The sequence below is a fragment of the Callospermophilus lateralis genome, chromosome 14 (assembly GCF_048772815.1).
Source record: "Callospermophilus lateralis isolate mCalLat2 chromosome 14, mCalLat2.hap1, whole genome shotgun sequence".
Classification (NCBI taxonomy): domain Eukaryota; kingdom Metazoa; phylum Chordata; class Mammalia; order Rodentia; family Sciuridae; genus Callospermophilus; species Callospermophilus lateralis.
The window spans coordinates 49,818,593-50,101,824 of record NC_135318.1 but is presented as its reverse complement, the minus strand read 5'-3'; the positions used below and the strand labels follow the sequence as shown (position 1 = coordinate 50,101,824).

General features: G+C 36.4%; 3 protein-coding genes, 1 non-coding gene and 1 pseudogene across 8 annotated transcripts; 3 read left to right on the top strand and 2 right to left on the bottom strand.

Moving 5' to 3' along the window:
• Window positions 1-42,667: 42,667 nt before the first annotated feature.
• Window positions 42,668-225,263, bottom strand: Commd1 (copper metabolism domain containing 1). The gene is made up of 3 exons (XM_076833472.1): window positions 225,078-225,263; window positions 152,331-152,612; window positions 42,668-42,888 (listed from the first exon to the last, which is right to left on the bottom strand). Exons 1-3 carry the CDS (start codon window positions 225,252-225,254, stop codon window positions 42,781-42,783), a joined length of 567 nt encoding a protein of 188 aa, XP_076689587.1. The 5' UTR covers window positions 225,255-225,263; the 3' UTR covers window positions 42,668-42,780.
• On the top strand, window positions 45,196-45,418 carry LOC143380776 (small nuclear ribonucleoprotein G pseudogene; annotated as a pseudogene).
• On the bottom strand, window positions 189,249-189,352 carry LOC143380841 (small nucleolar RNA U13). The gene has a single exon (XR_013088716.1). It is a non-coding gene; the product is annotated as a small nucleolar RNA U13 (small nucleolar RNA).
• A 5,693-nt stretch (window positions 225,264-230,956) lies between the features above and the next one.
• On the top strand, window positions 230,957-247,645 carry Cct4 (chaperonin containing TCP1 subunit 4). Its single transcript, XM_076832692.1, has 14 exons — window positions 230,957-231,204; window positions 234,626-234,678; window positions 235,617-235,706; window positions 237,168-237,276; window positions 238,307-238,449; window positions 239,449-239,570; window positions 239,891-240,023; window positions 241,762-241,901; window positions 244,050-244,146; window positions 244,229-244,339; window positions 244,447-244,577; window positions 245,044-245,278; window positions 246,711-246,824; window positions 247,430-247,645. Exons 1-14 carry the CDS (start codon window positions 231,078-231,080, stop codon window positions 247,442-247,444), a joined length of 1,620 nt encoding a protein of 539 aa, XP_076688807.1. The 5' UTR covers window positions 230,957-231,077; the 3' UTR covers window positions 247,445-247,645.
• Window positions 247,646-255,765: 8,120 nt separating this feature from the next.
• On the top strand, window positions 255,766-275,163 carry Fam161a (FAM161 centrosomal protein A). 5 transcript variants are annotated; one of them, XM_076833192.1, is made up of 7 exons: window positions 255,766-255,998; window positions 261,882-262,114; window positions 264,020-265,150; window positions 265,506-265,673; window positions 267,717-267,816; window positions 273,722-273,876; window positions 274,582-275,163. In XM_076833192.1, the coding sequence occupies exons 1-7, from the start codon at window positions 255,837-255,839 to the stop codon at window positions 274,724-274,726; spliced, it is 2,094 nt and encodes a 697-aa protein (XP_076689307.1). In that variant the 5' UTR covers window positions 255,766-255,836; the 3' UTR covers window positions 274,727-275,163. The 5 variants fall into 5 exon arrangements, with proteins under 5 accessions (XP_076689307.1, XP_076689306.1, XP_076689308.1 ...); XM_076833191.1 differs by having other exon boundaries at window positions 255,766-256,022; XM_076833194.1 differs by lacking the exon at window positions 255,766-255,998 and adding an exon at window positions 256,365-256,462.
• The last annotated feature ends 8,069 nt before the right edge of the window (window positions 275,164-283,232 follow it).

Sequence of the window (283,232 nt, the reverse complement as noted above, 5' to 3'; positions counted from 1 at the left end):
AAACAGACTGCGTTAATTTCATCCCTCTGGGGTTGCTTGGCAACAAGGCCTTGTTCCAGACCATCTCTTCTTGGCCCAGAGTGATCTCTTTGGGGTGTCTCTCATGCTAAGGCAATCATCACCCTGTTGCTCTTTCTTTTATGTGTCTTATGATCCTGGTGACCCTGGGGGTTGGTGGCTTGACCCTAATTATACTGACTAGAGTCTGTATAAGTCCAGGACATATCAGGCTTGGAGAAGTTTGGATTTATGCAATTCAGGTTAGACAGAAAAGATAAGGAGCCCAAGAAATGTCTGAAGTGATGCTGGAGATCAGTTGGGCTGAGATGGAGTAAATATTAGTCTTTTAAAAAAAGGAAAAAAAAGCATTACTACGTTCTGCTTTGTTACATTGCTAAATAATAATGCAAGGTCCAGGATACCAGCTTTTGAATATGTGCAGAGAGAGAAAAGGATTAAGAAAATATTTTGCTTATGTTTGCATAAAGAAAAATACAGATGGTCACCCTGTGAGTGTTTGGGAGTTATGCATAAAGAGCAGAAGCCAGAACAATATTTTTCACCTGTGTATTTCTTTATATTGTTTTGCTTAATAAGCTAAAAGATGTGTTACTTAGTCTAAAAAAATATCAAAAACGTTAGCAATCCAATGTAAGTTATTAAAACAATTTAGGGAGTTGGAAAAACTGAAGGTTTTTTGGTTTTTGTTTTGTTTGTTTTGGGTGAGTATGGAATTATTTCAAAATTTAAAGTTAAGCGTATTAACAACCCAAACAGGTTTTATGTAGTTTTTTTCTCTTGCTGTTTAAACCCCATTCTTGCCATCCTTTGTAAAGGAAGGTGATCTGTACATTTTGAACATTTTGTGTGACTTGGTAGCAAATAGGGGTACCACTGAACATTTTGAGCTACAAAGAAAAGCCCGTAGGAACATTAGCCTAATCAGAATGTGGCTCCATTCCTGCCCTGCAGGGCTTTGCTGTGGTCCCTGGGGCTGGCCTCTGAGTGTGGAACTCTCAGGAGGGAAGCATTGCTCTTTGATTCAAATAAGCCCTTGGTTTCGCCTTCCTGGCCATCCTTCAGTGTTTTCTCTTAGCAAAAGGCTATCTCCTCTCCTTTCATTGTCCATCTGTATCACTGTAGTTATATCTTTCTCCATTAGATCTAGCTCCTTGAAGGTACGTATAATGGCTGAATTATCACCTTATGTGCTTCCCTGGCACATAATTTTTTAAAAAACTATTTAAAATTTCTTTTTTTTTTTTTTTTAGTTGGAGGTGGACACAATACCTTTATTTTATTTTTATGTGGTGCTAAGGATCAGACCCAGTGCCTCACGTGTGCTAAGCAAGCACTCTACCACTGAGTCACAACCCCAGCCCCACATAATTTTTTCTTAAGTTTTTATGTAAAAATAATTATAGATTCACATGAAGATGCAAGAAATAAATTCTTTGGTTGCATTCTGCATTCCATCCTGGAATCCCTCAAGCTCCTAAATGATTTTTTAAAAATTTGTACATATTGAGTGATTCTTTGTGATATAAAGTTCTATGGGTTTTGAAAAATGTTTAATGTCTGTATTCAGCTTTGTATTATCATAAAGAATAATTTGACTACTCTAAAAATATTCCCTATGCTTTACTTGTTTAAGTGGCTCTCACCCTTAAGCTCTGACAGTCTCTGATCTGTTTATCATTTCTATAGTTTTGCTTTCTTCGGAATGTGAAATAACTGGACTCATGCAATATCTTACTTTTTTTTTTCCTGACTGCTTTCACTTAGCTATATTTATTAATGAATCATCCACATCTTGAACAGCTCCTTTCTTTCTTTTTCTTCTTCCATCTTTTTTCATCTCTTTTCTTTTTTGGTGCTGGGGATTAAACCCAGGGCTTTGTACATGCTAAGCATATGCTCAGTGACTGAGCTACATCTCTAGCCCTAGCTTATTTCTTTCTATTGCTGTAAGATATTCCATTGTACGGATGTACCGGTTTGTATATCTAGCACCATAATCACAACAGCCATTTCTATTCACCACTCCTTCCCATATCCCTAGTCCTTGGCAACCACTAATCAATCTATCCTCCATGTCTAAAATTTGATTTCAAGAATATTTTATAAATTGAACCATTTAGTTTGTATCTTTTGGGATACATTTCTCCCCCGATGCAACGTAATATCCTTGAGATCCATCTAAGTTGTTTTGTGTGTCAATAGTTCATTCCATTCTGTGATAAACAAGTGTCAAGGTTTTCCTAACCATTCACCTGTTGACAGATGAGTTGCTTCCTCGGTTTGGCAATCATGGAAAAAGCTGCTATAAACATTCATGTGCATGTTCTTGTGTGAGCATAGATTTTTATTTCTCAGAAGTGCAATTGCTGAGCCAAATGTAAGTGTGTTTTTAAGTTTGTAAGAAACTGCCAATCAGTTTCCCAGAGTGGAATACCTTACATTATATTCAGAAAAATGTTGGAGTGGTTCAATTTTTCTTCATCTTTGCCAGCATTTGGTTGCTAGCCTCTGAGTTAGACTCTTAGAGTGTGGAGGAGACCCCATTCCTGAATGTGAGGGATTGGAGGGCAAGTGCAGGAGAGGAAGCCAGTTCCTCCTACATCATTCCTAAGAGCCCTGCAGTCTCACAAATAATGTGTTGGATGATGAACCCTAATAGGAACCTGTATCAGGGATAGCTTTTCTGTGGACCACCCAACTCAGAGAGAAAATAAAAGCTATAGAAGGTGTTAAAGTTTGGATATGAGGTCTCCAGTAAAAGCTTCCTTGTTAACACAGGGATGTTCACAGGTGCAATGATTAGTTTATGAAAGCAGTAACCTTATCGGTTTATCCTAGTTTGAATGAACTGACTGGGTTGTAACTGTAGGCAGATGGGGCATAGTGGGAGGAGGTAGTTCACTGGGGGTGGGCCCTGGAAGGGTGCATCTTCCCTGTGCCCCTTCCCCTTTATCTCTCTGTTTCCTGGTTGTCACGAGGTAAACAGCTTTCCTCTGCCACAGTCCTGTCACAATGTTCTGCCTCACTCAGGTTCAAAGCAATGGTTAGCTGACCACGGACTGAACCTAAGTTCAGCCACAAGCCCAAAATACGACTTTTCCTCCTCTAAGGTATTCTTGTCTGGTCCTTTGGTCTCAGTGACATAAGGTTGACTAATACAGAGAGATAAAGAAGAAAATCACTGTCAGGATCCAATAGAGGCTCAAGTCAGCTGTTTGAAGCTGTGGGTAAAAGGAATGACTTTACTGTTTGGGTCTTCCAAAAGTAGTTCAGAGTCTGCCTGTGTTTTGCAAAGAAATAAAGCAAAGCTAACAAAGCCTCCTGCCCATGTATGGCAAAATTGTACTGATTTTTAATCTGAAAGAGAACCCTATCCTTTCCCAGTGGATTTTGCTAAAGAAGATTCCTAGGTTACTGTCCAGGACCTCGTCCCTCATTTTCTTCAACTTCCATCTATTTAATTAAGCCTAGGACAATAAGTTCCATTTACTGATAGTCGTGAATGTGGACAAAATCATATTTCTGTACAATTAATGGAACCTCAGCTATCTAAGGAGCAGAGGGCCTTGATTATTAAAAAAAAAAAAAAAAAAAAAAAAAAAAAAAACCCAGCTTTTAAAAAGCAACTCTTCAGACAAAGGTTAGTTTTGTCTGGAATGGCACAGAACACTGTGCTCAGGACTTCATAGAGGAATATGCTATCAGGGAACTTTCTGTCCTTCCCGGCATAACTTTCTCCACCCCTGCCCTTCCTGACTTCACCCTAGGGGATAGCTATTGTCCTCATTCTAGTCTGATTTTTTAAAAAGTGTTTATTTATACCCCACCCTACTCCAAAAAGCTTTTTGAAGAAATTTAAAAATTGAAATATTTTCCTCTGTAAAACAGGATAACAAAAAGGAAAACAAAATCAAAACCAGTTAAAAAGAAGCAGAAAAATAGATGTGGCCAAATTAGCATTTATCATCCACAATGATCATACTTTGCTTTAAGAAATACTCCTCGCATCTAATGCTCTATTACAAAAACACTGTTTTTAAAAGCTATCACTTGACTTTTCCCATTTGAAGTCTTCAAAATTCAGTGGAGGGGCTGGGGATGTGGCTCAAGTGGTAGCCTGCTCGCCTGGAATGCATGAGGCCCAGGTTCGATCCTCAGCACCACATACAAACAAAAATGTTGTGTCCACCGAAAGCTAAAAAAAATAAATATTAAAAAAAAACAACCTAGAGCCTGAAGGGTCATTTAAAAAAAAATCAATGGATACTCCCATATTTTCCATTTCACTATTTTGTTTCAAAGTTACTAGCTCTTAGTGGCTTATACACTTAAATGAACATCTTAAGGATTTTCTAGTAGTCTGACTCTAGTTGATGGCTATTATCTTTTCTAGAGAACAATACAGAGGACATTTCTGTTGCTGCTACAGACAAACAATTCATCTCAAAAACTTTCTGATGATGGTCTGGGGTTGTGGCTCAGTGATAGAGCACTTGCCTAGCATGTGTGAAGCACTGGGTTCGATTCTCAGCATCATTTTATGTATAAAATAATAAAAATAAATAAAACAATAAAAAAGCTTTCGTACAATAACTTGCAAAGATACAATAAAAAACAGTGCTATGGAATGAACTGTGTCCCCCTCAAACTCATACGTTGAAGCCCCAACCTCCTATATGATATTTAGAAGTGGGGCCCTTGGAAGGTAAAAATAAGGTACTCATGATGAGATTAGTGTTCTTATAGGGAGAGGCAGAGTATGAAAGATCCTCCATACCTCCACCCTATCACATGAGGACATGGGAATGCCATCAGCAGCAGTAAGCCATGAAGAGTGTCCCAAGAACCAGATAGTTGGCACATTGATCTTGAACTTCCCAGACTCTGAAACTGTGAGAAACATATATATTGTTTAAAGTACCCAGACTATGGTATTTGTTATAGCCACCTAAACTGATAAAGTTGACCAAATCAGCCAATGAATAAATACATATTAAGGTATGTCTATTAATAAACATTATCAGAGGGTAGAGGCCTTGTCTTTCTTGTCCATTATTCCTCACACAATGCCTGGCACAAAGACTCAAATACTGACCTATAGTTGTTGAGTGTCTTCTCTGAGCAACATACTGGTCTTATGAAAATATGCCCAGATAAAGGATTCAGGGTTTTGTGACTAGCACCCCTCATGCCCAAACAAGGTCCATCATGGCACATACATTTAGAGAAAAGGCTTTGCCTCCTATGCAAAAGACTTTCAGCAAGTGCACGGCCCAGATCTACCCACACCAGCCTGTGTGAGTCCCAGGCACACAGCAGGCGCGGTCTGTCCCTTTCCCAGTGGGGCAGATACCCCCCCCCCCAGTCTAGCCTCTGGTGCAGGACCACCCTTTCTGGACTCTGGTGCAGGACCACCCTTTCCGACCAGCAGACTACCCCAGGAGCCGAGATCTAGCCCAGACTGCCCACACCAGCCCTTGGGGGACCCACGCTCTCAACCACCGGTCAAGCCCAGTGGCCCAGATTCACCCACACCAACTTTCGCAGGACCCAGATCCAGGATGCAGTAGCATTCATTGAGGGACACCAGCAGGGTCCGGGAGCCCAATGCCAAGGTGAGGTACAGACAATCTGCATGGGTACTACAAGAATATAGGGTAGAAACTGTAACATCTCAGATCCACACTGCAAGAAAGGAAGACACATAGACAGCATGAAAAAACAAGGGAGGAAAGTGCCTCAAACAAACCAGGACACTATAATAACAGAACCCAAGGACAGCAAAGTTGATGAAATGTCAAAGAAGAAATTCAGAAGGTTCATAATTAAAATGATCTGTAAATTAAAGAATGACCTAAATGAGCAAATACAGGCAAAAATTGATCACTCCAATAAAGAGATAAGAGAGCAAATACAGGTAGCAAAAGATTACTTCGAGAGATAGAGACTCTAAAAAAAAAAAAACAAACAGAAATCTTCGAAATGAAGGATACAATAAATCAAATAAAAAACTCAATAGAAAGCATAACCAACAGACTAGATCACTTGGAAGAAAGAACATCAGATAATGAAGACAAAGTATACAACCTGGAAAATAAAGTTGATCACACAGTAAAGATAGTTAGAAACCATGAACAGAATATCCAAGAATTATGGGACAGCATCAAAAGAGCAAATCTAAGAGTTATTGGGATAGAGGAAGGCACAGAGTTTCAAACCAAAGGAATGTACAATCTCTTCAATGATATAATATCAGAAAATTTCCCAAGCATGAAGAACAAATTGGAAAACCAAATACAAGAGGCTTACAGGACACCAAATGTACAAAATTACAACAGCTGTATACCAAGGCACATTATAATGAAAATGCCTAGCATACAGAATAAGGATAGAATCTTAAAAGCTGCAAGAGAGAGGAACCAGATCACATACTGGGGGAGACCAATTGGTACCTCAGCAGATTTTTCAACCCAGCCCCTCAAAGCCAGGAGATTGTGGAACAACATATACCAAGCTCTGAAAGAAAATAGATGCCAACCAAGAATCTTATATCCAACAAAACCAAGTTTTAGATTTGGCAATGAAGTAAAAACCTTCCATGATAAACATAAGTTAAAAGAATTTACAAATAGAAAGCCTGCACTACAGAACATCCTCAGCAAAATATTCCAAGAAGAAGAAATGAAAAACAATGATGAAAATCTGCAGAGGGATGGATTACACTAAAGGAAATTCTGATCAGAGGAGAAACCAAATCATGTTAAATATGAAAAATAAACAAAAATGACTGGTAATACAAATCATGACTCAATAATAACCCTGAATGTTAATGGCCTAAACTCACCAATCAAAAGGCATAGACTAGCAGATTGGATTAAAAAAAAAAAAAGACCCAACAAAATGCTGCCTCAAAGAGACTCATCTCATAGAAAAAGACATCCATAGACTGAAGGTGAAGGGTTGGGAAAAATCATACCACTCACATGAACTGCAGAAGCAAGTAGGGGTTTCCCTCCTCATATCAAATAAAGCAGATTTCAAAGTCAATCAAAAAGGATAAAGAAGGACACTACATACTTCTCAAGGGAACCATACACCAACAAGACTTAACAATTATAAATATATATGCCCCAAACAATGGAGTGTCTACCTTCATCAAACAAACTCTTCTCAAGTGCAAGAGTCAAATAGACCTCAATACAATTATTTTGGATGACTTTAACACATCTCTTTCATCACTAGATAGATCTCCCAAACAAAAGGTGAACAAAGAAACTATAGAACTCAATAATACAATCAATAAAGTAGACTTAACTGACATATATAGAATATTTCATCCTTCAACGAGAGAATACACTTTCTTCTCAGCAGCACATGGATCCTTCTCTAAAATAGACCATATACTATGCCACAAAGCAACTCTTAGCAAATATTAAAAAGTAGAGATACTACCCTGCATTCTATGAGATCATAATGGATTGAAATTAGAAATCAATGATAAAATAAGAAATAAAATCCACTCCAACACCTGGAGACTAAATAATATGCTACTGAATGAACAATAGGTTACAGAATACATCAAGGAAGAGATTAAAATATTTTTAGAGGTGAATGAGAACACAAATACAACATATCAAAATCTCTGGGACACTATGAAAGCAGTACTAAGAAGCAAGTTCATTGAACAAAGTTCGTTCCTTAAAAGAAGAAAAAATCAACAAATAAATGACTTAACATTACATCCCAAAGCCCTAGAAAAAGAAGGAAAAATCAACATCAAAAGCAGCAGAAGACAGGAAATAATTAAAATCAGAGCTAAAATCAATGAAATTGAAACAAAAGAAACAATTGAAAAAATTGAAAGAACAAAAAATTGGTTCTTTGAAAAAATAAATAAAATTGACAGACCCTTAGCCATGCTAACCAAGAGAAGGAGAGAGAAAACTCAAATCACTCATATACATGATGAAGAAGGAACTGTCACAACAAACACTAAAGAAATACAGAAGATAATTAGAAATTATTTTGAAAACTTGTACCCCAATAAAATAGAAAATGTTGAAGGCATTGACAATTTTCTAGAGGCACATAATTTGCCCAAATTGAATCAGGATGATATACACAATTTAAACAGAACAATTTCAAGCAACAAAATGGCAGATGCCATCAAAAGTCTACCAACCAAGAAAAGCCCAAGACCGAATAGAAACACAGCTGAGTTCTATAAGACCTTTAAAGAAGAACTAATACCAATACTCTTCAGTTTATTTCAGGCAGCACTCCCAAACTCATTCTATGAGGCTAATATCACTCTGATTACAAAACCAGGCAAAGACACATCAAAAAAAGAAAACTTCCGACCAATATCTCTAATGAACATAGATGCAAAAATTCCCAATATAATTCTGGCAAATCGAAATCAAAAACATATCAAAAGATTGTGCACTATGATCAAGTGGGATTCATCCTAGGGATGCAAGTTTGGTTCAACATATGGAAATCAGTAAATTCATCACATCAATAGACTTACAGGATAAGAATCATATGATCATCTCAATAGACGCAGAAAAAGCAGTCAACAAAATACAGCACCCCTTTATGTTCAAAACACTAGAAAAACTAGGGTTAACAGGAACATATCTCAACATCATAAACGTTATCTATGCAAAGCCCCAGGCCAACATCATTCTAAATTGAGAAAAATTGAAGGCATTCCCTCTAAAAACTGGACCAAGACAGGGATGCCCTCTTTCACCACTTCTATTTAACATAGTTCTTGAAACGCTGGCCAGAGCAATTAGACAGACGAAAGAAGTTAAAGGGATACACATAGGAAAAGAAGAACTCAAACTCACACTATTTGCTGATGACATGATTCTATACCTAGAAGACCCTAAAAGTTCCAACAGAAAACTTCTAGAACTGGTAAATGAATTCAGCAAAGTAGCAGGATATAAAACCAACACCCATAAATCAAAGGCACTTCTGTATATCAGTGACAAATCCTCAGAAAGGGAAACGAGGAAAACTACCCCATTTTCAATAGCCTCAAAAAATAAAATAAAATAAAATACTTGGAAATCAACTTAACGAAAGAGGTGAAAAGATCTATATAATGAAAAATACAGAACCCTAAAGAAAGAAATCAAAGGAGACCTTAGAAGATGGAAAGATCTACCTTGCTCTTGGATAGGCAGAATTAATATTATCAAAATGACCATACTTCCAAAAGCACTATACAGATTTAATGCAATTTTGATTAAAATTCCAATGAGATTCCTCATAGAAATAGAAAAAGCAATGATGAAATTCATCTGAAAAAATAAGAGACTAAGAATAGCTAAAGCAATCCTTAGCAGGAAGAGTGAAGCAGGTGCCATCACTATACCAGAGCTTAAACTATAGTACGAGAGCAATAGTAACAAAAACAGCATGGTTCCGACACCAAAACAGACTGGTAGACCAATGGTACAGAATAGAGGACATAGAGACTAACTCACAAAATTACAATTATCTTATATTAGACAAAGGTGCCAAAAACATGCATTGGGGAAAAGATAGCCTCTTCAACAAATGGTGCTGGGAAAACTGGAAATCATGTGCAACAAAATGAAATTAAACCCCATGCACAAAACTCAGCCAAATGGATCAAGGACTTAGGAATAAAACCAGAGATCCTGCATCTAATTGAAGAGAAAATAGGCCCCAATCCCTATCATGTGGAATTAGGCCCCAAATTCTTTTGTGTTTTTTTTTTAATATTTTTTAGTTTTTGATGGACCTTTTTTTAAATTTATTTGTATATGATGCTGAGAATTGAACCCAGTGCATCACACAAGCTAGGCAAGCGCGCTTCCACTGAGCCACAACCTGAGCTCCCCCAACTTCTTTAATAAGAATCCTGTGGCATAAGAATTAAAATCAAGAATCAATAAATGGGATAGATTCAAACTAAAAAGTTTCTTCTCAGCAAAAGAAACAATCTGGGAGGTTAATAGATAGCCTACATCTTGGGAGCAAATCTTTTCCCCTCACACATCAGATAAAGCACTAATCTCTAGGGTATATAAAGAACTCAAAAAGCTAAACACCAAGAAAACAAATAACCCAATGAATAAATGGGCCAAGAATCTGAACAGACACTTCTCAGAAGATGATATGCAATCCATCAACAAATATATGAAAAAAATGTTCATCATCACTAGCAATTAGAGAAATGCAAATCAAAACCACTCTAAGATTTCACCTCACTCCAGTCAGAATGGCAGTTATTATGCATACAACAACAATAAGGGTTGGGGAGGATGTGGGGAATAAGGTACACTCATACATTGCTGATGGGACTGCAAATTGGTGCAGCCAATATGGAAAGCAGTATGGAGATGTCTTGGAAATCTGGGAATGGAACCACCATTTGACCCAGCTATCTCTCTCTTCAGTCTATACCCAAAGGACTTAAAAACAGCATACTCCAGGGACATAGCCACTTCAATGTTTATAGCAGCACAATTAACAATAGCTAAACTATGGAACCAATCTAGATGCCCTTCAATGGATGAATGGATAAAAAAAATGTGGCATATATACATAATAGAACATTACGCAACATTAAGAGAGAATAAAATCATGGCATTTTCAGGTAAATGTTAGAAAAGATAATGCTAAGTGAAGTTAGCCAATCCCAAAAAAACCAAATGTCAAATGTTTTCTTTGATATAAGGAGGCTGATTCATAGTGGGATAGGGAGCAAGAGCATGGGAGGAATAGATAAACTCTAGATAGGGCAGAGGTGTTGGAGGGGAAGGGAGGGGGCATGGGGTTATAAATGATGGTGGAATGTGATGATCATTACTATTCAAAGTACAGGTATGAAGACACGAATTGGTGTGAATATACTTTGTATACAACTAGAGATATGAAAAATTGTGCTCTATATGTGTAATAAGAATTGTAATTCATTCCACTATCATATATAAATTTAAAAAAATAAATGGAAAAAAAAGACTTTCAGATGAGCCAGGATTCCCATCTTCCTTGGAGGCCACAGAAACCCTACCCAGGCACATCACGTGGAAATGGGAGGAGCACATTCACTAGATATGGGGAGGATGTAGTTGTGCAAAGTCTTGGTTAGTTGTAGGTAGAGATGCACTAGCACATAGTCACCAGCTTAGCTACTCAGCCTCTGGGAAATGCAACAGTGCCACCATGTTTTAAGAAAATACAGAAGCAAGAAATCAAGTGTGAAATAACCCCGTAAGTCTTAAGCTCTGTGGTTGTAGTTTATCCCAGTGCATAAAACTGGGACCAGATCTTGCAAGTCACAGGTGCTACTACCCCTGCACACTGCCACCCCACCACCAGCTATGTTAATGCTGCCACCTGACTTCCCAGCTGCTGCCTCTTTTTTTGGTACCAGGGATTAAACCGAGGGGCACTTAACCACTGAGCCACATCCCCAGCCCTTTTTGTACTTTTTTAATTTTTACACAGTGTCATGCTAAAGTTGCTTAGGCCTCACTAAGTTGCTGAGGCTGGCTTTGAACTCATGATCTTCCTGCCTCAGCCTCTCAAGCTGCTGGGATTACAGGCTTTTGCCATAGTGCCTGGTGCTTCGTCATCTTTTCCAAACACTTTGCCTTTAGTTTAGGGTGGTGCTTAGAGGCTGTAGCACTTTAAATTTGGTTCCTGCCTTCTTAGGCAACAGGCAAATGTTTAGGGCAGGAAAAACAACTGAAATATCAACTAATAAACCACATGTGATACATACTGTCCATATTCCAAAACATAAACCTGAGAGTAGTCTGTTTAATCAGACACAATATTTCTCTTTCCCGATAAATCCACTGAATAGAGCAGGTTCTTAACCTTAGTGCTATTAGCATTTTGGTTCCGAAAATTTTTTTGTTGAGAGTGCTGTCCTGGGCATCGTAGGATGTTTAGCAGCATCCTTGGATTCTAATCACTAAGTCATGCTGTTAGGATTAAAATGGGTATAGAAAAAGAGTCTGAGAAAAAGGTTAGTGAAAAGGTTAGGCCATTTTCATCCGTTTGATTTAGCACTAGTAGTACAATTAAGCTAATTATTAGAATATGCATTGAGGGGTAAATTCAGATTATTTTCAGTTTTTAATTTAAAAAAAAATTAATTCAGAGTTTTTTGAGAATCATGTGAGGGGGCAAGTAGCATTATAGGTAAGATAGTTGATAATTAGCATAAGATAATTTTATATGCCATTAGGAGCCACCCCCCACCCCCAACCCAAAACGTCTACCAATGTTGTTAGATTCCACCGGGGTAAAGTCAGCAGGTGTTCAAAAGTCCAGGTATACAAAAAAAAAAAAAAAAAAAAAAAGTCAATGAATGCATTAGCCAACAGCTGATGGAATCTTTTCTTTAAAAGAGTGAAAATGTCAGTAATTGATGAAACTTGCAAGTTTCTGAAAACTTGAAGTTGTTTCCAAATACAAAGTTTTTTTTTTTTAACAAAATTCCTTTTATAAAGTTACTTTTAATTTTTTAACAGAATGCCTTTATTCTATTTGTTTATATTTATGTGATGCTAAGGATTGAACCCATTGTCTTACACATGTTAGGCAAGTGCTCTATCACTAAGCTACAGCCCCAGCTCCCTAATACAAAGTTTTAAAAAGAGAGAAACATATCAATTGAATTCTGGCTTGATTTCTTAAAAAAAGAAAAAGAAGGAAGGAAGAAAGGAAGGGAGAAAGAAAGAAAGACATAAAAAGCTTCATTGAAATAATTCACAACCAAACTATTCGCCAATTTAAAAGGTGAATTTAAAGTCCACATTTTAATTTAAATTTTCAATTTAACATTTCACTTAAAGTCAATGTTCTTCAGTAAGTCCACAGGACTGTGAAAACATAACTACAATTTTAGACATCCATTCCCCCTAAAAGAAATTCTACACTTGATACAGTTGCACAGGTCACTCACTAGGCAACCACTAACCTACTTGGTCTCTACAGATTTGCCTATTCTAGACATATAAATAATTATACAAAATGTGATCTTTTGTGATCACATTATTTCACTTAGAATAATGTTTTTAAGGTTCATCTATATCATGGCATGTATCACTACTTCATTCTTTTTATTGCTGAAAAATAGTTATTGGTGAATGTATATTTCATTTTCCTTGGGTATACATGTGAGAGTGGAATTACTAGTTCACATGATAACTTCTTGATTTTGAGGAACTGCCAAACTGTTTTTGAAAATGGTTGCATACACAAAGCCCTGGGTTCAATCCCCACTATCACACACATGCACACACAAAGAACATGTATACACACACACACACTAAGACTGCATCATTTTATATCCCCACCAGCAATGTACGAAAATGTATAAGGGCTTCCATTTCTTTGTGTTTTCCTCAATCCATACTTGTTATTTTCTGTTTGGGTTTTTTTTTTATTTTTTATTTTGTATTTTGTATTTATTTATTTTTTTTAGTCATAGCCATCCTTCTCTCATGGTGGCTTTGATTTGCATTTCTCTTTGGACAAATATCTATTCAAATCCTTTCCTGTTTTTTTTTTTTCAAATTAAGCATTTTATTTTGAGATATAGATTTACATGCAGTTCTAAGAAATAATAGTCAATACAAATAATGCTTAATACTCAATTTTCCCGATGACAACATTTTGTAAAGCTACAGTATAATATTACAACCAAAATATTGACATTGATAAGTCAAGATACAGAACATTTCCATCACCACAAGAATCTCTCATAATGTCCTTTTACAGCCAAACCCACTTCCCTCCTGCCCCACACTGATAACTATTAATCTGTTCTTCAAGACATTTTGTCATTTCAAGAATGTTATAAAAATGAAGTAATGTGACAGTTTGGGATTTTTTTTCCCCACTCAGCATAATTCTCTGAAGATACATCTAGGTTGTTACATATACTTTGTTTCTTTTTATTGCTGAATAGCACATTATCCTCAGGATATATCCATTTGTTTAACTATTTGCCTAGTAAAGAACATGGAGGTTATTTATGGTTTTGAGTTATTACAAGTAAAGCTACTGTGAACATATGTACAGGTCTCGGTTTGGACAATCATCTTCATTCTTCCAGGTTAAATGCCTGGGATTGAAATTGCTGGGTTGGACATTTAATTTTCAAAGAAATTGCCCACCTGATTTCCAGCATCACTATACCATTTTATCTTCCTTCAGCAAGGTATGAGCAATCTAGTTTCTGTACGGAAGTAGAGCTTCTGCCCTCTGAGTTAATGCTGAGTGGGGAAAGTGAGACCTGCTCTTCTCTGAGGCACTGGTTTGAAGATGTTTTTATTTCAATTTCAATTTAACATTCCACTTACAGTCAATGTTCTTCAGAAAATCTGTAGGATCCCATATACACAATTTTAGACATCATTCCCCCTAAAAGAAACTCCACAATTGATACCAGTTACACAGGTCACTCTCATGTGGGAAGGGTAAAGGAGCTTGTTTGTGTCTCAAATGCCATAGACTCTCTGTTCTTTTTTTTTAAACATTTATTTTTTTAGTTGTAGGTGGACATAATACCTTTATTTTATTTTTATGTGGTGCTGAGATTGAACCCATGACCCACACATGCTAGGCAAGCGTTCCACCATTGAGCCACTGAGCCACAACCCCAGCCCAGACTCTTTGTTCTTACTGAGAGATTTTAGCAGATTTTCTTGAAAGAATGTTTCCTCATTTGCCATATGCTCTAGAGACCTAAAAAAAAAAAATGTTTTTGCTAGGGAGAGGATCTGCTTAACTCCTGATACAATTTACCCAGGCTTGTATCTTTGATAGACATGATACCAATTCTGATCAGCACGTGCAACTTAGAGGTCCACTGCTCCTAGGGGGCCACCATATTGTTGTCGAATTTAGTGCAGACACCCTATCAGCTTAGCACACTATAGTCTCAAATTTCTGGGCTAGGTGATCCTCCTGCCTGAGCCTCACAATTAGCTGGGGCTATAGATACATACCATTACACCTGGCTCTTGATTTCTGATATGACCAAGAATTTGGTAGAGGGGAAAAATTCCCCATCCTGCCCCCAAATTCTAGATCCTCTAACAAGGCAATCATTCCAGGTCCTCCCATGGATGATGAGAGTGGAAATGTTGCCCCTTCCCCTACAGTCTTGGTTGCCTATAAGGCTGGATGAAGTATACTGCCCAAACATCTCAGGGGCTGACCTGTCTTGAATAAAAATAAAAAAAAAAATAGAGTTCTCTCCTCTCTTCCACTTCCCTCCTCTTTCCCTTCCCTCTCTCTTCTTTTTTTTTTTTTTTCCTGAAGGGGTTTGGTTTATCAGATAATAAAAATGGACTCATTCTTGAAAACTGAAGCTAGCTACTACTTTAAATTTTATGCCAAATATACTTCTATTTCCAGAGGCATATTGTCTTGGTGAATCCAGCCAAGTGGCTTATTAAAGCTGGTCACCAACAGGGGAGTCAGTGGACCAGGTTAAATAAGTAAAGCAAAGACAAATTTTTGTTTGTTTGTTTGTTTTAGGGCTGGGGGTATTGCTTAGAGGTAGAGTATGTGCCTAGCAGATGTGAGGCCCTGGGTTAGATCCCATATACACCCCAAACCTCCCTCCCCCACATACAGAGGTTTTGTCGTCCTCCTCCTCCTCCTCCTTCTCCTCCTCCTCCTCCTCCTCCTCCTCCTTCTTTTTTATTGGACCGCATTGTGAAATAGTTTACATAATGACATATAATAGGACTTCCTGTCACTCCTCTTCCCCTGCCTTATAATTCTCCTTTACTGACAGGCTATTCGTGAACTTAGTCCCTTATATATCTTTCCATGGACATGCTATGTAAACAATATGTATCTTGTTTTCCTCCAAAGTCTGAGTTGAATTCTAGTTTTATTTTTTACTAGCTGGGTGGCCACTGGCAAGTAAGTTAACCTCTTTTCAGATTCTTCATCTGATAATGGTACTTACTGAACAAGGTTGGGGGAGCATTTTTGGATTTAAGCCAGGCACAGTGGCACATGCCTGTAATCCCAGTTACTCAGGAGGCTGAGGCAGGAGGATCGAAAGTTCAAAAGCCAGCCTGGGAAATTTAGTGAGACCCTGGTTCAAAATAAAAATAGAAAGGGCTGGGAATATAGCTCAATGATAAAGCACACCTGGGTTCAATTCCCAGTACTTAAAGAAAAAAAAAGATTGTGTTTAATGGTGCTTTTTAAATAGAAATATATCTATGCCAGCTGTTGTTCTAATGGAAACAGCTACCATGTACCAACAGTGAGGTGGAGACTGGCTGTATTCAGTAGGTTCTCCAGGATGAGAACTATAGATCAGGGGGAACACTAGAAGTGGACTGAGAGAAAGAGAACATAAGCCATGGGGAAATTCCATTATGGTTAAAGTTGGTATAAAATAGGGTCTTATGTAATCCCAGTGGCTCAAGAGACTGAGACAGAAGGATTGCTGTTGAACCCGGACACAGAGAAAAGACCACTGAAGCAAGCTTGTATTTGTGTACACAAAGACAGCTGATCAGTGGCTCTCTCTCCTAATGGGGGCTAGAGACCAGCACCCCCAGTTCCCCAAGAACAAGATTTTATAGCACAAAAAGTTGCAAAGGGGGGTGTCTTGAGAACTTACAGATAGCAGGATTTTGACAAGCATGATACAAAGGCAAATAGCAGGTTGATGATCTACATGGCATGATATTTCAAGGTAGGGAGTAAATTCAGATCCCAACATCAGAATTTATGAGGCGCCACTGAGGTTTCAGAGAGGGTTGTTTTCTGGTCAGGAGGAGCCATGCATGGATGCGTTCAAGGTGTGGGCAGGAATTCCAAACAAGTTTAGAAATCACAGTAATTTATAGTAAAACAGAAATTAACTTTTCATGATTTTGTGAGGAGATGGCTCCCAATCTTAAGATGGAATTAGGCTCGGTTCATCAGTTGAGAGTTCAAAGCCAACCTAGCAAGTAAGTGAGGTGCTAAGCAACTCAGTGAGACCCTGTCTCTAAATAAAATACAAACTAGGGCTGGGGATGTGGCTCAGTGGTTGAGTGTTCCTAGGTTTAATCCCTAGTACCCCCCCTCCAAAAAAAAAATAGGGTATGAATCATTTGCAAGGGGAAAACTTTGGGAGTCAGTAACACAGAGAACTATCATGGAGTAGTTGGAAAACATTTTCATCTATCATCTGTGTACTGACGGTATCCTGTAGGGCTCAAGCCTCTGTGTGACCCTTTTCCCAAAAGACGCCTGCTTTTGAATCAGTGACAGTGTTGGGGTTAACCCAAAATAGACTTGAGTGGGTTGGGGTCTTCCGAAGATCACGTAGAGGGCTGTTTCAAAGATTATCTAGAATTTAATTTACAACAGGACCAACCTAGGAGATCTGACACAGACTCAGGCCAGGAGACTAAGACTCAAACTGAGTTAAGCAAACATTTGTTTCCAACCTTCTCTTTGACATAATGAGTAAGAATAGCAGCAGGGAAAATAAGAAAAACCAGAGGGGCATGGGCAAGGAATCAAACATTTTCTTCAGTCTTCCTCTACTTGAATACAAGATTGGAAACATCCTACAGGGAGCCTGTCCTAGGCTCTCACTGTCTCTTTAAAGGATCATTGAGGAGGTGGAGCGAGGGAGATGCCAACAGTCTCTGGATAGGAAGCCAAAAAGGTGAAAAGGTGTATAGGATAGCTGTAGGCAGGCTGAGAGGAAGTAGTTCGCAGGCTGGAATTGCTCATTTTCTGTTTTGAGAAGAGCTGGGTGGGAAGAAGAAACAGTCATCTGCTACACTTAGGTTCCTCTCAAATTACAGCTTCTGCAGCTTCTGCAAGGCCTCCCATGCAGGTCTGGCCACCAACTGCCTGAACTTGGGAGTGTGATTAATGACTGAGAGAACACCAAGTCAGACCCCAAGGGTCCAGAAGAGTTGACTCTCTCTGAAGTCTTAGAACATGACAAGAGTCAGGTGCTCATTCCAAAGCCAGAATCAATCCCTAAAGAAGTTTGGTCATGCCCACTCTAAGCCTCAGGGTCAGATCCATATTGTCAGTGCCTTGTTACAGCTATTTGGGAGGCTGAGTCAGGAGGACCACTTGAGACTAAAAGTTCAAGGCCAGCCTGGGCAAAATAGCAAGACCCAGTCTCTAAAAAATAAATACATAAGGAGTTGATGAAGAATGGTTAAAAGGTTTGAAAATGATTGCCTCTGTAGAGGACTAAAGAGTGAAAAGAAGGGCTAGGGATGTGGCTCAAGCGGTAGCGCGCTCGCCTGGCTTGCGTGCGTCCCGGGTTTGATCCTCAGTACCACATACAAACAAAGATGTGGTGTCCACTGAAAATTAAAAAATTTTTTATTAAAAAAAAAGAGTTAAAAGAAGCAGGATTGGAGAGGGAGAGCAGAAAAAAAAAATACAGTTATGTTAACTTTCTTTCTTTTTTCTTTATGATGCTAGTGATGAAACCCAGGCCTTGCACATGCCAGGCAAGTGCTCTAACACTGAACCATATCCCAGCCCCAGCCTTCTTCTTTTCTTCCCTTTGTATTTTTAAGAGTTTCAAATCCATGCAAAAGTTGGAAAACACATACAATAAAATGACATTGAAAGAACTATTCATAAAGATGAACTGATAAATTGGATTTCATTTAAATTAAAAGCTTCTGTACCTTAAGAGATGCTGTTAAGGGAAAGAAAAAACAAGCCACAGGACAGGAAAAAAATCTCAGAAACACAAATCTGATAAAGGACTTATATCCAGAATATATATGTATTCTAAAAAGCTCACAAAATTCAATACAAACACAAATAACGTAGTTAAAAATGGGCAAATTATTTGAACAGACACTTCACTAAAGAAGATACACAAATAGCAAATATGCACATGAAAAGAAACTGGACATCACAGGTCATTAAGGAAAGGTAAATTAAAACCAGGAGATACCAGAAAAACTAATATAAGTTGGTGAAAATGTGGAGAAATGGGATTCTCACATATTGTAAGTAGAAATAGAAAATGCTTTGGAAAAGAGTTTAAGAGTTTCTTATAGAGTTAAATATAATCCCAGTGCTCAATATTTACTCGAGATAAAAATTGGGGTTCACACAAAAATTCACAATGCAAATGTTTGTAGTGGCTTTATTCATATCTAACACCAGAAAAAATTCACATGTCTTTCAGCAGATAAATGGATAAACAGAGATCAGTACATCCTAACAATGAAATTCAAGACATTAATAAAAAGGAACAAACTACTGACATGCAAAAATGTGGACAAAGGCACATGACATCTACCCAAGAACAGTGCTTCTTGAACTATGAGAAACAATTTGAAAAATTTCCAAACCATCAAAGACTGATAACTTTATAAAATGCAAAAATAATTTAAAGACATGCAAAAAAACAAGTTTATCCTTAATCCAACATACTCTGTGAAACTGCTGAAAATGTTTCTGAACACTCATTCTGACTGCTTGTATTGATCTTGTCACAAACAGCAGTAGTATACATCAGAAGGGCACATCTGAGTCATTTCCAGAGCTTTTCTGAATTCATGTGCCTGCCTTCCAACCTCACAGGTTTGGCATGTTCATTATACACTCTTCAGAGGACTCTAATGCCCACCTGTGATTAAGACTTACTCATAGCTTTAAAATACTACCAAATCTACTGTCTCCATCTTGATGCAAGTTCAGAGACACAAGGTCCCCACCCGCCATTTTTTACCCATTTTTAAGATTGGTGCTGTATAATTGTACATAATGGCGGGATTTGTTGTTACATATTCATATATGCACACAATATAACAAATTAATTTGGTCAATATCATTCCCTAATATTTTCCCTTTCCCTCCCTGTCCTCTACTCTACTAATCTCCCTTCAATTTTCATGAGATCTGTTGGGGACCGCAAATCAAGTCAAGATGGCGCCTGGCAGTTTGCCAGGAGGAGTGGTTTGTGAGGCAACTCCGTGGAGCCATTTAGATGGTGGGGAGTCCTTATTGGCTGACTGCTGTATTAGATGATGCTAATTGAGTCAAGCTGTGTGTAATCAGTTAGGTATATATACCGCTGCTGTTCCACAATAAAGCGGTTCCCATTACCTTGGGTTCCCGCTACCTTGAGTTCCTGCTCAGTTCCTGCTGAGTTCTCCCACAATAAAGCAGTTCACGCTTCAACCTTCAAGTTGCTTGTCACTTCCCGGTTATTTTGCCCAGCCGGACTGCGGCAGAGATCCCCACCCCATCTTTCTTTTTCTTTCTCCTCTCAAGCTTCCATACATGAGAGAAAACATACAACTCCTGACTTTATGAGTTTTGCTTTTTTGCTTAACAAAATGTTCTCCAATGTCCCACAAATGACATAATTTCATTCTTTATGGCTGAATAAAACTTCATTGTGTGTACACCACATTTTCTTTATCCATTCATCCACTAATGGACATCTAGACTGGTTCCATAGTTGGATATTGTGAATTGTGCTGCTCTAAACATGGTATGCATGTATCTCTATAGTTTGCTGACTTTAATTCTTTAGGATAACTACTCAGGAGTGGGATAGCTGGGTCATATGGTGGTTCCATTCCTAGTCTTTTGAGGGACTTCCATAATGATTTCCATAGTGATTGTACTAATTTACTATCCCAGCAACAGCATGAAAGTGTTTCTTTTACTTCACACACTTTACAGTATTTATATTTACTTAGGTACCAAATATGTATGATTTGCCACTGAGCTACATACCCAGCCCTTTTAATTTTTTCAAAACAGGGTCTCACTAAGTTATTTAAGGGTTTTCTATGTTGCTAAGGCTAGCCTTGAACTTGCGATCCTCCTACCTCAGCCTCTGTAATTGCTGGGTTTACAGGCATGTGCTAACACCTCCAGCTTCCAGCAATTATTATTGTTTGTATTCTTGATGGTGGTCACTTTAACTGGAATAAAATGAAATCTCAGTATAGTTTTGATTTTCATTTCCCAAACTGCTAATGATGATGAACATTTTTTCATGTATATGTTAGTCATTTGTATTTTTTCTATTGAGAACTGTCTGTTTATCATTTGCCTATTTATTAATTGAATGGCTCGTGGGAGGGTTGAGTTATTTACATATTCTGGATATTAACCTTCTGTGAGAAGAATAGTTAACAAACAATCTATTGGTTTTCTCTCACATTCTTAATTGTTTCCTTTGCTGTTCAGAAGCAAAGACCCCAAAGAGGACTTTTACTTCCTTGGTTAGATTTATTTCTAGGTTTTTTTTTTTTTTTTTTTTTTTTTTTTTTAGGCTATTACAAAATAGCCTAGGGATTGTTTTCCTGATTTCTTTTTCAGTAGATACATTATTTATGAATTGAAAACTATTGATTTTTATATGCTGATTTTGTAAGCTGCTAATTTTCTGAATTTTTATTAGCTCTCAAAGTCTTCAGGTGGAGCTTTTGGATTTTCTAAGTATAGGATCATATATGCAAACACTGATAATTTGACTTCTAGCTTTCCTATTTTTAATTATTTCCTTCTCTTGCCTAATTGCTCTGGCTAGAATTTCTAGCACTTCGTTGAATAGGAATGACAAGAGTGGACATTCTTGTCTTGGTACACTATAATATTGTCTTTGAGTTTGTCATAGAATCTTTATGATGTTGAGGTATGTTCCTTCTATCTCTAGTTTCTTCAGTTTTTTTTTTTTTTAATCATCAGTTGGGTTCTGAATTTCATTGAAAGTTTTCTCTACATATATTGAGAAGTGATTTTTGTCATTAATTCTATTTGTGTTATAAATTACACTTATTGATTTGCATATGTTAAATCATCCTTGCATTTCTGGGATAAAACTAATTTGGTCATGATATACAATCTTATTAATATGTTGTTGAGTATGATTTGCTAATAATATTAAGGATTTTTGTACCTAAATTCATCAGGGATATTGGTCTGTAGTTTTCTTTTTTTATGTATCCTTATCTGGTGCATCATTATGTGCTTATCTGAGATCTTTCTTATTTTTCTTATGCAGGCACTCATAGCTATAAGGGCTATTGTAACTTCACAGAATTAATTTGGAAGTGTTTCACCCCTTTCTATTTAGGGAAATAATTTGAGGAGCATTGGTATTACTTCTTTAAAGGTCTGGTAGAATTCACCCAAGAATGCATCTAGTTTTGGACTTTTCTTTATTGGAAGGCATTTTATCACCTCTCATTGTTAGTTATTGGTCTGTTAGATTTTCTGTGTCCTCTTGATTTAATTCATGTGTATCTAGAAACATATTCACTTCTTCTAAGTTTTTAAGTTTATTAGCATATGTTTTCAAAATAGTCCTTAATTATCCCCTGAATTTTTGTGATGTCTGCAATAATTTCTCCTTTTTCACTTCTAATTTTACTAATTTGGTTCTTCTTTTTTTTTCTTTTGGTAAATTTGGCTAAGGGCTTATCAATCTTTTTTATCTTTTCAAAGAACCAACTCTTCATTTCATTGATCCTTTGTAATTTTTAATTCTAAATTTTATTGATTTTTGACTCTAGTTATTTCCTTCCTTGTACTGATTTTGGAATTGATTTATTTTCCACAGGCTCTGAGGTGCATCATTATGTGCTTATCTGAGATCTTTCATATTTTTCTTATGTAGGCACTCATAGCTATAAACTTTCCTTTTAGAACAACCTTCATAGTTTCCCAGAGATTCTGGTATATTGCATCTCTACTCTTGTTTGATTCTAAAAATTCTAAAATTTTTCTCCTGATTTCTTCCATCACCCATTCATCATTCAAACATGTACTATTCAATTTCCATGTGTTTACATAGTTTCTGTGGGTTTTTTGGTTTTTTTTTTTTTTTTTGCATTGATTTTGAATTTCATTCTGTATGATAAGATGCAAGGAATTATATCAGTTTTATTTTGTTTTGGCATTTGGTAAGACTTGCTTTGTGTCCTAAAATATGGTCTATTTTGGAGAAATTTCCATGAGCTGCTGAGAACAGTTGTTGGAAGAAATATTCTATAGATGTTTGTTAAGTCTGTTTTATTTATAATGTTTTTCAGGTCCAAAGAGTTTTTACTGAGTTTTTGTCTGGATACACTATGTATTGGCGAGAGTGGTATGTTTAAATCACACAGTATTATAATACTGTGGTCTATCTAAGTCTTTAATTTGAGTAGTGTCTGCTTTACATAATTAGGTGACCAATGCTTGGGACATAAGTATATATTATTATTATATCTTCTTGTTGGATTGTTCCCTTTACAAGTATGAAGTGACCTTCTTTGTCTCTTCTGATTAATGTTGATTGCTCAAAATCTGCTTTGTCAGCTATAAGAGTAACTACTACTGGGGCTGGGGATATAGCTCAGTTGGTAGAGTATTTGCCTCACATGTACAATGCCCTGGGTTAGATCCCCAGCACCACACACACACACACACACACACACACAAACAAAGTAGCTATTCCTGCTTGTTTTCAGGTTCCGTTTACATAGTATATCAATATGTCAATTTTTATCTTTTCCCTTTCAGCCTTTGGCTGTCCTTGCCTGTAGGGTGAGTTTCTTGCAAAATCATATAGTTGGGTCTTGTTTTTAAATTCATTCTGCCAGGTTATTTCTTTTGATTGGAGAGTTGAGACCATTAGGTTTCAACATTTACACCTGATATAATCAGAGAGATATTTGATAAATCCCATCATTTTGATTTATTTCTAATGTCTAATTTAGTCCTGTTTCTCCTTTGCTTAGCTACTCTTCAAATGATATTTGTTCATTTGTGAGCTCTGGGTTTTTTTTTTTTTTTCCCTCTGTGTGAAGTATTTCTTTAAGTATTTTCTGTATGCCAGCTTAGAAGTCATAAATTCTTTTAGTTTCTGGTTACCTAAGGAAGTTTTTGTTTCTTCTTTGATTCTGGATAGATTTTTTTAATATGTAGCTATCTTGGTTGTCAGTTATTTTCTTTTGGGACTTGGAATACATCTGTCCAATCCTCCTGGATTTTAAAAATTTGTGCTAATAAATCAGAAGTAATTCTTATTGGCTTGCCTCTAAATGTGACCTGACAATTTTCTTTTCAGGTTTTTAAAACTCTATCCTTGCTTGGTGTGGTGGCATACACCAGTAATCCCAATGGCTCAGGAAGTTGAGGCAGGATGATTGCAAGTTCAAAGTCAGCCTCAGGAGCTTAGCAAGCCCCTCAGCAACTCAGCAAAACCCTGTTTCAAAATAAAACATAAAAATGCTGGGGATGTGGTTCAATTTTTAACCCCCCTGGGTTCAATTCCTGGTAAGAAAAAACAAAACAAAAAATTTTATCCTTGTTCTGTATGTTAGGCATTTTAATTATAATGTGTTGTGAAGAGGTTCTTTTTTGATCTTGTCTATTTGGGGTTCTGAATGCTTGCAGTATCTGGATGGTCATCTAATTCTCAATGTTTGGAAAATTTTCTCTTATTATCCTAAAGAGGTTATTAATTTTATTAGCCTGTATCTCACAACCCTCTTCAATTCCAATGATTCTTACATCTGGTCCCTTAATGTCTCAGAGTTCTTGTATATTCTGGTCATGGTTATTTCTATTTATTTATTTATTTAGTACCAGGGATTGAATCCAGGGGTGTTTAACCACCGAGCCTCATCCCAGCCCATTTTTATATTTTATTTAGAGACAAAGTCTTGTTGAGTTGTTTAGGGCCTCACTAAGTTGCTGAGGCAGTCTTTGAACTTGCAATTCTCCTGCCTCAGCCTCCCAAGTTTGCTAGCATTATAGGCATGCATCACTGTACCCAGCTATTTTCCTTTGTTTAATAATACTGCCTGAATTTTTGAAGATGGTCACTTTATCTTTCAGCTCAGAGATTTCTGTCTTCAGCATGATCTATTCTATTAAAGGCACTTTCAACTGAACATTTAATTTGATTTATTGTGTTTTTAATTTCTAAGATTTCTTTTTTATTCTTTTTCAATCTTTCTTTATTGAATTTATGAATCATATTCTACATTGACTTCCTTAACTCATTTAGCTGTTTTTCTGTGTTACCTAGAATTCATTGATCATTTTTATAATCACTCTTTTGAATTCTTTATTTGGTATTTCATCTACTTCAATATCTTTGCAGTCAGTTGCTAATGAATTATGAACTTTAGGAGGTGTTGTGTTACCTTGTTTTTTTCATATTTCTTTGTTGGGTTTTATGTATCAGTTGGGATGGATTTCTCTTCCATTCTTAAGTGTGGGCCTTTTAAGGGCACAGCCTTCTCTTGCCAAAGTATCCTAGAGTCATTTAGATTGAGGCCCCCTCATAGGTGTGGTATCCTATGTGTTAATTCTGTTTTGGCTGCAGAAGTGGTTGTCCATGAGCAGGATTCCTACTTTAGGTCTGGTCATTTGTTTGAGATTTTTTTTTTTCAAGTATATTTTTTAATATTTATTTTTTAGTTGTAGTTGGACACAATACCTTTATTTTATTTATTTTATGTGATGCTGAGGATCACACCCAGGGCCTTGCATGTGCTAGGTGTGTGCTCTACCTCTGAGCCACATTCCCAGCCCCTGAGTTTGTTTGTTTTGTTTTTTTTTTCTCTTTTATTCTTCATATTAAACTATATATAGCTGAGGTTTGAGTGTGGCTAATTTGTGTGGGTCAGGTGTGTTATCTTTTGGCTGAGTTTAGTTCAGCATTAGACTCCCTATCCTGTGAACTTGGAGTGTCCCTGTAGATTCCCAGCATCTCACAGAAGGGGGGAAACAAATAATAGCAAAACCCAAAGCAAACAATACACAGCATTAAAATAAATACCTGGTTCCCACTATGACAGCTGCAAACCTAATTATCAGAAAAACAGGACTGGTAGGGTTGGCAATTGCAAATAGCAAAACAATAAAAAACTGTGGACTAGATCAGACATTAAAGTACAGTAGATGTCAAATGTGTCATCCACAGTACTAATAACTGCAACAACATGAACAATGGGGGCAAGAGTTAAATAAACCAAAAGTTCTAAAAGATGGTAAAAATATAGTTAAGAGAAAAGAAAATGTGATAGGAAGGTAGAAGAAAGTTTAGAATGTTCAAAATATAAACAGGGAGATGCAGAAGAAATGTGGTCTAAAAGAGGAGAAAAATTGGAAAAACAGAAAAAAAGGAGAGAGAGAACAAGATAATTTGGCTGTTAGAAGAACAAAGAGAAATAAACAAACATAACAAAACAAAACCAAATTAAATAAAGCAAATACCATCAAAAAACAAGAAGGATAAATAATTATTATTTTAAAAATAATAAAAGCAAGAAAAAAAGCAACAAAAGTATGTATGTACTCATGAACAAATCAGCACAGCAAGAAGACCATCACCAACAATTAAAAAAAAAAAGGAAAAAAACATTCTTAATGAAAAATTAAAATTAAAAAATTATCTCCAAGGAGGTGGTCAAAACAGTCAATGAGGGGCTGGGGCTATAGCTCAGTGGCAGAGTGCTTGCCTAGCATGTGTGAGGCACTGGGTTTCATCCTTAGCACCAAATAAAAATAAACAAATAAAATAAAGCATGCTGTCCATCTACAACTACAAAATAAAAATTAAAACAACAACAACAAAAAAAACCAGTCACTGGATGGATGGTCACTGCCTGTGCTGACTATCCTTTCCATTTCTTCTTGGGCTATATTCTGGGGGTAGGGGATGAGGGGAGACCAAGAGCATGTGCATGCAAGGCTGGGCGTTGTTAACCCCTTCCTCTTTTTGTGATACTTACAAAACTGCCTGCTTGAGTGTCCTAAAACTAATGCTGGTTGATAGGAGTTTTGTCTGGACAGACCAGATGGATGCACTCCCAGGGCAGGAATGCTACAGAGTTCTGAAAAGGAGTTCCTGACAGCTGGGCTTAGGTCTAATCAGGACTTAGGGGCTTTGTTTGGTGGTATCTGCTCTGGAAGAGATTAGATCAACTTAACCACAAGGCCTAGGCAGATGCTTATCTCTTCTGCAAGTCTGAATTTCAGAAACCTCCGGAGAATACTACTCATGTGGTAGGGAAGCCAATCCTCCATACACTCTACTGCCCATGAATATGGCCTTCCCAGGCTTGGTCCCTGAGTGTATTCACACACCTGCCTATTAAGTTTTCTGGACCTCTTCAGCTGGTCATGTGAGCCACCAGATTCAAAAGGGACAGTGAGTTGTACTCCCCTGTTTTTCTGACTTGAATTCCCCCTCTGTGCCTGTTTCACTCACTTTCTGCTAGTTCTGTCACAGGCCACATGATAGGGACAGTATAGCAATGTTTGCTGTGATCTTCCAAGCTTCCAAAGCAGTAAGCGGCACTGTGGTCTGCTTAATTTTATGGCTTCCAACTCAACTTTTTATTTGCCAGTTGAGAAATACAGAGCACTTTTCAAACACTAGTTTTCTGTTCAGTGTCTGGACAAGCTAAGTTCAGGCTGCTTTTCTGGTCTGTAGGATTTTCCTTACCAAATTTGTCCATTTTGTTTCTCTCTGTGTGTCATTCCCTCATCTATGCAGTTTAACAGTATCATTGACACTGCTTCACTTGGCTTGGTTCCAGTATACTCTTTTTTGTTCTTTGTTCAATGCATTAAAATTTTGGAGTCTTTAAGAGACTCTGACTTATGTTGAATTTCAGTGAATTCCCTTTCACCCATCCTGCTGAAAATCATTACTCAAAAATTGAATTCTGATTCATGAAGCAACTAGAAATGCAGCCATCCTCTTATCTGCCATCTTGAATCTCCTCAAAGTCCCCTTCAGAACTCACTAAAAGCAGTATTGGACAAGGGGGTCGGGGATTATGAGATTGAGGCAAGAATACCATGGAATAGAAGGATGGATTCAAGTATCCTCTCTAACAACTATATTACTATCTGGTGCTATATCAAACATCTTTTCAACTTATAAAATGTTGATGTCTGGTTCAAGGGTAAAATCTCTCTGAAAAGAAAATTAGAAGCAATCAAAATTGCATTTCATAGATAACCACTCTCAGCTAAGACGACACATATATTATGTTTCCTTCTCCACAGTTCTGCTTTTCTAAGAACTGGCCACCTCCTGCATCCTGCATAGGAGGGATTCTGGAAACCTTTCATACCACAGAAAAACTGTACATCTGTAATTCATCCCAGAGTATGGCCAGTGGGTTCAGCAGCCAGTCATTTTCAAGAAGAGTCTGGGGAGAAAAACCATAGCACCTTTTAAGATTAGGGTCAACAGTGAAAGACAGGGAGATAGGGATGGAGCCTCACAGAAATATTCACTTAAGACCTCATAATAGAGTGCTTGTCTAGTATGTGTAGCATGTGCAAGAAGGCACTGGATTTGATCCTAGCAACAGTAGACACACACAGAACCCCAATGAAAACAGGAAGTGCTGTCCTTCAACTAAAAAAAAAAAAAAATCAGTGACTTAAGTGGCCCCAACAGAACTGGGGATCAAGAGGATGCTTGTGAAAATGACAAGTAGGCTGAGTCAAAATACAATTTATTTTTCTCACTACTCCTAGTAAATACTATTTTATTATCACTGTATATATTGAACTGATCCCACCACAATGTTAAATGAGTGCAAAAAGTTTGATGTATACAATTGTACTTCTCTCTGAGTTCCAGTTATGGCTTAGATCTAACAATGATCCCAAAGAGTACATGCATTAGGCAATGTAGCATCATCAGAGGTGAAAGATTGGATTATGAGAGCTGTTACCTCACCAAATTAATCTATTTGATGGATTAGTAATTTGAAAGGACTACTAAGTGGTAACTGTGGGTCACTGGGGTAGCCTTGAACTATATTTTGTCCCTGGCTTCTTATATACTGTCTTTACTTTCAGTTGCCATGAACTGAGCAGCTTTCCTCCATTATCTCCTTCTTACACGTCCTGCTTTGTCTTGGGCCCAGACCATGATCTGCTGACCATAGACTGAAACTCCAAAAACATGAGTCCAAAAATAAATGTTTCTTCCACTAAATGGTATCTTTCCCTACCTCATCCCCAAGGTATTTTGGTCAAAACAAGGAAAAACTAACACAGAAGTTGGTAGTGGGAGTGGGAACATGAATGTGACATAACTGATCATGTTGCTCAGACTTTTTGTAACTGGTTTGTGGTAGGAGTTTTGGAAAGTTTGCAAATGCAGGCTAGAAAAGCTTTAGAATGCTGTAAGCAGAGTTTAATGGGTAATTCTGGTGGGAGCTCATAAGTCCAGTATGTGGACAAGCAAAGAATATGCTCATGAAGTTTCAGATGGGAATGAGGGACTGGATTGTGAATTGAACTAAAGGCCATTTGTGTTATATTCTGGCAAAGTATTTTGTAGACATCCTAAGAATCTCTGTGAAGCTGAATTTATTTATATATTTGTACCTTTTTCTAGCCAGTTTACATTTTTCAGAATGATAAACATAGAATATATGTAATTTGCTATCTTTTACTTTATAAATTAAACATTTCTCCAGGTGCTATAGAATCTTTCCCCCCCCTCATTAAACTTTGTCTTACTGGATCTTAAAATTCCATGATAGATTTTTGGTCAAGTTGTTTCCATTAAAAAGTAATGATTTAAGCCAGGAATAGTGGTCACACCTGTAATCCCAGCAGCATGGGAGGCTGAGATGGGAGGATTGCAAGTTCAAAGCCAGCCTCAGCTTCAGCGAGGCACTAAGTAACTCAGTGAGACACTAAGCAACCCTGTCTCTAAATAAAATACAAAATAGGGCTGGGCGTGTGACTCAGTGGTTGAGTGTCCCCAGCACACACATAAATAAAATTTTCTGTGTGGCTGAATTTAAAGATGATGGAGTAATTCATCTGACAGAGGAAATTTCAAGGCAGCACAACATTCAGGTGATGGCATGAATATTGCTGGTTGATTTTAGCCAAGTTTACTGTGATAATCAGGAGCAGAAGGAGAAGAAATATTTTAAAAACTTTCAGTTTGGCTAGACAAGCATATGTAAAACTGGGGCCAAGGCAGAGTGGTTGGCCCCAGGAGATTACTGTCACTAAAGACTGTGAGAAACATGTCTTGAGGGCATCTCAGGAACCAGCAAGACTAAACCCATCACAGACTTAAGGGTATAAAAGTAAAAACTCATTTGGAAAGACTATGTCAGCACCTGCTTGTACACAGGTGCCTGGGAAGTAGTTTCTCCAGGCTTCATTTTATAGTTCTCAGCAGCGCAGGAACTCAGAGGCTATTGCAATCATGCTCCAAGGGAGTCAGGCTGCTGCCTCGAGCTGGCAGTAAACCTTGGCATCATCCATGTGATATTGGTTCTACAGGAATGAAGGTTTCTGGAATTAGGGGATCTTGAAGGCTTTCAATGAGATTGTAAAGAGTCTGAAGGCCAGGCAAAGTGTAGCAGGGCTGGAATCTCTGTGGACAGCTCCTGGAGAAGGAGATATTTGAATCAATGAGAAATGAAGCCAAAGCTGGAATGGAGACCTTGGGGATTAAGAGATGCTAGGAACATGGAAAGTCTGTTGAGGAAAGCTGTAGGAAGTGAGCAGAGGCAGGCCAAGAGAGGTTATGTGGGCTGCAACCATCAAGGCCATGGGGTAGGATATCACATCTCACCGCCATGTGCCCTATATGCAAGATGTGTAGCTATAGGACTTCTTTGTCCAGCCTCATTTTAGTCTTATTCCTTCTTTTTGTACCTATTCCTTTCTTTTGGAATGGGGATATTTACTCTCTATGTTATAATATATATAATATTATGTATTATATGCATGCAGTTTGCTTGCTTTTGATCTTTTCAAGCGTTTACCTTGAATCTTGGAGGAGATTTTGGACTTGGAGTTTTTAGAAATGATGGAACTGGTAATTATGGGGACCCTTGGGGGTATGGACTGAATGTATTTTGCATTGTGAGATAGGAATGAGCATCTGGGGGAAATGGTTTAGTTCTAAAAATGTGCCCAAAGACCTTATGTATCAGGCAATTAAACAAAGTAAGCGGTGAAAAGATTGGATGATGAAAGTTATAACCTCATTGGATTAATCCATTGGATGGGTTAATAATCTGAGTGAATGGATGCTAACTGTAGGCATGGATGGAGGAAGCAGGTCACTTGGGGATGTGGCCTTGAATAAAACTGGTCCCTGGTTTCCTCTCTTTTTCTCTCTTCCTTCCTGCCATGAGCTGATACCATACTTCACCATACCATTCTACCATGATGTTCTGCCTCACCTTGAGCAATTGGAGTAGGCTGACCATGGACTAAGACCGCTGAAACCTTGAGCTTAAAATAAATTTTTCCTCCTCTAAATTGTTATCAGTTATTTTGGTCACAGCAAGGAAAAGCTGACTAATACATAGTTATTTCCTTTACCTTTTTCTTCAGTACTGAAGCCAAGGGCACTCTACCACTGAGTTACTGTCTCAACCCTTTTTACTTTCTATTTTGAAACATGGTCTCCTAAGTTGCTGAGGCTGATCTGGAATTTGCAATCCTCCTGCCCCACCTCCAGAGCCACTGGGATTCCAGGTCCACCATGCCCAGTTCAGTCCTAAAAGTTCTTCATTGGTATGTTCATGTAGCAGGCACTCAACAAAATTTGAGAATATTCCTCCAATTTCACTCTCTAGGATAGTCTGAAAACCTCTTAAACAGATTACTATTTCCAGACTACAAGGGCTCCTATAAATCATTAAAAGAGAAATAAAAGAAAAAGATGCAAAGGACCATTTTATGAGGAAGAAGAAAAATATAGCAAAGATGTGAAGATGTTCAAACTCTCACTGATTGGGAGAATGAAAAAAGTGTTTACTAATAGGTAAAAATGTATTTTTTAATATTTATTTTTTAGTTTTAGGTAGACACAATATCTTTACTTTACATTTATGTGGTTCTGAGGATCGAACCCAGTGCCTCATGCATGCTACGCGAGCACTCTACCACTGAGCCACAACCTCAGCCAATAAAAATGTATTTTATCAAACACTGCCAAGAGTAAAGGGAAACAGATACTCTGATACACTACTTGTGTAGGTTAGGATACTTTAGAGGGCTTTTTGCCAATATTTGGTTGCATTCCAAGTTTGAGGGGTCACTTCATACCAACTTCCAAGAATTGACTATGCATTAATGTCACACTAGTAGCTTGAAATCAGTCATGGTAGGAGAAATCACACAATGGAAATCTCCAAGTACTACAAATCAGTACCTACCAACCCACATGCATATTTTTTAAAAGACTGATTGTTAAATATTTATCAGTATTCCACGCATAACCCATGATATAGCATGCTATAGTTTGGATCTGAAATGTCTCTCAAAGGCCCATGTGTTAAAGGATTGACCTCAAAATGGGTACTATTGAGAGGTGTCATAGTGGAAGAAGGTTAAGTCATTGGGTGTATGCCCTTGAAGGGGATTATGGCATCCAGATGTGTTAGTCAGCTTTCTTGTCACTGTAACAAAATACTGAGAAAGTCAACATATAAGGAAGAAAGATTTATTGTGGCTCATGGTTTCAGAGGTATCATCTGTCAACATCCCTTTGAGGGGAGTGCTGATAAATGTCTAACAATTAGTCTTAAAAAAAAAAAAAGGTGGGGTGGGTTGGTAGGTGCTCATTTGTAGCACTTGGAGATTTTCATTTTGCCTTTGGGCCTGTAGTGAGGCAGCACATTAAGGTGAAAGACGTGGTGACAGAAATTGCTCATCTCATGGCAGCCAGGAGGGTGGGGGTGCGGGGAGAAAGAGAGAGGGGGAGGGGGATAAGGAGGGAGAAAGAAAGGAGTGGATTGTAAGGGATCAGGGCCCCCATATTCCCTTCAAGGGCATAGCTTCAATTACCTAACTTCCCTCTACTAGGCTCTACCTCCTAAAGGTTCCACCAGCACCTTCTACCAGTACTGCCACAGGTTTGAGGCCAAGCCTACAATGCAGCCTTTGAGAGACATTCAAAATTCACACTAAAGCACCTGGTCTCTCTCTTTCATACCCAGCTATGAGATGAACAGGCTTCCTCTGCCATGTGGTCCTTCCACTATGTACTGTGCTGCCATAGGCCCACCAACAGAGCCAACTGGTCATGAACTGAAATCTCAAAAACTGTGAGAGAAATCTTTCCTCTTTATAAGTTGGTTATCTCAGGCATTTTGTTATAGTAATAAAAATATGCCCGACACACCAATTCCTTGTTTCTAAGGTGTTGTAAACACATATACAGGGAGGCATGTGCAAGGATGTTTCTTGCAACATTGCTTACAATGGAGAAAAGTTGGAGATAACCTAAAAACCCACTCTTTAGGGAACTCAAACAACCACAATGTACTGTGTCTGTGGAATACAATGCAGCAGTTGAAATTAATGGGGTAAATTTATATTTAACAGATGGGAAGAAAAACTTCTCTACCACTGACTTGTCAGTGGCCTAGGAATTAACTGACAACAGGCAAGTGATTAGGAGAAAAAACTATGCAAGCAGGACTCCCTCAAAGAGAGTAATTTAGGAGTAAAGAAACATCAGCTTAATAAAAGCAGAGGAATTTAGGACTTCAAAGGATGAAAGAGTTTGATTGAGGCTTGTTTACGCACATTTTTTGGGGGGAATGTCCTTGTGCTCAAGGTTAGTGACTTCCTAACTGGAGACCTTCCTGGGGAGGGGCAGGTTAGGGTGGCAGATTCCAGTAAAACTCAGCTTTCACCAGATAAGAGAATTACAGATAATATTTCTTTCTGCATCTTCTGTAGGTCAAATGTTTCTGTTTGTAAGTATTCCCTAGGCCCATTTGTTGGGTAGTTGATCTCTTTAGTACTAATATAGAAAAGTCTCAAGACATACCGTAGGGGTGAGGTGGGGATTTCTAAGACAATACATAATGACTATACTTATGTTACAGAAATACAGAAAATAATACTGTAAATGTGGACATACTTATAAGTAGGTTAAAAAAAATCACGTAAAGAACCTTAAAAGCAACACAATCAAAATGACAGTAGGGAGGCTGGGGATGTGGCTCAAGCGGTAGCGCCCTCGCCTGGCATGCATGCGGCCCGGCCCGGGTTCGATCCTCAGCACCACATACAAACAAAGATGTTGTGTCTGCCTAAAAAAAATATTAAAAAAAATTCTCTCTCTTTAAAAAAAAATGACAGTAGGGATTATTGCTGAGGGGAGTAGAAAAATAAACTAGGATCAATGGTATTGGCCATGGGGACCTTTGTTTTAATTATAAGGTTTAAATGTTTCTCAAGTACAAGGTATACATACATTATTTGTGTAGTTGAAATCAAAATAAAACTCCTTAAGACAAAATGTCCATAAGCTTCTACCCAAAAGGCCAAGAAAACAGGGTTCTGTGCTTCTGGAAAGAGAGGCATCTTATTCCTGTGATATAGTCCCTCCTTCTCTAGTGACCCGGGTTTCTTGAGTGGCCCTACACTTCTCTCTACAGAATACTCTGTAGGATATATGGCCAGATTAAGACTCTTAAAAGCCCCGGAAAAACACTAAAAAGATTATGGTTCTCCTCCCTCTTCTACATTTGGAATTCAAAAGAAAAAAGCACTTATACAGAGTTTTGATTTTTCCTGTATGACTACAGTGATGCTTTTGATATTTGAAAAAATTTTTAATTTCTCAAAAAAGTGTGGCTTAGCTGGGGCTAACCAGGGAATTGATTTACTGGGTAATTTAGCACTTGGCAATACAATGACAAGAAATGACATCATCAACTTTGGGTCATTTCCCAAAGAGAAGGATAAAAGAATGGAAGGAAAAGATAACAGTTTAATCATTATGAGACTCTTCAAACCAGAACCTTAACAACCTTGTACACAATTAATTTACTAAACTGCCAGGTGCAAAACTAGGTGTGGCATTTGAGCTACAAAGAATGGCACAGGCTGTGGTTACGGTAGCAACCACTTCTCTCCAAAGGCTCATTCAAAGCAACAAGGACTTGCTGGGTCTTGCCCCTGCAGCAGTGGTTCCTGGGCTGGTTGCCCAAGGGTACTTCAAGTTGATTCTCTCAGGATTGCGTCTCCAGTGAGGAGATTTCTCTAGCTCTTCAAAGACCTTCAGAACCAAATTCCCTTAGCTTTTTGCTCAGTTGTTCCCCATGTGTGTAGGGAAAGGGAAGCGTACTGTTTGTTAAAATTTTGCATTGATGTTCCCCATTTATTAAAATTACTTTCATAATGATGAAAAGTCAGTTTTTCCAACCTCATTAAGGGAACTGGGTGGTCTTCATAACTTACTAGGTACTCCTGGTCCCACATTATTCTGGCCAGTTTTTTAACTTCCTGATGCTAGGGGGAAATATTCTTCCCTGAATTCCCCCTAGACTATACTTAAAGTTGTGGTACACTATCCAGCAAATGGTTATATATATATGATTTAAATGGATCATACATTAATTTATGAAATGACTTACTTCCAACTCAAAGAGAATCTCAGGAAAGTCACCTTTTTAAAAAAACTTAAATATTTATTTTTTTTTAGTTATAGGTGGACACAATATTTTTATTTTATTTTTATGTGGTGCTGAGGATTGAACCCAGTGCCTCACGAATGTGAGGTGAAAGCTCTCCCTCTGAGCCACAATCCCAGCCCTGGAAAGGTACCTTCTTGGTCTATGTATACCATCTGCACCCAGAGGATTTGGAGTCTCATCTCTAGTGCTACCTGGCCAGTCAGCCTAGGTCAGTCTGAGGGTCTGTGGACAGCCTGTCTTCTTGTGTCATTATTTAGCTAATATGTGTTGTGTTATAGTTCAGATGTGAGATATACCTGAAAAGCTCATGGGTGCGATAATGCAAGAGGGTTTAGAGGTGAAATGATTGGGCTACAGAGTCTTAACTTAATCAGTGCATTAATCCTCTGATAGGAATTAACTGGGTGGTAACTGTAGGCAGGTGTGGTATGGCTGGAGGAGTTGGGTTCCTGGGGGCGTGCCTTTGGAGTATATATTTTCTCCTTGTGGAGCCAGGTTGTCTCTCTGCTTTGTATGTCCGTATTCCAGCTGCTTTCCATCGTGATGTTCTACCTCACCTCGCACCTCAAGGAATGGAGCTGGATATTTATGGAGCAAGACCTCTGAAACCATGAGCCCCTAAATAAACTTTTCCACCTCTAATTTGTTCTTGTCAGGTCTATTGACACGATGATCAAACAAAAACAATAACAAAAACTGCCTGACTAGGTTGATGGGTAAATATAAATTCCAAGACAAAATTCAATTTTGCACAGAATAGCAATCTTCACTCCTTTTAAGTCTTCCACAACTGAATTCTGCTGTGAAGGAAAGGTCAGGAAGAAATTTTTTGTTTCATTTTGTTTTTTTAAACCCTCTTTTCCTCTGGCAATCTGCTTGGGGGATATGAACGAATCTCCTGGGTTAACAGGACAGTGGTTTCTTTTTTGTACTCCACTCACTTTCCCTTCCCTGTCCAGGACCTAGGCTCTAGTGATTCTCTTTCAGGAGGCAAGTAAGAGACTCCTGAAAGAACCACAGACATTACTTTCCTTCTGAGTCAAGACAGAAAGGCCCCACAGGGCTCCCAGGGATGCTACAGAAATTGCTTCATGTCTCAATTCCCCAGGGAGGGTGCGAGCCTTGGGGTTTGTTCAATTGCACAGTTTACTTCTGTAAGCAGTCATAGGTTCTCTTATCCAGCTATGTTTGGCTTTGTTTGCCTTCCATGGGAACACAACTGCCTTGCCTTCCTTTTCTCAGTTCTCAATTTATAAGAACTTGTCACCAAAAACCTGAGTCCTGGATAATGACCTGGGTATGATTCAGGTTTGTAAATATCAAGGGGGAAAAAAAAAGGCCCATGAAGAGGTGTGACCCCACTCATTCTTGATCATGTTCCCATCTCACCAAATTGTTTTTACCTTCATTTATTTGGCTTCTCTACCCAGCTTAGAATATTCCTCAATCCTTTTCAAATTTGCCTGATTTTTTAAGTTTTGGCTTACCATCTTTCCTAACGTCTCCAGGTCCCACTGCCCCTTCTCTTTGCTGAAACTCATAGCAAGTGTAGTTTGCACCACTCAAATGAGCAAATGAGATTTAATTGGCTCCTGACCTGTGTATTACTTGCAAATTGTTACCGGTTTCAGTTTCTTAAGGAGATAGTTCCTAAGAATAATGATAATAATAGCAGCAGCAGCAAACATGTGTTGACTCTATGCCAGGTAGTGCTCCAAAAGTGGAAATATTAACTTATTTTATTCCAGAATATGCTACTAAGGTAGGTACTATTGTATCACCACCTCATTTTTTACAAAGAAAAGGCATAGAACTGTCAAGCTGCCCAAGGTTACATAATTAGTATGTAAAAGAGTCAGGATTTTATCTGGATATTTTGCCCATAAGTCTCCAAAAGATGTCTTTTAGACTATATCCTAAATCCCATTTAATCCTAATCCTGTGAATTAGATTTAACATCCCTATTTCCAGATGAAAAAACTAAATTTTCTGAGGTCAAGAACCTGGTGTAGAACTGAGATTCAGATCTAGGTTTGACCCTAATGCTATCCTTTCCTCACCAAATGTAATACTCAGCTCAATCATCACATCTCCCTCTCTTTAAAAAAAAAAAAAATTTTTTTTTTTGTAGTTGTAGATGGACAGAATGCCTTTATTTGTTTATTTTTATGTGGTGCTGAGGATCGAACCCAGTGCCACGCGCATGCTAGGCAAGCACTCTACCACTAAGCAACAGCCCCAACCTCTTTTTTCTTGATATTGGGAATTAGAACCCAGAGCCTTGCCCATGCTAGGTAAGTGCTCTACTACTGAACTACATTCCCAACCCTCATCACATCTCTTAATGCTCATTCATTACATGCACATTTGTAGAGTAAGTTGGAGCATAGCACAAGGTAAAAGGGGGCAGAAAAATGTATAATATATGGTACCCTGCCCTTAAGGAGTTCACAGCCCTGTAAAGACAGATGTGAAGACAAGGAGGTCTACTAAATATAGCTACTGAGATGGCAGTTAAGGAAGTTCAGCAAGCACAAAGTTTAAGTGCTAAGAGGTGTCTGGGACTGACACATAGAGAAGTGGACTCAGAATTTACAATTTGTTATGCAAACAAAAATCTTCACTATAGGAAATGTAAATCTAAATACAATGAGCCAGAACATAGGTATTTTTATAAGCACATTCTTTTGAAGGATCTAGCAGGTAGAAAATAAAAATAAAAGAAAGTAGCCCTGAACTTTCTTCCTGACCATGCACTTGTGCAAGTCCTCTGCCCTTTCTACCCAGATGTTTCCTCATTATTGACAAAATTCTAAAATAGCTTCCACCAGAACTTACAAACCAGTCATTCTAAGATCTATGCCAATTCTTAGCCATGTTTCTTTTTTCTTTTTTGAGAATTTTAATATTTATTTTTTAGTAATCGGCGGACACAACATCTTTGTATGTGGTGCTGAGGATCGAACCCGGGCCGCACAGACGCCAGGCAGCGTGCTACCGCTTGAGCCACATCCCTAGCCCATCTTAGCCATGTTTCTAAAAATAGAATAAAAATCACATATGATCCCCAAATTTCTACTTCTTTAATATAGAAACTGTGTGATAACATTAAAGGAATGAGATTTTAAAAAATATTTCATCCTAAAATTCTTTTAAACCAACAGTTTTATCTTCTTCCACTTGAACAATCAAATTCATATTTCTCCCTTTTGTCTTTCCCCCACTTGTATCCTGTGTGTGAATCAACAGAACTTAAATCCCTCACACCACCAGAAAACCAAAACCACTCAAGAGTAGGTGAAAGAAAAACAAAAGCCCTAATTACAGGTCTTAGTGAATAAATGATACAAATATGCATATTTTACTATCTACTCATGTGCAGCTTTAGTAATTTATTCTGATAATTTATGTACTGAACTTTTAAGTTCTGTTAGCTGGCACCCTTATCTGACAGGCAGCAGGCCTAAGCAGATTTCTTTGCAATAAAGGCTAGCTCAATGTGACATACAGTTTGATGTTATGTGAGACAATTTGGGTCATCCCCATGTAAGGGCAAATTGACCATACTTACATAAAATTGCTATTTCTCAAATTTTGAAGTTTAAAACTATACACCCTATAATTAGAGTTAAGCACAAGCTAATTATGTTCTATTTAGGTTTTCCCTTCTAAAATATGCCAACACCTTAGCTATAAAGGTGGAAAGCTAAGAATTGTAAGAAAGCAAATGTCCCAAAAAGGGGTACAGCATCCTGTTCTCTTAGGAAAATATCCAATCATTTCTCAGCTGATCCTAGGATTCTTTCTGTACCCTGGTCCTTTTCACTGGTCTAGATATTTACTGTTCACTTCAGAAAACAATTATTTTCTAACATCTGTTTAACATTTATTTTCCTTTGATATTTATATTCTGTTTTCCAAATTTTCACCCAGGTCTAAAAAAAGAGCTTCAACAATTAATAGCTCCACATGATGCCAGCTATTTAAGACTTCAGATACTCAGTGTCATCCTTTGTTTTTCACCGCCTTCTTGCATTCATAGGAGAATAGTTAGGATAAGGTTTTTTAAAATGCTGTAGTTCTTTTTGAATCATCATTAAAATAAGACTGGGAAAAGAGAGATTATATAAAGGAAAGACGAGGCCACACTGGTGGAATTCAGGTCTCCACTGATAAATCGGAACCAGCGCTTCCAAGAAAGCCAGCCCTGAGAACAAGGCCAAAACCTGCTCATTATCAACATGAAACTACCAAAGTCTGGAGTTACTTTCTGACTAGATTTTTACTTGGCTGGATTCTTTCTATAGACTGAAGCTACAATGCTTATTGCTGAAGTAATTTTGACAAACCTGATTCAGGCTGAGAATTATTTTGGTCTTTCATTTCCTGAACTTGAAATAGTTTAAATCTAGAATCACCAAAGTAGAAAACCTTGTAGTGGAGTAATGGAGTCTCTGGGATCTTTAGTTCTCTTCCTAGGTCCTTTCTTCATGCTTGCATTGTAAATGTCTCTTGCAAAAATTTACAAAAAAAATCTTAGTTTCACAAAATAAAAAAAATAATATATAATCAGGTAAGAAATAGAGTGATTTATTCTCATACTTTCTGAGAGGGAATATAAATTTATATAACCTTTCTGAAGAGCAAGTGGGCAATGTTTATCAAAATCTTAAAAACCATATATTCCACTTCCAGGAATTTATTCATGGAAAGTAAACTCTTTTCATAGTTCTCTCCATTATCTCTGTACATAAGGTTGATGGGTCATTTCACAGTTCTTGTTTGTTTCTAAATTTTTACAGTAGACTATAATAAAATATACTCCTTTTACAATTAAAAAATCAATAAATATAAAACACATCCTATTCAAAACAACTTTCATTCAAAAGTGGTTAGTATTAAGTGTGGAGACCATCTTTGGCATTTTTTTTTTTTTTTTAGTTATTTTGAAAAACATTAATGGTAAGTTTTTAACAACCTAGGACTGGGGATTTAATAAACAAAAAAACTCATGCCCACTTTTGTGACTATTACTTTCATAGGATAACTTAAATAGATTCAAACCACACTAAGTGGCCCATGGACCGTTCCTTCATGCTTCCACAGACTTTCATGGGCTCTCTAAGTCAATATTAATATGGTAGCTATAGTTCTTCCTTCTAAGATCATCTGGAATTCTATTATCTGATGAGATACTCTCCTCCATTTTACAGCAGGAGAAATTATCTAATGTGTCCTTGATCACATGGTGGTAGCCTGGGGATCAGAAAGCAGGTTTTAATAGTTTTGTTTTATTTTTATTTTTTATTTTGCCAAACCACATGCCTTTTCTGAATCTACTTAAAGTACTGTTTCAAGATGTTTTCTGAGGGGCCCATAGGGGCTACATTTAAAACCTCTGGTCATTGTTTGCTAACTGCTGGGATGATTTCAATTAGGAAGAAGCCAATATTTTCAGTTTGAGTGCTGGAAAAGCTCTTAAAATGTCTCTAAACGATTTAAGAGAAGCTCCTTAACAGAAAAGGACTTATGCTTGTCCTAGAATAAACTCATTAGAACTGACATATGCTGCAACCACAGACCAAGAGAACCACATTTTTTGAACACATTATATCCCCAAATCAAATGAGATTTCCAAATATCATCAGTATTAAATGACAAAGCTGTTCAAAAAGGGCTACAGCCTCAATACGCTGGTTGACATCCTCCTTCACCTGGAATATTCTTTATGTTTGATAACATATTATGGTTTAGATATTAAATGTCCCCTAAATTCATATGTTGAAGGCTTGATCACCAGCCCTTGGTGCTATAGGGAGGCAGTGGAACCTTTAGGAGGTGAACCTAGTAAAAGGAAGTTAAATTATGGAGTATGCACCCCAGTTCTATCCAGCTTTTCTCTTTGCTTCCTGGCCATAATGAGATGATCAACTTTGCTCCAACATGTGCTTCTCACCTTGAATATTCTGCCTCACCACAGGGCCAAAAATAATGGTGCCAAGCAACCATGAACCTTTGAAATCATGAGCCAAAATAAGTCTTTCCTCTTTTTTTTTTTTTTTTTTGGTGGTGCTGGGGATTGAACTTTTGCTGGCCTTGTGCATGTGAGGAAGCACTCTACCAACTGAGCTATATCCCCAGCCCCTTCTTTCCTCCTTTTGACTATATCAGGTATTTCTGTCTCAGTGATGGAAAGTTGACTAACACCCTTTTCTACTAGGACCTATTTTTTATTATACTAGTTTTTCTTGTAGACATGTTCTGGAGGAGGCTTTGTTTGATAAGTCAGGTAAATTTTTCTGAGGTAAAAGACTTCTAAGTAGACATTTTCTCCTCCTTACATTCCTAACTTGAATCAAGAGAAGGAAGGGAGTCCCTTTGTTTGGAGGCCAATTCAGTTTTATGCTCCAGAAAGGTCCAAGTCTCAGTAGCTGAGATCAAACAAAATCCCCCCAAACTTAGGTGGAACTAATTCAACTATCTGCATCAGTTTGAGGAGAATCTTATTAAGGTCAGGTAAATCTCTTCTGGTTCAGGTAGCTTCCTCTAAGCCTTAGCTTACGACACATGACACTTTTTTAAAAAATATATATTTTTTGTTTTAGGTGGACACAGAATCTTTATTTTATTTTTATGTGGTACTGAGGATCGAACCCAGTGCCTCATGCATGCCAGGCGAGCACTCTACCACTGAGCCCCAGCTCCAGCCCCAACATGACACTTTGATGAACACTATATTTGCATGACTAAAATGTTTTCTTCCCCCTTTACTAATTCTTGCATGATTTATCATATATAAACTCCTAAAATTTTTCTCAGGAATAACCAAAGGAAGGATTACCAAAGATGACCCCACATAGCCCAATCCTGATTCCAAGTCTCTGAGGGTAAGGCCCTAAAAGCCTGTTTTTTCTTTTTGTTTTTATTTGTTTTTGTGTGGTGGTAGTGGTACTGAGGATAGAACCCAAGGCTTTACAAGATAAACAAGTGTTCTACCACTGAGCTACATCCCCAGTACCCCCATCTTTAAAATAGTTTAATCTATGCTTTCAAAAAATACATCTTGTAGTTCTTCTGCATGCTGAAGTATGAGAACCTTTACACCAGAAAAACCATAAGAGTGAATGAAAGGGAGTGAAAGAAATCCTGGCAAGCAAAAGCAGGCAAGATTTGACTTTTAAGGATTTAATATCAATAGGGGAACAAGATTTTAAAAAGGTCATTAGGAAAGGATCGTGAATATTGTTTCAATAACTCCAAGTCTTTCCTACATCAACTTCAGTTAGGCTGGTTGCATCAGTGTGTTGATAGTTTCTTCTACCTCTGAGAGCTTCTTCAAGATTTGGTTGACTTTGATCTCATCAAACTCCAAACACAGAAATTCAGATTCCTGTAAAACATAAAAGGATGTTTTAGAAGAGATCCCTAAGATAGCTAAAGTTTTTCATCTGGCAAGCTACAGAGTCCCAATGCAGCAAGTCCAGCTCAGGTCTTCATATCTAAGTGATATATTACCCCATAAAGCAAATCCATACTATACTCTAAATGAAATTGCTTGTATGATGGTGTTTCATAAAATGTAAAGAGATATACAGATCTCAGGTACTCTCATTATGAGGAATATAAAAATTTCTTCCCATTTGTCATCTAATGTCATCCTATAATAATTTTAAGTAATTACTCAAATATTGCTATTTTATAGATGAGAACTCTAGGATACAGAAAAGTTAACCTATATCCAAAAAATTATTAAATGGAAGATTGGGATTATGAACTCCCAGTGTTGGGTGACTCCAAAATCCATGCTATCTCCACAGCACCCTGTAGACTAACAATGAAAGGAGGATTTTGATTTGCAAGTTAGTCTGGGTTAACTCAGATTTAGTGGATAAGCCAGAAATTGTTACAAATTCCTTGGGAAACATTAGTCAGACAATTAAAATACCCAGATATTGAAACAGCAACAAATATTTCTGGGGTCTTTCCGCTTACTACAAGATTTCTCTCCTAAGGTTCCCCAAATAAATTCCCTTCAATCAATGTTAGGATTACTAAATAAATCATATGTCTTTGTCCAATATACATGGCAGAATTTTCATGTATATCGGACAAATCCTAGGTCTGCAATGTTTTGAGAGAAAGGGAAAAATTACATGTATCCAAGAATGACAATATTCAAGATCCTTAAGAAAAATAATCCACTAATTTTACAGTAGTAAGAATCCAATGAGATCATATAACCCAATTGCTTTGTTTTCTAGATAATGAAATTAACATACTGAGCAAATTAAATAACATGCCGAATCGCTCTGTTATTGCAGAGTCACCAGTTAATGCTCTCTTCTCTACATTTTCTTCTTTATATATTAAAGGAGATCAGAATATGTCATCCCAAAATATGTCACTTTGGAATATGGATTATTTTGTCAACCAAGAATCAACAAGTGGAGAAAGTCTTCTTAAAGTTTCCTTTATCTGAATAAAAAAGCAGAAACTTCTGAGAAATGAAGATTGTCTTATATAAATCCCTCCTTTGGTTGAGTTTTATGGAAATAAAGAAGATGGAAAGTTGGCACCAAGATGAGTCTGCATAAAACAGGCTCACTAGCTGGACCTGAGGATAATCCCAGCTACTCAGGAGGCCATGGCATAAGAAATAAAGTTCAAGGCCAGCCTGGGTAACCATCAGAGACTCTGACTAATAAAAGAAGAGAGGAAAAGGACTGGGAGTATAGCTCAGTGGTAGAGAACTTGATAGTGTGTGCAAGGCCCTGGGTTCAATTTCTACTGCAAACAACAACAGACAAGCTTTACTAAAAAGCCTAATCTACCATTAGTTCCCCCATATAGTTATCTTCCCATAATTTACCACCCCTAGTCACTTCATAATTTATCACCCTTTTATTAAGATGGTATATAAGATTTCAAGTCTAACTGCCTCTTTGGATTTTTAAATATATATTTTTTTCCTGTATAGCCCTTGAGCACCTAATATTGAAAATATCAACATCAGTAAAAATTGTAACTTTTTCTCCTGTTGATATTTTCTCAGTTTAATTTATAGGTTTCATGCAAAAAACCAGGAAGGTGGAGGAAAAGCTTCTGTCCTACAATACTACAGCACTTCCCACTCCTATCCCCAAAGGGGCAGGTAAAAGATAACCAACAAATCTCTTCACGGCCTAAATCCTTAATGTTTTAGATCAAACTCAATTCCTACCAGGAACTGAAAGTATAATTATTATTAGTCTATAGAATAACTGAAGGTGGCTATTAAGCAAATGTTTGGTTCTTTCCATCTATATACTAAATAACTTCTTTGTGTATAACTTCCATTTAAATGATCTTATCTAGGCCCTATAAGCTATACCTGAGTGAGTCTTCCACAAAACAATAAAATTATAAAATAAAAAGATAAAATAATAAAATTAGAAAATAAAAAGACATGCCATTAAATACTTAAGTGGAACCATTTAGAACAAATTCAACTGAACAAAAATTCTATAATTTTCTATGCTATTACTATTTCTTACTTAAAATTTCACAAAGCTGTTATCAATTTATTGATCTCATTTATCAATATAGTACAAATTTGGCAAGTTATAATGTATTGTGTTTTCTTTTAAAAATGATAAAATTGGTGAAGTAGGTCGCCAATTCCATTTCAAAGCATCTCTGTGCTTGCCAAGTAGACAAAATGAGCAAAGTTAACCCTCCCAAACTAAAAAAAAAATATATGGAGAAGTTATTGAAATTAAATGGTGGCAGACATGTCCAGGGAATATTGCAGGGATTTGACCCCATTATGAATTTTGTGATAGATAAATGTGGAGATGGCAACTAGTGGGCAACTGAACAATATTGGAATGATGGTAATATGAGGAAATAGTATCATGTTAGATTCCTTGGAATGGGTATAAATAATGGCTGTTCAGCAGAGAAATATATGTCCCCTCTCCAAAGAGCCTATTTAACTATGACATAAAAATCAGGTCATATACATTTTCATATTAAACTTTTTGTTAAATAGACTTTTAATAGTTAGAAAAAAAAGAGATAAAGTTGGGGGAAAGAAGGTGTCAGTAGGAAACAGTACCTTAGAAAACCAGTACTAATTAAAGAGATTCATGTAAAAAAGCTGGCTAGGTTTTATAAGACTCATTTGCAAAATTTTTCTTTTGGTTTCATCTGTTGTTATAGAGACTACTTACTGAACATAAACTCTGGCCATAAAGCCTGTTGTCTGGCCTGTCTTTTCATAAATTTAAATAACTCTCTGACTTACAGAAATGAAACCTGTATATTCTGTGTTTAACAACTAAGAGACAAAGAACATGGAGGTAGAGGTTAAAATTAGCACTGGCTTCTTGAGATACAATTTTATAATAAATAAGATATCCAGTAGTTCTGAAATTGCCCATCAGAGAAATTCAGAACATTTTGATAAGTAAACTTGTGTTCTCCACTCATTTCACAGTTACTGGGGCTTTCTCAGAATTATCATTGATACTGCTCCTTAACTCCTTCATGATACCTTGAATCCCAAAAATAGCTTCTCTGCAGCAAAGATATCCAAGTTCCTAAGTAACCATTTATTGAAAATTAAAATTTTATAGTTCCCTGAAAACTGTGCTGATTATTCTCCATTTGTCCTATCATATCCATTCTCTACCATTCTGTGCCTTGTTTCATGTCCTACGAAGCTGTTTTCCGAAGGCACTGTCACTCTTTTGTTCTCTAGCTGACAGCTGGGTTTAGGCAAGAAGAGAGAGAGGTCATAAACTTTTATTCCCTAACCCCCAACTCCTCTTCCTCTGCCATTTCAACATTGTTTATGTAGGGATATTATTTCTTCTTTTCCTACTGACCTCAATTACTCCATCTGATTCACATAGAGCAGAGTCTCTTCAAGTACAGAATAACGGAATACAAAACCCAAAGAGGAGGAGAACAAGGATTTTTAACATGCCTAAATTGATAAGCCTTTTCAAGTGATTCCCCTTTCATGGGGAATATGTACAAGACCCCCCCGCCCAGTGGATGCATAAAATCATAGATGGTAGTAAAACCTAAATACACCATGCTTTTTTCCTATACATATGCAAGCTAACTTACTGCCTTTTACATCTTAATGAAGCACTTATGTTACACTATGGCTGTAATTTTTCCAGTATGAGGTGTGACAATAAAATTAGCATGAATTTCTTTTTCTTTCTTCATTATTTCATGGATAGAAAATTTTATTCTCACTGTAGACTTCCATAACCTCAGCATATAATTTTTCTTATTGAGAACTTCTCATTTATTATTTTATTATTATTTTAACTGACACATAAACAAATTATATATATTTACGGGATAACATGATATTTTGTTACATGTATATATTGTGTGGTGTTTAAATTGGATTATACATATCTATTTCCTCAAACATTTATAATTTCTTTATGGTAAAAACATTGAAAATCCTTTCTTCTGGCCTTCTGAAATATAAAAAATATCATCTCTAGTCATTCAACTGTGTAATAATATACCAGAATGTCTTATGCCTAAGTATAATTTGGTACCTATTGATCAAACTCTCCATCTTTCCTTCTCCAATATTCTCTGCAGTCTCTGGTAACTACCACTCTATTCTCAACTTCTGTGAGATCAACTTTTTTTTTTTTTTTTTTTTTTTTGGTGCTGATGATTGAACCCAGAACCTTACACATATGAAGCACACTTATCACTGAACTATAATAAACATTTTATTTTTATTTTTTGGTTTAAGGTGAACACAATATCTCCATTTTATTTTTATGTGGTGCTGAGAATCGAACCCAGTGCCTCACGCATGCTAGGCAAGTGCGCTACCACTTGAGCCACATCTCCAGCCTGAAATAAACATTCTTAAAATATTTTTATAGTTGTAGATGGACAACATACCTTTATAATAATTGTTTATTTATTTTACATGTGCTACGCAAATGCTCTGCCACTGAGCCACGACACCAGCCCTGAGATAAACATTTTAATATTCAATATGAGTGAGATCATATAGTACCTGTTTGTGCCTGACTTATTTCATTTAACATAATATCCTCCTGTTCCATACATGTTGTTGCATATGACAGGATTTCATTCTTTGCTATAGCTCCATAGTATTCCACACACACACACACACACACCACTTTTTAAAAATCCATTCATCTATCAATGAACACTTGTCTTCATTTCTGGTTATTCAAATAGTACAAAATAAACATGGGAATAAAGATGTCTCTTTTGACATACTGATTTCATTTTCCTTTGGTATATACCTAATAGTGGGATTTCTGGATTATATGGTAGATCTAGTATTAATTTTTTAAGGAACCTCCACAGAGTTTTCCATAACAACTGCACTAATTTACAATTCCACCATAGTGTGAAAGTGTTCCCTTTTCTCCACATTCTTACCAGCACTAGTTATCATTTATCTTTTTTTATCATAGTCATTCTGATTGATATGAGGTAATATCTCATTGTGGTTTTGGTTTGCATTTTTCTGATAATTAGTAATGTTAAACATTTTTTTCAAATATCTGTTGGCCATTTCCATGTCTACTTTTGAGAAAACGTATATTGCCCATTTTTTAATCAGGCTATTTAGTTTTACTATTCAGTGGGTTGAGTTCCCTATATATTCTAGATATAACCTCTTATCAGAAGTATAGTTGACAAATATTTTTCTCCAGTACTGTTCTCTCTTCACTATGTTGATATTTTTCCTTTGCAGAGAAGAAACTTTTTAGTTTGATACATTTGTTTATTTTTACTTTTGTTTCCTGTAGTCTTGAGGTCTTGTTCAAAAAATTCTCAAACATTCCAATGTTCTGAAATGTTTCCCCTATGTTTTCTTTGTTTGTTTTTAATGGTACTGGGGATTGAATTCAGGGTCTCATACATGCTAAGCAAACATTCTACCACTGAGCTGTATCCCTGGCTGCTTCTAGTATATTTATTTAATTAATTTATTTTTGGCACCAGGGATTGAACACAGGGATTGGTACCAGGACTGAACTACTGAGCCACATCTCTAGCCCATTTTTATTTTTAAATTTTGAGACATGGTCTCACAAAGTTGCTTAGGACCTTGCTAAGTTACTGAGGCTGGCTTTGAACTTACAATCCTTCCTGCCTCAGCACCACCCCCAGTCCCACATTTATTTATTTTTGATACTGGGAATTGAATGAAAAGGTGCTTTGCTACTGAGCTGCATCCCCAGACCCTCCCCACCTTTTAAATCTTTTTGCTTTGAGACAAGGTCTTGCTAAGTTGCCCAGGCTAGGCTCAAACTTGTCATCCTCCTGCCTCAGTTTCCAGGTTGCTGGAATTACAGGTGTGCCACCATGCCTGGTTCTTCTAGAAGTATTTTAAGTATTTTCAGGTCTCACATTTAAGTTTTTAATCCATTTCGAGTTGATTTTTTGGCATCTGATGAAAGACAGGTCCAGCTCATTCTTCTACATGTGAATATTCAATTTTCTCAGGACTATTTATTGGAAGACTGTCCTTTCTGCAAGGCATGTTCTTAGCACTTTTGTCAAACATCAATTGGCTGCGGTGATGTACACCTGTAATCTCAATGGCTTGGGAGGCTGAGGCAGGAGGATTGTGAGTTCAAAGCCAGCTTCAGCAATTTAGCAAGGCTCTTAGCAAGACCCTGTCTCTAAATAAAATATAAAAAAGGACTGGGGATATAGCCCGGGGGTTAAACAATCCTAGGTTCAATCCTCAGTATATATATATATATATATATATATATATATATATAAAAAATCAATTGGTTGTAGAATGCATGAGTTACTTCTAGGCTCTCTCCTCAGATCCACAGGTCTATATATCCTTTTTGTAATGGCAATATAATGCTGTTTTGATTACTACAGTCTTGTAGTATATTTTGAGGTCAGGTAGTATAATCCTCTTGCTGTGTGTGTGTGTGTGTGTGTGTGTGTGTGTGTGTAGCAGGCACTGGGACTGAACCTAGGGGCTTATGCATATTAGGCATATTCACCACTGAGCTACGTCCCAGATTTTTATTTTTAGTATGTATGTATGTATTTATTTATTTATAGACAACAGGTCTTGGTAAGTTGCTCAGACTGGCCTCAAATTTGGCAATCCTTCTGTCTCCATTTCCTAAGTAGCTGGGAGTACAGCCATGTGCCTCTGTCTGGTGTCTCTTGCTTTATTCTTTTTGGTCAAAGTAGCATTGGCTATTTGGAGTTTTGTGGTTACACACAATTTTTAGAGTTTTTTTTTTCTAGTTCTATGAAAAAATGTCATTGGTATTTTCATAGGGATTGAACTGAATCTATCAATTGCTTTGGGTAATTGGAACATTTTAACAATACTGTTTCTTCCAATCCATGAACACAATATGTTTTTCCATATGAGTGTGGTTATGCTTACTGATTTCTGTATGTTGAAACATTCTTATATCTCTGGGATGCATTCTACCTGAACAACTTTTTTTTTTTTTTTTTTTTTTTGAGGCGGGGGTGGGGGGATGGTAGGAGAGTGTGCTGGGGATTGTCTGGAACATGCTAAGCACAACCTCGACCAGTGAGCTACACCCCTAGCACAAAGGTGAATAATCTTTGTTTAATGTGTCCTAGATTTGGTTTGTTATTATTTTGTGGAAGGTTTTTCCCTTCATGTTTATCAAGGATATTGGCTTAACAAGCTTTCTTTTTTGTTGTGTCCTTGTCTAGTTTTGGTATCAGGGTAATGCTAATCTCACACAATAAGTCTGGAAGAATTCCTTCTTCAATTTTTAGAATAATCTAAGAGGAACTGGTATTAGGTCTTCAAATTTGGTAAAACTCAGCAGCAAAGTCATCTGATCCTGGGCTTTTCTTTTATGAGCCACTTTTTATTACTGATTCAATCACATTAGGTGTTATTGATCTGGTTTTCTATTTCTTCGTGATTCAATCTTGGTGAGGTTTATGTGTCCAGGAATTTGTCCGTTTCCTCTAGGTTATCAAATTTGGTGGCTATTATGGTTTGCATATAAGGTATTCCCCCAAAGCTCATGAGTGAGACAATGCAAGAAAATTTATAGGTAAAATGACTGGGTCTATGAGAGCCTTAACCTATCAGTACCCTAATCTACTTGAAAGGATTAACTGGGTGGTAACTGTAGACAGGTAAGGTGTGCCTGGGGGAGTTGGTCACTGGATCTGACCATATCACAGCAATCCTGCAAAAGATTTTATAGAAAGAGATTAGAATTATTGGGAGAAACTGGAACTGTTACTTCACACAACTATTTTTGAAAATTAAGCCAGAAAGACCTTTTATTTGAAATATTTTCCTCCCTTCAATGAAAAGGACTACATTATGTCTTTGAAACAAACACTTTTGACTAGCAGTAATGCAGTCCATAACACTTTTAAATTAAGTAAATATCAGGAGATTTGGCCAAGTGAATTGCTCAGTGGTAGAGGGCCTTGGTTTAATCCTCAGCACTAAGAATAATAATAACAACAACAATGATGACAATGATGATATCAGATTTATTTTCTCCCAGGAAGAATGCACTCAAGTAGCCTGCTTTAAAGCTCATGGTTTACACATTAAGAAGGGATTGGGGATAGAGGCTGTACAGGTGGGAACAAAACATAAAAGGAGGAAAGTACCAAACGCAAATCCCTTTCCTTACCCAGTAGCCCCTATCAGATCACACACATATCCACAGTGAAATATCTTCAGTTACTCAGATCCCTTGATTCATACCCTCCCTGTCCTTCTAATTACCCATTCACTAAGGCTGCTAGGCATTAGGGACCTTACAAAAGGGAAATTAGCAAGATAAACTCAAAAAAAGTCTAAGCTTTCCATTGCTATAACACATACCACAGATAATCAACTTATTTTTGTTTAAAAAAGGTTTGTTTTGGTTCACAGTTTGGAGGTTTCAGGCCATGACTGATTGGTGCTTCTGCTTTGGGTCCAGGATGGCACAGTGTCTTAGGGTAGGAGTGCTTGGAGGTAGTGTGGGCCTATTTACTTCACACAGGGAAGTGAGACAGAAGCAGGTAGATGGTCCCACTATCTTACTCAAGGGCATACCTGCAATGATCAGAGGATATCCCACTAGTCTTCACTTTTAAACTTTCCATTATCTCTCAACAGTGCCAAGATGGGGACTAGTCTTTTAAACAGAAGGGTCTTTGGGGGACAAATCAGATCCAAACTATAGAAAAACAAGGCTGAATTTATACATACACACCCACAACCACCTACAACTTACCTGCAAAATACACATCCTTTTGCTCCTGTGTTTTCATTTTTATCTATAGGCTTGGGGCAGTGAGCTAACAAGGCAATGAAACTGCAAGAATACTGTCAACTCTAAGTTGTTTTAATTTCTAAAAAAGAAAAAAAATGGGGGGCTAGGGTTGTGGCTCAGCAGTAGAACATTTGCCTAGCATATGTGAGGCACTGGGTTCATCCTCAGCACCACATAAAAATAAATAAAAAACATAGAGGAATTGTGTCCATCTACAACTAAAAAAATTAAAAAAAAAAGAAAAAAATGGAATATGTCAAGATTCTTCTCTAGGTTTAAGATTTCTTAGCTGGAAACAAGCTAGAGACATGCTTTAGAAGAAAACTAGACAAGCTTTTCCTGCTGATGTGTGGACAAAAGAAACATGTATTTTGGCTCAGGCAACGCTGACTTATTTCTAAAAGAGAGAAAAATAGTTTTGTTCTTACAAGAATGGGTGGAGTGGGCCTATCATTGGATAAATTACATAGTTAAAGATTAGCAGGGTGCAGTGGTGCATGCCTGTAATCCCAGCAGTTTGGGAGGCTGAGATGGTAGGATCCCAAGTTCAAAGCCAGCCTCAGCAACTGTCTGAAAATAAAATATTTTTTAAAAAGGATGGGGATGTGGCTTGGTGGTTACGTACCTCTGGGTTCAATGTACCAAAAAAAAAAAAAAAAAAAGATTAACACTATTATTTTCCCCCAGAGTGTTCAAAACAGCCTGACATGCATTCTACTCCCCATTATAAGTCAGGGAATAATGAAAGATAGACATACCATTGATCATCATTTTACTACAAGAAACCAACCAACCAACCCACCCACCCAGAGATGCCCCAATTATGGAAAGGCCAGAATTTCCAGTTTGATGCAACCCATCTGACTCTTGAGTCTGGTCACTTTTGAATTTGATTAGGGTACATTTAGTAAAATAAAAATTCATTAGGAATACTAAATTTTATGTTGTGTACATGAGCATGAGGATCTAAATAAACCTTTACAGGAAATTTTAGAAATATTCAACAAAACAAAACAAAACGTAGCCAAGTTATATAAACACTAAAAGCTGAATACCAATGAATCACTGGATAATTTCTATATTTTTTTCAAAACATCATACCCCAGTTCATTTTACAACTTCTCATTTTTTGGGGGGGGGCGGGAATTAATGTTTAGCTGTTAAGATTTTCTGTATTTTGAAAACCTTTGGCTGAAAATTATTTTGGTATAAAACTATTTTTAGGTACTCTGGTTTGATCTGCAGGAAGCCACACTAATTTTTGACAATGGACAGAGTACCTAAGGAACGACTATTAAATAGCTGCAAGGCAAACCATACTGAAGGAAGGAGAAATTTCACTTAAATCTTTCAGAAGCCAAATGACAAAACTCCTAGAACATTAAAGAAAGAATGTTGGGCCTGGAGTTGTAACTGAGCAGTGGAGCGCTTGCCTTGTACATGTGAGGCACTGCATTTGATTCCCAGAACCATATATAAATAAGCAAAATAAAATAAAGGACCATCAACAACTAAAAAAACAAAAGAAATTTAAAAAGAATGTTACTGATTTTAGATTGAAATTCAAACTGGAACTCATCATCATTCCTAATGAGGTAAATACTAGAGCAAACTCATTTGCAAACAGTCCGCAGCATATTTACATGAAAGGAATTGAGATTACCCTTCCCCCACAAATTAAAGAGTTACCATACTTGAACATCATTAGTGAAGCTGCACAAACTACGCAACAGCACTTGCTTTCTAAGGGGTTTTTAATAAACTACAGATTAAGATCAGAAACATGGTGTAATACATTTAACATAAAAACAGGAGAGCAATGATGAATGACAAACTTCTTGGCAGGAAGGAAGGCAGAAGTGGTACCAATCAAACCATTTCTGGGATTGTGGGTTTTCTTCAACTAAAGGAAGAACCAACATGCTCTACCAACAGCGCCATCTATTTATTTCCAGCATTCTCAATGTGGTTTACGTTATTAATGACAGTACCATTAAGCAAAAACAGGCATAGTTTGAAAATAAGAAAGCAACATATCTCTATCCCTTCTCTAGAAGAAGCAAATAAAGCTATGTAAGAAAGACAAAGTTTGAAATGATCAAGGACAGAAATATTTTCAAATTCAGAATATGTTCATTCAGGGAGAAAAGTTTTATATTTTGTTTTTGGTGGGGAGCTGGGGTTGTTGGAGATTGATTTTGGGGGTTCCCAACTGCAAAATGTTCTTCCAATTTGTACCCTTGTATTAGTTTTCTAGGGCTGTCATAACAAAATACCACAGATTGGATGGCTTACACAACAGAAATTTGTCACCTTTCTGTAGCTTAGATGTCCAAGATCAATTGGCCAATAGATTTGGTTTCTTCTGAGCCTTTTCTTTTTGACTTGTAGATGATCATCTTGTCATGTGGTCTTTTCTCTGTGCACAAGACCTTTGGTGACTTTCTCTTCTCATAAGGACACAACTCATTTAGAACTCAGCACAATGTCCTTTTAACTCAGTCGTCTCTTTAAAGAATTTATCTCCAAGAATAATTATATTCTGTAGTATGGAATGGAATTTCAACATATGAATGGGGGAAGCACAATTTAGTCAATAACAACCCCCAGTGCTTAGGGGGTCCTGCACTTATCAAGAATCTGGTATTTGTGGTTGATATGACGAGGACACCAACCTTACACTTCACTTTTAGTTTGCTGCTCATGTTGTACAAAAATGAATCTCTAGTAGTTAGTTCAGAAATAAGAAAAAAGAATACAAATACAGAAAATCTATTTGCTCATTGGTCAGGTCTGCCATCCCAGTTTGATAGAAGCCATATCTGACCTCACCCTCACCAAACTTTATTTTGAAATATCATTTAATCTATAGTGCTGCCAGGACAGGGATTAGATAATGGCACAAAGAAATCTCTCCTAATTACACCCTAATTACATCTCCTTCTTACATCCTATTAAGTGCCTTGCCTGCCATGTTGTGTCCTAAAGTCTAGACTTGGGATTTGGCACACATTCTGTGACAGAATAATGTGGGCCTGAGGGAAGGAGAAAGGATTTGTAGTCACTGATGAAATTAGTCAGTTACCTGCCCCTCTAGTAAGAAGTAGCTTACTGCAAACTTCTGGAGGTGGTATGCAGGGGGAAAAGAAGAGAGGAGGTTGCATCTTTATAGTCTAGAGTTAAATTCTGACATAACTTGCTGGGGACTTTGTTCAAATGCAATAATCAGCCCTCACATTAGTGCTTTAGTTTAGAAAGCCCTTTCACGTGCATATCTCATTTGATCCTTATAACAGTTTTGTTAACTAGGAAGAGACAAAGCCAGAAGGTAAGCTACTCTGATCAATTATAAAAGTGACAAAATTTGCTCATCTGACTCAAAGCAGATCTTCAAGTCATATCTGGCAGAAAGACTTTGTCAGAAAATGTAAGAGAATTTGCAGGCTTTGATACACTGTGACCCTACTTATGGAAAAAAAAATAAGCATCATTTATTTAAAACTGCCCAAAGTCTATAAAACTACAATTTAAAAGTTTATTTATTTGCAAAAGACACAGCAAGCAATCAGGTCCTAACTAGGGAAGAAGTATGATTCTTACTTGGTCATCACCATTCATGCAGTAGACTTTGGAAGTAGTGAAGGGAACAGAGAAGTTTGGAGGTAGATGGGATACAAGGATGGTCTCTGGGCCACTGGGAGAGCAGATAAATTTGGAGGTAGATGGGATACAAGGATCATCTCTGGGCCATTGGGAGAAATGAAATGCCACTTATTAAAGAAGAATAAGCATGAAAGATAGGAGTTGAGATTGTAGGAAAAGGCTGACAAATCTGAAGACATCAGCAAATTCAAGGAAAGAAAATTATAGTTAAAATAATAAAATATAATAATAACATTAATATATAATAATAATTAACAAGGGCTAATATATTGAATACATACTAAATATCAAACCTTGTACACACATTATTTCATGTAAGGATAATTTTATCACATTTTGTAGGGTAGGAAAGATAATATACAACTTGTTCAAAGCCACACAAGTAGTAAGTGGCAGAGTCAGTTTTAAATCCAAGACTGCCTGGCTTTAGAACCTGAGCACTTAACTATTTGATAAGACTGACTCACATTTATATACAACTTAAACCCCATCACTAATAGTTACTAAGTGCCCACACATGAACGCTATTCTGATTCAATTAACCTTTTAAAAAAATATATTTTTGTAGTTGTAGATGAACACAATACCTGTATTTGTATTTATTTACTTTATGTGGTGCTAAGGATCAAACCCAGTGCCTCACGTGTGCTAGGCAAGTGCTGTTCCACTAAGCCACAACTCCAACCCTTGATTTAATTAACTTTTAAGAAAGACTCAAAGGACAGTTGAGTGTTCCCAAACAGATACTCAAAGTCAATCTATAGTGACCAATAAAACCCATTTATAGATAAGCACATCCTGGCTCCATTTGGAAAACAGTAGTGTGATGGGGCAGCAATACAGCTTATTAATATGCACATGTACCCAGGTGAGAAACATATTTTATTTTATTTTTTCAAATATCCATCTTTTAGTTTTAGGTGGACACAATATCTTTATTTTTTACATTTATGTGGCGCTGAGGATTGAATCCAGTGCCCTGCACACGCTAGGTGAGTGTGCCACCACTGAGCCACAACCCCAGCCCCCAGAGAAACACATTTTAAAGAGATTAAGTTTTTACAATGGTCTCTTATCTTTTCTCTTTCTATTGGTATGGAGATTGAGAGGCAGCGAAGATTCACAAGATAGCTAGCTTCTTATTACCATCAGCAGGAGAGCTGAAGCAAGGTTTACCTTTGTTATTCAATGGACCAAAGTGTGATGAAGTTTTGAGAATGAGATTCCTTAAATTAATAGAACCAAATTATCTGCTTACACCCAGGGTTCTCCTATCTGTAATCAGGAGGAATTCCTAATTTTGCCTTCTTGTCTGATCCAAGAACATCAAATTACTCATCTTTTAAAAATCACATCAGAATTTACAGGCACTTTTGGAATGCAAGATGAATACATTAAATTGTGGGTTTAAACCTTTAATATCCTTCATATTGGCCCACATCTATTCCTTAATTGAAGAGTAAGTGATACTGCTGGTTACTGGCAACGAGTTCTGCTTCCTCACATGTTGAAGTTTAACATTAGAAAAGCACGAAGAAGCAAGCATATAAAACAGAGTTTATTTTAAAATGGGTAACATAGGCTTCTCCTGGGAGGAAGAAGCTGGTATCCTGGTATCCCAAGAAGTGTGTTCTGCCTTTTTTATATGTCCTTGGCTTCCACTGTTCTCCTGCTCTCTTCCCCTTATCTAGGCCCAGGAAATGGCCCATGTGAGATGGCCAAAAGGTGAGAAGCAGATGGACAGGAGGATGGAGTGATCCAAGCAGGAAACAGCCCTCGACATATTAATTAACAACTTTTATAACTACAAGGGTGGAAGAAGGGGTCTAAAGGAATTAACATGTTCATAGCAGCACAATTCACAATAGCTAGACTGTGGAACCAACCCAGATGCCCTTCAATAGATGAATGGATAAAAAAAAAAATGTGGCATTTATATACCATGGAGTATTACGCAGCACTAAAAAATGACAAAATCATGGAATTTGCAGGGAAATGGATGGCACTAGAGCAGATTATGCTTAGTGAAGCTAGCCAATCCCTAAAAAACAAATACCAAATGTCTTCTTTGATATAATGAGAGCAACTAAGAACAGAGCAGGGAGAAAGAGCAGGAAGAAAAGATTAACATTAAACAGAGACATGAGGTGGGAGGGAAAGGGAGAGAAAAGGGAAATTGCATGGAAATGGAGGGAGACCCTCATTGTTATACAAAATTACATATAAGAGGTTGTGAAGGGAATGGGAAAATAAACAAGGAGAGAAATGAATTACAGTGGATGGGGTAGAGGGAGAAGATGGGAGGGGAGGGGAGGGGAGGGGGGGATAGTAGAGGATAGGAAAGGTAGCAGAATAAAACAGTTACTAATAGGGCATTATGTAAAAATGTGGATGTGTAACGGATGTGATTCTGCAATCTGTATTTGGGGTAAAAATGGGAGTTCATACCCACTTGAATCTAATGTATGAAATATGATATGTCAAGAGCTTTGTAATGTTTTGAACAACCAATTAAAAAAAATAAAGGAATTAACATTTCAATCCCTTACGGGTGGTTTCCAACTTCCCAGACCCAAACTGGCCTATCTGTCTGTCTTTAATTCTGGCTTCATAAGTAGGATTAGGTGAGGCTGAGGTTGTGGCTCACCAGTAGAGCGCTCACCTAGCATGCGTGAAGCACTGGGTTCGATCTTCAGCACCACATAAAAATAAATAAATAAAATAAAGGTATTGTGTCCAACTACAGCTTAAAAAAAAATTTCAAGTAGGACTAGGTGGGTGGAATAAAGGGAAAGAGAACCCTGATACACTCATACATAACATGATCAAGGCTTGACTGACAACCACTGAAACATAAGGAGAATGCAGGTAATATGTACACTGATATAAATAAACAAACATAAATAATTAGTAAAAACAAATAATTCTTGACTTTGTAGCTTATCCTTTCATTAAAAAGAAAACATTTACCACATTACTCAAGCTTATATTAATAATTAAGAAACATGAATTATATAGAAAAAATACTGTTTGGGAAGACAGTATTAGCCAAACAACTAATTACTTGGCATAAAAGTAAGGTTATGACCCCAGTGAAAATATAAGAAAAACATCTTGACTAAAAAAATGCCTTGTGTATTTTCTCTGTGAAATTACTCTTTGTCTTACTAACTTGGTTTGGCAAATTTCTTTGCCAAAGGAGGAAGCATAAATAGAATACGAACCTTAACTCCTTGTTGAACTGCCTCATCAGCTAGGTTTTGCTAGTTTCTGGAGAATTTTAGCCACATTTATAGAAGGTAAGATATCTGACATTTTTTTGTTGTTGTTGCATAATTTCAAATACACATAAAATATAACAAAAATATGACTCTTTTTTACCCACATTCACCAGTTGTTCAATTATTTACATTTTGGTATATTTGCTTTATCTTCTACTTCTCTCACAGCCACTTGAGAGTAAGTGTGGGATGTCATGCTCCTTTATTCCTTTATATATTAAACTTACTTTATTGTTAAATTTCCTAAAGATGAGAACATTCTCTTTTATAGTCAGTTATATAATATTGATAAACTGGGGTTGGAGTTGTGGCTCAATGGTAGAGTGCTTGCCTAACATGTGTGAAGTACTGGGTTCAATCCTCAGCACCACATAAGAATAAATAAAGGTACTGTGTCAATCTACAAATTAAAAAAAAAACAAAAATATCGATAAATTGAGGTTGAGCATCCATAATCCAAAAATCTGGCATCTGAAATACTAAGAAATCCAAAATTTTGAGTGTCAACATGATGCCAGATGGGGAAAATTCACACTTGGGTCACAGTCAAAATACAGGTTCACTAAAAATACTATATAAAATTATGTTCAGGTTGTTCGAATAGGTTGGTATATGTGAAACATAAATGGATTTCATGCTTAGAGTTGGGTATAGTCCCATCCCCAAGATATCTTATTATTATTTTGGTACCAGGGATTGAACTCAGTACCCATTGAGGCGCATACCAAGCCATTTTTTCACTTTTTATTTTGAGACAGGGTTTCACTAAGTTGCTAAGGGCCTCACTAAGTTGCTGATCCTCCTGCCTCAGAACCTCCAAACTGCTGTGATTACAGATGTGCGCCTACACCCAGACCCAAGATATCTTATTGTATGCAAATATTAAAAAATCTGAAATAATTGAAAAACTTCTGGTTCTATGCATTTGGGATGAAGGATATTCAACTATACCAATGATCTATTAATCTAATTCTGACAATATTCAAATTTTATGAATGCCCCACGGATTTGTTTTTTCCTAGTCTGAAACCAAAGTCATGATCACAGACTGCGTTCAGATGTCATTATTATCTTCTACTCATTCTATTATTCCCACAAGGAAAGTCCTCACTTCTAAATTTTACACAGCCTAGAGTAAGTCTTACTTCCTTAATGAGAATTTTCTTATTTTTTTCATTCAAATAAACCTGTTCCTTTCTGAATTTCTAAAAAACTTAGTGATCTTGTAAATGTAACAACTATTGCACACACAGAATTTTTTTTGCAGTGCTGGGGATTGAACCCAGGGCCTTGTGCATGCAAGGCAAGTACTCTACTAGCTTTGCTATATCCCTAGCCCCTTGTACATGCTCTTATAGTGTCTGATTCTCTGTGTGCGTATATGCCTAGTTACTGGTTCCTAACTCCAATGATTAGCAAACAAAGGTTTTGAAGTTGTACAAACCTAAATGAAAATCTAAATCAAAATTCTATCACTTTCTACCTGTGTGGTTGATTAGGTTTTAATTTCCTAATCTGTAAAATAATGATTTTTAGAGAATTGATGAGGTTTGTGTAAGGATTTTACAATAGCACATCTAAAGCAACTCAATAGTTTCTGGGGGCAAAACTATTTCTTATGTCTCTGATTTTGCCATAGTACCTTACACCAACATTAAAATTATATTTGTTAGTTAAGCAGTATTTCTTATTTTACAAAGGGAAAAATAAGAGTTTACTCTGCCACTAACACACTGTACCTCTAGCAATCTAGACTGGCCAACATACTTCACTGCCAGCCTGAAATCAGCAGCAGCATCCTTTTCTCTGAGCTTTGACTGTGACAGTGGCTAGAGAAGCTCAGTAGAAGAGTATGACGGGGCACAAATGCAAACAAGAACTAGAGTTGCCAAGAACATGCACCTGCTTGGGTGACTATTAATGAGCACTCTGACTAAAAGTGTCAGGAACTCAGGTGCAAACTCTTCTTCCTCTCTGTCCATCACTGTCAATCCTGAGAATACCCAAATCAAGCACTTTTCTTATAACCAAATTGAAAGATAATTTTAATATTCAACAATAACATTTAAAAAATCAGAAGTCCACAGTTCAAAGGCCATTCATATTTTATTTTCATAATTTCCTTGCTCTTAGTAAAAAGGCAAGGGAGCTAGTATGCAGAGCATTTCAAATCTGTTGTTTTGATATGGTAATCTCAACTTCCCCATCTCTGAGAAAATATCAATAAAGTCATTTATGTTAAATGAAACCTCTATGTCAGGGATTGGAAAAACAGAAGAAGAAGAAAAAAAATCAAGAACTACAGCATCTTTAAAACTTTAAAATATAAACCCACTGTAAGATTTGGAATAAAAAATTGAGTTTTTCTGCCATTAACTCAAATATTCCATAAAGTGGAATGCAAAAAATCGTGTTAAAGTGATTTGTTACCCCCTCCATCAGTTGGAACCACAAATGAAAGTCATGTGTTCACTAGGAGTAAAAAAATAAAAATGAAACAAACAAGAAAATCCCTGTATCCTTCATTTCAAGATGCAAGGAGGGGCTTCCAGTAAAGCTAATAAAGGTTTACATCTGTGATCTAAAAACAAAAAATTCTAAAACAGAACCTTTATTTTTATTTTTGTCAGTAAAGAGTAAAAATACTATAACATGAACATTAAAATGGAATGTCAAATAATTGTCATTTATAGGGCAGAGGCCCTAAGTTTGAGACTTTCCTTTTGAGAAATTCATTAAACAGTTTTAGAAATGTGAACTCTCAATTCAGGTTAAATCTAAATACATGACAATGAAAATGTTATAACCTGAAGGTATTATTAGTCTCTGTTCCTTTGAATATAATGGCCCCTTTGGAAATTTCCAGAAATTCACAAATATTTTATTTATTTATTTATTTTTTTGGTAGGAGAGGGGTACTGGGGATTGAACCACTGAGCTTTTACCACTGAGCTACGACACCAGCCCTTTTTTATTTTGAGGCAGGGTCTAGCTAAATTGCCAAGGTGGATCTCAAACTTGGAATCCTCTTGCCTCAGTTTCCAAAGTCACTAGGATTATAGGCATGCACCACAAATACTTTTCTGGATATTTTTTTTGGGGAGGTGGGGGACCAGGAATTGAACTCAGGGCAACTCGAACACTGAGCCACATCCCCAGCCCTATTTTGTATTTTATTTAGAGATAGGGGCTCACTAGTTGCTCAGCACCTCACTTTTGCTGAGGTCGGCTTTGAACTCATAATCCTCCTGCCTCATCCTCCTGAACCTCCAGGATTACAGGTATGGGCCAACACGCCCAGCTTTTGTGGAGATCTTTAATTTGGGGAGAAAAGCTTACCTCTCATTACTCTGATGTGCTGGGGCTCAAAAAATGATACCCCAAAGTATAGTATTTTGACATGCTAATCTAAAGTAGTCTCAACATCTCCCTGCCTTTCCTTTTGCACCCTGTGTCTTGATTCTCTTTTTTTCCCCAAGTACAGGATGGGGCTTTTCTCTAAAGTTTATCCACTAAAGGCCAGGTCTTCCAGAAGAAAGAAAAAAAGACTAGAGTTGAACCCAAAGCCCAGTCTGAAATTTGTCTCAGGTTAGTGTGTCTATTCTTTAGGCATTCACACCCTCTGTCATAACCTCCACCCCAGCTTAGTTACTCTTCTCTTTCCCTTGTGAAAAGCACATATAAGCCTCAACCACCTAGTCCTTGTTTGAGTTTTCATATTTTGGATGACTCCCATTTGCTTGCACATTATTTTGTTTATTTTAATTAAATAAATATATTTAAAATATTTGTTTATTATAGCTCATGTTCATCAATTGTTTTTGTTTTTCAGTCAAACCTACAGAAGACGAGGGAAGTTCCCTTAGTCTCAACAATTGCATCACTCATGAGATTGTCATATGATGTTTAAAACTTCCATACATTTAAAGCATTTTGAGTGTTAGGGTTAAAAAAGGAGTCTGTGAATGTAAATTCTGCTATTTTATACCCTATTTCCCTCTCCTTCTATAGGAAAGTCAGGGATTGAGCCCTCTCCATCACTACTGTGGAACCCAAAGCAATATTAGGGGGAAAAAAAATCAACGATTTGATAATCGGACTATTTGGATTTGGATCTGGCTCTAACATTATTAGTTTCATGACCGTGGGGGAACATATATTTTTCTTAACTCTTGGTTTCCAAATATAAAGAATGGAAAAAATAATACCTATTTTGTAAGAGTGTTTAAGATAACACATGTACAAGGCCCAACCACTGTTTCCTGTGTGAAACAGGCTCTCAATAAATGTTAGGCTCTCTTCCTACAATGTTACACATATCATGTCCCTTGATACTTTATAAAGAGACCTACTAAATACTTGGACTAACTGCTCTGTTTTCTCCCCAAAAAGGCAGTTGGCTCTTAATAGTTACAGCCATGTGAAAGACTCTTGGGGCCTGACATTGTCCCAAAGAAACAAAAAAGTTCTCATACTGATGAAAAACACCAACTGCTTCAGGCTATAACAAGCCCCAAACAGTAAATCCCTTCCTGCATGTTTTTATAGTGTTACTTAACATCCTGAGAGCTCTGTGCTCTTCCAAGAGTCTTTTATCCTTGCAAGGATCAGGCACACTGTTTACCTAATTTTCCCTTCTTAATAGAGGTCTTTATTGAACAAGACCACCTACTATATTAAAATATTAGGAATCAAAAAGGGCCAGGTTCAACCAGGAAGAAAGTGACAGTTTTAGGACTAAACAGTAAGCTGTTCTTAACTTTTTTAGAATCTGGAGTTTTATACTTTCTGCTCTCAGAAATAGCAGAGTTGCTGATGCACTGGTTCAAACATGTCTGGGTATTTCCCTTGCCTATACTACCAAAGAACTCTTACCATGTGGGAGACTTCCTACTGAATGAACTATAATTTTAAAAAGCAGTGCATCTCAAACTCTCCCTTCATACGATAGATAAACTTTGAGACATAACACCTCTTGGAAAGCTCTGAACTAAAGTGTCTTATAAGCAATGGTAGCTACTGCATCCCCAAACCCACTTTAGGAAACCAGAACATGCTGCTTCAACATAACCATTTTGGCCAGGTCTTCCAGAAGAAAGAAAAAAAGACTAGAGTTGAACCCAAAGCCCAGTCTGAAATTTGTCTCAGGACTATTTTGAGAAACTGCAAACACAGTTATCCTTTTGTAAGAGAAGTTTATATCTAAAAAGAAAATTTGTAAGGGTACCCTCTCTATGGCAGCAAGAGGAGGATGACTAAACCACTAAAGGCTCTTAATGCAGAAAGCATAGACTTAAATCTGCATAATAAATCTTTTTTTTTTTGCATAATAAATCTTAACCTTTGTTTTATGGTGCTTTCCTGGGCATGTTAATCAGGTCTTTTCCCACATCTTTCTTTACTTTGGAGAATGATGGTATTTAAGCTTCAAGTTTAAACTACCTCTTTGAGGTCTACTGTAGAGACTGACTCATCTCTCTGGGTTATTTGTTTTATATATTGGAGCTATGTAAGTTATTAAACTTGTTTTTCTCTTGCTAACTCTATCTTCTTTAATAGAACATCACAGTAAGAACTCATGAAGGGTAAATAAATTATTTTTCCTCTCCTACACTACAAAGGGTAAAAGTACAAGTAGCACTGAATAGGTATGTCATCTAATATAGAAACTTTACCACATAAACTGTTTCAACTCCAAATAGTTCAGTCAAAGTCCACACTCTCTTACAGGGCTGATCTCTCTGTCAGATCAAAGGAAAAAGTATACCTACAAAAGGCAACATACACTGACTTTCAGTAGCCATTTTTAAACATAAGGATCACAAAACCTTAAGGCATTGATATAGGCATAAAATACTCAATGTTTTATACTTGGCAGGAACAGTTCTAGACAGTGGGGATTCGGTTTTAAAAAGCAGAGTCTCAGCCATTGAGGAGCTCCAATTTTAATAGAAAAGAGAAAATAAATTAAAACAACTTACAAAAGTAATTTCAATAGAATGTGTAGTCTACTATGGTAGACATGTAGAATAATACTTTTGATGTCATCAGAAAACTGTTAGCTACATCCCAAGTACCTTATTCAAAGGGGTAAAGAATTATAGATAGAGGATGACCTAGTTCCAAAATTCACCTCTTACATTACTATTTGCTATGGTTAACATCAAAGCCTCTGTCTTTTGGTAACATACAAAAGAAGGATGACATCATTTATAGGTAGATAACGAAGACCTAGGCAGTATAAAATTACAGAACACAAAACAAGAAATCAGATCTAGGATCTACTTCTAATTCTATCACTTGATATTCAGAGGAACTTGTAATTCACTTAAACTCTTGAAGCCTTATTTTCTCTTAATCTAGTCTGTCCCTCTTCATAGGGCTTTTAGAAAATTTTAGTGAGTCAATAAAAGAACTTGAAAATGTTTAAAACATTGGGCAAATACTAACTACACATGCTAATCAAAATGTTAAGAAGCTCAAAGGAGAACAAAAAAAATTAACTACATTTAAGATTATCATGAGTCCTTGCTCCTGTATATTAGTTGTTCTTAAATCTTTCCTTCCATATTGTTTCCTAAAAGAAACACCCACCTTTTCGAGAAATGATCCCCTCAAATGACACCTTTAGGAGCAAACCCCTATATTAACACACCTTCAAAGAATACTTTCCTTCTGATTCAGCAAAATCTTTTTGGAGAAATTTAAAATGGGAGCTCCTCCAGCCAATATCACCAAGCTAATCTTTTTCTTTTAGATACCTAGAGTAAACTTGGTTTGTTATAATACTAAATTGAGCATGCCCCAAAGCATGTGTCTACCACCTTTAAGTGTCCATATCTACCCATCTTAAACTTTTAACATATAATCTATGACCTTGAGCTGGGCATGCCCAGAAATGTACATCCTATACTGAGTGTGCTCAGGAATGTCCTCACTACTAAAGTGCCTTCCTATATGAATATGAATATGAATATGAACATGAATATGAATAGGGTCCCCAGTAAAATCTCCATGTTTCCATTCTTTAAGGAAATCAATGTTTTACAGAACTTTGGTATTCTCCTTACTTGTGGGTAATTAATCTCTCTCATAGGCCTAGTACATGTTAGTCAAGCACTCTACCTCAGACCTTTTAAAATTTTTATACCAAGACAGGGTGCCACTAAGGTGTCCAGACTGGCCTCAAACTTTCAATCTTCCTGCCTCAGCCTCCCAGCCATCTAGGATTACAGTCATGCATGGCCTATCTGGCACTCTGTGGGAGACTTACATTGGATGTGACTGAGTCACACTCCCCTGCTGGGTGCTGAGGCGCTCAGTCACAGAAATGTGGCAGAGCTTACCCTTCTTGGGTTTGAGGGATGGTGTCTCGTGCATGGGTGTGTCTTGCTACAGCCCCATGGGTGGAGCTACGCTCACCTGTTCCTTTGTAATATAACCCCTGTTTAGAACAGAATCTTCCATGGAAGTGCCTTGTGTGGGTCCCCTTCTCTTACTATGCCTTTGGGTGTGGCCTACTCAGATGTCAGTCAACCTGCTGACAGTGGACATCATGAAGATAGACTCAGCCCCTTGAAACCTGACCCCTTGCCTCATTTGACTAGCTTCTCCTCAATAAAAGGGGTCAGTGCGTGCTCTCGCTCTCTCTTTCTGTGGACCCTTAAGGTCAGAGGAGCTGTCACAGCGACCCCAATGAAAAAGGTATTTGTGTCACTTGTGTGGTTATTTCGTGCAGCCCAGTTAGCCCAGTTCAACTGGAGTAACCCTTTTAGTCGTGAGAATAGAAACCCGGCAGCACTCTTTCTCCATTCTTTTATCTTCCGGTTGTGCTCATTGGCTTCACACTTTTCAAAAAGAGAATCTATTGTGTTTGGAAACAATGTCCAGCTAAGAGCCAATTTTAGTGATTATCCCCTACCTCACTGGGCCAAGAACAAAAAACTATTTTCTTGTGTTTCACTTCTTGGTATTCTGCTCCATGATTAAATGCCCTTATTTTTAGGTGCTAAACAAGATAAGCAACCATAGGGGGCAAACTCCTATACTTTTATAGAGAAAAAAGCTGCTGCCCTTTTAAAAGACTGTTAATGTACCTACAAATTGTTTTTTCTTTATGTTTCAGCTAAGAGTCTATGGAGAAACATACAAGGAACCAGCCAACATTACCAAGTCACTCTTGACTCTTTTAAGTGACTTAAACTTTGCTAATTATGACATAGAAGAAATGAAATGAGAAAGGTAGAAAGGAGAAAAAAGGAAGGAAAAGAAGACTATATTTTAAAAGCCTTGTCCTAAAGTTCCTCATGCCTTTCCTCCCCAAGCCAGTTCTCTCTCCCAGACCTATCCCTCCCCAAATTTCTATAAATCTTCACTCACAATCTTAAAGTTACTGGAAATTTGCGCACTTACAAAAACTGCCCTGTACACTGTTTAATTGGCCTATAAGTACAAGTATTTTTATAATAGATTGAGAAAATGGAGATATAAAATCTATAACATAAGGTACTTACCTAACATTTTTATCTATTGATCAAATAATGGGAAAGAATCAATCTTAGGATTCTAGGAATTACCAGGCCACTGTAAACCATTTTGTGATCCCCAGACTGATGCCAATCTCATGTACTTTCCCATTGCCACCCTCACCAAGTTCCCTTTAAAAGAAGAGCCTGGGAACCCCGAAATTGTTTCTCACTCTTAAGATGGACCACTGAAGAAGATAGAGTTACATGAAGGATTCAAACTCAAAGGCCAAAGGTCATAGCCAATAGCCTTGATGCTTTTTCAATACCTGTGTAACATAGATTTTGACCATTGGCCTTGATACTTTTTCATTTAACACAGATTTTGGTCAATGTTCATACCCCAAAACTATATATGTCCTAGGATAACACACCAAAAACAAACAAACAAAAACAATATCCTGCAACCAGGTCCCCTTCCACATAGAGGGAGTTCTATCTCTTCTCACTTAAATAAATCTTGCTCCATTTGCTCTTGCCTTCTATTATTGTCTATGAATTTTATTCTTCAAATTTGTGAGACAAGAATCCAGGAGGAAACTGGCTTGAGTTACCAGGGTTTTCTGTGATACTAAGAGCTGCACCACACAATTTGGCAGTATTAGATATGGAAAATGACAAACGCCAAAATAATGAGGCCTGGGAAAAGGGAGTGAAAAAGAAAGCCATACACTGACAGCATTGATTCTTTCCCAATACATTCTTTCCCAGTGATAAGACAAGCCCCAGGGAGGAGATAGGAGATATCCACCACATCTGAAATGAGCTTCTCTGGGAAGAAGCCAAAGCATTGATCCTTCCCTAAACAAATCCTTTCCAGATACCAACCATAACCCCAGGCCATCCATCTGGTCCAGTAAGATAAATCCCAAATATTGACCACTGACCCCAGACTCCCCCCCCCATTCTGTCCAATAAAACAGACCCCCAAATTCCTGAGTGCCCAAACTGATACATTCATTTATTAAGTCACCTCTCAGTATAGACTAAAGAAGTCCAATCCCCTTCTTTGTTTGGTGGCTCATTTTCCACGAGGAAAGTGGGTCCACCGGTGTCACCCCCGTTCTTGCCCAACCCATTCTGGCATGAAACTTCATTCCTGAATAAAAGGTTGTGATGAAGTTTGCATCAGGCCTAGTCCTTTTGTGCTGACAGGTAGTAGCAAAGAATCTAGTTTTGCCAGCTACAATCCTTGGGGCTGATGTTGGCAGATATCACCTGCTGTGTCCAGTTACTAATACTAAAATGGACTTTATTGGCTGTAGAAGCCTGTACCCTGCATAAACCCCATTCGCTAACAGAAGCAGGGAATGTAGTTTCTTCTCAAATTCTGGTTTCACCACAATCTCCTTTGAATGTGTACTCCTTGCTTTCCTAAATAAATCTCTGTCTCTGTCCCTCAATATCGGATGCATGCTGAAATTCTTTTCTATCACATCCACCAAGGACTCCATAGTCTTAAAGTGAGGCACCCTCTCTGGGACCTCTTGGGATCTCCTCCAATGACAATTATAATACCAAACTCCCTGCCCAGAAAGGTTTGTGCCTGCCATGTTCCTTTTGATTTATGACTCTCAATTAAGCATGTTCAAGAATGTGCCCATCCCACATGTGCTTTCCTGTATGAATATGAATACTTTATAGGTTTCCCTAATAAAATACCATTGCTTTCTTTGTTTGAGGAGAGTACTGTTTTGCAAAGAATCTTTCCAGTGTGACTGCAAGAACTGCTAATGGAGGACCACCACAGCTCCTTACTTGCTGCAAGTAATCAATCTTTTCTTCATTCTTTTATTTTCTGGTTGTATTCATTAGCTTTCTACTTGTCAAGAAGAGAATCTATTATGTTCAGTTATACTTACTGTATGAGTTATTCCTGATGATTACTTTCAACTTGGAAGTGAAAGGTAATAGATGTGAACAGTAGAACACGGAGTTAAGGGAATAACTCTATAAAACTGGACCTTCTGTGCTGACTCCAACATGCTTTCTTTTAAGAAGCAATTTATGGGCTGGGGTTGTAGCTCAGTGGTAGAGCACTCACCTAACACGTGTGAGGCACTGGGTTCGATCCTCAGCACCACATAAAAAGAAAAAAGAAAATAAAGGTATTGTATCTATCTACAACTAAAAATATTTTTTTTAAAAAGGCAATTTACCTTCAGCTCTGCCTGGCTTAACTCAATAGAATATGCTATATTTCTCAACAAACAACCTGTTATCTACAAGAAAAATGCAGTCCCGAAAGCCTCATTCCTGCTAATAAAAACATAAGTTGCCCTGAAGGGGCTACTTTTCTGGCCTTTACATAGACCAGATTCCAGAATTCAGGGAGATAAAATATAGAACCAGTGGAAGTCTGATGCAATCCCACAGTCATTAGAAATCAAGAGGTAGACCTGGGCTGGACTCTCTGGAAACTTCCTTGGGACTCCCAATAAAGCTGGAGGACAGGAGGGGCACTCTAGCCCTCTCCTCTATCAGAGGACCCACGTTCTCCCTTGAGAGTGTCCCATATTTCCTTTTATATATCCCTTCTCATAAACTCTTACCTGCTACTCTGAGCGACATGTCTGGAATCTTTCCAGTGTGACTGCAAGAACTGCGAATGGAGGATCACTACAGCTGTCTCAGCTCAGTGGTGGGTAGAAAGTTAAGTATAAATTCACCTCTCAGCTAATAAGACACTGATTATCAAGCACCTTAATAACCTCTTAGCAACTTCTCTTTTTGGAAAACTGCCCTTTTGTTCTCCAGAGTATTTCTATAGCTACTATTTTAAATTCAATTGCATATGGGTCAGGAGGGTCAAGTAGAATGTTAAAGTCAGCTGGAGTAATGTGGGGGAAGAGAGCAAGGAGTGGTGGGACTGAAGTGGTGAGTGCAAGGATCATCTAAAGGGATAATCATTTCTTAGCTCTAGCCTACTATTGGTAGAAAATTCAACCCAGTATTGCCAGACCTTTGTTATTTCAAAAGATTCCAGAAACTATATTCTTGTGTGACATTCACAGGGGCTATTATAAATTGAAGGGAATCACAACATGATGCCCCAAAACGCTATGATGGCATAAGGATTATCTTGAACTGTAACCACAGAAAAACTCTCTACTTCCCCATATTTACCTAAAGAGAATTTTGAGGAGTTCCCACCCCTATTTTTTTTTTTAAATATAGGAAAAGCAGAACTACTCTTAAATCACCTGAGAGGACTCCAGATTCTTATCAGCCCATAGCTGGAATGGCAGAAATCTATATAAAAACCTTACCTAAAACAATCCTTATGTTCCACTAGTTTACCTTTCCACTACCTTCCTATAACTTACCATCCCTAGAAAGCTCAATTCCCTTTTCCTTTGTCTTTCCACAAATCCACAATCTTCCTCTGAGGGTTACAAAGTTCTAAGGCTTCTTTGGGTCTTCACTTCTTTTCTATAAAGTCCTCTATATACAAACATAAGAAATCATTTCTTCCATTAATCTGTTTTCTGCCAGTTTAATCTGCAGGGCCCCCAGCCCTGAATCTAAGAGTAGAGGAAAAAAAGATTTTTCATATGTTTCATTATGCAGATTTCCTTTGCCATTTTATGAAAGACTGAGTTATTTACTTAAAAAGTATTTACTAATGCTGATATGTAATTTACCATTTTTTTCTGATATGTGGAAGTAAATATTAAACCTGGCCTTGCAAACTAGACTTGGGAAAGAGATAACTTCAGGCTAGGCAAACATGATGTGCTAAGACAGAGGTAGAAATATGCCTGGCATGTTGGAGGAGGAAGGAAGATTGGATTTCTTTAGAGAAGTAGAATACAAATAGGAAAAAATTGTGAAAGATACTGAATTCTAAAGATTTTTATGGATAACTGTTTTCTTTCTGTAGCTTTATTGAGGTAAAACTGAAGTACAATAAAATTTTTGTGGACCTGAAGGGAACCCAGGCTCACAGTAGGCCCAAGTCTATCCTGCCACTGGTTGACACACGCTGGAGCTCAGGCTCTGGACTGCCTCTTCCATTCAGCAGACCACCTTGGGAGCTCAGGTCCAGCCCACATCTGTCCACACCAACATACGCAGCAACCAGGCCTGAGTTAGCCACCTCCCACTTGGGAGCCCAAGCCTAACCCACTTCCATCTTGGGACACTGCAGATATCGCCATAGCCTTCCACCATACAGTAGCCCCTACTTTTTGACAAGAGACAGGGCCCAGAAGCAGCTGCATCTCAGAGCAGGCATCCCAAAGACAGTGTAAGGCCTACCCTTTAAGCCCCATCCTCTGTAAGACATTGCATCCATATTGAAGCACCTCCACTATTATCTCAAGTAATCTTGGCTATTTCCGCCACCACCTTTAGTTGCAGTAGCATACATTGAGGGACACCAGCAAGGTCTGGAAGCCCAATATCAAGGTGAGGTGCAGACAATCTGCACAGGTACTACAAGAATATAGGGTAGAAACTGTAATATCTCAGATCCACACTGCAAGAAAGGAAGATACATAGACAACATGAAAAAATAAGGGAGGAAAGTGCCCCAAACAAACCAGGACACTATAATAACAGAATCCATGGACAGGAAGTTGACGAAATGTCAGAGAAGGAGTTCAGAGGGTTCACATAATAAAATGATCTGTGAATTAAATAATGACCTAAATTAGCAAATAATAACAAAAATTGATCACTCCATCAAAGGGATAAGAGAGCAAATACAGGTAGCAAAAAATTACTTTAAGGAAGAGATAGAGATTCTGGGAGGTGGGGGACAGTCAGAAATCCTTGAACTGAAGGAAACAATAAACCAAATAAAAAGCTCATTAGAAAGCATAACCAACAGACTAGATCACTTGGAAGAAAAAATGTCAGATAATGAAGACAAAGTATACAATCTGGAATATAAAGTTGACCACACAGGGAAGATAGTAAAAACCATTACAGAACATCCAAGAATTATGGTGCAGCATCAAACTAAGAGTTATTGGGATAGAGGAAGGCATAGAGTTTCAAACCAAAGGAATGAGCCATCTATTCAATGAAATAATATCAGGGGCTGGGGATGTGGCTCAATCAGTAGCGTGCTCGCCTGTCATGCATGCGGCCCGGGTTCGATCCTCAGCACCACATACAAACAAAGATGTTGTCTGCCGAAAACTAAAAAATAAATATTAAAAAAATTCTCTCTCTCTCTCTCTCCTCTCTCTCTTTTTAAAAAAAGAAATAATAATATCAGAAAATTTCCCAAGCATAAAGATTGAATTGGAAAACAAAATGCAAGAGGCTTACAGGATGCCAAATGTACAAAATCACAACAGATCCACACCAAGGCACATTATAATAAAAATGCTAACATACAGAATAAGAAGAGAATATTAAAAGTCATAAAAGAAAGGAATCAGATTACATATAGGGGGAAACCAATATGTGCAGATTTTTCAACCCAGACTCTGAAAGCTAGAGGATCCTGGAACAACATGTATCAATCTCTGAAAGAAAATGGATGCCAACTAAGAATTTTATGTCCAGTAAAATTAAGCTTTAGATTTGATGATGAAATAAAAACCTTCCAAAATAAACAAAAGTCAAAAAAAATTTACAACCCGAATGCCTACGCTACAGAACATCCTCGGCAAAATATTCCATGAAGAGGAATTGCAAAACAAAAATGCGAATCAGTAAAGGGAGGTATTACACTAAAGGAAAAACTAATCAGAGGAGAAACCAAGTCAAATTAAATATCAAAAATAAACAAAAACGCCTGGGAATACAAATCATGTCTCAATAATAACCCAGAATGTTAATGGCCTAAACTTACCAATCAAGACATAGACTAGCAGATTGGATAAACAAAATTGACCCAACAGTATGCTGCCTCCAAGAGACTCATCTCATAGGAAAAGACATCCACAGACTGAAGGTGAAAGGTTGGAAAAAAATCATAACACTCACATGGACTACAGAAGCAAGCAGGGGTTTCCATTCTCATATCAAATAAAGTAGACTTTAAGCTAAAGTTAATCAAAAGGGATAAAGAAGCACACTACATACTGCTCAAGGGAACCATAAACCAACAAGACTTAAAAATTATAAATATATATGCCTCAAACAATGGACCATCTACGTTCACTAAACAAACTCTTCTCAAGTTCAAGAGTCAAATAGACCACAACACAAGAATTTTGGGTAACATTAACACACCTCTTTCATCACTAGATAGATCTTCCAAACAAAAGCTTAACAAAGAAACTATAGAACTCAATATAGAATCAATAATTTAGACTCAACATATATAGAATATTTCATCCTTCAATGAGAGAATATACTTTCTTTTCAGCAGCACATGGATCCTTCTCTAAAACAGTCCATATATTATGCCACAAAACAACTCTTAGCAAATATAATGATCTGCATTCTATCAGATCATAATAGAATGAAATTAGAAATCAATGATAAAATAAGAAATAAAAGCTACTCCAACATCTGGAGACCAAATAATATGCTATTAAATGAACAATGGGTTGCAAAAAATATCAAGGAGGAGATTAAAAGATTCTTAGAGGTGAAGGAAAACACAGATACAACATATCAAAATCTCTGGAACACTATGAAAGCTGTACTAAGAGGAAAGTCTGTTGCATGGAGTTCATTCCTTAAGAAGAAAAAGTCAACAAATAAATGACTTAACATTACATTTCAAAGCCTTAGAAAAAGAAGAACAAATCTACACCAAAAGCAGCAGAAGACAGGAAATAATTAAAACCAGAGCTGAAATGAATGAAATTAAAATAAAAGAAACAATTCAAAAAATTGACAAAACCAAAAGTTGGTTCTTTGAAGAAAAAAAAAATTGATAAACCCTTAGCCACATTAACAAAGAGAAGGTGAAAGAAAACTCAAAATTACTAAAATCCATGATGAAAAAGGAAATATCACAATGGACACTACTGATACACAGAAGATAATTAGAAACTATTTTGAAAATTTATACTACATAAAATAGAATTCTTGATGACACCAACAACTTTCTAGAAACATATGATCTACCCAAACCGAATCAGGAGGCCATATACAATTTAAACAGATCAGTTTCAAGCAAGGAAATAGAAGATGTCACCAAAAGCCTACCAACCAAGAAAAGCCCAGGACCAGATGGAAACACAGCTGAGTTCTGCAAGACCTTTAAAAGAAGAACTGATACCAATAGTCCTCAAATCATTTTGTGAAATACAAAAAGAGGGAACACTTCCAAACTCATTCTATGAGGCCAATATCACCCTGATTCCAAAACCAGACAAAGACACATCAAAGAAAGAAAATTTCAGACCAATTTCTCTAATGAACATAGATGCAAAAATTCTCAAGAAAATTCTGGCAAATCGAATACAAAAACATATCAAAAAGAATAGTGCACCACAATCAAGTGAGGTTCCTCCCAGGGATGCAAGGTTGGTTCAACATACGGAAATCAATAAATGTAATAATACCACATCAACAGACTTAATGACAAGAATCATATGATTATCTCAATAGATGCTGAAAAAGCATTCAATAAAATACAGTACCTCTTCATGTTCAAAACACTAGAAAAACTAAGGGTAACAGGAACATATCTCAACATCGTAAAAGGTATCTATGCTAAGCCATAAGCCAACATCATTCTAAATGGAGAAAAATTAAAGGCATTCCCTCTACAAACTGGAACAACACAGGGATGCCCTCTTTCACCACTTCTATTCAACATAGTCCTTGCAATTCTAGCCAGAGCAATCAGACAGACAAAAGAAATTAAAGGGATAAGCATAAGAAAAGAAGAACTCAACTATCACTATATTTGCCAATGATATGATTCTATATTTAGGAAGATCCAAAAACTGCCACTAGAAAACTTCTAGAACTAATAAATGAATTCAGCAAGAATCAGAACACAAAATCAACACCCATAAATCAAAGGCATTTCTGTATATATTTCTGTATATCAGTGACAAATCCTCTGAAAGGGAAACAAGGAAAACTACCCCATTTACAATAGCCTCAAAATACATAAAAAATAAACAAACAAACAAATAAATAAACATAATGCTTGAGAATCAAACTAACAACAGAGATGAAAGACCTCTACAGCAAAAACTACACAACGCTAAAGAAAGAAATTAAAAAAGACCTTAGAAGATGGAAAGATCTCCTTTTTTTTTTGTTGGATAGGCAGAATTAATATTGTCAAAATGACCATACTACCCAAAGCATTCTTCAGATTTAATGCAATTCCAATCAAAATCCCAATGACATTCCTCATAGAAATAGAAAATGCAGTCATGAAATTCATCTGGAAAAATAACAGACCCAGAATAGCTAAAGCAATCCTTAACAAAAACATCTGAAACAGGTGACATCACTATACCAGACCTTAAACTATACTACAGAGCAATAGTAATAAAAATAACATGGTGTTGGCACCAAAACAGACTGGTAGACCAATGATACAGAATAGAAGACACAGAGACCAACCCACATACACTTATCTCATACTAGACAAAGGTGCCAAAAACATATAATGGAGAAAGAACAGCTTCTTCAACAAATGGTGCTGGGAAAACTAGAAATCCATATGCAACAAAATGAAAATAAACCCCTATCTCTCACCATGCACAAAACTCAACTCAAAGTGGATCAAGGACTTAGGAATTAAACCAGAGACACTGTGCCTAAGAGAAGAAAAAGTAGGCCCAAATCTCCATCATATCAAATTAGGCCCCAACTTCCTTAATAAGACTCCTATAGTGCAAGAATTAATATTAAAATCAATAAATGAGATGGATTCAAACTAAAAAGCTTCTCTCAGCAAAAGAAATAAAGAGTGAGGTGAATAGAGAGCTTATTAATGGGAACAAATTATTACCACAATGAGTCAGATCACTAATCTCTAGAATATATATAAGAACTCAAAAGCTAAACACCAAAAATAATAATAATAATAATAACCCAATCAATAAATGGACCAAGGAACAGAACAGACACTTCTAAGAAGGTGATATACAATCAATCAATATATGAAAAAATGTTCAACATCTCTAGCAATTAGAGAAATGCAAATAAAAACTACTCTAAGATTTCATCTCATGCCAGTCAGAATAGCAGCTATTAAGAATACAAACAACAGGGGCTGGGGTTGTGGCTCAGTGGTAGAGCGCTCGCCTAGCACGTGTGAGGCCCTCTGTTCAATCCTCAGCACCACATATAAATAAATAAATAAAATAGAGGTACTGTGTCTAACTACAAATAAAAAAATAAATATTTTACAAAAAAAAAAAGAGAGAGAATACAAACAACAATAAGTATTGGTGAGGATGTGAGGGAAAAGGCACATTCATACATTTCTGGTGGGACTGCAAATTGGTGCAGCCAATATGAAAAGCAATATGGAGAATCCTTGGAAAATTGGGAATGGAACAACCATTTGACCTAGTTTTCCCACTCCTAGGTCTATACCCAAAGGACTTAAAAACAGCATACTACAGGGACACAGCCACATCAATGTTTATCGCAGCACAATTCAAATAGCTAAACTGTGTAGACAACCTAGGTGCCTGTCAGATGAATGGATAAAGAAAATGTGGTATATATACACAATGGAATATTATTCAGCATTAAAAGATAATTAAATCATCGCATTTTCAGGTAAATAGATGGAACTGGAGAATATAATACTAAGTGAAATTAGCCAATCACAAAAAAACAAATGCTGAATGTTTTCTTTGATATAAGGATGCTGATTCATAATATGCTGCAAGAGGGGTGGGAGGATTAAATAAATTCTAATAGGGCAAAGAGGAAAGGGGAGGGGAAGGGAGGGGAAAGTAGGGAGCATAAGGTAGGAAAGACTGTGGAATGTGATGTTCTTCATTACCCTAAGTACATGTATGAAGACATGAAAGATGTGACTCTACTTTGTGTACAACCAGAGATACAAAAAATTGTGCTTTATATGTGTAATATGAATTGTAATGCATTCTGTTGTCATATATAATAAATTAAAATTTTAAAGACATTTTAAAAATAAATAAATAATTTTGGTGACTGATACAATCAATTTAAGAAGCATTTCCATTACTTTTTTTAAAATTTGAAATCATGCAGACTGTGTTTCCTGCCTGATTCATTACATTACAAATCCATCACCTTAAGATATATAGAACCCCACCCCCACATGTCAACAACTTCAAAATAAATAATACACATATAAATATCTCAGAGGTCAAGAAAGAAAGCACAAAAAAAAAGTAAATAAAAATGCTTTGACCTAAATGATAATAAAAGCTTAAAATATCAGGATCTCTGGGATGAAACAGTACTCAGATGAACACTTATAACTTAAAGTACCTGTATCAAAAAGAAGATAAAATAACAAATTATTTTCAAATTACATAGCAGGAAGGAATAAATAAAGACTAGAAGCATGAGTATATGAAATAGAGAGAAAATATTACAGCTAAAATTTGATTAAAAAATAAGTCTAATCAAGAAAAAAGCAAGAATAAAAAATTTGTATCAATGAAAGGGAGCTATCAAAATAACCCTACAGATGCTTATATATTAAGGTAATATTACAATTGTATGACAACATATATAATAACTTACATGGTCTATATTATAGAAGAATCCATATGCTACTAAGAAGAAATGTATTCAGTCATCGATGGGTGAAATATTTTATATGTCTGTTAAGTCTAACTTATCAATTGTACTTTTTACTTCTATAGCATCTTTGTTTAGTAGTTTTTATTTGCAGAATCTATGGGGAATCTAACATGCCTCTGCATGTTAAAGTTACCCAGTATTATTGTGTTGTGGTCTATTTGATTCTTGAAATTGAGAAGGGTTTTTTTGATGTATATAGATGTTCCATTGTTTGGGGCATAAATATTTACAATTGTTATGTTCTTGTTGATGTATAATTCCCTTAAGCAGTATGAAATGGCCTCCTTTGTTCCTTCTGATTAATTTCAGCTTAAAGTCCACTTTATCTAATATAAGGATAGAAATCCTTGCTCAATTCATGTGAGTGATGTTTTTTCCCATTCTTTCACCTTTAATCTATGGATGTCTTTGCCTATGAGGTGAGTCTCCTGAAACAGCATATTGTTGGATCTTATTTTTTAATCCAATCTGCCAGTCTGTGTCTTTTGATTTGTAAGTTTAGGGCCTTAGTGTTCAAGGCTATTATTGAGATATGATTTGTATTCCTGGTCATTTCAGTTTATTTCTAGTTTTTAATTTGAATTAGTTCTTGTTTGATAGACTATTTCTTTATTGTAGTTACTCCCTTTGTTGGTTTTAACTTTTTTTTTTCCAAATTTATCTTCATGGAATATTTTGTTGAGAATATTCTGTGCTGCAGACTTTCTATTTGCAAATTCTTTTAATTTTTGTTTATCATGGAAGGTTTTTATTTCTTCAAATCCAAAGCTTAATTTTACTGGATACAGAATTCTTGGTTGGCATCCATTTTCTTTCAGAGCTTGGTATATGTTATTCCAGGATCTCCTATCTTTGATGGTCTGGGTTGAGAAATCAGCTGAGATCTGAATTGGTTTTCCGCTATATGAAATCTGATATTTTTCTCTCACAGCCTTTAAAATTCTATCCTTATTCTGTATGCTAGGCATTTTCATTATAATGTCCCTTGGTGTGGGTCTGTTGTAATTTTGTACATTTGGGGTCCTGTAAGCCTCTAGTACTTGATTTTCCATTTTATTCTTTAGATTTGGGAATTTTTCTGATATTATTTCATTGAAAAGATTGTGCATTCCTTTGGTTTGTATCTCCGCACCTTCATCTATTCCAATAAATCTTATATTTGGTCTTTTTATGTTATCCCATAGTTTTGGGAAGTTCTGTTCATAGTTTCTTAACGTCTTCTTTCTGTAGTCAACTCTATTTTCAAGATTATATATTCTGTCTTTATTGCCTGAGGTTCTGTCTTCCAAGTGGTCTGATCTTTTGGTGATGCTTTCCATTGAATTTTTAATTTGGTTTACTGTTTCCTTCATGATTTCCTTCAGGATTTCTGGGGTATTTTTTCCTCCAGAATCTGCCTCTTTATTGAAATGATCTTTCACATCCTGTATTTTCTCTCTGATTTCATTATCTGCCTCTTTATTGAAGTGATCTTTCACTTCCTGTATTTTCTCTCTCATTTCATTTCTTATACCATCCTATACTTCTCAGATCAGTTTAACTATGTACATTCTAAATTCCTTCTTGGACATTTCTTCCACTGTGGTGTCAAAGATTCTGTTGTTGGAGTATCTTGGTTTGTTTTGGGCAATTTGTTCCCTTGCCTTTTTACATTGTTTGTGTGTCTACCCATTTAACAGTAGGGATCTGAGACAGTAGAATTTTTACCCTGTGGACATATAGTGTCCCTGAAGGTTTCCAATACTTCACTGTTTCAGGGGAGACAAATAATAACAACCAATGCAAACAATATGCAGCATTAAACCACACAGTTCCTACTATGATATCTACAATGTTAATTATCACAATAAACAGAAGTGATATGATCAGATATTCCCTACAACAAAAACAGCAAGTTTGCAAAAGGGTTTATAATTTCAAATGGTAGCCAGGGAAAGAACAGAAGTGATAAAGGATGTGATAATTATGAGGTAGGAGGAGAGAAGTAGTAAAATATTAAAAGAAGAGTGAAAGAGAGAACAAAGAGATTGGCTGTTAGCAGAAGAGAGAATCAAGGGAAATAGGAAAAAATATATATACAGTAAATATTTTTAAATTAAAAATAAAAATAAAAGAATACCAGACAAAACTAAAATATACTAATCAAATATCTTAGCTCACACACACACACACACACACACACACACACACACACACTAATCCATAAAAACTAACTGGCTTCAAAATGCTAGAAATGAGAAAAAAATAAATATGTATAAATAGCCACACACCATTAAGGTCACAATTAAACAGAGAAAAAGAATAATAATAATAAAAAAAAGATCTTAATAAAAAGTTAAAGAATTCTTTCAGTTGGAATTCAAAAGATTCTGTTTCTCTACTCAGCAGTTTTAGGTGGGGTTTACTGGAGTGTGATGCTCCACTCACTGGACTGTTGAAGTGAGAGGATAATCCTGTAGGCAGAATTCCTGGAGGAAGGGTTTAGGCTTATGCAGGCTCAAGGATCTTGGCTGAATGCCAATTGGTCTGGAGGTTTTAAATGAGCACACCTCCAGTGCCAAGTACTTGCTGGCCCACATTGGAGGACTGTACCCTAGGGATCCCCCCAGGTTCCAATTGTGTGGTAGGGGACCCAATTCTTAGCTCCCTACGTCACCTTCAGACCCCATGTTTCCTGGTTTTAGGTTCAGTCTCCAAACAATCTCTTCCACCCCTGCCCTTCCGAGTTCCTGGCCACATGCATCTCACCAAGCTGGTCCTGCTAGCAGTGGGATTGGAGAGAGAGGGGTATAGCCATGTGGGTTTCCACAATTAGTTTGTCCCCTATGTAAACTTCTCTCCACGTTTGATTTTCTCCCGGTCACTTAAGCACACTCTATGTTGTGCAGTGTGTGTTTACTGGCCCTGTATTTCAGGCCAAACTAGTCCCAGCACAGCAGCTGCAAAATGATTCCTTCCTTTGTCCTCTGCATGTCACCTGCAGAGATGGCGACTTCTTTTCCCACACACGGATGTCAAGCAGTACGTCTTTCAAGTTTGCTGGGCAATGTCCTTGATCTCTAACTGCTCAGTACCCAGAAACGATTCTGGCCTCCCCAAAATATGGGTTTAATTCCTTTATCCCTCCTCTATGCTCATGGGGGGAACCACTCTGGCTGGTGCCGCTGGGGATTTCTTCCTTATTTTAGTATACCCAATCTCCTGAGTGCCCAATCTCCTTTGAATGTCCAGTCTTAAATCCAGAAAAGTCCCCCCACCCTTTTTTTTTTGGTTCATCTACCTTGCTAAGAAGCTGCCTATCTGTTTTCTTGGTTTCTACCTATCTGTATTCTTGGTTTCTACAGAGCAACCAGGAAAGCAACTTCCTCTATTCCACCATCTTGAAAACCTCTCCTTTTAATGGATAACTTTTAAAGGATAAAGTCTATAGACAATGGAGAACCATTATGAGCAAGGATATCATTGTACTGTATTTCCTATCTTGTCTATGGTCATGTTGCTTTTCTTTACATTTTTGCAAAGTAGAAGATAAGGTTGAAATGCTGACCCATGAAACTTGGGAGTTCTGAAAAATTCCCAAATGAATACCAGACCAGTTTAACCAACCACACTCTAAGTCAACTCTGTTGGCAATGTGGTAGTCAAACTTTCAAAGCAAAAATTAAATGATCTTTTTTTATATTTATTTTTTAGTTATAGGTGGACTCAATACCTTTATTTTATTTTTATGTGGTGCTAAGGATTGAACCCACTACCTTATGTATGCTAGGCAAGCACTCTACCTCTGAGCCACAATGCCAGCCTCAAATTAAATGATCTTTAAAGGCTATTTCTTTTGGATCAATAAAAACATTTAGAACTTAAAACCCAAAGAAAAGGCTACTAGATAGTTTGGCACATTGTCAGATTCATCATCAGGCAGTGTTTTCATCAGACTGTCTGTCATTTGAGAAAGAAGCTTATTGGGCAAGTCTGGCCTCATAAAAGTCTTCAAGTGAGAACAAAAGCCCAGAATGCACTGCTGTCCATGTTCACCAAATAGAGACATGCCTCCAGCGGCTCATGTTTTAGCCTTAGATCCATTCCTGTTTTCTTTTGCAACACATAATTCTGGGATTATCAGTCTAGTGATACTCTTAATAAAATTGCTAAAAATAAATGGCCAGGAGAATACAGCTAGTGATTTTACTATGATCAGAAATATTAAATTACCAAAATAAACACTTTTAAATACTCTTTTAAATAAAAAATTGTAGAGGACAAAGTTGAGAGGGGTCATACATATATTCTAAAGAACTTCATTATAAGGCAATAAAGAAATCATTAATCAATTCTGGCCAGGTGATGAGGGCTACAACCAAGTTAAAATGGCGCCTGGCAGTATGCTAGGAGGAATGGTGTCTGAGTCAACACCAATGAGCCATTAAGATGATGAGGATTCCTTAATGACTCATTGGCATTGGCTCAGAAACCACTCCTCCTAGCCTACTGCCAGGTGCCATCTTAACTTGGTTGTGGCCCTCATCAGCCAGGTAAAGAACGTTATTAGATTTTAAGAAAAACTAACCTGGTGGCAATTTTCAGGCTTGCTCAAAAAGGGGAGAAAGATCAGAGAAGGGAGAACAATTCATGCAAATGCATGGAGTTGAGAATCAAAACAGGGTAGGTCTTCATGATAGTGAGGAGACCCAGTTTGGGCCTCATGAGCCCAGGAAAACATCAGGAACTATTGCTATTCTTTAAAAAGCATGTATATTTCTCTCACACACACATACTTTTACCCACTTGCATGTGTACTTCCCATAAAGAGTCTCTACTGTTTACTGATTCTGTTTTCCTCCTCCCTTCTATAAAATTTTTATAGTACATAGATGACCAGTAATTACTACTACAACCTAAGCTCTATCTGACCTCTCATAGTGATGTAGGAAAGCTGACCCCCTAGCAGCTTTCCTACATCACTAAATTAAAAACTCAAAGAAGAATCCATCTCACGCAAAAACTATCATCTCCACCTAAGCAGAGCACATCACACCTAGCTATGTCACAAATACTTATGAATGGGCCACTTGTGTTCAAGGTTTCATCTGATATAGCTAATTGGGGCCAGGGAGTATGGTTGAAAGGCTGGAATGATATACCATTCACACAGCAAGAATAAAGTGAAAGTAGTTTCTCTTAGGTCATTTGGCAGGTAGGTATTTTGTGATGCTATAAAAGAATACCATACCTTGGGTAATTTATAAAGAAAAGAAATTTATTCTTTATAATTCTGGAGTCTAGGAAGTCCCAAGATTGAGGGTCCTGCATCCAACAAGGACCTTCTTGTTACATCATCCCATGGCAGAAGTGAAAACAACAAGAGAGCTCTTGTGTGAGAGAGCCAGAGGGAATTCAGAGACGTAAGTCCTAAACACCTCCCCAAACTGTTATTTTGGGGATTAAGTTTCTAAAACCTGATTTTGGAGGGAACATTCAAACCACAACTATAAGGCAGGTAATGATAAGCTATTTTTTGCTATAGCCTAGGAAAAACAAAAAATAAAAGCATCTTACTCAAAGCCCAGAGAATATTTAAAACCAAATAAAAATGACAGCCATTTATGATCAGCAAACATGTAAGATTAATAGGTACTGACAGAAACAAATTGAACATCTGACTTAAAACGATGTATATGTGCCCTTGATCTAAACAAACTACCACATATACTTAATTTCACACAAGTGGAAAATGATTGTTTATTTTCTGAAGGATTTCACAGGTGTTTTAAATATAATCCCCTTAGGGCTGGGAATAGAGCTTGATGCTATTTGTTATTTCTTTGATTAGCATGTAAAATGAGATTTGATTCCCAGACTGCTAAATACATAAATAAATCCCTTAATACTGAAAAATTAAAGTTTCAAAAATTTAATGTTCACATGGTTATTCTAGGAATTTATATATTATTTATGACACATTTAATAAATCATATTTAAATTTAATAAATTCTATTTAGGTTTAATATTTATATAACATCCTATAATCTGGACCCCAAAATACAAATCCTAAAGAAAAGTAGGTAGGTAAATTGAACATCTGATAAAAATGGTGTTATGTATGAATTGATTTATTTAGGTAAAGACGGTGATAGAAAGGTAAAGATTTCAATTTTAATTTAAATTCGGAGCAAGCAATTTCACCTAGATTCTGATAATCAAGCAGAGATTTTCTATGAGTTTTCTTAGAATTTTCTATAACTCATTCTACTCTATGCTATATATAGTTGATTTCTTTACATGGCTATTTCCTGAACCTAGAACACAGACTGTTTTTTGTTTATAGTTGTATCTCCAGCATCTAGCATCATTGCCTGGCACACAATGGGCACTTCTAAAGGATAAATGAGTGGCTGGTAGGAAAGATGTATGAACAGAATAAGAGATATTTTGAATTTCACCAATCCATATTATTGTTCTACAATAAGCTTTAATGAAAAGAAGACATAAGTAACATGCACTACATTAACATTTTATTATTGAAAACAGTTTACTATGAATTTAGAAGATTCTACTTATATTTCAGGCAACATTCAAAGACAGCAACTTTTTCTGAGCTTTTAACTATATGAGAAGCAAAATTATTTTTTCTAGTCATTTAATTAGGGGTAATATGAAGATGAATGAATTCTTGAAATTGTTCAACTCCTCTGCTCAATGAATTATAGAATTCAAAGTTGAAAGCAAAGACTACAACATGCAAAGTTCTATACATAGTTTCCACCTATATAATAAAATCAAGGTGATATGGAAGAGATGTATATAAATGATGAACTAAATTTGAAGTAACATATCACAGATACAATACATTAAAATCAAGGTGATATGGAAGAGATGTATATAAATGATGAACTAAATTTGAAGTAACATATCACAGATACAATACTCCAGGTTTTTGTACATACATATGGAAGGGGAATATTAAGTCTGGCTGGAGGATTAAAGAGCTCTATGGAGAAAATGGCATTTGTATCAGGATTTTCACAGGAAGAAAAAGAGTAAGGACATTTTAAGTAGAGGGAGCAGCAAAAGTACCAAATGGTTAAAATAGTTGAGAATGTTTATATAAAATTTAAACGTATAGTCTGATGGAAGGAGAGTCAAGGTGGGATGCAGTCAAGGTGAGAGGTCATGATAAGGCGTGAGGACTTCATACTTCTGGTGATGGGAAGTTGTGATACAATGGAAAATAAATATTTGGTCTTTGTCCCTGGTTCTGGCACATAGCTCCTAAAATTCTTGCTATCTTCAGTGATAAAAGTATTTCTAATGTGCTTTACCTTGCCTTGTGCATCTTTTCCATTTGGCTGTCAATGAGTAGTATCCTTTAAGATAAACTGGTAATTAGTAGATACAGTACTTCCCTGAATTCTGTGAGCCATTCCAGCAAATTATTGAACCTAGGAGGGGAAAATACTCAATTTATAGCCAAGTACAACAGAATATACACAACCTAGGGTATCAATACTAAAAAATGGCAAATGAAGAGGGGGTAGTCTTATAGGACTAAGCTCATAGGTGAGACCAATAGTATCAGAATTGAACTACAGAACACCCAGTTGGTGTTCAGAGAATGGTTTGGTGTTCAGAGAATGAGTCGATGTTCAGACAGAGAATGAGTTGAAGTGAGGGGGAAAACACCATACATTTCATGTCAGAAATATTATGAATAAAAACAGTCCAGAAAAGTCATTAAGAGGAACCAAATGGTCAGGTATATATCCTAAGAAACAGTGTGAAAGACTAGAAAGGTAAATAATTAGAAACCAGGAGAAGAGGTCCTGATTTCAGGCAATGACAATGTGAGTGGTGAACGAATATACACAATACTGTAGACAAAAAGGACTAGACTGGAGATGAAAGAGAAAAGCAATGAAGATCACTTATATTTCCAGCACGGGTTATGAGTATGATGGTGATGCCATTAACTGAAACAGGAAATGAGGGAATAAGACATACTAAGTAAGAATAAGACATAAGAATAAAACATACTGAATCAGAAAATGCTTGTAGTACATTTATGTAGCACTATTTAACATGAAGTTAAGAAATGTGGATCTGAGTCTCTGAGGAAAAGAGAGAGCTTAAGACAGATTTGGAAACAGCTCACAAGGAACTAAGAATGAAGACGCTGGCTAGAGAGTAAACAGCATTTTCAAGTGAAAACACAGAGAAAAGAGAAGAAAGCTAAGGCTAAGTGTTTGTTTATAGGACAAGTAGTGAAATAATGAAGAAGGCATCAATGAAGGAGACAGAAGGAAAACGATGGAAAAAAAATAAAGAAACCTCAACAGTAGAGGAAGAAGTCAAAGAAGTCAAGGGAGGAGGAAGAGGTCAAAGTATAAAATATGACAATTGCACTGAAATAAAAGATAAGATGATGCTAAATCTGGCAGTTAGCTATCTTTGACTTTTGTAAGAACAATTTGAGAAAAACAGTGGGAGGAAGAAGATGGTTACCGGGCCTTGTTTTTTGTTTTGAATACTTTTAGTCATAGATGGAGATGATATCTTTATTTAATTATTCATGTGGTACTGAGAATCAAACCCAGCACCCCACATGTGGTAGGCAAGTGCTTTACCACTGAGCCACAACCCCAGCCCCCAGGCCTTGTTTTTATACAAATAGAACAAATACAGGTTTATGATATGAGGATTTGTTGTTTACCATCTGTTCCCATTTAGCCCTTTCTTTGATGGATTCTGTAGCAGGCATGTCCCTTGTGGACTCTCTCTCTAAATCATTAAAACTTTAGGATACCTAAACTGAAATTTCAGAGAATCATAATTATTGAAAACAACTGATAAAATTATCAATCTTTGTTAACTTTCTTAAGACTTAAAAAGTACATTTGGCTACTTATAGAACATTATTTAGAAAAAAATCATTCTGATATTAGATTGTTATTTTCTTTAAAGATAAAGCTCTTTATCCAAAAGTTAATAATGTGAATAGTTAACATCTCAAAGAGGTTTGGGTGCTAGGTGTATTGTCTAGTACTGAAGGACATTTAAGAACCAAATGTTATTCTCACTGAAGACATTTAGATCATACATAATAAAGAATAGTGTCCTTATTCTTTGTAAAGAAATATTTTTGATGAGAGGGGCCATCATCAAGAATTTTTAAGCACCCACTAGAAAAGTTCAGTTAAGCATGATTCATTTCATGTTCTTATCTTTTGATTAGAAAAAAGTTCAAACTAAATTATAGCAATTCTTATAGTCCTGAAAAAAGCAACCATGGACTTAGAGAGGTCTAGAAAAATTAAGAAACCGTTTTTAAAAATTCATCCCTACTTTTGCTTCTATTTCTATGTGAAGCAGAATTCTAACCTCTTAAAGACCACAGCTACTTCTGTAAATTAGGGTAATAGTATTTGCCTGCCCACTTCAGAAGGCCATTTGAGAATTATGAGATAATATTCTTGTAATTCTTTGAAAAGAATAGATGAAAGGCTTTAATTATCAGTATCAATGGAATTATTCTGATGTCATTTTTCTTATTCAGGTTTCCCTAAAGTCTGTGCTTGGAAAAGTCTACCAAAAATAATAATAATAAAATAATCTTTAAATTTAAGTCTTAGTTTGTCACATCTAGATGTAGGTAAGTTATAACTACAGACCTTATGTAGAGCACATAAAAGAAGACTCGTGAGACAAGACATTCTGTAAAAATAATGGTTTCCATGTAGAGTTATAGATAACTATTTAAAAAACAACTGATAGTGGCGTAATTTCTTTGAATTATAAAGAAGAGATGTCATAAAATAGAATATTTTTAAATGAGTTAGGAAGTCATTATATGACATATGAAAATGGACTTGTGGTTAGAGTTGACTCTATGAAAAAAAAGAAAAAGATGACACTTTTCTAGCTACCAGAAGAGAGGAATTCAGTGTCTAACTTACATAATATACAAACACATTCCCAAAGTTAATGCCAAAAAAACAATAGAAAAACCCAAAACAGGAGAATATTTTTAGAGGAGATCTAAACCTAAAACCTAAAATAAAAACATAAGAAGACTGACATATTTTTCAAAATATTTATTTATTTATTTATTTATTAGTTTTTTTTTTTTTTGCAGACATAACATCTTCGTTTGTATGTGGTGCTGAGGATCGAACCTGGGCCACACGCATGCCAGGTGAATGCGCTACCTCTTGAGCCACATCCCCAGCCCAAGACTGACATATTTGGATACCTAAAACTTAAAGTCCTCCTGAAAAAAAAAAACATTATTAACAAAGTAAAAAAAAAAAAAAAAGCAGTAAACTACAATAGTTTAAAATTACTAAAACACAAAAAAGCTTCTGTAAATTGATTTAAAATCATAAATAAATAATTTAAGAGAAAAAAACAGGCAGAAATGTGCACAGGCAATTAATAAGAGGAAATTTAGATAGCTAATAGATATGAATGGACTCAGTCTCACTGAGTAGACAAAGAAAAGCAGAGTGAACCATGTATGTTTAATATGTCAAATATACTCTACTGTCATGTTTATTTAAAAAAAACAAAGAAAAAAGAAAAGCAGAGTGATGCATTAATGAGATATCATCGTTTTTCTAGGTTAAACAAAATTAAAGAGTGATAACATTTAGGTATGCTAAGAAGTAGGTAAAGGAACATTCTTAGGTATTGTGGCAAAAGTGCAAACTACAGCACCTTTAAAAAGTGATCCAGTAACAGCTATTAAAAATTAAAATATGGAGTGGAGTGTATTGCTAAGTGGTAGAGCACATGCAAGGCACTGGGTTCAATTCCCAGCACCAAAAACTTTGTGTGTGTGTGTGTGTGTGTGTGTGTGTGTGTGTGTGTGAGAGAGAGAGAGAGAGAGAGAGAGAGAGAGAGAGAAACAGACAGACAGACACAGAATTTTTTAAAAATATGCATACCCCTTGCAACAAAATTCTACTTTCGTTCAGGACTTTTATAGAAACAAAAGCATCATTATATAAGAACACATAAACACAACTTCATCCCTCCCTCCCTCTTCCCTTTCTTGTTTTCCTGCTAGATAATTGTAGTGGCAAAAACACCAATAAAAACAAAGTCAAAACATCTTAAATGTCATTAATAAAGAATAGTTGATTAGAACGTGAAATGGGTACTATGCAGTTCTTAGAAAAGAACATGTTATGCCTTTATCTACTGAAATGAGTTGCCCAGGATCTATTTAGTGGTAAAAGTCACTTGCTTGAAAAATGTGTATAATAGAATCCAATTTTGGTAAAGACATCTTCTACTCTCCCAAACTCCGTAAGTGTGATTATGTTTGTATTTGTAAGGGATATGATGTGAAAATATACTACCACTGGTAGAATTGGGGTGTATCTCATTAAAGTTTTGTGTATTTTTATAGTTTTCACTATTTTACAAGCAAGTATTCTTCTGTAATTTTTGAAAAGGCACTTGATAAAATGTTCTTGAGACAGGAGTTCTTTATGCTATTTTAATGACTGTTTAAAGAGAACTGAGACTATAAACCCTTGTTTCTTTGCTGAAATTCAATTGTATCCAACAATTTCCTACTGATTTCTCCCCCAGACCACAAAGCAAACCAAAACATGTGTTACGCATCAATTAACAAATGGCAAGTACACAGTTTATCCACATATTCAAAGCATATTTATTTTTAGTCAACTCTACTAACTACAAGGGATACAGCAATGAAAAAGGCAGACCCAGTGCTAGCTTTCATTCTGGCATTCATTTGGGGGGTTTTTGGTGCTGGAGATTTGAAACAGGGTCTTACTAAGTTGCTCAGGCTGCATGTACTCTGGCATTGAGCTACAACCCCCAATCCCTATTCTAGCATTCTTTGGAAGAATATTCTTTTGTGTATGTGTATGGTCCTGTGGATGGAACCCCAGGACCACAAATGTTAGGTAAGTGTTCTACCACTGAGATATATTCCTAGCCTTTTGTATTTTTTTTTTTTTTTGAAACACTAAAATGCCCAGACTGGCCTCAACTTGGAATCCTCCTGCCTCAGCCTCCCAAGTACCTAGGATTATAGGAATGTACCACAGTACCTAGCTAGAAGTATATTCTTTATTCAATTTGTATACTATAGGTAGGCAAATAATACAGAATGCCAGCCATTTCTACAAAAGAAATCTGAAGAGAACAAGTGTTTATATTTCACAGGAAGTAGGATACTTTGAGGCACTTACTTTAGACCTTTTGGAAAGATTATATTCAGAGCTAATACTTTTTAATACTTCACATTCTACCACTCCGTATTTATTTAAATGCTTCATAAAAACCCTATTTTATCAATTCATCGTGAATTTTCATTTCACTCAATTTCTTTCTATTGATGTCTGACAAAGGCAAAAGCAGACAGAATTTTGCCTTTGCCTTGGAAAGATCTCTTTTTAAATCACGTCCTCAGGAATGTAGTATAACGGAAAAAAATGGTTTGTTTCTGAGTGCCTATCATAGCTACTCACTGAGTTAGCTACTTCTACATAAAAGTAATAAAGACTAGGTCTCTGTCCTGAAATTTACAGTCTCTTAGAGTATAGAGAGATGTACATAGACCTTATCCACAAAGTGAAGTAATGTACAACAACAGGGTTATATCTAGAAAGCTATGCAAGATGCCTGTGACACACTGCCTGGTAGGCAGACTCTAGAAAATCCCCATGTGAGAGAGAGAAATACCTCTGACTGGGGTGTTTACCTTCAACCATTCACTTCTCAAAACAAAAGGAGGGGGTTGATTTGGTTAACCCTAAATTCAACTCCCTACTTAAAATTCCCTGTTTTTTCCTTTTGTAATACTTATTCTAATAAGTATAATTAAAATTAGTTTATAATTATTAAAAATTGAAACAATAAGTAATCTTTTCCCTGTCTTAAGCAGAAGTAAATATGTACAGTTAGTTACTATTTAAACATGATACTGAACTTGCATAATAACAATTATTCTTAATAATAAATGCAAAATTGTTCTCCAAGTATACAAAGGATCTTTATTTTTTCCTCTCAGTAAATAGATCTTCCTCAATTTTCTGGTTTTAGATCTTATCTACCTTATTCCTTCCCTGAGCAAATGTAAGCCAACACACTGCTAAAATAATCAATTTATTACAGATTATTTTCAGAATAATAATTTAGGCCCCGATACACTGTCAGCCCACAGTTCCTGTATTTCTAGCTATATGCTAGACATGGCTCTAAATCCATCCTCCTAGTGTCTTAAACTTAACCACAAAGTCCTGGATTAAAATTCTAGTTCTACCACCATATTAGTTGTGAGAACCAAATAAATTACTTAAATACTCTGAATTTGTTTCCTCCTCTGTAAAACTCAGATAAAGGCAGTTCCTTCAGCGAAGTTTATTATGATGTTTTAATAAGATAATTAATATAGACCTAAGCACAGCACCTTACACACACTCACATTTAAAATGGATTGTCCCCTTCTCTAGTGAACTTGCTTATTATCATGTCTTCCCTATTTTGTCAAAAAACACTACTTTCTCTCTTGGAAGGGCCTGCTCCATGTTCTCCCTGGAGCATACTTTCATTTCACTAAATAAACCTTTCATGCTTTTTCTTCAAAACAAAACAAAACAAAACAAAAACACTAATATCCTTCCACTCACCAAACTCAATTCCCTCAGTGCTCGCTGATACCTTCCTTTTCCTTGTGGATAACATCCACTTAGTTGTCAAATCTTTCAGTTCTGCCCAAATAAATTCAATTGCAAACAATAAACATTTATAGAACACTCACTCTGTTTCATAGGCACTGGGTTTAAGTAGGTAGAGATTGAAAGAAGAGTACATTACACAATCTACCTTCCAGAAGGTCACAGTGTATTATCCTCAAACACTACAATCATTATGTATCTATTCTTTTTGTGCCACTGTCACAACTACTACCTAATTTTAGGTCTTTACCTTCTACTACTTGAACTACTACATTCATCTCCTGTAGAGGCTCCCAGCTAACTTTTCACTGCAATACACACAAACTACTCACTATAAACAGATTAGCTCTCTGAAAGATGCCTATAGTTATTTTACTTCTTAATCTTCTACATAGCTTTCCAACAATTACTTCTTTTTCTTGGTATGTGCCTCTACTTTTTGATTCCTTTCCTTTATTCTCTCTACTCTTTCATTTCTCTGTCCCATTTTTGTTGTCTCTCATGTACCATTATTTTAAGGTGTGGGCTAAAGGCATCCCTCTTTTATGTATCCCTCTCAGATGGCAACTCCACCTCCTCCTAATTTTGGTCCCTCTCAGAACTTTATCTGTCCATTCTCCTAGCAATAACCCTTTCCTAACAAAGACTATAGTTATGTACTTCATACCTCCTCTCTGCAGGTATCTGATTTATTATTGCATCTACACAGAATTTTGAACATAGTAAGTACTCAACAAACTACTGAACAAGTGATAAAAGGATGAAAGTGTGTATGAACCACAGTCAATCAGTTGGGGAGAATGAGACACATAAAATCCATGGCATGCTAGCAAGTGCAATCTGAATAGCTAAATCAGTGGGGAGGGGATTTAATAACTACAGAATTTTTTTTCCCTTTCCCTTTATCACAACCTTTCTCCCTAAAATTCAGAGGAAAAGTTCTAAAGAACTTACTGCCAGAGTGGTCTCAAACTCTAGGAATTCCAGCAACTCTGCTAGAAAATATTTCTTTCTCAGGGACTTTCAAATCATGAAAATGGCATGAGAAACATGGTTCATACAAATCAGATATTAATAAATATATTGCTTAACTTTTATTTTCACAAACATTTATCATACTAACATGCTGAGCAAGAAGTTGTGCTAGACACTTAAACATGTACTGTTAGTATCTGAATTTTAAACTGCAACTCTCAGAATGGGTGAAAAGCTAGCATGTATGGCTATGTAAGCAGAACTAAAATCAGTAAAGAATGCTATCTGAATTCTAGTTCTTCCACAGATTATGAAGCTTTGAGAAATTCATTTGGGAAACTCATTTAACTAGTTTCATTCTGTTCAACTACAAAACAGGAGTTCTAATATTTACCTCATATGATTATATTGAGGCAGCATAAATAAGGAACTGTTAGGGTTCGTAAACATGTCAAGATGGCGGCTGCGGCAAGGAACTTTAACCAGAAACTGAGACATTATAGTTAGACCCTTTTTCATCCCCCTGAACTCAGAGAATTTTCAAAGATCAAATTCGAGATGGGGATAAGATAAGGCAGTAGGGCTAAGAATTGCAATAAACTAGATACTTATAAATTTTAAAGGAGACAGACACTATTTCACTTCAGCCACAGGAACTTAGGCCAAATGATATTTTTGATATTTTTAAGAGAAGTAAAAAAGTTCATATTAGTCTGAACTCTACCATTAAAAAACAAATTGAAGTAAAATTCAATTTTTTTTTAAAATTTGTGCACCAAATAAAACATGTGCCAGCTAAATTTTTTAAGTCACTAAGTTGTAATCTAAGACTTAATGGCTAAAACAAAAGAAAAGCAGCAAACACAGTTCCATGCTAGAATTTTCTAAAACGTGATGAGAGTGAAAAGTGATGCTTTGTTAGGTTTTATCACTTGGTTCTTAAAGTTTTGCCATGCTGCAAAAGTGATAACAAACAGGTATGCGGTGGTGGTGTGTGGAAGAAGGAGGAGAAGGAGAAAGAGACAATGATGATGACCACAACAACAAACTAGATACAGCTGTTCAGAGACAATGCCAAATACAAAAAATAAAGGTCTTGAATATTCTTTATATCATACTCTGAACCCAGAGACATAATATAAAATATAATACCCCTGAACTTGCAACAGGCATCTGGGTTCAGAGTATGATATAATACAAAATTTGACTGACCTTTGTTCCAAGTTCCTGGGAGAGAACATTTAAAACTTTGGAATTTCACAAGTGACAGGAGCTTATCCTAATGACATAACTCAGAATGGAGGCAGACCAAGCTAGAAAGTTTAGGGAGTTGGTACTTCAGTGCTTAATATCAGCTCAATCTCTGGAAACAGGGAGGACTCTTGACTGAGTTTAACCATGTGGCCAAAGATACAATCAATCATGCCTATATAATGAAAATCCATTAAAAACTCTAGACACAGAAGCTCAGTGAAATTTTCAGGCTGGTAAATGCACTGATGTGGTGGGAGGGTACCATATCCTGATTTCAATGGGACAGGGTATAGGTGTTTTTTTTTGGGGACCCATTTAGACTTTACACTATGTGTTTCTTCAACGGGCTGGTCCTGATTTGCATATTAAATACTTAAACTGTAATCATAAAAGTACTTTCCTGAGTTCAGTGAGAAGCTATAGTTAATTATTGAATCTGAGGGGCATTACAGAACCCCACAGGTTTGTAACCAGTTGGCCAGAAATGGCAGTGGAACTTGCAACAGGCATCTGAAGTGAGGGCTCTGTTGTTGGGAACTATGCCTTTAGCCTGGGGCGCCCTACCCCACCCCCAGCAGGGGTGGAGGGGAGTGTCTGCTAATTCAAGGTGGTTAGCAAAGTGCACCCCCTGGGCAAGGTAGGAGGAGAAGAAGACAACCGACCCCACCCTGCTGTGCGGTAGGAGTAGCACCCCATCTATCAATGTGTCCAGTGGCTTTACCCACTGGTTTCCATTTAGTGACAATGGCCAGGACCTACAAGATCATCATCCAGGTTCCTGCAGGCAAGGTATTGGTAACCTGTAAGAACACTACAAGATTATGAGATAGAAACTGTAATATGTTTTTTTTTTTTCTTAAAGAGAGAGTGAGAGAGAATGAGAGAGAATTTTTTTTAATATTTATTTTTTAGTTTTCGGCGGACACAACATCTTTGTTTGTATGTGGTGCTGAGGTTCGAACCCGGGCCGCACACATGTCAGGCGAGTGCGCTACCGCTTGAGCCACATCCCCAGGCCAAAACTGTAATACTTTGAATCCACACTGCTAGAGAGGAAGATGTGGACAATGTGAAGAAACCAGGGAAAAAAATGCCCAAAACAAACCAACCTGATACAATAATAGAGGCAATGACAGCACAGAAGATGAAATGTCAGAGAAGGAGTTCAAAATGTATGTAATTAAAATGATATGCAAAGCAAAAAAATGAGTAAAGAGAGCAAATATAGGCAACAATTAACCATTCCAACGAAGAGATAAGGGAGGAAATAGAGGTGGCAAAAGATTATTTCAAGGAGACAGAGACTCTAAAAAAAAAAAAAGAAGAAGAAGAAGAAAAAAAACCCCACAAAACCAGAAATCCTTGAAAAGAAAAATAAATAAATAATAAAAAAAATTCAACAGAAAGTATAAACAACAGGTCAGGCGTGATAGCACACACCTATAATCCCAGTGGCTCTGGAGACTGCAGCAGGAGGATTACAAGTTCAAATCCTTCTCAATTTCAAGAAGCAAATAGGTCCCAACACAATAATACTGGGTGACTTTAACACACCTCTCTCACCACTGGATACATCTTCCAAACCAAAGCTAAACAAAGAAACTACAGAACTAAATAATACAATCAATGACTCAGACTTAACAGACATATATAGAGTATTTCACCCATCATTGAGTGAATACACCTTCTTATCAGCAGCACATGGAACCTTCTCTAAAACAGACCATATATTATGCCACAAGGAAACTCTCAGCAAATACAAAAAAATAGAAACATTACCCTATATTCTATCAGATCATAATGAAATGATACTAGAAATCAATGATAAAATAAAAAAGTAGAAGCTACTCCAACACCTGGAGACTAAATAATATGCTATTAATGAACAATGGATTGCAAAAAATATCAAGGAGGAGATTAAAAGATTCTTAGAGGTAAAGGAAAACACAGATACAACATATCAAAATCTCTGGAACACTATGAAAGCTGTACTAAGAGAAAAGTCTGTTGTATGGAGTTCATTCCTTAAGAAGAAAATGTCAACAAATAAATGACTTAACATTACATTTCAAAGCCCTAGAAAAAGAAGAACAAATCTACACCAAAAGCAGCAGAAGACAGGAAATAATTAAAACCAGAGCTGAAATGAATGAAATTAAAACAAAAGAAACAATTCAAAAAATTGACAAAACCAAAAGTTGGTTCTTTGAAAAAATAAAAAAAAAATTGATAAACCCTTAGCCACATTAACAAAGAGAAGGTGAAAGAAAACTCAAAATTACTAAAATCCATGATGAAAAAGGAAATATCACAATGGACACTACTGATACACAGAAGATAATTAGAAACTATTTTGAAAATTTATACTACATAAAATAGAATTCTTGATGACACCAACAACTTTCTAGAAACATATGATCTACCCAAACCGAATCAGGAGGCCATATACAATTTAAACAGATCAGTTTCAAGCAAGGAAATAGAAGATGTCACCAAAAGCCTACCAACCAAGAAAAGCCCAGGACCAGATGGAAACACAGCTGAGTTCTGCAAGACCTTTAAAGAAGAACTGATACCAATAGTCCTCAAATCATTTTGTGAAATACAAAAAGAGGGAACACTTCCAAACTCATTCTATGAGGCCAATATCACCCTGATTCCAAAATCAGACAAAGACACATCAAAGAAAGAAAATTTCAGACCAATTTCTCTAATGAACATAGATGCAAAAATTCTCAAGAAAATTCTGGCAAATCGAATACAAAAACATATCAAAAAGAATAGTGCACCACAATCAAGTGCGGTTCCTCCCAGGATGCAAGGTTGGTTCAACATACGGAAATCAATAAATGTAATAATACCACATCAACAGACTTAATGACAAGAATCATATGATTATCTCAATAGATGCTGAAAAAGCATTCAATAAAATACAGTACCTCTTCATGTTCAAAACACTAGAAAAACTAAAGGTAACAGGAACATATCTCAACATCGTAAAAGGTATCTATGCTAAGCCATAAGCCAACATCATTCTAAATGGAGAAAAATTAAAGGCATTCCCTCTACAAACTGGAACAACACAGGGATGCCCTCTTTCACCACTACTATTCAACATAGTCCTTGCAATTCTAGCCAGAGCAATCAGACAGACAAAAGAAATTAAAGGGATAAGCATAAGAAAAGAAGAACTCAACTATCACTATTTGCCAATGATATGATTCTATATTTAGGAAGATCCAAAAACTGCCACTAGAAAACTTCTAGAACTAATAAATGAATTCAGCAAGAATCAGAACACAAAATCAACACCCATAAATCAAAGGCATTTCTGTATATATTTCTGTATATCAGTGACAAATCCTCTGAAAGGGAAACAAGGAAAACTACCCCATTTACAATAGCCTCAAATTACATAAAAAATAAGCAAACAAACAAATAAATAAATATAATGTTTGGGAATCAAACTAACAAAAGAGATGAAAGACCTCTACAGCAAAAGCTACACAACGCTAAAGAAAGAAATTTAAAAAGACCTTAGAAGATGGAAAGATCTCCTTTTTTTTGTTGGATAGGCAGAATTAATAGTCAAAATGACCATACTATCCAAAGCATTCTTCAGATTTAATGCAATTCCAATCAAAATCCCAATGACATTCCTCATAGAAATAGAAAATGCAATCATGAAATTCATCTGGAAAAATAACAGACCCAGAATAGCTGAAGCAATCCTTAGCAAAAAATGAGAAGCAGGTGACATCACAATACTAGGCCTTAAACTACACTACAGAGCAATAATAACAAAAACAGCATGGTGTTGGCACTAAAACAGACTGGTAGCACAGTTGCTAATAATACCTAGCCTACATGATAAATTTTCCAGTCGTACTGTAGAAAGAGGTTCCAAGGGATTAGGCTCCACAGGTGTAGATTGGGCTATGCTTTCTTTAAATTTAGATTCTCGCCCCATGCTAAAACTAAATATTCAAGGACATGAATTTAATGGGCTAATGGATACAGGTGCAGACCTTAGCATCATATCTCGTCAAGAATGGCCAAAACACTGGCCATTACAACAAGCCACTTAAACACTTGAGGCCTAGGAGTCGCAAATAATCCCCATAGAAGTGCAATGGTATTAGATTAGAAGGATCCTGAAGGATGTGAAGGAACTATACAGCCATATGTATTGGATCATCTTCCTATAAATTTATGGGGACAAAATGTCCTAGATCAATTAGGACTAACATTAACAAATAACATCAATTCAAATGCATCCACTATTATGGCTAGACAAGGTTTTAGGAAAGGAAAAAGATTAGGAGAACAAGAACAAGGTATAGCAGCACCAACACAAATAGATCAAGGAACAGACAGACATGGATTGGATTTTCAGGAGGGGTCACTGAGACAATAAAAATTACTTGGAAATCAGAAAGACCAGTATGGGTTCCTCAGTGGCCCCTGACAAAAGAAAAGATACAAGCAGCCCATGACCTGGTCAAACAACAATTAGCGGAAGGACATATACAACCTTCTGTATCTCCCCATAATACTCCCATTTTTGTCATTAAAATGAAATCTGGTAAATGGAGATTATTGCAAGATTTAAGAGCAATTAATAATGAGATGGTTATTATGGGACCTGCTCAATCAGGGATTCCTCAATTGTCTGCTTTGCCAAAAACCTGGTATGTTTTAGTTATAGCTATTAAAGATTGTTTTTTTCAACTATAATTCATCCTGAGGATAGTCCACGTTTTGCATTTACTATCCCTGCACTGAATCATGAAGGTCCTGATCAGAGATATGAATGGAAAGTACTCCCTCAAGGGATGGCTAACAGCCCAACTATGTGTCAAATTTATGTTAACAAAGTAATCCAGCCACTTAGAAATCAAAATCCTGAACTACAAATATTTCACTATATGGATGATGTATTATTAGCACACAAAGTTAAAAACACATTGCTAGAATGTTATGCCACACTTACAAACTTATTAAAAAAATTATAATTTAGAGATAGCAATAGATAAAGTACAATTCAATTTTCCAATTAATTATTTAGGAGTTCTATTAGCCTCAACCATGGTCTGTCCACCAAAAATTCAAATACGAGTAGATCAACTCAAATCACTTAACGACTTTCAAAAGTTATTAGGAGACATAAATTGGATAAGGCCTTATCTAGGCATACCAACAGGAGAGTTGGGACCTTTATTTGATGTCAGATCCAAATTCACCCCGCATGTTAACGCCTGAAGCAAGAAAGACATTAAAAATCATTGAAACATATATGGAAAATATGCATTTGGATAGAATTGATATGTTTACCTTTATTATTTATTGAACTACCAACAAAACATATTCCTACAGGAGTATTTTGGCAAGAAGGTCCATTATTATGGATACATTTATTCTCCTAACACTATTCTTACTAGGTATCCTGAGGCTGTAGGACAATTAATACTCAAAGGAATAAAAGCAGCAAAAGGAGTGTTTAGAATTTCTCCCAATAAAATTATTACTCCATATACTATGGATCAAATAGATGAGTTAGCTAATGAGTCAAATACTTGGGCAATAATCATGTGCAAATCTAATGTTTCATTTGATAACCAATTACCATCTAATCCTTTGTTGTCTTTTTGGTCATTGCATCCTGTAATTTTTCCAAAAATGACAAGAAAAACACCTATCATGAATGCTCCAAATATATTCACTGATGGGTCAAATAATGGTACAGCAGCAATAGTTATACCTGATCAAACTTTTACATTTTTAGTACCCAAACAATCAGCTCAAAAGGTAGAGCTAAATGCAGTATTATAAGCTTTTGTGATGTTTAAAGATTCTGTATTTAATTTATTTTCTGATAGTCAGTATACAGTTAATGCTATAATATCCCTTGAAGATGCTGGTAGAATTTCCCCTTCCTCTACTGTTTTCTCTTTTTTTTCCACTATACAAAGTCTAATCTGGGACAGAAAAGATCCATTCTTTATAGGACATATCACAGCACACACAGGATTGCCTGGAGCCCTTAGTTTGGGTAAGATTTAGCAGATAAAACTATACATGACATACATATTTTCTCTACACTAGAAGAAGCCACAAATTTTCATAAAAAGTTCCATGTCTCTGTTAACACTTTACAAAAGCGTTTTAAAATAACTAAGGAACAAGCTAGACAAATAATAAAACAATGTCAAAATTGTGTGACCTTTTTACCACAAGTTAATCTTGGAGTCAATCCTAGAGGACTGATACCTAACCATATTTGGCAGATGGACGTCACACACTTGCCAGAATTTGGAAAATTAAAATATCTGCATGTTACAGTTAATACTTCTTCCGGATTTTTGATGGGTTCCCTTCATGTCGGAGAAAAAACTAAAGATATTATAGCTCATTGCTTACAGAATTTTGCCACTGTGAGCGTTTCAAAACAGCTAAAAACAGATAATACCCCTGGTTATACTTCTACCTCTTTTAAACAATTTTGCTCATCATTTGGCATTACTCATATAACAGGAATCCCATACAATCCACAGGGACAAGGCATAGTTGAAAGAGCTCATCAAAGTATTAAAATGTACTTATTAAAGCAAAAAGAGGGAATTGAGAAGGGGGTATATATTACCCAAAGATAAACTTAAAATAACCCTTTTTACTCTAAACTTTTAAATTTTCATCAGGGCTTAGTGCTGCGGAAAGGCATATGTGTCCAAAAAATGTACTTAAGCCCAAGGTACTTTGGAAGGATATTCTAACAGGATAAGGGAAAGGTCCTGACCCAGTGATTGTCTGGAGACGGGGGTCTTTTTGTGTGTTTCCCTAGGGAGAACAGCAGCTGATTTGGATTCCAGAGAGATTATCTAAAGCGATTTCTACAGACCAAAAAGAAGATGATTTGGCTCAAATCCATAACAGCTGATATCCAGAACTCCAGTTTGGCTATCCTTACATCTGCGACAGTGGTTCTCCCACACCTGGAGGCTAATGAAACCAGGATGATTTTTTCAATATGTATTTTATTATTGCCCTTCCCACATCATGAAGTTGTTTTTTGAGCTCATACAGACCTAGGTTAATGTTTTGCTGATCAGTTCTATTTTTTGACTATGGAGTTTTTAAACATTGCAATGGAGATTTCACCTGAAAAAAGTTACAAGGCCTTTACTATTATATTATGTGTTGTATGTATTATTTATGTGTGCACACTTGTGTTTTGTGTTGTATGTCTGTATGTGTGTATGTCCATATATCATATATGACAAGCTCTCATGAAAAAATGGATCCAAATATTTTTTTTCTTATTCATGTGATTTAAATGGTTTAATTTAAATTGGGTAAACAGCTGTTGAGGATTGTTTTAATATGTGAACAAAAAAGGAGGTTAACAGATCTATTTGTTTACTTTCACCTTTCCTTTTCATTATATTTAATAATTCTGTTCAGGATAATGTAAATTGTTCAGAAAATTGTTTTCCTTTAGTGCCTGCTGGAATGTTACATAATTTTTTCTTTAGCCATTATTGCCAGAATTCCTATCTTCATCCCAGTGCCGGTGAAGACAAAGATAAAACCGAACTACAGCTTCTGCAATAGCTATCACTGAACTGCTTGCAGAACTTGCTTGGACTATGTATCACTTGTGGTAGTGCCGGGGTATTTTTGCTGATGGTGTCATCGACTATGTATCACTTGTATGCATTGTGAACTATCTGTTGGTGCAGCGACTTGTGGTAGTGCCGGGGTATTTTGCTGATGGTGTCATCGGTGGTACAATTTTTCCAAAAGGAGCTGTCAATTGGCTTGGTGCATCCTCCTCCCTTCTGCTTGTGATGGTCGTTCAGCTAAAATTTGGGGGCCAACAGAGGTGAGGCAAAGAACCTCACCCCTCCCACACTGGTACAAAGACCTATCTACAGATGTGGCTGTATGCTGGACCGGTAGTCAATGACGGGTAAGATCCAATTGCAATGGTACCAACCTAAGACAGGAGGCTGACGCCTAAAGGTCAGCTCATCCGATGACGGGTAAGGACCATATGTAGAATTGGACAACCTAAGACAGGCACGGTCCCTAAGCCACATGCTTGTTGTTTAATTAAACAGAGACGGGGAGATGTTGAGAGCCACAGCCGAAGCAGTCCCAGCAAACTTCCAGCTGATTGGCTCACCACGGCCCCAGCAAATTTCCAGCTGATTGGCTCACGGCAGCCCCAGCAAACTTCCAGCTGATTGGCTCATGGCGGCCCCAGCAAACTTCCAGCTGATTGGCTCCTCTGCGGTGATGCTCATTGGGCTGTTTACCCGCCCTTTCAGACCAAGGAGCTGCTCATTAGGGGACTCTTTTGGCTCCACCTATGCAACCCAACCAATCAGGTTCAAGAGCGGTTGAGAGGCTGGCCGGGAGAGCCAGTGGTGGCAGTTGGGCTCTGAGGGAATTCCTGGAGAGCTCGCGTGGTGCGTGTGTGTTCTAAAAATAAAGTTTGTTCCCGCTGGACAAGTGGCTCGTGAATTGTGCCCAGCAGACTGCGGCAAGGCTCAAATCTCCATCATATCGAATTAGGCCCCAACTTCCTTAATAATTATTGACTCCTAAAACGCAAGAAATAAAATCAAGAATTAAGGGGCTGGGGTTGTTGTTCAGTGGTAGAGTGCTTGCAATGCATGTGTGAGGCACTGGGTTCCATCCTCAGCACTACATAAAAATAAACAAATAAAATAAAGGTATTGTGACCATCTACAATGAGAAAAATATATTTTACAAAAAAAATCAAGAATTATAAATGAGATAGATTCAAACTAAAAAAAAACTTCTTCTCATCAAAAGAAACAATGAGGTGAATAGGGACCCTACAGCTTGATAGCAAATTTTACCATTCACACATCAGATAAAGCACCAATCTCTAGGGTATATAAAGAACTCAAAAATCTAAACACACACACACACACAAATAACCCAATCAATAAATGGGCCAAGGAACTGAACAGACACTTCTCAGAAGGTGATATACAATCAACAAATATATGAAAAAAATGTTCAACATCTCTAGCAATTAGAGAAATGCAACTCAAAACTACTCTAAGACTTCATCTCACACCAGTCAGAACAGCAGAATACAAACAACAATAAGAATTAAAAATACAAACAACAATAAGTGTTGGCGAGGATGTGGGGGGAAAGACCCACTCATATATTGCTGGTGAGACTGCAAAATGGGGAAAGCAGCCAATATGGAAAGCAGTATGAAGATTCCTCGGAAAACTGGGAATGGAACCACCATTTGACCCAGCTATCCCATTCCTCAGTCTATACCAAAGGACTTAAAAACAGCACACTACAGGGACACAGCCACATCAGTGCTTATTGTAGCACAATTCACAATATCTAAACTGTGAAACCAACCTAGATGCCCATCAGTAGATGAATGGATAAAGAAAATATTGTATATATACACAATGGAACATTACTCAGCAATAAAAGAGGATAAAATTATGGCATTTTCAGGTAAATGGATGAAATTGGAGAAAATAATGCTAAGTGACGTTAGCCAATCCTAAAAAAACAAATGCCGAATATTTTCTCTGATATAAGGAAGCTGATTCATAGTGGGGTAGGGAGGAGGAGCATGGGAAGATTAGATGAACTCCAGATAGGGCAAAGGGGAGGGAGAGGAAGAAAGAGGGCAAGGGTGTAAAAAAGATGATGGAGTGAGATGGACATCATTACCCTAAGAACATGTATGAAGACACGAATGGTGTGAATATACTTTGTATAAACTACAGATATAAAAAATTGTGCTCTATATGTGTAATATGAATTGTAATGCATTCTGCTGTCATATATAACAAATTAGAATAAAAATTTAAAAAAAAACCAAAACACTAATCTATTTTCTATTCCTATAAATTTGCCTCTTACAAACTGTTATATAAATGGAATTATATAGAATGCAGCCTTTAAGTCTGTATTCTACTTAACATAATACTTAAAGAGATTCATTCATGGTATTCAGTGTGTCAGCAATTCATTCATTTTTACTGTTGAATAGAATTCCATCATAAGTACGTACCACAGTAATTGACCCACTCACCCACTGAAGGACATTTTTGCCAATTATTTATTTATTTATTTATTTTAGAGTGAGAGAGAGAGACAGAGAGACAGAGAGAATTTTTTGATATTTATTTTTTAGTTATTGGCGGACACAACATCTTTGTTTTTGTACGTGGTGCTGAGAATCGAACCCGGGCCGCATGCACGCCAGGCGAGCGCGCTACCACTTGAGCCACATCCCCAGCCCCATTTGCCAATTATTAAAAAGCTGCTATGAGCTGGGTGTGGTAGCGCACGCCTACAGTCCCAGTGGCTCAGGAGCTGAGATAGGAGGATAGTAAGTTCAAAGCCAGCCTCAGCAACAGCAAGGTGCTAAGCAACTTAGTGAGACACTGTCTCTAATACAAAAAAAAAAAAAAACAGAGCTGAGGATGTGGCACAGTGGTTGAATACCCCTCACTTCAATTCCCAGTAGCTCTCCACCCCACAAAAAAAAAAAAAAGCTGCTATAAAATTTTGTGCATTGAGTTTTATGTGAAGATAACTTTTCATAAGAGTAGAAGTCCTGAGTCATAATATATTTAGCTCTATAAGAAGCTATCAAGTTGTTTTTCAAACTAATGTTGTACCCTTTTCCAGCCTCATCAATAGTGTATAAAAAATCTAGTTGCTCCACAGCTTTGTTAGCACTTGAAACTGTCAAATTTTTAAATTTTAGCCATTCAGCAGGTTGATAGTGCTATTTTATTATGTCTTTAATTTGCATTTTCTTAATGATTAATCATGACTAGTATCTATTCATGTGTTTAGAAGCAAAAAGATCTCTCTGACCTTTCTTTTTAAAGACCTCATGTGACAGGTGCCCTCACCTATCCCACAGGGAAGGAATATTATACAAAGAGGTCTAAAATGTCCACATTGATGTTGGAATTTATACAATGTTAATTTGTATATAGACTATCGTAGCAAGACAAACACACAGACCAAATTTTTTACTAAAAATATTTAGAGTAATTAATATAATAACATTGCTTTAAGGAATACAGCTGTGTGATCTGAAACTTGATATGAAAACTATCTCATTCAGTCAGTCATTTAAGAAACATTTATTGAGCATCTACACTATGTACTAGGCAGATATAAATAAAATTCTGGAATATGTATCATCTGTCTATATTAAATAAAGGTAATACTTGGTTGTAAAATAATTTAATTTGTATATCAAGCTTCAAGTAGACTAAATAACCAAGTAAAGTGCCAAGATTGTGAAGACTTTGATGACTGGGTTTAGAAAAAAATGTATGACAGGCAATCAGAATATTTATGTAGTTAACAAGCTCTCTGTCTCAATTTTTCATCTGTTAAATGATAATATCCCTTTTTTAAACTTCTTAAAGAACTGTGAGGATAACACATACACACAAAAAACCCACAGATATAAATGGGATTTAAATGTGCTATAGACACAAGGAATTGGGCAATATTTTTTAAAAGAAAAAAGTGCATCATCTGATTTGTCCTGCACATGTCGATCTATATAAAATTATGTTTTAAAATAAAATCTTGGGCCAGGTATAGTAGTGCATGCCTGTAATCCCAGTGACTCAGGAGGCTAAGACAGGAACATTACAGGTTCAAGGACAGTCTTAGCAACTCAGTGAAACCTTATCTCAAAATAAAACATAAAAAGGCAGGGAATGGGCTGGGGTTGTAACTCAGCGGTACAGTGCTTGCCTAGCATGTGTGAAGCACTGGGTTCGATCCTCAACACCACATGAAAAAATAAACAAACAAAATAAAGGTATTGTATCCATCTATAACTGAAAAGAAAAAAAAAGTGGGGGATGTGGCTCAGTGGTAAAGTGCCCCTGGGTTCAATACTTAAAAAGAAATTAATTTCATTAAAGAAATCTTAAATGATGACAGTAAGAGACATATCTCCATACGTCTGTACCATTTCTACAAATTTTGTGAGCATACTGACTGCCTTTCTTATAAATTATCTCTAAAAGAATATTAGTATAGTGAATAGTTTTGGAAGACAGAGAAGGAATCAACCTCCAAAGAAGGGGTCAAATCTGTTTATTGCCAGTATAATAATCTCTGCTCAGCATTCAGGGTTCCTCTCCTATAATGTACCCAACTACATGTGAAGGTTTGACCTGGACCTCTTTACCTCATTCCATTAGAACAGGGATTTGGGTAAATGGTGCAAATTCAGATGCAGTGGCTACTGCTATTACCATGAAAGAAAAAGTTATCTGTCTCTAACTCATGAATTTTATGACTTCTGATAGCATCCATAAAACCATGCAGAATGGGACTTGGGGTCTAGCTAAGTGGTATACAGCACTTGCCTACCATGTGTGAAGCCCTGGATTTGATTCCCAGCACAAAAACAAAGAAACAACAACAACAAAACAAAACAACAACAATGAACGAAGCCAAGATGAACTTAACTTGGGCAAGTAGGGTAAAATCTCAGGTTCTTCATAGTTCTTGAGAGATAAGAACTGTAGTATTGAAACCAAAGTTTTGAGATGAAACTTGATTCCCCTTCTGCTGGCAGGTGAGACTGGAGTTTCTCTGCTTCTACTGGCAGGTGGGGTCTGTATAAGGCTGCAGGCCTCTGCAGCCGGGAAATGTTACAGCTCTTAATGGTGGGCAATGCGCTCCAGTGTTGTAACAGACCCCAGCAGCTCACCATCAATTTCTTCTTCTTTCCAGGTCCTTGTCTTGTACATTTGAAGAATGAAACCCACAAACCAGGATATGTGTGAGTTTAATAATAGACTTTATTGAAGAATAAAAACAGGAACATAACCCCTGCAGTGCAAGAGGGACCTGGTAGCAGATTTTTCCCCAACCAAATGAGCTAGTCTAGGGGTTTATATAGCACTTGGATCACTGCTATTGATCCAAACTTATCCTATTTAGGGTTTGGAAAGTACTAACAGTATTGGTCAACTCTTTTTTTTTTCTTTTTTTAATTGGTTGCTCAAAACATTACAATGATCTTGACATATCATATATCATACATTTGATTCAAATGGGGTATGAATTCTTATTTTTACCATGTGTACAGATTGCAGGATCACATTGGTTATACAGCCACGTTTATACATACTGCCATACTAGTGTCTGTGGTATTCTGCTGCCTTTCCTATCCCCTTCCTATCCCTCCTCCCTTCCCCTCCCCTCCCATCATCTCTCTCTACCCCATCTACTGTAACTCATTTCTCTCTCTCTCTTTTTTTTTCCCCTTTCCCCTCACATCCTCTTATATGTAATTTTGTATAACAATGAGGGTCTCCTTGAGTCCAATTTCCATTCAGGTCTGCCCACTTCCATTTTCTCGCAGCAGGTCAGGAAGTGGGAAGTCACAGTGATGGGATAGTGTATTCTCCCAGATTCTGGGCTACAACACTTCGTGGAGCAGGCTTTGTAACAGGCTTCTGCCACAGACATCCATACTGTGCCCAGGCCTCTTGCCAAAGGATGACCTGTTGGTGCGCCTTTGCTTACAGTGCCTCAAGATCACCAGGCCTGCTTGGTGGGCTCCACGCAGCCTTGGGCCGTGCTTGCCACCTGTGCTCCAACCCACCTGGGCTAACACTCCACCCCTCTACCACTCTACTGCCACTTGTTTTTTGTAGGGGGTTGGGGTACTGGGGATTGAACTCCACACATAAGTATATCATACTCAAACTACTGAAAGGCAAACATAGTGAAATCTTGAAAGCAGACAAAGAAAAATGGTACTAGATTGTGTGAACAGCACTACTGACCAACTAATCAAACTGACTTTTGTAAAATGCAATACCCAACAATCCACAAAACATATTACAGTTATCTCTCAGTATTCATAGAAGGTTCATTCCAGGATCCCCATGTATAATAACATACATGAATGCTCAATTATATCACATATAATGGAATAATGTTTGCACATAATCTACTATACACCCTCCCATTTACTTTAAATCATCTCAAGATTATTTATAATAATAAATAATCTTGTAGTTATTATACTGTATTGCTTATAGGGGTCAATGACAAGAAAGAAAGCCTACACATGTTCAGTACAGATACAATTATTCTTCTGAATATTTTTGATCCAAACTGGTTGAATCCCATGGATGCAGAACTCACAGCTACAGAGGGCCAACTATACTTTCTTGAGTGCATGATCTATTTACTAAAATATAAATCAGATGCAAATTCAGAAGATAAGTTCTAATAAATTTCAAAGAGATTTATTAAAAACTTACATGGAATATGTTCTCTGAACACAATATAATTAAATCAGAAAGTATTAATAATATACTATAAGAACTCTAAGTATTTGGATATTAAACACAGTATTTTAAAATAAACCATGGCTTCGGGCTGTAGTTGTGGCTCAGTGGTAGAGTGGTTGCCTAGCACATGTGAGGCACTGGGTTCGATCCTCAGCACCACATAAAAAATAAATAAATAAAATAAAGGTATTGTGTCCAAGCAAGCCATGGCTCAAGAAAAAAATCATAAGGATAATTAGAAAAGATTTTGAATAGAGTAAAATGCAATATAATGCAATGCTCAAAGATAATAACTTTACACAAAATTCTTTACAAACATAAACACAAAAGCCTTAACAGACTTTAGCAAATCAAGTCCTACAATATATTAAAAAGATCATTGGAGATTATGGGGTTTATTCCAGGACTGCAAGGTTTAAAGTGATAAGATCAGACACACACACATATATATATAGATACGTATACATGTACATCTGGTTATGAGATTTTTACATATACATATACATATATATACTATATTTGCATTATATATTTATATATATTTATAGTCTAGGTGATCATTACTAGATTTTTAAGCTATGGTGTATTTATACAATGGAATACTATTCAGCAATTTAAAAAATGATCACAGAATTAGTACCCCTTATCTGCAATTCTGCTTTCATGGGTATCAGTTACCTGTGATCCAAAAATATAGAAAATTCCAGAAATAAGCAATTCCTAAATTTTAAATTGCATACATTTCTGAGGAGCATTGCTTGTCATCTAATGGTTCCTATCCAGGAGGGACATAAAACAACCTTTTATTCATCATATCCATGCTGCATTTGCATGCAGCTCTTAGTCACTAAGTAGCTATCTTAGTCATCAGATCAACTGTTTCAGTATTATAATAACCTTGAATAACCATTATTTTACTTAAATATTGGCCCTAAAGTAAAAGAGTAGTGATGTTGATGGTTTTATTACAGAATATTGTAATTGTTCTATTTTATTATTAGTTACTGTTGATAATCTCTTACTTTGCCTAATTTATAAAAGTAAATATATATCTAGATCATAGGTATATATGTATAGGAAAAAACACAGTATATATATATATGGTTTGGTATTATACATGGTTTCAGGCATCCACTGAGGTCTTGGAATTTATTCTTCATGCATGAAAGACTACTAGAATCATAAATGCAACAATATGTATGAATCCCAAAAATATGCTGAGTAAGGTAAGTCTTTTACAAAAGAATATATACTGTGTTTTCATTTAAATTAAGTTCTACTTTAGGCAAGCTGATCTATGATTTTTTTTTTTTTAAGAAGTCACAACAGTGATTGCTTTTAGAAGCTAGGATTATCTGGGAAGAGGTATGTGAGAACTTTAAGGGGTTATAGAAAATGTTCTGTATCTTGATAGGGAATTTAGTTAAAAACAGTGTATCCACTTTTCAAAACTCATAAAAAGATACATTTCAAATTTTAGCACTTTATTGTATGCCAAAGTTACCTTAAAATCATAAACAAATTTAGTTATGAAATGTTATGCAAAAGAATTAAGGAGAGAAGTATACTGATGCCTGCAAATTACTTTTGAAATATATATATATAAAAGGATGAATTAATGGATGAATAGATGGATGGAGAAACAGTGATAAAGCAAAGAGCAGAATGTTAACAAATATAGCATGTATGTGCTGGGTATGGAGCTATTAACAGTATAAGTGTTTCAACTTTTCCTTTTGAGAATTTACATAATAAAATGTAGTGGAAAATTAGTAACAAAATGTATGGGGAAATTACTTTAAAAATAATTTAAGACAGGCAGCCCAAGAATAGACAATTGAAAATTATGTGGTTCATAGACTTAACCTGGTTTACATTCTTCTATCCAATTTACAACAATATATAACATTATGTTTCTTATTATTTTGCTAACGTGTCCACTGTTTGTTGTTATTTTAGATTTATAATGTGTTTCATTTCATTTTTTTTTTCTAAAATAACTCCATTATTTTCTTAGGAAAGTTACTTAAATTCTTTTGAATTTCATATACAAGTTTTTTTGTAAGGTGCTTTGAGAAAGCTAAAAGTGTTCCACAATTTAAAAAAATAATAATAAGGTCCTAAAACATCTACAATTTAATAAAGGAAACTAAATTCTTGGTTTTCCAGGCTTCATTTTAAATAGACAAAAATAAAAACATAGCTGCATGTGAATATTTTATGTACAGTAAAAAATATGCCAATTGTAATACCTCATGCACAAAAGGCCCTTTTCTCTGAGGTAAAGGGTATGACATCAATGTGATATCCTTGGACAGATCTGTTCTTTCTTGTAATTCAGTCAAGTATGTTTTCAGATATCCTGCAAGACACTGGCATTATGGCAAATTCAATCATTTCAGTCACTCCCGAAATCCTACTGCTAAGATCAGTCAATTCCACAGGAACTCATTGTGCTCATTTGAACAATTCAGAAGGAGTTGGCCCTTTCTATTTTTTCCTCATACTCCCAACCTTAAACTCAATTCATCAGCTTCAAAACTGCATGCTGACTGAACATTAAACATTGAGAATAATGTTTTCTCATTCACTGGGAATGATAGAAGCATCATCCCATATTCTATCCTTGCACAAAACCCTATTGATAAAACTCTGATACCAAATAAATGCACACACGCATACATGACTTCCTAAAATACAGGGGCAAATTACTGCCCATTAGCTGATCTTGGTCTTCATTTCTATTCTAGGAATCCCCACCTCCCAAGGTTCCATGTTCTATTTCTATATCCTGTCTTATATTATTATTACTAGGGAAACTTTTTTTAATCAATACTCTATTTCTGTCATTTTTTGCCTCTGTTCCCACATTCATCTTCTTCTTTCAATATTCTCATATATTCAGGAGGTGAGATAAGCATCCTCACCTTTCTAAGGAGGTAAGCTGTTCATCAGAATTATAAAAGGTATTGAGAATGATACGTCTTCATCAGCCTAGGTTTTATAACCAGAACTATTTGAAGACTGGAAGGATCTTTCTTAAACATAGCTATTAGTCAGCTGACTCTCTGATCCAAATGATAAACTGTGTTCAAAGAGAAAGTATGGGCTGGGTTTGTAGTTCAATGGTAAAGCTCTTGCCTAGCACATGTGAAGCACTGGGTTTAATCCTCAGCACCACATAAAAAATAAATAAATAAGGGGCTGTGGCTGTGGCTCAGTGGTAGAGTGCTTGCATAGCATTATGAGGCACTGGGTTTGATTCTCAGCACTACATATATATAAATTAATTAATTAATTAAATTAAAATCCATCAACAACTAAAATTTTTTTAAAATAAATAAATAAAGGTGTCATGTCCATCTACAACTAAAAAAAAATTTTTTAAAAAGGAAATAGGGCTGGGGTTGTGGCTCAGTGGCAGAGCGCTTGCTTTACACACTTGAGGCACTGGGTTCGATCCTCAGCACCACATAAAATAAAAATAAGTAAACAAAATAAAGATATTGAGTCCATCTACAATTAAAAGTTAAAAGAGGAAGTAGTCTCTAGTGATATATAGAAACTCAAAAGGATTTTTATGTAAATATGCTGATGCAGAGTTCATATCAAGTCTATTTTTCCCCTGATTTTTGTTTGTATTTAAAGTTATTATCAATAGTATCCTAAAGACACTATGTTAAAACTGGCATGAAGCTGTTGAAATCTATCTACTCAAAAACAACAGATGAAATAATAAATAGAGTATGGCAGGCTGCAATCTGTTCCAATATCCATCATTCCCTTTTCTATAGAAATAAATTGGACATGTAGCTACCCAGATTAAAAACATGTTCTTCCCTCCACTAAAGTTATATATGACCATGTGACTAAAGTTTAATCAATGGGATATAAGTGTAAGACATATGGGTAGCTTCTGCATCCATTGCCTTAGAAGTGAATATGATAGACCCTTGGGCCACGAAGACAAGGAATCATAGCCAAGGGACAATGGAGTAATCTAATGGAAAAGTCTGGTATTCTGAAGACTGCATGGAACAGTATCCATCTCTGGACTTTTATTTAAAAGCCAAATAAACTTTTCTTCTTCTTCTTCTTTTTTTTTTTTTTTTTTTTTTTTGCCATGATGGGACTCCAACCCAGAGCATGCTGGTCAGGTGCTCAACCACTGAGCTACACCTCAATCCCAAACTTCTACCTTTTTAAAGCCTTTCATTTGGATCTCTGTTACTTGTTGCTGAACTTAACCAATACAGTAGGTAAGGAAAAACAGAAGACCTCAGGTACTTCTTTTGAGTAAGTTGCAGAGTTATCCAACTGAGGCAGACTACAAAATATATCATATTGTAGATGATATATTTTCTGAAAAGAGATGAGGAACTTTTTAGTACTATTAGTATGCTGGGTTATTTGTATAAAAACTGAACTCAGCTAAGTGAATATGCTAAGACTTTGGCATATTTACAGAATACTAAGAGTTGCTATGGAGCCTAATCACATTGATAACTTGACAGAGTATATGAGCTTACTAAACCATTAGCATGCTCTACTGAACAACCTTTGGACTACTTACAATGTTGCTTTCCGTCAACTGCAGGAGGCCCAAATGGAACCAATTATGATTAATGATAAGAGATTTAAAATTCATTCCTGAAAGAGTTATACCTAAGGAAACCTGTAAAACAATCATTCTCAACAGTAGGATAGACTAACCAACCAATGAAGTATATTACAAAATCGCTTTCAGAAAATTGTCAATTTTTTTTAAAAGGCACTGAGGATTGAACCCAGGGCTTTGTTCATGCAAATCAAATACTCTATTCTGGAGCTATAGCCCCAGCCCAGAAACTATCAATCAAGAGGCTTGAAAGATTAAAGTGTCATGGAAGACAAATACCAAGGATAAGAAGAAGAAAGTCTGTTATAAGTTATTGACATTTTAGATTGACAAGATGCACATATGAAAAAACTTGCAGAGTATAAGCTAATTGCTTGTCAATCTAGAAGCCTATCAGAAGATACACTGAACCTACCTAAGGTAAGCAGGTTATAAGATAAATAAGCTACATGAAAAACAGAATAAAGGGTAATTTACTCTAAAAATCTATAAAATTCTTTACAGCTTTGTGTCTTGGACCTCAGTTTGAAACTACTGGGAGCTAGTAAAAACTTTAAGAGGTAGAGGCTAGTAGAGGTCTTTAGGGGCATATCCTTAGGAACTGTGGGATCTCAGTCTCTTCTCTTTTTACTCTCACTTCTTAGTCATGAAGTAAGTAGTTTTGTTCCACCATGAACTCCACCATGATGTGCTCCCACAGGACCCCCCCCAAAAAACCAGAGCCGACCAATTAATAACTGAAACTGTAAGCCAAAATAAACTTTTTCTCTTTAGCTGATTATCTCAGCTATGTGTTACAATAACAGAAAGCTGACTGACATTAATTCAGAGCATTTCTGAATTAATGATATAAGTAAATGAAAAATTAGATTCATGATAACAAATGCTTAACTCATTCAGAGTTTTTGATTAACAGCACATTTCAAGATATACCTGTTCTTTCATCCCAGCTTTTGTCACTGAGCTTCCATTTTAAGGAAGAAAAGGTATTTAAGGGGAAAAAAAAAGTTGAATTTCAAATAGCAATAGCATATTCTTTGACTAGGTCAAGTTCCAGATTATCAGTAATAAATCTTCAAGGGGAAATAAAATCAAATTTAAAGGCAAAAACTTTTCTCATCTTAGATTTAATTATATTTTTAACTGCCACATGACATAGCCAGTTAGAAAAAATGTCTCCACAGCAAGGCATGTAAACTGATCTTTTAGCAGGCCTCTTTCAAAGTGAAAAATCCTTTCCTAAAATGAATTATTCAACGCTGAAAAAAATAATAGAAGACAAGTGAGAAAATAATAATATTTTAAGAATAAAATAAGCATAAGAAAAGAAGAACTTAAACTACCACTATTTGCTGATGATATGATTCTATACCTAGAACACCCAAAAAAAACTCCACCAGAAAACTTCTAGAACTAGTAAATGAATTCAGCAATGTAGCAGGATATAAAATCAACACCCAAAAATCAAAGGTATTTCTGTATAAGTGACAAATCCTCTGAGAATGAAATGAGGAAAACTACCCCATTCACAATATCCTCAAAAAAAAAAAAAAAAAAAAAAAAAGATGCTTGGGAATCAACTTAACAAAAGAGGTGAAAGATCTATACAATGAAAACTACAGAATCTTAAAGAGAGAAATCTTCAAAGAAGACCTTAGAAGATGGAAAGATCTACCTTGCTCATGGATAAGTAGAATTAATATTATCAAAATGACCATATACCAAAAGCACTATACAGGTTTAATGCAATTCTGATCAAAATCCCAATGGCATTCCTCTCAGAAATAGAAAAAGCAATCATGAAATTCATCTGGAAAAATAAGAGACCCAGAATAGCTAAAGCAGTTCTAAGCAGGAAGAGCAAAACAGGTGACATCGCTATACCAGACCTTAAACTATACTACAGAGCAATAGTAACAAAAACAGCATGGTATTGGCACCAAAACAGGCCAGTAGACCAATGGTACAGAATAGAGGACATGGAGACTAACCCACAAAATTACAATTATCTTATATTAGACAAAGGTGCCAAAAACATGCACTGAAGAAAAGATAGCATCTTCAACAAATGGTGCTGGGAAAACTGGAAATCCATATGCAACAAAATGAAATTGAATCCCTATCTCTCACCATGCACAAAACTTAACTCAAAATGGATCAAGGACTAGGAATTAAACCAGAGATTCTGTGTCTAATAGAAGAAAAAGTAGGCCATAATCTTCATCATGTGGGATTATGCCCTAACTTCCTTAATAAGACTCCTATAGCACAAGAATTAAAAACAAGAATCAATAAATGGGATAGATTCAAACTAAAAAGTTTTTTCTCAGCAGAAGAAATAATCTGTGAGGTGAACAGAGAGCCTACATCCTGGGAGCAAATTTTTACCCCTCACACATCAGATAGAGCACTAATCTCTAGGGTATATAAAGAACTCAAGAAGCTAAACACCAAAAAAACAAATAACCCGATCAATAAATGGGCCAAGGACCTGAAAAGACACTTCTCAGAAGAGGATACAATATCAATCAACAAATACATGAAAAAATGATCATCATCTCTAGCAATCAGAGAAATGCAAATCAAAACTACTTAAGATATCATCTCACTCCAGTCAGAATAGCAGATATTATGAAGACAAACAACAACAAGTGTTAGCGAGGATGTGGGGAAAAAGGTACATGCATACATTGCTGGTGGGACTGAAAATTGGTGCAGCCAATTTGGAAAGCAGTATGGAGATTCCTTGGAAATCTGGGAATGGAACCACCATTTGACCCTATTCCTCTTCTCTGACTATACTCAAAGAACTTAAAAACAGCATACTACAGGGACACAGCCACATCAATGTTTATAGCAGCATAATTCACAAAAGCTAAACTGTGAAGCCAACTTAGATATACTTCAGTGGATGAATGGATTAAAAAATGTGGCATTTATACACAATGGAATATTACTCAGCATTAAAAAAAGAACAAAACCATGGCATTTGCAGGTAAATGGATGGCACAGGAGAAATTAATGCTAAGTGAAGTTAGCCAATCCCCCCAAAAACAAATGCCAAATGTTTTCTCTGATATAGGGGGGGTGACTGATAGTGGGGTAGGGAGGGACAGCATGGGAGGATTAGATTAATTCTAGATAAGGAAGAGGGGTGGTAGGGAAAGGAAGGGGGAAGGGGATTAGCAAGGATGGTGGAATGTGATGGTCATTATTATATAAAGTACATGTATGAAGACTTGAATTGGGTGTCATCATACCTTATTTACAGAGATATGAAAAACTGTGATATATATATGTGTATTAAGAATTTTAATGCAAAAAAGTACATGTATAATGGCATAAATTGGCATGAACATACTTTATATGCAGAGATACAAAAATTGTAATGTAGAGGAAGATGGCGGCAAATAGAGGGTAACAACCCCGTGTCCCGCGTCACTGCGCAGGTGATTAGCGAGTTTAGAACGGCCGGAAGCTATCTTTTTTTTTTTTTTTTTTTTTAAGAGCGAGTGAGAGACAGAGAGAGAGAGAGAGAGAAAACTTTTTAATATTTATTTTTTAGTTTTCGGCAGACACAACATCTTTGTTTGTATGTGGTGCTGAGGATCAAACCCGGTCCGCACGCATGCCAGGCAAGCGCCCTACCGCTTGAGCCACATCCCCAGCCCCGGAAGCTATCTTCATAGGAATCTCCAGCAAAACTGGGGTGCACTGAAACCTAGAGGAAGAATTTCAGCACCTGAGGATCAGTGATCACGGCTCAACTGCTAGTGAGCCGTGCGCCCAGAGATTCAGGCTGATTGATAAGCGGCCCACCCAGTAGCCGGAGCCTGCGCAACAACATGCAAGCAACGCAGAGAAATGGTGCTACGGATTCTGTGGGGTCCTGCCAACTGTGCCCTCAGTGTTCCAGGCTGAGTTCTGGGATTGAGATGGGGAGAGAAACGGTCCAGATATGCCTTGCAAATCGAACACCCCACAGAGGAAGCCAGCGGACACCATACTGGGGAGCTGACGTCACCATCCCCAACTTCAGACAGATCAGACCCCATCGCAGCAGGTTTAGCGACACAACACGTGTGTAACACTCAGCCCCTCTCCCATACAGCGGGGAAATCCCATAAAATCTCTCCCTGGTTTCAGGGGGCGTGAATATCAGAATGGGCCTGAATATCAGAGGCGTGGGTAAAAGTAAAGACACCTGACCACCAACTCCCCCCTCCCACCAGTGGTGAAAATGAAACCTGTCTTGCCAGCCTTCGGGGGAGTGGCTATTGGAGGGAATAGAAAGAATAGGGGGCCAGTTCCCAATACCTGTGCTCCACATCCAGGAAACTGCAGACCCAGAGTGTAGCTTGAACTGCGGAGAGGTACCACACTGGGGAAGGCTTGTCTGGCGGGAGAAGCAAGGAGACTAGAGGCCAGGAATAAACCTAAGTGAACAGGATTGGAGAGACACAAGGTGGGGGAGGAGGGAGTAGCTTCCTACTGATTGTTTCTACAACCCCAGGGCAAAATCTTGGTCTGGAAGGCACAGCTCCACCTACTGGAAGCAAAGAAAATAGAAGCCTAACAGTGCTTTTTTTTTAATTGTAATTTTTATTTTACTTTATTTTATTATTATTTTTATCATTTCTTCTTTTTCTTTTATATTTTTTTCTCTTATTTTCTTCTCTCCCTCTCTCTTTCTTGGTTTGCTTCCTTACATTTTCCCTATCTTTCCTCCCAAGCACGACCACTCTGATTACATGTAATTTACTAAATTCAAATAGATGAATGTTATGAGACGATCTATAGTCCGCCTAAGCCCTTAACTACCCCCAAGTACTCCTGTCTATTCTCTTGTTAATATCCGCCTGCATTTGAGCAACCCCCCAAAGAAGCTAAGATATACTAACCTCCATAACATCACATCTCCCGACCTCAACATAAATCCTAAGTTCAAACCTCAGTTCTCTATATGTCATCAAAATCTGTAGGCCTTTAATGAAACTAAGGAATTTACCTTAAATCACATTAAATCCAACATCTCTAAACATTGTCTCCCAACACAAAGGAGAGATCTTAGAGCTATACAAAACCAAAACAAATTTATAGGAGAAAATAATAACACAACAGTCAAACAGAGCTGGAAAGAAACAAGAGTACTACGAAAAAAGGAAGAAAAGGAACACAAACAATGCAGGATAGCTTAAATTTACGGAGATGCTAGATGCACCAGAACAATGGTCAAATAAGGAACTCAAGGCATACCTGACTCAGATGTAATGGAATCTTAAAGAGATCATTGGACAGCAAATGCAAGCAATGAAGAACACCTTGACGATGAATTACACAAACAAATTCAAAAAGCAAACAAACAACTCTACAGGGATATAGAGGTTATAAAAAAAAAAACAATCAGAATCCTAGAAATGAAGGAAAGTATAAACCAAATTAAAATCAAATGAAAGTATCACCAGTAGAGTAGACCAAGTAGAAATCATAACATCAGACAATGAAGACAAAATATATCATCTCGAAAAGAATCTAGTCAACTCAGAAAGGTTGGTAAGAAATTATGAGCAAAACATCTAAGAGATATGGGATATCATAAAAAAAAAAATTAAGAGTCATTGGGATACAGGAAGGTATAGAGGTCCAAACAAAAGGAATGAGCAATCTGTTAAATGAAATAATTTTAGAAAAGTTTCCAGACATGAAGAATGAAATAGATTTACAAATACTAAAAGCCTACAGGACACCAAACATACAGAATCACAATAGACCAACTCCAAGACATATTGTTATGAAGATATCCAACATACAGAACAAGGAGAGAATATTAAAAGCTACAAGAGAAAGGAGGCAGATTGCATTTAGGGGTAAACCAATTAGGTGGATTTCTCATCACAGACACTGAAAGCGAGAAGATCCTGGAACAACGTTTTTCAAACGCAGAAAGATAATGGGTGCGAACCAAGAGGTTTATATCCAGCAAAACTAAGCTTCAGGTTTGACAATGAAATAAAAATTTTCCATCATAAACAAAAGTTAAAAGAATTCGCAGCCAGAAACCCAGCACTGCAAAGCATTTTGGGCAAAACACTACATGAAGAGGAAATGAAAAACAACATCAAAAAACAACAGTGGGCAGTACCTCAGTAAAGGGGGGGATGAAAAACTAAACAAAGAGGAAAAACAAACCAAATCTTTAAAATAATTAAATAAATAAATAAACATGACAGGAAGTACAAGCCATATATCAATAGTAACCCTAAATATTAATGGCTTAAACTCCCCAATTAAACGACATAGGCTAGCAACCTGAATTTAAAAAGCAAACCCAACAATATGCTGCCTTCAGGAGACTCATCTGATAGGAAAAGACACCCACAGGCTGAAGGTGCAAGGCTGGGAAAAATCATACCATGCACATGGGCCTCGGAAGCAAGCAGGGGTGGCTATACTCATATCAAATAAAATCGACTTCAAGCCAAAATTAATCAAAAAGGATAAAGAACGACACTATATACTGTTAAAGGGAACCACTCACCAACAAGGCATAACAATTATCAATTTATATGTCCCAAACAATGGTGCTGCTATGTTCATAAAACAAACCCTCCTCAAGTTCAAGGGACAAATTGACCACAACACAATAATTATAGGTGACTTCAATACACCTCTCTCACCACTGGACAGATCTTCCAAATAAAAGTTGAATAAAGAAACTATAGAACACAATAACACAATTAATAACCTAGATTTAACCGACGTATATAGGACACATCAACCATCAGCAAGCGGATATACTTTTTTCTCACCAGCGCATGGATCCTTTTCAAAAATAGACCATATATTATGCCATAGGGCAACTCTTAGCAATTATAAAGGAGTATAGATAATACCATGCATCTTAGCTGATCATAATGGAATGAAACTGAAAATCAACAATAAAAGAAGAAGGGAAAACCCCTACATCATTTGCAGAATGAACAATATGTTACTGATCGATCAATGGGTTACAGATGACATCAAGGAGGAAATTAAAAAATTCATTGAGATAAATGAAAACACAGACACAACATGTCAGAATCTATGGGACACAATGAAAGCTGTTCTAAGAGGAAAATTGGAGCTCATTCCTCAAAAAAAGGAAAAGCCAACAAATAAATGATCTCACACTTCATCTCAAAGCCCTTGAAAAAGAAGAGCAAAACAACAGCAAATACAGTAGAAGGCAAGAAATAATTAAAATCAGAGCTGAAATCAATGAAATTGAAATAAAAGAAACAACTGAAAAAATTGACAAAACTAAAAGTTGGTTCTTCGAAAAAGTAAATAAGATCGACAGACCCTTAGCTATGCTAACAAAGAGAAGAAGAGAGAGAACTCAAATTACTAGCATATGGGATAAAAAAGGTAATATCACAACAGACACTACAGAAATATAGAAGATAATGAGAAATTATTTTGAGACCTTATACTCCAATAAAATAGAAGATAGTGAAGATATCGATAAATTTCTTAAGTCATATGATCTGCCCAGTTTGAGTCAGGAGGATACATACAACTTAAACAGACCAATATCAGTTGAGGAAATAGAAGAAGCCATCAAAAGACTACCTACCAAGAAAAGCCCAGGACCGGATGAGTATACAGCAGAGTTTTACAGAACCTTTAAAGAAGAACCAATACCAATACTTCTCAAGCTATTTCGCGAAATGGAAAAAGAAGGAGTACTTCCAAATTCATTCTACGAGGCCAACATAACCCTGATTCCTAAACCAGATAAGGACACTTCAAAGAAAGAAAACTACAGACCAATATCTCTAATGAACCTAGATGCAAAAATCCTCAATAAAATTCTGGCAAATCGGATACAAAAATATATCAAAAAGATTGTGCACCATGATCAAGTAGGATTTATCCCTGGGATGCAAGGCTGGCTCAATATACGGAAATCAATAAATGTAATCCACCACATCAATAGACTTAAAGATAAAAACCATATGATCATCTCGATAGACGCAGAAAAAGCTTTCGACAAAATACAACATCCCTTTATGTTCAAAACATTAGAAAAACTAGGGATAACAGGAACTTACCTCAACATTGTAAAAGCTATTGATGCTAAGCCTCAGGCTAGCATCATTCTGAATGGAGAAAAATTGAAGGCATTCCCTCTAAAATCTGGAACAAGACAGGGATGCCCTCTCTCACCACTCCTATTCAACATAGTTCTCGAAACCCTGGCCATAGCAATAAGACAGATGATAGAAATTAAAGGCAAAAATAGGAAAAGAAGAACTGAAAGTAGCACTATTTGGGATGACATGATCCTATACCTAATGGACCCAAAAGGTTCTACCAAAAAACTTCTAGAACTAGTAAATGAATTCAGCAAAAGTGGCGGGATATAAAATCAACACTCATAAGTCTAAGGCATTCTTGTATATCAGTGACAAATCCTTTGAAAGGGAAATCAGGACAACCACCCCATTCACAATATCCTCAAAAAAAAAAAAATAATAAAATATTTGGGAATCAACCTAACAAAAGAGGTGAAAGTCCTTTACAACAAAAACTACCGAACATTAAAGAGGGAAATAGAAGAAGACCTTAGAAGATGGAAAGATATACCTTGTTCATGGATAGGTAGAATTAATATCATTAAAATGGCCATACTACCAAAAGTACTCTATAGGTTTAATGCAATGCCAATCAAAATCCCAATGGCATTCCTTGCAGAAATAGAAAAAGCAATCATGAAATTCATCTGGAGAAACAAGAGACCCAGAATAGCTAAAGCAATCCTAAGCAGGAAGAGTGAAACAGGTGGTATAGCTATACCAGATTTCAAACTATACTATAGAGCAATAGTAACAAAAACAGCATGGTACTGGTACCAAAACAGGCAGGTAGACCAATGGTACAGAATAGAGGACACAGAGACCAATCCACAAAATTACAACTACCTTATATTAGACAAAGGTGCTAAAAGCATGCAATGGAGAAAGGATAGCATCTTCAACAAATGGTGCTGGGAAAATTGGAAATCCATACGCAACAAAATGAAATTGAATCCCTTTCTCTCACTATGCACAAAAGTTAACTCAAAATGGATAAAAGAACTAGTAATCAAACCAGAGACTCTGCATCTAATAGAAGAAAAAGTTGGCCTTAATCTCCATCTCGTGGGAGCGGGCTCCAAATTCCTTAATAGGACACCTATAGCACAAGAGTTAAAATCAAGAATCAACAAATGAGACATATTCAAACTAAAAAGGTTTTTCTCAGCAAGAGAAATAATAAGTGAGATAAATAGGGAGCGTACATCCTGGGAACAAATTTTTACCCCTCACACTTCAAGTAGAGTGCTAATTTCCAGAGCATACAAAGAACTCAAAAAGTTAAACAACAAAAAAACAAATAACCCAATCAACAAATGGGGCAAAGATCTAAACAGACATTTCACAGAGGAAGATATACAATCAACCAACAAGTACACAAAAAAAATGCTCACCATCTCTAGCTATCAGAGAAATGCAAATTAAAACCACTCTAAGATACCATCTCACTCCAGTAAGAAAGGCAGCTACTATGAAGTCAAATAATAACAAGTGCTGGCGAGGATGTGGAGAAAAAGGTACACTCGTACATTGCTGGTGGGACTACGAACTGGTGCAGCCAATTTGGAGAGCAGTATAGAGATTCCTTGGAAAGCTAGGAACGGAACCACCATTTGATCCAGCTATTCCCCTTCTCGGACTACACCCAAAAGACCTAAAAAGAGCATACTACAGGGACACAGCTACATCAATGTTCATAGCAGCACAATTCACAAGAGCTAGACTGTGGAACCAACCCAGATGTCCTTCAACAGATGAATGGATTAAGAAATGGTGGCATTTATACACAATGGAATATTACTCAGCAGTAAAAAAATAACAAAATCATGGCATTTGCAGGGAAATGGATGGCATTAGAGCAAATTATGCTAAGCGAAGTTAGCCAATCCCTAAAAAACAAATGCCAAATGTCTTCACTGATATAAGGGAGGTAACTCAAAACAGAGTAGGAAGGAAGAGCATGAGATTACTACAAAATAAGGAAAAGAGGAGGGAGGGAAAGGGAGGGAGAAGGGGAAATGCACGGAAGACAGAAGGAGACCCTCATGGGTTCACAAAATATATATACGATGGTGTGAAGGGGAAGGGAAGGGGGGAAAAAAGAGAGAGATAAGTGTCACAGTAGTATGGGTAGACAATAGGGAGGGGAGGGGAGGGGAGGGGGGTGATAGGGAGGGCAGCTGAATACAACTGACACTAGGATTGCTGTATGTATACACATGGATGTATAACCAATGTGATCCTGCAATCTGTACATGTGGAAAAATGAGAATTGATACCCTATTTGAACCAAATGTTTGATATGTCAAGATCATAGTATTGTCTTGAACAATAAAAAAAATGCATTTGAAAAAATTAATAAATAAAAAATCATAATGTATTCCACTGTTATCGTGTATTTAAAAAATAATAATAATAAAGAACACTTTAAAAAAAAGAATAAAATAACCAAAAGGACAACATGAAAAAATACTAGCAACTTCACTAAAATGGTAGTAGTAAACTTTTCTCTTTTATCTATTTTTTTTCAAATTTTCTCCAACATTAGTTTTGTTACCATTATAATTTTTTTAAAAAAGTTACAAATAAGTAAAAAGCAGAAAAAGTCTTTTAAAAAATAGTTGTATTTCTTTTGGTCAGAAAATAGTGATACTTATACTTATTTTGTGCAATGATTTAATACATACTTGTTACTCAGAAGCCTGATAAAAATGAAGAATTTTGGGCCTCTTCTCACTTGCTAAATCACCCTACATTTTAAGCTAATAAAACACTGTTTAAGAATATTCACCTAGAAATAACCTCTCTCCATTACTATCAACTTCCTATATCTCAGCCCATATTTATCATGTTTTTTCATTTACTTGTGAGATATATGCATTCAATTTCAATACATATTGATGATAAGAGATAATAAGAATATGTTAATCATGCCAGGCACAGTGGTGCATGCCTATAATCCCAGCTGAGACAGAAGGAATACAAGTTCAAGTTGAGATTGGGCAATTGAGCAAAGACCCTGTCTCAAACATTAAAAAAATCAAAATGGTCTAAGAAAAAGGAGGGAGAAGGGGAGTTGCATGGAAGATGGAAGGAGACCCTCATCGTTATACAGAACACATGTATGATATTGTTAGGAGAAAAAGAAAAAAAAGTGTGTCACATTAGATTGGATAGAGAAAAGTGATGGGAGGGGAGGGGAGGGGAAGCGGGGATAGGAAGGGCAGCAGAATAGAATAGAAATCATGATTGCTGTATGTATATAGATGACTATATGACCAATGTGATTCTGCAATCTGTACAATCAGAAAAATGAGAAATTATACCCCAAATGTATGAATTGCCAAGATCATTGAAATGTCATGTGTAGCTAATAAAAAAAATGGACTAAGATGTAGATTAGTGGTAAAGCATATCTGGGTTCAACCCCCAGTACCCCCTCCACACACACACAAAAGAATAAGTTAAATACACCACTATATTTGGGGTAATGTTTTTTAAAATAAAATGGAGTTCCAAATCTCAAACTCTAGCCACCAACCCCTATTACATTATACCACATTCATTAAAATGAGCCAAAATCAGATTCTGAGTATGCCAGAGACACTCTTAATAAGTCTGAAATACATTAATGAGGAAACACTAGAACCATAGGGTGGCATGATACTACAATACTAGAATACCAAGTACACCCTGTCTCTACCTTATCAAGGCCTAGTCAACAACTGTAACTTTTTAGTTGCTTGAAATGCTCACCCTTAGCACTATTGACATTTTAAGCTGGGTAATTCTTTATTGTGGATCTTTTCTGTGCATTGTAGGTGGTTCAGCAGGATTCATGGCCTCTACCACTAGATTTCAGCAGTATATTCCCAAAAGAATCTGTAGGGGCAAAAAGGTGTGAGAATTTTTTTCACCCATCGTAGGGGCCTTAGCCAACACTCCTATAACAAAAAACAGGTTAAAAAGAGAAAAGTGCAGCAAATTTATTTAATCTAAGCTTTACTAACATGATACAAGGAAAACTATTCCTATGCTTAGGCTGAAGAAGAATGTACAAATCATGTGGAAATGTGATTGGACAAAAGAATATGATATAATGGAAACAGAGATTGGGGAAACCGAGCAAAGCCCATCTGTTCAGATTCTTTCTGACCTCTGTGTGTAGCACTCCTTCCTCCAGGAACACAAAGGACACCTCTGAAATGAATATTGCAAGGGGAGAAAGGGGGCAGTGACCTTTTCTAGATTTTAATATTTATTTTTTTTAGTTGTAGTTGGACACAATACCTTTGTTTATTTATTTATTTTTATGTGGTGCTGAGGATCGAACCCAGGGCCTTGTACATGCTAAGGGAGCGCTCTACCGCTGAGCCACAATCCCAGTCCCTTAATAGTTTGTTTTGAAGAAGAGGGATTCTAGATTTCATGATCTACCTTGACAAAGAGTAATTCTGATGGGATAGAAGATGGGAAGATGGGAGAACGTAAAAACAAAAACAAAAACAAAAACAAAAAGACCTTAGTGCTGAGGGTTTTCTAAATTCTCTCAGTTCAAAGTACTCACTTTTGGGATACTATATTCTGAGTCAACACGTCATTCATGTAATTATTATATTTTTCCCATTTCTCAGGTTCTATCCACACACACAAAATATATACATTCTGCTAATTACTACAAGAAAATCTATATATCTATAAACTTTTATAAATCATACAAATTAGCACTGAGAAAAAGCTGATACAGTTATAAAGAGGACTGGTAATGTAGCTCATTTGGTACCACTATTCCTGATACTGTGATTCAAAAAGAAATTTAGAATAGCACAATTCCTACTTTCATGTTCCTAAAGTCTGATGAGGCAGATACCAAGCAGGTGCAAGCAACTACAAATGTGACAGGTCTGATAAAGAGGGAAAGGGAGGAATTGTGAAAAATAATATAATAGGGGGAATTCACCCAGACAGAGTAGTCAAGGGAAAAAAAAAATCTCCATTGTTAAAGGACACTTGAAACATGAAAGATGAAAAACAACTGGTTAGGATAAGTTTTCCAGAATAAGCACTTAAGCTTCCTTCCTTGGTATTCACATGAAGAATAATAACATTCCTTCACCTTCTCCCTCTCTCCCTCCCCCTGCCCTTTCTATGCTGAGGATCAAATTCAAACATTGTGACTGCTAGGCAAAAGACTCTACTACTGAGCTACATCACCAGTCCTCCTTCACCTTCCCTCTTACGTCAGTTTGCTATCTTTATTTCAAGTTCATTATATTTCAAACTTCAAGACAACTCAACAGCTTGTATATGTGCAGGCAGGAGAAAACTACAGAAGAATCTATCTCCACCTCTGTTTTCAAACTCTTGGTCAATAGATTTAATTAAATCTAACTTCTAGAAGTAAACTTCAAGTAATTCAAACTTGAAGTAAGGACAGAACAAATAGGACACACTTTCTGCCTAAGGGATACTACTAAATGGGAATTTAAAAAATTTTCCTCTTTCCTTATGAGATTGAAAAGTGATTCCACACAGATTTGGTTATTTAAAAATAAAAATATAAAGAACTGAAGGGAGTGCAGTTAACAAACATGAAATAAGGCAGTGAACTCAAGTTTGATATTTTGATGAGAGACACCCCCCCCATTAGTAAGTCAAACATCTTCAGTGAATAGTAATTGCAATTCTTATTTAACCTCCAATTGTCCAAGACAAACTATTTCCTTTGCCCAAAGCTACATCCAGTATTACCAGCTGAGCTGGTATTTCCAAAAGCTCTGACTCAGACAAATCTCAAGATGATGATAGAGCCTGGCATCTTTGAATAAAACAGTGTGTATTTAGCAGATGAAAGACTGCATACTCAGCATTCATCACTTTAAAGTTAGAGAATACTTGAAAATCTTCTCAAATGTCTAAATCTTCATAGAAAAACAGGTTTAGAGTATTCTTTGGCCTTAAAAATAGAAAGGTTATTTCAGTTTCTGGTAAATACCTTTGGAGGTAGAGGCATTAACCAGCCTGACAACATATGTCAAAAGGTTATTTACACTTTTGATTATTTTACCCCAGTGCCAGCATACAAAACAAAAAACCAGTTCAGTAATTACTCAACCTCCTTTAATAACAGCTGGCAGAAGAATACTACTAAATGGGAATGAAAGAAAACAAAAATCAACTTCACAAATGTAATTTATCAAGCAAAGAAATCTAGAAGTATTTTTCATTGGGAAAAAAAAAAAAACCAAGATCTGAAATTTTTAATCCAGAGGTAGAAATGGATTCATTTCAAATAAACTAAAGCCATGAATTTTTAAAAGTTGTTTCAGGCTAAAGCATATCCCATGTTAAATGATGGCACCTACTGACTAATAGGTAATAGTGTGTCCCTACATTAGTCATATATATATATATATCTGGAGGAAGAGCAATTTCTGGTGTCATGGACCAAAAAGACGCTTATAATGTTTTGATAGCAGTGTGAAGAGGAAAATGGTGATTAATGGTCAAAAAAATTCTTGTACTAAAGAATATCACAAAACAAAAAGTAAGCTGATCACGTATACCAAAATCCCCGGCAAATCAATCTTGGCAATATATAATTGCAAGACTTTCTTCCTGAAATATTTTAATTTTGTCTTCTGAATTTTATGTTTGAGACATCATGTAATTTATCTATGAACCATAAAAGTAGGATTCACTTAATAAAAATTGTTTTAAAAGGAATATGACTTTGAAATATACTTCAAAAATATATAAAAGGAAGAGGTAACACTTCATAAATGATTTTCCACTGAGAAAGAGCATGGTTAGTGGAAAAGATGAGTTTTAAGTCCAAAGAGAATTGCATTCAAACCTTCAGCCCTACTACTAAAACTAATGTACTTTGGGTACATTGCTTAACATCTCTGAATTTGTTCCCATGATGTAGGCTCCCTATTTACCTCTCTTATTGTTTCTCTTGCTGAGAAAAAACTTTTTAGTTTAAGTAAGTCCCATTTGTTGATTCTTCTTATTAACTCTTGTGCTATGGATGTCCTATTAAGGAATTTGGAGCCCAATCCCACAATATGTAGATCGGAGCCAACTTTTTTTCTATCAGACACAGAGTCTCTGATTTGATATCAAGCTCCTTGATCCATTTTGAGTTAACTTTTGTGCATGGCGAGAGGAGGGGATTCAGTTTCATTTTGTTGCATATGCATTTCCAGTTTTCCCAACACCATTTGTTGAAGATGCTATCCTTCCTCCATTGCACGCTTTTAGCCCCTTTATCAAATATAAGATAGTTGTAACTTTGTGGATTAGTCTCTGTGTCCTGTATTCTGTACCATTGGTCCACCCGCCTGTTTTGGTACCAGTACCATGCTGTTTTTGTTACTATTGCTCTGTAATATAGTTTGAAATCTGGTATCGCTATACCGCCTGATTCACACTTCCTGCTTAGAATTGCTTTTGCTATTCTGGGTTTTTTATTTTTCCATATGAATTTCATGATTGCTTTATCTATTTCTACAAGAAATTCCGCTGGGATTTTGATTGGCATTGCATTAAACCTATAGAGAACTTTTGGTAATATCGCCATTTTGATGATGTTAGTTCTGCCTATCCATGAACAGGGTATATTTTTCCATCTTCTAAGATCTTCTTCTACTTCTCTCTTTAGGGTTCTGTAGTTTTCATTGTATAAATCTTCCACCTCTTTTGTTAGGTTGATTCCCAAGTTTTTTTTTTTTGTTTTTTTTTTTTTTTGTTTTTTTTTTAGGATATTGTGAATGGAGTTTTTTTTCCTCATTTCCATTTCAGAAGTTTTATCGCTGATATACAGAAATGCCTTTGATTTATGCATGTTGATTTTATATCCTGCCACTTTGCTGAATTCATTTATTAGTTCTAGTAGTTTTTTTGTAGACCCTTTTGGGTCATTTAGGTATAGAATCATGTCTTCCGCAAATAGTGATAGTTTAAGTTCTTCTTTTCCTATTTTTATGCCTTTAATTTCTTTCATCTGTCTAATTGCTCTGGCCAGTGTTTCGAGAACTATATTGAATAGAAGTGGTGATAGAGGGCATCCCTGTCTTGTTCCAGATTTTAGAGGGAATGCCTTCAATTTTTCTCCATTCAGAATGATGCTAGCCTGAGGCTTAGCATAGATAGCTTTTACAATGTTGAGGTAAGTTCCTGTTATCCCTAGTTTTTCTAATGTTTTGAACATAAAAGAATGCTGTACTTTGTCAAATGCTTTTTCTGCGTCTATCGAGATAATCATATGGTTCTTATCTTTAAGTCTATTGATGTGGTGAATAACATTTATTGATTTCCGTATATTGAACCATCCTTGCATCCCAGGGATGACTCCTACTTGATCCTGGTGCACAATTTTTGTGATGTGTTTTTGTATCCAATTCACCAGAATTTTATTGAGGATTTTTGCATCTAGATTCATTAGAGATATTGGTCTGTAGTTTTCTTTCTTTGAGGTGTCTTTGTCTGGTTTTGAAATCAGGGTGATGTTGACCTCATAGAATGAATTTGGAAGAGCTTTCTCTTTTTCTATTTCCTGAAATAACTTGAAAAGTATTGGTATTAATTCTTCTTTAAAGGTTTTGTAAAACTCCACTGTATACCCATCCGGTCCTAGGCTTTTCTTGGTTGGTAGTCTTTTGATTGTTTCTTCTATTTCATCCATTGATATTGGTCTGTTCAAATTGTGTGTATCCTCCTGACTCAGTCTGGGCAAATCATATGACTTAAGAAATTTATCGATGTCTTCACTATCTTCTATTTTATTGGAATACAGGTTTTCAAAATAATTTTTAATTGTCTTCTGTATTTCTGTAGCATCTGTTGTGATATTGCCTTTTTCATCCCGTATGTTAGTAATTTGAGTTCTCTCTCTTCTTCTCTTCGTTAGCATGGCTAAGGGTCTGTCGATCTTATTTATTTTTTCGAGGAACCAACTTTTAGTTTTGTCAATTTTTTCAATAGTTTCTTTTGTTTCAATTTCGTTGATTTCTGCTCTGATTTTAATTATTTCTTGCCTTCTACTACATTTGCTGTTGTTTTGCTCTTCCTTTTCTAGGGCTTTGAGATCAAGAGTGAGCTCATTTATTTGTTGGTTTTTTCTTTTTTTGAGGAATGACCACCAGGCGATGAATTTCCCTCTTAAAATGGCTTTCATTGTGTCCCATAGATTCCAATATGTTGTGTCAGTATTTTCATTTATCTCTAAGAATTTTTTTGATTTCTTCCTTTATGTCTTCTGTAACTCACTGATCATTCAGTAACATATTGTTCATTTTCCATGTGATGTAGGATTTTTCCTTCCTTCTTTTATCATTGATTTCCAGTTTCATCCCATTATGATCAGATAAAATGCATGGTATTATCTCCACCCCTTTATATTTACTGAGGGTTGCCCTATGGCATAATATATGGTCTATTTTTGAGAAGGATCCATGTGCTGCTGAGAAGAACGAATATCCACTTGATGATGGTTGATATATTCTATATATGTCAGTTAAGTCTAGATTATTTTTTTTTAAAGAGAGAGTGAGAGAGGGAGAGAGAGAGAGAGAGACAATCTTTTTAATATTTATTTTTTAGTTATCGGTGGACACAACATCTTTGTTTTGTATGTGGTGCTGAGGATCAAACCCGGGCCGCATGCATGCCAGGCGAGCACGCTACCGCTTGAGCCACATCCCCAGCCCCAAGTCTATTGATTGTGATATTGAGTTCTATAGTTTCTTTATTCAACTTTTGTTTGGAGGATCTGTCCAATGGTAAGAGAGGTGTGTTGAAGTCACCCATAATTATTGTGTTGTAGTCTATTTGATTCTTGAACTTGAGGAGAATTTGTTTTATGAACGTCGCAGCACCATTGTTTGGTGCATAAACATTGATAATTGTTATGTCTTGTTGGTGAATGGTTCCTTTTAACAGTATATAATGTCCTTCCTTATCCCTTTTGATTAACTTAGTCTTGAAGTCGATTTTATTCGATATGAGGATGGCCACCCCTGCTTGCTTACGAGGACCGTGTGCGTGGTATATTTTTTCCCAACCTATCATCTTCAGCCTGTGTATGTCTTTTCGAATTAGATGTGTCTCCTGGAGGCAGCATATTGTTGGATTTGTTTTTTTAATCCATGTTACCAGCCTATGTCGCTTTATTGGAGAGTTTAAGCCATTAACGTTTAGAGTTACTATTGATATATGGTTTGTACTTCCAACCATGTTTGATTATTTATCTTTTTTTTTTTTTTTATTTAGTTTGTTTCTCCATGATTAGCTTTCCCCCTGCCCTTTGTCTTTATTGAGGCACTTCCCACTGATGGTTTTGGTTACTGTTTTTCATTTCTTCCTCCTGTAGTGTTTTGCTCAAGATGCTTTGCAATGTTGGTTTTCTGGCTGCAAATTCTTTTATCGTTTATCATGAAAGATTTTTATTTCGTTGTCGTACCTGAAGTTTAATTTTGCTGGATACAGAATTCTTGGTTAGCATCCATTATCTTTCAGTGTTTGAAATACGTTGTTCCAGGATCTTCTCGCTTTCAGCGTCTTCTCGCAGCAGCGTCCGTTGTTAACCTTATTGGTTTACCCCTGAATGTAATCTGCCTCCTTTCTCTTGTAGCTTTTAATATTTTCTCTTTGTTCTGTATATTGGATATCTTCATAACAATGTGTGTTGGTGTTGGTCTACTGTAATTTTGTATGCTCGGTGTCCTGTGTGCATCTACAATTTGTATATCTGTTTCCTTTTTTATTTCTGGAAAGTTTTGTGTAATTATTTCATTCAGCAGGTTACTCATTCCCTTGGTTTGAATCTCTATACCTTCCTCTATCCGATGACTCTTAAGTTTGGTTTTTTTATGTTATCCCATATCTCTTGGATGTTTTTCTCATGATTTTTTACCAGCCTTTCTGAGTTGGCTAGACTCTTTTCAAGATGATATAGTTTGTCTTCATTATCTGACGTTCTGGCTTCTACTTGCTCCAGTCTGTTAGTAATACTCTCATTTGAGTTTTTAATTTGGTTTATAGTTTCCTTCATTTCTAGAATTATTGTTTGATTTTTTTTTATAATCTCTATCTCCTGATAAAGATGCTTAACTTCTTCTTTTCTTTTATCTGTGTATGTAATTCATTTTCAATGTGTTCTTTCACTGTTTGAATTTGCTGCCTCATATCCTCTTTAAGGTTCCATTCCATCTGACTAAGGTATTCCTTGAGTCCTTTATTTGACCATTTTTCTGATGACTCTAGGTCCTCCTGAATATTTAGGCTGTCCTGCATTGTTTGTACTCCTTTTCTTCCTTGCTTTTTCATGCTACTCATGTTACTTCTTGTTCTGTTTGACTGCTGAGTTACTGTTTACTCCTATAAATTTATTTGATGCTTGGGAGGAAAGGTATTAGAAGGGAAGGGAAGAAGTCACTAAAGAGAATGAGAGTAAGCAGGTAGAATTCAAGGAACGGGAAATTAGAAAATTGAAAAGAAATGAAAAGACAAAAGAAAAAATAATAAAAAAAATAAAAATTATAATTAAAAAAAATTTTTTTTTAAAATTTAAAAAACAACAACATGGGCTGGGGGTGTGGCTCAAGCGTTAGCGCGCTCGCCTGGAATGCATGCGAACTGGGTTCGATCCTCTGCACCACATACAAACAAAGATGTTGTGCCCGCCGATAACTAAAAAATAAATATTAAAATTCTCTCTCTCTCTCTCTACCTCTCTCTCTCTCTTTAAAAAATAAAAATAAAAAACAACAAAAAATGAAAATGAAAAAAAAAAACCAAATTAAAAAAAAATTAATAAATGCAGTCTTAGAGTTTGATTAACTTCTCTTCCAGTAGGTGGAGCTGTGCCCACCGGGCCAAGCTTCTCCTCTCAATACATGGGAACCAATCACTGTGCAGCAGCTCCTCCTCCCAGACTGGGTGGGTCTCCAATCCTGAGAGTCTAGGGCCTTCTCTTGTATCTAGTCACTTCCCCACTTTTCCTCAAGCCAGGCCCCGCTCACCGGTGACGCTCACCACAATACTGGCTACACGCCAGGTCTGCTGCTCCTGGGAGCCCTGTTTTCATGAACGACTGGGCACACTCTCCCTGTTTGCCATTCCCGCGCCACTCCTGATTCCCTTGGTCTGGCTATCACGCTCACAGGAGAGCTGGGAGGGGCCCTTAAGGTTTCCCCGCTGTGTGGAGAGGGAAGGCTAGGGGATTACACACCTGTTGCCGCTGGTTTCAATGAAGTTATCTCCTCCGCCGCATTCTGGTGACGTCAGTTCTCTGCCATGGTCATATCCCATGCAAATGGCGACAGTTCGTTCCCTTTGCGGGGTGACCAAAGCAGCGGGTGGGTCCTGACTGTCTCTCCCAAGCCCCATTTCAATCCTGTGACCACTGCCCATGAAGGCTTGGTTGCCATTAACCTCCGTAGGGTCAGAAGGGCCGACCAGTTGTTTCAGCAGGATCGTTTAGTGCTGAGTCATAGCAGTTTTTCTGCGAGAAGCAGAGGAATGGGAGCTTGAATTTAGCCGATTCGGGCTTGGTGTGTGTTCTGAGAGGCCCAGACTGTTTGCCCCAGATCCACGTCAGCTCAGCATTACCTAGTGATCCTGAGCAAACAGCATTTAGACAGTTTACGACTCCCTATGCCCGCGCAGCTGAAGAGGTCAGAGACTTGATCTCTCCGCGCCCGCCACCATGTTGGATCTACCTATTTTTATCAAATTTCTAAGACTTAAATTTTTAAATAGCAAAATAGGGGCTGGGGATGTGGCTCAAGCGGTAGTGCGCTCGCCTGGCATGCGTGCGGCCCGGGTTTGATCCTCAGCACCACATACAAAACAAAGATGTTGTGTCTGCCGATAACAAAAAAATAAATAAATAAATATTAAAATTCTCTCTCCTCTCTCACTCTCTTTAAAAAAAAAAAAAAAAAAAAAAGATGATTTAAAAAAATAGCAAAATAGCTAATGTATGGGGCTGGGGATGTGGCTCAAGTGGTAGCGTGCTCGCCTGGCATGCATGCTGCCCGGTTTGATGCTCAGCACCACATACAAGCAAAGATGTTGTGTCTGCCGAAAACTAAAAAATAAATATTAAAAAATTCTCTCTCTCTCTCTCTCTCTGTGTGTGTGTGTGTGTGTGTGTGTGTGTGTGTGTGTGTGTATCTCTCTTAAAAAAATAGCTAATGTATTCTGGGTATTATCATATAGCATACTCATATAAATGTTAAAACTAAGGCTTGTGACACTTCAGGAAATATTTTAAGCATACAGAATGTTAAAAGAACACATAAGAGAAAGGAGATAAAATGAGGAGATGCTCAGAAAGGAAAGAAAATATCATAACAGCATCTGATGGATTCTTGCCAAGAAACTGAACTTGAATCTGATTAAGTTCTCCACCAGGGGTGATTTTGCCCCCAAGGAACAGACTCCACCAGCCAGATACAAATATATACCCCAAAGCCACACCCCAATTCCCATCTCCTCCAGCCACACCCTACCACTTCAGTTACTACTCAGTTAATCCCTATAAGGGGATTAATTCACTGATTGGGTTAAGACTCCTACAACCCAATCATTTCTCCTCTGAACATTCTTGCATTGTCTCACACATAATGGAGAACACCTCACGTCCAAACCATAACAGAGAAGCTGAGAGACACTTCTCTAAATCTAATGGAAAACATGGAAGTCAGAGAAACATGCTAAAACACTTTATGGGGATGCAATTGGCAAAATCCATAACATAGAAAATTCTGTGGGATAAACACAATACTGTCAACAAATAAATTGTAAGAGAGAATGGGTACATGGGTAATGGATACATGATATTTTTTTTCTCTAATACATGTTTGAAATTTTCATTATAAAAAGTTTCTTTTTAAGCCTTTTTGATATATACGTGTGTGTGTGTGTGTGTGTGTGTGTGTATTTTAGTTGCAGATGGACACAATGTCTTTATTTATTTTTAAGTGGTGTTGAGGATCCAACCCAGTGCCTCACATGTGAAAGATAGGCGCTCTACCACTGAGCTACAGTCCCAGCCCCCTATAAAAAGTTTTTAAGGAAGAGTCATCATCAGTCTTTGAACTTTATGAGTACATGCATCCTGCTGTATTCTCTTTAGCTAGTAACCTTATACCAAATGATAGCTGCATCAAACGTGAAAAGCCATCAGAATGGAATATTCCATTTTAAAAAACAGAATGTACTTCCCCTAGTAACATCAGCATTTGTAGTGTTAGGTACAGTGGATGTACAGCAGTACCCCATATATAGGAATCTTATATCTGTGACCATTTATAATCATTACAAAGTGATCCCATGATAGGTTAAACAATTCTAGTACATATCTTTGGATAGTGAACCCATATTCTCCTTCCTCATAAATTGGATAGTAAAGCTAATTTCTTCTAACTTCTGGTAACCAGAATGCTACTAGTAAGACCAATTCGAGAAAAGCAGCCCAGAAGCAAGAACTGTGAGTTAATATACCAGTACCTTCCAAATAATAATAGCTAATATTTATTATGGCCTCCCCATGTTCCAGACAGTTTTAAACACATTTACCCACAGTGACTCATTCATTCTTTTTGTTCGTTTGTTTTGTCATTCATTCTTAAATAATTGAAATAAAGTATTCATCAAGTAAATGTTCATATGGTTACAGCAGAATCAGGAATTATTACAAGTGACTAAAGAATAAAATTATTTGACTATATCTCATTAATAGAATGTATTCAAAGAAAAATCAGCAAAGAAAACTGCAACACTAAATCTTACGATCCATCCAATAGTTTTATTACCATTATTATTTTGATAAACTGTTTGATAAGCCTGATAAAGCTATTTTCTTTTCATCAAAATCTTTGGATGTACAAAAAGTTCTGTGAAGTAATAATGATCTTTCTCTCAAGATGATACAGAAAAAAATAGTACATTAATTTTAATACTGGAAAAATAGTACATTATTGCAGATGTATGAAGAAACTTAAAAACAGAGTGATCATGCTGAAAACCTGTCCTTGGCAAAAATTTTTACATAACACCAAAATCACTGAAGTCATCTTGGCAGCAGAACTTAATGAGTGGCTGATAGTTCCTACTCTGTTCTTCTAGAATACTTTGAAAGAGTAACTAAGTCTCAATACCACAGTGAAGAGTATGTTCTACTCTACTGTTTTGTTTTTGTTTCTAATGTCCCAAAGAGGCTAACATGAATAATCAAAATTTGGAACTTAATGGAGTTGTTATTAGTACCTGTTTTTAGATTAAGGCATAGGGACTTGAAGACAATGCTGTCCTTTTCTATCACAAAATAATGCTAACAATTTCAGTGTACCTAAAAGATACATAGGAATGTGTAAATTTAACAAAGTTCTAATGGAGGTAGTCCCATGTTGCTAGTAACTTTTACCTAACATGACATGCATGACAAAAAAAATTATGAGTGAAAACAGCCTTATCTTATGTAGGGTTATATTACTCAAAATAAAATCACAATTGCTCTTGCCAGGTGCAATGGTTCACTACTTGTAATCCTAACGACTCGGGAGGCTGAGGCACAAGGATCATAAATTCAAGGCCAACCTCAGCAATTTAGTAAGGCCCTAAGCAACTTAGTGAGACTCTGTCTCAAAATAAAAAATAAAAAGACTGGGAATGTGGCTCAGTAGTTAAGTATCCCTGGGTTTCATCCCTACCAGGAAAAAAAAGTCATGATTACTTTTAGTGGAATAATTACCAATGTTCTTCTTCTTTTTTTTTTTTTTTTTTAATGGTTTTTAGTTGTCGAGAGACTTTTATTTTATTTACTTATTTGTATGTGGTGGTGAGAATCGAACCCTGTGCTTCATATGTGCTAGGCAAGCACTCTACTGCTGAGCTACAACTCCAGCCCCTAATTACCAAAAGATGAATAATAGCTTAGTCAACTTGTTAGATCAAATTACCATCAAGAAATTATAGTAGAGAGGCTGGGTTGTGGGCCAGCGGTAGAGTACTATCGTGTGCAAAGCCCTGGGTTCGATCCTCAGCACCACATAAAAATAAATAAATAAAAACAAAGTTATTGTGTCCAACTACAACTAAAAAAATAAATATTAAAAAAAAAGAAATTATAGAATGAACCAGACATTACTACCCTATGTGCATATGTGATTACACAACCTATGTAACTCTACATAATGTACAACCAGAATAAGAAGTTATATTCCATTTATGCACGATGTGTCAAAATATATTCTACTGTCATGTATAACTAATTAGAACAAATTTTAAATTTTTTTAAAATTACCATCAAGATAGTAAATATTATAACTATGATTTTATAAAATCTTATAGTTCTTGATTTTTGTACTAACCAGAGACAGACCAAACTCAAAATGTGGAATGCTATACTTACAATTCACATAATTCAGAACTGAGCCAGGATATAACAATTTGTATTAAAAAAATAAAAAATAAAAATAAAAACACCAGCATCATCTTATTAATGATTGAGACTTATGGTTTTAGGTTAGTGACTTTGAAAGAAAAGTGAATAAAAACTGCACATTAAGTATATTAAGATAATACTAAGATAATGGCTTATCCTTGAAGAAATACAAAAAAAAGATTAGAATAGAAACAAAATCAACTGATACCAAAATAAGAAGCAAAAGAGAAAATATGAAATTACAACCCCCCAAAAAATTCTTGACTAAAAGGAATTATAGAATATAATGGTATTAGATAAGCTTTGGAAACAATGATTTTTTTTTTTTTAATTGAACCCACGGCCTCAGGTATGCTGCGAAGCACACGCTCTACCACTAGACTATACTCTCAGCCCTGAATCCTTTCTCAACCAGTTACCATATATATGTTTACTGTTCAGGCATAGTAATACATTTAAATATGTATCTTATGTATATATAATGTATTCTTTATTCTTTAGAACAATACTTAAAAATGTTACTGTACCTGTTTCATGCATGAGAAATCTAAGGATCATAATGATATAGTGATTTGGGCAGTAATATCAGAAGTAAGATTTAAGTTTAAAAATGTCAGGAGACAGAATATATCATCTTTCCTCTACACTTTCTGTGATTATGATATTTTCCTAGAGAATCTAATGGACTAAGTTTCAAGGGAGGAGGTATACCACCAGGAGAAGATAGCCCTGAGTAGCTTAAAGTAAAGGAGATAATTAATTGCACACCAACAGGTAGGCTAGATGGGTTGCTGAGTTCTGATATAATATCTGGAGCCTGACACACAAAAAAAATATAAAATATATGTCAATAAGAAAATTTATTCAGCCCCAACCTCCCTCTACAAACAAAAGTTAACTCAGAATAGAACAATAGCCTGAACTACACAGCAGTAAAATCTTCATGACTCAGATTTGGCAACAGATTCTTATATTTGCAGCAAAAGTATAAACAACAAAAGGAAAAAAATTGTCAGGCATGGTGGCATGCCTCTAATCCCAGTGGCTCAAGAGTCTGAGGCAGGAGGATCACAAGTTCAAAGCCAATTTATTGAGGCCTGAGCAACTTAGCAATTTATTGAGGTCTTGAGCAACTTAGCAAGACCCTGTCTCAAAATAAAAAATGAAATAAATAAATAATGAAAAAATGGGCTACTGATCAGAAAAAAATACTTACCTATCAAAGATCTGGTAAGAGTTTAATATAAAGAATATATTTTTTAAAATTCTAAAACAACAAAAACACATATGACTCAATTTTTTAAATATGCATGACCTAAGCACACAGCATTCTTGTCTATGGCGTTCTCATAGATATAGAGGGCAAAGTTATATAGACATGTCCTTCAACTTTGCTTCTATGGTGTTGTTTGTATCCTTTGGCTTTATACAAAACTTTATGATGTAAAAGATTTAATTTGCTTGAGTCAATGAGTTTACACGAAGAGAAACTGGAAAACTATCTAATAAACCCACCACATGAAGCAAAGTAGTACCACTGTCAATATTTATCTGATTCTGTACTTCCCATTTCTCCAATCTGTTTATGACTTATTCTAACCTGACCACCCTCAGAGTATTTTTCCATTTGTCCATTAAAGGTGCGCATTTCTCAAAGTTTCACTCCTAGCTTTCCTTTTTGTTATGGTTTAGATATGAGGAATTCCCCAAAAGCTCTATGTTAATGCAGAAATATTCAGAGGTGACACGATGAGATTATAAGAACTGTAACCTCATCAGTCCATCATCCTAGTTTGATCAACTGCCTGGGCAGGTAGGGCAGAGCTGAAAGAGTTGAGTCACTGGGGGCACGCCCCAAAAGGGTGCATATTCCCTCTGGCCCTGTCCCCTTGCCTTTCTCTGCTTTCTGATCCCACCTTGAGCTAAGTAAGCAATTTCCTCCAATGGGCCCTTTCCCCATGACAAGCTGCCCACCTTGGAGCCAGCTATCTATGAACTGAGACCTCTGAAACCATGAGCTCCAAATAAACTTTTTCTCCTTTAATTTGTTCTTGTCAGGCAACACAAAAGCTGACTAAAACATTTCTGTTCTTTAATAGTCTCTTTAACCTCAACTGAAAAATATTCATGACTCCCACACTTCTCTGATTGCCAAGGGTATATCAATGAAATACAAAACCAAATTTCTAAGTTTCTAATAAATATCCTAAGAACTTTTTAATAAAAGGGAACTAGAGTGAGGCATGGTGGTGTACACCTAATAATTCCAGTGGCTCAGGAGGCTCAGGGAAGAGGATCACAAGTTCAAAGCCTCAGCAACTTAGTGAGGCCCTAAGCAACTTGGTGAAACCCTGTCTCAAAATAAAAAATAAAAAGAGCTAGGGATGTGACTCGGTGGTTAAGTGCTCCTGGGTTCAATCCCTGGTACCCTCCCCTAAAACAAACACATAAACAAAAAGAGCTAGAAATTACTAGTTTTGAATATTCACAGTCTTTCCAAATGCAAACAACATGAAAATAAGAAACAACTTCCAAGCAAAATTCAAATCCAAGGCATTATCTAGAAAATATGGTTTAAAAAACAAGATTGAGAGTATATCTATAAAATTCTTTGTTAGAACATCAGAAAGATCTAAGATGGTGTCTCTGAGTACCACCAGCCAGACAAAAGGCCTTTTAAAGATTTTAAAGGTGTGACTTACAGATTATTTTAATCAAACAATAGAGCTTCTAAGAAGCTAAAAGGCACTGTAACTCTGGAGAATCCCAAGAAAGAAGATAACTTGTCTCAAAGAGATTTTTAGGTGTGGCTTCTGTCTAATTAAGTGACCCGAAAAAAGATCTACAGGAAACCCACAAAGTTTGAGAGAGAATTAAACTAGCAGAAACACTGCCCATTCAAACAGAAAGACAGTGCAAAACAAAAAGAAAGCCTTGAACACCAAAACTGCCACAGGCTAGAAGTAAGTAGAGGAAACTCTGCACTACAGTTTACTTTTCATAGAAAAGAAACAATAACTCAAGAGTATGAAACCAAAAGCCTAGAAGGCAGAGCTAAGAGCCATGAAGAATTATTGTCAGATCTTGAACTCTAATCAATAAACTACCAATCTGGATTTCAGAACTGGTATGAAGCAAAGATATCTTTGTGTCAACATTTTTCCTTCTTTTTGAACAAGAATACCTATAGTGACTATCTTACACCAGCTCACACTGAGCAGGGCAGATAATATGCTTCTTTTAGTTTAACAAGTCTTCTAATAGAGAGGACTCAAGGAGGTGCAATTAAGAATCTACTCCCAAGGACCCCACCTAAACCTGAACTGATTTGGGAAAATATACTAAACATATAATCTGATGTTATAAAAGAGGAATTCTTGTGGAAGAGGTGAGTATATTGTACATGTGGGATTGGATGTAAATAATTTGTAGCCATAGAAAGTACTATGATCACCTAAAATATGTTCACAAATTCCCTGACACTTCCTTCAAAAAGTAGAAACTAATTCTCCTAATTTTGTCAGGGAATGTTCACAAATTCCCTGACACTTTCTTCAAAAAGTTGAAACGAATTCTCCTCACTGGGTTTAATTCTAATTTTGAATGTAGGGTGGACTTAGTAACTTGTTTCTAAAATAAAACAAACTAAAAAAAAAAAAAAAAGGATAAGGAAAAAGAAAAATAGTAAAATTATAGTGCAGGAACCAAGTAAATGCTACCTTGATCAAGTAATGAACATTAACACGAATAGTGAGATTATGTAGATTGCACCTACCCCATAATGTGATATAACAAGATGGGTACTTCACCTCTGTTGTATTCTTTCCCAAAACCCATCATTAAGGTTTAAATGGGTCTCCTAAGGCTGGGGTTATAGCCCAGCCATAGAACACTTGTCTAGCACATGTGAGGCACTGGGTTTGATTCTCAGCACCCCATATAAATAACTAAAATGAAGGTCCATTGACAACTAAAAAAATATTTAAAAAAAATGGGTCTCCCAACAATTATGTGTTGGAAACTTGATCACCAGTGTGGTAGTGTTGAGAAGCAGAGGTCAGGCCTTTGGGGAGGTATTTAGGTCATCAGGACTTTATCCTCAGGAATGGATTAATGCCCCTATAAAAATGGCTTGCAGAAGTCCATTCACTCTATTCTGCCATGTGAGACACAACATTTATCCTTCCATCCTTTACCATGTGAAGACAGAGTTTGTCCCCTCTGGATGATAAGCAGAGACAGAGCCTTCACCAGACACCAAAACTACTGGTGCCCTGATAATGAACTCTCAACCTCCAGAGTTATGAAAAAATAAATATATCTTTTTTATAAATGACCCAGTCTCAGGTAATATAATGGCAGCATCAAAAAAAAAAAAAAAACAGCACATAAACCGGTCTAAGCATGAGAAAAATGACAGGCCAAGACTAGGAGACATACTACTACAGGATATCTAGCTAGTATTTTTCAAGACTGACAAGGTCATTTCACTATGTATACATATATCAAAACATGACGCTGTACATCTTAAATATACACACTTTTAATTTGTTAATTTTACCTCAATAAAGCTGAAAAATAAACAAAAAACTGTCAGGTCATGAAAAACATGGAAAGACTAAGAAACAGACATTCAAAGAGATTGAGGAGACATAAGAATTAAATGCAATTTAGTTAGTTTAGTTAGCAATTTGTGGTACCATGGATTGGACCCTGGAACAAAAAAGGAATATGAATGAAAAAAATAAATACAAATAAAGTCTGGAGTTTAGTTAGTAACAAAGTACTAATGTTAGTTTCTTTTTTTTTTTTCCATTTGGTCATACAATGTTAGTTTCTTATATTGACATATATATCATAGTAATGTAAAATGGAAAAACTGGATGAGAAGTTTAAGGGAATTTATATCCCTATCTTTATAACTTCTGTGTGAACCTAAAATTATTAAAAAATAAAATTAATCTTTAGACAAAACTATATTGCCTTGATCTGTTTTGTGTTGCAACAACAACAACAAAACAGAAGCCAGATAACTTATAAAATAAAGAGGCTTATTTGGTTTATGATTCTGATGGCTGGAGAATTCAAACAGTATAGCAAGGCCCTCTACAGTTGTGTCCCAATATGGCAGAGAAGAAAAAAGGGAAGGGGCAAGGCAGCCTCAGAGGAGGTGCCAGATTTGCTTTTAACAACCTACACTTGCACAAGTTCCCACAAGAGCAGGAACAAACTTTGTGAGAAAAGCATTGATTCCTCTTAAAGGCCTAATCACCTGCCATTACATCTCATCTCTTATAGATCCAATATCTCAATACCATTACATTGTGTATCAAGCTTCTAGCATATGAACCTTCAGGGGACACACCCAAACCATAACACATACTTATCTCAGAGAATAGGTCACTTCATGAAAATATGTTTAGAACAGTGACTGGAACATGTCAAAGATATAATAAATATTAGCTATTATTCTTGTATTACATGGAACATATGACAAGAACTATCTTCATTAATTCCTTACTTGTTATATTGTCCTATTTATAATTATTTCCCAGCATAAATGAACTGTGACATGTTAATTCATATTTCTCAAAAGCAGGAGTAATGGTGAAATGAGCAGAAGCAGCAGCTCACAGAAAAGGTCATTGAAGGCACTGCACCTTCCTGCACACACAGAGGCATTCTTCTTTCTTTCTCATGTGCTCTCCCTCTCTCTCTCTCTCTCTCTCTCTCTCTCTAAGTCCCTAAATTTTGGGATAATTTGGTATATAGCAATAGGTGTCTAATACATGTATTCTCTCTGTTATTAAATCATTTTACAAATATTTATCAAACACTAATATTTTCAGGCTATAAAAGATATGAATATTAATGACAAATCGTAGGCTTCTTCAAGGCATAAGCTAACAAGACACTGTGGTGGACACATACTAATTTTGTTTGTCTAGCATGCCTAATCTCTTTGGAGAACTGCTCCTTAACTATTCCCTGTGATATCCACCGTCAATCTATATTATTATCCTTGGTTAAAGAGCTGGGCAAATACTACAAATGTAAATTACCCTAATTTCTATAAACAGTGACTACTCCATTTGACCTAAGGAGGGAAAAAACAAAATTTACCTTTTATTTACATACAAATTTTGGAAAGAGAGATAAACTTAAAAAGATAGATCTGGGCCTGCATCCATTTTGCCTCCATGTGAAGTCAAAGTGTATAAAGAATGATATGAATAGCCAGACACTGTCAAGAGATATCTGAAACCAGGAACCAAATTTGAGCTTTTTAAGAAGCTAACCTGCTGACTTCCTTTTTGGCTTTAGTTTGACACTAATATAGGTGTTTTCTATTTTTTTAAGGTATAACTATTTTTTCTTCTTCTTCTTTTTTTTTTTTTTTTTTGTAGTTGTAGATGGACAGTATACCTTTATTTTATTTTTATGCAATGCTAAGGACTGAACCAGTACCTCACACATACTGGGCAGAAGCTCTGCCATTGAGCTACAGCCCCAGAAGGTGTTTTGTTTTTTAAATATAAGTTGTACGAAGTGCTAGAGAAAGGTTCAGAATATTCCAGGAACTGATATTATCAGATTCAGTTGAAGTAACTGGGAAGAAATTCATGAGAGAGGTATTCAGTAATATGAAGAAGTAAAAGCATTTCACCAACTGAAAATGAGAATGGATAAAGAAAATTCCAAGTAGCAAAGGGAAAGAATATGGCATGTATGTAAAATGCAGTTCAGCTTTGTTACACAGTGTAATATAAACAGATGATAGATCACAAGCGACTTAAATGATATTCTTACAAGACTAGGCTGTTTCTCTAGACTAAAGAAGTGACCATAGGGCATAACACAGAAAAAAAGATCAAACTCCTTTTGTGATTAACACTCTTTGGTAATTATGTACTTATTAGCTTTATCATCATAATTTGGTGTAGGTTTTCTACTGTATCCATAAGAGAATTAAATGATTTATCAAAATTCAGATATATTTCCTCTGTTATGGATTTCTGATCTACTTAGGTAAATAATACTGGCAATAAAAAGGAACTGTAGCTTATTTGGCAGTTAATCTGAGTTGGTTCCTAGTGATTACCACTCATTATTGCAACCTGCATCTTGAGTAAGATCATTGAGCTCTTTAATTAATTATACAAAGAGTTATCTAGAAAATTTAAAAACATGATAAACTAAAACTACTTTTGAATTCAAAAATCCCACTATTTTCCTGGTACCATAATTCATTAAAAAAATACATACAAAAGTGTTAGGAATGGCCTTATAACATATAGAAAATTAATTCAGAATGGTTCAAACTGGAGTTAACACTATAAAACTAGAAGAAAACAAAGGAAAAGATTCATAGTAATGGATTTTCATAGTAATGGATTTGGCAAGGATTTCTTGGGGGTGATATCAAAATCAAAGGAAAAATAGGAAAACTGGATAATATCAAAATTAAAAATAGTTGTGCATCCAAGGACACCACCTAAAGAGATAATTCACGGAGTGGGAAAAAACATTTGCAAATTATTTATCTGATATAAGACTGATATTCAGGATATATAAAGAACTCCTACAACTCAACAACAGGTTTTTTTTTAATGGACAATACTTGAATAGACATTTCCCTAAAGAAGACCATTAACATCATTAATCATTGAGGAATTCAATGCAAAACTACAATGAGGTACCACTTTACATCCATTAGGATGCCAACTATCAAAAAGAAAAAGGTAAATGTTAGTGAGGATGTACCAAGTTAGAACCTTCATGCATTGCTGGAGAGACTACTGTATTGTGTACCCACAGTGAAAAACAGTTCAGCAGTTTCATGGTTCAATCACTAGTACCGATAGGTGGGTGGGTGGGTAGGCAGGTAAGCAGACAAAATAAATAAATAGAATTGCCATATGATCTAGCAAGTCCAATCCTAAATACATAGCCAAATGAATTAACAGTGGGGACTCAAACAGGTATTTGTACATCCACGTTCATTATTCACAATAGCCAAAAGGTTGAAAAACCCAAGTGTCCATCATCAACAAATGAATAAACAAAATGTAATATAATAAGATATCATTCAGCCTTAAAAAGGAATGAAATTGACACATTCTACAACACAGATGAACCTTGAAAATACTATGCTAAGTAAAATAAGCCAAATACAAAAGGACAAAAATTGTATAGTTCTATTTATCTGAGATATCTAGAATAGGCAAATGCATAGAGTCAGAAAATAAAATAGAGGTCATCAAGAGCTGGAGAGAGATGGAAATGGAGAATTATTGTTTAATGTGTATTGAATTTATGTTTGGAATAATGAAAAAGTTCTGGAAATAAATAATGATGATGGTTACATAACTATGTGAATATACTTAATATCACTAGACTGTGCACTTTAAATGGTTAAAATTGTAAATTTTATGTTATGTATATTTTATCATAAATGTTTTAACGTGCTAAGAATGGGCTAAGACAGAGGCCTTCTACATTTATCCTGGTAGTAGAGCAGTGGCATACATGGAATGAACCCATAGTCAATCAGCCAGTTCTAAAATACTAGACAAACATAAGCAATTTCAACAATGCTATGATACACTGTTGCCCTGAGTTCAGAACAAGGGACTCAAATCCATATGTTGTTTCCAAGTCCTCTTAATGCTTGGTTTCCTGGCTTCCTCTTAAGTACCTCATCTGTACACAAGAATAGTAAGAGAGCCTAAATGGCACCAATGTGAAGTCAGTCCAACACCAGGGTCTGTTGGAAGGCTAGGAAGAGGCTGAGGACTTCTACAGTGCCAAAACCCTTTTCTCATAGGATCAACGAGTTTGCAAAGACAATCAGCCCTCTCCCTTTCCCTCTTTAAATCTTTTTCTTGATGCACAATGTACATACAGAAAAGGGTATCATAAAATACAATGATTTTTTAAAGCCTATTAAAAAATTCTTTAAGTTCAGTAATCTTAAATTCATTTCTTTATAAACAGATTTATTTCATCACAGACAGCATTTTCTTAACTGTCAAGTATGAAGTAATTTCATTTGCTTTCCCCCAAGTGGAAGGACTAGAACTATAAAAAAACTCAAGTTGCATATTAGATGGTCAACTTAGCAAAGACTTTTAAAAAGTGACTAACATATTGAATTTAGAAACACTGTTCATTACTAACATATTGAAGCAAGAAAATACAAGCAGTTACCTCAATTCCTCACTTTTTCTTGTTACCTACATAATTCCAAGTCAGTTCAGAGCAACTTCACTACATTCAAAACACATTCGCTATCTGTTCACTTCTCTTCATTCTGCCAAAACTGTCCCCATCTTCCTTGATAGTAGTTACTCGTAACATGGTAGCAGCCCCCTTAACTGGTCTCTCAGCTTTACCTTTTTTTTTTTTCCACAACATGAATTTTTATTAGTTAACCTTGGACTTGGCAAACAAATTTTTGAACACATTACAATTTTTTAAAATTTTTAAACAGGGAATTGTCATAAATGAGGAAAAAAGATGGAAATGTCAAAAAACTGTGCAACCCCATCTCTATTATTTTTTGAAGTGAACAACTAATATTGTACTCATTAATCTCTGAATACATAAATCTTGTTAACAGACTGAAAGATAGAGTTTTTTATTTTTTATTATTTTTTAAACTTGAGATCCTATTATATAGAAGTTTGGAAACAAATAAGAATTGCTCTTATAGTGTGCTAATCAATTTCAAACTTAGTGATTTTGCTTTCTGGGATCTCAGTATCCTGGCTTCACTCTTGACTATACACACTCCACTTTCCACCGGAATAAAATTATACAAATCACAACACATGATTTCCTTGTTTGAAACTCCCTAATGGTTTGTAATTACACTTATAATAAAATTCAGATTTCCTCCCAGCTTCTACCTTGGCTATTTCCTTTGTATTTTCTGCCCCTACATCTTCCTGAGGTGGCCCCTTCCTATGATTCCACACTCAGCTCACCTCCTCAGAGAAGTATTCCCTAATCAAACTAAATCAGTAGTCCCTAACTTTGAGATAGAGTCTGGGCAACTATAATTTTTTTCTTCAGCTCCTCAGTTGGGACTGATATATAGGGATACTAAGAATTGCTGCACTAAATGAGTTTTGCTTTTGCTTATGATATTTTTATGCTGATTTTTTTAAATATTATTTTTCAGTTTTCGGCGGACACAACATCTCTGTTTGTATGTGGTACTGAGGATCGAACCCGGGCTGCACGCATGCCAGGCGAGCGCGCTACCACTTGAGCCACATCCCCAGCCCCATATGCTGATTTATTTCTTGCTACTTCTCACGGCCTGTGGGTTGGAAAAGTGGAAAACTGACAGGTCTGAAGTGGTGAGAAAGAAATGGCAATCACCAGAAACCTGTACTAAATCACTGCCAAAAGTCACACCTATCTGTCAAATGCAAGTTAATGTGTATAAACTCTAGAGAATTTGTCGTGCCTCTACCAATTTTTTTTTTTTGTTGTTGTTGTTCTTATTTCATGATTCTCAGCCCGGATCAGAAAGTTGAAATTGTCAGAAAAATAATAAGCTTTATCACTTCATGTTACCAAACCAGGACCATTTTGCCCACTGCACAGTATGTTAATCACTGACTTGACAAGTTTTGCAAAAGAGAGTTTATTCACATGATGACCAACAGATATGAAGAGAGGGGAAACCTAAGGGTCAACCCTACAGCCTCAAGGATAGAACTGAGTAATATTTACAGGAATAAGCAAGGTGATTTAAGGAATGGAGAAAGGTGATTGGCGGTAAAGCAATCTGTGGTCTGTACACGTGTATCAATCTTCTTAGCCCTTCACAGGATGCATGTTCAGAAATGACAGTTAGCAAGATCTAAGGGTAGAGATTTTGACCCTCTAACATCAAAAGGCCACCCATCAGACACCTGCAAAGACCCAAGGGAAGAGAGTGGTTTCAACAAAAGCATTCTTGAAGCACCTGGAAAGTAACTTCATGTGTCCCACAGGTCAGAGGTATTATCTACAGCAGAGCTAATGGGAAATTATTAATTACATATTGCTCAGCTGCGTGATCCCCCAAATCAGTGATTTTTAAAATCAATTAAAAGCAAGTGAAAATAGAGTTTTGATCCAAGTTTTCCATGGTTTCATTCAGAACTGTCTTAACTTTGTGAGTAAAGATTGCCATTCTCGGGGCTGGGGTTATAGTTCAGTGGTGGAATGCTTGCCTAGCATGTATGAGGCACTGGGTTCAATTCTCAGCACCACATATAAATAAACAAAAAATAAATATCCACCAACCACTAAAAACAGTTAAAAAGAAAAAGATTGCCATTCTCTTTTCTAAGTCTTGGTAAAAATCTTCAATTTGATATAATTTCCTAACACTAATTATTAACTTTCTTCCACTATGAACTCTGTAAGATAGGGGATTTGTCTATATTGCTCACTGATAAATTCCCAGCTCTTAGATGATGTCTGATATAAAATCATGAATTATGTGATTATTCATTCAACAAATAGTTATGTGTTAGGCAGCATCCTAGACTTTGAGGATATAGCAATGAAAAAATAGCAAAAATCCTTATCCTCTTACATACTAATGGGTAGCACAGACAAGAATAACAAGTATAATAAAAATAAGTGGCAAGAAGAAAAAAATTTTAAAAACTAATCTAAGGTAACAAAAGATAGACCAGTAGTTGCCTAGAAATTAGAGTAGAAGGACTGAAAGGGCCACAGACAGACTTTTAAAGGGTGAGGGACATGTTCTGGTTCCTGACTGTGGTGGTAGTTTCACAGGTATATAGAACAACCAAAATTAATCAAGTTGTATACTTGGAACAAATAAGGTTTATTGTATGAAAATTATATTGCCTGGCATGTAAAGCAAGAAGCAGAAGACTGAAGTTTTAAAAATATAGCCAGTGAAGGCTTCATTAAAAATATGATTTTTAAGAAAAGACATTAAGAAAGTGAATAAACTAGCATGCAGATATCTGGGAAGATCAACCCACAGGGGATAGCACTGGCCCTAAAAAGATAATGTGTCTGGCATGTTCCAGAAATCAACAAGGAGGCCAATGAGTCTAGTTAGTGTAGATTAAGGTAGAAGACTATTAATCTGATTGAGATAAGAAGCCACTGGAGTTAACATGAGAAGCCATGAATACATTATTGGACTTATACTCTAATAGAGTCACTTTGGATACTGTGTATTGAGAAAAGGCTGAAGAGCAGAAGCAGAGAAATCAGTTGGAAAGATGTTACTATAATCTAGGAGAAAGGTGATAGTGATTTAAACAGAGTAGTAAGTGGGAGGGTGAGTAAGACAAATTTTAGACACATTATAAAACATACCCAGAAATATTTGATGAAAGACTGGATCTGGATGTGAAAGGGGGAGAAAATAGAGGATATGAACTGGAAGAATGGAGGTACCACTAATTGAAATGAGGAAAAAACAAAAGAGGAGTAAGTTTGGGAGGTATATGAGGAACTGGTTTGGGGCATATTCAATTACTGATACCTTTTAAACATTTAAGTAGAGTTCTCAAGTATGTCATAAAAACATATCTGGAATTTAGTGGAGAAATTTAGTTTGGGGTTTAAATTGGGCAGTCATCAGAGTATAGATGGTATTTAAATTAAATCTATGAAACTCCAATATCATTAATTAGCAATTAGGGAAATACAATAAAAACTACACTGAAATTGCATCTCACAAAATGGCAGTCATCAAGAATACATATGGGGGGGTGCTGGGGTTGTAGATTAGCTGTAGAGTACTCACCTAGCACATGCGGAGCACTGGGTTCAATCCTTAGTGCCACATAAAAATAAAATAAAAGTATTGTGTCCAACTACAACTAAAACAAAATATTTTTTTTTAAAAAAGAATACATATAGGAGATAGGGCTGTGGCTCAGCAGTAGCGCACTTGCCTGGCATGCATGAGGCACTGGGTTGGATTCTCAGCACCATGTATAAATAAATAAAATAAAGGTCTATCAACAACTAAAAAAATATTTTTTTAAATAAAGAATACATATAATAATAAATTCTAGAGAAGATGTGGAGAAAAAGAAACACTTATACACTGTTGGTGAACTGTAAATTAGTACAACCACTATGGAAATCAGTATGGAGGCTCCTCAAAAGACTAGGCATTCGCCAAATGACCCAGCTATAACACTCCTTGGTATTTATGCTAAATAATTAAAGTCATCATAATATAGTGATACATGCACAATTCACAATAGCTAAACTAGAGAACCAGCCTAGGTGTCCGTCAATGAATGAACCAATAAAGAAAATGTGGTATATATACACAATGAAGTTTTAGTCAATAAACAAAAATGAAATTATGTCATTTGGAGGAAAATGGATAGAACAAGAGACCATTATGTTAAGCAAAATAAGTCAACTTCAGGTCAAGAGACAAATGTTTTCCCTCATATGTGGAAGCTAGAGAGGAAAAAGGAAAAGAAAGGTGGAAGCGGATCTCATGGAAATCAAACAGAGATCAGCAGAGGAAAGGGACCAAGTATTGGGAGCAGGGAGAAAGGGGATATTGCTGGGGAGGGATACTGGCCAAATTATACTGTTATATTGTGCACATGTAATGAATACGTAACAACAAATCCCATCATTATGTACAACTATAATGTATCAATTAAAAAAGAAACTAAAGAGAATATGTAAAGAAACCTACCAGGGCTGGGGTTGTAGTTTAGGGGTAGAGCACTTGCCTAGCATGTGTGAGGCCCTGGGTTCGATCCTTGACACCACATAAAAATAAGTAAATAAAATAAAGGTATTGTGTCCAACTACAACTAAAAAATAAACATTTTTTTAAAAAAGAAACCTATCAATTTTAAAAAATACATATTGTCCATCATTAAGAAGAAAAGAAGGGGCTAAGGATATAGCTTACTTGGTAGAGTGCTTGCCTCACATGCCCAAGCACTCTACCAACTAAGCTAGATCCTTAGCCCCTTCTAAGGATATAGCGCAACAAAAAAAAAAAAAAAGAAGAAGAAGAAAAGAAATAATTTTCTATTATAGGATATAACAGAAGCATTTGTTTCATCGTTTATCTAAAAATAAGTCTGATTATCTAATTTATCTAATTTAGTGATCTGGTTATTCTCTTACTAATTACCAGCTTCTCCATCCCTGTCAAAATACATAAGTCAGGTCATTAAAAATCTCATTTGGCAGGCATCTGGAGCACAAACTGAATGACCTAAAGAAATATCATGCTAAGATTATCTGCTATAATGATTATCTATTTGCTGTACAGAACGCAAAGAAAGCACTGTTTTGCAAACAACCAAAATCAAATTGAGAAATATTTGTGAGCTCAAGGTCAAAGAGAGCACACTTGGGTCTTTAGGAACAACACATTAATGTAATTAAAATACATTGTCTCCTACATCTTACTGACCATAAATATAACTGGGTAAAACTGTTTTGTTCTGTGTTGTTTAATATCAAATCTTGTTCTTTATTTAGTATCTCAACTATTGTCTTGGAGAGTTTGATCAAATGTCAAGAATTTTGAAATCTAACCAAAATGTAGTAGGAGGCAACTTCTGTACAATCACTTTAACCAATTCTGTTTTTTTTGATCTGAGAAAACTGCAAATCCTGTGGCTGGTTCTAAACTCTGTCCATAATTATTAATATCCAAATATTTAGATGATTCTACCTCTGAAAAGGAATTCAGGGTCTCTTCAATTATTTCTTTTATCTCTGCAAAGAAGAAGGTCAAAATGCAATCTAAATGTATGAGCTAATATATAATGGAAAACATAGTTTACAAAGATTGAATTGAAGTTGAACTCACCTGTCCACTTTTCCCAAATTCTAGCTCTATTATGGCAACAGGGGTGTGTATTTGAGATGAGTGCCTTGATTGAGACTTAGCATCAACTCTCCAGCTCAGGCCCCGAAGTCCATTGTCCCAACGGCTCTGGTTCATGAGGCTCTCTCGAATCTTTGTTTTGTGGCTCTTCCAGAATTTGGAAATGACAGCAGCCTGGTCAGATGTTATCCCACCTTGCTTTTTGGTTTGAGCAGTCAAAAATGCCTCCAGCTGGTTGAAATCCATGTTTGCAGATGCAATCGACTATAAAGATGTCAGAAAAAGCAATAAATTTGAATTTGGTAGATAACTAGAAAAAGAACTTCTTAACTAGAGCATATTTTGAATGATTCTTAAGTACTAACTATTTCTTTCAAATAGGACCATCAAACAATAGTAATGAGAATGAATAGTGAGTATAAGTACAAAAACACTCCCTTTGCAAATATCAAAATATCAGAAAAGCTACTATTCAAAATTCTATCATTCCAATTCTATATTAATAACTTGAATCTAACTTAAATACCCAGTTTCAGAGTGAGGAAATAAAATGAAAATGATTTTTTTATGATTATTTTATTTATTTTTTTTCTTTCTTTTTTTTATTGGTTGTTCAAAACATTACAAAGCTCTTGACATATCATATTTCATACATTTGATTCAAATGGGTTATGAACTCCCATTTTTAATCCCGTATACAGACTGCAGAATCACATCGGTCACACATCCACGTTTTTACATATTGCCATACTAGTGACTGTTGTATTCTGCTATTTTTCCTATCCTCTACTATCGCCCCTCCCCTCCCCTCCCATCTTCTCTCTCTACCCCATTTACTGTAATTCATTTCTCTCCCTTGATTTTTAAAATAATAAAACAAAAATAAAATTAATCTGTTCTCTGATGCAATCTTATAGTGCCTTAGGGATAGGCCTGATTTGAAAAAGTACAACTGTACAATGTATTCTTTTTTTATATGTATATAATGTATTATCCATAAGAAGTAGTAAGTAAACATTGTTAAGTGAAGCATTATTTTAGCTTTGCAGTCTATCTTCAGTGAAACAGCTCATTTGCAATACTACTCTGCAATTATATATGATCTTAATACTTCTCCTTATATTTTCAAAAGTTAATTGCCATTAAAGTTGGGTTCTCAATTCAAGCATCCAAGAAAACACAGTAAATAAATATAAGTTCAAGTTTAAAATTAAAAAAGCCCTAAATTTGCACAGCAGTCTTTACTCTTTCAAAGCATTTTCACTTTTATTATTACAATTGAGTTCACCATCCATTTTCAAAGACAATGAGGTAGAAAGAAGTAGGATTAGTTCCCTTTACTCTCAATTTATAGAAATGGAAATGAAAGCATAGAGGAACCAAATGATTTTCCCAAAAGTTCAGTAAGTGCAGAGTCAAAGTCTCCTAAATGCGAAGCCATGTTTCCCTCTAATTAGTTTTCATAAGTGACTACACAGAGAAGTAGATTCTGTATTACTTTCATTGAAAAATATCTAAACTGGCACTTTCTGCCAACAATAATTCAGAGACACCAGCACCTAAGGAGTAGATACAATGCTTTATTAATGGCCTTCAGAGACTAAGAGACATTAAACAACATGCAGATTATAACCACCATCTTTTTATTTAAGGCTTGGCTATTTCAGTGAAGCGAAAAATACATAAATGTTAGTTTAATAATGAATAGCAAAACTGAGGGATAAAATCAAGAAGATAGTTTGGAGTCAGAATATAAGGTACCAAAAGCCAGAGGATTGTTATATATAGGCAATAAGGAGCCACTAAAGCTAGGTAACTGGGTAATCACAATTCAAAGCTCGATCTGAGCATTAGGAAGGTAAGTCTGAGAACAGTAAGCAACTAAAGTGGGAAATCATCAAAGTGTTGAAACAATGGAGCTTGGGAGAGGAGAGTGATAGTTAATGATTTAATACCAGAGCAAACTTTCCCTTGCCTCTTCTTTGATAGGTTCCTACTCTCTCCTCATTATGAGGGCTGATATGAATTCCAAATCAGAATATCCTCCTCTTTCTGGACACACTGATTGGTCCAAATCAATTTCCCAATTTAGAATAGGACAAATGGTCTTGTCTTTTGGGATAATGGTACCAGAAGGATGAGAGGCTGAGGTTGTCATTTTCTTTGACCCCTGGGTGAAAGCCTAAGTACGATTAAAAAAAAGAGAAAAGCCACACACACACACACACACACACACACACACACACATCTATATATACACATATATATACACACACACACATATATATATATGAAGCCAAGCAGAGATAAGAGTAGATCCTAATGTGCCAATATCTGTATTCTGTAACTCCCAAGGCCCTGGTTCCTGCAGGCATTCTTTCAATTTTGTACACTATATCACCTCTTTCCCACCTACAGGCACCAAATAAATAAATAAATAAATATTTATATATATTACATATAATTATTTATTTATATTTTATTTATTTATTTATGTATTTATTTAGTGCCTGTAGGTGGGAAAGAGGTGATATAGTGTGTGTGTATGTATATATATATACATACAAACACACACACACACACACACACACACACACACACACACATATATATATATATATATATATATATAATTCAAGATAGTTTAAGTTGTAGTTCTATCATTTATAACCAAGAGTCTGACTAAAATAGGGTAGTAGCAGTAAGAACAGAGGAATGTAAAGGTACAGGTAGTATATGGATGGGTAAGTATGGCTAGGGCTGAAAAATAAACATACTGCCTTTCTTTTCTCCATTAATATAAAAAATGTTATTTATTACAACTTTCTGGCACATTAAAGATATTTCATGTTGCAACTCAAAAAAATGTTAATATCTCAGGGCTGGGGTTGTGGCTCAGTGGTAGGGTGCTCACCTAGCATGCACGAGGCCCTGGGTTCGATCCTCAGCACCAAGTAAATGTAAAATAAAGATATCGTGTCCACCTAAAACTTATGAATAAGTATTTTTTAAAAAATATTAATATCTGCCTATTTATCAGATATTAGGCCTAAAAACCTCTGGCTATGCCAACTCAATAGAAATATTAATTTACATAACATACTATAATTAAATTAAACTATTTCCATTGGCAACTCACATTAGAATTCAGGTGGTTTGGATCATTCTTTTCCCCAAATTATATCAAGAAATATCTATTCTGATATAATTTTACCTGTGATGGAATTTATTTTGTTTGCTGAGGCAGGCTGAGGCAGCAGAATATTGAGTTCAAAGCCAGCCTCAGCAAAAGTTAGGTGCTAAACAACTCAATGAAAACCTGTCTCTAAATAAAATACAAATTAGGGCTTAGGATATGGCTCAGTGGTTGAGTGCCCCTGAATTCATTCACCAGCACCAAAAAAAAATTTTTTTTAACAACTACCATGATAAAGATCTGCTCAAAGCATGCCACCTCTATCTACTGATAGCCAAAGCTGATGGCCTGCTACTCATCTTTTGATTCTCTCCTCCATCAACACAACACCAGTACTGGGGATGGAACCCAAGGGCACTCTACTATTGAGCTATATTCCAAGCCCTTTAATTTTTTAATCTATTCAAAAATAAGCAGCACATTATATGAACTGCCAAGATCATTGTAATGTCATGTGTAGCTAATATAAATAAATAAATAAATAAATAAATAAATAAATAAATGCAACAAGCAGCACAACCTGTGGGCTATGGTTTGCCAACTCCTGCTCAATAACATCATAAAACAAACTGACCCATGTCTTACATGACTGCAGTGCCCCACCTGACATTATGTGGAAAAACCTGCTTATAATTATTAGAGCCTAGATATTAATTATTTTTTACACAAAAGTATTTTCCACAGTTTATTTAAGAAATATCCAACTTTTCAGTAATGCATCTAATATAACTTACACTTTGGTTTGAGCATAACTTCACAAACAGGATGTTAAGCATTTTAGAAAAATCCCATTATTGGGGGCAATGCTGTTTAAAATATCTGAGCTACCAATATAATACATTTGTGCATATCTGCATTTGTTGCTATGCATTCATAGTGACTCTACATATAGGTACAGCATCTATTTAATTCATTGTATGTTCTAATGCTCAAAACATTTACATTTTAAAATAAATCTTTCAAATTACTTTAGTTTCACTGTATTTTTCATTTATATTACATTTGTATTATATTGATTTATTAAAAATTATGCATATTAATTTTTATTATATGAGTTATTATTATATAAGAATTCCATTGAAGGATAATAAAGGGATATTTGAAAATGTTTACTATAAGAAGGTGACATTGGCTTGGACAGGTTTGAGAACCACTGAAGATTGAATGTAAACTCAATAAAACAGGCCCTGGCTTATTTTTTTAGTATTTATTTGACAAATTCCTGCCTCCCACACTTAACGCTCAAATAATAACCTGTTTGCAATCCCCCTTCTTGCAATCCTAATATACTGTTTCTTTATGTGTGTTTCTGTTTGTGCTATTCTAACAGCCTAAAATATCCTTCTGTTACCATCTCCATCTTATTAATTTCTATTTATCATTCAAGTCTCAATCCAAGCATAACTTCCCTAGTACTCCTCCTTCCCTATTAAGGTAAAAGCCACTTTCAATTCAAAGAATGCCTTAATATATCTATCATTCTATTTACCTCAATAGAATCAAATTTTGTGTTTACAAGTCCATTTCTTCCACAGATTCTTATCTTTGAGGGCAGGGTCTACATCTCTCTGAAAATACAGCATCTAATGTCCTGAGTAGAATTCAGGTCCTAACAGGTACTCACAACCATATCAACTACTTTTCAAATCCTAAAAGTTGCATATAAATATTAAGTCCAAAAGCATATGAAGTCCAACTTTTTGCTTCACAAAAATCCTTCCATATATATTCATAAATCATAAACTCCTTTGAAATAAATGTAGAAAATAATCCAGGTTGTTGATTTTTGTTTACCTAACATAGCCCTTGGAAATTAACAAGGACACAGAGCCAAAAAAAAAAGTTAGGATAGGAAATTAGAGGAAAGGAAGAACTTGAAAAAAATATGAAAATGTTATTCATCAAAATTAAACAAAAGTTGTTACTCCAAGAAAATAATCAGTGATCCCACATGGTATAGCTGATGGTAGAAAGCTTAGAGAAACTGCTGGTCTCTTAAGTCAACACAGATCAGCAATATGCTAAAGATGTACTTGACTGGTGATCCAGTAATAATTTGGGTGACAGAGGCACTGGGGATTGAACCCAGGGCCTCCCACATGTTAAGCCCGAGCTCTACCACTGAGCTACACCCTTAGCTATGCATGCCTTCAGACCTACATCTTGCTATGAAGTGTAAGTGCATTAAGAGGATAAGGATCAGCAGTGCATGGTGGTGCATGCCTGTACTCCCAACTTTTCAGGAAGCTGAAGAGGAGTATCTCACAGTTGATGCCAGCCTGGGCAACTGAGTGAGATCCTGTCTCAAAATAGAATAAAAAGGGCTAGGGATGTAGCTCAGTAGTAGAGTGCTTGCCTAGCATAAGCAAAGTCCTGGGTTCAATCCCTAAACACACATACATACACACACACACACACACACACACACACACACACACAGAGGGCAATGATTTTGCCTCAATTATTTAATATTTAGTCACTGTGGCCTCACACATTGACTAATACATACTAGGTGCTCCATAAAAACATGGTGAATTATCAGCAAAACTATGGAAGAAATAAAAAGATTAGAAGTTTCCAGGGTTTAGAACAGAGAAAGCAATGAATATATTCCAAAAGGATTCTCAGGGCCATGAAACTATTCTATAGGACACTAAAAGCAGATATACGTCTGTTCTTACATATGTCAAAACTCATAGAATATATGAACTTAAAACTATAAACTTTGAGTGACGATAATATGCATTTTGGTTTATCCACTCACAATCACAAATCTGTCAACCCTGGAACAGAATGTTGACAGTAAGAGAGGCTATCTATATCTCAGAATAGGAGTTACATAGGAACCCTATTTTCTATCTTATTTTGCTGTAAATCTAAACCAGCTCTAACACTGGTTTTTAAAAAGTTAATTAGGGGCTGTGGGTAATAGCTTAGTGGTAGAATAGAATGTATGTCTAATATGTGCAAGGCCCTAAATTCAGTTCCCCTAGCATCACCAAAACCAGTGATACAAAACAAAACAAAAAAACACCTGGCAGAAGTGATGGCTATGCCAATTTTCTGGCTCAGGTTTTAGGAAACTGGCAACTTCCACTTTTGTCTCTCTTAAGAGATTTGCTCTTAGAGCCCACACAGAAGGCTATGAACAGTGTATGGAAGAATCCTAAGTTGAAAGGACTCTGACCTTAATTCCTCTCAGCTTTGGCTGAGCTCCCAGCCAACAGCCAACATCAAATTGGCAGCCATATAAATGAAGCATTTTGGAAGTGAATCCTCCAGTCACCAGGAGAACAGCCCTCATGGAGAGAATCTTCAGTCTAAGCTCTATCTACAGTTCAGATTCAGCAGGCCAATAAATGGCTGTTGTTTTTAAATAAAATAAACAAATACATAAAGCTAATGATCCCTGTTTTCAGTGAATTGCTTAAGTATCAGCTGGGCACAGTGGTATACGTAGTATCCCAGTTACTTGGAAGGCTAAGGCAGAAGGATCACAAGTTCAAGGCCAGCCTGGGCAACTAGCAAGAAACTATCTCAAAATTTAAATAAAAACAAATAAGTAAAATAAAATAACAAGGGCTGGGGGGTATAGCTCAATAGAGCATATTTCTAGCAGGTACAAAGCCCTGGATTCAATCCTTAGTACCTCCCCCAACCCCACCCCCCAAAAAACCTTAAGTATATGACCTGTCTTTATAGAAAACTAATCAGTCTCCTCTAATTTCATATTTATATATAATTATAAATTTCTCCCAGCTAATTAAAAAGAATAGTATTTAAAGTTGGTACTCAAAATAATCCAGAGAAAGTCAGTTCCTATTTCTCTTTGGCAGATAAATCAGCTTTTCCTTTAAGCTTCTAGTTTTTGAGAGTGGTATTTCAAAATCAGACTTAGTGATTAAAACAAACAAGCCAGGGCTATGGGTGTGGCTCAGTGGAAGAGAGCTTGCCTAGCATGTGTGAGGCACTGAGTTTGATCCTCAGCACCATAAAAATAAATAAAAGTAATGTGTTCATCTACAACTAAAAAAAAAAAAATTAAAAACAAGCCAGGAATGGTGGCAGACACCTATAATTCCAACAACTCAGCAGGCTAAGCCCGGAGGATTCCAAGTTCAAAGACAGCCTCAGCAACTTAGCCAGACCCTAAGCAACTTATTGAGACTCTGCCTCAAAATAAAAAATAAAAGGGCTGGGTATGTGGCTCAGTGGTAAAGCACCCCTGTGTTCAATACCTGGTACAAAAAAAAAGAATAAATAGCATTTATCAAGAACTATATTTTTATATAATATAAACTTACATATTAAAGTTAAAAAGCAAAATTGTTATGTATTTTCACCTAGTTGAAATATATCAATAATAACTAGGTGTGGTGGCACACACCTACAATTTCAGCAACTAGTTAGGCTGAGGCAAGAGGATTTCAAGTTCTAAGCCAGCCTCAGCAACTTAGGAAGGCCCTAAACAAATTAGCAAGACAGTCTTTCAAAATAAAAAATAAAAGAGTGCTGGGGATGTGGTTCAGTGGTTAAGCACCCCGGGGTTCAATCTCCAGTACCAATATACATCTTCCATCATATGTTTTTCAATAAAAAAATGGAATAAACTATGGAATACTGTTGGGATTGTACATTCTATGGGATTTTGTTTTGTTTTGGTTTTTTGTAGAACTAAGGATTAAACTGAGGATTTCACAAATGTCAGGCAAGCACTCTACCACTGAGCTACTCCCTCAGTCTTTTTTATTTTTTAGTTTGTGATGGGGTCTCACTAAGTTGCCCAGACCATCCTTGATTTGGAATCCTCTTACCTCAGCCTCCTGAGTAGCTGGGATTATAGGCATGCACTACAAAGCAGGGTGCATCCTGTAGGTTTTGATAAATGTATAACTTGTATCCACCATTACAGTATCAGATAAAAGCATTTCACTGCACTTCTGTTTCACCTTTTTCATTTCTCCCTCACCCTCCTAAAGTATTCTATAAATGTCAATTAGATCCAGTTGATTAATCATTCTTTTCAGTTCAATCATATCCTTAATGATTTCTGTCTTCCAGATCTATCCATTTCCAATAAAAGGGTTTTGAAATCTCCAACTATAAATGATGAATTCATCTACTTCTCCTTGCATTTCTACTAGTTTTTACTTCACATATTTTGATGCTCTGCTCTTAGGTACAAACATATTAAGGACTTTATGTTTTCTTAAAGAGCTGACTTTTTATCATTAAGTAATGCACTTCTTTCTCCCTGATAACTTCTTGCTCAAGTCTTTTCTATATAAAATTAATATCTACTCTCACTTTCATTTAGTGTTAGATGGTATGTCTTTCTCCATCCTTTTTACTTTTAATTTGTATCCTTAAAGTTGGCTTCTTGTAGAACATATAGTTGGGTCTTGCTTTTTTTGATCCATTTTGACAGTCTATCTTTTAACTGGTGTAAAGCATACATGCTGCAAAAACTGAGAAATGCAAAGAGAAATAGTCAAAATTGCTTTTGTAGTTGGAGAATTCAATACCTCTCCATCAGTAATTTAGAAGGTAGAACATAGTTGAAATGAACAATGCTATTGATCAACTGAATCTAACATCTACAGAATACTTCATCAAAAATAGCAGAGTACACATCCTTCTCAAACATACATGAAACACTGACCAAGATAGACCACATTTTGGGCCATAAAACATATCTTATTTTAAAAATATAAATTAGCAAGGCACTTAGTAAATCAGCAAGGTCCTGTCTCTAATAAAATAAGAAAAAAAAAAGACTAAGAATGTGGCTCAATAGTTAAGCACCCATGGGTTCAATCCCCAGTACCAAAAAGAAGAAGAAAAGAACCTATACAAAGTATGCATTCAGATCACAAATTAAACTAGAAATCAGTAAGAAAAAGATTGTTAAGCACCCCCCACCAAATACTTGATGATTAAACAACACATTTTTAAATTATACAAGAGTCAACAAATGAGGCTAAAATTTTAAAATATTTTGAGCTAAATAAAAATAAAATAAATACAACTTCTCTAATTAGAAGAATGCATCAAAAAGTTACGTACAGAGAAATTTATTGGAAGATCACATAAGGAAAATTGTATCAGATGGACAAATTTGAGAAAAGCAAATCAAAATACTAACAAAGATATGAAGCAAAAAGAATTCTCATTCATTGTTCACCAGAATGAAAAAACTGTATACTTGGTCTGGGGCTATAGTTCAGTGGTAGAGTCTTACATATGTGAGGCACTCAGTTTGACCCTCAGCACCACATAAAAATAAATAAAGATATTGTGTCAAAAAAAAAAAAAAGCCAAAAACTGTACATTCACTTTGGATAACACTCTAGCCATTTATTTATATATATATATATATATATATATATATATATATATATATATATATTTTTTTTTAACCCAATTGGGTCTAAAAATTACATCTATACAAAAACATGAGCATTGATGTATACAGCAGATTTATTCCTAATTGCCAGAACTAAGAAACAAACATGTTCAACAGTAGATGAAAAAACTGTAATACATCCAATGAAATATAATTTAAGCACTAAAAAGAAATGAGTTATCAAGCCATGAAAAGTTATGGAGGAATATTAAATGCATACTCCTAAGTGAAGAAGCCAATCTGTTTTGCTACATATTGTATTCCAACTGTATGACATTTTGGAAAAAGCAAAACTACATAGACTATAAGGAGATCAGTAACTGTCAAAAGTTTAGGAGGAGGGAAGGACAAACTGTTGCATACAGAAGATATGGGAGGCACTGAAACTACTCTATATGATACTACTCTATATCATACTCTATATGATACCATAATGGTAGACGCATGTCATTACACATCTGTCAAAATCCATGTACTATATACCACAAACAGTGAACCCTAATGTAAGCTACAGACTTAAGTTTAGAATAATGTACGAATAAATAATGAAAAATATAAAAAGAACTCTTACAAATCAAAAAGACAACCACATAAAAATCTGGTCAAATACAGGAACAGACATTTAATAGAAAAAGAAACCTAAAAAAATAAAATACATATTAGTTCAACCTAACCAATAATCAAGACAATACAGATTAACATTATTTCTCATCCGCTATACTGGCAAAACTTAAAATGCCCTGTAATACTAAATATTGTTTCCTCATATCCTCACCAGGAGCTCTCAAATATTGTCAGGAATGCAACATTTTGGAGGTTAGCTAGCAAATGTTGGCATTATCTACCAAAATTTAAGATTTACATCCAACACTGTGATGTTAAATAATTAGAGTAATTCTTGCATCTAGGCACTGTAGTCCTGTCCAAGATTGAGTCTGGTGGTGACTTGGTGGCGACTTAGAACAAAGCAGCCCCCCGGGGAGGTGGCGGGGTGGGGGGTATCAATCAGGCGCCTGCGACGCCTGTCAATCAGCGAAATCTCCTGACTAATGCCTGTCAATCAGCAGGACCCCCTGGCCAATTCTGGAGTTTAGCCAACTCCCCTGACCAACTCCAACGGGAAGGGACCCTATGAACACCTTTTCCTGTCCCAAGCCCTTCCCTTCCTGCTGTAAGCCCCATAAAAGTCCAGTCCAGTCAAGTTTCTCCTCAGACCCTTCTCCTGTCCACTCTGATGGTCTGATGGAGTTCTGCCTGGGAGTGATATCTCAATAAAGCGTCCTTCGGCGGCCTTTTTAAATCTGCCTCCTTTGGTCCTGTCCACCTCACCTGATCTGACAGAGTCTAACAAATTATAATCAATGCAAACAGCTAAAACAAAACAAAAACGGAAAAATAGTGAAATCTCAACAATGGACTAAGAAACACAAATGAATTAAAACCACATGATAAAGTACAAACAAGGCATACTGAACAATAATAACAAAAAAGCAAATTACAAATACATATACTATTTATGTGAAAATTTATAACAAATAATATTGTAAACTTAAAAATAAATATGTAGTAAATATGAACATTACGTGTGCTACTGATAAACACCTAATTCATGATAGTGGTTATTCAAGACAGCAAAAGAATGAAATCTGATTGTGGAGTATGGTGGGCTTTAGGAGTATATATCATTTTGTTTTATAACAAAAATTTTCATTTTAAAATAGATTTAGATTTAAAGAAAAGCTGTGAAGATAGAATTTCTGTATATCCTGCACCCAGCTTCTCTTATTATCATCATCTTCTGTTATGAAATCTGTGACCATTAATGAACCAGTATGGATATATTATTATTAACTAAAATTCATACTATATTCTTATTTCTAATTTATCTAGTATCCTTTTTCTGTTCTAGAATTCCATCCAATTTATATTGCATTTAATTGTCTCTTTTAAGCTCCCCCTTGGCTATGACTGGTTTCTCAAACTTTGGTTTTGATAACTGTAACAGTTTTGAGAAATCCTGGTCAGATATTTTATACATTCCTCAGTTGGGATTTGTCTGATGTTTGTCTCATGGTTAGGCTGGGATAAAGGTTTTGGGGGAAGAGATAGGAAGGTAAAGTGCCACTCTCATCACACTTACTGAGATTACAAATTACCAACACAGCTTATCCTCATTAGTGTTAAGACCTAGCTGACATAGTTTGTCAGGTTTTTCCACTACAAAATTACTTTTTCTCCTTACTATACTCATTAGAAGGAAATCATGTGCAGCCCACATTTAAGAAATAGGAATGCCAGGTGAGGTAGCGCACACCTGTAATCCCAGGCGCTCAGGAGACTAAGACAGGATGGTTTTGAGCTTAAAGCCAGCCTCAGCAACAGTGAGACACTAAGCAAATCAGTGACCATGACTTCATAGCCAGAGTCAGCAATTTAGCAAGGCGCTAAGCAACTCAGTGACACCCTCAGTGAAACCCTGTCTCTAAATAAAATACAAAAATTGGGCTGGGGATATGGCTCAGTGGTTGAGTGCCCCTGAGTTCAATCCCTAGTACCAAAAAAAAAAAAAAAAAAAAAATGGGTAATTCCAGAACCAAGCATGGTGCACATGTGTAATCTCAGCAACTTAGAAGGCAGGAGGATCATAAATTCTAAGCAGTCTCAGCAACTTGGCGAGGTCCTAAGCAACTCAGCAAGACCCTGTCTCAAAATAAAAAGAGCTGGGGATTGGCTCAGTGGTTAAACCAACCTGATTTAACCCCCGGCACAAAAAAGAGAAAAAAAAGGTAATTCCATTCAACTTAATGTAAATTAAAAGGTAATTTAATTAAATTAAAAGATAATTTAATTTAACTTAATTAAATCTCCTAAATTTTCTATCCCCATATAAACTATCTTTGCCTTCACTCAGTTTTTACTTTCTTATAATGGAGAAAAATGTTTAGCTTTATTATGAAAGCCAGTGGTTAGAGTTGGTTCTCAATTGTTATTCAAGATGCAAGTACTTTATCAGAAAAAAAAAATGTTTTTCATTGTTGAGGAATAAATTTTGAAAGGCCTATTTTTAAAAAAATATTTTTAGTTGTTGATGTACACAATACCTTTATTTTATTTTTATTTATTTTTATGTGGTACTGAGGATCAAACCCAGGGCCTCATACATACCAGGCAAGCGCTCTAACACTGAGCCAATAATCTCGACCCCTTGAAAGTCCCCTTTATACAAAATATATGAAAATTCTCCTAAGTTACTACTTCAACAGTTTTGAATATTCAAGAATTTGTGCTAGCCAATTCAATTATTCCATTTTATGACTTGTTATCAGTTTATAATCTGTATCTTACACTACACTTTTTACCACCTGCCTGGTATTATCAGGCCCTATGCCAAGCTCTTGAATAAGATAAATAACTTGGCCCTACCTTTGAAGGGCTTTCAAGTTGGTTTGCAGTATACTACAGCAAACTCAGCTTTCCTCATTTGCTAGAAAATCTAGAGCAGTGCTACCCACCAGTATTCTCAAAGACCAGTGCTTTGTTACCTAACTCCACTACAAAGAGACTACTGAAATGAGAGTAAAAATTTAGAAACTTCTACAGTGTTGTAACAGTATTTTTATGTATTTTTTGTGAGGAATTGAAAATATTTCAGAAAACAACAACAACACACACACAATAAAACTGGTCCTCAATAGACATCAGTTAAGCACTGCTATTAAGGGTATAAAGATTAGAAGGTCCTGTTATCTTGCAAATTAGGGCTGCTGAATTTAAAACTAAAAATATTCAATACATCACACTTCACTAACTTAAGAGCTACTTGGCCCTATTTATAAAATACTAAAAATCCTGGTTACAATTAAAGAAAAAGAAGAAAAGGTAACAAGGAGAAAATAAGGTGCTGGTTATGGACAAGTTGGAAAGGCTAAGTCAAAACTTAAAATAATAAAGGAAAAAAATGTTATTACTTTTCGCTGGGAAGAAGAATAATATTTCAGGTTGACAGCAGAATTTTAAAGATCACTTTTGTGTATGCCTGGCTATACTTAGAGGGGAAATAATTGCACTAATCCTTTAAAATTTCTCAACTTACAAAATTTAACAATTTGAAAATAACTATTAAAAAAAAAGGAAACTGTAGCCAAAAAAGAAGTAGATTGCATTAGGTGGGGTGATTTCATTCTTCACAAATCTGTTTAATTAATCCTATTTTTGTCATCTGTGATAAAATAACAATGTTTCTATTTATCTGATATCGCCAAGCCCTGGGACATCACTGGAAACTTTATTCAAAGTCCAACCTTGTTTCATTTGGCACAGCTAAAAACAGAAGTGGAATCAAATTATATTTTAAAAGTCAATTCACATTTCCCATTGTTAGATTTAATACACAAATGACTGGTGTTTCTTTTGGCTATTGCTGCCATATTCTGCATGCCAGCTAAACAAATTTACACATGAAAAAAGAAGAAACTAATGTTGTTTCATATGAAAAATTTGCCCAAGAATGGACTCAGCACACATCAATACTTTCCAAAGTTCAATAACTTGTTGTGCACCTGCTATGTAACAGTCACTGTGCAAGGAACTTTCCAATTGTCCAATCAAGGGCAGAGTTTAACAGCTAACCAAGCTCAGAATTTGCAGATAGAGAGCTAGGTGAGAATGAAGGGGGGAAATGAGTACATATGTAATATAGAGAGTTGATGTGCAATCTAATCAATAGAGCAAGAAATAGAACATCTATGACAACTACAGTCTAAACATTCACAATTTCAAAACTATCTCAAGCTATTAGAATATTTCTGACATGCAGCAATTGGTCACAAGCTCAGGTATGAATTAGAATCATGTGTACTAGGAACCACACTTAACTGTAAGTAAAACTAGCCAACTTCTCAGTTTTGTTTTGTTTTTGTTTTGGATTAAACCTGGGGCACTTTACCACTGAGCTACATCCCCAGCCCTTTTTATTTTTTGTTTCGAGGCAGGGTAAATTACTTAGGTCCTCACTAAATTGCTGAGGCTGGCCTTGACCTTGCAATATTCCTTCCTGCCTCAGCCTCCACAGTTGCTGGAATTACAGGTGTCCCACCTCATCCAGCTTTCCAGCATTTTCAAGACCACTATACAACTGATTTGTGTCCTTAATAAAATCAAGCCTTGATACTTCAATATCAGCAACTTACTTGCCTTTATATATGTCTAAAAATCTTTACTAAGGGTTTTTTCCTAAAAGCCAACAAATATCAGATACAGAAAGATAAATACCATATGTTCATTCTTACACATGGAGGATAAAGGTGATCTCAAAGGAGTAGAGAATAAACTAGTGATTACCAGTGCCTGGGAAGGTGTGGGAGAGGGAAAGATGGAGAGAAGATGGTTAGTGAGTACAAGTGTAGTTGAGGATTTCAACCTCTGAGTCTATCTTCATTTTTTTTCTTCTTAACTACTTCGTCTTTGTGTGTGTGTGTGTGTGTGTGTGTGTGTGTGTGTGTGATAGTAGATGGACAGCATACCTTTATCTTATTTATTTTTATGTGGTTCTAAGGATCGAACTCAGTGCCTCACACATGCTAGGCAAGTACTCTGCCACTGAGCTATAGCCCCAGCTTCTTTAACTACTTCTTAATTACTTCAAAGTTGAATACCTGGGTTTTCTATTTGTGGTTTTGAGATTGTTGTTGTTTTTTAACTTTTTAAAATAACAAACTTAAGATAACTACCTAAATCCTTTCTCTAATGTTCCTTTATTAAATGAATTAATATTAAAAAGATTAGGTGTTTGGGAAAATATAAAGAATTATATTCTTAAGTTAAAAATCAAAAATAGTTCCCTGATCTTGCAAAATTAGTTCTCTGAACTAACATTTTAGATTTTTTTGCAATCTTTTCTCCCTCAATGATTTTGCTATAAAATAAAAATTTCAGATGCAAATTTTTACCTGGGGAAATTAAATATGCATCTTCTTCAACTAAAAATTATGAAACTTCTTTCAAATTAATTTCAAGAAATTAATTTGAAGCACTAATTAGGGTTTTTATTTTCCCCTCAAGTACTAGGAATTGATACCTGGACACCCAGCCTTTTTTTTTCCCCCCCAATTTTGAGGTCTCACTAAATTGCCCAGGCTGTACTCCAACTTGTAATCCTCCTGCCTCAGCCTTCCAAGATGCTGGAATTACAGGTATGTATCACCATGCATAATTTAACAATTATTCTACCAGCTATGTTATTTTCTTTTTCATTTTGGTGCTGAAAATTGAACCCAGGGACACCCTATCACTGAGACATATCCCCACACCTTTTTGACACAGAGTTTCACTGAATTGTCAAGGTTGGCCTTTAATTTGTGATCTTCCTGCCACAGCCTCCAGAGTCACTGAGATTAGAGACACGAATTGCATTGCACTTGGCTACTACATGTTATCTTATAACTATGTTATCTGATATAGATTAGTAAAAGAGAATTGAGAGAACAAAAATAAACCCTCATATTTATGGCCAACTGATTTTCTACAAAGGCGATTAAGACAATTCAACATGGGACAGAATAGTCTTTTTAACAAATGTAACTGGGAAATATGTGCACCAACATGTGAAAGTCTAAATTCAGACTGTACTTCTCAATTTTCAGTATTACACCACTAAGAAGCTTTCCTAGACATTTTCACCTAATTGAGCTTTACACTAATGAATTTTAATAAACACAGGTAAACTATGTTATTTGTTTATGCAGACATACCTGTGCTTCATATGAAAACAGTAATTTTTTCACTTCCCAAGAACCAATCCTTGCCCCCAAATACAGAATGAATGAAAAAATTAACTCACACATACAAATAAACTCAAACTAGATCAAAGACCAAATGAAAAATCTAGAACTATAAATTTTTTTAAAACCAGAGAACTCTTTGAGAACTTTGGTTAGGCAAAGTGTTCTTAAATACAACATTGAAATCATAATAAAAGAATAAATTGATAAATTACACCTCATCAAAATTTAAATTCAAAAGATGCCATTAAGAAAATGAAAAGAAGGCTGGGGTATATGAGTAAGTAGTGGAGAACTTGCCTAAATTAGGGCCCTGGGTTCAATCCCTAGCACCATAGGCAAGGGGGAAAAAATTACAAGCCATAGACATGGAATAAAACATTTACAAGCCATATATCTGATACAGGGCTTATATCCAGAATATGTTTTGTTAAAAACCTAGCTCACACACACACACACACACATGCCTATAATCCCATCAGCTTGGCAGGCTAGAGTAGGAGAGCTCCAAGTTCGAGGCCAGTCTTAGCAATTTAGAGAGATCCTAAGCAACTTAGACCCTAAGCAACCCTGCCTCAAAATAAAAAGAGCTGGGGATGCAGCTCAGTGGTAAAGTGTGTTCATTTCCTAAGAGGGGCTGGGGAAGGGCAATGGCTAAAATTAAAAAGACTGCTAGAATGCTGCTCTCATTATTACTGGACTTCATTTAAACCTTGACTAGAACAGAACACCTAAACAACAGTGTTTGAAGAGAGCTTCCATATTACTGATCACAAACACATGCTGGGAGGGTGGTGTACCCCAAATTCTTGGGAACAGAGGCTTTTGCACTTGGGACCCTTAATCTTATCTGTATGCCTCTTCATCTGGCTGCTTGTCTGTGCCCTTTATACAAACTATAATAATAAGCAGAATTTTCCTGACCAAAATAAAAAAAGACTGCTATACTAAGTGTTGATAAGGTCATTAAAGGGTAGACCGGAGCAGGAAGCCGCGACAGCTGCCCAGCCAGACCGGAGCAGGAAGCCGCGACAGCCGCCCAGCCAGACCGGAGCAGGAAGGCGCCAGCCGCTCAGCCAGACCGGAGGAGGAAGTCCGGTCCCGCCCCGAGCGCTAGTCTCCAGGAAGCCCATCAACCCTTAAAACCCATCAAAGTGGGTGTGGCTACCAGCACAGTTGCGGCTGATCCAGGTACCCGGTTTCCAACTCCCCCACCCTTAGCTGCGATAACTCAAAATATTTCCCACAAGCTTTTGGGGATTGTAGCTATCAATACAAAACAACAACTGTAGAGGCATCTGGTTTCTACCTCAGAGACTAGAGTAAGGAAGATACAGGTGGAAGCTCATTTCCCTTCACACTGAATATTCTATTCAATGAAATAATACTAGAAAACTTCCCAGACTTAAAGAATGAAAAAGAAATCCAAATACTAGAAGCCTACAGGACACCGAATATACAAAATCATAAGAGATCCACACCAAGACATATAATAATGAAGATGCCCAACATACAGAATAAGGAGAGAATCTTAAAAGCCACAAGAGAGAGGAAGCAGATTACATTTAAGGGTAAACCAATCAGGATAACTGCTGATCTTTCAACACAGACTCTGAAAGCTAGAAGATCCTGGAACAACATATTTCAAACGCTGAAAGAAAAAGGGTTCCAACCAAGAATCATGTATCCAGCGAAATTAAGCTTCAGGATTGAAGATGAAATAAAAATTTTCCACGATAAGCAAAAGTTAAAAGAATTTGCAGCTAGAAAACCAGCTCTTCAAAACATCCTTGGCAAAACATTACAGGAAGAGGAAATGAAAAATAACAATGAAAACCAACAACGGGAGGTAGTACAATAAAGGGAAAACTAAGCATGGAGGAAAAACTAATCATGTTAAGTATCATACATAACCAAATATGGCTGGAAATACAAACCATATCTCAATAGTAACCCTAAATGTTAATGGCTTAAATGCACCAATCAAAAGACATAGGCTAGTAGAATGGATTAAAAAAAAAGATCCAACAATATGCTGCCTACAGGAGACTCATCTGATAGGAAAAGACATACACAGACTGAAGGTGAAAGGTTGGGAAAAATCATATCACTCATACGGACCCCGGAAGCAAGCAGGGGTGTCCATACTTGTATCAAATAAAATAGACTTCAAGCCAAAGTTAATCAAAAGGGATAAACAAGGACAATACATACTGCTCAAGGGAACCATACACCAACAAGACTTGACAATCATTAATATATATGCCCCAAACAATGGTGCAGCTACGTTCATCAAACAAACTCTTCTCAAGTTCAAGAGTCTAATAGACCACAACACAATAATCATGGGAGATTTTAATACACCTCTCTCACCAATGGACAGATCTTCCAAACAAAAATTGAATAAAGAAACCATAGAGCTCAATAATACAATAAATAACTTAGACTTAATTGATATATACAGAATATACCATCCAACATCAAGCGGATACACTTTCTTCTCAGCAGCACATGGATCCTTCTCAAAAATAGACCATATATTATGTCACAGGGCAAAGCTTAGCAATTACAAAGGAGTTGAGATACTACCATGCATTTTATCTGATCATAATGGAATGAAATTGGAAATCAAAAATAAAATGAGAAAGGAAAAACCCTACATCACATGGAGATTAAACAATATGCTATTGAATGAACAAAGGGTTACAGAAGACATCAAAGAGGAAATTAAAAAATTCTTAGAGGTAAACGAAAACTCAGAAACAACATATCGAAATCTTTGGGACACTATGAAAGCAGTACTAAGAGGAAAATTCATTTCATGGAGTTCATTCCTTAAAAGAAGGAAAAGCCAACAAATAAATGACCTCATACTACACCTCAAAGCCTTAGAAAAAGAAGAACAAATCAGCAGCAAATACAGTAGAAGGCAAGAAATAATTAAAATTAGAGCAGAAATCAATGAAATCGAAACAAAAGAAACAATCGAAAAAATTGACAAAACTAAAAGTTGGTTCTTTGAAAAAATAAATAAGATTGATAGACCACTAGCCACACTAACAAAGAGAAGGAGAGAACCCAAATTACTAGCTTACGGGATGAAAAAGGCAACATCACAACAGACAATTCAGAAATACAGACGATAATTAGAAATTATTTTGAAACCCTATACTCTAATAAAATAAAAGATAGTGAAGGCATAGATAAATTCCTTGAGACATATGAACTACCCAGATTGAATCAGGAAGATATAAACAACCTAAACAGATCAATATCAAGGGAGGAAATAGAAGAAGCCATCAAAAGACTACCAACCAAGAAAAGCCCAGGACCAGATGGATATACAGCAGAGTTTTACAAAACATTTAAAGAGGAACTAATACCAATACTCCATAATCTATTTCAGGAGATAGAAAAAGAGGGAGAACTCCCAAATTCATTCTATGAGGCCAATATCACCCTGATTCCCAAACCAGAGAAGGACACCTCAAAGAAAGAAAACTACAGACCAATATCCCTAATGAATTTAGATGCAAAAATCCTCAATAAAATTCTGGCAAATCGTATACAAAAACATATCAAAAAGATTGTGCACCATGATCAAGTAGGATTCATCCCTGGGATGCAAGGCTGGTTCAATATACGGAAATCAATAAACGTTATTCACCACATCAATAGACTTAAAGATAAGAACCATATGATCATCTCGGTGGACGCAGAAAAAGCATTCGACAAAGTACAGCATCCCTTTATGTTCAAAACATTAGAAAAACTAGGGATAACAGGAACTTACCTCAAAATTATAAAAGCTATATATGCTAAGCCTCAGGCTAGCATCATTCTAAATGAGAAAAAACTGAAGGCATTCCCTCTAAAATCTGGAACAAGACAGGGATGCCCTCTCTCACCACTTCTATTCAATATAGTTCTCGAAACACTGGCCAGAGCAATTAGACAGACAAAAGAAATTAAAGGCATAAAAATAGGAAAAGAAGAACTTAAATTATCACTATTTGCGGATGATATGATCCTATACCTAGAAGACACAAAAGGGTCTACAAAGAAACTACTAGAGCTAATAAATGAATTCAGCAAAGTGGCTGGATATAAAATCAACACACATAAATCAAAGGCATTCCTGTATATCAGCGACAAATCTTCTGAACTGGAAATGAGGACATCTACCCCATTCACAATATCCTCAAAAAAAATAAAATACTTGGGAATCAACCTAACAAAAGAGGTGAAAGATTTATACAATGAAAACTACAGAACCCTAAAGAGAGAAATAGAAGAAGATCTCAGAAGATGGAAAAATATACCCTGTTCATGGATAGGCAGAACTAACATCATCAAAATGGCAATATTACCAAAAGTTCTCTATAGGTTCAATGCAATGCCAATCAAAATCCCAACGGCATTTCTTGTCGAAATAGATAAAGCAATCATGAAATTCATATGGAAAAATAAAAGACCCAGAATAGCAAAAGCAATTCTAAGCAGGAAGTGTGAATCAGGAGGTGTAGCGATACCAGATTTCAAACTGTATTACAAAGCAATAGTAACAAAAACAGCATGGTACTGGTACCAAAACAGGCGGGTGGACCAATGGTATAGAATAGAGGACACAGAAACCAATCCACAAAATTACAACTATCTTATATTCGATAAAGGGGCTAAAAGCATGCAATGGAGGAAGGATAGCATCTTCAACAAATGGTGCTGGGAAAACTGGAAATCCATATGCAACAAAATGAAACTGAATCCCCTCCTCTCACCATGCACAAAAGTTAACTCAAAATGGATCAAGGACCTTGATATCAAATCAGAGACTACGCGTCTGATAGATGAAAAGGTTGGCTCCGATCTACATATTGTGGGGTCGGGCTCCAAATTCCTTAATAGGACACCTATAGCACAAGAGTTAAAAACAAGAATCAACAAATGGGACTTACTTAAACTAAAAAGTTTTTTCTCAGCAAGAGAAACAATAAGAGAGGTAAATAGGGAGCCTACATCATGGGAACAAATTTTTACTCCTCACACTTCAGATAGAGCCCTAATATCCAGAGTACACAAAGAACTCAAAAAATTAAACAATAAGAAAACAAATAACCCAATCAACAAATGGGCCAAAAACCTGAACAGACACTTCTCAGAGGAGGACATACAATCAATCAACAAGTACATGAAAAAATGCTCACCATCTCTAGCAGTCAGAGAAATGCAAATCAAAACCACCCTAAGATACCATCTCACTCCAGTAAGATTGGCAGCCATTATGAAGTCGAACAATAACAAGTGCTGGCGAGGATGTGGGGAAAAGGGTACTCTTATACATTGCTGGTGGGACTGCAAAATGGTGAGGCCAATATGGAAAGCAGTATGGAGATTCCTGGGAAAGCTGGGAATGGAACCACCATTTGACCCAGCTATTGCTCTTCTCAGACTATTCCCTGAAGACCTCAAAAGAGCATACTACAGGGATACTGCCACATCGATGTTCATAGCAGCACAATTCACAATAGCTAGACTGTGGAACCAACCCCGATGCCCCTCAATAGATGAATGGATAAAAAAAATGTGGCATTTATACACAATGGAGTACTACGCAGCACTAAGAAATGACAAAATCATGGAATTTGCAGGGAAATGGATGGCACTAGAGCAGATTATGCTAAGTGAAGCTAGCCAATCCCTAAAAAACAAATGCCAAATGTCTTCTTTGATATAATGAGAGCAACCAAGAACAGAGCAGGGAGGAAGAGCAGGAGGAAAAGATTAACATTAAGCAGAGTCATGAAGTGGGAGGGAAAGGGAGAGAAAAGGGAAATTGCTTGGAAATGGAAGGAGACCCTCATTGTTATACAAAATTACATATAAGAGTTTGTGAGGGGAATGGGAAAAAAATAAGGAGAGAAATGAATTACAGTAGATGGGGTAGAGAGAGAAGATGGGAGGGGAGGGGAGGGGGGATAGTAGAGGATAGGAAAGGTAGCAAAATACAACAGTTACTATTATGGTATTATGTAAAAATGTGGATGTGTAACCGATGTGATTCTGAAATCTTTGTAATGTTTTGAATAACCAATAAAAAAAAAAAAGGTCATTAAAGAACTGAAATTGTTATAACTGTTGGTAGAAAAGTAAAATAGTATGACCACTTCAGAAAATAGTGTGTTGGGACTGGGATGCAGTGCTTGCCAAGCATGGCCAAAGCCCTGGGTTAGAACCTTAGCACTGCCAAAAAAAAAAAAAAAAAAAAAAGAAGAAGAAAAGAAAAAAAGTAGTTTGTACTTAAAACACTACATACAACTTTCTATATGAGCCAACCACTACACTGTTGCTTATTTACCTAAGAAAAACACTTGTACACAAATAGTCATAGTAATTTTATTAAAGTATATCATAAGAGAATTATTCTTATCCATAAAAAGGAATAAATTACTGATACAAGCAACATCTCAGAATAATGCTGAGTGAAAGTAGTCATATACCATCTCCTCAAAAAAGAAAGAGTACACATTGTATGACTCCAGTTATATAAAACTTTAGAAAATGTAAACTCATCTATAGTAATGAAAAGAAGATCAGCAGTTTCCTAGAAAGAGGGGATAGAGAGATACAGGGAGGAAAAATTAAAAAGAAACACTGGAGGATGGGGCTGTAGCTCGGTGGCAGAGCGCTTGCCTGGCATGTGTGAGGCACTGGGTTCAATCCTTAGCACCATGTAAAAATAAATAAAGGCATTCTGTCCATCTACAAGTGCAAAAAAAAAAAAAAAGAAAAAAGAAAGAAAAGAAACACTGGGATGTTAGACATGCTCACATCTGTAATGATAGACATGCTCACTATTTTGTTGCTAGTTTCACAGGTATATTCATATGTCACTTTATCAAATTGTATGCTTTAAATATGTACAATTTGCTATATGTCCATTATAATAAAGCAATTTTATCTCTGGCTTTTAAGTGGCTCATCACTGAGCTCTCCCATGACACACATAAATAAGCCTCCTCTTTCCCTCTATTAGCCTGCCTATTGTCAAATCATTTGCAGGCCCCCCCAGCCACTGGACACAAGTTAGAAGAGGAAAAGCTTAATGGAATTTTCTTCTGAAACTGGTTTACTTGCAGAGCATGGGATGTTAGCTATCATCTGTCTGATATGATCTTTGTATTAAGAGAATAAATAATGTGATAGTACCCGGGGAAAAAAAAGAAGAGGGAAAGTTTTCTTTCTAACCACTTTGCAAAAAAGAATGGGATGGTTGGATGGGATGACTAAAAATCACAGCTGAGATCCCAGAACTTCTAAGCCAGTGAACATTTTACCACTGGACCCTAGAACTGTGCTCAGGGTCTGGTCAAATGAAGGTCAGAGACTCTCCTGTCTTTTCTAAATGGAATTTCTCCAGAATTTAGATTTATATGCAAAATGGAATTAGTTTTTCTGGATATTGTGACTTATAGAATCCTTTCCCTGCAAGAGACATTATGTCCAGTTTGTCTCATTTAGTGTCCTGAGAGCCTGTCTTAGATCCAGAGAGAGCTCTGAATCATTTTTTCTGCCTGTTGGGGGCACGAATTGTCAGATCTGTGTCTGTAGGCAGCTAGCCAGAGGCTGGAGGCCTAAGACATATTCCTATGGTTTGCCAACTCTCACAAGGTCCCCACAATGAACTGTGTAGTCTCTTTCCTTGTTGCCTTGCTAGTGCAGAGAAGTCCCATTTCATTATTGTCTGCCCAGTGTTACAAATTGCAGTCCATGATCTGAGGTATTTCACTTGGGAGACCACACATAAGAGTTTTTCACAAACAACATTCTTACTGCCTGTAGCAAAAAGGGTAGAGTCTCTGCTTTCTCTTACTTTAGCTATCTTTGGGAGTGACTTTGGAATAGAAGTTGCATCTTCTGTATCCTTTTGGGGGATACTATATTCATGATTAAGTCATAAAAAGGTTTATGATTTTTGAGTCACATTTTGAACGAGTACAGCTCTGAACCTGGGTTAGAATTCCAGGTACCTTTGGAAGACACCTCCTGGGCTTGAAGTTCTTCCTTGTTTTGGTCTAAAGCTATTCTCTTCTTGACTATTTGTTTCAAGGCCTGTTATCCATACATCATCTTGCTTTCTTCATGGGAACTTCTCTCAACTGAACCCACCCGCTTCTCAAGTTCCTGCTGACTATATCCTCTACCACTGCAGCACTCTTTCTTCCTCTCTTGTAGGCATGATTTTGCTGATAATAAGTGAAAAATTCAAAGGCTTCTTTGAAGCTGGCTCCATACCAATGTCCTCCTCCCTTCCTTGAGGTATCTCAAGGGGAGACTTAGGACCCAAAAAGCAACACCTGGTGCTAAACAGGCTAAATGGAAACAGAATTTAGCCCACAATCTTCATAAAATTATGTTAAAACAAAAAAAAATCTTGTAAGTCTTCTCCACTGATATCAATAAAAAGCTTTGCCCTTGTATTGATTAAAGACAATTTATTTCATCTTCCCCAAATATAATTCAGAAAAAAAAACAAAGAAAAAAATCACCAACTCATATATAACCTAGTGAATTCTATCTACTATATTGCTGTATTTATGTTTGGCTCAAGGCTAAAATTTTAGAGTGAAAGCCATAAAGATCTCTACTTGTGTCTGTCTGTACCGGGTGGACTCTTGAATAACATAGGCATTATGCACACTGATCTTTGCACAGTCAAAAATCCATGTTCAACTTCTGACTCCCCTAAAACAACTAATAGCCTGCTACTGACTGGATGTTTTCAATAACAAACAGTTAACATATTTTGCATGTTGTATGTATTTTATTTGTTGAAAAACATGCAAGATCTACAAGAGATCATTGTCTACTGATACATAACTTACTAAAAAACTGCTCACAGAGATAAGTGTTCACACAGTCTTTTAAGTGAACACTTGTAGCACTTGAGCTCACTGTAATAGTGAACAGAAGGTGGCTATGAAATTATTACAGTACATTATATATTAATTTTATGCAGTTCTAATACTGCATCTTTACAGTTGTTTACATTTCTATTAAAGGTTGAGGATTCTTTTATTCAATTCAGTTAGAAATCATGAATAGGCAAAGTGAAGCTCCTTTAGTGTTAGTGGCTCTGAACTTTGAATGCCACCAGCTTTCAGCTCTTAGTGTTAGTGGCCCCCTGTGCTGTTCTCCTTAAATCCAGAGGCAGTAGCTATTGGAAGCTCTCTGAAACTCTTCCAATAGCCAAAGCAAGCAGCTCCCAGCAACTCTCCGTTACTGTTCTCTGGCTGCTAGCCACTTTCAGTAGAGCCAACAGTCTCAGTGTTATCAATTCTATAATCAGTTCATCCTGCTCTACTTAAGTCACAAAGAGGCAAAATTAAATTCATCCAAAAAAGATTTTATTAGGATTTATGCTGCAGCATAAGACTAAGCAGTACACAGGCTTTTCCACTAAATGTGAAGGGAAGACTAATCATATAGACAAAATAAGCTCATGCACTGTGTGCTGTTAGCTAATTGCAAACTTTATGCTGAGTCATTGGTAGGGGAATAGCTCCTCACAGACCAGACTTCAGAAAGCTGAAGCAGCTGCAGTGGGATGGAATCACCCAGAGAGGCTGTGGAACAGAGTCATTTGGGACAGACCTTGACTGAAGCTACCACAGTCCAAACAAAATTTTCTGGAGCGCGTGGGGCAGCTTCAGATATCAAACATGGAAGAAAGAATATTTTAAAAGTACTTCTTGGAAAGCACAGGGCCCTTCTCTTATGTCTCATGTCAACTATAAATATGCCATATACTATCCCTATTAGTAAGCACAATTTTTTTTTTTTTTTTTTTTTTTGTACCAGGGATTGAACTCAGGGGCACTTGACCAATGAGCCACATTCCCAGCCCTATTTTGTATTTTATTTAGAGACAGGGTCCCACTGAGTTGCTTAGAGCCTGGCTTTTGCTGAGGCTGGCTTTGAACTCACGATCCTCCTGCCTCAGCCTCTGGAGCTGCTGGATTACAGGCATGAGCCACTTGTACCTTGCTAGTAGGCATAACTTTTGATAATATTTTAATTTTTATGATAGATTTGTGTATACTTTGTGGTAGTAAATAAAATAAACTATTATCTACATACATCATCTACATTCCTGACATGCTTTTTCTTAATATTTTTTTCAATATTTCCAGGCTACCCGATTTGTCTGCAAGTTTTTTTCAAATTGTTTCAAATATCTAAAAACAAAATCTGCATATAAGTGGCCCCAAACAATTCAAACCCATGTTGTTCAAGGGTGGACTATATATAATTTGTGTATTTCTTACTATATACACTATGTGATATTTCTTACCTCCAGATGATATTGACATATTAATAAAAGAGCACCATTCTAATTGGCTTAGAGAAAAATAAGCACTTACATAAATTGAATACTTCTAAAACTCTCAAAAATACACAAAATTAACCCAACTATTTTCCAAGTTCATGTGATTTGGATAAATTTTTGGTAAATAAGGTTAGTTTAATACTGCCAGTTTAAGAAAACAGGCATGACTTCAGAGTTGCCAGCACTATATTTTATTCCACTTGGGTTTACTAGTCAAATAAGCCAATATGTTTATTACATGTTTATGGTTATAAAACTTACAAATTTGAGCAGGTGCAAAAGTACATCCCTATAATCCCAGCAACCTAGAAGGCTGAGACAGGAGAATCACGAGTTCAAAACTAGTCTCACTCAACAATTTAGTGAGGTCTGAACTACCGAGCAAGACTCTGTCTCAAAATAAGAAATAAAAAGAGGTGGGTATGTAGGTGGATAAGTGGTGAACCACCCCTGGGTTCAATCCCCAGTACCAAAATAAAGAAAAAAGAAAAACCCTTACAAAATTGACTTTAATCAAATTCAGTTACTGTTCTGACAAATTTCATTTCAACAATAATGTAGTTTCCAAAATCTGTTTGGTAACTTGAACTTAAAACTTAAGTTATACTAAATTAAATGATACATATTCATTGACTATCATCTTTCTACATAAAATACTGAAACAATTACTGAATATGTTTAAATTTTGGATTCTTATTTTTAAAGAGAAACTAAAGATGGGCTGGAGATGTGGCTCAAGCAGTAACACGCTCGCGTGGCATGTGCGGAGCGCTGGGTTCGATCCTCAGCACCACATAAAAATAAAATAAAGATGTTGTGTCCACCGAAAACTTAAAAATAAATATTAAAAAAAAAATTCTCTCTCTCTCCTCTCTCTCTCTCTTTAAAAAGAGAGGGAGAGGGAAAGGGAGGGAGGGAGGGAGGGAGAGAGAGAGAGAGAGAGAGAATCTAAAGATATCTGGGTCTATTTGAGACTCAAAATATTCTTTTTGCCACAATGGAAAAGTTATACTGTGAAGAAGCATATACCTCTAGAACATGTGAGATGACATATTAATAAAATTGGCCAACTTGCTATAAAACATTGGTATATGACAGTCAATTCACAATAATTTACATCCTAAACTTCTTTATAAAGTAAAGGTTATTAATGGTTAAAATGATAATATATTTAAATGGAGCTAATAGAAACAGTAAGGGTGAATGAAAACACAATGTATGAAAAGTATTCAAATGATATAAAATGTTTTGGTTAAGGGAAAGAAGAGTATCTTTGTCCTAAAGTAGTTGTTTAGAGGTTGTTAAAAGGTTGTTCCAGCATAAGAAAGAGGAAAGGAAAGCAAAAGACAAAAACATGGACGGATATAGAAATTTATAGAGTATGTGGAGAAAAAAATGAGAAAGAATCTTATATCAAGCTGCAATTAAATAATCTTTAATATCAATAATTTATTGATCCAATGCCAGAGTTTACATCTCTTTAAGAAGACAAAAGTTTCTTGGACTATTGATCTGCTCTTTATAAGCAATTGTTAAGTTTTTTGATTTTGGGGGTTTTTTTTCATTTTATAAGTAATCTATCTAGGAAACAAGGATGCTCTGTCTTACTGGTGCTTAATCCTATCTGTGATTATTGAAGAAAACCTAGTCTTCTTTTAAAAGTGACCTGATATCCTATTTAATCAAGCATTCAAACCTTTTGACATTTTGCCCCCTCAAAATGCAATTCTATCTGTAATCCCAGGAGCTCAGGAGGCTGAGGCAGGAGGATCACAAGTTCAAAGCCACCCTCAGCAATTTAGCGAGGGGCTAAGCAACTCAGTGAGACTTTGTCACTAAATAAAATACAAAATAGGGCTGGAGATGTGGTTCAGTGGTCAAGTGGTCAAGTCCCCCTAAATTCAATACTGGTACCACCCACCTCCAAAATGCAATTCTAAATAAAATCTTGGTTTCAAACTGACTCTTGAGATTTCCCAAAGGGATCCTGGACAATCTCAAGGGTTTGTTCTTTCACTTTTTAAAAGTGAGATTTTAAAAATAACTAGATGTATGGGGTAGGAGCATCGGAGGAATAAATGAACTCTAAATAGGGCAGAGGGGTGGGAGGGGAAGGGAGGGGGCATGGGGTTAGAAATTATGGTGAAATGTGATGGACATTATTATCCAAAGTACATGTATAAAGACATGAATTGGTGTGAATATACTTTGTGTACAACCAGAGATATGAAAAATTGTGCTCTATTTGTGTAATAAGAATTGTAATGCATTCAGCTGTCATATATAAATTTAAAAATAAAAAAATTTAAAAATAAAATAAATAATAAATAAAAATAACTAGATGTATTTAATAATGCTAAGTTGCATGGGACGCACTGTCAACTGAGACAATATGTTCCAAAACAACCAAATTTCCTAGTCAGTTGCATTATTTCACAACGCACTCTCCTTAAATCTTTACCCATAGCAATTTTAAGTCTTTTGTCATTCATGTGCAGTTAACTGTTTTATTCAGAGGACTCCCTAAAGCTCCTGCAATCCAGTAGAAATCTTCAACTTAAGTGACTATCTTAGGACTATGTCAGGTACTCTGGATGTACAGGTTTCTGATAGCATTGCTTAAATAACTTTGAGATAATTTCACTGGACTGAGTAAGGATTTCCAGATCTCTAGCAAAGATGATAGTTCATAAAACTGATAACCCAAGATTAAGTAAAACAAGAATTACATGGTATTAAATAAACAGATTTGTAAATTTTATGACTTTTGTTGTTGCTGGAGTTTGGAATATTGCCAGGTCTTTTAATTTTCTATTTTCTGGACATAAGGAACCCCCCTTCTTTTTTCTCTTAAACTATCTATAAATCACAACTTACCTTTGTAAACAAAAATTAAATATTTATCTTTTTCTCTACCAGAACCCTCCAGAATTCTATTGAATATTCTTTCATCACAGAATATTCTTTCATCATTCTTTCATCACAGTTACTTGCATAAATTCCATAAGAATCTGTTCTTCTGAGGTTTTTCTGTTGTTTTGGTTTTGTACTATAAATTTAACTCAAGGGCACTTAAGCACTGAGCGATGTGCCCAGCCCTTTTTTTTTTTTTTTTTTTTTTTTTTTTTTTTTGAGACAGAGTCTCACTAAGTGGCTTAGGGCCTTGCTAAATTGCTGAGGCTAGCCTTGAACTTGCAATCCTCCTGCCTCAGCCTCCTGATTCGCTGGGATTACAGACATGAGCCACCATTCCTGGCAAAAATCTGTTCTTATAACAGGACATAATTGAAGAAAGTGGCTCCAATGATGATGGACAGAATTAGATATGAGCAGAGGTTTCTGTTTTGTTTTGTTTTTGATGTGGGGGTTAAATCCAGAGGCACTTTACCACTGAGTCATATCCCCAGTCCTTTTTATTTTGATACAGGGTCTAAATTGCTTAGGACATCACTAAATTGCTAAGGCTGTCCTTGAACTTGCTATCCTACTGACACTGCCTCTATAGCTGGGATTACAGGCATGCACCACTGCACCCAGCAAATATGAGCAGAGTTTTAAGGAACTGAAGGTTAACTCAATGGAGTCAATGCCTACAAAGACCTTTTGCAAAAAAAACAACCTGGGATTTCTATCCTCACACGTGAATAAGATAAGTAAGTTCCTCACAGACTGAGAACATTAGGAAATTTCGAGGACCTCCAGAAAGAAGGATTGCACCCTATGTATAAGTACTGCAGATAAAATCTGGCTGACAAGTGCTTACCTTGGCTTCCTAGTCTGAACATCTAGAAATCCTCTCAATTGGCTACCCTTTGGAATCAGAAACTAGGTTTATTGTCTACTTCAAGTATTAATCTTTATTTTTCTTTTTTGTTCCCTCATTCTATGTTCTTTCCCTTTGTAGATCTGTTACCTCAAAATTTCTAACCTGACTCCTCTTCACTGCAATTAACCTAGCTCTGTGTGTGTGTATGGAACAGTAATAGGAAAGTTTCAGATGAGGGAAATGTGGAATCCACCTTAACGATTAACATGTGGGAGACCAGAACACATCACCTTAAAATATGCCTTTTCTGGCATACAGATTGTTAAACTGAGAGCAACCAAGGAGAAGCAGATGCAGGAAAGCTGTCTTCCCTTTATTTGCCTAAAAGCAGGACATATATGTGCTAATACCAAAGACAGCCTCCCCCTGCCCCTTTCTACCAGAGAGAACAAAAGACAACCTAGACCCTCTTAAGGCACCAGAGATGATATCAGAGGAATTTACATCAACTAGCTTTACTAACCATGCTTTATTTGCCATTTATTTGCCTTACCACAGCTGCAGCCCCTAAGCACTCAAAATCTTCTTCCTTTGTCTTATAACTAACCTAAAAATGTACTTACTGTTCTCTTGTTGAAGATATTATCAGCTTGAATTCAGACATCTCTTTGCAAACTACTGTCGTATATATGACAGTTTTATATATATATGCATACATGCACACGTCCATGCATATACGCACATATAAATGTATAAATATTTATATATACACACGTGTGTATGTGTGTATATATAAATATTTATACATTTATATATACACACGTGTGTATGTATGTATATATAAATATTTATACATTTATATATACACACGTGTGTATGTGTGTATATTATGAATGTATAGGTCAGTAAACTTCTCTTGTCATCTTTTGTTACAGGGTTTGGTTCTAAGGCTGATTTTTTTTTTTCTCTCCTATACAATCAAGCCAGTGGATGCTATGCTACCCAGCCCTTTCTCCTTTTTGTTTACTTTTTTTAAGACCTTTTTTTTTTTTTTTTTTAGTTGTAGATGGGCACAATACCTTATTTATTTATGTGGTATTAATTTCACATCCCTGGCCTTCTTACTTAAAAGAAAGTTTCAATCCATAACTTAAATGTGTTAGGCCTTTTAAAAGAGGAGCACAAATCTTATTTCCTGAGGCAAACCATTTTGTGTATGGTAAAGACATCCCCTGGTTCTCTCTTTATAAAGCACTACTTGAATGTACCCTCCAGGGCAGTTATCCCAACTGTGTCACCCAAGGGAGAAGCCTATTAATAACTAAAATTTATTTTTCACTCTATACTATTTCCTATATGCCCCCCTACATACACACGCCCCTACCTCAAATTCATTTTGTGTTTACACATGTATAGTTGCTATGGTAGTTTGGATTTACTAAAAATTAAGAAAAATAAATTACTTGTTCACTTTTTCTGTGTTCCTTTGACTCAGGTAACCTCTGGTACATTTATGGTAAACCAAGAACTGAAAACAAAAGGGAGCACAGAACATAAAGCCAAAGTTCTTCTAAACACCTGTCCCATTTCAGCTCCATGCCACAGAATACAGATGCCTGATTATGACGATTGAGGAGTCTATAAAACATGGGTGGGGCTGGGGATGTGGCTCAAGCGGTAGCGCGCTCGCCTGGCATGCGTGCGGCCCAGGTTCGATCCTCAGCACCACATACAAACAAAGATGTTGTGTCCACCGAGAACTAAAAAAAATAAATATTAAAAAAATTTCTCTCTCTCTCTCTCTCTCTCTCTCTCTCTCTCTCTCTTTAAAAAAAAAAAAAAAAACATGGGTGGCATTTGAATTTCTTGGCAACTCAGACAAGTGAAATAACAGCAAGAGAATGCCATGAATGAGAGGATTGTTTTATATAAATCCATTTGTGGGTTTAGTATACATTTTATCCAAAGAGCTCTGCCAGAGAAGAATTAAGAGGCTTAATGTAGGCTGAAAAGGAAGAAAAAATCCACAGCAAATTTGGAAAAGGAGACAAGCCCTCTTCAGTTTTTGGAGAGTTTACTGGAAAAGGTGGTTTTCATTCCCATCGGTGTTAAACTCCCAATCAAATTAAATAATAAGAGAAATGCAGAGGTTTAATCTCCACAATGCTATATGGAATTTCGATGTATGTGATGGATACAATGGTGAAAAAAGAGTGAGGGATATTTTATTTATTATCTACCAAACTGAAATTTGAAAATAAATCAGATATTATTGCACACACTGAGCTTTGAGGCTTTATTCCAAGAAAATGGAAGGGCTGATTTGGGGGATCCAGAAACACATAGTATGACTCAGGAACTATACCAGTAGACCCAGAGATATTACATGAAAGAATAATGAAAGCTGTGTTCAGATAAAAAGGGTATCTTACAGTAAGAAAGGCTCCTGTATTAGCCAGGGTTCTCTAGAGGAACAGAATCAATGGGAATTTATTAGATTGACTTACAAGACCAGAAGCTGGATAGTTCACAATGGCTATCTACAGGCTGGAGAGCTGGAAGAACAAGCAGCTGCACAGTCCAAAAAGTCAATGCCTCAGAACAAGAGAGATCAACAGTTCTAACCTAGTCCAACACCAAAGGCTTCTGGAAACTCCCTGGGGAATCACTGGCGGAGTCCGCTTTGGAAGAGTGAAGCAGCAACTATAGCAGCAGCAATGAAGAATCCATTCAAGAAGAATCGAGATTGCCTCTGCTGCTGCTTCCTTGTTCTTCCAATATTTTTTACAAATATTTTTAAGATGGGACATAATACTCTTATTTTATTTATTTATCTTTATGTAGTACAAAGGATTGAACTCAGTTCCTGACATGTGCAAGGCAAGTGTTCTACCACTGAGCTACAACCCCTGTCCTCTTTCGACTTTTATTCCATCCAAGCCATCATCCTATTGTACCATGCTGCCCACACTTAGAGAGGGTCTCCCTTTCAGTTGGCTATCCCAGATGTCAATCATTCCTAGTCAGTCACCCTCACTGACACACCCAGAAGCTTCTTAATCATGGTTATCTCTCAATACAATCAAGTTGATAATTCAAATTAACCATTATAGCTCCCAACTATTTCAAATATTTATACAGCTCTCAAATATTTCACTATCTACATTACAAATTAAAACATTCAGTAATCAGCAGCAAGTGCTTGAGTGTTTGTCATTGCTCAAGCAACTGAGCTTGATAAAAGCAGTCTTTCAAGGGTCTTATAGACACAGGACAGAAATCCTGCAGGGCTCTACAAAATTCCCAAACACAAATTCTTTTGGTACATATATTCTTAAAATTTTAATTCTTCAAGGATGCCTTTCCTGACTGAAACTAGCAAAACTTTTCACTGAGCCTTCTGGAATTTTATTTATTCTTCTAAATCCTTAGCATATCTGAAACATGGTTCTTCCTTCCAAACCCCAGACACACAATACCTCAACTCCCTGTACTCCAATTTCACACCTATCAAGCAATCTTCCAATTTAATTATCTTGATCTTCCACATAATGTGATATTACAGGTATCTTTTTTTCTTTTTGTGGGGGGAGAGTGGGGGGAGCAGTAACTAGGACTAAACCCAGGGGGGTGCTCTACCACTAAGCCACATTCCTAGCCATTAGGGAGGGGATACCTGGGTTTGAACTCAGGGGCACTCAATCACTGAACCACATCCCCAGTCCTACTTTGTATGTATTTTATTTAGAGACAGGGTCTCACTGAGTAGCTTAGCACCTCACCAGTTGCTGAGGCTGGCCTTGAACTCTTGATCCTCCTGACTCAGCCTCCTAAGCCACTGGAATTACAGGCATGCACCACCACACAGGGCTATCATACCTAGTCTTTTTTTTTTTTTTTTTGGAAACAGAGGTCTTGCTATGTTGGTAAGGCTGCCCTTGAACTTGTAATCCTCCTGCCCCAGCCTCCCAAGTCACTGGGATTACAGGTATCCACCACTAGGCCTATCTAGAATGAGGCATATTGAATAATGGATGCAAATATTCTGGTGGCTGGAAAGGTAAACTCAACCATGAAGTCTCACCACCCCTCCCCCCAGAAAAAAGAAAGTGCTCTGATTTATCCAAGAAGTCTATTTTGATCATTCTCTAAGAGGCTAATCAGTTCTACATGCCAAGGCATTCAGAAATTTATCAAATATTATGGATCTTAAATGTCCCCCAAAGGCTCAAATGCTTAGTTGCCAGACTGTGACACTATTGGCAGATAGTGGAACCTTTAGAAGGTGAAGCCTAGTTGAAGAAGTTAACTCATTGGTAAGCAGATCTTAATAGATCATTCTTGGGGATTCAGACGACCAAAATGCTGATAGAAACATGAACAGTAAAGGTTGTGTTGATGAGGTTTCCAATGGGAATGAGGACTCTACTGGGAACTGGACTATAGGCCATCCATTGCTACATTTTGGAAAAGAACTTGCCTAATTTTTACCCATGCCTTGAGATTATGCAGGATGCTAAATTTAAAGGTGACAGATTAATTAATCTGACAAAGGAAATTTTAAGGTAGCACAGTATTCAGAGAGTGGCCTCAGTATTGCTAGCTGCTTTTAGCTAGGTAAACAGTAAGAATTAGGAGCAAAAAGCAGAATACAAAGATCTGTAAAACTTGCAGTTTGATCAGAAAAAGAGTACTTTTAAAATTGTGGGCAAGGAGGGTAAGGCTACTAAAGAGGTTTGCTCCCTTAAAAAGAAGTGAATATTTCTGCACCAAGACAACTGGAAAGATGCCTTGAGAGCATCTCAGGAATCAGAAAGACCCCACCTGTTGCAGGTACAAAGACTTTTATTTGACAAGACAGCACTGGGTCCCCCAGCTCCCACAGGGCTGCCTTGGGGATTTTTCCCTAGGATTCATTTCCCTTGTTCAGCCAGCAAGGCACTCAGAGTCCCCTGTAACCATGGTCCAAGTGGGTAAGCTAGTGGCCACTTGGCATCATCCACAGGATACTGGTTTTGCAGTCATGCAAAATGCAAGAGTCATGAGGTCATGGAGGCTTCTACCAAGATTTCAAAGGAAAACTTGAAAGGCTAGGTAGCATATGGCAGAGCTGAAGTCGCTGAAGCAGCCCTGACAGACTGATGAGTGAAGCTGTGAGAGTGAGGTTGAAGCTGCAATGGAGACCCCAGGAAGTTAGAGATGCAGAACACCTGTCCATAGGCAGCAAACAAATTTAGCCCAAGGAAGTGGTCATGTGGACTATAGCCAGCAAGGCAACGAAGGGGTGGGACTCACATTCCTCCACCATGTACCTGGGATGCCAGACATGAAGCAACAGGAGTTATTATTTATTTGCGGGCTGGGGATGTGGCCCAGGTTCGATCCTCAGCACCACATACAAACAAAGATGTTGTGTACGCCAAAAACTAAAAAATAAATATTAAAAATTCTCTCTGTCTGTCTCTCTCTCTCACCTCTCTCTTTAAAATAAATAAATAAATAAATAAAATAAAAAATTATTTATTTGCCCTCCTGGGTTTCAATCTTGCTTTGGTTCAATTCCTCCTTGCTATTGTCCTATTCCTCCCTTTTGGAATGGAAATGCTTACCCTGAGTCATTATATATTTAAAGTACATATCATATTATATTATTGTGTTATATATATTTTTTATAAACAGGAACTCACAGCTAAGAGTTTGCCTTGCATCTCAGAGGAGTCTTTGGACTTGAACATTTCAACAAGCCGAAACAGTTTTAACACTTTGGGGAATCCTGGAGATAGACTGAATGCATTTTGAATTGTGATATGGACATGAGCCTTAGGGTATCAGGGGCAGAATATTATGGTTTGGATCTCCTATGTTCCCCAAAGGCTCATATGCTAAAGGCTTGGTTACCAGCCTGTGGTCCTACTGAGGAAGGAAGATTCCAAGTTGAAGGCCAGTCTGAGCAACTTAGAGAAACCCTGAAACTCAATGGTAAAATACCCCTGGATCAACTCCCCATATGGGGTGGTGTGGGGATCAGGGTGGCAGGGATCGGAAGGTGGCAGAAAATTGCTTCATGTCTCTGATGTGTTAATGCCCATCTCCAATAAAGAAATATAATCTGCAATATTTTCCAACCTTAATTATCACTAAATGCTTTTTCTCCCCCTTCAAAAACAATAACTTAAGGGACTAATATTCTATGAAACAAATTTTTGAAATGTTCTAATTTATCTTTAGATCATAACAAAGTAGTATTTTATTTCAGTAGTTTCAGAAAAAGAAATAATTGAAAAACCTAATGTATCATGGGCAAATACAATGTTCTGTTTCAAATGTTTGCTATCAACATGCTTAACAAATAGCCTTTTTTTAAAACATCAGATGGGAACTGTGCCAACATCATAACAAGGTTTAGAGGGAGGCAGATCTCACACAACAGTGTGAACACCCAATCATCTTGTTTATGAATTAAAAAGAATCACAAATAGCCTTTTTGAAGTTTGCTGATATAAGACTACTGGCTTCATCTTTGCCCCTTCTCCAAAATTGATTATCATGATTTTTCATGTCCCCTACATGAGAATCAAGAAGTCTCCTCCTCTTTACTCCAGGGCAGTAAGAACTCTTCTCCCTGCTGATGAAACAATCCATTTCTTTGCACCACCACCCACGCAAAAGGTTAAAAAATAAAATAAAATTCTGACATACTAAGGAAACAAGGTGGTAATCCTCACCCTCTGAGCACTCCACTTCTTCCTTCAAGCAATGAAGTTTGAAGTTCTTATAATAGTAAATTTTAAAATTCTATATCTCTGATCTTTTTCTTCTGCAACATGGCCTACTATACTGCTGACATAAATATGCAAAGGGTTTGTTTTCAGGTCTTATTCTTACTTTGAAGAAAAACAAAACCCAAGAGAACATCTATCAAATTTCAAAAGAAAGTAATAGAACACATCTTGTATATAGACTTCTTCCATTATGCAGCCATCCCTGAAGCAGCAGACCAAGATGAAGTTCAATCCCTTTGTGACTTCTTTTTTTAAAATATATTTTTAGTTGTTGATATACCTGTATTTTATTCACTTATTTATATGCGGTGCTAAGAATCGAACACAGTGCCTCATATATGCCAGGCAAGTGCTCTACCACTGAGCCATGACCCCAGCCCCAATCCCTTTGCGACTTCTGACCAAAGCAAGAAACATAAGAGGCATTTCAATGCACCTTCCCACATTTACAATAAGATTATATCCTCCCTCTTTCCAAAGAACTGAGAAGGAAGCTCTTCCTTATTCAAGCACACTATAAAGATCAGCAGATTGGCAAAGTAGTCCAAGTGTACAGGAAGAGATGTCATCTACATTGAAAGGGTACAGCAGGAAAAGGTTAATAGTATAATTATTATGTGAGCATTCACCCCAGCAAGGTGGAAATCACCAGGCTAAAAGTAGACAAAAAAAGATCTGGAATGGAAGACCAAATCTTGCCAAGAAGGAAAGGAAAAGAGAATATAATAAGGAAGAAACAACTGAGAAGATACAGGTATAAAGTAATCTTATTTACAACTTTTATTAAAAAGTGCTAAAATGAAAAAAAAGAATTTTTAAATGAGAAATCATTTAACAACCTGATTTGCAGAGCCAGGAGTATGGTATAATGGTATTTTAGGCATCATTAAAGGTTTAAATATACAAAGTCATTAAAATCCTTGATAGCCCACATTCTACTTCTTCTCAAATTGCCATATTTTTTAAATGTAATCAAACATATAGTAAAAAATGACCAATTTAAGAAAAGAGTTTATAAATGTATGTCTAATAAAAACAAATGTCAAAAAGACTTCATAAGTGGCCTGGATTTTAACTAAAATCAGCTCAATCTTAAATATTTAAAATACATCCTAAAAAAAAAAAAAAACTATACAGGCTTTCTTTTATTTTATCACAAATACTATAACTGGTATGAAAAAGAAAGGTATGCCAACAAATCACTTTAGTTCCTTTCTAGTGCTTATCTATATGTATACATAATTTGTGATCATAGTTATAAATATGGTACAGATACATTTTAAAGCTAGATAAATATTTAAACAAGTAATAACTCAAGACTATTTGGTACTAGCAATTATACTCTATTCTGGGTAAAAATACTGTCTATATATGAAAGAAAATAATAAATAATACTTGCACACAATCAAGTAGTCTCTAGGATCTTAAGAAATGAATCACCAAATCAGAACAACAATACATCTATTGGAACTACCAAATTCCAGAACACTGATATACCAAACACTGGAAAGGATGTAGAGCAACTATAACTCTCATTCATTGCTGGTGGAAATACAAAAATGGTACAGTCACTTTGGAAGAGAGTTTGTCAGTTTCCTATAAACTAAATACTATTATCATATATTCTAGTCATGCTCACCTTAGCATTCACCCAAATGTATTTTAAATTTATGTCCACATATAAACCTGTATGTGAATGTTTATAGCAGTTTTACTCATAATTGTCAAATTTTAAAGATGCCCTACAGTAAGAAAATGGATAAATAAACTGTGGTATAACCAGACAATAGAATATAAACTAGATCTAAAAAGAAATGAGTACTTTGGCCTAGAAAAGTCATAGAGGTACCTCAGTGATTTTTTTTAAAAATGTCTTTATTTATTTATTTTTATGTGGTGCTGAGGATAGAACCCAGGGCCCCATACATGCTAAGCAAGTGCTCTACTGCAGAACCACAACCCTAGCCCCTACATATTGGGTTTTTTGTTTCATTTTGTTTTTGGTTTTGGTACTGGAGATTGAGCCCAGAGGAACCTTACCACTGAGCCACATTCCTTGCCATTTTTATTTTGTATTTTGAGGCAAGGTCTCACTAAGTTGCTTAGGGAGTAGCTAAATTGCTGAGGCTAGCCTCAAATTTGTGATCCTCCTGTCTCAGCCTCTGGAGTCCCTGGAATTACAGGAGATCACCACCAAGTCTGACTAAACATGCTACATATTGTACAATTCTAACAAATGCCATTCTGGAAAAGGCAAAACTATGGAAACAATAAAACATCAGTGATTACCACAGGAAAAGGGGAGGGAGGAACAAAGAAGTGGAACACAGTTATTTAGGAAAGTAAAACTATTACAGTGTGGTAAACACATATCATTATACATCTGTCAAAACCCATAGAACTTACAATGCAAAGAGTAAATCCAATGTAAACCATGAACTTTGAGGGACAATGATGTCTGGACATAGTTTCCCCTATCCTAACAAACATACAACTCTGCTGTGGGATGTTGATAGCAAGGGAGGCTATATGCATATTAAGAAATATGAGAACTCTCTATACTTTCTGCTTAATTTTGGTATGAACCTAAAACTGCTCTTAAAAAATTAAATCTATTGTATTTTTTAAAAAGTAATAGCAGTGGGCAGGGTATGGTAGCACACAAGTGTAATCTTGGTGGCTCAGTAGGCTGAGGCAGGAGGATCGTGAGTTCAAAGCCAGCCTCAGTAACTTAACGAAGCACTGAGCAACTCAGTGAGACCCTGTCTCTAAATAAAATACAAAAAGGGTTGGAGATGTGGCTCAGTGGTTGAGTGAATTCAGTACCAAAAAAAGGGGGTGGGGGCGGGGGTGGGGGCTGGGATGTGGTTCAGTGGTCAAGTGCCCTTTGGTCAAGTGCCCTGGCACCCAAAGGGGAAAAAAAAAAGTAATAGCAATATGTTTCACCTTAGTAATGATGAAGAAAATTAATTCATCAGTTTTCATATTAAGAAACATACATGAGATGGGTATAGAAACACGTGCCTATAATCTCAATGACTCAGGAGGCTGAGGCAGGAGGATTACAAGCTATAGGTCAGCCTCAGAAACTTGGCAAAGCCCTAAGTAACTTAGCGAGACCCTGTCTCAAAATTAATAAATAAAAAGGGCTGGGGATGTGGGGAGTAGTGATGTGGTGATGTGGTTAAGCGTCCCTGGGCTCAATCCCTAGTACCAAAAAAATAAATAAATAAATAAATAAAAATAAGAAACCTATATGAAGGCTGAGCTAGGGATGTAGCTTAGTGGTAGAGTGCTTGCCTAGCACATATGAGACCCTGAATTTGATTCCCAGTATTGTTAAAAAAAAAAAAAAAGAAAGAAAAGAGGAACATACATGGTCACAAGAAAAATTTCAGTCTTGTTTTTAAAATGAGCATGAGAGTTGTTTTCTCAGGACTTGGCATTATCACCTTTTTATAATATTTTAATAAAATTTTTAATTTTAATAGATGGATATAATACCTTTATTTATTTATCTTTATGTGGTACTGAGGATCAAACCCAGGGCTTCACACATGCTAGGAAAGCACTCTACCACTGAGCCACACCCCCAGCCCTATTAGTTACCTTTTAAGCAAAGCCAAAACATAAGACCAAACCAGCACCAGAGCATAAAAATACCTGTACAATGTCTGTTGTTCACTGTTCATACTCTCTGTACAAAGAACAATTCGGATTTGATAAACTTCAGAATAAAGGTATCTAACAGATTTTGATAATATGAATCTTAAAAAAACCAAACTCACTGACTAAAAGATTCTGATGACTATTAATTTTTCACCAGAAGAAATTTATACACAAACTAAATAGTAAATGTAAAAATTAATTTCCTTCTGGGCATGGTACTGCATGCCTGTAATCCTGGCAACTCTGGAAGTTGAAGCAGGAGAACTGAAAAATGAGGCCAGCCTAGGCAACTCAGTGAGGTCCTAAGCAATTTAGTGAGACTCTGTCTCAAAAAAATAAAACAAAAAAGGGCTGCTGGGGACATAGCTCAGTGGTAAAGCACCCCTGAGTTCAATCCCCAGTACCAGAAAAAAAAAAAAAGAAAAAAATTAACTTTTTTAAAACCTGTGGTATTAAAATAATTTATTATCATGGCAAAAGGTTGCAGGATGGTACAGACTGAATGTGTATGTTCCATTCCTGCCCCAAATTTATATGTTGAAACTGGGCATGGTTGCACAAACCTGTAATCCCAGTGACTAGAAGGCTGAGGCTGGAAAATCACAAGTTCAAGGACAACCTGGACAATTTAGAGAGTCTGACTCACAACAAAATGAAAATGACTGGGAATGCAGTTCCCTATAGAGCACCCCTGGGCTCAATCCCAAGTACCACCAAAAAAGGGAAGAAAAAGATCAATATGTCAAAGGCTTATTAACCCATGATGACATTGGTATTCCTCTAAAACAAGACACCAGAGCATTTGTTTTTTTCTATTAGCATAACCACACACAAAAAGGTCATATGAGCACATAGTAAGATAGAGGCCACTTAAAAGCTCAAAGAGACCTCAGAATGAAGCCTAATTTGCCATTAGTTTTAGATTTCCTAGTCTCTAGAACTGAAGAAATACATTTTTGTTATTTAAGCCAACCAGTACATTTTATTTTGTTACAGTTGCACAAGCAGAGCCAGACTCAGCAGAAACTTAAAGCAATTCTAATGGGCTTACTCCATCTAGAAACTGATTCAAACGACTGACTCATAAGGCCCATGATTTCTAGATTTATGCTCATTAAACTTTTTTTTAAAGAGATTTCTTTTTAAAAAATATTTTTTAGTTGTTGATAGACCTTTAATTTTTATTATCATATGTGGTGCTGAGAATCGAACCCAGTGCCTCACACATGCCAAGCAAGTGCACTCCTTCTGAGCCATAGCACCAGCCCCGCCCATTAACTTTTTAAATGAGTTACTATTAATGGATATAAATCCACAATAGGATAGAAAATAAAAGCAAAAGGTAAGAGGCTATAATAAGCAAAACTCAGTAATTGGAACTGTGAAAAAAAAAAATCAACTTCACAATTCAGGATCAATCTCCCACCTTATGGATCATATCTGCTTCCCTGCTTCCGTCCACAGCACTTATGTGACCATTTTCTTCTTTACTGAGAATCTTAACTCAATGGCAAAAGGAAGAGTGAAATCAACTTTATTAATTTTGATTCCTCTCATTTAATAAAAAATGTCATTACATTTTAAACTATGATATTTGCTTGAAAATCATGATTTTCAAGATGACCTCTGACTTTTAAAACCAACAGAAAGAGTACAGATGAGTTTCCTAAACTACTGGAAAAGAGGCAGACCCCTGGACACTGGATTCTGCTTTCTTCCCTAGACAAATATGAAGCCTTATTTGGCACATCAGGTGTTTTAAACATTTCTTTAAAAAAAAAAAATTTAGTTGTTGATGGACCTTAATTTTAGTCATTCATTTATATGTGGTGCTGAGAATTAAATTCAGTGCCTCATGCACATGAGACAAGCACTCTACCACTGAGTCACAATCCCAGCTCTAAACATTTCTTAATCTGGAAGGGTGATATGATTCAGTTTAAAAGGGCAGCTATGTAGCAAAAATTAAGTTTTGCAGACAGAGTAATAGTGGTGACCAAATCAAATATGATTGTACTTTCTCCTGCCCTTTGTGACCACCTCTCAGATTTTATATAGTTGACTAAATCAGGAATTCAAGTTAACCTCATAATGGTAAGGGTGGGTCCCTTACCAATAAGTACACCCACTTTGAAATACTATAGAGCTACACTGAAACAGTTTGTGCTTCACACTATTCAAGAAATTCTCTTATAAATCTGAGTTTATTTTAGCTGGCTCTTTGCTCCCCACAGAATGTCTAAATGTATTCATAAAACATACTTGAAAATCAGGTCTCTTTTTTTATTTTTTATTTTTTTGTAGTTGTAGATAGACAGCATGCCTTTATTTTATTTGCTTATTTTTTGTATATGGTGCTAAGGATCCAACCCAATGCTTCACCTATGCTAGGAAAGCACTCTGCCACTGAGTCACAGCCCTAGCCCCTTTTATCATCTTGTATCTAACCTGCTTCACCATGACCTTGATATTTTTTAACTTAATGTACATTTCCATAGTTACATGTATTAATGCTGTTCTCCCTATATAGAACCCCTTATTGTGGAAATCTTATCTTGCAGGCCCAACTTAAATGTTGTTATAAACTAGCAAATGAAATTAATTACAACTCATTTATTAGGCTTTCAATTTTGCTTTCAAATCTTATCGTTTAAATACATATTCATGTTTCTAAGTAAACAATAGGCTCCTTGTAATGAAATAGAGTATTTTACTCATCTTTATATTCCCCTAATACTTAGCACAATACTTTGCACAAACTTTAATGTGTACAGGAATGAAAGACTCCACACTTGTTTTTATTACCTGATTAAAAGTAATACTCCAACTCTGCATCATCCATCATTCAGTTTAGCCACATAGAAAAAAAGAAAATTAATGCCCTAACCTAATGAAGTATTAAAAGAGCTTACAATTTAATAATGAAAAAAATCTTGACAGGTATTCTACAAAAACTGTGGTTTCTGTTTCCAAGTTCACTAATCAAGCCAGCTCTCCAATCTTAATATTCTGAATGTCTGAAAGAACAGCTTAGTATCAGCTTCAGTAAAATCTCTTGAGGCTAGGTATCTTAAAAGCAATTTGCTGCCACATTACCCAAGTCTAATTACAGAACACTACATTAGGATTATATTAAATTACACTGTTATTCAACAAAATGATCTATAATTTTAGTCACTCTGGTACTAATTTACATGCTAACCAAGAAACCACACAAAACAATGTCAATGGTGAATCTATGAATTTGATTCTAAACATTTTCCTCCAAATGATGTTTATCCTCATCCTTCTCCCAAATAGGTAACATGCAATCGTTGGCCAGAAGCCTACACAGGATGTTTTAAAGCAATTGTAATTATAGAATCTCTATAATTATTCCAAATTTGTTTATTTCAAATCAATTACAACTTGAATAAATATAAATGGGGAAGAAAACCTCAAAAACATTTATAAGATAATAAACAAAATAACTACAAATCTATAAAAATAGGATGGAAACAGAATCTTTAAAACCAGACTAAGAATTTGAGATTCTATCGTTAGTATAAACCCCCAGAATGATTCCTATGCTGGCCCAGATTCCTCCAATAAATAATCCGACATCACAATTAAATGCCAAAATTACCAAGTTTTCTTTTTTTATTATTATTAGTTGTTCAAAACATTACATAGCTCTTGACATATCATATTTCATACATTTGATTCAAGTGGGTTATGAACTCCCATTTTTTCCCCATATACAGATTGCAGAATCACATCGGTTACACATTCACATTTTTACATACTGCCATACCAGTGTCTGTTGTATTCTGCTGCCTTTCCTATCCTCTACTATCCCCCCTCCTCTACCCTCCCCTCCCATCTTCTCTCTCTACCACATCTACTGTAATTCATTTCTCTCCCTTATTTTTCCCCTTTCCCCTCACTTCCTCTTATATGTAATTTTGTATAACGATGAAGATCTCCTTCCATTTCCATGCAATTTCCCTTCTCTCTCCCTTTCCCTCCCACCTCTCATCCCTGTTTAATGTTAATCTTCTTCTCATGCTCTTCCTCCCTGCTCTGTTCTTAGTTGCTCTCCTTATATCAAAGAAGACATTTGGCATTTGTTTTTTAGGGATTGGCTAGCTTCACTTAGCATAATCTGCTCTATTGCCATCCATTTCCCTGCAAATGCCATGATTTTGTCATTTTGTAGTGCTGAGTAATACTCCATTGTGTATAAATGCCACATTTTTTTTATCCATTCATCTATTGAAGGGCATCTAGGTTGGTTCCACAGTCTAGCTATTGTGAATTATGCTGCTATGAACATCAAGGTAGCAGTATCCCTATAGTACACTCTTTTAAGGTCTTTAGGGAATAGTCCAAGAAGGGAAATAGCTGGGTCAAATGGTGGTTCCATTCCCAGCTTTCCAAGGAATCTCCATACTGCTTTCCAAATTGGCCGCACCAATTTGCAGTCCCACCAGCAATGTACAAGTGTACCATTTTCCCACATCCTCGCCACCACTTGTTGTTGTTTGACTTCATAATGGCTGCCAATCTTACTGGAGAGAGATAGTAACTTAGGGTGGTTTTGATTTGCATTTCTCTGACTGCTAGAGATGGTGAGCATTTTTTCATGTACTTGTTGATTCATTGTATGTCCTCCTCTGAGAAGTGTCTGTTCAGGTCCTTGGCCCATTTATTGATTGGGATATTTGTTTTCTTATTGTTTAATTTTTTGAGTCCTTTGTATACTCTGAATATTAGGGCTCTATCTGAAGTGTGAGGAGTAAAAATTTGTTCCCAGGATGTAGGCTCCCTATTTACCTCTCTTATTATTTCTCTTGCTGAGAAAAAACTTTTTAGTTTGAGTGAGTCCCATTTGTTGATTCTTGTTTTTAACTCTTGTGCTATGGGTGTCCTATTAAGGAATTTGGAGCCCACAGTATGTAGATCGTAGCCAACTTTTTCTTCTATCAGATGCAGAGTCTCTGTTTTGATATCAAGCTCCTTGATCCATTTTGAGTTAACTTTTGTGCATGGCGAGAGAAAGGGATTCAGTTTCATTTTGTTGCATATGGATTTCCAGTTTTCCCAGCACCATTTGTTGAAGATGCTATCCTTCCTCCATTGCACGCTTTTAGCCCCTTTGTCAAAAATAAGATAGTTGTAATTTTGTGGATTGGTCTCTGTGTCCTCTATTCTGTACCATTGGTCCACCCACCTGTTTTAGTACCAGTACCATGCTGTTTTTGTTACTATTGCTCGGTAGTATAGTTTGAACTCTGGTATTGCTATACCGCCTGATTCACTCTTCCTGCTTAGAATTGCTTTTGCTATTCTGGGTCTTTTATTTTTCCATATGAATTTCATGATTGCTTTATCTATTTCTACAAGAAATGCCGTTGGGATTTTGATTGGCATTGCATTAAACCTATAGAGAACTTTTGGTAAAATCGCCATTTTGATGATGTTAGTTCTGCCTATCCATGAACAGGGTATATTTTTTTCATCTTCTAAGATCTTCTATTTCTCTCTTTAGGGTTCTGTAGTTTTCATTGTATAAATCTTTCACCTCTTTTGTTAGGTTGATTCCCAAGTATTTTATTTTTTTTGAGGATATTGTGAATGGGGTGGTTGTCCTCATTTCCATTTCAGAAGATTTGTCGCTGATATACAGGAATGCCTTTGATTTATGTGTATTGATTTTATATCCTGTCACTTTGCTGAATTCATATATTAGCTCTAGTAGTTTCTTTGTAGACCCTTTGGGTCTTCTAGGTATAGAATCATGTCATCTTCAAATAGTGACAATTTAAGTTCTTTTCCTATTTTTATGCCTTTAATTTCTTTTGTCTGTCTAATTGCTCTGGCCAGTATTTCGAGAACTATATTAAATAGAAGTGGTGAGAGAAGGCATCCCTGTCTTGTTCCAGATTTTAGAGGGAATGCCTTCAGTTTTTCTCCATTTAGAATGATGCTAGCCTGAGGCTTAGCATAGATAGCTTTTACAATGTTGAGGTAAGTTCCTGTTATCCCTAGTTTTTCTAGTGTTTTGAACATAAAGGGATGCTGTACTTTGTCGAATGCCTTTTCTGCATCTATCGAGAAGATCATATGGTTCTTATCTTTAAATCTATTGATGTGGTGAATAACATTTATTGATTTCCGTATATTGAACCAGCCTTGCATCGCAGGGATGAATCCTACTTGATCACAGTGCACAATTTTTTTGATATGTTTTTGTATCCAATTCGCCAGAATTTTATTGAGGATTTTTACATCTAGGTTCATTAGAGATATTGGTCTGTAGCTCTCTTTCTTTGAAGTCTCTTTGCCTGGTTTCAGGATCAGGGTGATGTTGGTCTCATAGAATGAATTTGGAAGAGCTCCTTCTTTTTCTATTTCCTGAAATAACTTTTGAAAAGTATTGGTATTAATTCTTCTTTAAAGGTTTTGTAAAACTCTGCTGTATACCCATCCGGTCCAGGGCTTTTCCTGGTTGGTAGTCTTTTGATGGCTTCTTCTATTTCTTCCTTTGTTACTGGTCTGTTTAAATTGTGTGTATCTTCCTGACTCAATCTGGGCAAATCATATGACTTAAAATTTATCGATATCTTCACTATCTTCTATTTTATTGGAATATAGGGTTTCAAAATAATTCCTAATTATCTTCTGTATTTCTGTAGTATCTGTTGTGATATTGCCTTTTTCATTCCGTTATGTTAGTAATTTGAGTTCTCTCTCTTCCTCTCTTCATTAGCATGGCTAAGAGTCTGTCGATCTTATTTATTTTTTCGAAGAAACAACTTTTAGTTTTGTCAGTTTTTTCAATGGTTTCTTTTGTTTCAATTTCATTGATTTCTGCTCTGATTTTAATTATTTCTTGCCTTCTGCTACATTTGCTGTTGTTTTGCTCTTCTTTTTCTAGGGTTTTGAGATGAAGTGTAAGCTCCTTTATTGTTGGGTTTTTTCTTTTTTTGAGAAATGAACTCCAGGCAATGAATTTCCCTCTTAAAACTGCTTTCATTGTGTCCCATAGATTCCGATATGTTGTGTCTGTATTTTCATTTATCTCTAAGAATTTTTTGATTTCCTCCTTTATGTCTTCTGTAACCCATTTATCATTCAGTAACATATTGTTCATTTCCCAGGTGATGCAGGATTTTTCCTTCCTTCTTTTATCATTAATTTCCAGTTTCATTCCATTATGATCAGATAAGATGCATGGTATTATCTCCATCCCTTTATATTTACTAAGGGTTGCCCTATGGCATAATATATGGTATATCTTTGAGAAGGATCCATGTGCTGCTGAGAAGAGCGAATATCCACTTGATGATGGTTGATATATTCTATATATGTGAGTTAAGTCTAGGTTATTGATTGTGTTATTGAGTTCTATAGTTTCTTTATTCAACTTTTGTTTGGAGAATCTGTCCAATGGTGAGAGAGGTGTGTTGAAGTCACCCATAATTATTGTGTTGTGGTCTATTTGATTCATGAACTTGAGGAGAGTTTGTTATATGAACGTTGCAGCACCATTATTTGGTGCATACATATTGATAATTGTTATATCTTGCTGGTGAATGGTTCCTTTTAACAGTATATAGTGTCCTTCTTTATCCCTTTTGATTAACTTAGGTTTGAAGTTGATTTTATTCGATATGAGTATGGCCACTCCTGCTTGCTTCCGAGGACCATGTGAGTGCTATGACTCTTCCCAACCTTTCACCTTCAGCCTGTGTATGTCTTTTCCTATCATATGAAGGCAGCATATTATTGGATCTGTTTTTTTAATCCAAGTTACTAGTCTATGTTGCTTGATTAGAGAGTTTTAGCCATTAACGTTTAGGGTTACTATTGATATATGGTTTGTACTTCCAGTCATGTTTATTTATTTATTTATTTTAATTTGGCTTGGTTTTCCTTTTTGGTTATTTTTTTTCTTCCCTTTACTGAGTTACCTCCCACTGTTAGTTTTGGGTGCTGTTTTTCATTCCTCTTCTTGTAGTGTTTTGCTCAAAATGCTTTGCAGTGCGGGTTTTCTGGATGCGAATTCTTTTAACTTTTGTTTATTGTGAAATATTTTAATTTCATTGTCAAACCTGAAGCTTAATTTTGCTGGATACAATATTCTTGGTTGGAATCCATTATTTTTCAGCGTTTGAAATACATTGTTCCAGGATCTTCTCACTTTCAACGTCTGTGATGAAAAATCAGCCATTAACCTAATTGGTTTACCCCTAAATGTAATCTGCTTCATTTCTCTTGTAGCTTTTAATATTCTCTCCTTGTTCTGTATGTTGGATATCTTCATAATAATGTGTCTTGGAGTTGGTCTATTACGGTTTTGTATGTTTGGGGTCCTGTAGGCTTCCAGAATTTGGCAATCCATTCCATCTTTCATGTCTGGAAAGTTTTCTAAAATTATTTCATTCAACAGATTGCTCATTCATTTGGTTTGGACCTCTATACCTTCCTCTATGCCAATGACTCTTAAGTTTGGTTTTTTTATGACATCCCATATCTCTTGGATGTTTTTCTCATGGTTTCTTACCAGCCTTTCTGCGTTGACTATACTCTTTTCAAGTTGATAAACTTTGTCTTCATTATCTGATGTTCTGACTTCTATTTGATCTAGTCTATTTGTAATATTCTCATTTGAGTTTTTGATTTGGTTTATGGTTTCCTGCATTTCTAGGATTATTGTTTGATTTTTTTTTAATCTCTATCTCCTGGTAGAGTTCATTTTTTGCTTCTTGAATCTGCTTATGTAATTCATTTTCAAAGTATTCTTTCATTGTTTGGACTTGCTGTCTAATGACTTCTTTAAGATTCCATTCCATCTGAGTCAGGTATGCCTTGAGTTCTTTCTCTGTCCATTTTTCTGATGCCTCTAAGTTCTCCTGTAAATTTAAGTTGTCCGGCATTGTTTGTAATCCTTTTTTCCCTTGTTTTTTCATGGTGTTCACTTTACTTTCCAACTCTGTTTAACTGCTGTGTTTCTGTTTTCTCCTATAAATTTGTTTTGGCTTTTTATATCTCTGTGGTCTGTCCTTTGTGGTGGGAGACTATGTCTAGAGATGTTGGGCTTTATTGTAATTTAAAGTTGATTCACTCGATTCATAAAAGGCTTATGGATTCTGTAGGCATATAGTGATCTGTTGTTTGGTCTTAGGACTTTATGTTTAGGTTGGGTGCTATTATCGTATGAAGGTTAGTATGTCTTGGCTACTTTGGAAGATTGCTCTACTGAAGGGGGATATTAACAGGCGAATGGATCAGGGTATTTGGTAATAGCTAGGTACTTATGAGCCCTATAGACAGCCTTGGAACATTCACCTATTTACATTTAGATAATTATATGTAATGAAAGTTGTGATGCTTGGGATGAAAGTTAGGGGGAAAGGGAAGGAAGGAGCCCTTAAAGACGGAGAGAAAAATAGGTAGAATAAAGGAGAATGGAAAGAACAATAAAAATTGAAAAGGGAAAGAAAAAAAATGATAAATGAAGTCTTAGAGTTCTATTTTCTTCTCATGTGCCAGCAGCAATCCCTGTAAGGCGGCTCCTCTTCCCCTACTGGGCGTCTCCCCAATCCTGTTAGTCCAGAGCCGTTTCTCTTCTCCGGTCCCTCCCCACCTTCCTCCTGCCAGCCAGCCAGGCCCCGCTTACCGGAAGCGATCTCCACAGATCTAGTTACACTTGCAGCCCCCCTGAGTGCCCTATTTCCCAAACAACGGAGCACTCTCTCTGTTTGTCATTCATCCAGACCCCAAGGTTGTGGAGCGGTTGATGTGGGTACCGTCAGTTTAATTTGTCTGGACCCCTTCGGTGGCCACACCCCCGGGAACTGGCAGCTAAGGCCTTGGGTGTAGCCGCTGGTGGTAGGGGGAATTGGGGGCCGGGAGTTCCCTCTGCTTCCCTCAGCCCTACAGTCACGCCCTCGGAGTTCTGGGGCGAGATTTTTGAGGTTTCCCAGCTGTATGCATCTGGTGGGGATGAGAGTCACACACCTGTTGAAGCGATTTCACTGGGAAGGGATCCCGTCCGCCGAACTCTGGTGATGTCAGCTCTCTGCTCTGGCGGGCCCCAGACTCCTTGCCGGAGTGTCTAATGGGAAGGGTGGGTCTGGCCTGTCTCTGGTCTGTCCGAGACTCGGTTTCAGTTCTGGTCCGCTGTTTCATGAAGGCTTGGTTAGCAACCTCTTCAAAGGGTCTCTACACCGTACACGGTATCCGGCAGTGCTGAAACGCCTCCTTCTGCGCTGGTCGCCAGGCAGCAGCAGCCCAGACCTCCGCGCAGGGTGGCTGAGATTCATCCGTCCAGGGCAAGCTGTCACCTCCAATAATCCAAATTCCCCACCTAGGTCTCACTTCAGCAGAATTTTGCTGGGAATTTCTCAGCAGGTAGAATCCAAACGTTCTGATGTGTCTCTCTGTCCACATGGTTGAGGAGGTACTGAAAGTGCTGCCTCCCCGCCCGCCGCCACATTGAGTCTCTGTTCACCAAGTTTTCTAACATCATAATATGAAACCTTTTTTAACCAGGATCATTAAACCAAGACCTGGTCATTCTCTGTATTTAAGAGGCTACAGAACTAATTAACATCTTCTATATTTCTTCTTATATAGTCTGTTATTATAGTAAAAGTGTTCTGCATTCTCAACAGAACACATCAAAAGAAAAACAACTGTATAAATGAGGGTTCAGCAAACCAATTTTCTAGATTTCATCTGTATAATTTAAAAAGTACAGTAAATTAATAATTGAAGAAATAAGGCAGCAGGCTGCAGTTGTAGCTCAGTAATAGAGCACTTATCTAGCATGTGTGAGGCTGGGTTCAATTCTCAGTAGTACATACAAATAAATTAAATAAAGGTCCATCAACAACTAAAAAAAATTTTTTTGAAACTCAGAAAACAATAAAAACAAACAAACAAAAGACAAAAAAAAAAAGTCAGAAAACAGCAACAGCACTGCCAAACTCTAAATTACACTCTAGTAGTATAAGCTAACTAACTGGTTTTCATTCTGCCAGTTACTTTTTCCAGTAACTTACTTGCCATCAATGTTCTTAACATTTTGAGTATGACACCTATCTCTATCAGCATCGGGGGTAGGGAGGAATTCACAATGAAGCAAAACAAGTGTTTACTCCTCTTAAATAATTCCAAGTAACAGATTAGCATTTAATTTCAGAGGGAAAGAATCTAGCCTTTTCTTAAAAAAAAAAAAAAAAAAAAATTGGCCAGCTCAAAGATGTAAATGTGCGAAAGACTCCAAAAGAAATTACAAAGTTTAAAAAAAAAGGCTCTTATAGATGAATGGATAAAAAAAAAAAGTGGTATTTATACACAATGGAATATTACTCAGCCCTAAAAAATAACAAAATCATGGCATTTGCAGGGAAATGGATGGCATTAGAGCAGATTATGCTAAGTGAAACTGGCCAATCCCTTAAAAACAAATATAAGAGGAGGTGAGGGGAAACGGGAGGAAAAAAAACAAGAGAGAGAAATGAATTACAGTAGATGGGGTAGAGAGAGAAGAAGGAAGGGGAGGAGAGGGGAGGGGAGAAGAGGGGGGATAGTAGGGAATAGGAAAGGCAACAAAATACAACAGACACTAGTATGGCAGTATGCATAAACGTGGATGTGTAACCAATGTGATTCTGCAATCTGTACACGTGGTAAAAATGGAAGTTCATAACCCACTTGAATCAAATGTATGAAACACAATATGTCAAGAGCATTGTAATGTTTTGAACAATAATAAAAAAAATGATAGTGGAATGTGATGGACATTATTATCCAAGTACATGTTTGAAGACACAAATTGGTGTTAATATACTTTTTATACAATCAGACATATGAAAAATTGTGCTCTATATGTGTAAAAAGAATTGTAATGCATTCTGCTGTCATATATAAATAAAAAAAATAATTAATAAAAAGAAATTCAATACCTATTTAAAAAAAAAAAAAGAATAAGCAGATGTGGGTTATTCACACCCTAAAAAAAAAAAAAGGCTCTTTCCTTCCCCCTTCATTTTTGGAACTATTTCTACAATATTGCTGACAGCCCCTAAAGCTTTCTCTTGGGAAACAGTATTTGATTAGTGTAGTGTCCAACTAAAGTGCCTAATTTAACATATTTTTAAAAATTACTATTTAACTTGGAATGGATCCACCATTTGACCCAACTATCCCACTACTTGGTTTATACCCAAAGGACTTAAAATCAGCATACTACAGGAACACAGCCACATCAATGTTTATAGCAGCTCAAATCCACAACAGCTAAACTATGGAACCAACCTAGATGCCCTTCAACAGATGAATGAATAAAGAAAATATGGTACATATACACAATAGAATATTACTCAGCCTTAAAGAAGAATGAAATTATGGCATTTGCAGGTAAGTAGATGGAAGTAGAGAATATCATGCTCAGTGAAATAAGCCAATCCCCAAAAAACAAGTCAAACGCTTTCTCTGATAAGTAGATGCTGATCTATAGTGGGGCAGGGGGTTAGGGAAGAATGAAGAATTTTGGTTTGTGTAGATGGGAGTGAGGGGAAAGGTGGGGCTGTGGGGATGGGAAGGATAGTAGAATGAGACAGACTTATTACCTTATATACATGTATGATTACACTATTGGAGTGATTCTGAACCATGTACAGCCAGAGGAATGAGAAGCTGTGCTCCATTTGTGTACAATATGTCAAAATGCATTCTACTGTAAAATTAATTAATTAATTAATTTTAAAAATTAAGGACAATATATAGTCCAGGTTAAAAAAATTACTGTTTAAGAATCAAAACTACTGGTGAGGATATAGCTCAGTTGGTAGAGTGCTTGCCTTGCATGCACAAGGCCCTGGGTTCAATTCCCAGCACCACAAAATAAATAAATTAATTAATAAATAAATAAATTTTTAAAAAAAGAATCACAAAAGAAGATATATCTCTGAAGAAGGCTCCAAGGAGTTCTCAGAGAGAAGAGGGAAATTGACCTAGGACTAGCAGGCATAAGTGACAGAAAAAAATTTCAGCACATGCCAGAAAAAGGCATAGACAGAGGCTTATTTAGAAAAGTAGATACATATCCAAGAGAGAATGGGGACAATGTCAAAAGAGATACCTTTGGGGTAAAGCAAGGAATATACATTCAAGGGAGAACGGGGCTATCTCCTGAAGGAGAGATAGCAACCCATGGTGTGGGGTATTAATATTTACAGAAGGGGCTGGGGTGGTGGCTCAGTGGTAGAGTGCTTGTCTAGCATATGTGAGGCACTGTGTTTAATTCCCAGTACCATATTAAGAAACTAAGTAAACATTAAAATAAAGGTATTAAAAAATATATTTATACAGGGACAGTTGCTGTGGGCTGAACTATATGTGGAAACCAGGGTGGAGCTGCAGAGCAAAATTTACATAATTTTGCATCAGTTTTCCTTTGCTTGCTTATTTCCTTTATTTTACAAAGGCATTGGCAAGGCCATGTCTCTTGAGAATTACAACTGTTCCTAAGCATTTATTGCATCTCTGACTCAAGGGCACTTTCTTTGAGATTCAGCATCTCTCTCCCTCTTTGTACCAAATTCCTATCTCAGTTCTATAACAGTGAAAGAATTGAGCCAAAAGAAATTTAAAAGATTTAATAATAAAAACGAAAACAAGGGGCTGGGGATATGGCTCAAGTAGTAATAGTAACACACTCGCCTAGCTGCGTGAGGCACTGGGTTCAATCCTCAGCACCACAAAAAAATAAAATAAAAATATTGTGTCTACCTAAAAGCTAAAATATATATATATATATATTTTAAAAAATGAAAACAAGAGAAAAAAAGCAATACTGCAATAATTAGCCAGGCAAAGTTGACATGTCTCTGTAGTTCCTTCACTCATGAAGATGAGGCAGAAGGATCACTTAAACCTGGGAGTTCAGATCACCTGGGCAACCCATAGTGAGATCCTGTCTCTAAAAAAAGACATACTAGTTGATCAGGCCATCAAAGAACTATTGAAGAAGTCATAAAATGTATGACAAGGGAGAGTAATAAAGTGTAATTTATTCAATTATCTATAGTGCATCTTCTAAGAAAAACTTTTTTCAGTTATATAAAAAGGTTCAAAAGAAATAGGACTCAAGGGCTGGGGCTGTGGATCAGTGGTAGTACACTTGACTGGCATGTGTGAAGTACTGGGTTCAATTCTCAGAACCACAAAATAAAAATAAAAAATTTCATCAACAACTAATAAAAAATTTTTTTTAAAGAAATAGAACTCAGAGCAAAAGTTCCTATCTTATAGTCTTATTTGTAAAGACAAAAAAGAGCCAAATTAAACTCTATATACATATACTTGTGAAATCAACCTAAGTGTTGATCCAAAATGATTCTCAATGGAAGAGGCATCATGGATAAAGAATGATTTTCTAACATTTACAACAATTTTAATGCTTGAAAAGTATTATGTTCATAATAGGTAAACTCTGGAAACTTCTCAAATGCCCATCAACAGTAGAATAGATATGTATATTCAAATATCAGTATACTCAGCAGGAATTGGCAAAATATTTTTTGAGAAGAGCCAAATAATAAATATTTTAGACTTTGCCAACCACCCAGTTTTCATCACATCTACTCAACTTGGCCTGAGGGCAAAAACTACACTTTACTACGGGCATTGAAATTTCAATGTCATGTCATTTTCAAACAAGTCACAAGATAATTTTAATTATTTATTTATTTTATCCATTTAAAAATATAAAAACTGGCTGGGATTGTGGCTCAGCAGTAGAGCGCTCAACTCACACATGTGAGATCCTGGGTTCAATCCTCAGCACCACATAAAAAGAAATAAACAAAATAAAGATATTGTGCCCATATATAACTAAAAAGAAAAATAAAATAAAAAAAATTTTTAAAAACTATTCTCAGCTCACTAGTTGTACAAAAACAGGCAAGGTGTCCAATTTAGCCTGTGAATTGTAGTTTGCTGATCCCTGCTCTACACCAATGACAATGAATGATCTATAATTATACACAATAATGCTGAATCTCATAAAAATAATATTAAGTGACAGAAGCCACACATGAGTACTTAGTACTGTACAATTCCGTTAATATAAAGTTTGCCAACAGGCAAAACTATACTATGGTATTAGAAGTTAGAAAGTGGTTCTTTGTGGGTAAGACATTAGTAAATATAAAAAAGGATGAGGGGGTTTTACAGTGTTGGCCATATTTGGTTTCTTATTCTGGTGCTGGCTACATGGTTACATTCAGCTTGTGAAGAGTCACTAAGCTATGTAAGTGAGATCTGTGTACTTTGCTGTATGCTATATTCAATAAAAAGTTTTTGAGCCAGGCATAGTAGCACATGCCTATAATCCCAGTGACTCAGGGAGGCTGAGGCTAGGAGGATGGAAAATTCAAGGCCAGCATCAGCAATTTAATGGGATCCTGACTAAATAAAAAGGGCTGGGGGTGTAGCTTAGTGGTGGAGCAACTCTGATTCGATTTCCCCCCATTACTGGAGGGAAAAAGTTTTTAAAAATAAGGTATCCTTTCTAGAGAGCTACCTAAAAAGCCAGAGGGGATCTACTCACTTTAGGAATACATAGCAAAAGAGAATATAAGGCTAGATATATGATATATATGTAAGTGAGATCCATAGAGTAGAATTCTCAGTAGGAAAATTAAGTCACTTTCCATCTCTATAAAAAAGGGAATTATGGGATTGGATGGCAAAAATATAGACTGGGAGATTCTGTTCTAAACATCAAGTTTATATAAAATTAGTTTGAACATTTATCACTTTGATTATAAAATCTACTAGTTTTCTTATAAGAAAGCCAAATATTAAGCAATATTAAGCAATATTCACTATCTTAGGTAAAAGTCTGTCATTGACTTTAAGGGATAAAAAAATTATAGAGATGAAAGCAAGGAGGGAAGTATATAAAAAATAAGTATTTTTCTGCCTTCATTCCTTTATTTGCATTATTTTAGTTTACTGTCAGGACATTCCCCCATAACAGTTCCAGGAGGAAGGAAGTTATTTGATTCACTAATGTTTTCAGGGCCATAACAGGTACTCAATAAATGTTCACTTGAATAACTCATTTTAAATGAATTATAGATAATAATGTTATTTCTTAAGAAAGTAACATGCTCCCTGAATAAACATAGGAGAAATTTAAGGATCTCATAAATGGTAGCTTCTGTGATAGGACTGTAGAAAACTACTGGGAAAGAGCTATATTGCTAATCATGTCATAACAGGGAATAATGTTCAGAACATTATCATTCAGAAATAATTCCATACTGGCATATAAAGATATTAAAAATTACTCTTCTACAGATTAAACATCCCTAATCCAAAAATATGAAATCTAAAGTGCTACAAATCCAAAATTTTTTGAGCAGACATGATATCACAAATGGAAAATTTCAAATCTGACCTAATGTGATGAGTCAGTCAAAATAAAGGCACACTGCTGGGCATGGTGGCACATGCCTATAATCCCAGCAGCTCTGGGAGGCTGAGGTAGGAGAAGTTCAAGTTCAAAGCCAGGCTCAGCAAAAGTGAGGCACTAAGCAACTCAGTGAGACCCCGTCTCTAAATAAAATACAAAATAGGGCTAGGGACGTGGCTCAGTGATCGAGTGCCTCAGAGTTCAATCCTTGGTACTAAAATAAGTAAATTAATTAATAAAGTTACACTAAAAATATTGCATAAAATTACTTTCAGGCTATGTATATATTAAATACAAAAATGAATTTCATGATTAGATTTGGGTCAAATCCCCAGTATATCTCATTCTTTATACATCAATACCCCCAAATCTGAACAAACCCAAAATGCTTTTGGTCCCTTGCGTCCCCTGGATAAGAGATACTCAACCTGCATAAAAAGTACACATAAGCCAGGCATGGTGGTGCACGCCTGTAATCCTAGACTCAGGAGGCTGAGGCAAGAGGATTTCAAATTCGAGACCAGACTCAGCATCTTAGGAAGGCTTCAAACAACTTAGCTAGACCCTGTCTCAAAATTAAAAATTAAAAAAAGCACTAGGAATGTGGCTCAGTGGGTAAATGCCCCTGGGTTTAATCCCCAGCACCAAAAAATACCAAAAACTTATATAATTTAGTTATAAATTATAACTAAAAAGAGATTTGTGTACTTCGCTGTATGTGTGCTATATCCAATAAAACATTTTGAGCCAGGCATAGTAGCTCATGCTTGTAATACCAGTGATCATATAAAATTATAATTATAACTTTTGTAATTTTTTATAATTCCTTTATTTAAAAAGAATTTAAATAAAGGAATGAGTTGAGACAAATTTTCATCAAAGATAAATAATGGTAATGCAAATTTATAAAAACTATATTCTAAATTAAGACAAAGTTAAAAATGTGGATGTTGGGCTGGGGTTGTAGCTCAGTGGTAGAATGCTTGCCTTGTACACAAGGCCCTGGGTTTGATCCTTTGCACCACATAAAAATAAAGATACTGTGTCCATCTACAACTAAAAAAAATATTTTTAAAAATGTGGATGTTTTATTAGAACCAAAATCTTGATTTTTTTCATTTTCTGCAGTTAAAATAGGATCCACTTCACCACACCACATCATTTTTATCTTATGGCATTTATTATTTTTTAAGACAAAGAACTCTGACATTTACCTTGTATACAAAACAGGGTAGAGCACATTCGGGGCTTAGTAAATAATCAGTAAATACACTGAAGATAGACATATCCTTTAAAATCTTATCCAAGTACTCCTTCAACTCGAGTCAAGTTTCCTTACCCATAGTAGTTGTTTTGAGAAAAGGAGAACAAAAAACTGATTAATACAGGTTTTTCCCTAAATTAAGAAAGAAAACCCAAAACATGTCATTACAGGTCATTTGAGTCTGTTAAAATAGTCTGCAAACCCCAGCTGAGTAATCCACAATTACTGTTTATAATATGATGTCCAGTAACCCAAGAAAGTTACATCAATAAACTACCAATCCTTTAGAGAATTACCAATATGTCTTGTACATCATTACCTAAATTCTCAAAAATGCTCCATGAAATCAGGAAACTCTATTATACAAAAACTAGAGAATTACAGCAAAAGGGATTGTTCACAGAGCTTTAAATTGTCCAAAAAATGATATTTCTAAATTCAAAATATCTACCCAAATATTTAGACTTCCTTTTGATTAAGAAATTCTTATTGTTGAATAGCCAACTTCTAAGCATTTTCTGAACTTGAACATTCCAGAGAAAACATTTAAACATTATATTGCTGCTGGCATAACAGTACATTAGCAAACCAATATTTTACTGCCACCTACAGTACAAAAAACAGAATTACAGCTTAAAGCTAAGACCTAATAAGTCAAAGGTGACCAGTAACACTTTAAAACCATATATTTTGTATCTATTTTACTTTATGCTCAATGTATTATTAATTATGTGGTCATAAATGTATAAAAGTAAAATTCATTCTTAAACTGAATATAAAAACAAAACAAAACTACAGCTGGGGACATAGCTCAATGGTAAAATGTTTGCCTAACAAGCAAGAAGCCTGTAGTTCAATCCCCAGATGCACAAGAAGGAAAAAACATAATAATATTGCATTACATATTTTTCTTCATTTGTAAAGAGATTCTAATGGTAAGTAAAAAGATTACACAGTAAAATATTTCTACATTATACAATAAATGCAAATTTCTTGCATAGACAAAAATGATCAATTATAAAAACCATTCTGGTTTTTTCTCAAGAATGAGCTACTCAAATATATTCTACAAGATAATTCCCAACATAGAAGCTGATACTACTGTTCTTTGATAATTAAAAAAAGTATCACTAATAGCCAGTCAACTTGAGCTATTTTGTAAATTGATATTACATGCATTTAAAAGTGCTTCTGCTTTGTTTCGTTTTTGTTTTGTTTTAGGATTTGGTTTGGTTTTGAACTCAGGGCACTCTACCACTGAGGTACATCCATAGCCCTTATTTTTTTAAGACAGAGTCTCCCTAAGTTTCCCACACTGGTTACAGGTGTATATATTCTACAAGATAATTCCTACCACACCCAGGTAGGTTTCTATTTTTACTATAAACACTTACCATAAAACTTTCCAGATATTTAGAAATGAGAATCAAATTGTGCTTTTTAAAATAATATATACTATAGTATGCAAAACATAAAACTATTAGAATAGGGGCTGAGGTTATGGCTCAGTGGTAGAGCGCTTGCCTAGCATGTGTGAGGCACTGGGTTCGATCCTCAGCACCACTTATAAATGAATAAAATAAAGGTCCATACATATAAAAAATATTTTTAAAAAATTATTAGAATATTTAAAAGATTAAGTGTTCCTCTGCAGACATTTAATTTCTTCTATTTACATCACATCCAAAAATATCTTAGAAATATGATGTTCCTCAAAAGCCTCTGGAGAAAGCTTTCACCAGTGCTAGATACAACTAGTCTAAATTCTGAATACTGAAGAACTACCTATGAAAAAAAAAACAGAGTCAAGACGGATAAATCTTTAAAAAGTCAAATACAGAAAGTTATGTTCAAACAAAATCTCCCTTATTTGAAAAATGACTTGGCTAAACATAATATTTTGTTCATATGAAAAGAGAACTATTGGAAATTAAAAACAGGATCAAATGAAAAATTCAAGTAAAAGGTTAGAAGACAAAGTCTATCAATAAATGTAAGAAAAAAACAAACAAATAGAAAGTAGAAAAAAATAAAAGAAAACTAGAAGATTCAGTCTAAGAAGGTCTAACATTTGAAAACCTAGAATGCTAGCAAGAAGATAGGAAAAAAAAAAAAAGAAAGAAAATAATCAAAGTAGTAATACTGTTGTCCCTGGGTATCTGTGGAGATTAGTTCCAGGACCCCAGCAAACACCAAAATCCATTGATGCTCAAGTCACTTATGTAAAGTGGCACAATATTTGCATATAACCTAAACATACTTTAAATAATCTCTAGATTACTTTTAATAGCTAACATCTTTAGCTATTAAAATGCTATATAAATAGTTGTTAACCAGTATTGTTTAGGGAATAATGACCAAAAAAGAAAAAGTCTGCATATGTTAAATGCAAAAGCAATATTTTTTTTCCTAAGTATTTTCAATCTACATTTTCTTGAATTCGTGAATGTAGAACCCAAATATTTAGAGGGCTCACAGTTTCTTGAATTCTTGAATATAGAACCCAAATATTCAGAGGGCTGACTGCACAACTTTTCCCAGAACAAAAGGTCACCAGTCTCCAGACTGAAAGGACAAACAGTGGCCTGAATAATGAAATCGTAGCCATACACCAAAGACAAGGGAACAAAGGATAACAAGAAAATCCTAAAAGCCTCCAGAAAGACAGGTTACATTCACTGGAAACAATGCCTTCAAAATTGTGAGTCAGTTATTTGACAACCTAGAAATATATTCTCAGCCAAACTACTAAGTGTGAGACTAAAAATAAAGATATTTTTAATAGTAAAAAAGAAAAATATTACTTCCCATATACCCTTTCTTAAGGAACCACTTGAGTACATGCTTCAGGATCTGACAAAAGATAAAGTAAACTGATTCCCAGAACGAAGATGGAGCTGATGCGCTAATGTCTTGGCCTGACCAGGTCAAGCTTTGAGATTGAATCTGTCATAAAAGAAACTTAATATGAGAGTCCCAGAGAACTCAAATCCTTAACTGGGAAAGACCCCAGTCAGTCACATTCAGAAGAAGCCCCTACCTTCAGACCAGGGTCTGACAATCCAAACAAGGAAAACTAGTTCTATGCTGTTTTCATCTTTTCCTTTCAGTCTAATAATAATATTAGTAGATAATAATAATAATAATAATAAGTAGACCTTTTTCTTTTTCTTTTTTCTTTTCTCTTTGTTCATGTTGTACAGTAGACTAGGAATTATTGTACCTATAACTGCTGCCTTAAAGTCTACATGCTCTAGGAAACTACATGATTCACAAGGACAGAAACTACAGCTTCAATGTTTACTGCTGTATCCTAAGTATAATGCATGGTGCATAATTAAGATGTTTAGTAAGTACATGTGAGATAAATAAATACACAAAAATATTAAAACTAGTTACCTCAGCAGAAAATATTAGATGTGCTTTAACACATCTCAAATTTCTATATTGTAATTAAGTAACGTTTACAATAAGGAGTTAATAAGGTGGCTAAAGGGCTGGGGGTAAAAAATAGGCTCAGGAGCACACACCTGTGGTCCCAGTTCTATTTATTTATTTTTGTCCTGGGGTTAAACCCAAGGTCACTTTACAATTGAGCTACATCCAGTTATTTTATTTTGGGGGACTGGGTCTCACTAAGTTGCTTCAGGTCTTGCTGAATTGCTGAGACTACCCTTGAACTTGAGATCCTCCTACTTCAGCTGCCAAAGTCACTGGGATTACTAACAGCTATATATGCCACTGAGCCCAGCTCAGGTGTTCAAATAATTCTTAAAATCTTTTACCATTGTAATTCTAAATATCATGTTTCTGATTGGTCATTTCCTATAAAGTTTAAACTAGCTTTCATATGTTGGTTCTGAGGCTCATAACATTATATACGTGATTCTGAGGGCAAAACATTAAATTTTGTTATTTTTTACATTACACTAATAAGCATAAATTTTAACATTCTTTAAATATGAGCAAAATTTTCAAATATAAATTCTACATCTTACTAAGAATGCATACTTAGCACTCAGTACTACAGAAACATCAATAAGTTTTTTGTTGTTTTTGATTTGTTAATCACAGATCTCAAGTTTTTTTTTAAAAAAAAAAAAGAGAGAGAGAGAGAGAGAGAGAATTTTTTAATATTTTATTTTTTAGTTTTCGGCAGACACAACATCTTTGTATGTAGTGCTGAGGATGGAACCCTGGCCGCTCGCATGCCAGGCGAGCGCACTACCGCTTGAGCCACATCCCCAGCCCCAGATCTCAAGTCTTAAGAACAAGTTAGTACAAATGGTGCTGGGAAAACTAAACATCCACATGTTAAAAAAAAAAAAAAAAAAAAAAAAATCCACATGTAGAAGAATGAAACTACAAATTAGTACAACCATTTTGGAAAGTCTTATGGAGATTTCCTTAAAAGACTAGGAATAGAACTACCATATGATCCAACTATCCCACTCCTCAGTATTTACCCAAAAGAATGAAAATGAGCATACTACAATGATAATAGGCACATCAATGTTTACAGAAGAGAAATTCACAATAGCTAAGTTATGGAACCAGTTCAGGCACCCATCAACAGATGAATGGATTAAAAAAAGTGCTATATATACACAATGAAGTTTTTACTCAGTCATAAAGAAGAATGAAATTATGGCATTTGCTAGTAAATAGATGGAACTGGACAACATCATACTAAATGAAATAAGCTAAGTCAAACTCAAAGTTCAAATGTTTTCTCTCATGTGCAGAATCCAAAGCAAAGTAAGGGGAAGGAAAAGGAGGTGAACTCCTCAAAAGTAGAGGGGAGATCAGTGCAATAGAGAAAGGAGACTGAGAGGGAGGAAGGAGAGATGGGAAAAGGGAGGAAATGTGGAAAGAAAATGATAAAATTATGCTAAGTACATATATGAATATACCAAAGTGGATTCCAACTTTATGTACATCTATACAGCAGCAATTTTAAAGAATAAAAAAACAGAAGGGAGACCAACAGAGTAGAGAAGAAGGGGAAAAGGGAAAGAGAAGAGGAGAAGAGTACTGAAATGAGGTAATTATATTCCATGTACAATTATGTCACAGTAAATCCCGTTATTATATACAATTACAAGGCACTAATTAAAACCTTTTTTTAAAAAAAGGAACAAGTTAATAAAATTAGACAAGAGGCCTAAAGAGGTACCTATTTCCAATTTTTAGGTATGTTTCAAGCAACCAACTTATAAACATAATTTACATATATGTAATTAAACATAATTTACATATATATTGTAAACAGATGTTTGAGGCAGGAGTCAGCAACCTTTTTTTTTATTGTTGGTTGTTCAAAACATTACATAGTTCTTGATATATCATATTTCACACTTTGATTCAAGTGGGTTATGAACTCCCATTTTTACCCCATATACAGATTGCAGAATCACATCAGTTACACTTCCATTGATTTATATATTGCCATACTAGTGTCTGTTGTATTCTGCTGCCTTTCCTATCCTTTACTATCCCCCCTCCCCTCCCCTCCTCCCCTCCCCTCCCCTCCCCTCTTCTCTCTCTACCCCCTCTACTGTAGTTCATATCTCCCCCTTGTATTATTTTTCCCTTTCCCCTAGCTTCCTCTTGTATGTAATTTTGTATAACCCTGAGGGTCTCCTTCCATTTCCATGCAATTTCCCTTCTCCCTCCCTTTCCCTCCCACCTCTCATCCCTGTTTAATGTTAATCTTCTTCTCTTGCTCTTCGTCCCTACTCTGTTCTTAGTTACTCTCCTTATATCAAAGAAGACATTTGGCATTTGTTTTTTAGGGATTGGCTGGCTTCACTTAGCATAATCTGCTCTAATGCCATGCATTTCCCTCCAAATTCTATGATTTTGTCATTTTTTAATGCAGAGTAATACTCCATTGTGTATAAATGCCACATTTTTTTTTTATCCATTCGCCTATTGAAGGGCATCTAGGTTGGTTCCACAGTCTTGCTATTGTGAATTGTGCTGCTATGAACATCGATGTAGCAGTGTCCCTGTAGCATGCTCTTTTTAGGTCTTTAGGGAATAGACCGAGAAGGGGAATAGCTGGGTCAAATGGTGGTTCCATTCCCAACCTTCCAAGAAATCTCCATACTGCTTTCCAGGTTGGCTGCACCAATTTGCAGTCCCACCAACAATGAACAAGTGTACCCTTTTTCCCACATCCTCGCCAGCACTTGTTGTTGTTTGATTTCATAATGGCTGCCAATCTTACTGGAGTGAGATGGTATCTTAGGGTGGTTTTGATTTGTATTTCTCTGACTGCTAGAGATGGTGAGCATTTTTTCATGTACTTGGTGATTGATTGTATGTCCTCCTCTGAGAAGTGTCTGTTCAGGTCCTTGGCCCATTTGTTGATTGGGTTATTTGTTATCTTGTTGTCTAATTTTTTGAGTTCTTTGTATACTCTTGATATTAGGGCTCTATCTGAAGTGTGAGGAGTAAAGATTTGTTCCCAGGATGTAGGCTCCCTATTTACCTCGCTTATTGTTTCTTTTGCTGAGAAAAAACTTTAGTTTGAGTAAGTCCCATTTGTTGATTCTAGTTATTAACTCTTGTGCTATGGGTGTCCTATTGAGGAATTTGAAGCCCGACCCCACAGTATGTAGATCGTAGCCAACTTTTTCTTCTATCAGACGCCGTGTCTCTGATTTGATATCAAGCTCCTTGATCCATTTTGAGTTAACTTTTGTGCATGGCAAGAGAAAGGGATTCAGTTTCATTTTGTTGCATATGGATTTCCAGTTTTCCCAGCACCATTTGTTGAAGATGCTATCCTTCCTCCATTGCACGCTTTTAGCCCTTTTGCCAAAAATAAGATAGTTGTAATTTTGTAGATTGGTCTCTGTGTCCTCTATTCTGTACCATTGGTCCACCCACCTGTTTTAGTACCAGTACCATGCTGTTTTTGTTACTATTGCTCTGTAGTATTGTTTGAAGTCTGGTATCGCTATACCGCCTGATTCACACTTCCTGCTTAGCAATGTTTTTGATATTCTGGGTCTTTTATTTTTCCATATGAATTTCATGATTGCTTTCTCTATTTCTATAAGAAATGCCATTGGGATTTTGATTGGCATTGCATTAAACCTATAGAGAACTTTTGGTAAAATCGCCATTTTGATGATGTTAGTTCTGTCTATCCATGAACAGGGTATATTTTTCCATCTTCTAAGATCTTCTTCTATTTCTCTCTTTAGGGTTCTGTAGTTTTCATTGTATAAGTCTTTCACCTCTTTTGTTAGGTTGATTCCCAAGTATTTTATTTTTTTTGAGGATATTGTGAATGGGGTGGTTGTCCTCATTTCCATTTCAGAGGATTTGTCACTGATATACAGGAATGCCTTTGATTTATACGTGTTGATTTTATATCCTGCCACTTTGCTGAATTCATTTATTAGCTCTAATAGTTTCTTTGTAGACCCTTTTGGGTTAGGTAGGTATAGAATCATGTCATCTACAAATAGTGATAATTTAAGTTCTTCTTTTCCTATTTTTATGCCTTTAATTTCTTTCGTCTGTCTAATTGCTCTGGCCAGTGTTTCGAGAACATGTTGAACAGAAGTGGTGAGAGAGGGCATCCCTGTCTTGTTCCAGATTTTAGAGGTAATGCCTTCAGTTTTTCTCCATTCAGAATGATTCTAGCCTGAGGCTTAGCATAGATTGCTTTTATTTTTTTTTTCTTTTAATTAATTTTTATTGTAGGTTATTCAAAACATTACATAGTTCTTGATATATCATATTTCACACTTTGATTCAAGTGGGATATGCGCTCCCATTTTTACCCCGCATACAGATTGCAGAATCACATCAGTTGCACAACCATTGATTTACATATTGCCATTCTGGTGTCTGTTGTATTCTGCTGCCTTTCCTATCCTCTACTATCCCCCCTCCCCCCTCCCCTCCCCTCTTCTCTCTCTACCCCCTCTACTGTAATTCATTTCTCCCCCTTATATTTTTCCTCCTTTCCCCTCACTTCCTCTTGTATGTAATTTTGTATACCCCTGAGGGTCTCCTTCCATTTACATGCAATTTCCCTTCTCTCTCCCTTTCCCTCCCACCTCTCATCCCTGTTTAATGTTAATCTTCTTCTCATGCTCTTTGTCCCTACTCTGTTCTTAGCTACTCTCCTTATATCAAAGAAGACATTTGGCATTTGTTTTTAAGGGATTGGCTAGCTTCACTTAGCATGATCTGCTCTAATGCCATCCATTTCCCTCCAAATTCTATGATTTTGTCATTTCTTAATGCAGAGTAATACTCCATTGTGTATAAATGCCACATTTTTTTTATCCATTCGTCTATTGAAGGGCATCTAGGTTGGTTCCACAGTCTTGCTATTGTGACTTGTGCTGCTATGAACATGGATGTAGCAGTGTCCCTATAGTGTGCTCTTTTTAGGTCTTTAGGGAATAGACCGAGTAGGGGAATAGCTGGATCAAATGGTGGTTCCATTCCGAGCTTTCCAAGAAATCTCCATACTGCTTTCCAAATTGGCTGCACCAATTTGCAGTCCCACCAGCAATGTACAAGAGTACCCTTTTCCCCACATCCTCGCCAGCACTTGTTGCTGTTTGACTTCCTAATGGCTGCCAATCTTACTGGAGTGAGATGGTATCTTAGGGTGGTTTTGATTTGCATTTCTCTGACTGCTAGAGATGGTGAGCATTTATAGATTGCTTTTATAATGTTGAGGTAAGTTCCTGTTATCCCTAGTTTTTCTAGCGTTTTGAACATAAAGGGATGCTGTACTTTGTCGAATGCTTTTTCTGCATCTATCGAGATGATCATATGGTTCTTATTTTTAAGTCTATTGATGTGGTGAATAACATTTATTGATTTCCGTATATTGAACCAGCCTTGCATCCCAGGGATGAATCCTACTTGATCACGGTACACAATTTTTTTGATATGTTTTTGAATCCGATTCGCCAGAATTTTATTGAGGATTTTTGCATTTAGGTTCATTAGAGATATTGTTCTGTAGTTTTCTTTCTTTGAAGTGTCTTTGTCTGGTTTAGGAATCAGGGTGATGTTGGCCTCGGAGAATGAATTTGGAAGTTCTCCCTCTTTTTCTATTTCCTGAAATAGCTTGAAAAGTATTGGTATTAGTTCCTCTTTAAAGGTTTTGTAAAACTCTGCTATATACCCATCCGGTCCTGGGCTTTTCTTAGTTGGTAGTCTTTTAATGGTTTCTTCTATTTCCTCAATTGATATTGGTCTGTTTAGGTTGTCTATATCCTCCTGACTCAATCTGGGCAGGTCATATGACTTAAGAAATTTATCGATGCCTTCACTATCTTCTATTTTATTGGAGTATAAGGATTCAAAATAGTTTCTGATTATCTTCTGTATTTCTGAATTGTCTGTTGTGATATTGCCTTTTTCATCCCATATGCTAGTAATTTGATTTCTCTCTCTTCTTCTCTTCGTTAGCATGGCTAAGGGTCTGTTGATTTTATTTATTTTTTCAAAGAACCAACTTTTAGTTTTGTCAATCTTTTCAATTGTTTCTTTTGTTTCGATTTCATTAATTTCAGCTCTGATTTTAATTATTTCTTGCCTTCTACTTCTTTTGCTGTTGTTTTGCTCTTCTTTTTCTAGGATTTTGAGATGAAGTATGAGCTCATTTATTTGTTGGTTTTTTCTTTTTTTAAGGAATGAACTCCAAGCAATGAATTTTCCTCTTAGAACTGCTTTCAATGTGTCCCATAGATTCCGACATGTTGTGTCTGTGTTTTCATTTATCTCTAAGAATTTTTTAATTTCCTCCTTGATGTCTTCTATAACCCATTGATCATTCAGTAACCTATTGTTCATTCTCCAAGTGATGCATGATTTTTCCTTCCTTCTTTTATCGTTGATTGTCAGTTTCATTCCATTATGATCAGATAAGATGCATGGTATTATCTCTACTCCTTTATATTGTCTAAGAGCTGCCCTGTAGCAACCTTTTTTGTAAGTACTCAGATGGAAAATATTTTAGGCTTTGAATGCCACTTGATATCTGTCACAACCACTAACTTTATTGTAGTGACTAAAGCTGCTCCAGACAAGATGTAAATGAATGAGCATGTGGCCATGTTACAATCAAAATTTAAAAGTAGGCACCAAGAAGGTATATCTTAGTGGTAGAGAGCTTGCCAAACATTTCCATCCCCTGGGTTTGATCCTCAGCACCATAAGGCAAAACAAAACAGCCAAAGCTAGGGTTATAATAGGGGGAAATTGGAAAAGAGCGCCAAGCCACATTAGACCCATGGGCCATGGTTCGCTGCCCCGATTTAGAGTACTACTACATTTTCCAGCTCTCCCCATCTAGAAGTAGTATAGGTTTTCCTTCTGTATTGCCCAGGCTGGCCCTGTGTTTGATCCTCAGCACCACATAAAAAATAAATAAATAAAATAAAGGTATTGTGTCCATCTACAACCAAAAAAAGTAAATAAATTAAAAAATATATATATAAAATCATCACCAATAGAGGGCAGTAGTGACTAAAGAAAATAACGGAACAAAAGGTGATGGATCCTCATACCAAAGATCTTTATTCAGAATTTTAGTAAACTAGAATTAGGCATACCCACAACTTGAAAAGCAAAAGCAAGCCATGTGCATGGTACACGCCTGTAATCCCAGGAGCTTGAGAGGCCGAGACAGGAAGATCATGAGTCAAAGCCAGCCTCAGCAATAGCAAGGCACTAAGCAACTCAGTGAGACCCTGTCTCCAAATAAAATACAAAATAGGGCTTGGGATGTGGCTCAGCAGTTGAGTGCCTGAGTTCAATCCCTGGTACCAAAAATAAAGAAATTAAAAATAAAAGCAAGAGCAAATAAAAGAGTATAAAAACTTATATAAGTTGAAATTACAAATGTGAAAAAAATCATTTAAAAATAGCAGTAAATAGCAAGCAAGTACTGTGTTATATAGGATGTCATCTCCCTAAAACACCACTCCCAATTCATTTATTCATTGCTCTTGGAGCTACCCAAAAATGAAAAGTAGAGTAAGTGAATCATCTGCTGCACACATCTACAAGAAGATGAAATGTTTGCCCTTTTGTGTTTAACTGGGCTGGGGGTTTAGCTCAATGAGGGGAAAAAAAATGAAGGCTATTAACATTTGTGACACTGAACCAAGAGAGGCAGTACATGCCTGTAATCCCAGCTACTCTGTAGGCTTAGGAAAGAGACTAGCTCCAGACCAACCTGGGGAGTAGAATGTCCCTGAATTCAATCTGAGGTGGAGGGGATAGAGTGACACTGAATTTCTTGATGGAGGTTACACATCCCTTCCTTCCTTCCCTCTTACCCCTATCATCTCTCTCCATTTTCAGTTTGTTCACAGACCGTAATTTTCCCGCAGAAAGGTATGAATTCTGCTGTCACCTATATGTAAAAATGTATACTTTGCAGGGGCTGCGGTTGTGGCTCAGAGGTAGAGTGCTTGCCCAGCATGCATGAGGACCAGGGTTCAATCCTCAGCACCACATAAAAATAAAGATATTATATCCACCTAAAACTAAAAAATAAACAAAAAAAATGTATACTTTGCTTAAAAGCAAGAATAAATGTTAGCAAGATTTAAAGGGACAAGCATTGTTTCACTTTTTTTTTTTTTTTGCCTCCTCCACTAATACTCCTGATTGGTTACCACATTAGGATGGAATTGAACTCGACACCATTTCCTGAACATGGTCTACATTTTCCTGTCCCACCTCTATTTTGTTAACCTAGAATGCCCTGTGTAGCTGACCCCTCATTTCAGTCTTAAAATACTCTTCATTGGGCTGGGGATGTGGCTCAAGTGGTAGCATGCTCGCCTGGCATGCGTGCGGCCCAGGTTCGATCCTCAGCACCACATACAAACAAAGATGCTGTGTCTGCCAAAAACTAAAAAATAAATATTAAAAATTTAAAAAAAAATACTCTTTATTGCCAGGTGTGATGGTGCAAATCTGTAATCCCAGAAACTGGTAGACTGAGGCAGGAGGATCAAAAGTTCTAGGACAGCTTGAGCAATTCAGTGAGACCCTGTGTTAAAATTAAAAAAAAAATAAAAATAAAAAGGATTGGGGATGAAGTTTAAAGGTAGTGTTTGCATAGCGTTGTAAGGCCCTGCATTCAATCTGAGCACCACCAAAAAAAAAAAAACCAATTTCACTTTCTTCAAGAGCAACAAAAATGGCATCCCCATGAAGCCTGCCAGAAAGAATATCTCTTTACTGTCCACAGTTGCTTAATCACACTTCTTTTTACAAATACTATAGTACTCCTGCATCATGCGTATTTGTGCATGTTCCCTCTTGAATGACATTCTATCTCTGCTCAAAGCTTTTTGTTTAAAAACATTTACTTTTCATGTTTCCATAAAAATTACACATTTAACCTTCAGTACTGCTTATGAGATAAATGAAGATTAAAAGCAGATGTCACCCTGAGCCTGAGGTTTCAGTATTAAGTTAAACAACCAAAGATTTTCTTCCTTGGTTCCTCAGACCAATCAGCTGCACAAAGACCATGTTACCAGGCACAGGCAAATTTTATGGTGCCTTCTCTCAGTACCAAGAGAGCCATGACAACATTGCAACCCAGTATTGCTCAGCAAACTTAAGTATCCTGGATATTAATCAGCAATGTATTTAAAAGAAAATAAAGGAGAAAATTTTCGGGCAATCTCTTCTCTGAATATCTCACAATTTTTATCTCATAACAAAACCAAGAATCAAAATATGGTCCACCTAAAGAGGAATAGCAGCCCCCAATATATGAAGATTATAAGACCAACAAAACATGACTGTATGCAGTCCCTTATCCTCATCCCCATAAGCACAATAAACACTCAAAACTCAGTATGAGGTCAAATTTTCTACAAAGCCTTCTCTGATACTTAAGATTACAAATTAACAGAAATAGAAGGATCATTAGTGGTTTATGCAATCCCACTACTCCACAGGTCAGGCAGGAGGATCATGAGTTCTAGGCCCACCTGGCCAACATAACAAGACCTTGTCTTCAAAAAAAATAAAATGAAATGAAATGGGTGTTCACCATGTTTTTGCAAAAAACAAAGGAAGTAACATGTAAAATCCTTAGTGTAGTTCCTAACACATTCAAAATCCACAAAAAAAAAAAGCATTATTTTTAAGTCTATTTCTAAAGTACATTTTGGTACTAGATGTATTCCTATGACTAATTTCTTGGTCTAAATCAAAGTTGTCCAATACCACAATAATTAACCACATGCAATTACTGTGCATTTCAAATGTTGTTAGTTAGAATTGATATGTGTTTTAAGTGCAAAATACAAACCGGATTTCAAAGACAGTGAAAAAAATTACAATTCTTAATATTTTGTATCCTGATTACATATAAAGTGATAATACTTTGAAAACACTGGGCTAAATAAAGCATTAAAATTATTTCACCTACTATGTTTGTTTCACATATTTTTATGGGGCAGGCTGATCCATATTTTGACTTCCAATCGGTAAAAATGCTCTTAACCATACAGTTGACTGCTTAACAGGTGTTCATTCTGGCTAATCCACCCCTTAAATAAGCCAGCAAACAGTGGCTCATTTTAAGGCTCTCAAACTTCCACAACCTAGAAAGCTGGCGATCAACCCAGCGCTCTTAATTTTTAAAAAGCCCAGAGCCCATAAACGCCGAGGAAACGCGAAATTGATAACCACCCAAAAAAGAGGCATAAAAGAAGTCTTGAGGTTTAAAAAAAAAAATCAAAGCAGTACCCTGAGAGTGACAGTCAGCCTTGGGGACAGTACTTGAGCAGAAAGAGGTCACCCTTAGGAAAGAGACGGGATGCAGAATGAGCTCCTCAGATCTGAAGCAGCGCAATGTGAATGGAGCCCACTACATAGAAATCTGAAGAGCAAAGTCTTTTCAGACTTGGGGCTTGGGGCGAGTCTGAGGGCTGAAAAGAAGGGGCTGGGCTCTGTGGCAGAGGCTTCGGGAAGAGCAATACCTTAAGAATCCCCCTCATCTTCGCCATAAAGGGACGGAACTCCTCAGCCGACACCTCCGGATACAGCTGGCTCCTCAGCAGCTCCTCCGTGATGCCCCGGTGCCCGTGGAAAGCGTCCTGGGCCAGGCCGCTCAGCAGCCCGCTCAGAGACTTGCATCCCTCAAGCTCGCCCGCCATGGTCTGCAAAAGCCCCGCCCCCCAAACAGCTGAGAGCAGCTCTCTAACGGCGGCCGAGATGAGTCTAAATTGCCCAGGCAAAGGCACGCTGGGAACCTTGAGGCCCTTCTACCAGGGGTGGGTGACCGCAGCTTCCAGCTTTGCTCTGTAAAACCCATCCCCACAGAAGGGCACCACCACCACCAGCGTACGCATTCAATTCCATGTAGGCTTCTTTACTCCCGCTGATTTCTTTCAGCACTCCAAAACCTATCCAAAGGATGATTGCTTGATGGAAATCCCTTGTTAACCAGTTTAACTTTTTGACTTGCCAGCCGATTAACTGAATGGAATCTACCACTCAGCTCTAATTGCTGCCTAAACCTTACCTATGGAACATTGTTCAATAAAACTATCTCCTGATGACATAATTGGTTTGCTCTCGTTGTTGATTACCTTTTAAAAAAAATTTTTTTTTTTGTAGTTGTGTATGGAGAGAATGCTTTTGTTTATGTTTATGCGGTGCTAAGGATTGAACCCAGTGCCTCACAAATCTAGGCAAGCGCTCTGCCACCGAGCTATAGCACCAGCCCTTGATTGCCTTTTTATAGACATGCATCTTATGTGGCCAGCTAGACAGTGGCTCTGATCCAGTGTTGCCTTCCATAACAAATATTTTGCCCGTGCTTTCTTTGCTATCCTGCAATGCATTGACAATTTAACTTCCTATTCATAAAATTACAAAAATTCCATTTATTCCTCAGGCGTAAAAAAGATAAAGTACTGATACATGCTAACATAAATGAACCTTAAAAACACTAAACGAAGGAATCCAAGCAAGGTGCACTGGCACAATTGTAATCCCAGTGACTCAAGCAAGAGGATCGTGAGTTCAAAGCAAGCTCCAGCAATTTAGCAGGAGGCCTTAAGAAACTCAACAAGACCCTGTCTCAAAATTTAAAAAATAGAAAAGGCTGGGGATATGGCCCAGTGTTTAAGCACCCCTGGTTCAATCCTTCCTATGAAAAAAAAAAAAATCCAGTATCTGGCTAAATGAAAAAAGCCCAAATACTGGATAATCCCTTTGTAGTAAATGTCCAAAATTGGCAAATCCATAGAGACAGTAATAGTTGCCAAAGACTGGGGGAGAGAGGAATGGGAAATATGTGAATTGACTCTAAAAATTAATGTAATGGAGCTGGAATTGTAGCTCAGAGGCAGAGCACTTGCCTAGCTAGCACATGTGAGGCATTAGGTTCCATTCTCAGCACCACATAAAAAATAAATAAATAGGATAAAGTCATGCTGTCCATCTACAACTACAAAAAAAAAAAAAGTTTTTTAAATTAATGTAATGACCTGGTTATAATTTAGAATTTTAAAAAGGAAATAATTCATATTATATTAATTACAATGTGTCCCTAGACACAACTACACTAGGTGACTAGAAGACATATAATATGTGCCTGAAATTTTTTTCAAAGAAATATGAAACAGTGACTTACAAAAGATGTAAATGTGTCTTAAATGAAAATTTTTTCTATGTGAAAAATCAAAGACTCCTCTCACAGATAACCGATACTGCATTAATGATTTGATAAGAGTGTACTAGCAGCCAGGCGTGGTGGCGCACATCTGTAATCCCAGTGCTCAGCATCTAAGGCAGAAGGATCCTGAGTCCAAAGCCTGCCTCGGCAACTTTTGCAAGGATTTAAGCAACTCAGCGAGACTTTGTCTCCAGATAAAATATTTCTTTAAAAGGGCTAGAGATGGGCTGGTTTGTGGATCAGCGGTGAAGTTCTCACCTAGTGTGTATGGGGCCCTGGGTTCGATCCTCAGCACCACATATAAATAAATAAAATAAAGGCATTGTCTCCAACTTCACCTAAAAAATGAATATTTAAAAAAGCGGCGGGAGAGGGGTGTGGGTTGGAGACACTAGCTCAGTGTTTAAATGCCCCTGGGTTCAATGCCCAGTACAAAAAAAAAAGTGTACTAGCAATGACTATAGTTTTTTTTTTTTTTTAATTACATCTGAAAGATGAACATAAATACTGTTGGAGCTGGGCTTGCTTTGTAGCTCAGTGGTAGAGTGCTTACTTCTCATGCATGAGGCCCTGGGTTCGATCCTCAGCACCACAAAAAAGTAAATAAAGATATTGTGACCATCTACAACTAGAAAAAAGAACTTTAAAAAAATACTGTTGAGGAGGAGTGTTTTTATCCCAAACTCCAATATTCCCATTATGTCCTGTCCTGTTCTACTTTGTAGAAATCTTAACACAGATGCCTACTTTGTAGAAATCTTAACAACACAAAGGCCTACATCTTCATGTAGAACTACTTGTGATTTCTGCTGATGCAAACTGATAAAGTTGTGCAGTGTTGGTGACTCTAAAGAGACAGCAGTTGCTATTGTTAACAATGATATTCTGAAACAGAGATTGGTAAAGTTTACCAAAAACTAAAGCTTCTCTCACTTAATGTAGTAATTACAAACCTGGAAAACTGGAATGTCCATATATATTAAAACCAATCTAAAAGTACATTGTTTCTATGTAAAAAGGAGTTCAGTTTAAGCTCAAATCATAACAAACAGGTTTTTTACATGGATGTCCCCCTGCATGGCAGGATGTCTCCTCATATCCTTGGCCTCTAGACACAACTATACTAGGTGACTAGAAGATATATAATATAGCCACATGCCTGTGCTACCCCTACTCTTCTATTAATGTAACAATTGAAATGCCCTTTCAAAGCATTGGCAGTTTATTAATAACCACTAATAGAGGGCTGGGATTGTGGCTTGGTGGTAGAGTGCTTGCCTGGCACATATGAAGCACTCGGTTTGATTTTTAGCACCACATAAAAAATAAAAATATCTTGTCCATCTACACATAAAAATATTTTTTAAAAAAGAATCACTAGACTGCTTTAATTAAAGTTTATCTGGGTTTTCAAGATAGTAATTTGAAGGCAAGATAGTCTCTTTTTTTCTTTTATTTTTTAGTTGTAGTTGGACACAATACCTTTATTTTATTTATTTTTATGTGGTACTGAAGATCAAACCTAGGTCCTTGCATGTGCTAGGCATACACTCTACCACTGAGCCACAACTTCAGCCCAAAGGCAAGATATTCTTTATATTAAAAAATATCTGATATATTTCTTCCCCTAGAATTAATTTCATTTTTTGCAGTACTGGTGATTGAACTCAGGGGCACTTTACCACTGAGCTACATCCCTAGGGGAAAAAAAATTTAAATTTTGAGACAGGGTCTCACTAAGTTGCCGAGGCTATCCTTGTACTCCCAATCCTCCTGCTTCAGTCTGCAGAGTTGCTGGGATTACAGGTGTGCACCACACCTAACTTTATATATGTATGTATCTCTCCATAACAGAATGATTTTTATTTTCTTCTTTTTGCTTACCTGATTTTTCAAAAAGTCTACAATGTGCATGAAATACTGTTGTAATGAGAATATTTTTAAAAATCTGTCCAAAAAAAAAATTTTTTTTGTACCAGTTCTTGGCTCATTCCAATAACCAGAGAGGTCTAGGACATGATAGGTTATCCATTCAAGAGAGAACCCTCATTTTGGATGGTTGGTCAAGTGTTGTTTTGTAAAACCTATTTTACAAAACATTAAAGAAATTCTATAAAGCTATTGTTTATTGACAACATTCCTACATTCTCCTATATCTGCATGGATCTGTTAGGAGAGTTTCTTGTTATTGTTTTTTGCAATGCTGGGGATTGAACCTATGGCCTATGGCATGAACCTATTGAACCTATGGCATGCTGGGTGAGCACTCTCCCACTGAGTTACATCCCCAATCATAAGAGTATTTTTTTTAATGTCTATCCTACAATAGCAACAATGTTTTGTTTATATAAAGTATCCTATAAAAGCTTTTAGTGTTTGTTGAAATGCTGTTCTAATGGAGAATCCTGAACATAAACACATTAACACAAGCAAAATTTAAGCGTTTTTTATTGTTTAATCCCGGGAACAACAATAAAACCAATGGAAAAAGAGAAAAAAAATGCTTAGAACTTGAAAGATTTCAGATAATCAAAGCAACTGTCATACCCATGGAGACTGTCCCAAGAAACCAATAACATCAGCTTTCAAATTTTCCTATCTTCTGAGGCTGACAGGTCTACTTCTTACATTAATGGGACTAGAGTTTAATAAGCCTCTATAGATTATCTAATTCAACCTTCCTATTTTATAGAATAGGAAAATAAGACTCCTGACTTGCTCAAGATCTCAATAGTAATAAACATCAGAGCTGGAACTCAAACCCAAACTTTCAGACCCTCAAATTAATATTATCTCCATTATCACACACTTGTTTCTATCATATTATGTAAGGTGTTTAAACAAACAATCATAGAATGTTTATGTGCTACATGGAAGTAAATTGTTTCTTTGAAGATAAGTTGATCCCAAAGGCTTATAGATCACAGGGACCTAGGAAGTTCATCTCCTACAGCTAACAGCCTGGATGGGTGTACAAACACCTCATGATCACAGGATCTCGTGCTTGGAACAATCGTACTTGGACCTATAGTAGGCATCTGTCACTTTACGGGGGCTTAATAATTTGGGAACAAATACTGAATGAACCTCCTACAAAAATCTCTCAATTCAAATACAATGGTAATGAGAACTCAGCAGGTTAGATATGACAGAGTCTTTGCTCTGTATTGGAATACTGCTTCCATCAACTTACTCGTCTATCTTGAACTTCATTACTCCACCAGGTAAAGATAATGACACCTATTTCACAGGATTATTGTCGAAGATTAAATGAGATAAAATATGTAAAACATTAGCATTTTGCTTAGCAGGTAAGTAAGCTCCCTAAGAGTCAGTGGCTATGTTATGTAGGAGAAACCAACAGAAGACGAGTGGGTTGTACTGACAGGTAGTCTTTATTTGACAGGTGATCACAAATTTTAAAAAGTTCTCTGGCATTTAACCAGAATATACTGAAGCTTCTAACTATCACCCAATAACAACGAGTACGAAACAACTAACCTTAACACATTTGGGGGGAAAGAGGGTACCGGGGATTGAACACAGGGGCACTCTACCACTGAGCCCATCCCCAGCCCTGTTGTGTATTTTACTTAGAGACAGGGTCTCACTGAGTTGCTTAGCGCCTCGCCAAGTTACTGAGGCTGGCTTTGAACTCGCGATCTGCCGGCCTCCGCCTCCCAAGCCGCTGGGATTACAGGCTGCACCACCGCGCCCGCTTAACCTTAACACTTAAAGGAAAGCATTCACCCATCGCAAATCGTCTCCTTCAACCCCCTTTCAAACTGAATAAAATGGATAATAATGGATAATAAAATAGGAGTCAAGCGTACGGCTGAACAAAGGAAAACTGAACGAGCAATTCCGAAGAAGACCGAAGCGCCCACGACCGCTAACACAGGTCCAGCCGCTTAGGGGAGGGGACCTCAGAGTCGAGGAGGGTGGAGTAGGAGATGTGGTGTCCACAACACTCGCCTATAAAAATGGCGCGCTGTCATTGTGGCATCGCGGGAATGCGCCCCACCGCGCCTGCAGCCCCCAGCGCCCTGGGAGTCCACTCTCCTAGTGCCGGATCCCGGCGCGCAACCACCTCAACCGGCGCGCGGCGGCCAGCCTCTTACGTCAGGCCGGCGACGCGCCACTAGACAGGCCCCTTCTCCACCTCCGCCCCCTCCCGGCGCCGGCGCCGTTTTCTGGAAGGTTCGTGAAGGCGGTGGGCGCGTACCGTTAGTCCGGCCGATCTGAATCCGCGTCCATCCGTCCTTCCTGAACTCCGGCAGACTCAGCCAGGTTTGCCATGCCAGAGAATATGGCACCCCGAAGCGGGGCGCCCGCTGGGGCTTCTGGCGGCCGTGGAAAAGGCGCCTATCAGGACCGCGATAAGCCGGCCCAGATCCGCTTCAGCAATATTTCCGCGGCCAAAGGTATCACCCCCGCGTTCCAACCCCAAGCCTGATCCTCGCAGCAGTGTGGGGTCAAGTTCTGCTCTCTCACCCTGAACTTGGGTGGGTATGGCCCACCTCCTGTTATTTCAGGGTGGCCTTTCCCAGTGAAGCCCTATGAAGGGATTCTTTGAGTGGGTGTGTGTGTGTGTGTGTGTGTGTGTGTGTGTTTAAGCCAGTAATTTCTGACCCTGCCTAAGGAATGGTCGGAATCCATTCTGGATTTTAGTCGCCCGTTGTTTTCCACCTGCGTTTTGTGTTAATCACGCTGGAGCCGAAAGCAGTTCAGTTTAAACTGCTGAAGACTGCCTGCAGCGGCTCTTTGGGATCTGACGCTTAAAAGTTAATCCTTATTTGCTAATTGAGCCCACTGACCGTTGCTTGCACAGTAATTTTGAGCGTTCTTATTCTTAGAATAACGCGTTTAAACAAGTTTTCTTCGGCACAATTATTGGGTCTAATTGGGTAATTTTCGCGTTTAAACTGGGGCGGGACACATTGTATTGTATGATGTAGGGAACTGACCCATCTTTTGGAGAGTGATTATGGAAAGCTACGTCTGTGTCATCTCTCTAGTCGAGAAACACTTTCTTAGCTCTAAAGAATAGTATGGCAAGTAGTGGAGATCAAAAGACCCTAGTTTCATTCTCTATTTTTGTGACTATGTGATTTAAATCTCCGAACCGAGATTTCTTACCCATAAAATTGAAGAGGAACATGTTTGCTTTTTTAGAGTTATGAGAATTAATAGAAATCAAGTTGAAATAGTAAAGTATGGAAGGAAACGTGAGAACAAAAGGCTTAGAGATCCCGTCTGGTTGTGCATTGAGTATAGTAATTAATTTGATTTGGAGAATAAGATACACAAAGAAGCAATGAGATTGGAAAGGTAGGCTGGCGCCAAATCTTGAAAGATCTAGTGTCCTGGAAAGTGTTTTTTCTCTGGCAGCTACAGATCATTCTTTAGTGGAATGAGGTAATGACTAATTTGTAGAGTTAGAGAATGTGTATATGATATAATATAGGTGTGTGCACATAAATAATACAGATTACACATGTAGGTATTTGGTGTGTATGTCACATCTTGAAACTATTTGCTGTCATTAGCCCAAGTGATTGGGAATGTGATGTTGCTAAAATATAGATGCTGAATGGTCAAAGAAAAAAATATTCCTGTTTGGGGCTAATGAGTTGAAGAGGACAGATTGAGCAGATGCTTAGATTCATTTGGAAGTTCAAGAAATAATACTCCTGGAAATTGAGATTGTTGATTTCAGTATTGTCTATGGAGCCATAATTGAAATTTACGTAGATAAGGGTCAAGATGTTGAAAGAAACTGGGGCCATTGGGATGGTCAAACGATTATATGTTACTAATTTTCAATAAACAAGATACAAAATGCGAAAAATACTCTAACATTTCAAACATAAGGCACCTAGATTATCTAAGAACATAATTTGTGGATCTTAAGTCAGGACATCTCATAGAGCAAAGGGACATAACAAGTTTGTCTGAGTCAAACAAAATCCTTTTGACAAAATCCAATTGAGAAAAACTTCTACCGGGTTTATTTTTACTTTAATTCTGGGGGCCACCACAAAAAAAACATGAGGATACCATTTATTGAGGAAAACAGCACACACATAAAAGTACTAATAGTTTTAGTACTATTCAACATCAGTCATTTAAGACTCTTGTGCCTGCTTATGCCACATCATTTTTATTAAACTTCCAATACTTTCAGAGATATAAGAAGTCTAGAGTACTATGTTTATATGAAAAACAGATAATTTTCCAGAGTATTCACATTGATAGATAACAAAGCATTCTAAGTCCCTTTTGTAAAATTGTGGTATACAGGTCTAGTATATCACCTGAAATTGTAGTATTCACCAAAGTTTTACAAAATTAGTAAAATACAGTTTTAAAATTATACAATGTATGTTCTGCTAAATTTTTAAAGATTATTATTGCTAGGTCATAATCCCAGCAACTCAGGAGAATGAAGCAGGAGGGAATTACAAGTTCAAGGCTAGCCTCTGCAACTTAATGAAATCCTGTCTCAACATAAAAAATCTAAAGGGCTTAGGATGTAGTTCAAGGATAGAGCATCCCTGGGTCCAGTCCCCAATACCACCAATAAAATAAGGTGGTGTGTTACTGTTCATACTGTATGGGTAATCCATTTACTAATTGTGGAGAATAAAAGGAATAGAGACAATCTTTGTGTGTGAGGTGCAGTGGTATGCAGAAAGAGGGGGAAGAACTACTCATTTGTCCTGGACTTGTCAAAGAAAAGGGGAGAGAATACTATTTCTCAATTTTAGTTTCTCTCAGAAAAATTGTAAGTGAATTAATAGAAACTTTCTCATTGATAATTAGTAGGAGCATGACTTTGGAATAATAAATCATATCTAGAGATGTTTCATAACATGCTTTTGTTTTCATTTTGTTGATGTGTAGTGTTCTATAGCATTTTCAGGAGTTATACCATTGAGGTTTGCTTTGTTGACAGTGTTAATATTAATTTCTTCTGATAGCCATGAATATGTACCATGTTCGTATTGCTGAACAAAACTCAAGTTTGGGGTTTGTTTCTGGTTTTTGGTACCTGAGATTGAACCCAGGTGCTTAACCTCTGGGGCACATCCTCCGCCCTTTTTTATTTTATTTAGAGACAGGGTCCCACTGAGTTGCTTAGCGCCTCACCGTTGCTTAGAATGGCTTTGAACTCCTGCCATCCTCCTGCCTCAGTTTCCTGAGCCACTGGGATTACAGTTGTACACCACCGCGCCCTGCTAAAACTAAAGTTTTTGATCTCAGAGATTATATTCTTGGGAGGGGAGAAAAAGTAAACAAATGAATTAGATAGTAAGTTAGAAAGTCTAGTCTTTTGTTGGCTTGTCCTTTTTAAAGGAACAGGAAATAATACAGTCCCCAGTCAGCTTATAACTAGATTGTACCATTTTGATGCTTAAAGGAATCCCTAGAATGTATTCTGCCAGAAGCAGAACATAAATACTATACATAATGACTATAACACAAATGTGAAGCATCATACACTTAGTAATAAAAAAAGTAATAATTGTTTTCCTATGTTACTATTAGACGTGAATTTTCTTTATACATTTATATATGTAGTTGTAGATGGACACAATACCTTTTTTTAATTTGTTTTTTTTTTTTCTTTTTTTTAATGTGGTTCTGGGATCGAACCCAGTGCCTCATAAGTGCGGGACAAGCCCTCAATCACTGAGCCACAACCCCAGCCCAGACATGAATTTTCTCCAGTGTACATAGTAAATTGTTGTATACCATACCCTAATAAGGACAAAAATGATAATTTGAAAAGAGGAACACTGCTTTTTGAAGGGTTAATTTTTTTTTCTTCTCCCTTTATAGCGGTTGCTGATGCTATTAGAACAAGCCTTGGACCAAAAGGAATGGATAAAATGGTAAAAAGCTAAATCATTCAATACTTTTAACTAAGCACCATTATTTTTACTACTTAATACAAAGGGTTAAGGTGTGCTGTTTAGAAAGTACCTTGTGAGTTCAGAGGAAGGAGAGATTACTTTTAAGTGAAATACGACTTAATTCATATTTTGTTGAATGCTTTTTAAACAACGAGAGTCCATACACAAAGTAGTTCTTTGTTTTGTAGTTAAATGAAAAGTATGTCCAGGAGTCAGGACTTGAGTTCAGTGTTCCTGCCTTGGTAAGGGTCTGTGGGATTTCAACTTGTATGTTGTTGAGTTACAGTATAAAATAAATACATTTCAGTAATTTGAATGGTACACACTTAGGTTCAGTGCTAGTTAATAACCCCCCCAAAAAAGAAAACAATATATTATATCCTCTGGATGAAATAAAGATTATTATTTCCTCTGGATTCTAAATTCCTATGTCTCCTACCAATGCTTTTGCCCTTTTTAAAGATACTATGAAATAAGCTACTTGTGTTAACCACATTACATGGTGCTATCTTTTTGGAGTTCTGGTAGAAAGGGTGTTTCTCTAATCATTAGTATGAAACCAGAAATGATAGTGGTTTTTAAAAAATTTTTAGTTGTAGATGGGCACAGTACCTCACACGTGCTAGTCAAGTGCTTGTACCAGTGAGCTACAACTCCACCTCCTGTAGCGATTCTTTATAATGTCTTTTTTGTCCTCTTTTGTGTATGTATATTTCTTTACTTTCAAAGTACTCTGAACAAAGCCAAATATTCTTTTGTAAAGTTAGGCTGTTCTTAGATTTCTTTATCAATGTAAGGAAAGAATTTGAAATTAAACTCTGTATAGACATAAATGAATTTCTCTGAAGTATTAAATTTAATAAAACTTTTATGGTGTCACATTGAAATATAACTTTTTAAAAAAAAAAAACTTCCAGATTCAAGATGGAAAAGGTGATGTGACCATTACAAATGATGGGGCCACCATTTTGAAACAGATGCAAGTGTTGCATCCAGCAGCCAGAATGGTAAGTATACTTATAGGTGAAATATGTGTATTTTAGTATATTGTTTGATATTTGATAAAGTTTAATTTGCTTATTTGGTAAAGAGTTAAATTTGTTTATTTGGTCACATTATAGCATTTAAACATGGTAAATTTTTTTCTTTATGTTAACTAGGTACGATTTTAAGAATATTATGTATCTCTTCAGGGTGATGCTGGTAAAACATGAGTTACCTTGTCCATAAGAATGTGCTGTACAGTTGAGGAGGAGAAGATAAAAACATAAATTATATCTTTTTTTTAGTGTAGATTATTAGTATAATGAGCAGTAGCTGAAAGATAACAAAACAAATTGTTTTTGTAGTGCTAGGGATTAAACCCAGGACTCCACAAAATTCCAGCCAAACAGACAACAGAATAATTTTAATTGTGTATAAAATAAATTCTGTCAAAATTTACACTGACATTTATTTAAAATACTGATTTAACAAAGAGTCAAAATTGTGATTCACATGTCCAGTGAAAAGTCATATTGGTGGGGGGGTAAATAAAAGGCCATATCTATTAAAATGTTGTGGTAGGCATAGTTTGTCTGCCTGTAGTCCAGGCACTCATGCTGAACCCCAAAAATTCCTTGAGTCTAGTTGTGGCAACATAGTGAGATACTCATCTCAAAACAAAAGACCCTTTAATTTTATAAAGATGACTTTTAAAAATAATCAGATTGATAAAGGACTTTAAACTGATATTTCATCCTTATCTGGAATGCCTCATTTCATAACTTGCAAGACTCTGGGGTACCTATGATACAATTTTCATACTTTTTGGTGCTGGAATACTTTACTGTTGATGTGCATCCCCTCAGCTTCTCAAGTTGCTGTTATTATGTATGCCACTGTGTCTGGCAACATCAATGCTTTGGGGGTTTTTTGTTTGTTTTCACTTTGTTTTTTGAAAAAAGGTCTCTCACTAAGTTGCAGAGGCTGGATTTGAACTTGTGATCCTCCTGCCACAGACCCCCCGAAATGCTAGAATTACAGGCATGCACCACTGTGCCCAGCCATTGATGCTTTTTGACAACGTGTGTGTGTGTGTGTGTGTGTGTGTGTGTGTGTGTGTGTGGAGAGAGAGAGAGATATGCTGGGGATTGAACCTAGGACCTTGTGCATGCAAGGCAAGCACTCTACCAACTGAGCTATATCCCCAGCCCGATGACAACTTTTCAGAGAATTTTTTGAGAACTTCTCTTTACACCACAGTCTGAATCAGAAATCATAATATGGCCTTGTATAAAATTTTATGAGAAGAATGTCTTGTACTACAATTGTACAGCTTTCATTTTAAAATGAAATCCAAGTCAGACAACAAATTAGAAGGCAAGTATTATGTTAAATCTTTAATTTCAGTTTGTGATTGATGTGAGAATTTGATGTTATTGGATTCTCATTTTTTGCTGAGTCATTTGCATGTTCTGTTCACTTAGCTTGTGGAGCTATCTAAAGCTCAAGATATAGAAGCAGGAGATGGCACCACATCAGTGGTCATCATTGCTGGCTCTCTCTTAGATTCCTGTACCAAGCTTCTTCAGAAAGGTAGGTATTTATTACTGAATAAAAAAGCAGAAAATTTTTTAAAAATTTAGAGGAAGCCAAGTTATTTTAAGTAATATAATACTGATTTGAGATAGTTATTCTTTTTACCAGGAAATTTTAGATTTTGCTGTTTTGCTTCTGGTTTTTGCCACATTTCTTTTTTCCATATAGTACTCAGTAGAGTTTTACTTTTCAGAAATGAAAAGGTGGTATTATTTTTATTAATCTTAGATTGTGAGATAAGATATGATTTGGGAGGGAAAATGAGGGTTCTTTGGTAAATAGTGCTTAATCATAGTAGTGATTTTCCTGTTACTCTTATCATGTAGACGTGTGATGTTTTGAAAAATATAAAACTTGGTCTCAACATTCAGTGTCTACATGAATTTGTTTCAGATTAAGTAGAAGTAAATTATTAGCCAAGGTTAGCAGTTAAATTTATATAAACCTTGATGTTTGTTTCTTTTTTTTTTTTTTTTAATATTTATTTTTTAGTTTTTTTTGGCGGACACAACATCTTTGTTTGTATGTGGTGCTGAGGATCGAACCCCAGCCGCATGCATGCCAGGCAAGCGCGCTACCGCTTGAGCCACATCCCCAGTGCCAACCTTGATGTTTCTAACAGAAGCATAAATTAGTTTGTATTAAGAATATTTGTGGAGGCTGGGGCTATAGCTTAGTGGCAGAGCAAATGCTTGCCTAGCATGCAGGAGGCAACTGGGTTTGATCCTCAGCACCCACATAAAAATAAATGAATAAAGGCATTCTGTCGATCTTAAAAAAAAAATTTTTTTTTTTAAGAATATTTGTGGACTGGGGATATATATAGCTCAGAGCTGTAGCACTTGCCTAACATGTGAGGCCCTGGGTTCATTCCCCAGCACCACAAGAAAGAAAAAGTATTTGTGAGTGATACTTTAATGAGTAGAAAATTTTTTTTTTTTTTTTTTTTTTTTTTGAGTAGAAAAATTTTAAGTCATGACGTAGATTATCTGTCACAATTAAATAACTAGATTTTCATAAATGTCAGGGATTCATCCAACCATCATTTCCGAGTCATTCCAGAAAGCTTTGGAAAAGGGTATTGAAGTTTTGACTGACATGTCTCGACCTGTGGAACTAAGTGACAGAGAAACTTTGTTGAATAGTGCAACCACTTCATTGAATTCAAAGGTGAGACAAGCACGAGGGAATGGTTAAGTCTTGAGAGACTAGGTAAAACTGAATTGGATTAAATTATGAATTTAAATTATCGATAGGGTTAAAAAAAGAGTAATATGTATCAAGTCCATTTTTGGTTTTTAGTTATAGCTTTAAAGCAGCGATGAACTTTTACATTTTGGGGAAGATTTATAATATAAAAATTTCGGTATTAAATCCACATATTCATTTTCTTTAAATGTTAAGTGGAAGGCTAGATAGTATTAGTGACACTAAGTGATGTTGAATACTCCCCAGAACTAATATGGCATAATGATTACAAGCACTAGTTATAGAATCTACACCGTTCATGTTCATTGCTGGTTTCACAACTAAGTTGTGTGACTTTGGGCATATGGCTTGGCCTCTGTTTTAGTCCAGTTGTTAGTTCAGTGGCAGAGTGCTTGCCTAGCATACACAGGGCCCTGAGTTCGGTCTTTGGCCCTGGAAAAAAGGAGAGAGTGAGTGAATGAGGTTAATATGTGAAGTGAGGGCTGGGGATATAGCTCAGTTGGTAGAGTGCTTGCCTTGCATGCACAAGTATCTGGATTAGATCCCCAGCACCAAAAACAAAACAAATAATATATAAAGTACTATAGCCACTTCTGTATATAATGAGTGACCATTAAATGTTAGCCATCAGCTGTTTTGCCAGCCCCTCAATATTACATGCATAACTTGATCACATGTTTATTTTAGGTAGGAAACCGTAGGAAACCTCCATATAAAATTAGTAGGATGCTCTTTTGGGTGTCCTATAAAACTTTTGGTAATCGGGACAGTCCCAAATAATATATTAATTTAAAAAAAAAAAGAAAAACAAATGGGTATTTTTAGTCTGTGCCCCTGGCTGAACAAGGCAATTTTATATACAGTGTCCAATCATGTGGTTTTCTTTCCCCATCCCACCCAAAAAAGGAGATAAGAATTCAAGCTGTTTTTTTTTTTTTTTTCCTTTTTCAATAATTTTAGGTTGTCTCTCAGTATTCAAGTCTGCTTTCTCCAATGAGTGTAAATGCAGTGATGAAAGTGATTGATCCAGCCACGGCTACTAGTGTAGACCTAAGAGATATTAAAATAGTTAAGAAGCTTGGGTAAGCATCTCTATAAGTCTCTTATAACTTTCATATTGTCAAAAATAAATCTAGTTAAATGAAAAATACCTAGATGAAAGTCACAAAGCTTGCTTTCTTTCTGGTTTTGTTTTCTTGAGAACATATGTTTCTATAGGAATCTCAAACTGTTATTTATATTCCCTTATCATGGTAAGACAATAGAATGATCAGAGTATTCTGGGAATGGGATACTAATGTGAGGCTGATGATTGGATTGATGGTTTTTAAGACTGGTTAAAGTCTATTCAAGACTGGTTAAACTTTCATATTTCCACCACTTATTTTTTTTTTCCTTTTAGTGGAACAATTGATGACTGTGAATTGGTGGAAGGACTAGTTCTCACCCAAAAAGTGGCAAATTCGGGCATAAACAGAGTCGAAAAAGCCAAAATTGGGCTTATTCAATTTTGCTTATCTGCTCCCAAAACTGATGTAAGTAGATTCCAAATGAAACTGGTTTCCTTTTTATTGTTTGACTTTTTAGTAACTGAGGTGTTTATTCATTAAAATAAAGATAGAAAATGCTACTGGATGTAGTGATACATGTTGTAATCCCAGCTGCTCAGGATGCTAAAGCAGGAGAGTTGTATTTGAGACCAGCCTAGGCAACTTAGTGAGCTCGGGTCTCAAAAATTAGAAAAGGCTGGGCACAGTGGTGTATGCCTGTAATCCCAATGGCTTGGATTGAGAATTCAAAAGCCAGCCTCAACAACTGAACGAGGCTTTGTCTCTAAATATTTAAAAGGGCTGGGGATGTGGCTCAGTGGTTAAGTGCCTCTGGGTTTAATACCCCCACCCCCACCCCACCCTGTACCAAAATAAATTTTTAGTAAGGGCTGAGGATATAGCTCACTGGTTTCAATCATTCCTCATCACCTTTAGAAAGGGGGGGGGGGTTGTTGTTACTAGTGATTAAAAAAAATCTTGGCCTGGGTAGCTCAGTGGTAAAGTATTGCATATCCTATGCAAGGCTCTGGTTTGATCCTTAACACCAACAAAACAAAGACCTATAAATCTCAAATGGATCCATAAACTGAGACAAAAATAGTGTTGTTATCACTGGTGACAAGTCTGTAGCCTTAATTGAATAATCATTGAAATTCTGTGATATACTTCACATTAGAACATAAATTATGATTGGAAATATGTATCAAATAAAAAGATAAGTTACAATGTTTGTGGAATTTTCAGATTCTTTCTAGCTTTTTCAGAACAGGAACTTCACCTGTGCAGTTGCTACCAATGTTTCTTATATAAATGGAACCTTAAATTAGTTTGCTTATATACATTATGAAGAAATTGTTTTTTACTTAAGATAGTCCAATATCTATTAGTATGAGTGCCATTCTCTCAAAGAGGTGGTTAACATCTCAAGATTTGCTCTCATAATTCCTTATGCTACCATACCGGTTTCCTGTTTTGTATTTTTGTGTAAGTTTCACCCATACAAAAATTAATGTAGTTTAATGTGGTAACTTAAAGGGATTTGTCCTTGCTACTTCTCGGCATATCATTACTTATTCATTTATGGTAGTGCGCATTGAACCCCAGGGGCACTTAAAACACTGAGCCATATCCCCAGTCCTTTATTACTGATTTTGAGACAACAGGGTCTTGCTGAGTTGCTTAGGGCTTCACTAAGTTGCTAAAGCTGGCTTTGAACTTGTGATCCTCCTGCCTAAGCCTCCCAAGTGGCTTAGATTATAGATGTGCACTGCTGTGCCCTACACACTTTTTGAAAAGCCATAGAGTAAAAAAGATGCAACTGAAGCTGTTTATAGGTAAGTATGTGTGTGTGTAGAGAGAGAATATTTATGTGAAAAAGATTGCCATTCCTTACTTGATTATCAAAAATGTTTTGGGTTTTTTTGTTGTTTTATTTTTTTGGTATTAGGGATTGAACCCAGGAGTACTTTGCCACTGTGCTATATATTCTGTTTTTTATTTTGAGACAGGATTTCACTAAGTTGCTTAGGACCTTAGACAATAGTGGATATAGTTGAGTAAAAGACTGAAGTGTGTGTATGTGTATTTTTCCAGACTTTTCTATGTATGTCTGTATTGTTTTGTATGATTTTTCATTAACTTTATATATGATTTTACTTAAAATTCTTCTGACTTGAAATCTCTTTAACTGTACATACTATTAATAAGTTCTTTTTTTAAACAGATGGATAATCAAATAGTAGTTTCCGACTATGCCCAGATGGACCGAGTACTTCGAGAAGAGAGAGCTTATATTTTAAATTTAGTGAAGCAAATTAAAAAAACAGGATGTAATGTCCTTCTGATACAGAAGTCTATCCTAAGGTGGGACTGTGTTTGTTCATCTCTTAATTATAATTGGTTTTGGATAACTACTAGCTGATTCCCAGAGTATCTTGCAGGCCAGGCAAATGTTTTACCATTGAACCAGCCCTAACTAGCATTTCTTTACTTTTTCCCCCCTTATTTTTTTTTTCTAGTGCATTATAACTACACAAAATACTGTGATTTCCCCACTAGAGTTTTTTGTTTGTTTGTTTTTGTTTTTGTATTTTTAAGAAATGGTGAGCTGAGTAAGTCACAAGAAACGTAGAGTGAATCTGAATCTACATTTTAGAGCATTATTATATTTTTATTAATAATAAAAAGTGGTGGGCTGGGGTTGTAGCTCAATGGTTGAGTGCTTGCCTTGCATGCATGAGGCACTGGGTTCGATCCTTAGCACCACATAAAAATAAAGTGAAATAAAGGTATTGTGTCTAACTACAACTAAAAAAATAAATATTAAAAAAATATTAATAAGTGGTTTCTTGAGCTGGAGTTGTAGCTCAATGGTAGAGTGCTTGCCCAGCATGTGCAAGGCACTGTTTGATTCTTAGCATCACATATTAATAAAGGTCCATCGAGAACTGGAAAAAAAAAGAAAGAAAGAAATTTACTCAATTCTGTAATTTTTTTTAAAAGGTGTTTTCTTTTCCCTTTAGTATAATATGGGGTATATAATCTTGCTAGACCATGGTTTTGTTTGGTATTGGGGATTGACCCCAGGGATACTTTACCACTGAGCTACTACATACCCAGTGCTATCTATCTATTTATATATTTATTTATTTTAACTTTTTTTTTTTTTTTTTTTTTTTTTTGAGACAGGGTCTAAGTCAGTTACTTAGGATGTTACTAAGTTTCTCAGGCTGGCTTTAAACTTTCAATCCTCTGGTCTAAACCTGCCTTACAGGTGTGTACCACCAAGGTCTTTAATAGCAAGTAAATGAAATGCCTTGTTTTTTAAAAGCTAAATTGCATGCAGTTGGGCTCACCTGTAATCCCAGCTACTCAGAAGGTTGAGGCAAGAGGATTAAAAGTTCAAGGCCAGGGCTGGGGTTGTAGCTCAGTGGTAGAGCACTTGCCTATCAAGTATGAGGCACTGGGTTCAATCCTCAGCACCACATAAAAGTAAATAAATTAAAGGTATTATGTCCATCTACACCAAAAAAAGAAAGATTAAAAAAAAAAGTCCAGGGCCAGCCTGAGCAATTTAACAATATTGTTTAAAAAATAAATATAAATATCAAAAATTAAATTTTTAAAATTTTATTTTCCTGGGAATGTTTAGATAGTAAATAGATCAAAGGAATTCTCCAAAGTGTGAACTGATCCCTTTTTTTCCTCCTTTGATATTTTCTTTCTGACAGGTAGGCACATTCCTGTTTTCCTCCATTGGTTTGTTATACCAGAAAGTACTATGGATATTTTTGTAGAGTCCTTGATGGGCAATTGGAAGACAGTTCCAAGTTATATAATAGCTAGTGACCTTAAATAAATTGCACCTAAAACTCAGTCTGCAAGTTCAACAGAGATAATTGAAACAGATAGTAATATCTACCTTTTCGGTGTCATAGGGTTGTTAAAAGGATCCTTCCAGATAATTTGTGGGAAAGTGTAAATTTCTAGAGTCTGAATCACATTTCTAAATTCATGAAGTATTATTAAACTTTGAATTACAAAAATGCACTTATTAACAAAAATGATCTAATTCTCTCGTGGTTTATGGTATTGGGAGAAAGTCCATTTTAAAAAGTTTCACAGTTGTAATAATTTTCAGTAGAATTGGAAATTGATTTTAGAATTTTGAACTTAATGTAAAAATTGGCCGTTTGAACAACATAAAATAATTTTAAAGCTTAAAAGCTATTGAGCCGGGCATGATGGTGTACACCTGTAATCCCAGCGGCTCCGGAGGCTGAGGCAGCAGGATCTCGAGTTCAGAGCCCACAAAAGTGAGACTCTAAGCAACTCAGTGAGACCCTGTCTCTAAATAAAATACAAAATAGGGCTGGGGATGTGGCAGTAGTTGAGTGCCCCTGAGTTTCAATCCCAAGTAACCCTCCCCACAACCCCTCCAAAAAAAAAAAAGCTCTTGAATAGCAAAATGTATTTTAATTAGTATTAACTAATACTAATTTTGTATTTTAGAGATGCTCTTAGTGATCTTGCGTTACATTTTCTGAATAAGATGAAGATTATGGTGATTAAGGATATTGAAAGAGAAGACATTGAATTCATTTGTAAGGTAAAATATTAACATCTGTTTATGTAGAGTGTTCATTGATCAAATAAATGTGATAATTTGAGGATTTGATTCTTTGATTCAGACAATTGGAACCAAACCAGTTGCTCATATTGACCAATTCACTGCTGACATGCTGGGTTCTGCTGAATTAGCTGAAGAGATCAATTTAAATGGTTCGGGCAAACTGCTCAAGGTAACTAGTGTTTATTATGATAATTAGCTTTCATTCACCTGGGTTGGTTTTAGGTTTTATTTTTCATCTTTGCCTCAGATACCTAATCTGAAAGTTGTTTACTAAAGATTACAGGCTGTGCAAGCCCTGGAAAAACTGTTACAATTGTTGTTCGTGGTTCTAATAAACTGGTGATTGAAGAAGCTGAGCGCTCCATTCATGATGCCCTGTGTGTTGTTCGATGCTTAGTGAAGAAGAGGTAATGTAAATGTTAACATTAACTAAGTAATATTTTGAGCACTAAAACTTTTATATTTGGGGCTGGGGTTGTGGCTCAGTGGTAGAGCACTTGTGTGTGTGTGAGACAGTGGGTTCAATCCTCAGCAACCACATAAAAATAGAGAAACAACATTTTGCTGGGCACAGTGGCACACACCTGTAATCCCAGTTATTCAGCTCAAAGATTGAGACACAGCAGGAGGATCACCCAGTTCAAGGATAGCTTCAGCAACTTGGACTCTCTCTCAAAAAAAAAAAAAAAAGAGTTGGGGATATGAGTCTGTAGTAAAGTGCCCCTGGGTTCACTTCCCAGTAATCCATATGTTCCCCCTCAAAAAAAAAAAAAAAAACTATATTTTGGCTTTTTTTTTTAAGTATAAATCATAAATTTTTAAAAATAGCTTTCTGTTGGATTAAAATAAGCTAAACATATTTTGTATTTACAGGGCGCTTATTGCAGGAGGTGGTGCTCCAGAAATAGAGTTGGCCCTACGATTGACTGAATATTCACGAACAATGAGTGGCATGGAATCCTATTGTGTTCGTGCTTTCGCAGATGCTATGGAGGTCATTCCATCTACACTAGCTGAAAATGCTGGCCTGAATCCCATTTCTACAGTAACAGAACTAAGAAATCGGCATGCCCAAGGAGAAAAAACTACAGGCATTAATGTTCGAAAGGTAATAGCAAAAGTCCTTTTATTATTGCAGAACATGTTAATATAAAAAACATTGAAAATCTTATGATTGTAATGGAAGGCTTTGTAGTGAAAAGTAGTATTTTTTTTTTTTTAATTTAAAGATGAGATCTGCTACGGGTTAATGATGCCTTTGAGAATGAAAATGATGCCTTAATTGGGAAATATTATTTGTTAACTCTGGCCACTTATTGATGTTTTTTCGCAAGATATTTAGTCTGTGCTTCAATTTCCTCAGTTGGTAAAATAGAGATAATAATGTCAGATATGTTGTGAAGACTAAATGTATTACTAATACTATATAAATACTAACCATTTCTCCTGTGCTTGAGTATCAGCTGGTTTAGTAATGTAAACACATGAAACAGCAATAATATTCCCCTTTTTAATTAATGCTTAAGTGAGGCAATATGTGATGGGGGGGGAAACTAGTAATCCAAGACGTTATTTTTTAAATAGTACAGAACTCCACAGGACAGTATGACCTGGTTACAAAAAACTTCTATGATTATACAACTTTGGTTAGGGGATGAGGAAAATTCAGAGAGGGACGTACTGGTATACAGGGGAGAGGCCAATGTTGGTGATACAGTAAATACTAAAGTTGGAAAGATAAAAAGCTAGAATGAGAATACCCTGGAGTATTGAGACAGGCATTTTTCTTCCACTGGTTTAGAACCAGTAAAATTTTGTAAGCAGGAGGGTAAGCCAATGCAAAGTTTTGGGACTCTTTTTGGGTGTTCTTTTAAGTATTAGGATGGTATAGTAGAGACTTTAAGATAGGAAATAGGAGATGTAAAGGAATAGTAGACCAACTTGGCCTGATTCAGAATTAAGACTCACCATTGATTTAAGCATTGAAGGTTAGTTATAGGTGGATACAATATCTATTTTATTTTTATGTGGTGCTGAGGATCGAACCCAGTGCCTCACACATGCTAGGTGAGCGCTCTACCTCTGAGCTATGACCAAGATCTCAGAATTTTTTAACTACTATAATAATCTACCTAATTCTACTGGGATTTTTTTAAGGAAACCATATCTAGAAGTTGTTCTGGAGTTGGCTGGGTGCAGTGGCACAGGCCTGTAATCTCAGTGGCTTTGGGGTCTGAGGAAGGAGGATTGTAAATTCCAGGCCAGCCTCAGCAACATCATGAGACCTTAAACAATTTTGTGAAACCCCATTTCAGAATGCAAAGGGCTAGGGATGTAGCGAAGTGGTAAAGTGCCTCTGGGCTAAATCCCCAGGATTAAAAAAAAAGATGTAGAAAAGAGCTTAGAATATCTTACCTTAGCCTTACCTAGAACCAAGAGAAAAATAGATTTGAAAGGTCTTAGCACACTGGTGATAAGTTGGTTGGTTGCTAATGTGTAGAATTACAAACACTTTAAAATCAACTTCTGGTGATTTGCAGGGTGGTATTTCTAACATTTTGGAAGAAATGGTTGTACAGCCCCTGTTGGTTTCAGTCAGTGCTCTGACTCTAGCAACTGAAACTGTCCGGAGCATTCTGAAAATTGATGACGTGGTAAGTATATATATGTTGTAAATTGCTCTACAAGTTTAGTTTTAATGATAAATGTTTGCTAATTATGAAGGTTATAAGCTTATAGTGTTTTTCACCTGTACAAATGAGAGAGAACCTGGTGCACTTGTACACTCATGATCCTAGTAACTAGGGAGGCTGAGGTGGGAGGATGGCCAGTTCAAGGACAGCCTGGGTAACAGCAAGTTCAAGGACAGCCCAGTATCAAAATAGAAAACAAAATGGACTGGAGATACATGTGGCACAATGTTAAAAGTGTCCCTGGATTCAATATCAAGTACCAAGGGCGGGGGGGTTGAATAATTGAAATAATTGGAACATCTTTCTTTTCTTTCTTTTTTTTTTTTTTTTTAAAGAGAGAGTGAGAGAGGAGGAAGAGAGAGAGAGAGAGAGAGTTTTTTTTAATATTTATTTTTTTTTTAGTTCTCAGCGGACACAACATCTTTGTTGGTATGTGGTGCTGAGAATCGAACCCGGGCCGCACGCATGCCAGGCGAGCGCGCTACCACTTGAGCCACATCCCCAGCCCCACATCTTTCAATTTTAAGATATCATAAGTTTTGAAACCTAATTTTTTTTCTTTTCAGGTGAACACTCGGTAATCTGGATAACATTGGCTGGCTTGCACCATTTTGGCCACCAATTACTGTGATTAAAGTGGAAGATGATGGCCTTGGTGTTCCTTGTTTTCTGGAAGATTGTTCCTCTGACTTCCTGGGCTTTGTGTTCTAGTTTGCATTTGCCTGAAATTGTATTGAAACACTTTAATGAAAAAATTAAATATTTGGTTTCAAACAGGTTAATTCCCTCCCGAAGTTGTATCAAGTCTGATACTTCTGAAAAACATCTTCCGCCCCCCCAACCCGCCAAAAAAGTTTGCATTTACGCTGATTTTTTTTTTTTTAAGCTGTAGGTGAACACAGTATCTTTATTTTATTTATTTTTATGTAGTGCTGAGGATCGAACCCAGTGCTTTGCACGTGCCAGGCAAGCACTCTGTCACTGAGCCACAATCCCAGCCCATACATTTACTTTCTTAGGGCTTAATCCTGGGTACATTCCTCAGTCCATATTCTACTTAGATCTATTCATTGATGTAATTTAAAAAAAAAAAAAAAAAAGTATTTAGAAGGAAAAAAAAATGTCCAGTGTACTTAACACTGATAAATGCCCATTGGTATAAAAAAACATGAAAATCTCCCTTTACAATCTCTTACCTTTCTCTAAGAATAACCACTGATCATTCTGGGATTCCTTCTATAAATAAAAGTATATGCAGAAATGGGGGTGTACCTCAGTTACAGAGTGGTAGCCTAGTATGCACAAGGCCTGTGTTCGATCCCCAGTACTACACACAAAAAACACGTATGTAGGATCAAAAGGATTTTTTTAATCAGGTTGTCTTGTTCCAGTTTTAAACATTGATTGCCACTGTCTCATCCAAGTATCATTGTCTCATCACATCCAACTAGTCTTTCCCCATGTTTTAGCCACTTTCTGCCCGTTCCCCACACATTTTAGCTAGTATACTTTTTGTTGGAGTACCTTGATCACAAACAGGGCTGGGGCAGTGCATGAGCATTGTTTACACAGATGGTAGTTCTGGCAGAAATACTGCGTGGAGGGATGACAAATCCAATCTAGTGTCTGTCCCTGTAAGGACAAAACACTGCTCTTTCTGTGAGGGAAGTAGTCCAGGATAATCAACATGCCACCTGGTAGCTGGAGTGTGGTGTCATTTTGGGAACTCAGTGTTGGTTCCTGCTGCTAGCAGGTTGGGTGCTCATCAGTGATCACATCTAGGACATCTTCGGAGAGTAAATCCACGCTGCTAAGCCCATCTATAATCTTTATCCCTGCCACCATGACCACTTTATGTGCACTCTGGGCTCCCTGGAGTGGGTATGTCTTCTCCACTCATTAGAATCCTCTTCTGAGGTAACAATCTAGTGAACATTCACATGAGATGTAAATTCCTTCATATATTTTGCCCAGATAGGTCCACATTACCTCTTCCCCAAATTATTTACCAATTATCCCAATACCAGTTATCTCAGTCCGTAGCCATCTAGCCAAACCTTTTCCTACAACCAGTGAACCTACATATCATTTCTCCTTCCAAACTGTACAACTAAGTACATTGATCCAAGAAGGATTTCCCTTCACTACTACCCTTATGGGATGTCCCAGAGAAGCATTGTAGTTCTGCACCTGCCTATTTTGGGGTGGTGCCTGCATATCACAGAACCCTTCTATAAATCAGGTTTGAGCATTCTCTTCCCCTATCATCTTAGTGTTGGTAATGGTTGAAGCCTTAAGTGCAGGCTGGTAAGCAGGAGTGTAGACCATGGGTATTTGGGTAACATTCCTTCAGAGCCTGCTAAGGCCCAATCATGTATATTCCATTTTTATTTGATCATAGAATACTGCTCTACATGTCCAATTCATGGTTTAGTGGATCTACATGTCCATTAGGGGCAAATCAGGTCATGTTAATGGTTGCCCATGGTTAAGCATTTCCTCTTTCTAAGATCCTGTAGCAGGCCAAGAGTCATCTACAGTAGGTGGCAGAGTTTTGCTTCAAAATCTTAAGAGGTCTGTGCTGCATTTCAACAGAGGCCTGCCAAAGTCTCCAAAAAACATCTCTTTATCTGCCCCTGCCACTTCAGGCTTCATTGAATCTGCTGGGTCATATCCCCAAGCATCAGAACAACTTGCACAGTAGCCTGGGCCTGTTGCAAAGTTGCCTGCTCCAGAGTCCATTTGAATCTATCAGTATTTTGAGTCAGTAAATGGGTTAGAATAACAAACCCAAATGAGAAATGTTTCCTCCAAAGCCCAAAGAGGTTCATTAGATGTCCTTCTTTTATATGAGGCACCAGATGTAACAACTTTTCCTTCACCTTTAGAAAGGATATGAACACATTGTACAGTACTGAATTCAGAAATTTCACCTATATAGAAAACTCTTGGACTTGCATAATCATCTCCCATCCATTGACATGCAAATGTCTTGTACATAAGATCCTTTAAAATAAATTATGACATATAATCCTGAAATTGGATAATAACAGTATATTGCTGCCCTTAACCAGTTGAAAGCAATTACTTCTGATAGACTTTATGGACCAGTAGGGAGAAAAATGCATTTTGTCAGTTAAGTAGCCGTATACCAGGTACCAGAAGATATGTTAATTTGATCAAGCAGTAAAATCGTATCTGGTACAGCAGCTACAATTGGAGTCACCACTTGATTAAGATTAAAATAATCCACTGTTATTCTCTGAAATCCACCTGTCTTCCGCAAAGGTCAGAAAGGCAGGTTGAGAGGGAAGTTAGTGGGAATCACCACCACCACATCCTTAAGTCCGTGACTGTGGCACTAGCCTCCATTATCCTTCCAGGAATGACCTGATTCTGATTTACTATTTTCCTAGGTAGAAGCAGTTTTAGTGGCTTTCCTTTGGTCTTTCACACTATAATAACCTTTGCTCCGTGACATACAAAAAAAAAGTGAGATCATTCCATTTCTAATTATGTTAAATTTGATCACCCAATAAAGTGGTAGCCAAAAGATCTCTCCTTTACATATTTTCCCCTTTGCAGTTATTAATCTGTGGGTAATACTTTATGCAAACATCCTGTACTTTAAAGTATGTTTGTTTCCTAAAACTTAGCTCTCATACCTTTGATAAGCAATTTTAACTAAGGACATAATTAGTTGAAAGCAATTTAAAAAGCTTTTAGAAACTGAAACAAATGTCGTATCTTAAACAGGAGAAAAAAATTCCTGAGCTGAGAGGAGAGGTGATTTTTACTAATGATAGTCAAGGTATTAATGTTCCTGTTATATAAAGGAATGTTTCAAGTTGGTTGAGAAAAGATAACCATAGAAAAATAGGTAAAGGACATCAATAAGCCATTTGCCAAAAAAATATAGACTGTTACATGAAAAAGTTCAATATCACTGCTAATGAAAAAGATAAAAGTATATGAGATTGCTTAACATAATAAAATTGATAGCACCTGTGTTGCGGTGAAATCTGGTTGGTGTGTAAACTGGTATAAACTTTCCAAAGCAAGTTTGGCAACAATAAAAGCCTTTTAAAAAATCATACATCCGGGCTGGGGATGTGGCTCAAGCGGTAGCATGCTCGCCTGGCATGCGTGTAGCCCGGGTTAGATCCTCAGCACTACAAACAAACAAAGATGTTGTGTCCACCGAAAACCAAAAAAATAAAATAAAATTCTCTCTCTCTCAAAAAAAAAAAAATCGTACATCCAGCTGAGGATGTAGCTCAGTGGTAAAGCATTTGACTAGCATGTATGAGGCTCAGTTTGAATCCAGCACCAAAGAGAAAAAAGAGGAAAGAAAGAAAAGAAAAAACTATGCATACATTTTGCTCATATTTGTCCTGAGGAAATAATAGCATCAGGGCACAAAGATGTATATATGCGTGGCAGTGTTCATACTGATAAGTGCACAATAAACATTGTTACATAATACTTCCGGAGTAATAATTATCAAAATGCTAACAGGTACAGTAATTATGTCCTGATGAAATTTTAGATTAAATTTTTTTTTAAGTATTTTCAATTTTAGGGGAAAACAGTTAACAATGGAAATTACACGGCAGCAAATGGAGGTGCAGAATCCCTTGTAACCAGTGAGACAGTAAGCAGCTCAACAGAACATATTCAATGGGCTGGAGTACTAGCTCAGTAGAAGACTGCTTTGTGGAAAGCCATTCTCGAACGTGATTGGGCACCTCCCTGACTGGGTGTGAGGCCTTCCGGCCAAGCTGCGTCAGAACTTATCCCCGTGGGAGAGCCCTTCAGTGTGGGGTGTGACTGACCATTGACCCTGAGACCAATCACTGATCCTGACTGTCCCCCTCGACCTTCATTGGATGGAATTTTCCCCTGAATTTCTTGTTCCCCAGTAAAAGGCCACTCTCTGGCGTTCTCTCTCTCTCTCTCTCTCTCTCTCTCTCTCTCTCTCTCTCTCTCTCTCTCCTTCTATGCTTAGGACCTCTACTATGAAGCTATCGGGCTGATTGCGCGGCAGAGTGCTTGCCTAGCATGTGTGAGGCACTGGGTTTGATCCAAATAAATTTTGTATTCATCTACAACTAAAAAATAAAAATAAAATAAAAATAAGAAATTGGGCTGGGGATATAGCTCATTTGGTAGAATGCTTGCCTTGCATGCACAAGACCCTGGGTTTGATACCCAGCACACACACACACAAAAAAAGTTCCATGTTAACAAAAATAATTTCTTGAGGACTGCATATAATAATCATAGTAAAGGGATATACATCATCTATAAGAATGTTTATTTTGGGGCTGGGAATGTGGCTCAAGCAGTAGCGCGTTCACCTGGCATGCGCGAGGCACTGGGTTCAATGCTCAGCACAACATGTAAATAAGATGTTGTGTCCACCTAAAACCAAAAAAATAAATAAAATAAAGAATGTTTATTTTGATGTGCTTTTTTCCTCTTCTCTTTGAACAAACTAAGTTATGCTCTCTCAGCACAATATCCTCACAGAGTAATTGTGAAGATTAACTGGATTGTCCTCTCAGTCCAGGTGATCCTCTTGCCTAGATAAAAAACCCCAGGCAATAGTCTTTTCACAGACTCTATGATAAATTGCACTTTCAGACTGGTTTAGTCATCCAAGATAAAAGCAAAGTTTATCCTAAATTCTTCCTTTCACTTCACTCACTGCAGTAGTCACCACAATCTTATAAATCCATTGTTCTTTAATTACATACGAATTACCTTGGGAATCTTATAAAATACAGAATCTGATTTAGTAGGTCTGAAGTAGAACCTGAAAGCCTGAACAACTCCCAGATGGTACTGATATTGCAGGCCTACCAACACTTTGAGCAGTAAGACTCAGCATCCCATATTCATCACTGCATCTACTGTCTTGAGTTTAGACCCGTTTCTGCCTGGACCATGACAGTAAGTATCTAATTGGTCTTCAATTCAAAATCTATATTGTTGTCAATGTTAAGTCTCTTAAGCCAGTACTAGCAGACTCCGACACATCACTGTATCAGTTGACTGCATTCTGCATAGTATATCCTATCTTTAAGGGAATTCTAAGCCATCTCAGCTGGGTGGCTGCCACATTTGCTATTGTGAATGAGCAGCTATGAACTAATTATGTGTAATCCTTTTTGATACATTTGCATACACATGGTCTCAAATAGAAGGGGATAGAAGATTTGAACAGCACAATTAGATAATATTCATTTATTAGAGTCAGAGGATTCAATCAACTTTCTCTGATCATTTAATGCAAGTAGACATTTATAATGAAAAATAATTAGCCAGGTGTTGTGGCCCACGCCTGTAATTCCAACAACTTGGAGGCTGAGGCAAGAGAATCAAAAGTTCAAGGCCAGTTTCAGCAGTTCAGCAGACCCTGTCTCAAAATAGAAAATAAAAAGGGATACGGATGGGTTGGGATTGTAGCTCAGTGGTAGAGCACTTGCCTAGCATGTGTGAAGTGCTGGGTTTGATCCTCAGCACCATATAAAAAATAAAGGTACTGTGTCCATCTATAACTGAAAAAGGGCTAGGGATGTGGCTTAGTGGCTAGGTGTCCCTAGGTTCAATCCTCAGGACTGAAAAAAAAAAAAAGTAACTGGAGGAGGGAAGGTAAAGGGGAAGTGCTATGTGCCTATATGATTATATCACAATCAATGGCACTGTTTTGTATAATTATAATGCACCAATTTAAAAAAATTCTTGTAGATCCGCTCATTTCTGTTCTAAATAGTTTGAGGTTATGTTATGAGACGTCTGCAAATTTTAAAAATTGCTGATGAACTACTCTTCCATCACACAAACCATGTCCTCCACACTCATTCCCATTATTTTACTATTTTATTTTAATCTCCCATTATGCAGTGATTCAGTATGTGGACCTGTCTTGCTGGTTTTGAGTTGGGCTTACATCAAATCCCAACAGGGATACAGGCAGCCACAGAACTAGCTGCATATCCTGTCACTTTGGCATCCTCTCTGGCTTCAGAGCTTCCACCTCTGGCTTCTACTTAGAATCAAAAAAGGATCTGTTCCAGAGTGAGAAGCAATTGCTTTCAAAACAAAGAGCAGTCTGAAGGAGCTGGTGAAGTAGAGGATTTTACAGAGGCTCACAATCTCAATAGACAAACAAGAAACATTCTGAAAAGAGCCCTGAACTCAAGAGATGGGTTGTAATGTAGACTCCCCACATAAGGAGGGAAATAGGGCAACTTTATGGTGGGGAACGACAGCTGTTTAGGTAACAGGTGGCTAAGACTTAGCCATGCCCGCTATTTTGGGGCTCGGTCTCCATCACAGTCAGGTGCTGCAGAATGAAGGAACCCAAATCCCGAATGGAAAGTTGGTGGGGGAGAGGTGCAGGTGGGGATGTCTGTGGTTACTGTTGGGCTCTTGTGCCTTCCAATCCAGCCAGTCTCAGTCTCAAAACTGAACTCAAAACTGAAGAACCGGATTCACACTACCTGCACTGTGACTGGTCAGAGAGCCCGGCCCCACCCAACTCTGGGCTTTCTTTAGTCAAGCCGAGAAAAACGCAGGCGGGACAACTAGTAACCTCCTTATAATTGGCCCATTCCTGCTAGTTCTCAAATTAATCAGCCGGGAATACACTACCCTCCCCATTCTCTGGCTCCTGGGGGAGCCATGTTAGGCAGTACCCTGTAAACCCTGCTGCTTTCTTCACACAATAGCACCGCCTGCTTCCTCCTCTTCCGTCTCCTATCATACTATTTCAGCTAATAAATATGCGCTCTTTTCTTCATAAAACTAATTGTTTCATTTATATAATGTGAGAAGTCTGCGTTTAGGAGGTTAGGCACTAAAGAGGGGAACGAATGTTCGGTTCAGTCGGTCAACTTTCTAAACCAGCAAAGACTCAGTACCGTGCTGAACGCGGTGGCACAAGCATGTAATCCCAGCGACCCAGGAGGCTGAGGCAGGAGGATCACAAATTCTAGGACAGCCTCCGCAACTAAAGCAATTTAGAAGCAACTTAAAAGGGCTGGGGATGTGGATCAGTGGTTAGGCGCCCCTGAGTTCAATCCCCAGTACAAAATAAAATAAAATAAAATAATTTTATATAATAAAATTATATATATATATGTATATATATACATATATAATTTTATATATATATACATATGTAATTATAGATAGATAGATAGAGAGAGAGAGAGAGAGAGAGAGAGAGAAAGAGAACCGACTCCCACTGTCTAGTAAACTGGAGAGTAAATTAAATGAATTAGTGATAATTACAAACTGCCAGTGAGACACTCATTTGAACAACTCTTTTAAGATTAAATTCGACTTTGGCTTGTTTGTACAGTTGCAGTAATAATTTCAGAATGCCTGGTTAAACTGCGTTTTTTTTTAAAGAATGATATTCATATGAAAAAAGTTTATCAGTTTTAAGGCTGTTAATACAAACTCATGGAGAACAGGTAAACTGCGGTTTATATTATACTGTTAGTACCTCAGGAGAGAAGCTCAGCGGAGGATTTGGGGCTTCTGGGAGCATGCCAGGATTTTTGCGTGATTCTTTTTTAAATTTTTTTTCTTTTTTTTTTTTGTTGAGAGAGAGAGAGAGAGAGAGAGAGAGAGAGAGAGAGAGAGAGAGAGAGAGAGAGAGAGAATTTTTTTAATATTTATTTTTCAGTTTTCGGTGGACACAACATCTTTATTTTATTTTTATGTGGTACTGAGGATCCAACCCAGCGCCCCGCACATGCCAGGCGAGCGCAATACCGCTTGAGCCACATCCCCAGCCCTTTTACGCGATTCTTGATCCCTAGCGGCTCCTGTAGTGTTCCTAGTAACCGCGCCCCTAGTAACCGCCCACCCCAAGCCAGGAGCCGCTGGGTTGCTAGAGGCCAAGCCAGCTTACCCGCCCCGGGCCAGCGCTGGCGCTCAGGCTTCGGAGGCGGGGTGATGGCCTCCGTCTCCCACCGAGACGCGAGGGTAGCGGCCTCCAGTTTCCACATGCCGGTAAATCCCAACACCGGAGCGCGGGTCGCCCAGTACGAACGTGAAGACCCCCTAGAGGCCTTGGCGGCAGCGGCGGCGGCTCTGGAGGAAGACGAGGAGGAGAAGGTGTTGCGGGCCACGCGGGCGTCGGTAATTCGGGGCGGGACGTGAGCCGGGACTGGGCGCGGGCTTGAAGGCTGGTCCACGTCCCTGCCCAGCAAGGAGGCGCTGGAAACGCTGTGCCCAATGCAGACCTCTACCTGATGATCCTGGCCCACCATCATCTCCTTTCTCCCATGAAAATTGCTTAAATTCAAGGCATTGAAACATTTTAAAACTTTACTAAAGAGATTGCTGTAAAAATTTATTAGGGAGCATTTTTATAACTATTTCTAGAGAATACAAAATCAGAACTTTACTCCCTTCTTTCCAGCATCTGTTAGGACTGTATATTTCCTTTCTTCTTTAACTTGAAGAAAACTATCCTCTAATGGATAATCCATAAAAACACGTGAATCACTTTGCTGTCAGGAGCGTGTCTTATCATCTTAAGACGTGGTTTTAGCAGATTTTAACATACTACATAAGAGGTGAGTGCTAAAAAAAAAAAAAAAAAAAAAAAAACATGCAGAGTTCAGTGTCTAGATGAGACACAGATATGTATATAGATAAGCATCCAGACAAGCAAGTAACTGAGATCCCAGTGCATCCAGGGGGTCAGGGGGTCTGAATGGTAGAGTGAGACAGCTTTTTCACAGATCAATTTTCAGTGTCAGATGTCTCCTGAACACCTGTCCAGCAGATGGAGGATAGAGTCGGCCATCTGTTATAGTCACTTAGAGATGGAAACCTTGATTTTAAATCAGCAGTCTGCACATATAAACTTCCTTATACCCAGTTAAGATTTCTTAATGCCATATGTCCAAAGCAGCTCAAATACAAAATATTATGGTCTAGGGCTAGTAGGAATTACTAGGTGTTTTGACATTTTAATAATAATAATAATAATAATTATTATTATTATTATTATTATTATTATTATTGGTTTTGGTACTGGAGATTGAACTCAGGGGTGCTTTACCACTGAGCTACATTACCCAGTCCCTTGTATTTTTTAATTTGAGACAGATTCTGGCTGAGTTGCTGGCTAACAACTTGAGACTCAAACTTGAGACTCTCCTGCCTCAGCTTTCCTAGTCCCTGGGATTGCAAGCCTGCACCATTGCATCCAGCTTGAAATACTAATATCTTTATACTAAAACTATTCATGAGAAAACCTGTGGCAACATCTTTTATGGCCAATATTTCACCAATAGACAGACACCTCAAGGTTATCCAGAATGAGGCAGATTGAAAACATGAGCATGAATCAGGATTAGAGTCCTACTAGAACCAGTTTCAATTATTCACAATTGACAGTAGATAATAAAAGACGCAAAATGATGGAATAGCCCCTTGCTAGGTGATATTATAACATTGTTCCTTAGCCCTCAGTGTTCCTATCTGTAAAAGAACTATAATAATTGTCTCTCAGCTGTTAATGAAGAGCAAATATATATACAACAGCTGCCAATGGGACTGTCATTTGAAAAACTCCTTTGAAGATTAAGTTCTACTTTGGTTTTCTGTGGTAGAAGTTAGTCATTTCTGCAAAGCAGAAGCAAGGAGACTGGTCAGGAGTCTATTGGGTGCCAGGGACAGTGGATTGAACTTAGAATCCAGTGGTGATGGCAAGAAGTGGACAGATTTCTCTAGAAAAGACATACTGCTGGATTGCATGTGAAGTCAAGGAACAGAAATCAAGAATGCTCATCCCCAAGTTTCCAGTTTGAACAGCTGCATCAAATGTAATGCCATTAGCTGAATTGGGGACAACTGTAGAAGGAATATGTTTAAGGGCTGGGTAGAATCAAGGTTTCAGTTTTTTTTTTTTAATATTTATTCTTAAGTTTTAGGTGGACACAATATCTTCATTTTACATTTATGTGGTGCTGAGGATCGAACCCAGTGCCTCGTACATGCTAGGCAAGCACACTACCACTGAGCCACAATACCAGCCCCAAGGTTTCAGTTTTTGATATGATAAATTTGAGATGCCTCTGGAACTACCAAATGGAAATGTATAGGAAGAAGATGGGTTTATGAAACTGAAGTCCTATGGGCTCTGGGCTGGAGATTTATATCTGGGAGTTTTCAGCATTTCCAAAACAATGAAAATGGATCACAGATCACTTAGGGAGAGAGTGTAGAAAAGGGTCCTAGTATAGAGCTCTTAGAAGCCTCAACATTTAACAGCCAGAAAAAATAGGCAAGAGATTAAGGAGCCACCAAAGTGGTAGGAGGAATGACAAGAAGCTGCAAGGTTCATAGTCATTGTTTTTAATGATGAGGGAGGTGTCACCTGCTGCATTTTATCCTTGAAATATGAAGGAATGAGAAAAGGGTCCCAAAAGGAAGCTTTGTAGATGGGGACAATGAGGGAGCTTCCCTTTGATGGTTTCTGTATTCCTAAAGTAAAATGGTTAGGAGGGCAGATGAGGGAAAGGGAAAAGGGAAAGGTAAACAGAACTTAATTGTTGGGAAGTGGGAGCCATCTTCTAGAAGAGATATGGGATGCTGGGCAGGTGAAGTGTTCATGAGACGTTGTTTGGAACATTCTTTTTTTTTTTAGTACTAGGGATTGACCCCTGGAGCACTTTACCATTGAGCTACATCCTCAGCCGTTTTTTTTGTTTTGAGACAGGATCTTATAAGTTGCCCAGGCTGGCCTCCAACTTGAGATCCTCCTGCCTCAGCTTCCTGATTTGCTGAAATTATAGGGATTTGCCACCATGCCTGGCTTGTCTTTTTTTTGTTGTTGTTAAGTTACATTTCAGTTATGACAATAATACATGAATACTTTCTCCTTTTAAAATACCACCTGTTAGTTGGGTGCAGTGGTACACACACGTTCATAGTCCTAGCACTGTGGAAACTAAGGCAGGAGGATTGCTTGAACCCAGGAGTTCAAGGCCAGCCTGGGCAACATTGTGAGACCCTATCTCTTTAAAAAAAATACCAAATCAAATATTACATATGAGGCTTAGTCCCTTATAACACTTCTCCCCGGCAAAAAGAAAATCTGGATACCCACCAACTCTCCTGAATAGGAGGGAGAGAGTGTAGAGAAGACCACTGTTTTGAAATTTTATGTATTCTATTCTTCTGTACTTTTTTCTGTCTTGTATATAATATTTTAACAGATGGTAGCATATTACAAATATAGACATAAAATACAGATAGATATAAAGTTCTACAACTTGCTTTTTTTCTTTTTCATTTATTGGGGATTTACCCATGTTAATACATGTAGGTCTGCCTCATTTCTTACAAATTCTTTCCAATGAAAAACATTTCTGAATAAAAATTTCAGAATTGCCAGTGAAACTTTATAGACTGCAATACAAATAGTTCCTTATGCATGCTGACACTAAGGAAAGAACAGGTGCTGGAAAAGGTCATTATCTAAGTGGGTCAAGCCAATCTCAGGAAGATTATCCTCTAATCCAGGGGCAGCATTTGCAACATTCCACAAAAAGTGGAACAATTAAAGGGAAAGGAAGAAAAATGTCTGTGACCTGTGTTATTTAACATACCAAATGTTTCTGGGTGGAGACAATTAAAGATGAAATTAGAATTGGAAATAATTTCTTAGCCATTCATCTGTTTTAGGTAAAACACTGAGATCTCTGTCTGAAAAGTTCTAGCTAGTATTAACAGTATTAAACTGAAAATGGAACACATACTGTGCCAAAGTCACTTGTAGTCTCAGTAGAATTATCAGACCTGCCACAGTCTCTTCAAAAGCTTCTCTTTTTCAAATAATTCTTCCAGGTCAAAGTAAATTTGACCCATTTTGTGTAAACAATTGAAATAAGATCTTCTTTTAAGAGATATTCTCAAAGGATGAATGGTACCACATGGATGCTTTCGCCTAAAAATAGTTTCTTTGGAATAATTTCCCTGTTTTAATTATAGTTTTTGCAACTTAGGTCTTTTCCTTAATACTCGTAGAATGAAGACAGCTCTCCATAGTAGCCAGAAGGGACGGATTTTTTTTCTTTGTTGGAAACTTCTTTTTTGTTTGTTACTGTGCATTCACTTGTTCAACAAATATTTATGGACACTTGTTAACCAGATACTTTTCTAGACACTGGGAGCACCAGAGTAAACAAAGCAGACAGACTCTTGCCTTCGCTATGCTTGTTTTCTGGTAGGGGCAGGCTATGTAGAATATCAGTTGTTGAATACTTCTGGGAAAAATAAAGCAGAGGAGGGCTGACAGTGAGTGGGGGAAGAATTGTCATTTCATATAGGGCAATCAGTCAAGACTTGTTGAGAAGATGGCATTTGAGTGCAGACCTCAAGGGATGAGCAAGTGGGCTCTGCAGATTTCTGGATGAAATCGTGAGGAGAGGGAATAAGTGCAAAGGCCCTGAGGTAATTCTTCCAGCTGCAAACTACATTCAGCTGGAATAACAAGGCACACATACAAACAGCAAAACATATTAGAGAATTCTCTTAATTGATTTGTATGACATATATTAAGTAGTTTTTTGATTGTGGACCTGTTGGTAACAAATTTCTGCATATAAGTTCTACTGAAGAAAACTTGTTTTCTTTCATTTGTTTTTTCTAAGTTACCTCCAAGTGGTACAACACTGGCCTCTTGTTTTTAGTTCACAAAAAAATAAAAACAAAAACAAAAATCTCCACATCCATTAATTTTTTTCAATTTTCCTGTCAGGAAAGCCTAAACAGATATTTTCCAGGGTCTTATCAGATTGAATCTGTAACTTTCTATAGCAAATATATTTTATTCATTTGAGTGTTCCAGGCAGTAGGTCAAATTTAAAAGCACGGTTGACAAGCCTTTATTCATAGTATCATGAATAATTTCAACTCTTTCTTGATTGGGAACATGTTAAAATTTTTTATTTGTGGAAAAATGAGATTTTAGCTCTTTAGTTGCTTCATTTAAAAGAACTAAAAAATATGTGAAAGGAGTGAGGCTTGACTTGTATGTAGAATATATACAAACACATATTTCTCCTTCTGTTCTCAGTCCCAAAGATTCTGTCACTGATAGGAGTTCCTGCTGTTGCTGTCCACAGGAACAGTGTGCTAAGAATGCCCTCCATCCACTCCTAAGTCCTCTTTCCTCTCTCGTGAGGTCTTGTCCCAGCTGGCTCCTTGATAAACCACTGAGAACTTTGTCCCTGACCCCACTGACTCCCATTGCCTCCTCCATTCCCCTGCCTTCTCCCCACTGGCGCACCATAGAGCTACACTGCAGGAGCACAGCTCAAGGGGCAGCATTAGTTCTGGTGGTTTGGCTGTGTTCCTTTTCTTCTCAGTTGTTAAAACAACTCAGGAGGCTCCTTATAGAAACGCTTTGTAAAGGATGGTTTGGTCCTGTCCTAATACTATGAATGCAGTGAGTCAAAAACCTTTAGTTGGCTGATCAGAGAACCATCCATTATAAAATGGTTAAATAACTTATTTTCTTGTAGTTTGGTCTCAGTTTCTCTCATGTTTGGTTTTGTTTTCTCTGTTTGATTGTTTTTGGTGTTGGGGATTTAATCAAGGAGCACTTTTACCACTGAGCCACATTCTACCTCTTTTTGTTTTCAAGTCTGAGACAGGGTCTCAGTTGCTCAGGGCCTTTCTAAATTGCCAGAGGCTGTTTGTGGCTCCGTGGTAGAGCCCTTGCCTAGCATGTGTGAGGCCCTGGGTTCGATTCTCAGCACCACATACAAATAAATAAAATAAAGGTCCCATCAATAACTTAAAAAAAAATATGTGTGTGTGTGTGTGTGTCATTAGGGGAAATATGGGGAAAAAATTAAGGGAAAATGTAAATATTCAAAAGTAACTTATAATCTAATTGGAAGCAACATTTGGATCAGTATCAACTTAATTTGCTTTTAATTCCAAACGTCATATAACAGGTTTTTCCCTCCCTAACAGGCTGATTTTAACACCAACTTTTCTGGGGTGGATGAACATATGAACTATGAGGACATAGTGCACTTTTCTGATGTTTACTACTCTAATGAAGAGTATTTCAGGAAACTAGAAGAGCTGAAGGCAGCCCACATAGAAACTATGGCAAAATTAGAGAAAATGTATCAAGATAAATTAAATTTAAAGGAAGTTCAGCCACCGATCATCAAGGAAGATGTTCCTAGTATTTCTTCCAGGTAAATATGTGCCTAATGTCATTTGTGGACTATAAAATAAAATTTATGCTTAAAAGTGGGGAATAAATTATTTCTTAATTCAGAATATTTACTCTCAAATATTCTTTTGTAGTCTTGGGCCTGGTGTGTGGCTCAGCGGTAGAATGCTTGCCTAGTACATGTGAGGCACTCAGTTTGATCCTCAGCACCACATAAAAACAAAGTATTGTGTCTATCTACAACTTTAAAAAAAAAATTATGTGTTCTTTTTGTACTCTCAATGATGGTAGAAGGAATTTTATTATTTATTCATTTATTTTTAATTTTAATTTTTTTTTTTTTTGTGGTGCTGGTGATCAAACTCAGGGCCTTGCTTCTACTAGTCAAAGTGCTCTACCACTGAGCCACATCCCTATCCCTGGGGTGGGGTTTTATTCAAAATCTCTAATGACTTATCAGTTTCTAGGTGATCTCTTGCTTTGAGAGACAATTGGTGGTCATTTGTTTTTTTTTCTCTTGGACTTATCACCCACAGACCTGTAGACATGTTTCAAAATATTTAGGCTGTCCCATTTTAAATTATGAACATTAAGAGTTAATTTTAAAAAACTTTGTAACATATAGATTAACATAAGATCTTAAAAGATTCAATACAAAAGGCTGGGGTTGTGGCTCAGCAGTAGAGTGCTCACCTAGCACATGTGAGGCCCTGGCTTCTATCCTGAACACCACGTATAAATAAATGAAATAAAGGTTTTATGTCCACCTACAACTAAAAAAAATACTTAAAAAAAAAAGATAGAATACAAAGAGTTCAAGAGTAGGGGATGTGAATCTTTAATGTTTTCAAAATCGTCTTTTTTTTTTTTTAATATCAGGGATTGAATCCAGGGACTCTTAACCACTGAGCACATCCCCAACCCTTTTTATTTTTTATTTTGAGACAGAATCCTGCTAAATTACTAAGGCCTTGCTATGTTGCTGAGGCTAGCTTTGAACCTACAATCCTCCTGTCTCAGTGTCTGAGTTGCTGGGATTATAGGCAAGCACCACCATACCCAGCTCATCTGTAATTTCAAGACCCATTTCTCCTGTGAATTCTCTTGCTTTGAAACTTAAGACCAGTCTCTGAACTCACCCAGTTGATCAATGCTGATTGCACATTTCCTGTGTGCCAGACTATGCCTGGGCACAAGTCAAAACAAGGATGACCTCAAGGAGATCAAAGAACCAAAATTGCATTACAATATGATATAGCAGAGTGTTACATAAATGAGGGAAGAAGCAGTTGATCATACCAGGGTATTGGAGAGATGCAGCAAGAATTTTCCACAAAAGAAAGTGTTATACCTGAGTTCAATCTTAAAGGACCAGTAAGAGATTCAGCAGATGCAGGAAGTAGGGAATGGCCTTCTAGGCAGTAGAAAGCATGTGTGCAAAGGTATGGTGGCATAAGAAATCATGATGTACGTGAGGAATTTTATGCAATTGGATGTGGTTTAAGAATGGTGACTGGAGGTAGGGAGTGGTAACAGGTCAGACTGGAAAGGTAAACAGGGACCAGTCCTGAAGGGCTTTATGATCTAGACTTTGTAGCAATGAGAAATCATTGAAAAGTTTCAAACGGGGGGAGTGATGTGATCAGAGGTATGTTTTAATATGATGACTTTGAAAAACATATGGAGAATTTAATAGAAGTTAGATACAAGGTGACTTTTTTACACTCTTGTAAAGTGAGAGCGTGAACTAGATAATTTATAGGCATGTCTCAGTTGTGTTCTAAATAGAAATGATAATTTTCACAAGCCCTGTCCAGCCTTTCTCTTATAGCTAATTATACCCTGATCTTAGAAAATATATACCTCTATTTTAATATTTGGTCATATACCAAATTGAAACTATACCCAAATTATTATTCTCACTTAGCTTTATATCAGAAAAGAACTCCTATCAACATGTTCCATTAATGACAGCACTTTCAGAGCCTGACTTAGGCCGGTCCTCCTCCTTGCATACTTCTTCCTCTGAAGAGGATATGCCCAATCTAGAAAAATACACAATGATGAACTATGCTAAGGATCTCATCAACAACATGTGGACAGACTTTCATGTTAAAGATTATATTCAGTATGAAGATACTGACTTTCAGGCAAATGAAAAAACAAAGAAGAAACCAAAAGAATGGGTGCCCAGGATTACAATACCTGCTCCTTTTCAGATGATGATTAGAGAACAGAAGAAAAAAGAAGAGGCCATGAAATCTAAACCAAATATTGAAACGGTACATCAGCTGCTCAAAAAACAAGAAGAAGATTTAGAGTGTAAGAAGAAATTCCGAGCCACTCCAGTTCCTGTGTGTGTCCTTCTCCCCCTTTACCATGATATGGTCAAACAAAAAGAAGAACGAAGGAGGTCTAGGAAGGAGAAAAACAAAGAAGCTCTTCTGAACTCACAAAAGCCATTTAAGTTTATTGCAAGAGAAGAACAGAAGCAAGCAGCCCAGGAAAAGCAGCTGAAAGACTTTTTTAGATCTAAAAAGAAATCAAATTCATTTAAAGCTAGACCCATACCTCGTTCTACTTATGATTCAAATACCAGTGACAAGTTAAAAGAAGAAGAACATTATAGAAACATGAAGATACAGCCGAGATCCCAAGAACTTTTACAGAATTCATCCCCTATGCCAACTTTCAGGCATTCTAAGGGTCCTGGACAGGCTGGAAAGTCAAGGTATAAACACAAAGCCAGGTACCCGACTCATGATGTTGAAGACCTTCCTGAGAAATATAAAACAGGCTTCCCGGGACACAAGGATTCAAAACTCTTAACTGGCAGTAAACCATCTGATCTTCGTACATCCTCAAGTGCATCTGCTAAAAGAGAACCTCTTTTGACAGACATTAGAGCAGATGAAGAAAATTTGAAAGAAACACATTGGCCTTATCAGTCTCCAAGACACAAGTCACCAGTAAGAAGTACAAGTGCAAAGATCATGCCTTGTAACTGCAACCCTCCAGCACCCACAGTATCTTCCAGAGGAAGGGAACAAGCCATAAGGTAAATAACTAGGACTTGCTATTGACTGACTCATGTTTGCTAAAGTAGTGTATGCAGCTCTGTTGATTTTATGTTGGTGAATTTGCAAATATTAAGAAATTATTGTAAGATATTTTACTACATAATTTAGGGTGTTTTACTAAGGATGTTGCTCTAAGAATGTATTTTTAATTTTATGAATCTTTGGGTATAGAAATGGTTATAGTCAGCCTTGATTGGATTTCCAGTTTCACAAATCAGAGCCTTCTCAAAAGGTTGTCTTTTTTTCAGCCTTTGAAATATCCCTTGTTAAATTTTTGCTAAACAGCTTTCTCCTTGGCTTAAAGTGAATTAAGCCTTAGTTTGTTGCCCTCAGGAGATCACTTGAGGAAAAGAAAATGTTGGAAGAAGAGAGAAATCGGATCCTAACTAAGCAGAAGCAAAGAATCAAAGAATTGCAGAAACTCCTGACAACCCGGGCTAAGGCTTATGACTCACATCAAAGTTTAGCTCAAGTTTTTAAGTCCAAAGTAAAATATCTCAGGTATTATGAAAGAATCCTGAACTCCAGAACATTGGTTTCCAAACTTTCTTTTTTCTTAATCAGTGGCTATCAGATTGAGAGTGGTAATAGTATTTTAAGTTATGAATTTAAATTATAACTAGTTACTTATACTCAAAATGCATACATGAGTGTGCACTTAGACACATAGAAACACATACCTTGTGGTGAGAACCAATATACACAACTCCATGGTAAGAACCATAAAGCTATGTTGATGAACAAAAACATTTTCTGTGTGGCCTTAATTAATAGCTATGATCTTATGTCAGCATAAGATCATAGTTATTAACTATCCTTTTTTTTTGAGTGTGTATATGTGTGTATGTATATGTGTACATATAATATATGCACATATAATACATGCATATATTATTATATGCATGTATTATATGTGCATATATATACATTATTATATGCATGTGTTATATGTGCATATATTATATATATATATACACATATTATTTATTTTTTGTGTGTGTGCGTGTATGCACAAATACTAGGGATCAAACCTAGGGTCTTGTGCATGCTAACCACAAGTTCTACCATTAAGCTATATCCTCAACCTTCTGTATATTATTTTTGATTGCACAGTACAATATTGAGAAATTCTTAATGCTCATAGATAAAACTCTTTTCTTTTTTTTTTTTCATCTTTCATACATTTGATTCAAGTGAGTTATGCATTTCCATTTTTACCCCAAATACAAATTGCAGAATCACATCAGTTACACATTCACAATGTTTACATAATGCCATATTAGTGACTGCATAGATAAAACTCTTTTCTTAATAGCTTGCCATATATTAGATTGAACCCAAGGCCCTGCTCATGCTAAGCATGTGCTTCTACCACTGAGCTACATCCCCAGCTCAGAATACTTTCTTAGTAAACAGATGTCAAGTAGTTTTGTTCTCAGTTATGCACAAAATCTGATAGCACAAATTAAAAACATTGTAGAAAATTGACATCTTTTATGCTATGCATTTTTAACATGTGTGTTGAATTAGTGGTATATATTCATTTTGATAGTTTCAATATAAAAAATACAACTCCTTCATAGAACAATAGAATTCTGCAGTACAGAGTTTGAAAGCCAGTGTTCTGGATGTTGTACATAAAAATGTTCACGTTTAAGTAGGAAAATATCCCTCCCAAATCTGGGTAAGTAATAATGATTTATTAATTTTTATAGGAGCCCAAAATGCATATATTTGTTTTTGGTGATGAATATTCCTTTATAATATAACATTAATCCTCTGATACAGGGAGTTTAATTTGTTGAACTTAAGCAAAAAAAAAGTAAAACAACTTAGAAATATACTATTTACCTATAGAGAGTAAACTGGCTTTTTCATAACACCAACTTGTATATATTAGCATAATTATCGTTTTAAAGGTAATTATTTCCTTTAATCCATGGAATCTCATTATCTTGGTTGCTTTAATATATCTTACATAGAGAAAAACTATATACTTTAATTCTTTATATAGGATCTTGTCCAAAGAGTAAGTATACTTACTGTAAATGTATGTGTTTTGGTTCTTATTCTTCCGTATGTTATATTCCCATGTACCCCATTTCTCCCTTGACTTGCTCCCATTTAATTAATTTTGCCACTAAACTTTAGGAGATCTCATTTAGGAGATACAGTAAGCATGAAGTCTTATTTTCAGAAGAACTATTTTGAGAGAAGACACCTATTTTAATATTTTTTTGGTTTTGTACACTTATAAATAAGAGGACATTCATTCATCTGTTCAGGTCAATTTGAAGCCCCTTAGTAGTATGTTATGTTTTGAAGATTTTGGAAATCAAAGCACCAGGACTGTTCCCAGGGTGATAAAATATGTACTCTCAAAACCTAGGATTTTTATTCTACATTCCATGAGAATTTATCAGTTTAGAAAAGGAATTGACGTAAACTGCTAATAGCTTCTTTTGTCCTCTAAGCTAAATGTTATATGTGCAAGTTTTTTTAAAATGACCTTTTAAAAATTTCATTCATTTTATTTGATTTTAGAAAGAGTGAAAAGGAAAGAATGAGAGAATACCGACAAGAAATAGAAGAAAGAGAAGAAAAATTAAAAAAGAGGCCACTACTGTTTGAAAGAGTTGCTCAGGTTGTGTTTATTGGAATGTAAGAGCTATTGTCAGCCTCTTTGTTTTGTTTTAATATCTTTAGCTCCCAAGTTTACAGTCAGTTTTTCATATATGTTATGATTCTTGAGACATATTATTGTTTTTGTGATGGCTTCATCAAATCATCCACAGAAATAATGTTGCTTAAATTCTAAGCTTTGAATTTTGTTGATGAGGCACATAAGCTTGACAAAGAACCTGTTGCTAATCCAGTTCTCAAACTGTTAGTTTCACAACCTGTTTTTAATGGCCAGTCTTTTTTAAGCCAACGTGGTCAGATATTAAGTTGAAGCTTCATGATATAACTGGACATCTTTGAAGAATTAAAAAATCAAACAAAATGGCTAACTGAATCAGATTTATTTCTGCCAATTTTTAAAAAATAAATGTATAATTTAGTCTTATCTATAATTACTAAAAGGGCTTCCTTTTTATAGGAAAAACAAACTGGTCTAATGGACAGTGGGTCCTGATTTTTCTAAATTTTCAGTTTTATAATTTGTTCCTTCAGAGAGGTTTATCAGTTTCAGGTCATCTTCTCCTATATCCCTCTAAGTGAAGCATTTGTATGGGTCACATTGCTTAACAATAGACAAAATCACTGGAGATTACTGGTGTTGATCTGTGAATTCCAAGCTGTTACATTGGACAGTAGATAATTAGCACACTGACAGATGAGCATAGTTACAAGACTATACTTGATTCTTGTCAGTGACTCACTCAGGACAATGGACATGTGTTGTGGGTGAATCTCCACAGTACAGTCTCTCAAAGTTATGTAATCCTGGATATAATTTTATATAATGCCTTTTATTTTAAGGAATATATTTTTTTGTCTCAGTTAAAAAATCAGTTTTAAGCTGTTCTATATTATGTAGTATAAAGCAGTTAATTGACTTTTTGATTCAAAAAGTTTTATCTCCAGCTCTAAACTGCAAATTTTTATTTTCACTGCTTTGACAGAAATCTCTACTTAGATTTTCTGTATACATCTTACCTTTATCTTCCTCTGCAATGAGATCTTCCTGTTGATTTTTCTCCTTTGGTTGAGGGTATAATTCAGGTGACTGACAACTACTTCTCCTTTTGGTTGAGGATCACTAACGTATCTGTCAAATTTTTTTCCTAAGTAATTTGCCCTGTTAGATGCCAGGTGAACTACCTGAATTATTATAACAATGACTTGATTAAGCTGGATACAGTGGTGCATGCCTATAGTCCTGGCTACTCAGGAGGCTGAAGCAGGAGTATGGTTTTCGCCCAGGATTTTGAGCCTGGTGGGCAAGATAGTGAGACCCCTATCTCTTGGAATTTTTTTTTTTCCCCTTTTGGTCTTTCTGCTTTGCCCTTTTTTTTTTTTTTTTGCCATTCATTATGTCTTCTCCTTGTCATTCCCATTTTCCTGCCAAAATGTTAACCCTGGGTAGGCCATTAATAACCTTTGATAACAGTGGCAGTCATCCATTTTCACTGATTCTATGCTATAAGGTAAGTCTTCCCATATTGTAGATGAAGAAGCTTACATTCAAAGAAGGTAAGTAAACTCATTAAGTTTATAGTTAGTAAAACTGAGGTTGGAACCCAAGTTGACCTACTTCTAAACACTTAACTCTAAGCTGTCCTGCTTTGTCCCAGAAGATCACAACTCTTAGCATGATATACAGAATCCTCTGTGATCCTTTTTTATCTCCTTAATCTATTTCCTGCTGTGTTCTTCCCATCCGTCTTCTTTCTCCATGTACCCCTTTATTTTTGGGCTATTTCAGACTATGCTACTACTTCCAAACTTGAAGTCTGTATTCATACTGTATTCTAAACATCCTTAGAGTCTCTATCTTTACCTAACTCCTACTCCTTCAAGTCTTAACATGCAGTCACTTTTTGCATTATTGCCCCAGGTTGGGTTGAGTGCCCTTTTCTTTGTGTTCTTTCACTAGCCTATGCACCCATCTGTCATAGCACTTGCCACAGTTTGGAAAATATCTATTTGCATGATGGTCTCTCTTCCCTTCTAGCTAATTCATTTTAATGGTATTGGCCAAATCTTTGTATTCCCAGCACTTAGCACCTAAAATACTTTCTGGCAGAGTGGAGATGTTTGTAAGCATGTGTTGAACCCAAACTGAACAATTATTATCAAATTGGCCAGACATTGTTACCTTACATTTTTTCTCACTGGGGTTACCCTGGGCTGAGGGCACTACTCTGTTGTATTGGTGATGAGTCTCAGTATTAATAAACAGTTTTGTCATGTTGTGAATTCCCACTGTTTCTATGCACCAGAGAAAATGTGGCAAAATAAATGGTTATATAAAATTAAACAAAAAAAATTGTAAATGTTGAAAACACAGGTTAGTTTCACAGCTAATATTTCTTTTCCCACTTTTGGCCCTCACAGATTTTGTTCCTTCACTCAAAACCCTTTTCTCTCCCCATACTCTCCTTACTTCCCATAAGTGCTTGTTACAAAATAAGTATTTGGAAATTGTTAAATAAATGAAAGAATTACTACAAACTAAACTTATGATGATAGAAAAATATTTTTCCCTTTGAACTAGGACACTGATTATAGACATACTTTCACCATCACATATTATTATTTTGGTTCCTGGAAGAAATAAAGGCAATCCTTTTCAGCAGAGTTTTGGTGTTTTTTTTTTTGTTTTGTTTTGTTTTGTTTTGTTTTGTTTAATATTTACTTTTTTTAGTTGCAGTTGAACATAATACCTTTATTTTATTTATTTATTTTTATGTGGTGCTAAGGATCAAACCCAAGGCCTCGAATGTGCTAGGCGACTCTACCGCCGAGCCACAACCCCAGCCCTTTTTTGTTGTTGTTGTTGTTTGGACCAGGGATTGAACTCAGGAACACTTGGCCACTGAGCCACATCATCACTGAGTTGCTTAGTACCTCACTTTTTCTGATGCTAGCTTTGAACTCTCGATCCTCCTGCCTCAGCCTCCTGAGCTGCTGGGATTACAGGCATGTGCCACCGTGCCTGGCTTTGTTTTGTTTTGTTTGTACCAAGGATTGAACCCAGAGGACCTGAACCACAGAGCTACATCCTGAAGGCATTTTATTTTTTATTTTGAGACAGGGTCTTAGTGAGTTGCTTAGGGCCTCACTAAATTGCTGAGGCTGACTTTGAATTCAAGATCCTCCTGTCTCAGCTTCCCAAGTTAAGGGATAACAGGCATGTGCCTTAGCAGAGTTTTTTATAATAAAATAGTTATTTTATTATCTGAACTCTTTATTTCATTGTCTTTACAGTTCTTTTGCATGATGAGATGCTGGGGAAAATACTTGTTCCAATTACAAATAATTAAACATTGTTTATCTTGAAGTAAATTATTAAAAGATAATTAATTCTATACTGAATCAACATTATTTTCAATTAGTTAACACAAATTATTACTTTCTTACAGTCTATTTTGCTGTGACTATTGCTGCTAATTAACAGATATTTAATAAATTCACTTGCAGCTTTATGCACTGCCCATTTAAAAGAGAGAATTGTAGTCTTCCTGCTGTTGAGTTATCCCCTAGCAGAATGTGCCCATGATTCATTATAGACCAAACCATGTGTTCTGTTTCTTGGAAATCATAGGATTTATTAGTTGAGTAGATATTAAGTTGAATTTTAAACCAAATTCCGATGAAGTATTCCTAGCATTGACTTTGGTTAGTGTCATTACATTTAGTTTGCTTAAATCAGAATATACTGTTCTTAATGTGTCCAGAGTTAGGTTTGGGGTTTCTTTATTGTCTCCCATCATCTTTAGTGCATAGTTCTCATTTCTCACTTTGCCCTGTCTTTTAGTTCACCAATGTTTGTCTGTTGGTATTCACAGCCTCCAAATGCGTTTTCACTTCTTTTTAAAAAACTGTTCTTATTCACAGATGCATTTTAACCTCATTTGAATTCTTCTTTTTTAGTTTCCCAGAATATCAGAAAGTGCACTGGTGATACTTATATCCATTGTAATTAGTCTTTGCTATTTGTTTTCACTTGTGGAATACTAAACTCCATAAAGTCCCTGAGTTAGGCAACTATCTGACAACTGACTTGCTGGCATCAGGCTTTGAGCCACCTTTATTTTTTTAATTAATCAAATTATTGGTACCAAGGATCAAACCCAGGGGGATTTACTCCCATCAGCCCTTTTTAATATTTTATTTAGAAACAGGGTCTTTGTGAGTTAGGACCTCACTTAGTTGCTGAGGCTGGCTTTAAACTGTGATCCTTCTGCCTCAGCTTCCTGAGCCACCAGGAGTGGCACCACCACATCCAGCTTGGGCCAAAACCAGTATATACCACTACCATGAAGAGAAAGCAGCGTAATAGAGTGGAAAAGACTCAGAAAAAGGTCAAGAGATTTAGCTCTGCCACTCACTAGCCTTGTTAACTTAAGCCATTTAACCTCTGCTGGAGTGAGGTCTTGGTTTTCTTCATGTCTTTTTCTTTTCTTCTTCCCTGTTAATATTTTTAAGTTTTTTTTTTTTCCTCCCTACTAGGGATTGATCCCAAGGGCTGCATCCCTATTTCCCGTATTTATTTATTTATTTATTCACTCATTTATTCATTCATTCATTCATTCATTCAGTGGTACTGGGGATCAAACCTAGGGCCTTGCACATGCTAAGCAAATGCTCTACCTCTGAGCCACATTCCCAGCCCTTCATTTTTTTTTGAGACAAAGTCTCATTAGTTTGCATAGGACCTTGCTAAGTTGAACCTACAGTCTTTCTGCTATCCTATCCTATCCTAGTCACTTTGCTGTAGGTGGAGGTCCAGAGAGCAGTTCTGGGCCCTATACTAGTTCAGATCCATTCATAAGAGCTAAAAGTAAATCAAAGCTAAGGAACTAATGTGAACACTGTCACTTTGCAGCTCCATAGAGCCTGTGACCTCAAGAACTGTGATGACTTTCAACTTGTAGCAACTAGGAGACATCACAATTCCAACAGATTTCCAAGTTTGGATATTCCAGAGATTTGAACCCAGTTTTAAATCCATGTTCTTTTTACTACTATCCCTTGCTTCTTCCACAGAGTAGAGATAACCGTACTGATGATTTTATTTTCTTTGATGTATTTAGGTATGGATTATAAAGAGTTAGCATATAAAATAGAAGAGCCCTCTAATAACTATCACATAAACTTATTTCTTACTGATTTTTTCCAGGTTTCTTTATATACAGTTATAAAAGTATGTGAAACAAATTCAGTGTAAAGAATAATTACAGATCGACAGTCTTGTGACTACACCCCAGGTTAACCAATAGAGCATTCCAGCTCTCCAGAAACCACTGGTGTGCTCCTTCTAGACACAACCCTCTAGCTCTCCCTTGAGGCAGCCCCATTCTAACTTTCAAGATGAACATTTCCTTGTTTTTTTTTTTTTTTTTGCAGTTTTACCACCTATGTTTCTATCCCCAAACAACATAGTTTACTTTTGCTGTTTCTGAACTTTTAGGTAAATGAATCATAATAAATGTTTTGTGTTTTCCTTCTTTTGCTCAGTATTATATTTTGAGATCTATTCATGCTGTGGAAGATAGGTATAGTTCATTCATTTTCATTGCTTTGTGATTAGACATAACTTATCAATCTATCCAGGCATTAACAGATATTGGGCTGTTTACAATTTCAGGTTATTACAGACGGTATCATCCTGAACATTCTTCTACATATATGCCTCTTGGGGCATAAGTATAGGAGTTTCTTTGGATATATACCTAGAAGTATAATTGCTGGTCATATAAAACACATATTTCGATCACCTGTTATTGATGAACTTAATTTTCACTGGAGCTTCTAACCCATACATTTTTAGTGGAAATTTAAAGTCTGTTCTCATCTAAAAAGGTTTGTCTTTCCTATAGAAAAATGCAAGAATGGCAGCAGAAAAGCATTATTCTAACACCCTAAAAGCACTAGGAATATCTGATGAGTTTGTTTCAAAGAAAGGCCAAAGTGGAAAAGTATTTGAAAAGTTCGACAATCAAGAGATGAAAAGTTCCACTGAAGATAAAGAAAGGTAACATATGTAAGATGTCTGAACAGTTTACCTTTGAAAAATTCTTACTACAGGAAAGCATACACTTCTCTGTTTTAAAAATCTTTTACCTAAGGGAATACATGTGAACTGTTGTAAAACATACTGATATTTTACAATGTTTGATACAATCAAAATATTACATGATGATAAAGTATTTTGTTATTAAAACAGAATAACTTAGATTTTTGACTAATATAAATAATGAAAATAATAGCATGTTTTCAAATGAATTTTTAAAGAGTCACTCAAGTTTTGAAATAAATTAGTTCTCAAAGGAATATTTATAAAATTTTAAAGTTGACACTTTCGTAGAATTTTTCTTTTCTTTCTTTTTTTTTTTTTTTTGGTACTGGGGATTGAACCCAGGGGCATCTCGTGCATGGGGTACTTAACCACTGAGCCACATCCTCAGCCCTTTTTGTTTGTTATTTTGAAACAGAGTCTCACTGTGTTGCTTAGGGTATCACCAAATTGCTGAGGCTGGCTTTGAACTTGTGCTCCTCCTGCCTCAGCCTCCCTAGCCTCTGGGATTACAGGCATACACCACCTCACCTGGTTTAGAATTCTCTTGATAATATATTGGAACTCATACACTTGAGGAAGACTGGCTACACTGCAAAGGGTTTGTATTCCTATAAACCAACTCATTTTTCCTTTGAAAGATTGATAAATTTCTTCCTCTAGCTTTAATGAAGAAGAAAAAGTAGAAGAGAGACAGAATGAAAAAGAAAATTATTTTATTGATACCAGCAGCCAGGATTCTTGCAAGGAAGAAAACGAAAATGGTGAAGAAAGTGCAGAAGAAAATTCTGTCGAAGAACAAAACTGAATCAGCAAGATCTTCCCTCTGTGCCCTTGTGATTGTTTGTGACATCAGAATGTCAGCAGCTGCACTTGTGATGTTGAGAACATCTGTGGGACACCTTTGATAGTGCAGGGCTGTTGAACAAAGCCTGAAAAGGCTGAATCCATCTGAGTGGTGATAATTTGGTCAATTAGAGTAAGGCTTTGCCTATTTAGATTTTTAAAATTGCTACTTATGGTCTGTTTGCAACTACGATCTTGTATTTTTAAGAAGTATTTGGGGGAAAAAAAAGGTTTGAGAATCACAGATGTTACAAATTGATTAGTTATAAAAATATACATTATTATAATTGGTGGGAAAAATGGCTTAGTATTGAGAGCAAAGGAAAGTATTGGCCCTTGATGATTTAATTAAAAAAATTTCTAGAAAGCATGAATCAATAAAGATTTTGATTAATTATACTATTTGCCCATTCTTTTTATATGCAATACATTTAGATCCTCAAACAAAATAGATCCTCAAACTTGTTTTGCTAGGTGTTTTAAATGTTTTTAACCATTTTAAAAATATAAATAAAATATAGATAAAATATCTATAATAAAATATAGATAAAATATTTGCAAATTTACATTCATTTCTGCACTGATAATTTACTGTTAAATTATCTATACCATCACCACTTTTTATTTTTACCCCTAGTTTTTAGTCTTTTTTTTTTTTTCCCCCCTGGTGCTAGGGATTGAACCCAGGGGCATCTCCTGTATGCTAAGCACACCACTGAGGTACACTCCTAAATCCCGCCCCCCCCCTTTTTTTTTATTGGGGATTGAACTCAGGGACACTCAACCACTGAGCCACATCTCCAGCCCTATTGTGTATTTTTTTTAGAGACAGGGTCTCACCATTGCTGAGGCTGGCTTTGAACTTCCGATCCTACTGCCTCAGCCTCCCAAGCCGCTGAGATTACAGGTGTGTACCACCATGCCTGGCTCCAAATTATTTTTGATATGTAAAATATTAGAAAAGCCTGTACACTGATCATTTTATACTCTGTATTATTACAGATGGAAATAATCCACGAGTTATAATCTTAGACGTAGATATAATCCTTGTTATATATATACTGAACTCATGCATAATAATTTAGGAAGAATTCACATTTAACTTTTTAATACTAGACTCATTTGTGCTTAACTCTTCATATACTATTATAAACTCCCTGTATCTGTGCATGATGTTAATTTGATTTTATTAATCATTTTTAGTCTTTAAGCAAATTTTTTTGTAAAAATTCAAACCAATCATAAAATTGCTATAAGGTAAAATGTTTACTTTTCTAAAAACAACCAGTATCCCTTAAAAAGGATAAACTAATAAAGGTACACATAATAATGTTTTCCAACCCAATTTATGCTTTAGGAAATAAGATGATCTTATTCAACCAGGGGCAAATGTTTACTTTTTATATAAATTGTAATGTATATATTTGTCAATGAGCTTTTATTTAATTAATTTATTTATTTATACACAGTTCTCAGGATCCAACCAGGGCCTCACATATGCTAGGCAAGCGCTCTACCACTGAGTCACAAACCCAGCCCTGTGAATGTTTGCTTTTAATTCTTTTCCTACAGTTTGTTAAACCATTGTCACTGTCATTAGATGTAAACTACTTAAGAGTTGGCACCATTTTTTTTTTTTCTGGTACAGGGGACTGAATTCAGGGGCACTCGATCACTGAGTCACATTCAGAGCCCTTTTTGTATTTTATTTAGAGACAGAGTCTCATTGAGTTGCCTAGTGCCTTGCTTTTTGCTGAGGCTGGCTTTGAACTCGTAATCTTCCTGCCTCAGCCTCCCAAACCACTGGGATTATAGGTGTGCACCAGCATGCCTGGCACAAGTTGGCACTATTTTAAAAATTCACTTTGTATTCCCTTCATCTTTAGCATAGGATTATACATGTTGTAGACACTTAATAAAGATTTGAATGGATGAATGCAATATTTAATTATACTTAGTTACTTGAAAATGAGTACACATGGGTTTTAAAAGTTCCTTACATATTGAGAACTTGTGAAACTCCACATATTGTAATATTTGAAATGTTACTTTTAATTTTTCAATGAAAGTATGGGTTTTAATCATAAAAACTTGGATTCATGGCCATTCTTTTAAAAATAGGGATAGCAGGGCTGGGGTCATAATGCAGGAGTAGAGCTCTTGCCTAGCATATGTGAGGCACTGGGTTTAATTCTTGGCACTGCATATAAATAAATAAAATAAAGATCCATTAATAACTAAAATAATATTTTTTAAATGGGGATAGCACCAATCTTAGGTGTATAGGAAGGATTGAATGAAATCTTGTATGAAAAAATTTGTAAAACATGGTATTGAAATGGTAGTGTCAGGACGAATATTCCTGAGAAAACTTTTTTGTGGTGGTGCTTGGGCTTAAACCTAGGGCCTCATAAATGCTAAGCATGCATTTTACTACTGAGCTCTACACCCTCCAGCTCCTCCTTTCTTCTTATAATTAGAAAATAAGCATTGGGTTGCAGGCATGATCTTGAAATAAGGTGTTCTCCAAGAAAAGGATGTGACCCTTGTTTCTTTGGTCATTAACTACTTTCCCTTTCTTCCTTTCTGTTATGTTCTCTTTTTTGCTGGTGGTAGGACCATGACCAGCAAAAAAAAAAAATCCTCTATTTTCCAAACTTCCTTATAGCCAGTGGCCATATGATACCACATTGGCCAGAGAGAAGAGGATTTTCAAGTCTTTCCCTTTAGAAGGTGCAGTGAAAAGGAATTGTATTCTGCCTCAGCCTGCCTTTTTCACAAGGAGGCTCTGAGCTAGTGTCTCCCATTGCTGTCCTGTTTAGCTTTTCTTCTCTCCATCCCCTCCAGTTTCTGATCTTGGTCCAGTAAGTGAGCTGCCTCAGAAGGGTGCTCAGGCCTACTAGTATGACTTCTGGAGCCATAGAGTCTGATGATTTTTAAGGAAAGAGGAAAAGGAGAGTTTAAAAGCAGCAACCATATGGGAGGAGAAGCTTTTCTTATTCAAAATAATAATCTCTATTTTGTTTGTATTGCTTTGTATTTTTTTAAGGAATTTCACATTATATTATTGGGGCTTCACATACCAATAATTCGAGGCAGGTAGAATATTTTTTCCATGTTGCTGAGATGAAATAACCCCAGCAATATCATGTCACTAGTCATGACAAATATGAAGAGTTCTCTGCAAGTTCAACTGCTCCACTCTATAATCAAAAATCAGTCTATTTTAAGTCAATTGTAAGGAAAGCAGAAGGAGACACAGAGACAAGATGCAGAGACAGGAAAGTGAAAGAAAGAGTGGCTGCCCCTCCAAGCAGCTGCATTTATTTATATCAAAAGTTACATAGCTCCATAGTACCATCTACATTATTATTTAGTATTTCTTTAATCCTAGGTGCTTGATAGCTGAGATCAAAGTCCAGGCTAATTAAGACACAGAGCCCTTTTCTCCAAGGATAGAAAGTAGATACTGCACCTGTGTAGTTATCTTAACTAGCTTCAAGGAGAAACTGCTGGGCATTCAATGCATGGGAAACAGAGTGCCTGTTACCCACCCCACCTCCCAGCTTGCTCACCAGAAGAACGCTTCCCTGTATATTTCCACGGTCAGAATACCTACAATCTATGTTGACTCAGTAAAAAAAAATGGTCAATATATTCTTTAAATGATCACAGTTTAAAAGTTTATTTATAATCCTTAGTAGAAGTACACTGCAATAGAAAGAATTCCAGGGTTGGAGGTAGAGTGATTGCTCAGTGGTAGAGCACTTACTTAGCATGCCCAAGGCCCTGGCTTCAATCTCTAGCACTGAAGAAAAAAAATTTATAAAGGCTTATAATTTTGAATCAAATAGCAAACATTATGTATTTTTTAATAAAATTCAGAAGCAAGCAACCTGGGAATATACTATAGGTACTAGGGGGTTTTTTTTGTTGTTGTTGTTTTTTGCTGCTGTTGTTGTTTGTTTCTTTTCTCTTTCTTGTGGTTTTCTATAGGTACTGTTTTACATCCTCAATTTAGCTAGTTCTTGTGAGGTCCAAAAATATGTCATGTTCTAGAAAAAATAATATGCAAATAAGTCTTGGCATCACAATATAGCAGTTTAATCACTCTATGTAAAAATTATTTTTTACTCTTGATTTTGAAAAATTTCAGACCTACACAAAATTTCCAAGCATATTCATGTACCCTTCACCTAGATTCACCAATTATGTTGGCAAATTTGCACTCCATCTTTAAACACACTTTTGTTCCCTGAATCATTTGAAAGTAACCATTGAAAGACATGGGCACACCCATGTAATCCCAGTGAAGGGAGGCTGAGGCGGAGAATCACAAGTTCAGAGCCAGCCTCTGTAACTTAGCAAGGCCCTAAGCAACTTAGATCCTGTCTCAAATATATTATAAAAAGGGCTGGAGTTGTCCTCAGTGGTTAAGCATCACTGGGTTCCGTCCCAGTACAAAAAAAAGTAATATGCATCATGCTATGGTGACATTTACTCCTAAACATTTCAATAGTAATATCCTAAGAACTAGGACTTTTATAGCCACAATACCATTATAATACCTAAGAAATCATACACACACCTTTTTTGTGTGCTGGAGAGTAAATCTAGGGCCTTGCACATGCAAAGCATGTGCTTTATTACTGAACCACTCTTCCAAATAAGAAATATAATATTGATGTAATAATTCTAATATAAAGTTCATATGCAAATTTACCTTGTCCCAAATAATGTCTTTTTTTATAGTTGATTTTTACCCAGTCCTGGATCCAGTTATCAAATATTGCATTTTGTTATTTAGTTATAATGTCTCTTTAGTTTCCTTTTATCTAAACAACCTGCTGTCTTTTTTTTTTTTTTTTTTTTAAGAGAGAGTGAGAATTTTTTAATGTTTACTTTTTAGTTTTCAGCGGACACAACATCCTTGTTTGTATGTGGTGCTGAGGATCAAACCCGGGCCGCACGCATGCCAGGCGAGCGTGCTACCGCTTGAGACACATCCCCAGCCCAACCTGCTGTCTTTTTTTTTCTTCTTTCATTACATTATTATTTTGTAACAGAGTCTAGGCCAGGCATATTGTAGCTTGATGTGCAATTTTGATTTCTGTAATTGTTTGATTCTGGTTAAAAATCATGGGCAAGAATAACACATAACGGGCTGGGGATGTGGCTCAAGCGGTAGCACGCTCGCCTGGTATGCGTGGGGCCCGGTTGGATCCTCAGCACCACATACAAACAAAGATGTTGTGCCCGCCGAAAACTAAAAAATAAATATTAAAATTCTCCCTCTCTTTCTCTCTCTCTCTCTCTCTCTCTCTCTCTCTCTCTCTCTCTCTCTCTCTCTCTTTAAAAAAATACTTAAAAAAAAGAATAACATAACTAATTTATGCACTTTGTAAAAGTATTATAGGAGAAGGCATGGAATGTCAGTTTTTTGCCATTATGTTGATATTAAATTTGGTCACTGGTAAAGGCAGTATCCATCAAACATTTGCATCGTAAAAGCACCTGTATCTCTTTTATAGTAAGGTAATCATTTGGGATGGGGGTGATGCTTTGACATTGCATGAATATGCTGCCCTCCTCAACAAATTTATCACTCAATAGCTTTAATATTTCTTGATTGTCCTTACCTGAAAGTGTTGTTATATTAGGAGTTGCAAAATGGCCATTTTAAAGTTTCATAATTCATTCTGTATTAGCTGACAGTCTCTGTAAAGAAGTTTTCTGCTCTCTTTTATATTTAAAGTAATCCTATGATTCATGAATTATTCATTTACTCAATGTGTTACAATGTATGACCATCAGTAAATTTTTTTTTTTTTTAAACTGGGAATTGAACCCAAGGCTTTGTGAATGCAAGTCAAGGGCTTTGCCACTGCCTTGTCTCAAACAATGAAAAAGCTGTATTGATGTAGTAATTGATGTAGTAATATAAATATATGGTATCTAATTGTGGAAGAAAGAGACAAATATATCTGCTTTGTGTGTGTGAGGCACTGGGTTTGATCCTCACCACCATATAAAAATAAATAAAGATATTGTGTGTCCATCTACAACTAAAAAAAAAATTTAAAAAAAAAGAATTTAGAAACTTAAAAAAATACTCCACAACCAGAGAAGTAAAAAATTATGTTCCATTTGTGTACTGTGAATCAAAGGGCATTCTACTATTATGCATAACTAATTAGAACAAATAAATAAATTTTAAAAATACCCCAAATACAATATGTATATGTAAGAAAGATGTTACAGTCCTGATAAGAAAATAATTAGGAAAAGCTAATGAAAAAATTTTTAAATCATTTTAAAAACATCATTTAATGCATATTCATGGTAAAAAAAAAGATATAAACATATAAAAGGGTATAACTATATAAAAGGGTATAACTATTTTTAAATAACTTTATGTATATTTTTTTCAGAAATGTGATATGTAAAGGCCTGGAAGTGTAACTCAGTGGTAGAGTGCTTGCCTAATATGCGTGAGGTCTTGAGTTTAACTCCAGAACTGAAAAAATAAAATAAACACATACACATATATACCCACCTATGTATATTACATATATATATGCATGTATATATATATATATATATATATATATACATATACATATATATTATATCTATCTCCATATGTATATCCCATAGTCTTCATACATACCTGCTATCTGCATCATTCTCAGAGATGTCACCTTTTTGGACAACCTGTCCTTCTCTAGACCTCTTAGACTTTGGACCTTTGACTTCCTCAACCCCAGGCATCTCTTCTTTTCCACTTCAGCTGCTCACTCTAAAAATCACTCATTTGAATTCCACACACTGACTACAACTGCTACTGGCTTCAATCTCCATTGATTTTTTTTCTATTTACATTTTCTCAAATTCGTTTTCTAGTTTCATCCACTTTGTTTCTTCTCTTGTGTTCTTTGTCCTTGTGGCTTTACACTTATTGCTTTATTGACATTTTAGTAGAGTTTCAGGAGGGACCATATGATCAGAGCAATCCTCCTTTCATGATATTTTCCTTCTCCTGGTTATTTTCCTGCTGTCTTTGCTTGTGGCTTCTACTCCACCTTCTAAGTGCCCCTTAGGGCTCTATCCTTGATCTCCTTTTGTTTCCATGGGTGATTCTGTCTTTTCCTTAATAGCATCTACAGTTGAAAATTCTCATTTGCATATCTCAACCTCAGACTACCCCTTCAAGGCCTTACCTTTTAAGGACAAAGACAAATCACTTGCAATGTGCCCCAAACCAATTTTAGGTTTTCTTGTTTCCCCCTTAAGTAGCACTGCCATCTTCCTTGATACCTAGGAGTTGTCATCCTTGGTTCCTGTTCTCTCTATCCTCCTGTATCCAAGTCATCAGCAAATTCTATTGTAAATCCCTCATAATGTATCTTCAATCAGGCTGCTGCTTTCTATTTCCATTGTCCTCACTCTAGTGCAAATCACTGTCATTTCTCACCTTGATCAGTGGAATCCCACCTTTTATGATTATGTCCCCATGAGAAAAAAAATGTGATCATGCACCTCCAATGTTTTTATTTTCATATAATATTTAATTTTGATTAATTTTCTATTATTATATTTGGTAAATGTTAGAAATGTTTATTTTATATATTGTTTATATGTCTGCTACTCTCCTAACATGTACATTATAAAACATATAAAAGATATCTAAAAGGATAAAATATAAATAGTAACATTATCTCAACAGAAATTTTAGAAATATAAAAAAATGCATAAAAGCATTTGTTCCATGATAGGAAGGTGCTTGCATATGCTTCTTTTATTTATGTATTTATTTATTGTGTCAGGGATTGAACCCAGGAGTGCCTACCACTGAGACACATCCCAGCCTTTTAATTTTTTTTTTTTTTTGAGACAATCTTGCTAAGTTGCTGAGACTGTTTTTGAAATTGTAATCCTCCTCCCTCAGCCTCCCAAACCACTGGGATTATAGGCATTTGCAGCTTTATTTTGAAAATGTTGGTTTAGCACTTTGTGATGAAATAATTTGAAGGATAGTTCTAAGTTGAGTATATCTCAATGCTGGGCTTGAACATCTGTCATTCTGAAAAAGACTCCATGAGGCTCAATGTTCAGGGTCATACGTTCATACCTGGTGAGGTTATTAATATGGAGTATAAAAATTCTTATTTCAGCCAGATGCAGTGGCACACACCTGTAATCCTGGCAACTTGAGAAGCTTAGGCAGGAGGATCACCAAGTTCAGGGCCAGTCTGGGCACCTTAGTGAGACCCTATATCAAAATAAAATACAAAGGGCTGAGGATTTAACTCAGTGGTAGAATACTTGCCTAGCAAGTAAGACTCTGGGTTCAATCCCATAGCACTGCAAACAAACAAATAAACAAACAATCCTTATTCCAGTTGTCTTCTTGATAATTTACATTTTTACTAAATCCAAAGTAAGCCTTGATTAGATCACCATTATTT

Bases quoted from the DNA above. Each gene is read 5' to 3' on its own strand.
- Cct4 (XM_076832692.1), top strand. From the start codon at position 231,078: ATGCCAGAGAATATGGCACCCCGAAGCGGGGCGCCCGCTGGGGCTTCT. The intron at 231,205-234,625 runs GTATCACCCCCG...CTCCCTTTATAG, and splicing joins CAATATTTCCGCGGCCAAAG to CGGTTGCTGATGCTATTAGA. The intron at 244,147-244,228 runs GTAAAATATTAA...TCTTTGATTCAG, and splicing joins ACATTGAATTCATTTGTAAG to ACAATTGGAACCAAACCAGT.
- Commd1 (XM_076833472.1), bottom strand. From the start codon at position 225,254: ATGGCGGGCGAGCTTGAGGGATGCAAGTCTCTGAGCGGGCTGCTGAGC. The intron at 152,613-225,077 runs GTATTGCTCTTC...ACATCTTTATAG, and splicing joins AGATGAGGGGGATTCTTAAG to TCGATTGCATCTGCAAACAT. The intron at 42,889-152,330 runs GTGAGTTCAACT...TATGTTTTACAG, and splicing joins AATTTGGGAAAAGTGGACAG to GAATCTGAATTTCTGTGTTT.
- Fam161a (XM_076833191.1), top strand. From the start codon at position 255,837: ATGGCCTCCGTCTCCCACCGAGACGCGAGGGTAGCGGCCTCCAGTTTC. The intron at 256,023-261,881 runs GTAATTCGGGGC...CCTCCCTAACAG, and splicing joins TGCGGGCCACGCGGGCGTCG to GCTGATTTTAACACCAACTT. The intron at 265,151-265,505 runs GTAAATAACTAG...TGTTGCCCTCAG, and splicing joins GGAAGGGAACAAGCCATAAG to GAGATCACTTGAGGAAAAGA.